This window comes from Ovis aries, chromosome 19, assembly GCF_016772045.2.
Source record: "Ovis aries strain OAR_USU_Benz2616 breed Rambouillet chromosome 19, ARS-UI_Ramb_v3.0, whole genome shotgun sequence".
Lineage (NCBI taxonomy): Eukaryota > Metazoa > Chordata > Mammalia > Artiodactyla > Bovidae > Ovis > Ovis aries.
The window spans coordinates 59,191,268-59,425,800 of NC_056072.1; the positions used below are offsets into that span (position 1 = coordinate 59,191,268).

The window sequence follows — 234,533 nt, forward strand, 5'->3', positions numbered from 1 at the left end:
CATTCAGCCTTTTCCTCCGAGGGAGGAAGCCGGTCCCTCCCGGTGAGGACTAAGCTTTCCTTCACGGGCCCCTCCCCAGAGGAGCCACGGGGCACGGGGAGGGTGGGGGTCCCACAGATACGGCATGTGGGTGGGTCTCAGCCTCAGACCCTCAACATTTTCCGTGAAAGAGGTTAAACACCAAGAGGGTGAGAAGACAAGCTGCAGACCGAGAGAATCTTCGCAAAAGACGCATCTGATCAAGGACGGCTGTCTAGACTCTGCAGAGAGCTCTCGATTCCAGGACGGCTGCCTCAACTGTACAAAAAGCTCTCGATTCCAGGACGGCTGCCTCAACTATACAGAGAGCTCTCGATTCCAGGACGGCTGCCTCAACTGTACAGAGAGCTCTCGATTCCAGGACGGCTGCCTCAACTATACAGAGAGCTCTCAATTCCAGGACGGCTGCCTCAACTATACAGAGAGCTCCGATGGGAAGCGAACGACCCGGCTGTCCAGACCCAAGAGCCTGGACAGTCAGTTCTCCAAAGAAGATGGACAGAGGGCAGATAAGCCCACGGAAAGACGCGGCACCTCGTGTGTCTTCAGGGAAATGCAAACGGGAACAAGGAGGCCCCACGGCACACCTGTCAGAATCCGGACACGGACAACACCCCAGGCTGCCGAGCGGGGGGCAACAGGCACTCACACCCGCTGCTCGCAGGGAGGCAGGTTGCTGCAGCCACTTTGAAAGCAAGCTTGGCAGATTCTTACAAAACGGAACTGACTCTGACCGTACGGTCCAGCAATCATGCTCCCTGGTCTGCGCCCAAAGGAGCTGCAAGCTTATGTCCTCAGAACCCTCGCACAGGAAGGTTTATCTGCAGTTACGGAAGTCGCCTAGACGGCCTTCATCGAGGGAAGGAGTAACGTGCGCACGGGGATCATTCTCGCTAAACCAGAGGGGAGTGTATGTTACAGCTGAGGGACGTACTGCTTCGGCGGAAGAAGCCAATCGGAGAAGGCTACCCACTGTGTGCTTTCAACTGTTATTTCATTCTGGAAAAGGGAAAACCGTGGAGACAGCGGAAAAGGTGAGGAATCACCGGGCGCGGGGGGTGGGCGTGGAGGGAGTGATGAGCAGGTGGAGCCCGGAGGAATTTCGGGACGTTCGCGCTCTGTGCGCGATGCGGTGATGGTGAATGCGTGTCCTTGTGCTCTTGTTATTTATTAACGTCCCAGGGTCTGCATCACCGAGAGGGAGCCCTCCTGGAACCTGTGCACTCCGGGCGCCTACGCTGTGTCCTTCCGGGTTCATCACTTGTAACAAAGCCTCGTCATTCGGGGTGGGGGGACACTGATCACGGGGGGCGCTGTGAGTGTGGCAAGGGAAGGAGTGTGTGGAAACAAGTACATACCACTCGTTTTTGCTGTGAATCTCAAACTGCTTGAAATACAGGGTGGTTTAAAAATTAAAAGCAGGAGAAGAAACCACAAGATTGAACACAATGGCAGAAAACCCCCGACGGGGCTGCAAGGAGATGGTGCTCCTCCCTGGGGTGTGACTTTGTGCCTCTCAGCGGCCCCCTCTCCTCTAGAGCCTCTCCGGGCTAAGACACGCCTGCGCGCGTGCACCTCGGCCCTCAGCCTCTCCAGGCTAAGACACGCCTGCGCCCGTACATCTCATTGCTTCCATGAGTATCCATCCCCGGTAGCGTATTTTAGTTGGTTTCCCAACAGCTCTAGCTTTGTTACTCTAAAGCACGCGAACTAGGCGGCCCCTGCTCAGTCCCTCTCACAGGCCGGTGTGTCGATGTGTCCGGCCCTTGGGCCCTTCTCTCCCTACCCCCTCCCCACGGCCAGCCAGCCTGCTCCTGAAACGCCAGCCTGGCGCCGTGTTTGTCCTCTTGGGGGCAGCCACCGCTCAGGCAAGAGACTGCCCAGCCCCGGCGCAGCTGCAGCAGCCCTGGGCCCTCTCCTCTTCGACCAGGGCAGGCCTGGAGCCCTTTGAAGGGACAGTGGCTTGGGGACCAGCCTTCCCCCAAGAGGAGACTCCGGCGTGACTCCGTTTCAGCTTGGGTCCCCCCCGCCTCTCCGGGGGGCTGTTCGGGGGCCCCCCCGGGCCTGGCCTTCAGGCCTTCAGGCCTGGCCCCCTGAGTACGGGTGGCGGTGGAAGCGTAGTGGCGGCCACTGTTTTCGAGACTCTGCTCTGCTGGGGGACACGGAGCGTGCAGAGTGGGGTCCTTGCTGCGAGGGCTGGGCTGGCTGGACGGGTCACACCCAAGCTCCGCGGCTGGGGGCAGTCAGAAGGTGGGCGGGTGGGCGGTTGGCCGGCGGTCCTCACGCAGCAGGAAGGGCAGGTGGGGGCGGGGGCCCGGGGGTGGTGAGCAGGAGGGGCACCGCCTGGCCCCGACCCCCGTCCCCGCGCCAGCGGGACAGAGCTGCCGCTGGGTCATCTGGCCTCCAGGGGCTGCAGGCTCATCCCCGCATCGTGCTGGTATTTTTCATCCTTTCTCTCTCGCTCTCATTTTTTTTTTTTAATAAAAATAACTATGAAGGGTCCAAGACGCCTTTCTTTCTCGACATCCCAGCCCTGAGGTCCCAGCAGCGCGTCGGTGGCAAAGAATGTCCCCTGTCACTGCGGCCGCTCGCCTTTATTTGAAGTGTCTGGCTGAGCTATCTCCCTGTGACATGCTTCTTTCAGAGCAAATTATTCATGGGGCCCGGCCCCCGACGCCCTGCACCCACCCCCACCGGCCGCTCAGTTCTCCCGCAGGTGTGAAGACAGGCCCGGCCTTTGTGCCGAGGACGCCGCCCCCCCACGCTCCCCCCTGGAGCCAGTCCAGGCCTGTCAAGGCTCCTGCGCTTCGGGCTGCCAGGCGTGCGGGGCTGACGGCTCCTGTCATCCCAGGAGGGCTGCACAGGGCGCCCCCCCTGCTGCCCCAGGCTCCCCTCCCCCAGGGGCGGCCCCATCACTCGGGGGCAGCGGGCACGTGTTGGTGCGGCCACGTCTCCTCGAGTCGGGGGAGGCGGCTGGGCAGGGGCCGGAGACCGTCCGGGGCCCCCAGTAGGGGTGTGGAGCCTCCGGTGAGAAGAGCTGGTGGCTGAGCGCAGAGCTGAGCGGGGCAGGGGGGCTGGTCCCAGCCGAGCCAGCCGGCGGTCAGTGCAGGCTCCCGGCGACGGTCCCAGGCGATCCCAGCACTGGGAAAATGGCCCCAGGAAACAGGCCAGCGTCCCCAGCCTCCTCTGGACCCCTGAGCATTCCCCCCGCCTCTTGGGGAACATGGGGTCACTCTGACCTGGCGGGACCGCAGCGGGCACACGGGCACAGGCTGGCCTCCATCTGCTGCTCTGTCCCTTGGAGCGGAGCTGCTGTGGGCAGGCGGGGTGCAGAGAGATGGAGGGACCGCCTGCGTGCTGGAGGTGTGCGTCCTTGTCACTAGTCCGGGGCACCGGCCTTCTCAGACCTGCCCGGTGTTTGGTGCCACTCCCTGAGGCAGGGGCACGTGGGGGTCCACACGGAGGTCAGGCAGCACAGGCAGCTGCTCCAAGGTTGCCGCAGGCTCTCCTCGCGCCCCCCGGCCCCCTGCTTACCCACAGCCCGTGCTGCCCCTCGGAGTGCCCCTTGGGGTGCCTTGCCCGGACCCTGGAGGAATCGGAGTTTGCAGGAGAGCCCCGAGGCCTGGGACAGACAGCCCTGTGGTTGAACCCACTGCTTCTCTTTACCACCTGGGTGGTGGCCTCTCTCTCTGAGCCTCCGTTCTTTGCCAAACGGGACCCCCATGTTCTCCCAGTGAGGTGCAGAGGGGCGTGAGAGTGCCCCCCGCTGCGCCTGGCTCAGGTGCGGCTCCCCACAGGAGGGATGACGCGGGCCCTGATGTTTGGGAGTCCTTGCTTATTATGGGGCCAGCATGCCGTGCCGTCAGGCTCTCGAGCTCCCAGCCCCCAGCGCAGCACGCAGGGTCTGGGGGGCCCATGGGCCTGGGTCCGGAAGCAGGCCTCTGGGAGAGAAAACAGATGCTGGCATGCTGCCCCCGAGGTCCCACCGTCAAGGCAGCCACCAGAGCGATCGGGGACGCAGGCCACAGGAAGCCGCTCCCAGCGCACACACCTGTGCCCTGGTGAGTGCTCGGCGTTGTTCTCCGCCCAGAGCTGAACAGGGGGACCCTTTCTCTCAGGAGCCTCCAAGTCAACCTGGAACGGAGCCCACGGAGCCTTGCCTCCGCCCGACGCACCATTTCCCGGGGACGGAGACCCTGGATGACACGCGTTGAATAAGCTCCCTTCAGCTCAGGGTCCATGGACTTGGGCTCAGAAAGGCCCCCCACTGGGCACAGGACGTGGACCTGAGCAGGCTGGTCACCTACAGGTCTCTCCCACCAACTCTCGTCTACACAGGGCAGGTCACGGCTTGCATGCGCCCCGCCCAGGCACCCGGTGCAGGCAGGTGACATGCCCACCGGCCAGTTCAAGCATTGCCACTTAAAGATGGGTACAGGCTGCCATCACCCCGCAAGGCAGGGGCTTCTAACCGCAGAGGGAGTCCTTCTTGAGCAAGACTCAGACCAGCATTGTTTTCTTAGGCCAAGTGAGGTCGAGTCAAGGCCGGCTCCCTTCAGTGAAAGCTGTGCAGTTCCTGTAGACTGGAGCTGTGCCAGGCCCCTCCTGTCAGCTCCAGGCGGACGAGCGGCCTGCAGTTAGCTTTCGGGGTACAGCTGTGTACTCCGACACCCACCACGGCGCTAACAGCCATTCTGCCCAGGTAGACTCTGGGTATAGGATCACTGCGTCTATTCCAGAAAAATAGCGCGGTACCCTCTTAGAGAAGGATGGAAGCGGGCCGCCGTCTGGAGGGCCTGGGAGGTCCGTTCCAAAAGACCTGGGCAGGAATACAGGCCTGAGGGCTGCTTCCATTTTACCTGCAGGAAATCTGAAATGCCCAGGAGGCTGCCCGGAGCCGTAGGACAAGGCGCTGGGTGGACAGGCCTCCTCAGCCGGGCTGGCCCTGGGGCCACTGGCTCCCGGGCGCACGGGGCTGGAGGACTGCCCTGGGGCCTGGGGCTGCGGAGGAGCGGGGGAACGTGCTCCCAGGCCGGGACGCGGGCCTTCCATTCCCTTCTCCGGGGGCGTCCCCGTGGCCAGCTCCTCCCGCTCTCAGCCCGGGGCGGGGCGTGGGGAGGGGTGGCGTCCCAGGCTCAGGGCCGCCCTTCCCGTGACCCGCCCCCTTCGGGAAGGACTGCGATGAACCTCTGCGTGTCTCTCTCTTTTCTCCGATTGGCCGTCGGAATCAAAGAGCCCTCTGGTGACTCAGGCGTTTCCCATTGCCCTATCGAGCATCCTCTACCCTCAGCACCGAGAGTGTTTCACGTCCTATTTGGAACTGATAGGAAGCCCTTTCATTGTTTCACTACATGGATATTAGCGCTGATGAAGGAAGCGCTCCATCAGATAATCGGCGGCTGCAGGGAGCTGCTTCCCAGCGTCCCGGCCCCAGCCTCATCGCGTCCCTGGGCCCCTCGCCCCTGGCTCCCGCCCCCACCCCGGGCACCCCCGGCAGGAAGGAGGGGCCCTGCCAGCTGAGACACGCGGGGTCCCACCCCCACGCTGGGTGAAGTGGGGCCTCGTGTCTCCCCCATTAGAGAGGGGTGACGGTCCCCCGTGGTCCCCCGTGCCCACTGGGCTGGGACCGCTCGGCCCCCTGCAGACGCTTCCTGCCCTCACCCCCCACCCGCGCCAGGCTCCTGCTGTGCCCCTCCTAGGCGTGCCCCCCGAGAGATCCCTCCCAGCAGCTCTGCTTTGATCTACTTTTCACTTTCTGTGCTGAACGAAGGGGTCCTAACAAGTTGTTGGAAGAACGTTTGCCTGACCACAACTTTCTAGCTGGGTGTGTTGTGTGGCAGTTAGATCTCTGCAGACGCTGTGCCTGAAGCTTGACCCTCCCCCGAACTGTCCACCCCGCCCTCCTCCCACCCCCGACTGTCTCTGCTGCCCCCCGGGTTGAGGGCCTGACCTCACAGATGCTCAGTAAAAACGTGTGTGAATGAATGCTTGTCACCTTCCTCCCTGCAGTTAGAGATGAGGGTCTCAGACTCAGAGAGGGTCAGCGATTTTCCCAAAACACGCAGCAGGACCTGAGCCCCAGCTGAGCCTCTGCTTCCTGGGAGAGGCTGTGTCCGGGGAGAGACTCGGCAGAGCCGGGGGAGAGAGAGGAGACGGTCTCTCCTGAGTCCGCTTCGGTCTCTGAAAAAGGCCCGCTCCTTGACAAGCTCCGCTCCATTTCTCAGCGCTACCGTGTGAGCCGCGTCCTGGACCCTGGTAGAAGGTGCTTCCCCCCAAGGAGACAGGCTCACTCGGGACGGAGCCGTCTGGGTGAGAGCGGCGGGGAAGGGCTGGTCCACTGGCCTCTTTGCTGTCCCTGGAGTCCCAACCTCAGTACCAGTTGTGGGGTGTGTGTGTGTGTGCGCGCGTGCGCACGGCATCATCGCAGCCCTCAAAATTAGCTCTGCACGCGCAGGCGCGTCTGTGCGCGGAGCAGACGTGGGACCCTAAGGTCAGGGAGGCTGATGCCACACAGACCTGGCACCCTCACACTGGGGTTCGCAGGCGCCCGGACCCCCAGCAGCCCGGGGGCCAGGGCAGGCTTGGGCAGCAGGCGATGGATGGTGGCTGCATCTCCACGCGGGACCCTCGAGGTGGTGGGGAGGCCACTCAGGGCCACAGCGGCAGGACGTGGGCCCACGCCACGGCCTGCAGGGGGCCAGCCTTTGCCCTCCACGGGGGCCAGCCTTTGCCCTCCACGGGGGCCAGCCGTCCTGCACTGTTCAGGCCCACGCCATGCCCTCCACGTGTGGGCACTGTTCGGGCGTGTTCCTTGGGCTCTCGCTGGTGGAGGGCTGGCTCTGGGACCGATCTCGGCGTGGACATTTGGCCGTGTTGGTCCGGGCCGGCGCTTCCCCCGGCGGCCGTGGTGAAGATGAACGGAGGACGCCCGTGTTCCCTGCATTGGGTGATGACTGTGGCCGGAGCCCCCAGCCCTGGTCTTCGTCACCATCAGGCCCTGGGGTCCCACGGGCGTGGTGACCGCCAGGCTCGGGGCCTCCTCGGGCGCCTGCGGCCATCTATAACTTGTTTATGTGGGGAAGCGGTTCCACCATCCAAACAACAGCCTTACGAAGGAATTTCAGGAACACAATTAGTTCATAAATTGAGGACTTCCTGTCTTTGTTGGGCTGGGGGTTGGGCACAGTCGCTGGTCTCCAGCCCCGAGCGACACAGTAGGTGCAGGGGCCTGGAGCCCGGTGGCGGCACAGCAGCCCAGCCAGAGCCCTGTCGCTGCCCTGTTGCTATTATTATTATTACTATTATTGCTGTTATTGCAGTTTCGTGCGGAGGCCAATCTGTGTGGCTCAGGCTGCAGAGCTGGGCCCAGGGCGCTGTAGGGGGTGACTTTCTCCTGAGGTAAAGGCTCGCTGGTCCATCAAGGCTTAGCCCCACGCGAAGCCCCGTCCCTCGGTGTGTTCAAGCAGAGGCTGCTGAAGGGTCAGACGCGGGGCAGCTGGACTCACGGACGCGTCGGGTCCAAGGCTGCGTGGACGGGGCGGGAGGCGGGCAGCAGCGGCCGGGCCCTGCCTCAGTGGCTGCAGCTTTGGGCCGGAGCTCAGGCTCTCAGAGTGTCCCCTCCTTCCTGTTGGGACGTGAAGGGTCACTGGAGAGCTCCCAGCGGCAACACCAGGCCCCTCTGGCTGTTAGGGCAGGAACTAGAAATGGTGTTGATGTCGGTGGGTCAGTCGGCGGCGTCCAGAAGAGAGCTTGAGAGAGGCTGGATGGAGGGAGGTGGCTAAAACATTGACCAAGATTTTTCTCGAGACCCTGGAGTGTGAACTGCAAGTAAACCCCTGCTGAGCACTGAGGACGGGGGCAGACAGGCTGAGCTGGGCGTGGGCGCTGGCCTGAGTCTCTCTTCTCCAGGTCAGTCTTCTGCATCAGCCCTTCCCTGGCGTTTTGAGGCAGGGGTTGGCCGTCAGCCCCCCTGTGGTGATGTTGTCCTAACCATCGGCTTGATTTTGGACCTCTGCTTCCCCCTGGGTAGGACACGCCGTTACCAAGTGTCAGTGCTGTTTCTGTCTTGCCTGCCGGCTTGGGGTGGAATGGTTCCTGAGGTTTGCAGGAGTTCAGCACAGCGGCTTTGCGTTTAGCGTTTTGGCTGCTCGTTGCCAACTCTGCTCTTACAGCTGTCTGCCTCTGAGAGGCCCTACTGACGGCCCTCGCCCCTCAGACTTCCATCAGTGGAAGGGAACGCTCCGCGATGTGAAATAAGGTGCTCCTTCCCCTGGGGGACCGGAAGCCATGACTTTTTCCTTTGAAAACTCCAGCAAGAGTTTTGCTGCTTTCTAAAGATGACTGAGTGACAGGTACCCCCCTTCTCATTGAGGACACTTGGAAAAGCTGGACAACACCATAGCAGAGAGAAGCGCCAGCTTGAAGGCACTGGAGAGCTAACAGCGAAAAACTACTGGGCCAGGAGCCTAGTGTGATGTCAAAATTCTGGAAGCGTGAGTTCAGCGCTTGGGGTCACCTTTCCCTTGAGGCTGCTTTCGGGAGCAGGTGCTGCTGGGGGGGTGCGGGCTGAGGTGGCACAGGGCTGCTGCAGCTGGTGGGGGCCTGAAGCCGCACCCCCTCACCCCACTGCCCGGGGACCGAGGGCTGAACGGCAGGCAGACCCGCATCGCCTGCCTGGAGCAGCTGCTCGCTATCCCGTGAGCTCAGCTCCCAAGACCAGATTTAGGGCTTAGGGTCTAAGGCGCTAGAGAGGCTTTTTGGACGCATTTAATATGTGTGAAGACATTCAATACATTTAAATATCTCTCTGAAGGAAGATTGCTGCATTTGAGGTCTCAAATTATTTGTACCAACAACGTTTAAAATTTTTACAGCAAGCACCCAGTGAAAGGAACCAGGCCAGACAGAGACAAGGCCGTGGAATGGGAACCAAGAGGATCACAGACAAGGAGAAATAGCCAGAGCCGCAGAAAGGGCGCCGAGCGGGCAGGAGCAGCTCAGGGATGGGAGAGACCCAGACGCCAGGACTGGAGAACTCGACCTGATGGACACACGGCTCCTCGAGAAAACACTCTTTTCAAGCACATGTTGGAAGTTTCCCAAAAATGTGCTCATAGTAGGAAGCAAGTCTGAAAAAGTTTCATTCAAAGAATTGGAATATTACAGGATGCGTTCTCTGACCACAATATATTGAAGTTAGAAATGTTGGTTTAAAAGTTACTAAAAATAACTATTTTTTAAAAGATGAAACATTATACATTTGTTACATAGATACTGATATAATTGAAATGCTATTAATGCTTACAGTAGACAAGTTCCAAGGTTTGCACTAATGAAACAGTGTATCCTGAAACAATCTGAAGATTATGGAGATGGATTTGAGTGTGACGCTTTAAATCTGACTAAAATTTCCAGATGTTAGCTATGCACAAGATTCGAGGAGAGATTCCATCAAAAAGAAAGAAGCTGAAGAAAAATGTGGACGCAGGTAAAAATGAGTCAGCCTGGGATCAAACTGTAGTTTCTTTGAATACGTCTTCTCTTGGCCTCTCAATTTAAGAAAATTAAGTGACTTTTGCTTTAAAAATTAAGCGAAACAGCATCAACAATAAAAACCAAACCCCAAACCATAACGGCCAAAGGAAAAAAACACTAGGGCCATAAAAAATATATTTTGAGAGAATGGTATATAAAATACCAAATATAAAGCCGTGTGGAATGCAGTTACAGTCATACTCAGAGGGAAAATTGTAGCCTTAATACATATATTAGAAAAAAGATGGAAAACAAACGAGCTAAGTGGTCCTTTCTCTTCCTTCCTCTGGTTTTTAGAGTTGCATTGGGAGAACATGATGTCACAAGCCGGGTATGGGGCCATGCTGGTTTTGCAGCTCTCCTGGACGAAGGCTAACAATTCTGCGTGACAAAACGTGACGCACGTCTCCGCAGAAGTCCTCACCCAGCTTGACGCGTCAACAGCATTTAATGTGAGGGTCACCATTCCGCTCTTCTAACCCTCTCGGGACTCTTTCTTCGCTTGGTTTCCAGGCAGTGCTGAGCAGGAGCCAGTTCACATCAGCTTCCAAGAGTTGACTGTGTGCCAGCAACCTGCTCAGTGACACCGCGGTGGCACTCGGGACGAACCGCGGTGGGAGCGCATGACCGTCGAAACCGGAAACCTCCGCAGGTCGGTGCCCCTGTCTACGGACAGATCTACCCACCCCTCCGTCCATCCGACCGTCGTCTGCTGGTCTGCTTTCTGTCTGCCATCTATTTATCATCCATCCGTAGTGTTTTATCTTTCTATCATCACCTGTCTGTTGTTGTCCAGCCACTAAGTCGTGTCCGAGTGTGCAACGCCAGGCCTCCCTGTCCTTCACTGTCTCCCAGAGTTTTCCCAGACTCATGTCCATCGAGTCGGTGATGCCATCCAACCGTCTCATCCTCTGTCCCCTTCTCCTCCCACCTTCAATCTTTCCCAGCATCAGGGTCTTTTCTAATGAGTCGGCTCTGCATCTGGTGGGCAAAGTACTGGAGCTTCAGGTTCAACGTCAGTCCTTCCAATGACTATTCAGGACTGCTCTCCTTTAGGATTGACTGGTTTGGTCTCCTTGCAGTCCAAGGGACTCTCAAGTCTTCTCCAGCACCGCAGTTCAAAAGCATCCGTTCTTTGCCTCTCAGCCGTCTTTACGGTCCAGCCCTCATATCCGTGCGTGACGACTGGGAAACCAGTCTAGACTCTAGGGGCGTTTGTCCACAAAGTGATGCTCCTGCTTCTTGGCGTGCTGTCTCGGCTCGCCGTCCTCCTCCTCTCGACCACCTGAAGTCTGTCTGTCTGCCTCTCTGTCTGCCATCCGTGGGCAGGCTCACCAGCTCTGGAACCCCACTCTCTTCCCACCTTCACTGGCTGATCGGAATCAGTCCTCCTCACGTGGGAAGGCTGAGCCTCAGACTCAGTCCCCAGACCTCTGCTCCATCCCCTCCCTCCCTCGGAGATCTCACTCAGTCTCCTGTCTTTACACACCACGTGCACGCCGACAACTTCCTGCTGAGTGATCCCCAGCCCTGACCTCGCCCCAACTCCAGACTCGTGGACCGCTCTGTGGACTCCACGCCTGGGGACAGGCTGGACTTGCAGGGCCCAGCAGACATCCTGGGCGGCGTGGGTGACGACGTCCTTGCCCAAGGCCGGGGGATGGAGCTGCCGCCAGCCTGCAAGGGAGGAGCAGGGAGGAAGGCAGGGGAGAGGCAGCTGCCACGTGGACCTTACGGTGCCCGAGGAGGACTGGGGCTGAAGTCACAGCATGTGGCTCTGCAGGTGCGGGACGCGCCTCAGGCGGGGGAGAGGGCTTAGGTGTGTGACAGAGGACAGGGATGCTTGTCTAAAGGTCTCAGTGTAAGATTTAAAAGTGACTGTGACATAGAAGCTTTCTTTTAAAATACCATTTTTTTCCCCGTTTTTGGCCGTGCCACGTGGCTCGTGAGATCATAGTTCCCTGACCAGAGATCAAAGCTGCACCCCTGCAGTGGAAGAGCAGAGTCTTCACCCCTGGACGGTCAGGAAGTCCTGACACAGCATTATTTTTAACAGCCGCAAAGTTCAAGCTACCCAAACGCCCGTCAGTACGTCAACAAAAGCATTACGGTGGTGGGACACGCCTGGCGGTCCAGTGGTTGAGACCTCGCCTTCCGACGCCAGGGCTGCGGGTTTGATCCCTGGTCAGTGAGCTGGGCTCCAGTTTGTGCCAAGAAACCCAAAGCAGAAACCAGAAAGAACATTGTAACAAATTCAACAAAAGGCCTCAAAGGAAAAAAAAGGAAGTACTCCACGTCAAAAACAATCTTTAAAACACAAAAGGCCACACACATACGCACACGCGTCACGGTGTCTCACAAAATGAAATAGCACAGAGCTTGAAGCTGTTGGCTGGGGTTGCGGCCGTCATCTTGTGAGCACGAGGACAGAGAAACAGGCTTTATTAGCCCGAGCATGGTTCAGCCACTGAACACTTTGGATTTCTCATTGTGCGAAAAGAATAAATCCCTATCTGCTTAAGTTGCTGAGATATTTTTTGTGTCAGAACACAATCCAGGCTGTACCCCAGGCTGTCATCGGCTTAGCCCCCATCACGGTCTTCCTAAAACAGGCGTCACTGTGCCCCTCTTTGGCTGGAGATGCCCACCGGGAGATGGCGTTTTCCTCTATCAGACAAGCAAGGACGAAGAAGATGGAGAAGGTTCCATGTCTGTGGAGAGGTGCACAGACAGGGCTGAGCGTTTGCCGCTGGTGGACCATTCATGGGCGCCACGCCTGGGAGAAAGATGGGCGGTGGCTTTCCCAAGTAAAGATGCTCGCCAGCCTCTTGCCAGCACCCTGCAGGGTGGACAGAGCCCAGCTCCCCACACCCAGCCCAGCCAAGGCTGCAGCCCTGTGCCTAGGGAGGCCGGGCCCTGCCGAGGGCAGTGCCGCCGTGACCGCTGCTGTGGCTTCCACCCCGCTGGACGGGCTGCCTGACAGTGGTGGAGCTCAGGGCCCCTCACCCGCCCGCCCGCCGCGCCCGGGGCAGGAAGCATTCCCAGAGCACCTGTTTCCTGAGGACCCCGCCGGGGGCTCCCGGGCACCATCTGGGCGCTGCCCCACATGCTGTTTGCATCAGGAGTTTAGAAAAACAATTCGGCGTGGACTAATCACTCTCTAATTTTTTCAGGCGCATCCCAAAGTCTCAGCCCTGCCCCCGCCCTCTTTCCCTGCCAGCCCTTCTCCGGGAGTCTATGGGCTGCTAGACACACACACTGCTGCACACTCACACACTCACCCCAACGTCACAGGCACACTCACTCACACTACCCACCACACATCTGCTCACAGCACACTCACACACACACACCCCAACTTCATACACACACTCACTCACACTACCCACCTGCACATCCGCTCACAGCACACACACACACAGCAACTTCATATACATACTTACACTACCCACCTACAATCCGCTCACTCACATGCACACACACACACACACTCACCCCAACATCACAGGCACACTCACTCACACTGCCCACCTACACATCTGCTCACAACACACTCACACACACACACCCCAACTTCACATACACACTCACACTACCCACCTACATATCTGCTCACAGCACACTCACACACACCAACTTCATACACACACTCACACTACCCACCTGCACATCTGCTCACTCACACACACACACACCCCAACTTCATATACACACTCACCGCTCACTCACATGCACACACACACACACACACACACACCCCAACTTCATACACACACTCACTCACGCTACCCACCTGCACATCCAGTCAAACACGCACACACAGTGTGCTCATGTGCAATGCACTCTTAGTTTACACTCTCACACACACATACAGATGCCTCCCCCTGGCACAGTTCTGGAAAACGACTTCTTCTTGAGAGGGGACCCTTGGGGTGGCGGGGTGGTCAGCTGAGGGCGTTCGTCCTCAGGACCTGGCGTGCAGAGTGGGTTAGGAGTCAGGCCCTGAGAGAGACTGGGTTGAACCCCAGTTCTGCAGCCGTCCCCCTCTGGGCAAGCTGCCCACCTGTCCAGGCCTCGGGGCTCGCCTCTGGTACCTGGAACAGCGGCCGCTGGCACCTCTGTGCAGGCCGCGTCAGTGCCCAGAACAAAGCGCCGCGTGTGTTTTGTTTAAAAACATTCCCACAAATCAAAGTGACATCAAAACTCGTGCTGAAATCTGGATTTTCCTGCAGACTTTTCTGATTGCATAATTCTGAATCAGTCCCTGAAGCCGAATGTTTGTCCCCTCATGGGGCCTGAGGCCGTCCATGCCGCAGCGGACGCCAAAGGACCGCAGAGAGGTTAGGTTGTTTTTCTGACGGCTCCCAGCGCTCTGGAGACAGGCAGGCCTGCCGGGTTTGTGCCGTGCCCAGCAGGTTGGCGTGGGGGGGCGGTCATGGCCGGGTCGGGGTGGGGGACTTCGTGAGGACTTTGCTGCAGGAAGCAGAGGCCTTGCAGAGCCCACGAGCGCAGCTGCACACCTGTCCAGCTGGCCGGGGCCCAGGCTCCAGGCGGCTCCAGGGCGGGGGGCCCAGGAGTGGTGGAGGCACCAGGGTATATGTGTGGGGGGGAGCGTGCCTGGTGGTGGGCGGGCGGGCACCAAGGGGCAGTGCCCAGCCCCCCCGCCGATGGAGGGCTTCCTGGGGCGGAGCTCCAGCCGCCTGGGCCTCAGGGCCCTAGTAGGGGCTGCTGTCTGAGAACAAAGCGTCCTGCAGGAATTCCGGCCAAGTCCTGGAGCCTGGCGCCCTGCCCCGCACACCCACCCCGCCCCCACCCCCTCCCCACCTCGCAGGCCAGTTCCCAGTTCGGGGGCGTGGAGGTTGCCATCAGCACGTAAGACGGGGCACCTGGGCCGGCCCGGGGCTTCCACAGCTGCTCCGATGCCCGTTCACCTCTTCCCTTCCGGCCTCAGAAGTGCTGGCCTGGACCCGGGCGGGGGTGGGGGCGGGGAGCTTCCTGGCCGGGCGGACCGAGGCTCCCAGACTGTTGCAGCAGAAGGCTTCCTTCCTGAAAAAGCACAGCAGCCCCTGCTTTCCGTCCCTCTTGCTTCTCTCCAGAGAGAGCTGCCCCCCGCCCCCCGCTCGGCCCCCAGCTGCGGGCCTAGCCCCCTGGACGACTGGCCTGTGGCACGGGGGGTGAGGGGGGTTCTCAGTAGCCCACGGGCTAGCGTGTGGTCCCGGGGGCAGGCCGCAGGACCCGGCCTCTCGCCGGCAGGCAGCCACCACCTGCAGTTTCTCTGGGGCCGCTGCCGCAGCCAGGCAGGTGCTGTGACTGCAAACAGCCCGCGTGGTGACCCAGAGCCCAGAGCTTCCTAAGACTGCCTGGCCCGGGTTTTTCAGTGGCCTGTGCCAATCTCTCTCCCTCCCTCCCCCTCATCAGTCCGTCCATCAGCAAATCCTGCCAGCTCATCTTCCCCAAAAGTAGCTTTGTTTGGGGAAAGCCTCCCCTCCCCGCCTCCCCCTCTGACCTCAGCTCCCACCCAGGCCGCAGTGTCCCCCTCCTGCTCCTCACATCCACAGCAATGGGTTCAGAGGTGGACATAACCCAAAGTTGACCAGACAGCCTGGTTTCCTGATGAAAGGGCTGGAACCGCAGCAGCCACCTCTCCATCGGGAGGAGAGTGTTGCCATCACAGGAGGTGAAGCCAGTGGGAAAGTGGGGAGAAGGCCCCTGAGCGGGACAGCAAGGATGGCATCTGCTGGGTCTGATCGGTCCGCTTGGATCGCAGGCAGCAGAAAATAGTGTCCTTGAACATGTCCGCTGGCAGCCTCGCTCCCAGGGGCTCAGACACCAGCGGAGCCAGGCCTCCCCGTCCCCCATGGGTCCTCTCCGTGCAGCTCTCGGCAGGGGGATGGAGGGCCTCCCCTCCCTGCAGCCCAGGCCCTGTTCTCCCAGTTTCACAGCCTCGTCCAGCACTGCCCGCCTGGGGTCCTCATCTGGCCCGCGTGGGCCCCCTGGGTTGACTGCTGTGTGGGAAGGGGTCTGCAGGGTGGGGCTCCGGAGGCCCTCACTGACCGCGGGCTGAACGGACAAGTGGATGCAGGGCTGAGCCCCAGGCCTCGCCTGGGCGGGTGTGCGGGGCCCCGGGCCAGGAGGCGAGAGGCCCGGGTCACACTGGGCTGCGGGCGGGCTGGGCCGTCCTGCTGCTGTTGTGACGCGCCCTGAGCGGCGTCCCTTTGGTGTTCGGAGGAAGAAGTTGGCTTGTGTGTGGGCTCGCACGTTGGGGGCATGCGGGGGACATGGCCAGCGGCCCCCACGTCTGCCCCACTATTTCTCAGTCGCAGGACCTGCAGAGAAGCAGGTGACTGCGCACTAAGGATGTCCCTTCAGGTGGGCATGGCCCCGGTAGATTGGGGCGCCCCTTGTCCCCTCCTGATGTTCTGCTGCGGAATGCTGGCCGTGGGGGTGTCTGGCTCAGGCAGAGAGAGCCGAGTCTCTGATGTGTGGACCTGCCTTGTGGGCCCCGAGGCTCCTGCCCACACAGCAGCGGGTTCTCTGCCCAAGGGTCCCTGACCCTGGCCCCCTCGCCACATCCCCCGGGCGAGAGGTGCGACTGCCTGCCCTCTCCTCCTGTTGCTCATGCCCCCCTGCCCGAGGCCTGCTGAGGAGCAGCCTCCTGCCCTCCTCCCCCACCTCTGCATGTGCCAGGAAGTGCTGCGGATTCCCCGGCTCTGACAGGCAGGGCAGCTGCCCTGCGCGGGGAGGCCCGAGGCTGCTGGCCCAGCCTGTCCAGGCTGCCCTTCCAGAAACTTCCAGCCCCTTCCTGCCTGGCGTCCTGCCCGAGGCCTTCCTGGAAACCGGGCCCACCCCGCCCCCCAGCCCAGGGCGCCAGTCTTTCCACGGTGTGAATCAGCCGACCTCTCCCAGCATCGCTCTCCTCCGCCTGGGAAGTTCTCACTGATGGGTGCCTAGGCCCAGTCTGGCGGCCGCCCCCATGAGCCTGGGTCCTTTGCGGAAGGACCTCCGTGACGGGGCATGGACGGTGGACCAGGCAGACACCAAATCACAGAAATAATAGCCATCATCACATGCTGTGGGGTTTACAACATTTACAGATGTAGCGTGTTTGATATAAAAGACCCTGGTGCTGGGAAAGATTGAAGGCAAAAGGAGAAGAGGGAGGCAGAAGATGAGACGGTTGGATGGCATCACCGACTCAATGGACGTGAATTTGGAAGCCTGGCGAGCTGCGGTCCGTGGGACGTGACTTAGCATCTGAACAACAGCAACGAGTTTAATATGATCAATGAGTTTAATATAATCAACGAGTTTAATATGATTCTGTAAAAAGGAAGAGAAGGGGACATTATATAAGAGTTGTGTTTCTCTATGTCACAAACTAAATTAGTAGAAATATGAAGCTGTTGATTAGCCTTAGAGCAGCCTACTAAGGAAATACCTCAAAACAATGGAGTGAAAAACCATTAAAGAAATTCAAATGCTGCTGCTGCTGCTGCTAAGTGGCTTTAGTCGTGTCTGACTCTGTGCGACCCCATAGACGGCAGCCCACCAGGCTCCCCCATCCCTGGGATTCTCCAGGCAAGAACACTGGAGCGGGTTGCCATTTCCTTCTCCAGTGCATGAAAGTGAAAAGTGAAAGTGAAGTCGCTCAGTCGTGTCTGACTCTTAGTGACCCCATGGACTGCAGCCCACCAGGCCCCTCCGTCCACGGGATTTTCCAGGCAAGAGCACTGGAGTGGGGTGCCACTGCCTTCTCCGGATTCAAACGCTACCTTCACTTAATGCAGACGAGAGCAGTAAAGGGAGGGTAGAGGAGCAAGAGAGCAGGTTACACACGGAACACACAGAATCAGAGGAGCCACAGAGACAGACAGCAAAGCTAAAAGCTGGTTCTTTAAAAACTTCAGGAAACCTGGAAACTTTCAGCTCGATTGAGACAAAGTGAGAGAAAACTCAGATGACTCGAATCAGCAAGGAAAGAGACATTACTACTGACCTTACAGAAAATAAAAAGGGTTATAAAGGCACCCTGTAAGCAACAGTGTGATAATAAACTAGATAACTCAGATGAAATGAACAAATTCCTAGAAAGACACAAAATACCAAAATGGACTCAAGAATGAACAGACAATTTGACTAGGCCTTTGTAATATGCGAAGAGATTGAATTATAATAATTCTTTAAAAATTACCCACAAAGAGAGGCAGCCCAGGGCCAGATGGCTTCACTGGTGATGTCTACCAAACATTTAAAGAATAATTAATATTAACGCCAACTCCTCACAAAATCTTCCAAAAATAGAAGAGAACGGACCGCTTCCCAACTCATTCTGTGAGGCCAGCCATCACCCTGATGCCGGAAGTAGGCAAAGACATCACGGGAAGAGAGGACTACAGCCTGCATCTCACACGGACACGGATGCAGAGATCCCGAGCCAGACGGCAGCAGGCCGAACCCAGCAGCATATGTGAAAGCATCACACTCACGACCAAGCTGGATTCCTGCAGATTTGGCTTAACGTGAAAATCAGTCAGTGGAACGCGCCGGATCAATAGAGTGAAGCACCAAGTACGTGGTCATCAGGAGACACAGAAAGAGCTTGATAAAACGCAACACCCTTCCGTGGTTAAAAAAAAGGCACTAAAAAAAGCTGGAATGGAAGGGAACTTCCTCGAGCTGATAAAGGGCATCTTTTAAACCACATCACTAACATTAGACAGAGGAGAAGGCGATGGCACCCCACTCCAGTACTCTTGCCCGGAGAATCCCAGGAACAGGAGAGCCTGCTGGGCTGCTGTCTATGGGGTCACACAGAGTTGGACACGACTGAAGCGACTTAGCAGCAACACTATACTTGATAGTGAAACCCCGGATGCTTTCCCTTCAACCACAGGAGCGAGACGAGAATGTTCACCCTGCCACTTCGACTCAGCACTGTTCTCAGGGGTCTATCCAGGGCAGTTGGGAAACTGAATGGAATAATGAGCATCCCCATTGGAAAAGAAGAAGTATAAATGATCTCTGTTCATAGATGAAATGAAGTTGCATATAGAAAATCCCAAGGAAGCCACGCGAAGACTATTAGCTCTAATAAACAAAGTCGGCAAATTTGCAGGATATAAGATTAATACACAGAAATCAGTTGTACTTCTATACATTTAGAAAGGATAATCTGAAAATGAAATCAAGCAAACAGTTCAATGAGCAGCAGCACCGAAAAGAATAAAAGACTCAGCAATACATTTAACACGTGTGTGGTTTATGCTCTGAAAGCTCTGATAGATTGATGAAAGAAACTGAAGTCCAAATCGGTGGGAAGACACTCCGTGCTCATGGGCTGGACACTTAATGTCGCTTCCCTGGTGGCTCAGCTGGTGAAGAATCTGCCTGCAGTGCAGGAGCGCTGGGTGTGACTCCTGGGTTGGGAAGATCTCCTGGAGCATGGGCCACTCCAGTGTCCTCACCTGGAGGATTCCATGGGCAGAGGAGCCTGGCGGGCTGCGGGCCAGGGGGTCACAAAGAGTCGGGCACTACTGGGTGAGTGCAGCCCAGTGTTGTTGAGCTTACAGTACTCTCTAAACTTATCTGCAGATTCAACACAATCCATGTCAGGATCGCAGATGGCGTCTCCGTAAAAATCGAAAACCGAATTCTACGTTTCATACGGAATTGCAGGGGACGAAGACGAGCCAAAACAATCCTGAAGGAGAAAATCGAAGTCGGAGGACTCGCACCTTTTTGCTTTCAAAACGTTGAGTGAGAAAAGTCAAGTGCAGAATAGTATGGAAAGCGTAGTAACATTTACTTACTCTAGGGAGCGTGCATACCTTGAAGTTTCGCACAAATCACAATTTAACTCAGGGCTTCGGTCACAGCCGGCCTTTCTAAGAAGAGGGAAAGGGCACGGGAGAATGTGTCTGGGCTGTGTTCCCACCTGGACTCAGTTTAAGCGCCTCTCGAAGGTACTGAGCCTCGGTGTGAGGTGTCAGTCTGGGGGTTTAAGGTGGTCGGCTAGTGGAGGGCTCTGAACAGGACGTGCATTGATGGGGGGCTGAGGTTGGCCTCCCTGTGACGAACTCGCAAGCCCTGCTTTGCCACCTGTGCCCCTGAATGCCCCTGCTCCCCCCGAGCTGGACCCTTCTCCGGGCTGAGCCCACTTCAGCCCCTTCAGCTGGGGGGGTCCCCAGCCCCTCCATTCCAGCTGTCCCCTCCAGGCTCCCTCTCTAAGGCTGGACCTCCTCTCTGGGGGTTTGAGATGGGAGTCTAGGGGTCCGTCTCCTGAAGCTTGTGAAGGACAGAGGAACCCTGGAGGTTGTGGAGAAGGACAGAGGGACCCTAGACTCCTTCGAGGAGGAGATGCAGCGTCGAGGGGTCCTGCGGGTCACGCGCTCCCACTTCAGGGAAGATCCGTCACGGGTCCTGCCGTGCGCAGTCTGGGCCGGTCTGGAGCCTGGGCCCGTGGCCGGGGTGGCACCGCCGGCCTCCTCGCCCCCCAGGCGCGCCGCGAGGCGGTTTCCGTAAGTTGGTAGCGATTGCATAACTTCTTCAGCAACTGCCGGGCCGGATATATTTTGCAACCCAGCCCGCCATGCCACACGCGTCGGCTGGCACTGCCAGGCCCCCCACAGAGGCCGGAGGAAGTCTGAGAGTGAAGCACGCTGACGGCGCCGCCCGGCACCCGCTCCCGGCCGTCCCCAGGGACGCTGCCAGGGCCCCGCCATCCTCTGGCCGGACAGCAGAGCCGCCGAGCCCACGGAGCAGCCGCAGGAGGCGTGGACCTCCGAGGAGCCGCCGTCACCTGCCAGGAGCCCTTCTTGGTGTTCATGGCAAGATCGGCCCCAAAGGCACGCTGGAGGGAGACTGGCTCACGCCAGTCCGTGGGCAGACCCCGCGGGTGCCGCTGGGCATCCTTCAGAGGAGGGCGCAGCGGGCGTCCGCTGGTTGTGGAGGAGCAGAGAGGCCATCAGCCTGGCGACGCGGCCGTGTGCCCGAGCTCCTGGGGCATCGATGCTCCAGGGACTGGCAGGTGAATCCAACCCCGCTGGGGTGCTCCCACTTCCTGGAGAGGTTCTCGGCAGAGTCAGCAGGCCCAGTGGACACGGTGATGGGCCTCGGGGTCCGCACTCACCCCGCACCTGCCTGCCGGGAGTCCTGCCATTATGGCTCCATCACTGCAGCTCAGGGGAGCCTGTGTCTCTCAAGGTCAGGCCCCGTTTGGGGGGCGGCCGGCCCCCAATACCTACCTAGTGTAGGAGTCTAGAGGCGTGGTGCCCCTGCCCCGCTCCCTCTTGGACAGAGGCCACCCAGCCGCCAGGGCTCCCCGAGGGCCGGCAGAGCCTCGTGTTGACTGCACTGCAGCCCAGCTTCTCCCTGTCCACGCGGGCAAATGATAGACCCAAATAAACCGAATCTCCAAAACTTTACATACGGAGATGAGAGGTGAATTAACGAAGCGGAGACACACAGCACCGTCATGAACCAGACGTCCTGCAGCGCTCAGATGGCAGGTAGCCTCAGATTGCCCGACACGTTCAGTACACGCCAAGTAAAAATCTTAAGGACTTGATCAAAAGAAAAATTGGCAACCGGATTTTAAATTTTATGTGGAAAGGCAGGGGACCGAGGAGAGCCAAAACAATCTTGAAAAAAATAAAAAGACGAACAGTAGAGCGGGAAGACGTGTGCAGTCCCCCCTTGAGACCTGTAACACCGCTGTAGCAATGCAGGCCGTGTGCCACTGGTGTTAGGAGAAACCTCTGGGCCAACGCAAAACAGAGAGTCCAGAAATAGACCCCACGTGAATACGGTCAACTGAGTTTCTTGACACGTGTTTATTGGAGTGTAATTGACTTGCAACGCGCGTAGGTCTCAGGTGCGCACGACGGGGATCAGCGGCACGCGCACACCTGTCCGCTCTGCTTGAGTCTTTCTGATGGAGGCCATCACAGAGTGTTCAGCGGCCTCCCCGTGCGAAACAGGAGGCTGGTCTTCGTTGCCTACTGTATGTAGCCGTGTGTATGTGCCAGCCCCAATCTCCCGATTCATCCCTAAAGTAATTCGATGGAGGAGAATATTGCTTTTTAAACACGGTGGCTGAACAATTAAATGTCTTTCTGGAAAGAAAGAGAATTCCAGCTCTTACCTTGCTCCATACTCAAAAATAACCCAAAGGGATCACAGCTCTAAACCTCAGAGCTTTAGCTCACATACTTAGTACACATTCTGTGTTAGGCTTTTCAGAGTTCTTACCGGTTTTTGTATCACAAAAGAGGTATGTTTTTTATTACAATTCAAACCATGTCTCCCACGGAGAACCTTGGGGAATGCACATACAGTTATCATATAGGGTTTTAAAATAACCTAGCGGGATTATGCCTGTTGCTCTATAAGTTGGTTTTCCCAAGATATTTATTTCCCAAGAAATAAATTGTGGACAGCGTTCCCGATCTGCACATGCAGGTCTAAACTCATCCATTGAAAAAGCTGCATAACAAGCCAAACAAACAAACAAGCTGCCGTTGTCCCGTCGCTCCGTCGTGCCCGAGTCTTTGCGACCCCAGGGCCTGCAGCACGCCAGGCTTCCCTGTCCTTCACCATCTCCTGGAGCTTGCTCAGACTCATGTCCATGTTTATATCAAAATGTATCTAACCAGTCCATATTTATGAACCTGGAAGCTGTTTTCAAGATTTTTTTCTTTACAAATGAGGTTGCTGCATTATCTTCTCATATGCTATTAACGGTCTTTCTGCGCGAGCTGTTACTTGAGCGTGTGTGATCTGTTGCCAAGAGTATGGACACTTTACGCTCAGGTGGCTTCCGGCTGCTTGGTCGTGCATACAGGCTTTACCAATCTGCATTCCGTCAGCAGTGGAGGACAGGAGCCACGCTCCTGCGGGTTCAGGCTCGCAGTCAGGGGTGTTATCCCCCCTGTGGCTTGTGTTGGCTCCACCTGCTAAACGCCCAGTGCTATCTCACTGTTGGTTTTCATTTTCGCTCCTTTGGTTGCAAAGGAGGGCGTGCTTTCTTTTCATATGTTTATTGACCCCGACCTTTCTTCTTAGGCGAGTGGCCTATTTCTCTGTTGCTTGCCTTTCCCTTATTGATTTTTAGGAGCACTTTGCATATTACAGATACGACTAGTGCCTCATGATCCGCATGGCAAATACTGATTCTCTCTCAGTCTGCGGTTGACCTTCTAAGTTTGTTTATAGCTCTGTTAACTATACAGAAGTTGGCACCAATGTTTCAATTTTTAAATTTCTTTTTAATTAATTAAAATGTTTCGGTCACACCGGGTCTTCACTGCTGCACAAGGGCTTTCTGCAGTTTCGGGGGCAGGGGCCCCCGTCACCGTGGGTGGGCTTCTCAGTGGGTGGCTTCTTGCTGCAGAGCCAGGCTCTGGGCTCGCAGGCTTCCGTACCCCGCAGCACGTGGGCTCAGGAGTTGTGGTGAAGGGCCTGGCTGCCCTGTGGTGTGTGGGATCTTTGCAGGCCAGGGATCGAAGCCGTGTCCTCCGCTCGGGCAGGAAGATTCTTACCACTGGACCAGCAGGGAGGCTCAATCATTTTCTTCACATTTTCTGCTTTTTGTGTGATGCTTAGAAAACCCCTTGCTACCTCCAAGTTACAGATGAAGTCGTAGAATGTAGTGGATTCCCGTGATTCAGCTATGCTGGGGATGTTTCAATGCTTCAGCCAGGTGTTGGTTATATAGGTATCTTTTACATTCTTCAGGTACTTTTGTGTGCCTGAAATATTTCAGAGTCTGTTTTTATAATGAAATAAAGGGAGGAGATTGAAGACCGGAGAAGGGGATGACAGAGGATGAGATGGGTGGATGGCATCACCGACTCAATGAGTTTGGGTAAACCCTGGGAGTTGGTGATGGACAGGGAGGCCTGGCGTGCTGCAGTCCATGGGGTCGCAAAGAATTGGACATGACTGAGTGACTGAACTGAACTGAACTGAAAGGGAGGAGAAAACCAAATACCTTTTTGATGGGGTTGCACCGCCAGAAAAAACTCCAAGCCTGGCAAAAACAAACTCACAAAAACAAACAAACAAAACGAGACTGCGTGGCGTTGTCTGCAAGCTTCAGCAATCTCTAATGTCTGGAACAGCACCGCCAGGAGTCAGCTGCCACTGACAGATGGGAACCCCAGTGCCTGCCGCACAGACATGGCCGTGGAGCGGGGCTGGGCAGGGAGAAGCCGCCCAGGAAACGCGGGGAGAAGTTTCAAGCATGCTGCGACAGGATGGACCTTGACAGCACACTGAGTGGAAGACCAGAGTGGAGTGCGTGGGCCCGTGCGCCTCAGACATCCGCAGCAGACACAGAAAGCACGTTGTCGGTTGCCACGGGCCGCTGGGGACGGAGCAAGGAGAGGGGCTGCTGATGGATAACGGGTTTGGGGGCAATGCAAATTTCCTAAACTTACATTGTGGTAATGGTTGCACACCTCTGTCAATATACTAACAACCACTCACCACTACCTTCTCCAAGTTTCAATGCGTATTAGGGCGCCGTTCCTTTTTTACGGCCAAGTAATATTCCACCGCGTGGCTGGACCACGATTTAGCCGTTCATCAGCTGATGGGCCTGTCTCCACTCTGGGGCCATCATGACCACACATGTATCAGCCTGTGGGTGGACGCATTTTTCTGTGTCTTGGACACACACCTGGGAGTTGTGTTGCTCCGGTGGCGTAGAGAACACGGCGATCCTGCCTCACGTTTCCCAGTGTTCTTGCTCGCAAGCCTGGAGACGTGCTGTGGTTTGTGCCCCCGGCTATGGTCATGCCCTCTCGCTTTGCCGGGGGTCGGGAGGCCCGCCTATAAGCAGCAGCAGCCGTGTTCTCCTGCAGCCTTGCCTGGGCACGGGAACTGCAGCTGGCCGCACCGCAGTTAGAGCTGCCGGAGCAGAGTCCTGCCTGCACGGCCGTCTCTCACTCCCCTGCCTCTCTCTGTTTCTCAGTCTCTATCTCCCTCTCTCCGGAGAGCCTGCAGCACCCATCTGCTCTCTGGCTATCACCCACAGCTGGCCTGGTCGTCACCAGGAGGTGGTCCAGGAAGGCTCTCGGGCCGAGGCCTGGAGGATGAAGAAGCCACGTGGCTCTCTGAGCAAAGACAGCATCAAGTGCAAATGTCCTGGGGTCACCGTGTGCCGGGTCGGCTTGAGGAGCAGCCAGGAATCCCTGCAGGCTGGATGTAAGCAAGCAAACAAATGAGATCAAAGGGTCAACAAGGGGCTAGATCAGATGGCCTGGGCTCCTGGGGCGAGGAGGAGCAGGCTCACATTTTCCCAGGGTCTCTCTGCCGTGGTGGTCTGAGGGGATGGTGGGGCAGTTGGACGCCTTCCATCCTGCAGGAATCCAGGAGAGATGTCAGCAGCTTGGACCAGGGCTGGAGCTGTGTTGACGCTGGTAAAGGTCAGAGTTTGGAATAACCGACTGAAGGCAGGTGCGCGAGGAGGCGGGGCGGATGCTCCCCGTGACCTTGGCTCACGCCTCACTGTCCTCTAGGGGACCACTGCTCCGACCCCGTCCAGTCCCCTCTGCCCACAGAGAGACTTCCCAAACGCCAGCTGAACCCACTGCCAAAGTGTTCCGTCCTGATAGTCAATACATCTATTGCCACGTGCGTCACAAAACACCAGCTCACCGAACCCATTACCTTGTCAGTAATAGAAAAGTATCTCTCAGTAACAACCTCGTGTATAAAGACATCCATCGATGTAAAGAAAATGTGAGACAGCCCCGGCGGTGAAGCGCCGAGGCGAATATTCCTGCAGAGGGGAGTGGATGAGACCCGGCCCCGGGGAGGCCCCGGACACACCTGGCCCACCGGCCCGCGGGCGGCTGCCTGCCGGTCCAGGTGCCCCTGAGGCCACCCAGCCTCTGGCCTTCTCATTTCCTCCGCCCGGGTTTCCTGTGTCGCCTCTGAGATTTTTTTTTCCCAAGATCGCTAGTCATTTTTTTTTCACGTTTACATGTCTTAATCCATCTGGAACATGTTTGGCCGTATCTGAGCGGGGGCCAGTCTTCTCTTCTGCCAGACGGCCGTCCACGTGCGCCAACAGCACTCATCTCACAATCTGCCCTCTTCCCACCGAGCCGAGCGACCACCTTTGCCGTATGTCACGTCCTCATGTGCGTGGGAATCTATTTTTGGGTTCTCTGTTGTTCGACACTGTCTGTTCCTCTGCCAGAGCCATATTGATTTGATTTCAGTGACTCTATACTATGCTCTTATTTCCAGGAAGGCAAAAACCCCACGTCGCTCTTTCTCCAGCTTTCCTTGGTTATTCCGCCACATAAACTTTGAGGTTGTTTTATCCAGTTTTTTTTCTTTTTAATCACACTGTTGGTATTCCAGTTTGAATTTTGTTAAATCTGTGCCGAAAATATGGGAGAATTGACATTTTTATGGTATTAAGTTTTCCCATCCAAGAACATGCCCTGGCTTGCTCTCTTCCAGATCTTATTTTGATATCTTCCAGAAGATTTAATCCCATTTCTGTCTCTACACTTCTACTTCATGTGCTTTATTTTTCACAAACAATAGACGGTTCTGTTTTGTGTTTAGAATTCTGCCCGTTCTTCCTCTGGCCGACGCTCTGTGCCAGCCACACAAGGTCACCATTGCATGGCATTCCATCCAAGGACCCTGCCACTCTTGGCTGGTCCAGCTCCTTGAGATGGGCCATTAGCTCATGTCCAGAGTTTCTCTTTAATTTCTTTCTCTCTCTCTCTTTTTTTTTTTGAACAAATAGTGCCCCATGAATATCCTTGCCTACATCTCTTCTGCTCATGTGTGAGGGTTTCTGAAATGCCTCGATGAGGAAGTGCGGAGCCACATGCATTCCTGTCTCCAACTGTACTAGATGCAGCCAAAGGGCCTGCAGACTGCCTGTACCAACTCGCCCTTCAGCCAAGACGGCCAGAGGATTCTTCCTCCCCTGCGCTGCAGCCAGTCATGGAGTTTCCTCCAACTTCTCTTCTTGGCAGACTTCTGTTCCTCTCTATCTTTATTTTCTAATCAAAATATTTTGGTTTTTAACCTTTTTTTTTTTTTTGTATAGGATATGTGTATATCCATCTGTCTCTCTATCTCCATCTGTCCATCATCTGTGTAATTTTAAACAGTGATCAGCGCTTCCACAGTAAGGTCGTTCTCTTCTCCCTCCCCCAGCTACCCAAACGTATATCGTTTCATAGGTGCAACCACTGTTAGCCGGCTCTTCTGTTTTCTATCCAGAGAAATTCTGTAAACATGTGAGCACATCTGTATGGATCGTCTCTTCTTGTCCCCGTGTGTAACCACACCACCCTTCGGCTTCTGCAGTGTGCTACTAATTCTCTCTTGGGATCACTTGATATCCATATAGAGAGCTGCTGCTTTCTTTTTTCTGCCTCCTTTCTTCCCTCCCTCCCTCCTTCCTTTCTCAGCATAACAGTCCACTGTTTGGCTGTGTGACAGTACTTTTAAGAGTCTCTTCCAGGAGAGCATCTTGAGTTTCCAATCGTGCCGTAATGTACAAGGCTGCCGTGGATTCCCTTACAGATTGCACAAGTCTGGGAGCATCTCTCTCAGAAAAGTCCTATAAATGGAACTCTCGGCTCCAAGCATAATGCATTTGTAAACTCGATAGTGCCACATTCCCCATGCCAACCTGACGGCGCATCAGTGGGCACCCCTGCCAGCCTGTCTCCCCCACCCGCTGAGGGAGACAGTGTGCAAGCGTGTGTTTTGATGCTTGCTAACACCGCTGGGGGTCCAGTGGCATCTCAAACTGGCTTTTAGCTTATTTCTAAGCATCTCTATCATGCTCTGATTCCCGCCGCATAAAGCTAACGTAGTTGTATGCTTCAGTGAGTTTTAATAAGTTAATGGAGTTACAGCCATCACCACAGTCTAGTTTTAGAACACCTCTCTCTTCCCAAATCTCTCACATATTTCAAATTTTCTCTGACTGAGATCAAGCATGTCTTCATTAAGATCCCTTCTTTCTCATTTTCTTTGAATTTTCTTTTAACAGCTTTGCCCACTTTGTAGTTGTACTTTTTTTTCTTATTGATTTGAAGATACTCTTTGTATATAATGCTCCCAGACCAGGGCAAGTGCCTTTCCTCATGCAAGCACTGGGGATTCCAATTCCCCTAGACGGGGACGAGTGGGATCTCTTGATGTGCCTGTATCTCCACCACGGAGTGGCCACACCTGATCTTACTCCCCGACCTCCAACCTCTCAGCACAGGACCTGGCCCAGAGCATCTCTGCCAAGAAGCCTTGGTTCGGTATTTCTAAACGTGTGGTCTTTCCCCCTCACGGCTCCTCTCACAATTCGCGACAGTGTGTTCACGGGTGTGAGCCTGCTCGCTCGCAGAGGCAATGCCTAGACAGGCGCCAGCACACTCTGTTCGGCACCATGCACCCAGGGTGCAGATGCTGCTGCCGGGCACTGGAAAGCGCCCACTGGACCTATTAGCTGACAAGCGCCTAAGGACTTTACAGAACCGAGGCGGAAAGACACTGGAAACAGCCGCCCTTATTCCTGCGGAGGACACATCCCCGACCCAGGGGCCTGCAGGGGGGCACGAGGCTGGTGAGACCACCTCCGCCATGCCGAATGTGGGCCTGGGACAGCCAGGTTTGCAAGCGAACCTGGAAATGAGTCTCTTCACGCGAACTCTTCCGCTTCCAAGTATCGGTAGTAGTGGGCTGTCGCTCGAGACTTGCTGTTTAAATACTCGCTCGGGAGGAATTCTCGCAACAATGCCGGGGCCTGACCCGAGGCTCAGAGTACCAAAGGAGCTTGCCAAAGGCCACCCAGCCGGGAGGGGCTGTGCGTGCTGGGGGGTCCGGCCCGAGCCTGAGGTGCTCCGGGAGGAACGGCACTGCTGAGCAGCCCCTGTCGAGGGAGACGGGCAGGCCGAGCTCCACCTGGAAGCCCACTGGGGCCGTGGCCTCCTGTCGGCCCGCTCACAGCAATTCATCATCGCAGCCTGATGACAAGGCGGGGCAATTATCTCGTATTACGAGTGAAGTCTCCTGGGGCCCAGGCTGGGGGAGAGACCAGGCTCCTGTCCCTGCCCTCGAAAACACACGGCGGGGGTCCTCAACCCCCACCACCAGACTTGGAGGCCGCAGCAGGTCAGTGGAGCCGACACCCCGGGGACCAGGGTGCACCACACACCCTGGGTGGTGGGCAGGCTGTAACAGTGGAGCGGAGATGCCGGGCCCGGCCCACCTGCCCGCATTCCCTGGACCCCCAAGGATTCCAGGGCTGAGGGCCTGCGGGGAACAAGCCAGCCGCCCCCCACCCCCCGCGCCCCCCAGGGGCCAGCAGTCACAGACCCGGCCAGTTCACGTCGCGCCCAGTCCGCACTGCAAGAGAAGCACTCAGTAGACAGAACAGAGGGGCAGGCAGGGCGACAGCAGGCGGAGCGCCCAGGACGGGGATGCTCGGGCCCCAGAGCGCGGCAGGCGGCCCCTGCGGCCGCGGCAGGAGGCGGGGACACCGGGTCTGAGGGTCAGTGAGGCCTGTTAGGTAGGTTCTCGAGGGTCCTTCTGAGAGGTGAGCTGGCTGCCAGCTAGGCTGGGTGGCGTTGACAGGCGGCCCCGTCTGCGATCTCCTGCCGATGCATCCATCCTTTCGGCAGACACTCGGGGGGTGTGTCCCGGGGCCCGGCGGGCCTGGGGACGCGGCGGCGGCGGACGGAGACCCGGGCCGCCGCTCCCGCGCGGGGCCGCCAGGGGGCGCGCTGCGCCCGCGCGCCGGGGGTCGCGGGCCCGGCCGGGGGGCGGGGCGGGGGCGGGGCGGCGCCGCAGGTGGGGCGACTTTGGGTTTGACCTGCCTGGCGACGAGCTAATCCCGGCGTATAATAGGCTCCTGGGAGACAGGGAAAATGGCTGCGGCGCTATCTGCGTCGCCATGGGGACCATCGCGTGTGCGTGCGTGTGTGCGTGTGCGTGTGTGTCCATGTCGGTGCGCGCGCACGCCTGGAAAGCACGGCCTTTGTGGGCGGCGCGGGGACCCCTGGCGGCGGGGCTCCGGTCTCTCTCGCCGCAGGTCCTGAGCGAGGGGGCTCTGGGGCCCCGGGCAGGCGAGCCTCGAGGCGGGCGGGGACCCCTGGGTGTTGCCGAGCTCCTCGTTTGGTGCCTGGCACACACCCCCTCTGGCAGGAGTGGGGCCGGCTGGTGTGTGCGGGGTTGGGGGTGGGGGGCCCACCACCGGCAGGCCCAGGGCCAGGCCCCTGCCCCCTCGCCAGGACACACAGAAGATACACGAGGCCGCACCCACCCTCGTGCAGACCTGTGCAGAGAGTCACGCGTGGAGGCACGCGCCTAGGAGCATGCGGACCCGAGGACCCACAGCCTGGCCTGGTGTCAGGCGACACCTCCTCCCGTGTGCACTCTTAGACGGCCTTGAGGAGGGCAGACACGTGGAACACCCCCCCAGCCACGCCTTCACCCGCAGGCTGGCACCACCGCTCCTCCTCGCACGTGTCTGCTCACGCTGGGGGACACGCATGCCCGCACGCTCACGCAGCACCCCTTCCTCAGGCAGCCTCACCTGGACCACGCCCACACTCGCCCTGAGCACACACCCCCGCGCTTCCTCATCTCACACTTGTTCGACGCGCCCGCAGGTACGCCAACAACCCTGCTCGTTCGGGGCCCACCCACTGGCACACCGCCCTGCTCATTTACACACGCCGGACACACCCGGGGACACACACTTGGGTGCCTTCGGCAGGCAGGCCGGCCGGCGGCCCGCGCACCGGGCGCCCGAATGCCCCCCGCAGACGGCTATCTGCCTGCCCATCAACGCGCGGACCTGCGGTGGTAAATGATGCATTCGATGGCGGGCGCATTTGTTGTGCGCGCTCTGAAAGGGCTCCGATAATCTGGAAGGCAGAGATAAGGAGCACCATTTATTCCGCGGCACTTTGGAGACAATTCCCTAACCCTGTACAGCCCCATTCTCGGGCAGCCTCCGGGAGCCGGGCAGATAACGATTGGCTATTCATTATCTTCGCCGGGAACAAAGATTAGCCGGCCGAGATGAAAAATTACCCCCGGACAGCGGCGCAGCCCCGCGCGGACCCCCCTGCCCGCGCCTTGGGGCCCCGCCCTCCCGCCCGCGGGCTCCACGCTCACGCCCTCCCGGCGGCGGGCCTGGGCACTCGAGGATGCTCGGACGTGCGGGGGGCGGTGGGGGGAGGGCGCGGCTGGCGGTCCGTCCGCGTCTGCCACCCCGCCCAGTCTATCTTTCACGTCTGCTCTCCCGCCTCCTTCCCCGAGGGGCCCTTTCTCCGCTCGCCCTCCCCGCCGAGGTCTAGGAGCCCCTGGGGTGCCCTTCTCTCCATCTCTCTCTCTCGTCTCTCTGACCGTGTCTCTTTCTCTGGTTAACACTTTCACAGCTTTCCTTCCCATCTCTCCAACCCTTTCTGCCACTTTTTTTTTTCTTTTCTTTCTGCTACTTTTTGGTTGTATCCCGGAGGCTCCCCCAACCCTCCACCATTATCGCTGTTGCTTTTTACAGTCTGTCCTGGGGTCTCCCTGCCTGTCCCCTTTACCTGTCTCTCTGGACCTTTCTAGCATAGACTCTCCTTGTCTCTCCATCCACCCCAGGGAGACTCCAGCCCCTCCGGGAAAGGAGATGGTAACTGGGGGGGGAGGCGGAATCCCCCTCCCAGGGAGCAGGGCAGACTAGGAAAGGCCCTGTAGACACAGCGCCTGCTGGGTTTGTGGGGTGCACTCCTGTGCCCCCCGTCCCCCCCCCCCCCAAGGAGGCCACCTCATTAGAGCAGTTATTCAGCATGGCGCTGGCTTTGGCAGATAAGCCTTATCAGCTCATCTCCCCCTCCCACAGACAGACAGCAAGTGCCCTCGCAAATGGCACCCTGGTTCCGCTGGCGGCCTGCCCTGCTGGTCAGGGAAGTGCACAGGCAGGCAGTCTGGGAAGAGACGCACATAGTGTCAGCCAGGGACACACTCCTCCGCAGCCCGCAGACAGTCACCCTGGGAAGAGTCGCACGCAGCTGGCAGATAGACCCGTGCGCCTGGAGGCCCGCAGCCCAGCTCACAGACACAGGGGGCCCGAGACGCCGCTGCTGCCGCCCCGCTCCTGCGTGTGTCCTCAGGGACAGGCAGCAACGTGTAGCCAGGCACCTGGAAATGCCCACTTCCTATCGCAAGGTCCACGGTCACCCTGGTCTCACAGATACACAGGGGCACACGTCCAAGTCCAGAGCTACTCCCTCCCGAGAGCACTCGTGGGGTCGCACTCTGCAGCAGCCACACACAATACACGAGCTCGCAGGGACCCACAGGACAGCACACAGAGTATCCGGGGCCTCAAGAGGAAGCAGACAGACCAGCAGCCTCAGCTTTGCAGACTTCCCTCCCAGTGTGCTCACAAATGGCCACAGACACACGCGGGCTCTCAGCCCAGAGGGCTCGCACAGGCAGTACAGCCACCCCCAGCTTCCAAGAAAGCCCCCCACGCAGTGGACGCCGCTGGCCTGGCAACTGGGACACACCTGGGCAAGCACTTCCCAGTCTTTTGGAGGCAAAGTACTTTGTCTTTGGGCCAAAGGTCCCCAAGGACACTTTCACTCTCCCTGGGCAGCTGGGATGGGACTCCAGCCACCGTGCTGAATCTCCTGGTAGGAACTTTGGAAATTCAAGAACTGGCCTTCCTAGCTCCCAACCTCAGGATCTTCTTGGGGTGAAAACTCCCTGCTCCTCCACCCAGCCTTCCAAGAACAGCTCTCTGCCCCCACCGCCCTCTCACTCCAGGTGTCTCCTGGGAAGGGCCAGGCGGTGCCTCAAACTCCACTTCTGAAATCCCCTGGCTGCTCTGGAGGTGGGGTGGGCTGTAGGTGGGCCAGGGCAAGGGCTTTGTTACACCCAGCCTGATCAACCTGGGAGTGAGGCAGTCGTGTGAATGTTAGATGGGCGTCAAGCTACATTTGCGTGTGTGCACTTAGGTGTGACCCAGACCTCCTGCCTGAGGATGTCCATCCACGCCGTGTGCTAATGGGTGTGCACGGATGTACATGTGGCCGTGCGACTGGAGGCGGATTGGATGAGGACGAGCAGGCATCCGTGTGCGTGCATGTGTTGAGCGCGTGTGCCCACGTCTCTGGAGGTCCCGGGGGAGAGTCTTGGAAGACAGACCGGCGGCCTTTCTGAGCGCATCCCACCGTGTGCGCCCCTGCCACGGCGGGAGTGGGCTGGAGTGCCGGCAAGTAGGCAGAGGCGCCCTGAGTGCCCACCGCCCACCAGCCGCCAGTGGCTGGACCAGGGAGGCTGGGCAAGAGCCCCGGCGCCCTCCTGCCCCCCCCCCACGCAGCGCACCCGCCTCCCCTCCCCCCCAAGGTGATGTCGAAATAAAAGCAGCCCGCCGCGGCGGGGGGCAGGGAGGGCCAGCGCCGCGCGGGCTCACCGCTCACGTCTCCTCCTGGCTGCCGTCGCCCCGTCATCCACCCCGCAAACAAAAGCCGCCCGCCGCACACCATGAGGCCGCTCTCCGCGCCGCTCGGGCCCCGCTGGTGACGCGGCCTGCCCGCGCGGCTCCCTGGGCGCCCCGCTCCGCCCCGGACCCGGCCGCCCGGGGGCGCCGCCCACCGCATCTCGCTTGGTAAGTCGACCCTTCGCCCGGCCAGGGCCCTGCCAGTCCCCAGGCTCGGCCCACCTGGCATCCTAGACGAGCAGTCCGCCTGGCCTGGTGCCCCCAACATGTGGCCTTCGGGGCTCGCAGTAAGAACCCGAGCGCCTGGAACCCCAGGTCACAGGGGCCAAAACCGGAGAGCGCGTTTGGGGGAGTTGTGGCCAGCAGGCCCGACTCGGGCAGGAGCCTTCCCATTTCTCTGACGGAGCCGTAGGCCCCGGGTTCCCGGTTGCTCCGGGAGACGCAGAGAGCACCCTCCCGCCCCAGCCCCGGGGCCGGGCCCTTTGTGTTGGCCGCCCCCCACCTCCAGGCCGCGGCAGCGATGCGCCCGAGCCGGGCAGCCGATCGCGGGCTGCACCTGCCGGCTGGCCCCGTGCGCCGGCTTTGCGCGGCTTAACCCGGCGCGCTCTTGCGTGCGCCCCCGCGCGCCGCGCCCCTCGGCCCTTTATCTTGTGTGGCTGGGGTGCGGGTGGGGAGAACCTGGGGTCTGGAAGTCTCCCCCCTTGCCCCATGCCGGAGTCGGAATCCTTTTAGTGGAATTTCAATAAGAATGGGGCCGCCGCCGGCTCAGGGATCTGCCTCCGGGGAGGCGGGAGGCGTAGACGGCGGGGGTCTGGGTTTGTCTACACCCAGGGCATTTAGAATCGTTCCGCAGAGGTCAGGCTTGGACTCCAGGTTGCCCCAACCGCGAGGGGAAAGGTCTGGCATTCAGGGCCCCCGGATGCTGCGGCCGCTCCTTTCCCGGAAAACACGGAAGGAAATTCGTTGTTTTGGAAAAAGCCAGGTCTCCAGGGGTCGGGGACATCTGGCTGTGAGCTCTGGTCTACACAGGCTCTTCGCGCTGGGATTCGTTCATGAGCAGGCAGGATCCGAGAAGCAGGAAGGGCCAGCGGCGGCCCGGGCGTCTGGGTCGCGTTTCCCAGCCGGGTTGACAAATTGCATCTAACGAATCGGATTTACCCGCTGTCCTACTGCAGGGCTGCAGGGCTGCCCGGCCTGCGAGCAAACCGCGGCCGCTCTCGGAGGGGGAACCGCGCTTGCATGTCTGCAGGTCTCAGCAGGGCCCCGCGCAGCTGGGCTTGGAGGTGGCGGGTAGAACCTCCCAAGATCTCCCAGGAGCCTGGGCCCAGGGTGCAGACACACGAAGGACGTTGGGCCCTGGTCTTTATGATTCAGAAAGGTCCAGGACATACAGGGAGTGGGAGAATCAGCAGGGAGAAGGGGGAGAGAGAGAGTCGGAGTTTAGGGGGCTGGGAGTGAACCTGAAAGAGCGGGGGCTCCTGGTCCCCGCACGGGGGTGCCCCTCTGGAGGATGGCTGAGGCCCGATCTCAGGTCTTGCCTTAGAGACTTCTGAACCCCTCTGGCCAGAGCAGTCCCCTACTCCTCCTCAGGACCCCTCAAGTCACACTGCCAGAGTGGAGTTGGGGGGCTGCTGGGTGGCAAAGTAAATATCCCTATGGAAGGCAGCTGCTGAGCAAATGGATTTCTTTAAACGCCCTGCACTGCTGGCCAATTAGCGCCCACAGGAAAAGGTGAGAAGAATTCGGTTACAAAGATAGGGCGAACTTACAGCCCCAGAGGGGAGCGAAGTCGAAACAAAGGGCGGGGAGGAGGCTTGCCCGGGATGAGGGAGCCCTGGGCAGCTGGGCGCGGGGCTGAGGCTCCGGATGTCTGCACTCCAAGCTCCCTGCGAAATCACCCAGGCACCTCCGAGCCACGCTCCACCGGCGAGTCTCCAGTCATTTGGAAAAGGTCGTTAGAAAACTGTTTTCGTGGCTGCCCTTCCCCAGTCCTTTGTAAAATCTTGTTCCCATGTAAGGAAAGGGACCGCTTCAGTGAGACCAAAGGGCAGCGACCCGCATTCGCAACAATCCTTGCAAGTGAACCAAAAAAAAAAGAAAGAAAAAAAAAAAGGAACACGTGTCTCCAAAGTGGGTGTCTGGAGACCCCCAAAGTCCAAGGCCCTACATAAAGGTTGACATAAATCCGCTCTCTACAGCCTCGGATCCCCAGCCCAGCCCAGCCCATCCTCGGAGCTGGGAGCGGCCCTCAGCCTCCCTGGAGGTTTGTTCCCTCAGCAGGGATCCCGTGGTCTCACTGCTCGGTGGGGGAGGCTCCTGGTTAGCACCCATTGGTCTGTCCAGCGGACACACTCTCGGGAGACCCCCACTACTGGCCGGCTGGGGGCCGAGATGCCTGGTGCCTGCCTCCCTCTCCCCGCGGGTTGGTTCCTGCGGGAGAAGGCTGCAGTCCCGGGTCCAACGCAGGGGCTCACTCACCGTGGAGGCCGCCGCCGAGCAGGCTGCCTATCCGCCTTCTCTGGGAAGGCGACCCCATGTTCCCGGGAGACCGGGCAGGATCCCTCTTTCCCTTTTTTCCTTTAGGCCGGGATTGCGCGAAGGGGGTCTGATGAGGCTCTCCAGAGGCCCCCCGCTCGAGCATTGCTTAACTGCGCTGCTAAGCTCCTCTTCGCGGCGATTTTCTGAGCCGCCGAGCGGCGTAATTAAATCCCCCCGTTCGGGCTTCGAGCTGCGCCGGGCCGGCGGGCAGCGCGGGTCTGCGGCTCGAGCAGAGACCCACCGGGCAGGTCACTTCATCCCTGCGGCGGCCGGGACGCTGCCCCGGAGGGGCTTCAGGCTGCCCCGGAGGAGCTTGCAGCCGAGCTCGCGGTTATGAAACTGCAGACCCTGCCAGCCCCGGCGATCATTTGAACCGCGCTTTGGGGGGAAAAAGGCGATTACCTGCTCTCCTGAAGGCTCGGAACGACCGTCTCCCCGCGAGCCGACGCTGGGATCGCGGCCGGCGGTAAGCTTCCGCTCGGCTCCGGCGTTCACCGCCTCGCGGCCGGCCTGCGAGTCCGGGGCCTCCGGCGCTCGGTCCCCGAGTTTGAACTCCATGGGGCGGCCTTCCGGACACCGGGGATTGTCCCCGGTGCCGCGTTGTCTTTGAGAAGCCCAGGCTGGGCTCTGAGGCGGCAAGACAGGCTAGAGGCTTCGCTGCGATCGCGTTTTACGCGTTGATGAGTCGTAAGCTACAGGCAGGGAGGAGAAACAGACGTACGGAGAGACCAGGTCCGGGCCAGGCCGCGCGCGTTTCGGGCGCGCGAGCCGGGAGGCGCCGAGGCCACTCACCTGCCCGGGCCGGCAGCCGAGGCTCGGCGATCAGGGTGTCGAGCTCTCGCTCCCGCTCCCGGCCCCGGTGCGCCTTACCCGGCGAGCGCCGGCCTCCTCTCCCGCGGAGCGGAGTTCCGAGAAGCCAGGGCCCCGCGCGCCCCGGAGCGGGAGGCGCGGCGGCGGCGAGGGCAGACGGGTCCCCAAGGGCCGGAGACGCTCGGGTTCCCTCGGCCCAGGCCTCTGCACCCCTGTCCCCCCTGCCCCTTTACCTGCGCCAGGGCCTCGGGCAGAAAGGGCCGGCGGGACGCCGAGGCAGGGGGAGGCCCCCTGGCGCTGCCGGAGCTGGCCTTGGAGGGGGTGACGGGGGCATGCCGGCGGAGCCCGGCCTGGCCTGGTGCCCCCCGAGCCGAGGGGACCGAGGGCTTTCCTCCCTCCTCAGATTATTAAAAAGTTCATTTCCTGGCGATTCGGGTGACGTCAGGGCCCCGGCGTCGCGGTGGCGGGGCTGCCCGGCCGGAGAAGCCGCCTCCAGTTACCCAATTACCGACTGTCAATCCCGCCGCCCCTCCCCCCGCCTCCCGGGGGTGGCCGGGACCCCGGCCCTCCCTCCTGCCGCGGGCCCACCTAGCATCCCTCTGGGCGTCTACCCCCGAGGGCCGTGGGCCCAGCGAGGAGCGAGGGGCTGGAGGACGTCGGTGACTCCCCGTTACCCCCGCACCTGTTCCAGGCCCCCTCCCCAATTTCCTTTTCCCGACCCACTCCCTGGGCGCCTCGGTCTCCCGTCTGTACAATGGGAGCGAGCAAAGACAGCGGCGCGCGGGGCCGGGTTCACCCGCGGCTGCACCCCCGGACTGGACGTTTGTGGAGAGCAGTTCCAGGTGGCTGAGGTTAGTTCTCAGACCACCGTCTCCTTCTACCCAGGGGCCGCCTTAGGGACCCCCCACCCCACCCCCCAGGAAGAAAATGCCTCCTCCCGCCCCGAGGCGTCTCCTTCGAGCCGGCGCCGGCGCCAGTCCGGGTCTGCACGGCCTCGCCCCAGGCAGTTCGGCCCTTCGGTCTGCGAAGGCCACGCCCGGGAAGGGGGCGCCCCCTCCCCCTCCCCCTCCCCGGAGCCCCAGCCAGGCCACGTCCACCGGGTCCAGCGGTTCTAAGCGCCCGAGGCCCAGGTGCCCACGGCGGCCCTGGAGTTCCCGCCCCTCGCTGCTCCTGCCCCGCAGCTGTTCTCCGACTCCCTGGCCCCGGTCTCGCCAGAGCCCCCGTTTGGGGGCCGGAACGGCCTGGGGAGGTAGCTGGACCACCGTGGCCACGCTCAGTGGTAAAGGAGCGGGGTCCGAGAGAGTGGACGGACTGGGGTCCCCTGGAGAGGACACCGAACGCCCAGAGGGTGCGCGGCCCAGGCTCCTGGGGAGGGGGCGCGGCTGGAGGTTAGTTACTGGGAGCAGGGCCCGGAGGGTAGGGGGACCACGCGCGCCCGGAGAAAGGGGCGCAGCAGCCCGCCGGGGGCGCGGGTCCTCGGGCGGGGGGCGTCGGCAGCAGGGGCCGCCGGGAGGGGGCGGGCGGGCGCGGGGGGCGGCCCGCGGGCGCGTCCGGAGTCCGCGGCCCGGGAGCCGCCGGCCGGCCAATGGGGGGCGGAGGCTGGGCGGCGCGCGGCGCTGATTGGCTGGCGCGCGCTTCTTAGGCGCGCGCGGCCCCCGCTTCATGTCTGTGCCGGAGCCGCGAGCTGGCGCCAGCGCGGCCGGACGATGCGGAGCGGCCGGAGCCGGGCGGGCCCGAGGCCGAGGCGCGCGCTGCCCCCCGCTTGCACCCCGTGAGCCCCTCCGGCCCGCCGGACGCGCCGTCCCCGAGCCCGCGCCGAGGCCGCGCCCCTCCCGCGCCGCTGCGTCTGTAAGTTCGGGCTGCGAGAGCGGGCGGGGGTTCCTGGGGCGCGCCGGGCTCCGAGAGGTCACTGCGGGGGCCGGGCCGCGGGTGGCCGCTGTGCGGAACCTCGGTGAGAAGTTCGGCCTGTGTCGCCGGGCAGCGCGCGTGGGGCTGGCGCTTGGCCCGTGGGGCTGCGCGCGCGCGCGTGTGTGTGTGTGTGTGTGTGTGTGTGTCTGGGGGGTCGAGGTCAGCGCCAAGAGTAGTTTTGAGTGTCGCCAGCATCGTGCGCCCCGCGGGGGCCCCCCGGGCGCCGGGCTTTAACTTTTTACAGTGTTTATGCACAGGGATGGTGCGGGGTGGCATGGTGCGGGGCGAGATGGGGGGTGACTAAAGTGCGGCTCTCTACGTGCGTTGGGGTCACTGGTGCCGAGGTTTTGTCCCCGCGTGTGACCCCGTGCGCAGAAGTGTGTGGCTCTGGGTACCCGAGTCACCGTGTGAGCGTGCGTGGCTGAGCCGGCTCCCCGCGCCCCTCCTTTCGTTTTGAGCTCTGGGCCTTCCTCCCACCCGGGACTAGTCCGCGGCTGAGCTCGGCTCCGGCGCAGCGGCGCGCGGGACGCCTCACGGCGGGGCTTGGGGGTGTCCGGCCGCGGCGGCGCCCCTCACGGCCCCCCTCACGCCCCCTCCGTCGTGCAGGCGCGCCGCTACCGCCTCCGCGCAGACCCCGCGCCTCCGCCGCCAGTCATGGAGGTGGCTCCCGAGCAGCCGCGCTGGATGGCGCACCCCGCCGTGCTGAACGCGCAGCACCCCGAGTCGCACCACCCGGGCCTGCCGCACAACTACATGGAGCCGGCGCAGCTGCTGCCGCCCGACGAGGTGGACGTCTTCTTCAACCACCTCGACTCGCAGGGCAACCCCTACTACGCCAACCCGGCCCACGCGCGTGCGCGCGTCTCCTACAGCCCGGCGCACGGTGAGCCCCGGGCCCGAGCGTGACCAGGAGCCCGGACGCCGGGCGCCCGGCGCGGGACGCGGGGAGGCCCGCTGCCTGCTTCCCGGATGTGGGGTCCGCAGCAATCGGGGCCGCTGAGAAATCGGGGCGGGAAAGGAGTGGGCAGCGGCCTCTTGGGGAGACTCCGGGGCCCCTGGGGATTCTGCCTGTTCCCAGCTGGCCTGCGGGGGGAGGGGCCCCTCCGGTCTCGTCCAGCGTCTCCTTCTGTGCCACTCGTCCTTCAGGGCCTGACGTGCCTGGTGAATTGCCGGCTGGGTATTATGTTTCCGGTTGTCTCTGGGGAGGGGTCGCGGTCGAGGGGCGTCCTGGCTCCCCCCGGCGCACCCTGACGCTCCCTCCCCCCGCAGCCCGCCTGACCGGAGGCCAAATGTGCCGGCCACACTTGCTGCACAGCCCGGGGCTGCCCTGGCTGGACGGCGGCAAGGCAGCCCTCTCCGCGGCCGCCGCGCACCACCACAACCCCTGGACCGTGAGCCCCTTCTCCAAGACACCCCTGCACCCCTCGGCCGCCGGAGGCCCCGGGGGGCCCCTGTCTGTGTACCCGGGGGCCGGGGCTGGGGGCGGGGGCGGCGGCGGCTCGGTGGCCTCCCTGACCCCCACTGCAGCCCACTCGGGCACCCACCTCTTCGGCTTCCCGCCCACGCCCCCCAAGGAAGTGTCTCCGGACCCCAGTACCACCGGGGCCGCCTCGCCAGCCTCCTCCTCGGCAGGGGGGAGCACCGCCCCCCGGGGGGACGACAAGGATGGCATCAAGTACCAGGTGCCGCTGGGCGAGACCATGAAGATGGAAGGTGGCAGCCCCCTGCGTCCCAGCCTGGCCACCATGGGCACCCAGCCTGCCACTCACCACCCCATCCCCACCTACCCCTCCTATGTGCCAGCCGCGGCCCACGACTACAGCAGTGGGCTCTTCCACCCCGGAGGCTTCCTGGGCGGCCCGGCCTCCAGCTTCACCCCAAAGCAGAGGAGCAAGGCCCGCTCCTGCTCAGGTGAGGCGAGGGCCCAGGGCCTCCCTGGAGTGGGGAGGGCCTGCGCTTCGGTGGGTGGGGGCTGAGACCCAGGTGAGGGGGTGGCCCGGGTCTCTCTGACCAAGGGGTGGCTGGTGTCCATGCCTGATGGCCCCCAACCTATCTTTGAGTCCCCAGAACTGGGGAGAAGGCGCCCGCAGACCTTCTTAGGTGCTCCTGGTGGCCCCAGAGTTTGCTTCCTGTTCCCATTGCTTACCGTCCCCTCCAAGGTGGGCCACTGCCCACCTGGGGGTCCTGCATCCCTTCCCTGAGTCTGAAGCAAACATTTTCATGACTGTGTGAGAGACAACGCTGGGTGTAGGCAGCGCGGCGTGGCGGCTCAGACGCGTGTGTCCGTGAGCGTCGGTGCTGCGCTGGGGGCCCTCTGCCCTCCTCGGGGCTCCAGACCCTTAAGGAATCTAGATCTGCCAGTTAATCAGGGATCTCACGGCTCCCAGTCTCCTCGGGAGAGTTCCCCCGAGGCCAAATTCCCGGGCCCAGCGCTCCCTGCCCCCTGGCGTGTCCTTCCCTCTCCCTCCCTGCTCGGGGGTCAGGGGCTGCCTCTGCCTGGCCTAGGGGACTGGCTGGAGACAGCCAGCTGGGGAGCAGACGCTGAGGCTGCTGTGGGGCTCCCGCCGTCCTCACCTCCTTCCCTTCAAGGTCACTTGTAGAACATTCGCTCCAGAGTCCAGAAGCCACACGCTCCTGCCCGTGCGGGCTGCCGATTTAAAGGACGTGCGGAGAAACGTGCAGGGTCAGCTCGCCCTGAGGCCACCGCCCGTGCCCACTTGGGACCTATGTCGGGGAGCCCGTCCGACCAGCTCGCTGGCCTTTTAAGTAGTTCTTTCTCCCAAATTGGTTTCCAGATGGTCTTTTCACAACAAAACAAAATAGCACCACCAGGAGCCACCCGCAAGGCGCTCAGCCTAAAACCGAAAGGGCTGATTATTTACTTCGTTTGAAACAGCAGCAACTTCCATCCCAGTCCAGGGCCTCGGCGGAAGGCAAGGGAGGCTGGGGAGAGAGACGGAAGTGACCGAGGACGGGGGACGGAGAGCAGAATCTGAGGGCCTGGGACAGGGACCCAGGAAAGGCAGACGCAGCTGGGGAGAGAGGACAGGGCGGAGAGAGGCACTCGAGGCGGCCCAGCCTCCAGCCCGGCTGGAGCTGGTGCCCTGAGCAGAACCCCCGGGGCCCGCTGCCCTCTGAATCCCACCTCCTGGTCCCTCTCCAGCCCGGCTGGAACTAAGAGTCCACCGGCCCCTGCAGCAGCGTGACCCTGTGTCCCCCGTCCCCTTGCAGAAGGCCGGGAGTGCGTCAACTGCGGGGCCACGGCCACCCCTCTGTGGCGGCGGGACGGCACCGGGCATTATCTGTGCAACGCCTGCGGCCTCTACCACAAGATGAACGGGCAGAACCGGCCCCTCATCAAGCCCAAGCGGAGGCTGGTAGGAGCGGCGGGGGGCCTGGAGGTGGGGGAGCCCCTGGGGCAGAGCGTCGACCTGGGCCGAGCCCGCAGTCAATTACACACAAAAAAACAAGCCTTCAAATGCAGGCAGTCTTTTATCATGAGAAGCACTTGCTTGGCAGTTGGGGCAGCCCGGCTTTTCAGGCTAGATTCTTTCCAGGCCAGCTTTTCCCTGGGCAGCCCGCCTGGTACCTTCAGGGATTCCCCCCCAACACCACCACCAGAGCAGAGCATCCAGGGGCCCAGGTCCCGTCCCCTGGCCTCTGTTAAACTTTTAAAAATAGGGCCGTGAAGTCATGTTCCCTGTAGCCCCGGGCTGCTCTCCCTGGCTTCCCAACACACAGTCTCCTCGTGCTTATTTAAATAAAACACACACACCAACCACCAAAAAAAAACCTGCCCTTTATTATTTTTCCATGGAGTCACCTATACTGTGTATTTTCATTTGAGTGATTTAAAAAAAATGCCCTTTCGGATCTCCTGCCGGAGTTTCCTATCCGGACATCTGCAGCCCAAAGATAAGGAAACTTCGCGTATCTGTTTCCGGACTCCGAGGGTTTTCAGTCTCTCTCCTCGGCTCAGTCCTGCCTTTCGCTGGGCTGTTTTGAAATTTCTAATACTCTCCACTCTGCAAATAATGCGTAAAATGCTAAGAATAATAAATATATTTTTTCAGGGCGAAGTGATTTACGAGGGAGGCTTAAATCGCTTGCCGATTCGGGGGCCCCTGGTTTTTTTTCCTGGAGCGAGGGCGGGGTGAGGGCCCGGGCGGGCGGGTGGAGGATGCGAGGCCAGCCCCTGAGTCAGAATTCCAGCTCCGGCTGCTTACTCACCCCTCACCCCTCCCCGCCCGGGGCTGCAGGCTGGCCCCTCTGGACCAGCCTGGGGCCTGGGGTCACGCCTGCCCCTGCTGGCCTGGGTTCCCCGCCCCCAGCCCATCCGCCCGCTGCCGTTTCCTGGGACGTGCTGCTGCTGTGGGGCTGGAGAGGGTGTCTGCTTTCTGGGGTGAAGCTCCTCTCACCCCGCCTCTGGGGCGCCTGCCGCTGCCTTCTCCTCCAGGAGTCCGGGGCTCCGGGTCAGTCCTGTACTCCCCGAGGGGCTGGGGGCAGTCAGGGCCCTGGGGACTGGGGGACAGGGCCCTGGACAGGTATGTCAGCATTGTCCAGTAAGTTGTGACCGATGGACGCCTTCTGGGCGTGCACCATCCATCGTGGTTGCCTCCAGCTGTGCTGTGATTAGGGAGCCCCTCAAATGTGGCCGCTGTGACTGAAGAAACTAATTCTAACTTGTTTAAACTGTAGTTCAATTGTATTTAAATGGCCACGTGGTCAGTGGCTACTGCGCTGGGCGGTGTGCAGCTTGACTGCTGAGCATTTCCCCTCCCTGCCCTGGGCAGCTGCAGGGCCCTGTCCTCTGGCTCTGGGGCTTTGGATGTGCCCAGGACTGTGTATTTTGTGGGAATTACAGCCCCAGCTTGAGGCGCCCAAGGGGACGGGCCAGCCGTCTAGACCGGCTCCCTCTCCGAGCCTCGGCTCCCTCTCCGAGCCTCGGCTCCCTCTCCGAGCCTCGGCTCCCTCTCCGAGCCTCGGCTCCCTCTCCGAGCCTCGGCTCCCTCTCCGAGCCTCGGCTCCCTCGTGTGGCATTCGTGTTCGGGGCGGGGGCGGGGGGGGGGGGGGGGAGGCGGCTGCTTTTCCCTTGCAGCTCTTGCAGCCCCTTTGGTTCTGAGAACACTTTAGTCTGAAGATCTCTGACGGTTTAGTTTCCGATTCTGAGATGCAGAGGCTTCTGGGCTCAGTGGGTGGGGGAAGGGAGCAGGGGTGGCGTGAGGGTCTGGAGGGAGGTCGCGGGGGGCCATGGGAGTCCACCTTGCCGACCCTGCCCCGCCCCGCCCCCCAGTCGGCCGCCAGGAGAGCAGGCACCTGCTGTGCGAACTGTCAGACCACCACCACCACCTTATGGCGCCGGAACGCCAACGGGGACCCGGTGTGCAACGCCTGCGGCCTCTACTATAAGCTGCACAATGTGAGTCGCGCCCCGCCCCTCCCCGGGGACGCTGCGTGCTGCGGGGAGCGGCCTGGGCCGCCGGCCCCAGCGTGGCTTGGCTTGGGAAGCGAGCGCCAGAAGGGCTTCCCACGAGGGGGCGGCTTGCTGGAGGACGCCCCCCATGACCGGGCCTCTCTGCTCAGAAGCAGAGCCTGCCGTGGGCGGGCTTCTGCAGGGTCGGTGGGCGGGGGCAGTGGCCTCCCGGCGCCTCTCTTGGCAGGGAGGGTGGGGAGGCCCTGGAGGCCGATGGGCCTCGCGGTGGGGCCCCCCTGGCCAGGCTGGGGCTGTGGTCTGGCTGGGAAGGGAGCTCCAGCCTCTGAAAGCTCTGCGTGGCCCCCCAGGTGAACAGGCCGCTGACCATGAAGAAGGAAGGCATCCAGACCCGGAACCGGAAGATGTCCAGCAAGTCCAAGAAGAGCAAGAAGGGGGCCGAGTGCTTCGAGGAGCTGTCCCGGTGTGTGCAGGACAAGGCCTCCCCCTTCAGCGCCGCCGCCCTGGCGGGGCACATGGCGCCTGTGGGCCACCTGCCACCCTTCAGCCACTCCGGACACATCCTGCCCACCCCGACGCCCATCCACCCCTCCTCCAGCCTCTCCTTCGGCCACCCCCACCCGTCCAGCATGGTGACCGCCATGGGCTAGGGACCGCCCCACGGACCGACGGACGGACACCGGGGACGGCACTACCAGGGCGCGGGGGACCCAGTGCCCAGCTGGCCGGCCCACCCTGAGACCGCGGCCCCTGCCCACCCAGCTGGACACGCGTGGCCTCGCCTGAGGGCGCCCTGGCCGCCACTGTGAAGCAGCTCCCAGGCAGGCCTGGCCACACCCAGGCGGGGTTTCCACCGAAGACTGTAAGCGTGAAGGACAACTCTGAAGAGACACGAGCGGGCGAGGGACCCTCGGGGGCCGCGGAGAAGGCAGGGGAGCAGGCGGCAGAGTTGATCTGGCTCAGGTTTCTCACGAGGACGGGGAGACTTGGTTCTTAGGGCCGAGCACCACGTGGCCAGCCCGCCTGCCTGGCTCTGGGGGCAGGTCTCTGGGGGGACCTGGGCCCCCTCTGCAAGCGCCGAACCCAGCTGGGCTGAGCCTCTCCAGGGGGGCCTTGAAGGCCCCGGAGGGCAGAGACAATCAGGGGCGGCCCTGTGCAGATTCCCAGGCCAGGGCTGGGTCACAGGAAGGAAGCGCTTTCTTGAGAGGGGAAGCGTCTCCCACATCGCGCTCTGGTCCTGAGGCTGGAGCCAGCCTGACCCGAGTGCCCTCCTCGGCCCCGAGCCGCTGCCGCCGCCTCGGCCAGGGACACTCTGTACATACTCCTTTTTCTGCTAGCCCCTGAACCCCCCTCTTCTCCGACACTGACGCAAAAGAAAAACGTATAAAAACAAAAGGAGAAAACCTGCATAAGCTTAACTCGCTGATGAGTTTTTCTGTTTAAACTCTTTGGGTCCAGTCAATTGTACGTGGCCACAGGAGCCCTTGCTGTGGGGAAAAGGGAAACCTGCAAACCAAGGCTGTGGCTGGAGAGACTCTCAGATGGCACCGGCCTCGGATGGGGGCCGGGGGCTGGGGCGGCTCCAGGCTTCGGGGGGCTGACGCGGCAGGTGGGGCTGCCAGGCTCCCGCTGCGCCACGCTGTGGGTGTCTGGACCCTTCCCAAGGTACAGCTGTACATAACCGTGTCCGGGCGGAGAGTCTCCGGGCGGAGAGTCTGCGGCCGCAGCGGGCGCTGCGGCTGGCCGGGGCCGGCCCAGGAAGAGGACTGTGCTGATGTAGGCCGAGTGCAATAGGGGGCACCACAGCCGGAAGTAACTTATTTTGTGCTAGTATCCGCATAAGAAGAAGGATCGGCAGTATTTTCTGGTTTTATGTTTTATTTGGCTCGTTTTATTTTGGATTAGTGAACTAAGTTATTGTTAATTATGTACAACATTTATATATTGTCTGTAAAAATTGTATGCTCTCTTCCTATTCCTTCAAAGTGAATACTGTTAAGAATAATAAAATACTTTTTGTGAATGCCTCTGGCCTGCCTCATGGGCTCACGGGGCTCCTGAGTCCCACCTGGGTGTGGGGATTGTTAAGAGTGAACTGGTCCTGCAGCCCTGGGGTTCAGACAGAGGGGCTCCTGGAACACGGGTCCCTGTGCCTCCCCTGAGCCACCTGAACTTCCTCACTGCCTGGTGGGGGTCCCGGGGTCTCGGTGGGTACGGGGGAGGCTCAGGGAGGCTGTGGGCTCTGCACCCTCTAGCCACGTGCTGGCCGTTTTCCTAAGGGCTCAGTGGGGCTCAGGGAGAGCCCAGGGGGACACGTCCCCCTGCCATCCTCGAGCTCCTGTGTCTGAGCTCCCTGCTCACCGGTGTCCGTGTCCACTGGCAAACGTGATCGCCGGTGTCTCTGACCGCTGATGTCACTGAGTGCTGTTCTCTAATCAATGATTCTGGTTACTGGGGACAGTCATCATGACTGACGTTCCTGATCAATGGCACATCTGATCAGAGCCTGTGGCTGCAGAAGTTGGTCTCCTAGCAGCCGATCGCCAGCTCGTGATCACCAGGGTTTCCTCCAGGCCTCTGCTCGGGGCTGTGTCCCGTCGCTGCCTGCTCGGCAGTGTCTCCAGCAGCAGGCCCTGCTCACCAGTCAGGGCTCCTAACCGCCTCTCACCGTCTTCAGCAGGGTCTGCGCCCGGGCTGCCTGGCTGCCGACGCCCCTGCTCCCGACCACCACCGTGCCCTGTCACTGCTGTCTCGGGTCACGCAGAGCGCGGCCACCGATCAGGACTGTCCTAGTCAGGGGCAGGTCTGACTGCTCGTGCGTGCCCAGCGTCTGCAGGCCGACGCTGCCCCAGCACCAGCGGCCCTCAGCAATGCCTCGGTCCCTCGTCTCCAGTGGCCTCCGGACCACTGGTGCTGGTCGCGGAGGGGCCTGCTTGCCATCGAATCTTCCGACCCCCCAGTGAGAGTCATCACATTCGACACAGGTGACGGCCGAGTCTTCCCTTCCAAGTCCCCGGTGACCAGTGTCCCTCATCCCCCAGCAGCAGCAGCAGCGGGGGACCAGCCTCACAGGTCCCCAGGAACACCTGTCTCTAACCATCAGCGCCTCGATCCCCGCAAGATCACACACCTCTGGGTGGTCGTGGCCACTGACTCGAAAGGGACGCTGATGCCCCATCACCTGCTCACTCCCCACGGCCCTGGATCTGTGGCCAAGGCTGCCTCTCCCCAGCAGGATCTCAGATCTCCCCGAGGCCACATTCCTCAAGTCCCTCTGTTCACCGTCCATGAGCCTGACCCCCACCGTCTCTGCTCCCTGGGTCCCTGGCGACGTGTATCTGACGGCCATCTGCCTGCTCCCAGGCCCTCACGTCCACTGCCCAGGAAGCTCCCCTTTATCCTCCTCAGCCCAGACTGCAGGCTGGAGGGCGCGGGCTCGGGTGCCTGCTGGGGCTCTCAGATGACCAGCCCCCTAGTCAGGACAGAGGGAGGGGAGTGCCTGCCTGGGGCCCTGACCCAGGCCACCCCTGCCCATGCTGTGCCCTCCACCCGCGCCCTTGCTGGAGCAGGAACAGCCCGCTGTGTAGTCAGGGCGGGCTCTCAGCAGCTCCCGTCCCGGCCGTGGGGCTTGGCCTCCCCTCCCGGGGCGCTGACCTGCGCCCCTGCTCCCGACCACAGGAGAGGGTGTCTCACTTGGACGGCGCATGAAGCGCACACGCACGCCTGGCCCTGCTATGGTCGGGGGGCCACCCGGCCCACAAGACCAGCAAGAGTCCCTGCTCCCAAGCAGAGGACGTTCCAGGCTGTGAGTGGCATGGCGACCCCGCCCAGCCTCTGGCCAACAGGCCCTCCACCCAGAGTCCAGGACCACCGCCTGGAGCCTGGAGACTAAGCGCTGCCCGAAGCACGGGGCACAGAGCCTGCCTGACCCCCGACCCAGAACTCAGCACCTACCTGCGGGAACTCAGCCTGAGGCCCTGAGCCTGGACCTCAGAATCCGGGCGTCAGAGCAGAGCCCAGAACCCCCGGGGCCCTGCTGTGGGCCCCAAGCCTCAGTCCAGAGCTTGCAGCTCAGAACCAGAGCCCACTCCCGACCCAAGCACAGAATCCACAGCCCAGGATGACCCCTGGAAGAGGCCTCCCTGTCCCCAACGCTTCTCTAGCGGCCCCCCACCTCCCTCCCTCCTTCTGCCGCCAGAGTCCCTGCAGGGGCCCGGGCCAGGGCTGCGGAAGGTGCCGGGAGCCGGCTGGATGCTGGGCCACTGGCAGGCACTTCTCAGACACCCGTGAACCAGACCTGGTCACTGATCCCGCACACGGGAACCAGCCCCGTTGGTTCTTGGTGTGGGGGTGGGCCCGAGACACACGAGGCTCCTTGCTGGGGGGGACCTGTTGCCAGGATGACGGGTTTGCAGGGCAGGGGGCCCTGACAGAGCTGGGTGGAGGGTGGTCGCGGGGGCGCGGTGCTGAGGGGGACGGTGTTCCCCGCAGTAGAGGGGGCAGCTCGTGCTGGCCCTGGAGGCCCAGCTTCCAGGCCAGCGAGTCCCTCCAGAGCAGCAGGCCCAGGCCTGGGGCTCTGGCTCCGCACCGCTGTTCCCAACCCCCAGCGAAGTCTCACACAGCCCAGGGTCATTGTGCTGGAAACAGTTTCGATTCTGTGGCCGCGGAGCTCCCAGGCAGGGCGGGCGTGCTGGCGGGCTGCTCGGGGCGCCGGGGCCTTTATGACACTGCGGGCGGCGCCGGGCGCCGGGGGTGGGCCAGCCTTTGTTCCATCTGTTTGCACCCAGGGGGACAGGCGGCCTGGGCCCTTCCTCCTGCCGGGCCCCTTCTTCCCATTTGTGGGAGGAAGGACCCAACCCCTCCTTGTAATTCTTACAGTCTAGCTCGGTCCCTAAAACCCTCCTCCCCGCTCCTGGTGACCCTCCGCCAGGAAAGGGCAGGGAGCCAGCATTCCAGGCCCCAGGGTCCCAGACCGACCCCACCCCGGGGGAACTAGGCGTGCGCGGGATGCCTGGGTCCGGCTCACCTGGGAGGAAGGGAAGGTGAGCCACGGGACTGACGGTGGGGGGGAGGAGGGGTCGGGCGGCGAGTCCTGGGCCGGCACATCAGAAGGTGGCCTGGCTTGTTTTGCTTTTAGGCAAAATGATGAAATGATTCCGAACTTTATCTGGAAAAACAAGACCAGCAGAACAAGTCAGAAAATTAGGGAAAAAACAGAGCGCAGTGTGTGTGCGTGTCTTTCCACTATTAAACAAGATTCTCTCATCTCGGTCGTTCAAACCTCGTGGCTGGGCGGACAGAATAAGCCGATCAACGGCTCAGACTCGGGTAAGCCCAAAAGAAACCCGATTATTTACAAGATAACGGGTGATCAACGAGGTATCCTGCACTGATGCAGGCTATTCGGTCCCAGGGGTCGGAACACCCAGCCGGCAGCACCTCCACGGGTGAAGGCCTGCTCAGGTCTGGGGCCGTCAGCCCGTGGGCCGGGCCAGCCAGCGGACAAGCTTTGTTTGGGCCGCACCATCTTTGACAAAAATATGACTGAGTTGCAAATACTTCTAAGGTAGGAGACTCAGGGAGCTCCCTGGCAGCCGAGTGGCCAGGATTCCAGGCTTGCACTGCCTCGGCTTGGGTTCAGTCCCTGGTCAGGACACTGGGATCCTGGAAGCCGTTTGGCACAGCCAAGAAAAAAAAAAAATTGGGAGATTCACTTAAAAAGAGGCCGAAGAGCTGGCGCTGAGGGGCTGCATGTGTGCAGGGCCATCTCTGCACTGCTCCCCTCAAGCCCTGCTCCGTCCCCACCGGGCCCCTCCTGCCCAGGCCTGTCTGGGTCTTGGGGACACAGGGCTTGTGTCCCAGCGTCCCATGGAGTCTATTCCACTTCCTGACTTCTCAAGGAGTTGTTCTCAAAATCATTCACTGCAACCTACCCAGCTGGGTCAGCCGGGTAGGTTCTCCGACCGAAAGATTGGCCAGGAACACTGCAAAGCTCTAGGTGAAGTCTGGCCTTTGAAGGAATCAAAGAGAAAGAAGGGCCCATTTTAAGGAAATGTGCTGGGATTGCAAGCCTTCTGGGGCAGGGAGGGAGTGGGGACAACGCCTGGGGTCGTGCGGTGCGTCTGAAATGAGCCCTGAGATCACATTCTAGCTCCAAGGCCAGAACGCTGAGTGACCTTCCAAGACAGCCTGGATGCAACCCACACACTCAGGAAGAGGGCACGGTAAGCACTTACTCCCCGAAGAAGTGAAAGCAGAACTCCAGCAGGCACTATTGCCAGCCATGTTTACAGCAGCTTTACTCACAGCAGCCCAAAGGCAGAGGCAACTCAAGTGTCCGCTGATGGATGAGCGGATGAAGGCAGTGAGGCCCATCCGCACAGCGGAATATGACTTGACCTTAGAAAGGAAGGGAACTCTGACACCCGCTACAGCTCGGATGACGGACCTTGAGGGCTTCACGCTCAGCGAAGCAAGTCAGCGGCAGACACGGACTGGCTGATCCCATGCGTCGGAGGCCCCAGGAGCTCCCAGGTCCACAGGGACAGAAAGGAGAGGCTGGTTACCAGGGCCGGGGCGCGGGGGCGGACGGGGAGCCGTCTAACGGGGACAGCTTCGGTTTGGCCAGACACAGAGGCCCTGGAGATGACGGTGGTCAGGGCTGCACGCGAACAGGGACGCGCTTACGGCCAGTGACTGGACACGTTACGACGGCAGCCTTCATGTTCTGCGTGTTTTACTACAGCAAACCAGAAGCAGGGGGTGAGGGAACCGCAGGACACCCACTAGGAAGCCTTGAAAATGCCTCCTGAAGGCTCTGCTCTGAAGCCGAGTGTATAGCACGGTGACAACAGGGGCTGCAACGTCTGGGGAAGGAACTGTCCCCAAACGCTAACAGAGGGTGACGTCTTTGTGACAGGCGAGTTCCCCTTCTCCCCATTTTCCAACTATTCCATAATGAGGTTTAACAGCTTTAACAATAAACAGAATTATTCAAGACGAACCATTGCAAAATGGAAGATAAAAACTTTGCAATTGGGCCAGTATGCAAAAGCTCAAACCAGAAAGATGCAACATGTAATAAAAAGGCAGCTGCCTGACACCTCCCCGCCCGGCCCCCGAGGAAAAAGAAAAAGAAAACAGGCAGAGGAGGGACCCAGGGGTCCTTCCCAACAGACACGTGAGTGAACGCCTGGCAATCATCTGGACGGGAGCTCAACCTCAGAGAGAATCAAGTCCACGCAGATTTTGCGTGGAGGCACCACTTTTAACCTCTCTCTCAGGAAGACGGCAAAGGCCAGCAGCCTGTAGGAGTGGCTGCTGGCACGTGCCATTTGTGGGAGCGTTGACTGGATTCCACGTGCTCCCTGGCCCAGCAAGCTCGTCTCAGGAGCGCTTCACAGAAACACTAGAAATAAGAAGTCCAACTGCAAGGGTTTTTTTGGGGGGGCGGGGGGGAAGGAAAATGCCGAACAGTATGTAATGCATGACTTTTTTGTTTTAAAAAATATCTGTGTGGATATATAAAGAAATCTGGGAAGACATGCCTCATGAGTAACAGCTGTTACTTCTGGGAAGTGTGAGAGGCCACAGGTGGGAAGATGGTAGCTTTCACTTTATAAATTTGTGTTATTATCATAAGCTGCCACTTGTGTTATGCAGAAAATAAAGAATCATTATTAGAACTTTTTCTCCTTTATCTGCCTTGTTTCTGGTCCGTCTCGCGGGGGTTCTCCCCTTCAGATCTGCCCGGAGAACGCCTCTTCACCCTTCAAAACCCCAGCCAAAGACCCTAGAGGAAGCCTTACCTGACTTCCGCCTCCGCTCAGCCCCTCAGGGCTCCCTAGTCCCTAGCCAATGTCGCTGCCTGGCTGTGGGGCAGACAGAACTGCCTCTCTCTTGCTGTGTGGCCTTGAGCAAGTGACTGTCCCTCTGAACCCTCAGTCCTCATCAGCAAAGGCAGACCACACCTTGCAGGGTTGGTGAAGGGGTAATATAAGGAAGGCCAAGGGTACTCCATCCTCGGAAAGCCCACCCAAGCAGGAGACGGCCTTCCGGGGCCATTTCAGCTCAGGGGGCTTCAGATGGAGCCCCGGAGCTTGTCTCCACCCCTGGAGGCCCACGAGTTTGGCGGCCTCTTTGTTCTTGCTTCTCCAGGGCGCCTAAGGCTGCGGATGGGAGTGTTAAGGCGACGGCCCTGGCCGTTCAGCGGGTGCTTTCCACGTTTCCCCCTGGCCGGCCCCTAGCAGGGCGGGCTGCCCCCGATGACCCTCCTGCACTGCTGGGCACTGCTCCCCGGGGGGGCAGGCAGGATGGCTGCCACTGGCATGCAGGCTGGAGCTGGGGCTCCTCCCCAGAGAGGGGACTTGGGGCTCCCAGCCCAGCTGCTTCCTTCCAGCTATCTGGCCCCCTAACCCCTCACCCCAACCCTGATGCAGGGCTCCTGGGGGGACCCCGGGGAGATGCCGGTTTCTTTCTTCTCCTCACCCCTACCTCCAGGTGTGGCTGTGCTGATCTAGGGGAGGCCGTGATCCAGGCACAGAGCAGATGCTGGGGGTCCCCCGTTCTCAGGAGCGGATGCTGGGGGAGGCCCCCGGTCCTCAGGAGTGGATGCTGGGGGGTCCCCCGTCCTCAGGAGCGGATGCTGGGGGTCCCCCATCCTCAGGAGCGGATGCTGGGGGGCCCCCGTCCTTAGGAGCGGATGCTGGGGGTCCCCCGTCCTCAGGAGCGGATGCTGGGGGTCCCTCGTCCTCAGGAGCGGATGCTGGGGGGCCCCCGTCCTCAGGAGCGGATGCTGGGGGTCCCTCGTCCTCAGGAGCAGGCAGGCAGATCTACAGACACACGTCCCCCCAGGGCACCACCACATACCGCCTGGCTCTGCCCGCACCCACGGGCAGCACCCTGGCCTCCTCTGTCACTCCCTGCCCGCTGCTCGGGCCCTGCCACCTGCCTCTTCTGCCATGGGGTTCGCGTGCAACCTTTTCATTTCCATGGTGAATACCCAGAAAGAGAGCCAACCACACAACACCTCCAAGCCACTGCGGGCTCCTTGCCTGGAGAATCCAATGTGCAGAAGAGCCTGGCAGGCTACTGTCCACGGGGTCGCGAAGAGGCAGACCCGACCCACGTGACCAAGCACGCACTCCACCTGCTACTGGTTTTCTATCCCGTGTAAGAAACCGCCGCCAACCCAGACGCTCAAAGGCGCACGCGTGTCTGTGCCACCGTCTGTGGATCAGGAGCCCAGGGGCGGGGCGGCTCAGGGCTCCACGTGGCTGCAGACGAGGTGCCACCAGGGCTGGCCTCTCAGCAGAGGCTGGACCGCAGAGACACCCAACCGGATGCCACGCTCCTCGACTCCCCCGCAGCTGCGCCATCTGGCAGCTCCTTCTAAGTGGGCAACAAACAAGACTCTGACGGGGGGACCCACTGGGCGGAGCTCATATAAAGTCCCATAGTCCCAGAGCGACACCCCTCCTAAGCCAGAGCCCCCTCTTCTCGGGGGAGTGGGAGGAGCCTAGGACTGCAACTACTGAGTCAAGGGACTCCCCCGCCCCCGACCTGTAGGCGAAGGCCAAGGGATTTCCAAACTCGTCCCAGTCACCATTCCCACTAAGGGCCCGGGAGCTTCACACCCTCGCTGCCGCTCACTGCGTTTCGCACGCTGCGTTTATACCAGTTTGTTGCGTATGAAATAGTCTCTCGCTACGGAGACGCCTTTCTGGAACCTGCAACTGATCGAGTCCTTCCCCTACTGCTGATTCACAGCTGCCCCAGGGCCCCCCAGTCCAGGACACACGCACAGCCGGGCCTGGTGCCCGAGCCCTGTGCCCGAGCCCTGCAGCCTCTGTGCCCGAGCCCTGTGCCCGAGCCCTGCAGCCTCTGTGCCCGAGCCCTGTGCCCGAGCCCTGCAGCCTCTGTGCCCACAGGCCCCGCAACTCCTTCATGTTTCGAGGTTCTGACCTTGTTAATTTATTAGGAAATAAATAGCCAAACAAGTCACCTGTATGGTTTTAAATGTGCATATGAATGAAACGAATACCTCTGGTCTATCGCTTCAGTTCAGTTGCTCAGTTGTGTCCAACTCTTTTCGACCCTGTAGACTGCAGCACCCCAGGCCTCCCTGTCCATCACCAACTCCCAGAGTCCACCCAAACCCATGTCCATCGAGTCAGTGATGCCACCCACCCATCTCATCCTCTGTTGTCCCCTTCTCCTCCCGCCTTCAATCTTTCCCAGCATCAGGGTCTTTTCCAATGAGTCAGCTGTTCACATCAGGTGGCCAAATTATTAGAGCTTCAGCATCAGTCCTTCCAATGAACACCCAGGACTGATCTCCTTTAGGATGGATTGGTTGGATCGCCTTGCAGTCCAAGGGACTCTCAAGAGTCTTCTCCAACACCACAGTTCAAAAGCATCAATTCTTTAGTGCTCAAATTTCTTTATAGTCTTAACTCTCGAATCCATACATGACCACTGGAAAACCATAGCCTTGACTAGATGGACCTTTGTTGGCAAAGTGACGTGTCTGCTTTTTAACATGCTGTCTAGGTTGGTCACAGCTTTTCTTCCAAGGAGCAAGCATCTGTTAATTTCATGACTGCAATCACCATCTGCAGTGATTTTGGAGCCCAAAAAAATAAAGTCTGTCACTGTTTCCATTGTTTTCCATCTATTTGCCATGAAGGGATGGGACCATGATCTTCGTTTTCTGAATGTTGAGCTTTAAGCCAACTTTCTCACTCTCCTCTTTCATCAAGAGGCTCTTTAGCTCCTCTTCACTTTCTGCCATAAGGGTAGTGTCATCTGCATATCTGAGGTTATTGATATTTCTCCTGGCAATCTTGATTCCAGCTTGTGCTTCCTCCAGCCCAGCGTTTCTCATGATGTACCCTGCATAGAAGTTAAATAAGTGGGATGACAGTATACAGCCTTGACGTACTCATTTCCCAATTTGGAACCAGTCCGTTGTTCCATGTCCACTTCTAACTGTTGCTTCCTGACCTGCATACAGGTTCCTCAGGAGCAGATCACGTGGTCTGGTTTTCCTGTCTCTTTAAGAATTTTTCAGCTTGTTGGTATCACACAGTCAAAGGGTTGGCCCCCCTTCAAAGCTGGTCGTGTCTCTGTCCTCCCCAGAGCCTGGAGCAGGCTGTGTAGGGCAGGGAGAGGGAGGTGACCCAGCTGAATCCACACCCTAGGGGACGTCGTGCCCTGACCCCCAGGCACAGCAGTGCTTCCGGCCTCGTGGGGGCTGCGTGTGCTCACGGGCACAGGTGTGCCCTGGCCCTGGGGCCTGGCCTGAACATACGTGCGCAGCGTGCGCGCCCTCTCGACTGCCCCGTCAGGAGGAGCTGTCTTTCTGTTTCTCCTTCACGGCGCTGTCACTACCGGCGCCACGCGAAGCCGTCACCCGCATCAGCTTCTCAGACCTTCTGCACTAGAGTCGCCTCCACAAGGCAAGACTCCATCGGGTGCACCCACTGGCATACACAGCTGCAGCCCCCAGAGAGGGCCTGGCACCCGGCACAAGCCTGACAGGAGCTCAAGACATGCTTGAGACGGATGGCGGGTGGGTATGTGCGTGGGTGGATGGATATGTGGGTGAGTGGGTGGGTGGATGAATGGGTGGGTGGGTGGGTGGATAGATGGATGGATGGATGGATGGATGGATGGATGGGTGGATGGATGGGTGGGTGGGTGGGTGGGTGGGAGGATGGATATGTGGGTGAGTGGATGGATGGATGGATGGATGGATAGATGGATGGATGGATGGATAGATGGATGGATGGATGGATGGATGGGTGGGTGGGTGGGTGAATGGATATGTGGGTGAGTGGATGGATGGATAGATGGATGGATGGATGGATGGATGGATGGATAGATGGATGGATGGATGGATGGATGGGTGGGTGGGTGGGTGAATGGATATGTGGGTGAGTGGATGGATGGATGGATGGGTGGGTGGGTGGGTGGGTGGGTGGGTGGGAGGATGGATGGGTGGGTGGGTGGGAGGATGGATATGTGGGTGGATGGATGGATGGATAGATGGATGGATGGGTGGGTGGGTGGGTGGGGGGATGGATATGTGGGTGAGTGAGTGGGTGGGTGGGTGGATGGATAGATGGATGGATGGATTGATGGGTGGGAGGATGGATATGTGGGTGAGTGGATGGATGGATGGATGGATGGGTGGATGGATGGATGGGTGGGAGGATGGATATGTGGGTGAATGGGAGGGTGGGTGGGTGGGTGAGTGGATGGATGGATGGATGGGTGGGAGGATGGATATGTGGGTGAGTGGATGGATGGATGGATGGATGGATGGGTGGATGGATGGATGGGTGGGAGGATGGATATGTGGGTGAGTGGATGGATGGATGGATGGATGGATGGATGGGTGGATGGATGGATGGGTGGGAGGATGGATATGTGGGTGAGTGGATGGATGGATGGGTGGGTGGGTGGGTGGGTGGATGGATATGTGGGTGGGTGGGTGGATGGATGGATGGATGGATGGGTGGGTGGGTGGATATGTGGGTGGGCGGATAGATGGGTGAATGGGAGGGTGCATGGGTGGGTGGATGGTTGGATAAATGGGTGGATGAGTGAACTGGTGGATGGGTAAGCAGATGGATGGATGGGAGGATGGATAACTGGCTGGATGATGGATAGACAGAGGGAAGGATTGATTGGCGGATGGATGGGTAGGTAGGTGGGCGGGTGAGAGGTAGGTGGACGGATGGATGGATTTGTGGGGAGGAAGGGTGGGCAAACTGACGGATGGGAGGATGGATAACCAGGTGGGTGATGGACAGATGGAGGGATGAGCGGGAGGATGGGTGGGTAGGCGCATGGATGGTGGGTGGATGGATGCCGAGGACGGGTGGATAAGTGGGTGGGTGGTGTGAACGTGTGAACGTGTGTGCAGGCTTCGGGCTTCTTTGTTCTATGCTTTTGCCAAAGACCTAGGAAATCACACAGCTGGGAAGCTGCAGAGGCCCCTGGGTGCTGGGGGAGCTTCTGGGGGTTGGATTCTCCTAGATGCCTGAAACCAGCTGCGGGAACTGGGATCAGAGCCCTTCCCAGGGCTGCTGCAGGCTGGGGTCGGGAGGGGAGGGCGGCTGCCCTGGAGGCTGGCACACTCTGGAACTTGGGGGATGGTCCCACATGTGACGCCTTCTCTCAGGCTGTAATCACCCACTGGAGGCTGGAGCTGAGCCTCCAGAGGCCACGCGGCCCACCCCAGGGGTGTAACCACGCGGCCCACCCCAGGGGTGGGGAGGGTGAGGACGCAGAGACCCGGTGGGCACAGGTCACTGGCGGGACGCTCCCCTGGAGGTCCGGGGAGGGCCGGCAGGTCTGAGCCTCGTCTGTGCGGAGGCCGTCCTGGGGCATCTGGGGGGATAGGCCGCCCCGCGCCCTCACCTGCCCGGTGGCCCTGCTCCCAGCCACCAGCCTGTATGTCCCTCCACCACTTGCCCACGACTCCTCGGACCGCCCGACCACCCCTCTGCCTTCACTCATCCGTCCTGTCCTTCTGCCTGCCCACCCTGACCTCGCCGGTCGCCCACACTTCCGTCATTAACCTACGGTGGCTGGCTCCTCCGCCGTCCGAAGCTGTCCTCTCAGCAACCTGAAGGGGAAGATGCTATTCTGCCCCCATCTGACAGAGGAGACCGAGGCCCCGAGAGGAGCAGTGACCTCCTCGAGAATGCACAGCGGGCAGACGGCAGCTGTCGGACCTGGCGGGCCGAGCGCGCAGCTTCCCCGCCCGTGTGCCCGCCCGTGTGCCCGCCCGTGCGCCCGCCTGTCGCTGTCCGCCGCCCAGTCCCTGCGCTCACCGGTCCCCATCCACCCAGCGGCCCATCCATCCTGGAGCTAATGCACTTAGCACACTGGGGGCCCCGCAGGGAGACCAGGCCTGAACTGCCCATCTGGCTGGGCGGGGGGGGGGGCAGGGGGCACTGGGGGGGCTGCCCCAGGCCAGGCAGGGCTGCACGGGGCTGGGGGGGAATTAACCGAGTGACTGCCAGAATCATCTAATTAGGGACGCTAGTGATAAGCAGATAGCATCGGGGGTGATTAGAATCCTTTTAAAAAGCCACTCCATTAATTACAGAGACAGAGAGGGGCCTCTGGCCGCTGAGAATACCAACTGGCTGCCTGGCCGCCCCCCCAGCTCCCCTGGGGCCACTGTGTGACCTTGGGTGCACCTTGCCTTCTCTGGGTGTCCTGGCACCGGGTTGGACTCTGCCAGCCAGCGCCTGGTCACCCAAAGGCCTGTTTCTCGCCCTGGGCCGGGGCTCCGGGTGGGCCTGAGACCAGAGAGGCCAGGGGCTCCCCAGGGAGCAGGAAGCCCTGCACGGAGATGCCTCGCCACCCATGGGCGGTCAAGGCAGAGAGGAGGGTGGGGGCTGGCTGGCCAATGTCGGCTCAGCCCTGAGCCTTGGTGGGTCTGTGGAGGGGCCTGGGCCGGCCGCTCCCACCATCTCCAAGGACACTTCCGGCTCCTGGGCCTCAGAGGATGCCAGTCCAAGCTGGCAGAAGGGGAGCCCTCTATAGAGAAGGAGAGCCCCCTGAACAGAAGGAAGCCCCGCTGCGTGCGGCCGTCCTCATGGGCCCTGCTGCGATCTCCGGCCGCCCTCCATCCTCGCCCTGCGGGCTCCTCACCCAGCCTGCCCGCCTTGCATCTCCTGCACTGCGCCCCGCTCCCCACGGCCTCCAGCCTGTCTCCTTCCCCACAGCCTCCGCCTACCCGCCCCCTCTGGGGGCCTCAGGCCAGCCCAGGACCTGGGGGAGAGCAGGGCAGGGAGCCCGCTGAGGGGCTCAGGCGGCATCAGCGTCAGAGGAGGTTCCTCCACGGGAGGCCAGTGGAGGCCTGGGGAGCCCCAGGCAGGGTGCAGAGAGGGGGCCTGGGCCAGGGTCAGGTCTGCGGGGTGCCCTGGGGTTTCACCACCCTGGGTCCCACGCCCGACCTTGCTGTGACCACCCCACACTGTGCTGACCGTGCTGTTACGGGGCCCGGGCTTCCACCCACTTCATACCCGTTACCAGCATCAGGGCAGCAGGCCAGCACGCGCGCCTGCTCCTCCCTCCCCACCCGCCCGACGGGCACCACGCTCACGCCGGGGTGGTCACCCTACACCCCACCACCGCCTCTGCCGCCGCCTCTGATGGCAGCCGCCTCGCCGGCCCCTTGCCCCGTCCCCGCTGGCGGCACCCACCCCCCGCCACCCGCTGCGCCCTGTCCGTCGCCACCACCCCGGCCTGCGTCTGCGCTGCCGTGACCATCCACACGCTTCTCCCCCGTCCCTGCATCGCCACCAGCATCCCGACCTCGGCAAGCGGCGGTCACCGTGGCCACGCCCTTCCCACCCACATCGCCCCCATTTCCACGGCCACCACCCCCTTCACCTGAGCCACTGCCACGGGGTAGACAGTCACCGGCCACGTAACAGGCGTGAAGACGTGGCACCCGTGTTCACAGCTGCTGGCCAACACAGGGCACAGAGACCAGGGAAGCCAGTCGCCGACGACCGCGGTCTGCGGCTCCAAAGCAGCGGCTCTCGAGGGTCACCCGGCTGCTGCTCGAGCCCCGGCACAATCGGGTGCGTGTGCCCCGAGCACCTCAGCCTGCTGCCCCAGAGCATGGCCTCTGGGAGGGTCACCCAAAGCTGCTGCAAACCTCCGGGTGGCCCGCTGCCTGCTCTTGTCTCCTTCTCCTCCACACCTCAGGCCCCTGCAGACTCCAGCCACAAGGGGCTCCTCCAGGGTGCGATGGAGACCCCGGAGGAGCACGGTGGTCCCTGTGTGAGCGCCGGCCGGCGGGATCACTCTCAGCGCTCCCCTCTGCGGCTCCCATCCCCGCCAGCATCCCGACTGTTCCTGCCACGGGCCGCCACCACCATTGCCGCCCCCAGCAGGAGCAGAGCCAGCCTCTCCTCCCCCAGGACCACGGCCGCCTCACCCACCACAAGGCACTGCCCTCGCCCTCTGCCCTCTGCATGGACCGCGCCTCTCAGAGTGCTGTTGGAAACGTCTGGACCTGTCCTGAAGGACTGCCACTCCCCACTCTGCTGAAAACGGCCTTGCCCACGTGCTGTGGGCAAGAATGACATTTGCGACGTCCCGGGAGGGGCTGTGGGAGGGTCCCCAGTGTCTGCCAGCTCTCGCTCTCTCCCCCAGAGACCCCTCAGTCTGGGCTCCGGGAGGAGAGGATGTGCTTTGTAGCCCCAGCAGCTGTCCCAGGGGTGCTGACGCGTACAGTGGGCGAGAGCCAAGCATCGGTCCTAAGCCTCTGTGACGTGGCGGAGTGCCTCCGCCACCAGGCACCTCCTGTGGGCACCTTCCCTCAGCCCCAGTGGACAAGCCTGCCGAGAACAGGCTCCCGCTGCAGCGAGACACCGAGCGTCCCACCTATGGAACTGCCTGCGCCCGCGTCCAGCCGGGTTACTCCACCGCTGAGCACGTGGGTAGGTGGGCTGGGGACAGAGGGTGAGCCGTCCTCTGGGCGAGGGTTGTGAGGAGACAGCGCTTGTCACTCTGGGGTCCCCACCATCTGCTTTCAGCCGCCCCCCAGCATCTGGGGTTGGTTAGAACATGCTGTCCCCACGAGGTGCTGGAAGGCCAGCACCCGTGAGCATCAGGGAAAAAGCCACAGAGGCGGGAACAGGAAGGGGTGCAGGCCAGAAATGGGCGCGGGGAGACGCTGTCCCACGAGCTCCCGGTGGGCCTGCTGACTCCCCGGGGGCGGTGCCTCCGTCTTACCTGGAGGGGGCGAGGGCATGGGAATCGATGTGTTAACGCGCTTGTTAATGCTGCTTCCCGATGCGCCCAGCGTCAGAACAGGAACAAAAGCCACAGGGATGCCTCCCCCCACCGCGGGTTCCTCACTTCCCGCCAAGCGCGCGGCAGACAGCACCCGAGGCTGCTCTCCTTCAGGGTGGGCGGGGGCTGCTCCCCAGCACCCTCCTGTCCCGGGGCAGCCGGAGGGCCCTGCTGTGTTCTCCCCCCCTCCCCCGCCTTTGCTCTCAGCGCGGCTGTCTTTCCCAGGCACTCCTTTCGTGGGTTTTGGACCTGCCCAGGTAATCCAGGGTGATCTCTAACTGCATACGGAGAAACCCTTTTCCCCAACAGCAGTACGAGCACACCCACAGGTTCTGCGGCTGGCACGGGGCCACTGTTCCACCCGCCGCGCTCACTGGCCTGCCCTTCCCACCAGCACTGAGCGGAACGCCCCTTCCAGGGTGCCGTCCACCACGCCCCAGCACCTCCCTCTCTCACCCACCTTGAGTCTGATGCCACAAGTCTCTGGGCCTCATTCATTCAGGGAACGCGTGCTGGCCGGAGATGCTGACACACACCTGGGCCTCTGCAGGACTCGCCTCAGACAACCTGAGAGGCTCGCCGGGCGCCAGCAGAAGGAGCTCCGGCCCCAACCTCACCCAGACTCTGGGCTCAGTCCACTTGCACCCCGGGGTCCTCACGCCCCTCCCTGAGCCCCAGCGCAGACCCTGGGGCCCACCTCCGGAGGCTGGGCCTGTCTCAGCGCCTGGGGCTCAGCCCTGGAGGCTCCAGCAGCCTGAGCTGCGAGTGTGCACCCCCAGGCGTGGCCTCCTGCGCAGGGCCGGCCCGTGAACCAGGCCCCGGACTGCAGGGGCCGGGCTCTGCCCCGCCCAGGCCCGATGTCACAAAGGGCCAGGAGGCTCTGCGGGGGGCCTTGTGGCCAAGGGGGGCGCCCTAGCGGCACTGCCTTCCCTCCCCCTGCCCCTCCAGCGAGGCGCCCACCCATCCCCCTGCACTGGTACTATGAAAGGGTAGTCCGCCGGGCAGAGCCGCTCCGGAGCCAGAGTCCGGCCAGGCCCCGCCGAGCGGCCCGCACTTGCCACTGCTGCCCTCGCCCCCCGGCCACCCGGGCCCTCGGCCCGCCTCTCTCCACCTCCGCGCCCCAGCCCTCAGCATGGCTAACTACTACGAAGTGCTCGGGGTGCAGGCCAGCGCCTCCCCGGAGGACATCAAGAAGGCCTACCGCAAGCTGGCCCTGCGCTGGCACCCCGACAAGAACCCCGACAACAAGGAGGAGGCCGAGAAGAAATTTAAGCAGGTGTCCGAGGCCTACGAGGTCCTGTCCGACTCCAAGAAGCGCTCGCTGTACGACCGCGCGGGCTGTGACGGCTGGCGGCTCGGCGGGACCGGCTCCCCGCACGGCGGCGGCTACACCTTCCGCAACCCGGAGGACATCTTCCGCGAGTTCTTCGGAGGCCTGGACCCCTTCTCCTTCGACTTCTGGGACGCGCCCTTCAGCAGCGAGCGCGGGGCCCGGGGCCACGGGCTGCGCGGGGCATTCTCAGCCGGCTTCGGCGAGTTCCCCGCCTTCATGGAGGCCTTCTCGGCCTTTGACAGCCTGGGCCGCGGGGGCACGGGCCGGACCACCTTCTCGTCCACGTCTTTCGGCGGCTCCGGCTCGGGCGGCTCCGGCTTCAAATCGGTGATGTCGTCCACCGAGGTGGTCAACGGCCACAAGGTCACCACCAAACGCATCGTGGAGAACGGGCAGGAGCGCGTGGAGGTGGAGGAGGACGGGCAGCTCAAGTCGGTGACCATCAACGGCAAGGAGCAGCTCAAACGGGTGGACAGCAAGTAGGCGCCACCCGCGCCGGCCGCCCGGCGGTGCTCAATAAACGTGCTACGTGAGCTTGCGGGCGCGGTGGCTCGCTTGGCGGGGCGGGGGGCGGACGGCCGGGCCCACCTGCGAGGCCCGGGGACGGGTCAGGCGTCCGGCTCAGGCTGACCTCGTCAGGGCGCCGCGCGGGCTCCGGGCTGGCACCTCCTGCGCCCGCGTGCGGGTCCGTGCGTGCGGGTCCGTGCGTGCGGGTCCGTGCGTGCGTGCGTGCATGCGTGTTCGTGCGCGCGTGTCCGTGTTCGTGTGCGCGTGTCCGTTTCCGCGCGTGCAGGTCCATGCGCGCGTGTCCGTGCCTGCGTCCGTGCGCGTGCGTTGTCGGGGTCGTGAGGGTCACGACGGCCGCCCGCCTGCCCAGCCCACGGCTTGGGGCCTCTAACTACCACAGGCGTGCACCATCAGCCGGTGCGGGGGGGGGGAGGGGGTAGCGGGTGGAGGGGCACTGCTCGCCTTCAGCATGAAGATGTCAGGCCTCGCCCTCCCCCGAGATCCCGGCGGCCCTGCCGCTGTCTCCCCCGTCCCCGCCACAGGGCAGCACCCCAAGATCCCTAGGGGCCCACGAGTCCCCTCGGGTGCTGCAGGGCCCTGGGCTGGAGCACACAGCAGGTGACCTACTGCCCCTGCAGGCTCAGGCCTCTTCAGTCCCGCAGAACCCCGGGCCGGCCCGCAGCTGGAGGCCCCCTAACCGTGTTAGGCCAGGAGCCAGCGGAGCCCCGTGGCACAGAGGGTCTCACCGCGGCTCCCAGCCCTGCAGCCGGGCTGACTTCATCAAAGCCCCCACGACAGCATTAACTACCCGACCTCTGCCCTCGCCGACCTGCTAACTTCACCAATTACTGGTCGAGCGCGGCTGCATCAAGTGGGCCTGCTTAGCCCCGACAGCTGCCCAGCAAATCCAATTACGGGCCAGCAGCCCACCAGCGGGCGCAGGGTCCTGGGGCTGGGTGGTCGCAAGGCATGGGCGTTTACAGACACCCCAAGGACCTCACCTCGGTGTCCCCCCCAACTCACAGGCTGGTCGGAGCGGTCCCCTGTTCCAGTCCCTCTGAGTAGATGGAGCCTGGCAGCGGCCAGAGCCAGCTCAGTGGGCCGCACACCCTCAGGCCCTCTCTGATCCTAAGCCCCTCTCTGCATCCTCTTCTCGGCCAGGAACCCCATCTGACAGGCGGCCGAGCTGAAGGCCAGACAGAGACCCGTGGGAGGCGGGCACAGAGGGGTCTGGGAGGAGGGTTCCGGGCACGGCATGGCCCGTGCAAAAGCCTTGAGGCAGGAGATGGTGAGGCCCCCGTTCAGAATGCAGCTCCCACGCTCACCGCCTGCACCAGGCCCACGTCTGCTCCTGGCTCACCCAAACAGTGACCCAGCCTCCTCCCTTCATCCGGCTGTCATCCCCGCAGCTGGAAGGGTCTTGTGAAAACCTGAGAGGTTCGTGAGACACTCAAAGGAAAAATCAGGTCTTCGGGGTGGCCGCTGAGGCCCCCACGGCCTGCCTGGCTCCCCGGCACACTCTGTGCTCCAGCCCCAGCGGCCTCCTCCCACTCCTGCACACTCCCCAGGGGACTCCTGCCTTGAGACCTCAGCACGGGCTGTGCTGTGCCAGGAACCCTCCTCCCGGGCCTCTGTCTCCCCTCTGCCCCTGGGTCCCCGCTCGCCTCCCCACCCTCCCCTCCCTGCAGCCCCTCTTCCTGAAGTGGGACTTTTGCACAGACCAGCCCGGTTTCTGAAACAGCCTGCTCTACCCAGGCCTCTCCTGCCACCACACCCTCGGGGAGATCTTATACCCCTTCTTGCACACGCCTCTCCTGGGTCCCCACGTCCCTCCGGGCCCCTGACTATCCCTACTGCAGGTGGACATGACGGGGTCCCAGTATTGCCCCTCGGGCACCAGGTTCAGTGACGCCAGAGGCTTTATGAGCGAGGGCAGCACCACTGCTCGCAGGGCAGGTCTGCAGCCTCCGAGCACATGTAACCTGAGGCCACCTGGGACCCTGATGGCCTGGGTTCTCCCCAGGGCTCTAGCTTCTCCGTGGACGGGAGCAGGCCATGTTTTCAGCCCTACTGAGCCCCCCAGTGGAGAAGGCAATGGCACCCCACTCCAGTACTCTTGCCTGGGAAATCCCATGGATGGAGGAGCCTGGTGGGCTGCAGTCCATGGGGTCGCTAAGAGTCGGAAATGACTGAGCGACTTCACTTTCACTTTTCACTTTCATGCATTGGAAAAGGAAATAGCAACCCACTCCAGTGTTCTTGCCTGGAGAATCCCAGGGACTGTGGAGCCTGGTGTGCTGCCGTCTATGGGGTCGCACAGAGTCGGACACGACTGAAGCGACTTAGCAGCAGCAGCAGCAGCAGCAGCAGAGCCCCCCAGGGCTCCTCCTGTACACTCTCCCCAGAGACTCTCACTGACCCCCAAAACAGGGACGGCCACTTGCCCCCATTTTACAGATGGGGAAACTGAGGCTCGGAGGCCGAGAGACATGGACAAGTTCGCCCATCCGCACTGGAAGCCCGTCTACCCCCTCCTACTCCTCTAGCCCTGCGCCCAGGCCTGGGGTGGGGTGGGTGCGGCCTGGGCAGCCTCCTGCCTGCCCCCCCTCCCTGGCCAGTCGATGTTATCGCAGCTGATTTAATTTCAAAGACGGATTGAGCTGTGGCGGGAGGGAGAGCAGCTAATCGCAGCCGCCATCTGCCCCGTTGTCATGGGGATGGGCTCCCAGCAATCGCGCAGGGGCTGGACCCAGATAAGGGCACTGGAGTGGGCGGGAGGGGGCAGAATGGTGGGGGCGAGGGGGACCCAGAGACCCTCAAGGGGCAGGGCCTTGGAGCTGGGGGAGAAGCTCGAGGGTGCCCAGGCGGGGGAGATGAGGCAGTGGCGGGACTGATGCCCAGCGCGGCTCGGGGTAGGGCTGGTGGGACAGAGACCGCCCCGTCCAGAGCCTGGCTGGGCCAAGCTCTAGCCCTAGCGTGGCCCCTGCGCAGCCCGCTCTGCGCTGCCCCGGGAAGTGCTGGCTGTGTTCAGACCTCCCCGGTCTGCCCCCTTTGCCGCAAAAAGGCCACAGACCCCAGGGTCCCTCCCTGGCCAGGCAGGGGCCCAAGCTTGGTGCAGAGCAGCGGCCAGCGCCCTTGGTCTGGCCTCTAGGACAGTCGACTCCTGCTGTCAGGGATGTCCTCCCCCTGAGGCCGGCGGTGGGGGGCTGCTGAACACCCACTGCGTGCCCGTCCGCCGCTGGGCACCCCGCCTCCTGACCACCCTGTGCTCTCACAGGCCAGGAAGGAGCCCCATGGCAGCTTCGTCAACAGATGCCGGCCCGCTTTCCCTGCGTCCAGGCCTTGGGGGGCGCGGGGACAAGTCGTGGGGCTCTGCTCCCTGCCTGCCCACGTGCTGTCCCAGCTGAGACCCGGCCTCGGTCGGGCCTGTCCCGGGGCAGCCTGCCCCACCACCCGCACAGTCAAGGCCCGGCCTGCCCCCTCCTCGGCCTCTGCCCCTCAGCAGGGGCCCCTCCCCGGGAACCTGCTGTGTGGGGGAAGCCTTGGCTGCCCGCTCCCTGCACGGACCTCCTGCGGACCCTGCAGTGCTGTGCACCTCTGTGTCAGGACGGCAAGTCTGGATGCCCCTGGTGGCCATACGCGTGTCCTGAGGACCCGGGGGGCACCGTGGGGCCCGGGAGCCCGAGCGCCTGCCCCGGGCGGCCCTGCCCGCCAACCACACCACACTGTCACCGCCCCCCCCCAAGCAGGAACCTGCACCACCAGCCACTTGAGCCCCCAGGCGCCGTGGTTATGCCTGCGGTCACCCGAGCCGCCGGTCAGGAAACCCCTGGGGTCGTGGGGTTCCGGGGTGGCAGCAGGGGTATGTACCAGCTACTTTCCGCTGCAGACGCCGGGCCGCCCCGGGCCACCCCAGACCTGCAGCATGGCCCCCCCCCCCCCACCCCCCGCCACCACGCCTCCAGCTGGATCCTGCGTGCCCGCCCTGCCTCTGTGGCTCTGGAGCCCGGATCTCCCGTCCAGCCCCTTTCCGAAAGCAGAGCAAGGGTGTTAATTGCAAGAGACTGATTCCCATACTTGTTTTAAATTGATATTTAATTAAAAAGTTAATTATTAATTAGGCTTATCGATTGCCTGCCAGTTGCTGGCTGGGCAAGGCTGGCTGGCAACATTGCCTGGCCTGTGAGCGTCTGCGCGTCTCCACGAGCCCGGCCAGCATCAGCTCAGCCACAAATCCCGCTGCTGGGTCTCCTCCCGATAGGCCGGCTGGTTCAGGAGCCTGGGTGCTGCCCGACCCAGGGCTACAGGCTGTCTAACTGCCCGCTGACTAACTCTGTCCTGGGCTGCAGCCCGGAGCCACGGAAGCTGCTCACCACTTGTGCTGAACGAGGACGTGTCTGCCCTGGGCTCAGCCTTGCAAGCCCGCTCTTCCTGGCAGACGCGAGGGAGGCGTGGGGTGAGTGCTCCCTGCAGGGGGCACGTGCCCAGGCCCCGAAGGGCAGCTTCTGCTGAAGGCAGAGCAGTTGTGGGAAAGCCTGGGTCACCTCCGAGGGCCCTGTCTGCTCTGACGGGGCGGAGGGGGAACCAGGGGTCACTGGGGGCCTGCTGAGCATGGCACGCGTGATAGGCAGCCATGAGCTCGGGGTCAGGAGAAAGGTCAGGAGCGGGTGAGCAGTCACCCCTGGTGCCATCACCACCAGCAGAGACCCACTCAGGGAGGGTGGACGGGTTTGCCCGCCCGCTGTGCCATGGTCAGGGCGCCGTGTTATGTCGGCTCTGTGGCGAGCGGAGGTCATTCCCACCTGTGAGGGGACTGCAGTCTAGAGGGAGAGAGGTTTTGACTGCTCATCTCCGAACCTGAGTCGGGGGTGGGGTGGACGCAGGAAGACCTGGGTTCATCTGCCCCCAACGCGAAAGTGAGAAAAGGCTGCCCCAGGGCAGACAGGGGTGTGGGGGTGTGCGTTGGGCAGCGTGCCCGTCGGGCAGTGTGTACCACGTGTCTGCCAGCTGCGGTGCCGTGGAGACCGTCCCACAGACCCGTCTGATGGCCCGGCTCGCCCTTCCTTGCCCAAGAGCTGCCCTGACTCAGCGTGAGGACGCCTGCAGGGCCTGCTGGGCCCCTGTGTGCTTGAACACTGCAGGCCGATGGTCAAGCCTTGCCCGATGAGGTGAGGGCTACAGCCACGCCCCGCTCGTCTCCGGGTGAACGGGCCTCAGCACACCCCTCGAGGCTTCTCAGCTGGCCTCCCCGGGGTCCATAGCCCCCTGACCGCGGGGCAGCAGCTCCTCCTCCAGCTCGCTTTCCCCCTTGCCTGGCCTTGTTCCCCACCCCAGGCTGCCCCTGTTTCCCGGGACTGCTTCCCATGACTCCGTCCTACACGCAAAGCCCATTTTCCAGGCAGATCTGAGGGCCACCTTGTGCTGAGCTGAGGGAAGCCCTGTCCGGGGGACTAGGGGCTCCTCTGTGGCCGTCCCCATGGGGCGCCTCGCCCTGAAGTGCAGGGGCCGCAGCTGGTCCCGTGGGCTTCAGGGCCCCAGAGGTCTACGGGTCAGGGTCCCAGCAGGAGAGGGGTGACACGGGAAGCAGGTGAGAGGAGCAAATGCAGGGACTCCCGCAGGCGTGGTGACGTCAAAGAAGGAGGCTGCGGCCGCTGAGGACGGGCCAGCCCTGGGGCTCCCAGGAGGTCGGAGACGCAGCCAGGCCTGGACCTTGCTGAGACCTGGGGTCCCGAACAACCTCGCGTCCGGGCAACCTCTGTCCACCTGCCTCTTGGCGCCAGAAGCTTGCCGTGCGCCTGGACAGCCCTCACCTGCAGTGGGTCTTGCCTGGGTGACGTTGGGCTGGGAGCCCCCTCCCCAGGGTCACCGTCTCGTGTGGCACTCTCACAGCAGGCAGGGAAGGGGTTCAGACAGGGCGCCTGTGTGGCCCCCCAAGGCCGGTGCCAGGAGCTGAGACAAGACTGGCTCGGACCCCAAGCCACCCTTGAGTGGGTGGGGTCCGGGCCACCCCCTTCTTAGCTCAACGAACCTGCACACGCCTTATCTCAGCCATCCATCAGGGCCACCTAGACCAACCAGTCCTGCCAGAAACCGGATCTGGGGATGGAGGCCCCTCCCTGGAGGTATGTTCAGGCGAGCCCCCCACCTTCCAGGGTCTCTCCCGCCAGCCTGAGCAGAGGAGGGGGGCCTGGGGTGGAGGTGTGGGCCTCCCGCCCCGGCCTCCCCAACCCTCTCCTGTGACAGGCAAGGGGGAGTCTGGGCTGGGACTGACGCCCCTCTCCCAGCCATCAGAGCTTGGGTGCAGGAGGGTGGGGTGGGGGACGGACAGACCCTGAGGCACCTGGGGACGGGGTTTCCTCTCCATTTGTCTGCCACATGAGGACCCCGACTTGCAGGGTCTTCGCCCTCCTCAGGTAGCCTTGGAGGGTGGCGTGCCGATGTTCCCGCCTCCAGACAGGACACGGAGGTCGGTGCCCAAGGTCACACGCGGCAGAGGGCACACACACTTCACCCTTTGAAGATGAAGTCCTAGGAGTGAACTCTCTGGACAGAGCTTCCTCGGAACTGCCCGTGTGATTAGGATTGACAAACTGGGCACCGTTGGGGTGCCCTCGGGGACTCCCCTGGGAGGGGTCCCTGCCCACTGCCCGGCTGGGCTGCTGGAGAGGACCCCCTCCTCTGGTGCAGGGTCCCAGACCCCGAGCACCAGGCCCATGCGTGGTGGTCATTTCTGTAGGCCGGCACTGGCTGGGGCCACGGGGTGGATGCGGTGACCTCGAGTCAGCACCGGGCGGCTCAGGGCCTGATCCCACCCAGGAATGTTCCTGCTCCCGGCCTGGCCTCGGGCCTGACTCCTGACATCGGGCAGTAAATAACTTTCCATTTGATCACCTCTCTCCTGGTGCCTCTGGCTCCGGGGAAAGTGGGCGTGTCCCCAGGCCAAGTCCCAGCTGCCCGCCAGGCAGTGGGGGAAGCGCTCGGGGGCTGCGGTCCAAGTCATCAGCCTCCGCGGCCCGAGGCCACGCGCCCATCCCGGTCACCTGGTCACCTGCCCTCAAAGCACAGATGGGAAGACTGAGGCGGGGGCGGGGCGGGCCGCAGAGCTCAGGGAAGGCGGAGGACCGTCCGCGGGAGGGATGGGGGCTGGTCCCCAAATGTGCTCCCACCGCGCAGGGGCGACTCGGGGGTCCTCTGCCGGGAACGCGAGGAGACCGGCCCAGAGACGCCCGGCTCCCAGCCCGGGCCGCCCAGCACCAGGCAGATCCGGTTCCGGCGGACGATCAAGCGGGTCTGGGGCCGCCCAGCCGCCCGGGTCAGCTGGGGAGCGGGCGCGCGCCGCCAGCGGGCATCTGCATGACAAAGCGCGGCGCCGGTGGGAGCGGCCGGCCGCCCACCAGCCCGCGGCCGCAGCTGCCCGCTAAGCCGCCGCCCCGCGCCCGCCGCCCGCCCGGAGCTGGGGCCCGCCGAGCCGGGGCGGGGCGGCACGCGAGCCCGGCGCTCAGCTGTGTTTGCTCGGGGGGCGCTGCGCGGGGCGGGACAAAGGCCAGTCGGGCCGACCCCGCAGGTGGCGTGGGGGAAGGGACGCCCGCGGGCCCCAGCCGCCGAGGGCCCCGCCCCTCCACTGCCGTCTACACGCTCGCCCCCCACCCGCGCGTCCACGGCGGGACGTTGGAGGTCATGTCCCAGTGGGCCCCGGCTGCAGCCCCGAAGCCGGGAACCAGCTCTCTCCGCCTCTCCATCCAGGGGCTGGACCAAGCCCAGGCGTCTTTCTGCCCCCTCCCTGGGCCGGGGGACCTTCACCATCCTCCCAGCCTCACTGCGGCCGGCCAGGTCCGGCCCCTCACCCTGCCCGGACCGCCTTCCTGGGCCCCCACCTGCAGCCCCAGCAGCAGTCAGGAGGCTCCCTCGGACCCCAGAGGCGACCTCTCCTGTGCCGAGCTGCACACCCTCCCCTAGCTCACCTGACTCAGGGGAAAAGCTGAAACCCCCCGCAGCCCCCAAAGGGTTCCTCTCCCTCCCACTCAGCCCCAGATCCTCCCACCTCAGCCTGCTTGTTCCTGGAGCAGCCAGGCCCCAGGGCCTTTGCACGCCCTTGGCCCTGCTTGGGCCACTGCGCCTGATGCCTGATTGTCTCGGTCCATTCTCTCTCCTCGGCCTTCTGGACACACAGCAGTCCTGTGCGGTGGCCACTGACTCGTTCATTTCCTGCTCCCTCGTGGAGGGTAAGGCGCCAGGGTGGACACTGTCTCCTTCGTCCGCACGACCCCCCACTGTCCCACTGACTCGGGCACGCGGAGGCGTCCAGCAGACGGCCGCTGAATGTGCGTTCAAGCACTGGGCCTCCACGGCAGCCCCTTTCCCAGTGGATGCGCTGAGGCACACGGAGATGGGCAACCTGCCCAGGGCTCACACAGCCAGCAAGCCTGGGAGGCAGGACTGGAGTCCAGGCTCCAGCTTTCTAGGGAGGGGGCTTCCCTGGCGGCTCAGATGGTAAAGAATCTGCCTGCAACGCGAGAGACTCAGGTTTGATCCCTGGATCAGGAAGAATCCTACAGTCCAAACATTGCAGTTTTGCTGTTCACTTCCAAGGGAGGGCTTGAACTAGAGGCCCGCCGGCTGTCTTCGGCCCTCAGAACAGTTTTAGGAAAAGTACAACTGGTTGTGGCTATTTTTTAAAAAATCTAGGTTTTGTGTCAAAACCCAGACTGCCAGCTTTTCTGGGCGAATTGGGACCTCTGGCCGCACTGGGTGCTCAGACCACCAGGCTGCTCCCAGGCCAGGCGGCAGATCCTCGCCCTGCGAGGGGCCCCCTCCTGCGAGCTTCCCGTGCTCTGGGCCCCCGCCCTTGTGGTCCCTCTGCCTGGAATCCTCTCCCAGGAGCCATTCCCTGGCCGCCTCATTCCTGTTGCCAAGGTAGGTTTCAGTCCAAATGACCCCTCCTCAGGGAAGCCCGCCCTGATTATCTGCAATCGCGCGGCATCTCTTGATGTGCGCTGTCTCCCTTTCCCAGGGGAATGGCATTCCTGGGAGGGCAGGGCCCGGGTCAGGCTCGCCACACCTGTCCAGGACAGCGCCTGCCCCGCGGGCATTGGGTGCGTACCTGGTGGCTGACCAAACAGCGAGTGAGGGGCTGGCCTGCAGCGCCCCTTGTTCCGGGCACTTCTCGGAGCTTGGGGCTCACACCCGTGCCCCCCACCCCAGCCGACCTCAGCAGGAGCTGTGTCGGGCAGCACAAGGTCGCGGGGTCAGGCCTCAGAGTGCCTGCTCTGTGACCACCTCCGGAGGCTGCGGGAGCCTCTTCCTCCTCAGCCCCAGCTCCCCGGCTCCCGAGTCTTCCAGGCCAGCACTGGGGGGCCAGTGCCGCGGTCGCCCACCCGCCTTGCTCCTGGAACCGCCTCGCTCCTGGTCTGGCCACGCTGCCTTCAGGAGTAGAGGGGCGCGGGGGGCTGGCCGCTTACGCAACCTTGCCCCCGTGTGACCTTGAGCAGCTCACCTGGCCTCTCTGAACCCAGCTCCGTTCCCCCCCTGTGAATTGGGACCTCTGCCCGCCCTGCCTGTGCTGGTTCCTGGGTCACACAGGGCCCCCAGCACCCACTGGGAACAAGGGATGAGGGTGCCCCCGGCCCGTACGCAGCCTTCCCAGGCCGGTGGGCTCCTGGAGCCCAGCCCACGGTGATCACTCCTCCCTGTGGGCCGTGGGCTGACTGGGTGCCCGTGTGCTCGCTCGTGCGTGGTCCTGGGTGACTTGTGACCACGGGTGTGACTCTGTGTGTGTGTGTGAGTGTGAGACGGTGGGGGCGAGGCACCTGGAGTGGCCAGGCCGGTCCTCCCCAGCCAGGGGGAGGTGGGTAGGAGCAGGCTCTCCTGCCTTGCAGGCAGCCCTGGGGGCAGGAGTCTGCTGGGCCCCGCTGACCGGGGCTGGCCAGTCCGCCTCAGCCAGAAGGGACTGGTTGGTGTCGGGGAGGAGAGCTGGACCCCAGGGCAGCTGGTTCCCAGGCCAGGCCCTGCTGGTCATGCTCCAGGTCCCAGGCCTGGTGCCCGGGAGGGAGGCTGGACCCTGGTGTCGGGCACTGTGGCCCCGGGGGCCCCCTCTGACCCTCCTGCTGGGGAGGCGCCCACCCACCTCATCTTCCCCCTTGGCTAAGCCTGGCTTCCCGCCTGCAGCAGCACGTTCTGACAGGGCCCGCTGAGGGCAGGGGCCTCTCACGGCACTGCCCGGTCAGGGCACCACTCAGCTTGCACGCAGCCCTCCATGTCTGCTGGCCAGAGGAGAAGCCTGCGCCTGCGGAGATGCCCCATTTTCAGATGGGCCCCGAGGGATGGGCCCTTCTCCCACCCACCTCACTCCACGCAGGAGCCGTTTCTGACCCCCAGCCCCCAAGCCAAAAGGATTTCTGCGGCCCCCCCCTCCCAGGAATCCGGACTCGGGAGAGGGGTGTCTGCCGTGCGCCCCCCGAGGTGCCCACCTGGCTGCTTCTGAAGCGTCGAGCCTAGACGCACAGAGACCGCGTGACAGGGAGACCCATGCACACGGGGAGCCGACTGGCCGGCAGCTGTGGCCTTGGACCCAGACCTGGAATGCCGGCCAGGAACCCCCCGCCCCAGCCAGCCTGAGGGGCACCCCGATTGCCCCGTGGGGGGCCAGCCGGCCGTCCCCCTGCGGGGCTGGTGCAGGGAGTGGCTGTGTGGCCTGGCACACTCGTGGAAGGGTGGAAGCAGCCGCTGTCTCCGTGTGTGTGTCTGTGACCAGGCCCCCTCCCTCTATGTGAACGTGTGTGGCAAGCAGCCACACTGCATGGCACTCCACGGCCGTGACCCCGGCCCTGGGCCCTGAGTCGGGGGCCGGGCTGCCCACCTCGGGGGCTTTTGTCCGTTTCTGAAGTGACAAGAGACGTACAAAAGGGCTTTTAATTAAATCAAAGGAGGAAACGGGCCGGCCGGGCCGCTATTATGTTACCAAACGTGAAAATGAAAACTTATTTTTAAAGCTCTGGTATTAATTTGAGATTATTCAGATAGTTAATTAAAAGTGCAGCATGTGCTAAATATTATTTCAGCAAAGATTATCATCGGGTCTCCATGTAACGCGATCTGTGGGCTTGGGGAGCGCTATGCAAATGCTGTGTGGCCGGGAGGAAGGGCCCGCGGGGCTGGGTGAAGGCCACTCACGCCCGCTCCCCGCAGGGGTGGCTTCCCAGACCCACCCACGGTGGTGGCCAGGCGCCCCTGTCCGGGCCTGGGGTGACGGGGAGACCGCGACCCTCTCGGGCCTGATGGGCAAGAATAGGACCCCGCGGCCGTCCAGGTGGGGCTCGGGCCTTCAGGGGCCCCGGGCGCACAGCTGTGGGTGTGTGCGGTGTGCACGAGGGTGCTGGCCAGGGCTGTGGGTGTGTCTGGGCCCTGGTCCGCCCGTCTCTTGCACACGTGCGCCACGCACAGAACATGTGTGTCTGCACCAGGCAGGGGGCAGCCCCAAGCACGCCTGTCCCCTCTCGGAGCCCCAGCTGTGACTGGGGGTCGTGGTGGGGCACGCCTCTCGGGGAGGATCACCGGGGTCCCGGGGCGTGAGGCACCGCCAGCCTGCGTGGAGCTAGAGCCCGAAACAGCCACGTTTAAAGAAAGAGAAGCTGACTTTCAGGTTTTGTTTAACCTGGTGTGTCCAAAACAGTGCGGGTTCAACAGGTGACCCGAGTGAACGCTGCTGGCCGAGGCGGTCTGCATCCGCTTTCCACGCTAAACCCTGGAGGTCGGTCGGGGGGAGGTGCGGGGCCTGAGGCACCCCAGCCAGGCGGTGCGTTTAGGTGTCCCTGCCGGCCGCCTCCGCACCGGCCTTGGAGGCGCGGGCCGCTCCTGCCCTCTGTCGGCGGCCGGCGGCAGCGCGGGGCCCGCGGCTCGCCCCGCCCGTGTGTCTCTTCCCGCCCGCGGGCGCTGCGGTGCCATTTCCCACCAGGGGCTGTGGCGCACAGGGGAGGGTGGGGGCTCAGAGACGGCCCACCACCCGCCCGGGGTCACACAGCATGAGGCAGGGAGGGCCCCAGCTCTGCCCGCCTGGCCGCGACCCCCACGGGCCCTCGGCTGTGAGCAGGGCGTGTCTCTGAGGTCTCCCGCACGGCCTGGGCACAGGCAGTGCCCAGTAAATCCATCCCAGGCATGGTGCCATGCCAGGACGCGCCAGCCCCGGGGCCCGGCTCAGTGCCCTGGGCCTCAGGCCAATGGCTTCCCTGGTTTGCAAGGGCCTCACCAACCGTCCCCTCCTCGTCACCCTCGGGGTCCAACACTAGCCTGCGGGTTCACGACTCTTATCTCTCGTCTCCCCTCTACTGGGCTGGCAGCGCCTCGCCGGCCACCCCCGGCCTGGCTCGGTGCTTGGCCCACCGGGGAAGGAGCAAGATAGCCGCGTCAGGAGAGGACGCAGCTTGCTGGTCACCGGGAACGTCAGACACCGCTAACCTCACATCCCAGCCTTCTACAACCAGCCGCTTACTCCAGAGACATGACACTCAGGTTCACCTAAAAATTCAGCGGCTTATTCACAGCTGCCCCAAACTGGAAACCGCCTGACTGCTCCCCAGCTGGTGGACACGCACGCCGTGCAACCTGCTCAGCGGCAAAGGGAACCACTGTCCACTCTACGGACGGTGGATGGACCCGGAGGAGGAAACACGGCCACGCTCGCGGGACAGTTGAGGTGACGCACGACAGAAAACTGGCCGTGCAGGAGGGCCCACGGGCGCCTGCGGGATCTGGAGGGCGCGACTCGGCCGGAATGGACCGAGTGTGTTTCCTCAAACTGACAAGCTGTGCGTGTGAAAGGGGCATTTTGTCCTGTACGCAGCCAGCAACGATTTCCAAAAACGCAGCTAGTTACTAACTTTCAGAGTCTTGGATGCAGGCAGGGCCCCCACCTCTGGTCCCGATGGTGAACTTTGATCCTGCAGCCTGGGAAAGCAAAGGACGGGGTGGCCCCCGCCTCCTGAGCAGGCCTGCTCCCCACGACGACAGGCAGGCCGGGGGTCCGCAGAGGCTCGACCGCGGAGTCTGGAGGGTCCCAGCGGCTGCCCCCACGACTCCCTTCCCACGTGGCTGTTGGTGGGAGCTCACTTCGTTGTGCTTTCTGCATTTTTCTCATGTCTGAACTAGTTCCCTAATAAACACGACAATTACTGAAGTGATTTAAAACAAGGGCAACACGATTCCCCCTGCAGAACCCTGCCGGCCTCTCCTGCAGCCCTGGGAGCCGACAGCCACCACGGCTGGCGCAGTGGGCGGCAGGGGCCCGGGCCGGGCCGCGCGTGAGTTTCTGGGTGTTCCCGTCCCCGCCCCCCACCGCCAAGGCTCTGCACGCACTCTGACCCGCAGCCCCCGGGGGTGGGCGCTGGCTTCCCACCAGAGAGGACCGGATGGTGTGGGGCCACTGCTGAGGACCGGCTGGGAGGCTGGGAGGACAGTGTTGGCCGATGGGAGCCAGAAGTTACATGCCGGGAAGCTCCCCAGTGAAGCAGACAGCTCAGTGGTTTTCAAGTGTTGACAACGCGGTGCAACCGTCACCACGATCTAAGTGGAGGACATTTTGTCCCCCAAAGGGAGCCACACCCACGAGCCCCGACTGCCATCCGGCCAGGTCCCCCGGCCCCGGGCGACCACAGGGTGCTGTCTGCGGCTGTGGGCTTGCCTACTCGGGACCCTTCTGAAAATGCGTGATCCAGTGTGTGACTTTGCTTCCTGCACTGGGCCTGTTTCCAAGGTTCATCCTTGTGCAGCCTGTGGTGGTACTTTAGTTGCTAAGTCCGTCCGACTCTTGCGACCCCAGAGACTGTAACCTGCCAGGCTCCTCTGTCCGTGGGACTCTCCAGGCAAGGATACTGGAGCGGGCTGCCGTTCTCTTCTCCAGCGGATCTGCACAACCAGGAAACGAAACTGGGTCTACGGCTCTGCGGGCGGATGAGCTCTGAGGGAAGCCCACGTGGGGCCTGTATCCGTATTCAACCTCACGTTTCCTTCTCCACCCGTCAGCGGATGGAGTCGGGCCCTCTCCACGCCGCCGTCCCGACTCGCACGCGCTTCTGTGTGGACCGACGTTTTCCGCTCTCTCTGGTCCAGGCCTAGGAGTGGAATTCCTGGGTCACATGGTAGCTTTATTGCTACTTTTTTTTTTAAGCACCTTCCCTGTGATATAACATACACCACACAGCCCACTCTGTGTGTGACCCTGTGGCTTCACGACAGTCGCAGAGCTGCGCGCCATCACCACAGTCAGCTTTAGATCCTTTTCAGCACCTGGAAGAGAACCCTGTCCCCCACGCTCTCGGCCCTCTTCCTCCCATCCTCTCCTGGCCCGAGGACACGCCCTCCGTCTCCAAGGAGCCGCCTGCTCTGGGCAGCCCACACTCGGGGAATCACGGGGCGCGGCCCCCTTAGCGTCTGGCTGTTTCTCAGCGCGGTGTTTCCAAGGCCCATCCGCACGGCATCAGTGCTGCACGCCTCTGTGACCACTTTCATCACCGGATAATTTCAGGTGAGTGGGCCTCATGCGGTAACATTCCCGGCGCTGTGCCGCACCCAGCGCGTGCTGATGAAGGCCAGCGCCGCTCCCACTTTGGGGCAGTCACTGTCTCTTTCTAGGAGACCCCCGGCGGCAGCCGTGGAGCAGGCGGTGGGCACCTGCTGCGTACCCTTCCACCCTCACCGCTCCCTGGGAGGACAGGTCCTGCCAGTCACTCATCTTGTGGGCCCACAGAGGGTGAGACACCTGTTCCAGGCCTCACTGGGCCCACATCTGCTTGTGCTGTTGAAAGTGGGGTGCTGGTGGCTGTGGGGTCTGGGAACTGGCCATGTGACCCCAGGGGCAGGCGGCCCGTGGAAGCTGCAGGATGGACCTGGATGCTGACTCTCCCTGGAGAGAGGCTGGACTGGGACTCACAGACTTGGGGCCGGAGTGGCGGCCGTCCCCGCCCTCCTAGTGCCCCTCAGAGGGGGCAGGCCGTTCCAAGATGCCCCGAGGCCCTGGGCAGCGTGCAGGGAACTACAGTCCTGTTACTGGTCAAAGGAATCAATGAGGCGACGAGCCTCATGCAGCGGCCGACAGCAACCGGGGCGTCTCGGGGCGCGGGTGAGGGCGGGGCAGGCTTCTGGAGGTGCTGGCTGGGGGACGCCGCCCTGCAGGTCAGCCCTGGGGGCAGGGAGCTGCAGGTGCAGACTCGGAGCCCCCGGTGTCCCCCCGCGAGGGGCAGCCCATCTCGGCTGGGGGGTGCGGATCGCCCTGTGTCTGGGGTTGTGCAAGCAGAGGCTTCGGCGGTGGGCCCCGCCTGGCCTGCGGGGCCGGGGTGTGCAGGCTGGGTGACGTCCCGCTCTGGAGCACGTGGTGTCTGCAGGTGGGCTGGGGAGGGGTGCTCGGGGCTCTGGGGGCAGCCGGGCCCTCGGTCCTGTGGCGATGGGGAGATAGGCAAAGGCTGGCGGGCTGCACCCGGGAGGAATGCGCCCGCCTCCCGGCTCGTAAACCTCCTCCTCCCGCCTCTCCTGTGCTGGAGGAGGTCATGCAGAGGTCATCATCAGGAGAGGCTGGCACAAAGTGCAGAGGCCAGCCCCAGGCTGCTCACTCCCCGGGCTGCGGGGCCCACGGTGGGCCAGCTCCAGGCTGTTCATGTGCCCAGGTCAGCTCCAGGCTGCTCACTCCCCGGAGTGCGGGGCCCACGGTGGGCCACCAGGCAGCGCAGGGTGGGCGGGGAGCAGAGGTGAGTGCGGTAGGTCTCAGGGCTACACATGGCGGAGAGCCCAAGGTCAGATTCTTGGGGTTCCCAGGGGTACTGCCCAGAGGCCACACTGAACACTGGCCCTGAGCCTTTGTGGACGCGGGCAAGACCGCCAGCCCCCAGCCTGTGCTGGGGCCACTCAAAGGGGCCCCGGGGTCGCAGCGCCCCGGCTATGGGTGGGCCTCGGCCTGGCCCGGGCAGGCTGGGCTCACTCAGAGAGTGTGTGGGCAGGGAGCGGGCTTGGAGAGGGCGGAGGGTGTGACGTGGCCCCGTGCCCTGCCTGCTGGAGACAACCTGGGATGCCCGGCCCAGGGTCCTGGGTGTGGGCGCCCCTTGGCGTCTGCGCTGGGCTGTCGTTCTCTGCCCCTGGGCCCCAGTGAAGGGTGCAGAGCTGGAGGCTGTGGGGACCCAGTGTTTCTCTCCAGGGGCCCAGTCTGGGTTCCTGCCTGGGCTTGGCTGGTGCGCCTGGTGTGGCGAGTGGAGGCCCGGAGGCGGGGGTGCCGTGAGCTGCGGGCATGGAGCCGGGAGCCCTCGGGGGACAGGCTGCCCCTCGGGGCCATGGCGGGCACGTGGGGTGGGGGCGCCAGGAGCCCCCGGAGGCCGCTCTCCCCCGGGGAGGCCGCCCCCGCCCGCCCCCCTCCGGCCCACCTGCCCGCTGAGGCCGCCTCCAGCAGAGCCGCTCTCCTGTGTGCAGCGAGGAAGGAAATTGCAAATTAATCTTTATTTCCATCTTGGAAGGAAATCTTAATTCTCTGCATGGAAATGATCCCGTCCTCCCAGGGAATCAATTACGGGCTCCCACTGCAGGCAGCCCCGGCCAATCGGAGCAGGGCCGGCCCCAGGCCCCGTGCGCGCCCCCCCACCCCCGCCCTCGTCTCTGGGGCCGCCCCCAGGGTGCACTCGGTGCTCAGGGTGGCCCGGCCCCTCTGAGTGTCTCTCTGAGTCTGCCCCGCTGTCACTCCTGGGGTCTCTCTCCTGCTATTTGTCTCTGTTCGTCTCTGTCTGTCTCTGCGGCCCCGTTCCCAGCACCCAGGGGGCGTCTGAGCTGCAGCCTCAAGGCTGGGCCCGGGTCCCGGCTCAGCCCTGTCCCAGGGTGGCCTCAGGCTGGCCGCCCCAGTCCAGGCCTGTCCCCTGGCTTCGCGGTGAGGGTTTCCGTCCGGGGGCGGGGACAGCCTCAGTGCTTCCACCCGAGATGTGGGCACCCCCGGCGGGGTCCCCGCCCAGCGCCTCCGCCCGCCGGGAGATCTTGTCTCTCTATCAGTGGCACCCTGTGACTCTGACAACTGTCTCTTCTTATCAGCAGCCCACCCGGCGTCCACCCGTGCACCCAGACCCCGCTCTGCGCTGGGACCTGCCCTGGGGGCAGAGGACCCCCGTGTGCCCCCGTTTCCCCGTGAGGAGGGGCCCAGGAAGCGGGACGTCTGCTCCCCAGTCGGTCTCTGGCTGGAGCCCCCTGCGCCTGGCAGGTACTGGGGTAGGGGCGCCCATCACCCCAACTCCCCTGAGGTCTGAGAGCCGGGAGGCGCCGCTGGCCGGAGGCCCACATCTGATTGAGGGCAGGTTGCTTCAGGCCTCTGCCCCTTGCACAACAGTCTGCCCACCCTGCCTGGCCCCCTGGGGGGCCCGGCCGCCTCCGCAGGACTAGCGCTGGCTGAGCATCTCCAGCTGTGTCCAGACCCCCTCTGCCTGCCCCGGCCCTGCAGAGCACGCCCCGATCTCCCTCCTCTCCCGTTTGGCCTTGCTGCCCCCCGCCCCCCAGCCCCGGGTGCCATGTCTCCTGGAAGCCATGGGGCTGCGCTTACCACGCCCAGGCGTCCCGCACCCCTCCCGCTGTGGGCTCCCACCTCGGGGTGGACGTCTGCCCCCCGGTGCCAAGGACAGAGGCCCCCCCGTCCTCCCTGTGTGCGGCCCTTCCTTCTGGGCCCCCTGCTCATCCACCTGACAGGCCTGGATGGGACTATGGGCTGAGGCGGGCTGGACGGGGCAGGGCCCGCCTGGCGTGGGAAAGGCAATCAGCGCGCTCGGGCCCAGCTGGAGGCCTCAGGGAAGCTGGGCCCCTAGGGCCTGCCTGGGGCTCCGGGGAAGCCTGGGTCCTGCATCTACCTGGTCCACCCCCATCTCTCCCGTCCCCAGATGGGATGGACAGCTCCCCGAGGCTGCAGGGTGCGGCTGTGGCTGGGGGGCAGGTGCCCTGCTGGGTGGTGGCTGTGGGAAGCTGGGCGCCGGGCTGTCTGTGGGTGCCCCCAGGGGACGAGGTGGGCAGCTGGGCTCCCAGCCGCCCTTTATCTGCAGCCCAGCTGTGGCCGCAGGAAGCGGCCGTTTCTCTCTGCCGAGCTGTCTCCCCACCAGACCCGGTGATAACAGAGAGGGGGGATGGCGTTGAGCAACACCCCATGGGTGCACGACCTCTAACCTGCCAGCCCGGGGGGTTGGGGGGGCACAGGGCCACCCGGCCCACAGAGCGTGGCACACAGCAGGTGCTCAGTAAGCGGTGCAGTGAGCAACCCAGGCGTCTTCCCAACCCTGTCCCCTCCCTTCCCGGGACTCGGCCTCAGCCTGCACGCACCCCTACCCCCTGCCCGGCTCCGCCCCACTGGCCCATCAAGAGCCCGCCCTGGGGGTCCTCTTCCAACTCGAGGGGCCCCTGCCCCCCGGGAGGGCCTGGGGCTTGGCGAGGGGTGCCCAGAGCTGGTGGGAAGTTGGGGGCTGGGGCTTCTCTTAAACGCTGAGCTGACACTCTTGCGGCCTCCGCGGCTGCGCCCACACCTCCCTGCCCTGCCGCAGGCCCAGGGCTGGGGTCAGCTGCCCCGGGGGCATGGTACCCCTGGCCTGGCACCCCATTGCCTGGCTGCCTCCCAGCCATCATGCCCTTGCCCTGCCTGAGCCGGCTGGGGAGCGGCCCCGCTCCATTTCAGCCAAACGCTAGTTACTCTCTTTAATCAGAACTGTGGTGTGCAGGCTCCCAGGGGCCCAGCCAGGGTGAGGGACGTGACCTCACCCCGCCTCACGCAGCCAAGGGAGACAGACACGGCTGAGTTCAGAGCTGGGAGGCCGTGGCTAGGACTGGCCTGAGCCCCCAGAGGGAGGCTGGGAATTCCAGCCACTGAGAGGAGGCCTGGGCCCCCTCGGGGAAGCCCGGGTGTGTGCAGAGGGGCCGTGAGTCCCCATGCCACCCCCACCGGGCCCCAGGGACAAGCTGGCCCAGGAGCACACTGTCGCCCTGTGCACGCCTGACACCGCATTGCCGCCCTACTCCCACGACACGCCAGACCCCCAGCCTGCAGGGCAGGGCCCCCGGACGGGCCACCCCCCAGACATGGGCCCACGGGCACGCGCCGGCCGGGCAGGAGCCAGCAAGGACAGAAGCTGCCCCCTGGCCTGCCTTGGCCCCCAGAGCTTCCCGTCGACGAGACTTTATCTGTCAAAACTGTATTAACCCAGAAGCCTGTTTCCATCAGAGTCTCGATTCCAGAGACGCTTCCAGATAAGGCTTATCGCCCGGCTGGTGCATTAGCCCCGCCAGCCAGCCAGGGGCCTGCAGATCGCAGCCGCCCCTCCCGCCGAGCGAGCCCGTGGCAGGACGCCCGCCCCTGGGCCCGTTCCCCGCGGGCAGCTCTTTCTGAGGCCGCAGCAGAGGCATTGGGGCGGGGTGGGGGCCTCTGGGGGCGTCCAGACCCTGGGTTCAAAGCTCAGCTCCACTGCACACGGGTGGCCCCCACTTCTAAACTGGAACCTGCTTCCTGGGGCACCCGGCGGGCGGGGGTTGCAGATGCCACTGGCTGCCTCAGGGCCCTCTCTTCCTGAGACGCAGAAAGTCTGGGGGTGCCCAGAGCCACAAGAAGTGGGCACTGCCCACGAGAGCACAGGGTGCCAGCCCCCAGGTGCCTGCCTGCCGCGCTCCCCCTTCAAAGGCTGTGCCCAGCCGACGTGGCTGGGGCACTCGGGTTTTGACCGATGCCAGGCCTGATAGCATCTCCTCCTGGGCTGCAGGCCACGCAGGCAGGCACGCTGCTCCGAAGCCGCACGCCATGGCTGGGGGCCCCCGCCCTGTGGCTCAGCGTCCCTGCCCGAGTCCACCTCTCACCTGGGGTTGCTGCTCCCCGTGAAATGCACCGGGCTGGGGGCTGCAGGGCCTCTCCCTGAAGTCACCCCCTGGGGACCCCATCCTGGAGAGACAGCTGCAGGCAGGGGTGGGGGCTGAATGGGAGCAGGGCTCAGAGTCTGGCCAGTGGTGCGGAGTTGGTGACGTTCCACAGGGGCTTCCCGACTGGGATGTGGGGGCTGGGTCTGGACTCTCCCTGCCTGGCTGGCCCTCTGCTACCGTCCTGGACACGGACCTCCCACCCAGCACAGCCACACACACGGGGCCACAGCACCCTGCCCTCCCAGGGCTGTGCTCAGGGCTGACCAGGCCCTAGTCACCTGATCATAACCTGTCCCTGGTAATGCTTTTAATGCCGTGTTTGGAAATTATGGTATGATGCGCCGATTACCGGGGTAAAAGGGAGCCCTGTGTCCACCTGCAGGCCAAACCCAGGGCCACTGGAGTATCTGTCCATCCTGCAAACGTCTGTAAACGCCCTGATGCCCCGTGACCTGTCCGCAGGGATGGCTGGGCTGCAGGGGGCAGAGGAGCCAGGCTGCGGCTCTGTTGGGCTCTGAGGGGCTCTGTTGGGTTCTGAGGGGGCTCTGCAGGGCTCTGCGGGGCTCTGAGGGGTTCTATGGAGCTCTGTGGGTCTCTGAGCAGTTCTACGGGGCTCTGTAGGGCTCTGTGGGGCCCTGCAGGGCGTGAGGGGGCTCTGTGGGGCTCTGCAGGGCTCTGTGGGGTTCTGAGGGGGCTCTGCGGTGCGCTGAGGGGGCTCTGCTGGGCGTGGGGCTCTGCGGGGTGTGAGGGGGCTCTGAGGGCCTCTGCGAGTCTCTGAGAGGCTCTGTGGGGCTTAGCGCCCGGCCTGGGAGCTCCTGATGCTGGCGTGTCAGGGCAGCCCCTGGCCTGCCTCCTGCCCCGTCGCACTAGCCTGGCCCCCACAACTCCCAGATACCCCATGGGTGCTCCTCTGGGAGGTGCCTTCCCTGGATATGGTTGCTCTCTCAAGGTCCAGGAGACCCCGGGGCCACCCAGGCTGCCTAAGGGCCTGACGCTTCATGGATACCCTCAGCCCACTGGGTGCTGAGTCTGGGTCCCTCCTGCAGCCCCAGGCCCCTTAGGAGCCGCGGCAGTTCCTCTGACGTTCGCCTTGGGAGGGAGGGGGCGCCCGTGAAGGCAGAGGGACCAGCACGGCAAGTGGGCACCACGGGGCATTTATTTGCAGCTGCCAACCGGGCAGCCTGGGGCACCCTGAGCCTTTCAAGATGGCTCTTCTGGCGAGAGGCATGGGGTGTGGGGACAGAGCCTGCCCAGGGCCTCCAGGGAGCGCCCAGAGGCGGAGGCATGTCTGGCACTGCAGCCTGGCCGGGTCTGGGGGCCGGCGGGCACTCAGGGAGACTGGACCATGCGCTTGTGGGCGTCGAAGACGTAGCGCTTGAAGGACAGGCTGAGGCCCACGGGCTGGGCAGGCTCCAGCCGCTCTGCCTCCTCCGGCTTGGCTGCCTCGCCCCGGCCGGCACGGCCCCGCTTCTTGAGGGCGGATGTCAGGATCTTCTTGGACTCGGGGCTCAGGCCACCTGCAAGGCACAGAGGGGGAGCCTGTCACTCCATCCGGTCCCCAACTCTGCAGTGACCCGCCCCGGATGGAGCCTGGCCCGCCCCCCCCATGGAGCCAGGACCCTGCAGCACTGGCCTGGCCAGGAACCCCCCAGCACCAGCCTGGCCCGCCCCCACATGGAGCCAGGACCCCCCAGCACCGGCCGGGCCCGCCCCCACATGGAGCCAGGACCCCCAGCACTGGCCTGGCCCGCCCCCACATGGAGCCAGGACCCCCCCAGCACTGGCCTGGCCTGCCCCCCCACCCCCAGTGGAGCCAGGACCCCACAGCACAGGCCTGGCCTGACCCCCTCATGGAGCCAGGACCCCCAGCACTGGCCTGGCCCGCCCCCACATGGAGCCAGGACCCCCCAGCACCGGCCGGGCCCGCCCCCACATGGAGCCAGGACCCCCCAGCACCGGCCTGGCCCGCCCCCACATGGAGCCAGGACCCCCAGCACCGGCCTGGCCCGCCCCCACATGGAGCCAGGACCCCCCCAGCACTGGCCTGGCCCGCCCCCACATGGAGCCAGGACCCCACAGCACAGGCCTGGCCTGCCCCCCCACCCCCAGTGGAGCCAGGACCCCCAGCACCAGCCTGGCCCGACCCCCTCATGGAGCCAGGACCCCCCAGCACTGGCTTGGCCCGCCCCTTCGGTTCCCCCGCCTCGCTCTCCCACCAATGCTGGTCTGGCCACCAGCCTGTCTGGCCTGGGGCTCAGTGAGGCTCCCACCAGCTCCCAGCCCCCTGCCCGCACCCAGCCTGTGCCCAGGCCCCTGGGGCAGCCCCGCGCTCGCTGGCCCTGTCTTCTCCTGCCGTGAATGGCCTGCTGCCCCGGGCGCTCACTCTGACTCTCACCCGAGACCCCAGACACTCTCTAGCCTGGGGTGACTCTGCGGGAGGCATCACGGTTCTGCCCAGGGACCCCGGGGGGTGGGAGGGTGGAAGGAGGGGCCGGTGAGCTCCAGCTGGTGCCCCTCCCTGGGTGCTGGCGGACGCTGTCCCCCAACTCCAGGCCAAGTGGGGCAGCCCCACGGCTCCCTGGCTCCTTTCGGCACCCAAGCCGGGTGCAGACCCGCTGTCTCCGCTGCTGGCTGAGCGACAGCAGAGCTCGCTTCCTGCTGGCACCCACCGCCCACTGCTCTCTGTCCCCGCAGCTGGTCCTGGGCCCTCGAGGGCTCACGACAGCTGATGCTGTTCCTCTGTGCGGAAGCCCTGCCCTCCCCGGCTCCAGGGCCCCTTTCTGCAGGGTTTGTCTTTACAAGAAGCCTGCCTGGGGGCAGCAGGGTGCAGCCTCTTCATGGGCTGCCCCGGGAGAACGGGCTGAGGCTCCGGCCAGCCCTGCACCAGCGGGCACCCCAGGGCCAGTCACTCCCCTTCTGTGAGCTCCGCGACCCTGCTGGGGGTCCTGGTGGGAGCGAGCTGTGCCCTCCCCCTCTGGGCAGCGAGGGTACCGGCAGGCCGCCGTGTCCCAGCGCAGGCCCTCACTCCTAACACACACACAGGGGCTCCATCTGCCCCAGACCCCCGGCTGGGTGTCAGGAGCCTGCGGGGTGGGGGTGGGCGCCCCCTGACCCACCTGTGCCGGCGCCTGGGGGGTCCTCCCCTCCCCGCCCGGGCGCTGGCTGGCTCCCCGAGGAGCGGAGCCCTGCGTCACACCAGGAGGACCCCTGTCCCCCCCACCCCACATGCCTGTGGGGAGCGGGGCCTGAGGGGCTGGGCTGGGCTGGGCGGGTGTGTGAACTCTGGGCCACGTCTGGGGCTGAATGCGGGCGGCCGCCCCCAGCCCATCACCTGGGGGCAGGGGTGTGCACCCGAGGCAGACTGTGGGAGATGGCGCTGCACTGGACCCACGCGAGGAGCAACCGTGGGGCGTCTGGGACGGGGACGGCCGCAGACTCAGCTGGGGCGGCCCTGCCCTGCACGGGGGCTCCGCCTGCCTCTCCACTGCGCGGGGGGCCGGGCGCTTGGTCGACGAGGCTCCGGGACCGAGTGGCCGAGGGGCCCACTGCCCCGGGGAGCCAGGCTCCTGCTGGGCAGCGGGTTGAAGAACCGCAGGCCTTGGGCCAGGGCGCGGGGCGTGGGAAGGGCCCTGGGCCAGCCCTCCCACAGGCGCCAGGCTGGCAGGTGCCCTCTGCCTCCGGGCTCCTCCTGCAGGGCGGGGGCTGGCACCCACCCTGGAGGACAGCATGGGCGCCCGGGCCCTCTGGTACTGCGAGGTCTGACGGCTGCCAGGGAGGGGGCTCCCGGGGTTGGCGCCTGGCGGGGAGACAGGCGCGGCCCAATCTGCGGGCCATCTCGCTGTGAGGGCTCTTATTACCCACGGCACAGACCTCGCACCGCCCAGAGCAGCGGAGCCGGGAGTCTACCGGGTGCTGGGAGGACGTGGTGTCTCTCGCTGCTCTCTGCTTCGTTATGGGGCGGCCTGGACGCGAGGCCAGCGTGCCGACCAGCAGCGCGCGTCCGCTGGGGCAGCTGGCTGTTGGGGTTCCTGGCAGCGCTACTGGGAGCCGCCTTGTTTCAGGGTGGCCTTTCCCCTCGGCCGAGAGGCCAGTGGCATGGACGGAGGGCAGGTCAGGGCGTCGGTGGTCGCCTGGAAGCCTGTACACAGTGCTCCTGGCCTGGGAGACGCCGGGGGCGCGTTCTCAGAGCTCAGGTCTGAGAAGGGGCAGGCAGGAAGCAGCAGTGAGACGGGAGGGCGGCCTGCAGGCCAGCGGGGATGGTGCTGTGGGCTGGCTGCCCCGCGAAGGACTAGGGGGACCCGGGGGCCCGGCGCCACGCACTGGCCACCTGGAAGTGCTGAGGGCCGCATCTGAGCATCCAGTCCTGGGGGGAGCGTGACGCCTGGGGACAGCAAGCGCCTGGCCCCGTGCTGGTGGGGCTGTGGGGCCAGGGCTCCGGGGGGACCGCGGGCTCCATGTCCGCAAGGTGCCCCCCAAGTCGGGCTCACGAGCAGACAGGAAGGGTCTCAGCCGCTGAGGCCAAGTTCTGGTGGCCCTTCCCACCGCCTGCCTGCACAGGAGGCGTCCCCAGAGCCACCCCAGGACCACCGCCCTGGGCGACTGCTGACCGGGGGCCGCCGTGCGGACCTCTGCCCAGGAGACGGCGCCTCTCCCCTCCTTTGCATCCCGGGTCCTGAGTGTGACCCCACGGCCACCACACCAAGGGCGCCGCGTCTGGACACGTGCCCTGCCCTTCCTGACTCCTCCTCAGCCACCATCCCACCCAGGCTGGCTGGCAGCTCAGGAGCTCCCCGGCAGCCGGTCTGGGGCGAGGGCGGGATGGGGGTCTGGCCTGCGACTGCAGGCGGGTGTGTCGGATGAAACCAGAGAGTGGGTGGGGTCCTGCCTGGGTGTGCAGGGCAGCAGACCAGGGGGCCGCCCAGCGGGAAACGCCACCCACCGGGCAAGCGGCCCGTCCGTGACCCGGCGGGGGCGGGGCGGGCAGGAGGGAGGGCCGCCAGGCTCCAGGCTCTCACAGCGCCTGAACCCCGGGCTCAGGGGGTCCCTGCTCCTTCTCCCTAAACCCGGGGACTCTCGGAGCCCAGCGGCCTGCCCCACCCCCGACCAGCAGCCCGGCGGCCTGGGGGCGACAGGCGTGACCCTGGGGGCGATGCTGCTCCCCGCGGCTCCCCCTGGGGACACTCTCCCAGGGCCGGGCGTGGCCTTTCTCACCGAGCGCCAGCCCCACACAAAGGCACAATGGGCCGGAGGCCGCTGGCCGGGCCGGGCTCGGTCATCAGGGAAGAATGTGGCCGTGCTGTTTCCCAAGGCCGGGCCGCGGGTGCCGCCCGGACGTGGCCATCAAAGCCGCCAAACTGCCTCCAGCTGCTGGCCTGGCTTTCATGTCGGGGCCAGCCTGGGCGAGGGGCCTCCACGCGGGTGGGCGGCTCGGGTCACCGGCCCACACAGTGGCCCCCCTCGGCCGGCTCAAGTCCAGCCATTCCCAGGGCAAGCAGCTCCGGGCAGAGCTGAGACGCCACGGCGGGGGCGGGGGGACCTTTGGGGGGGGTCACATCGTGGGGTGACGGGGGTTGGGGAGCTCAGAGGGACACAGAGACCGTGAGTTCAGCCAGAGCCCCACTCTGGACGGGGTGGGTGTGGCTGAGGCCACTTAAGATGGGGCCCAGGCTGGCCGGGGCCAAGGAGGATGGGCCGCCAGGCAGGCGGTGGAGTGTAGGAGGCTAGCGAGCTCAGCGCGGGGCAGGCGGGGTCGCCTGACCCCCCTCCTGCCGAACCCCGATTCGGGGGATGGCAACTTTGGATGGAACACCTCCTCTAGGAGGCCGGCTGCTCACGTGCTCCCAGCCTCCAGCTTGGCGGGCTGGGCGGAGGGGGCCCAGTTTCCCTCCTTTCCCGTCCTGCTATGGACCCCGTATGTAAACAAAGATGCAATTTGCTTTAAAAAGATAAGGTGATTAAGCTTTTATCAGACGTGTGCTCCACCGTCCCTGCGACAAAGGGAAACGGGGAGGCGGCAGCGGCGACGGGCCCATCTGAGGCTCCCATGCTCAACGGGTCCTCGCGGCCCTTTGACGGGCGGAGGCGAGGCAGTGGGCGCCTGCACCCCTATTTTGATGTCTTAATGTTGCCTAATTCCTCCTTTAATTTATATTAAGCTTCTTAGCAGCAATGATGAATTCTTCAAAAACAAAAAAGGACCCTTTGCAAAAATCTTCCTCACACTGTGTAAATTGAAATTACAATGCAGCCAAGGCTTTGGCGACCGGGGGTGTGTGGGGAGGGAAAGCAGGGTGCCGTGCGGAAGGAAGGACTTTGTTTTAAGGTGAAAAAGAAAACCATTCTCAAGTGGGAAATGACTTGGCTGCGAGCATCAGAGGGTGGGTCGCGGGGGCGGCCTGGGCAGAGGGGCCCGCGGTGGCCTTCAACGGGCACAGCTGGTGTGCGGCTGCTGGGTGCCCGGGAACCCCGCAGCACCAGCAGCGGCTCCCACTCGCCTTGGCCAGGGCAGGCGTGACAGGGCTGTTCCTGGGCTGAGGTCTGGAGCCCCAGGCGGGCCTCGGACCCTGCAGCGGTGATGGGCACCCCGGTGCGGGGGAGAGCAGGCCTGGGACCGGCCTCCTGGCAGGAGCCTCCAGGCTCTCGGGCCAGCTCCCTCTCTGATCTGCCCATGGGTCAGCAGCCAGAGACCCTTCCAGAACAAAGACCCGCGCGCCCGTCTCGGCAATCCTCAGCCGCTCCTCAGGCTGGTGTCCAAGCTCTCCAGCCCAGCCGTGCCAGCCGTCTCCTGCACACCTGTGTGCCCACACCCACGGCTTCGCCCCCACCCCGCCCAGCCCCTCTTACCCCCGCCCAGCACCCCCAACCACAGCGACCGCCCCCGCCCCGACACACACAAGTTCTGAAGCAGGCCGGTCTGCAGAGCACACACACACACACACACACGCACTGTGAACACACACCTCCAACAGGAGGCCCCAGAGGCAGGGCCACCGCTGCGGAGGCTCTGGTCAGCTCCCGGTGGCCACGCGCTGGCCTCCCCCCGGCCCTGAGCGGGGGGCTCCCGGGTCGGGATGAGCCAGCTCGGGGCACACACCCACCAGCCCTGCCTGCAGAAGCCCATGCTGGTCACGAACCCTCCTGCGGGGGCCTCCTCCACTCACAGCCCCCCGAGGCTGGCGGGCACGGGCCTGGGACCCGGTGGCCCCACCAACACAGTCCCCACTGGCAAGAAAGCTGAATCTGAACCCTCCAGACACTCACTCCCTAAATGCGCACTCTAACAGCAGTTAATCTTCAATTAAAATACCTAGAGCAGAAACTACGATAACTGGTTTAAAAGGAAGAGCTTATTGACAATAAAAGTCTTCTTCATATTGCTTTTCTTAAAAAAAAATTCCACTTATTAAAACTGTCATTTTTATGAGTCGGGAAAAAGCCTCATCCGGGGTAAAGAAGGGGCACAAAGGCTGAGGTGGTCGGCTCCAGGGCCCACGGGTGGCAGTCTGATCACGTACCGGCCCCAGCTCCAACGCGGGCGGGTGGGCTGCAGTCCGGACTGCCACAGGTGCTTGGGGGTGACAGCTGGGTCCCAACACACTCCTGCCCGGAACACAGGGGCTCCGGGGTCCACCCTCCCTGGCCGGGGCAGAGCGGGCTGGCTGGCTCTCACAGGCCCAGGGGAGGCAGGTGTTGGGGGTGCCCAAGCGTGCCCTCCAAGGCTGGTGGCACGGTCACTGTGTCCCCAAGGCACGGCTCTGACAGCCATCCGCCACGTGGCCGCAAGGGTCCCCGACCCTGGGCACCTGGCCCGGGCCAGTGACACCTGACTCTCGACGCATCAGGGTTCCCCTGCCCTCACGTTATCTGGTCACCCACCGCGTCTGGCCTGATTTTTGACCCTCTCTCCACCCCTCCAGCCTGGGTCAGACCTTCCTCCTGGAGCCAGGACCCCCAGTCACCTCCAATCCTGCCCCTCAGAAGGCATCCCGTGCCCCACCCAGCGTCCCCTAAACCCCCGTATTCTGGGCAGCCGAGCCAGAGTCCCTTCCGCCTGGGACAGCCCTCCCCAGGCCACCTCCCCGCCCCCTTCAAGCGAAGCTCAGTGCCGCCGCCTCCAAGAAGGCTCCCACCCTGCCCAGGCGCAGTAGTCCTGTCTGTGCACAGGCAGAGGCAGCTGGGGGCTCCTTCCTGGGGCTCGCGTTCCAGGAGCAGGAAGCAGCCTCCACGGCGTCTCTGAACTACGAGGCCCACAGGAGCTCGGGGGATGCAGAGTGCTCAGGGCCGTGTCCAGCAGCACGGAGCAGGGACGGACACAGCCCATCAGCCCCGCCGGGGCCCACCGGGCACGCGTGACTGCACACAGAGCCGGGCTCTGCCCTCGGCGTGCACACAGCGTGCGTGGACGCCTCTGCAGGGCACACACCTCTCGCCCGGGCTCTGCCCTCGGCGTGCACACAGCGTGCGTGGACGCCTCTGCAGGGCACACAGCTCTCGCCGCCGTGGGGGATGGGGCTGCAGCAGAGTGCTGGGCAGCACGCTGAGCTCCGGGGGGCAACGGGGTGCGGCTCAGCCCGCGAGGGGCTGGAAGGAGCCGGGGGCTGTGCAAACCCACCCCCGTCAGCCCAGCGGACGGCTCCACGGGGGCGGCAGGTGCCCAGCGGGACCCCGAGCCCGTTCTCCCATGGGTGCTGTGAGCGGGCCTGACTGCCCTCCCACGAGGCCAGGGCGGCAGTGGGGACTGGAGTGAGTCTTCCTCTCCCGCTCTCCTCCGCGTCCAGGCTCACCCCGGCGCACGGCGAGGGCACGCAGGGAGAGGGCAAGAGTTGAGAGGCAGGAATTCATGAGCTCAGAGAGCTGCCGCCTTTGCTGGGGTGGGGGTGGGGGCTCCCTCTGCCAAAACAATAATTAATTTTTTTTTAAAGCAGCTACAAAGCCATGATTAAGCTTAGGGCCCTAAAACAAGCCCATAAAATCGAAAAATATTTATCTGGAAGGGTGGCAAGTCCAATAAAAGTTTTATGAATGTTTTACAACTGCCCTGTCAGGAAGCTGGCCTCTCAGTCACCCCCCTTCTAAGGAAAGACGACACACACACGCGAGTGCACGCACGGGCACAGACACACTCACACGGGCACGAACTCACACGGGCACGGACGTACACGGGCACGGACTCACACACAGGCACAGACTCACACTCACAGGCACAACTCACACGGGCACAGACTCACACACATGGGCACAGACTCACACTCACGGGCACAGACTCACACTCATGGGCACAGACACACACAGGCACAGACTCACACTCATGGGCACAGACACACACAGGCACAGACTCACACACACGGGCACAGACTCACACTCATGGGCACAGACTCACACACACGGGCACAGACTCACACTCATGGGCACAGACTCACACTCACGGGCACAGACTCACACACACGGGCACAGACTCACACTCATAGGCACAGACTCACACTCACGGGCACAGACTCACACACACGGGCACAGTCTCACACACAGGCACAGACCCACAGTCAGTCACAGATTCAGACACAGGCACAGACTCACACTCACGGGCACAGACTCACACAGACACAGACACTCATGGGCATAGTCTCACACTCATGGGCATAGTCTCACACACACGGGCACAGACTCAAACTCACATACATGGGCACAGACTCACACACACAGGCTAGACACACACTCAAAGGCACAGACACACAGGAGTGCGGACTCACACGGGCACACACTGGCGGACGCACAGGCTCAGACACGTCTGGCAGAGCTGTGGCCTGCACCGCTCCTGCCGGCTGGGGGCTCCGCTGGGCCTGGGGCTGCAGGGAGGGGGGCCTAAGCCAGGGCCCGGGCAGCGGTCAGGCTCCCGCCCTCCTCCAGAGCCGCGGGCTCGCTGGTGGCTGCAGGCTCTGCCCTTGGTAGGCAAGGCCCAGACCCCCAGTGGGCTGCAGGGAGAACGGTTCTGTCAAGGTCAGCACAGGGCCACCAGGAGGCAAAAGGCTGCCAGGCTTGTTCTTCAGGTCTGGGAAGCGGGGGCCGGGAGCCTGGTCAGGGGAAGAGATGGGCGCAGGGCCCAGCGTTGGGGGACGTGGCCAGGGGTGCCCACAGCAGCCCTGCCTGGCTCTGGTGGCAGCTCCGTCCTGAGCTCGTGGACTAAGGCCCCGCCGACCCCCTGCTCGGGGCTGACCCCTACATCAGGGGCTGGCTCGCCTGGAGACAGCGCTTCCCCACGAGAGCCCCGCGTTCCTCCCACTCCAGGCCCCAAGGTGCTCTGAGCCCCGTTACAGACGGGAAGGGGCTGGCAGCAGAGGTGGGGCCGGCACACAGCAGCCAGCCTCCGCTTGAACGCTGCGGTGTCCCTTTGCCCTCGCCCTGGTCTTCCCACAGAGCCTGACACTTAGGGCCGAGCTGTGTGGCTCCAGAGCCCACCGACTGCGTTCTCCACGAGGTGGGGACCAGGCCAGCTGGTCGTGGGGGCCCCCGGGAAAAGCCCACCTGTGCTCAGAAGGGTGGCAGGCGGACGGGTGGGCTGGTGAGGACACCCCGGGGACGCAGCACCACGTGGGTCCCACCCTCAAGGCCCAGGCCGGAGCCACAGAAACCTCGGCAACGCTGCCTGTGCCAGGGACACGGCCGCAGAGGTGGCACGGGAGCATGGCGAGGGGCTCCCGGTCGGGGCAGGGGCAGGGCTCGAGCATCTCGCTGGTCTCGGGGGAGCCTCTTCCCATCTGGCTGGTTTCGGGGGAGCCTCTTCTCATCTGGCTGGTTTCGGGGGAGCCTCTTCTCATCTGGCTGGTTTCGGGGGAGTCTTCTAATCTCGCTGGTTTCGAGGATTTCTCTTTTCTTCTCTGTGGCCAAAGTTTTTCCAGGGTTAAAAATAACCTTTTTTTTAGAACATCAAACATTGGTTAAAGGCGAAAGGGGTGCAGGGATGCGCTCTGCTGGGGGCCATCCGTCCACTGTGGATGAAGGAGTGGGAGGCTGCCCTGGCCTGAGGCACTGCTACCGCACACTGTCCAAGGCACCCAGAGGCCATGGACTCGTCCCCGACCCCAGAGACCCGGCTCTGCATCGAGGAGCTGGGAAGAAGCGTCGGGCGCTGTGGGGACACGGATGGGCTGGCCTTGGCCGGGGGCAGGACGGAGAGAGGACAGCCCTCAGCCCCAGCTCTCGCGCTGCTGGACAGCCTCCCAAGCAGCCCCGGCCTGCTGGTCATAGGCCCCCAGGGGCCCTTCCCCTGGGGCACAGGGAGCCGTGGCGCAGCCTGTGGGGACGGCCAGGGGCCCGACTGGGTGAGGGGCCGGCAGATGGTTTCTGTCCACGGGGCCATGCTTATGTTAATTGCAGATATTTTTACCGTATTGTGTTACTCCATCCATCTTTGTGAACGGTCCGTCTTGTAAAATTCTTTTAATGATGTTATTTTTTCTTGCCTATCTTCATCATCTGCAATTATTTATAATATCATTGTCTTTGTTTCAAATGCTGGGTATAAACATTGTTGTAACAGTTCTTCGATGGGGTTCATATAATTTTTACAATTGCTTAGAAGTGCTTCACTGGCCAAAGAGGGACGAGGCGGGCCATTCTTCTGGGGGGAAGAGGCACCCCAAGGGCTCCCTGCGCTCGGTGACATGGCCCCCCAAGTCAGGATGCTCCGGAGAGGGCGGCGTGCGGCTGGCTCGGGACCGGGCCTCTGAGCTGCTGTCCCTGCAGACGGAGCCAGAGCCCCACAGGCCCCTGTCGGGTGAGACGCCAGGGAGAGACGGATGGTTTGTTCTCGCTTTACAGGGATTTTCTGAAGCCTCAGCGCTCGCCCCTCACCGCTCTGCAGCCTCTTTTCTCCCTGCCAGGCTGCTTTATGGAGTCTCCTCTGCCGGCTGGGGACAGGACCTGGTGGGAGGCTGCTGACTGCCTGGGGATCCTCCTGGGGGGTCCCCGCACCTCAGGGTCGCTGCCCTGAGGCCGCCGGCTTTGGGCCCGGGTGGGGCTCCCTGGGGACTGTGCAGGCTCCCTGGAGCACCACCCCACACACCACAGACCCTGGCCTCCTCTGCTCAAATACGCGCAGGGGCCCCTTCTGGAGTAAGCCCACTTCCCTCCCAAGGCTCTCACCGAGCCCACTGCCCCCTGTGCCACCCGCCTTCCCTGACGGCGCGGCCCCAGAGCTGGGGCTTGGGGCCCTCGTGGGCACTGCCCTCGGGCCCAGGCCGTCTACGGTCTAGCGATGGGTGACTCATCCTTCCAGGTGGGAGGAGCCCGTGACCCTCACTGCCTCCCCGGCCTCTCGATGGTGGGGCCCGGGGGCAGCAGGGGCTGCCTCCCGTGACTCTGGGACCCCTATGACCCTGGAGCCATGGCTGACGACGGCCCAGGTCCGGGCTTGGTGCAGGGGTCTGAGCTGGGGGTGGTCTCTGTGTCTTTGGCCCAGAGCTGTGGACGCACCCGCCAGGCTCGTTCAGTGCACTCCGCGCGGGAGAAAGCTGAAGAGGACAGTAGCCTCGCGCAGCCTCCCAGCGCCATGCTCTCACTGGGTCTCTTTTCTTTTCTCTGCAAGACTTCCCTTTCACGTGGTCAGGCGCCTCAAAGGTGACATCAGCCGTTGGCCATGTACCCTCGCGGGGCTCCTCCGGGGAGGTGACGCTCCGGGCTGGGCACGGTCCTGCTGGGTCCTCCTCCCTGGAAAGGCCCTTCCAGGAGAGGGTGGCTGTGCAGAGGCGCCATCCTCAGGGGCATGAGCTGGCATGTGGGGGTTGCTGTGCCTTCTCTGCTGACGTGCGGCGCCGACAGGTGTGAAATCTGAGGAACGTGAGTGTTCAGCACGCTTTTCTTTCCGCTTTTCCCTCTGGGTCAAGTTATTTAAGAGAGTTGGGAAGGAAAAAAACGCTCACAAAAGACCCATCTTACAGATGGGGAAACTGAGGCTCAGGAAGGTTAACATTCCAGCCAGGCTTTCAGGCGGGTCTGGTAGGCCGCAGGCCCTTGCTCTTTGCAGGAGCCCCGTCCCTGCCTCCTGGGCACACAGGGCTGCAGAGCCCGCACACGCCCAGCCCACGGTGCCTCAGAAAAGGCTGGCGGCCCATGGTGGGCGCCCCTAAGAGGGTGGCCCGAGCTCAGAGGGTGCCCGAGAATCCACTCCAGGCAGCGTGTACGGGTGGGACTCAGTGTCTGGGGTGTGTGAATGGGCAGGGCGCGTCTCACAGGAAAGGAAACAGTTTCACTTTGAACGCAGAGGGCCGGCGCAGCCCGAAGGCCCACTGTGTGGAGCCTGTGGGGAGACGACCACATCGTGACCAGGACGCCAGGGACGCCCCACCCCCGGCACCAACGTGAGCTTCCACCTCCCCGGAGCGCGGTCTCCTGTGCCGCAGCGGCCTCCGCCTTCCCCCCCTCCCTCTGCCTTCTCAGACCGTCGTCCGAGGGATGCTTAGAACTGTGCATCCGGTCGAGACCTGCCTCTGACCCCGGGCTGACCCCGCGGTGGCTCCGGGACCCCTGCACCCCTGGGCGCTGCCCCACGGCCAGGCTCCGGGTCCCTCGGAGGCATGACCCGCAACCCGGGCAGGGTCACTGGGAGCCAGCAACGTGGAAATGGACGGGGGGGACCTTTGTCACTGCTGGCCACGCCCCCTACCCTCACCACCCTCCGCCCAGCGGGTCCCCAAGCTGTCTCGCAGGGAGGGCCTTGGCCTTCCGGGCCTTCTGGACGGAGGTGGCCCTTTGGAAGGGGCAGTTTTGTCAACGCAGGCCCTTCAACCATGAGGCACCAGACTTTGGGGGAAGCTCCTCAGGTGTCATGGGGAGGGGCCGTCCTGCGAGCCCGTTCAGCTCTGAGGTCTCGGAAGGCAGCGTCCAAGGCTCCACAAGGCGCTGCTCCCGTACTACAGCTCAAAGCCGACACGTGACTCTGACGCCCCCGCGTCCGTCCTGAGGCTCAAGTAGGAGCCACGGGTCGCGGTGGGCAAACACAGCCCAGAGACAGGCTTCCTGTAGTTCAGACCATTTCAGGTTTTCATCAGGAAACTCCACACACAGGGCGTCAGATGGAGCCCGACTCCCAGGCCAGCGTTCCCCCGGTTCCTGCCTCTCGCTCTCACCTGCAACCCGGCCTCTGATACCCGGCCTGTCCCATGGGCTGCGCGGTCCCACGCGAGAGGCCCAGTGCGCCTGGGGTGGGGCAGGACACCCAGAGGACTCCCTGGCCTCCTTCCCGGCCTGCGGAGCCAGCGGGAGGCCACCGGCTGGCACAGCGGGGCCCCAGGCAGCAGACCCGCGCTGCAGCCCCACGGGGACAAGGCCTGCCTCAGAGCCAGCCGGAGGCAGGGATGGGGTGGCAACCCCGACCCCAGGGAGCCGCGTGCCCCCTGAGCTGCTGGTCTGAGTGGCTCCATGCCCCGCACAAGCCAGGTGATGTGCCCTGGGTGCTTAGACCAGACGCAGTGCCCACAGCCGCCGTCTCCAGGACCCGCTGGCTCTTGGGCACAGGGCAGTGGGGGCAGAGGCCATGAGGCCCCGCGGGCTGAGCCTGGCAGGGTGACAGCTCCCGCGAGCGGGAGGAAACCGCCACTCACCAGGGATGTGGACCTTGAATTTGCCGCTCTGTCCAAAGGCGCTGTCGATGACGCCCAGCTCGCCGGTAGACAGGTGCACCCTGAGTCCCACGAACAGCTGGATGTTGGTCTCCTTCTTGAACAGGGAGCGGCCGATCACGCTGTGGTCATCCAGCACCTGTGCCCACCCGCCCGGGGAGAGTGTCAGTGCCAGGGGACGGCCGTCTGCCACGTGCACGGGCGGTCAGCCCGCGTCACCACTGATGACCAGCGCCCTACGCCACCACCCGCAGGGATCCACAGAGGTGGCGAGAGCCCACAGCAGTCCCGCCCGCCCGGCCTGGAGCCGACAGCTCCTCAGGAAGGCCAAGGGGTGCCGCCCACTCCCGAGCCCGCCCCGCCCGCACTTCGGTGACCTCCCACCTCCAGGCCCCCTGTCAGCCCCACTCCGCGGCCTCTGCAGAGAGGGGGAAGGGGTGTGCACGCGCGTGTAAGCACCAGGTCTACCAGGCCTCGGAGTGCCAGGGAGGCCTCCTCCTGCCCTCTGGGCCCTGGGCGCTGCCTGGGCAGCATGCGGAGGCAGGCATGCGGTCAGCGGGGACCTCCTCCTAGGGCCCCACAAGCCAGGCTCAGGAGCATCGCACTTCTGCCCACGATGCCAAGATTTGGCCAAGCACCCGGATGGGTTGCTCTGAAGAGCATAAACTGCCCCACTTACCCTAAAAACCTTGCAGAAAAACACAGCCCACCCGACTAGATTCATCAGCCAGATACCAGGCACACGCCCCACCCCTGCTCCCAGTGACGGGTGGACGGGACACAGGCCACGTGGAGAGCCACCAGCCTCACCCCCATGGGAGCTGCTCCGCGCCCTCCACGTGGCAAGGCTGTATGAGGGTGCCCAGGCCTGCTGCACATGGACGGCGCAAAGCAGCTTCTCCGGCCCCTAGAACTGGGTAGTCCAGGTGAGCAGGCGTCACCAGCCTCAGGGCGAGGGTGCCTGTCGCCTCCGCAGGCCCCCAGCTGAACCCCTGCAGAAGGGCCTGAACGTGAAGCCCTGTCCCAGCCTCATGGGGGGCCTAGTCAGCCAGCAGGGCCAGGACGACAGCCAAATGGACCCGTGGGTCTGGGCCAGCCGTGCGCGTCCCCGCCTGGGGCCAGTCCCGAGCTCGGCATCACTGCTGAGGCCGCTGGCCAGAGCAGGGAGGTCCTCAGAGCCCCTTGGACCCGCAAGCCCTTGTCTGCAAGGGTTTTCCTGAGCTCAGGGACAGGATCTGAGTCGCTTGCCGATGCGGGGGTGGGGGAACAGCGGGGACAGATGCCCGCCGGGGAGCCAGGAGGGGCCAGGGCACCCTCTGCACCTGGCACACAGCCTCCAGAAGTGATGGCCGTGGGTCCCAGCAAACCTCTGCCGCACGGCTGGCGTTCAGTGACCCCTGGGGTCAGAGGACGAGGCCTCCGGTCAAGCTCGTCTCCACAGGCTCCCAGCCTCAGCGGAGCCGTTGGGGATCAGGCACCAGCACATCCCACCGGGAGGCCGGCTTCCCCATGAGCCCACCCCGGGATGTTGGCCAGGGCCCACGCTGAGCCTTGGCAGTGAGACGGTCCGAGGGGCCGCAGCGTCCACAAAGGACCCACCTGGGTGGTCGGCCCTGGGCCGTGGGCTGCTCCCCAAGCGCAGCAAGCCTCTCACGGGGTCCACCAGGCGCGGCCCCTCCGCCCCAGCCCCCAAGTGGGACTCGGCTGCAGTGCACCTATTTACGTCGTCACGCGAGTCGGTCTCTGGCTGGCTCCGCGGCGTGGCCTGGGACTTGCCAAGTCCTGAGGCGACTGTCCTAACTCCAGCCGGAGGACGGGCGCCGGGATGGGGGACCACTGGAAGGGGGCCTGGTCCACGTCCCCCGGCCCCGCAGCCTGTGCCCAGGGCTTTGCTGAGCCTTGGGGGCTTCTTTCAGAAGGGCTCCTGGCAGGAGGGGGTGCTGGTGTCCGTGAGAACAGGGGAGACCCAGCAGCAAGACAGCCGCCCAGGGGCCAGGACCTCGGCCGCAGAAGCTGAAGCTGGGGGCAGCGGGGGCTGCAGGTGTGGGTGCTCCTCTGAGCACCCGGGGCCAGCAGGGCGAGGTGCCCAGCCTGCGGAGGACGGGCACCGGGAGGGCCCTCAGGCCGCCAGGACCGGCAGTGCCCAGGTCCCCGGACGAAGGCGTCCAGGCTCGTCTGTCCTTTCCGGCTTAGGGAGCACACTGCCACGACCACGCCATCCCCAGCGCCAGGTGGGGTGGCCCGGCCCCTCCCCAGTCTCCGCACCCCATCCTGGGGGCACAGGACACGTGTATCCCCTGCAAGGTGGTTGTAAGGAAGACACAGGGTCTCTGGGGACGACTGGCCCAATGTAACCCCCCTGGGCAAACCCAGGGGTGGAGACTGACCTGCAAGTCACCTCACTGTGTCCGGCAACTTCCAGAGGCCTCGGGGCTCGGCTCTGGCCCGATCGCCCACTAACAGGACACCTAGGCCCACTCCTCAAGACCGAGGCCTGCCCAGCACCCAGGGCGCCAACCCGCAGGGACAGGCCCGGTGTCCACGGCCCTGACTCACGGACCCTGCCTCGCTGACTGTCCCCATCCCTGGGCGCCGACGTGGGTGAAGCTCCTCTGGTGCCAGTGAAGGGGCACCAAAGCGCCGTGTTCCGGGATGAAAGGTGGGTGGACACTGCTGGGCACCTCTCACAGGCCAGGCTCGCCCCTCGGGCCAGGCCCTCCCACGCGCGGTCTCACCAGCTTTCCACCAGCTCCATTAGAGAGGCCACAGCTTCTGGCTGGGGGCGGGGGGACTGGTCCACAGCTGGGCCAGGCCAGCACCTGCTCGGGACATCGGATCCAGAGCCAGCACTTTCCACCACGGCCAGCCGCTCTGGCCCTCTGTCTATACAGAAAAAGCCATTTTCAAAGGGGGGCCAACAGACACGGGCTATCAGATGCCGTGGGGAAGGCAGGGGAGACCTGGGCACTGGGCGGGGCCAGCACTCGCGGGCGGCCATCTGATCTCCCCGAGGCGGGGCCTGCTCGGCTGCGGCTCCAGGAGAGTCTCGATTTCCCTGAGCGGCCTGGGAGCCGGGTGGGGCCTGGGGGGCTGCAGGCAGTGCTGCCGGACAGCGAAGAGCCCGCACTGGCCAGAGGCAGTCTCAGGCCGGCTGCGCCCGGGCCGGCGTGCTCCCCAGGGCCCCGGGCACAATTAGCGAGCCGTCAGCAGTGGAGCGGGGCGAGCTGGGAGCCTCGGCAGAGCCGCCCAGACTTCAAAGCCGGCCAGCGCGCCCAGTGGCGTCTGCGCGTCCACACTTGGTTGGGCCGATGCTGCGGGCTCCTCTGCCCAGCCCGCAGGCCCTGCCCGTCCGGCGCCAGCGGGGGCCAGGCCCAGGGGGGCCGGCACACCCAGGCTGACCCCAGCATAGTGGAGAGAGAGGTGCCAGCTGGGGACCCGGGCAATTGTGCCAGGAGGGAAGTGCAGGAGAGCAGAGGGGGCCTGGCGCTTGGGGCTAGCCCTGCCCACACGGCAGCCCCCCTGCCCGCGGCCCTGAGTGTGGGGGTGCACAGCCCCCGCTTCTCCAGAAAGGGAACTGAGGGAAAGAGACTGCCCAACTCCCGGCCGTGCCAACTCTCACTGAAACTTGTCTGCAGGCGGCCAGGGCAAAGATGACACTATGCCTTCCAGCGTGAGGCATGCAGAGCAGCGTGCGCCGAGGCCCCCGGGGGTCAGCGCTGGGGGCCAGCAGAGGACAAGGCACAGGGGGTCGGAGACGAGGCCACGCAACCCGCAGTCACGGGCTCCAGGGCCCTGCACACCCATCCCCATCACCCGCGGCTACACACACTCAGGGCTGCACCAGGACGGCCTCAGGCAGGCCCCGTGGGAGCCTGAGTTCCCGGCACCGGCGTCTCAGCGGGCGGTTCTGAGTCTGCACACACCGGCCGGTCCCAGGACCACCACGCCCGTCCCTGACCCCTGGACTCGACGCCAGGGAGCCACAGGGACTGGCGTCTGCTCAGGGCCCAGCGGGCGAGGGCTCCCAGGTGGGGCTGCAGGGACGGCTGACAGTGGGGGGCCGCCCAAGGAGCCGCCCACCTGCGCTGACCAGCTGGGCCAAGCAGCTGCAGGGCCCGCCTGTGTGCTGGCCTGGCTCTGCCCGGCCGAGCCAGAGGACGTGGACCCAGCTCCCCGTCTGAGGACCGCAGGCAGGAAGGCGTGCTCACCCGCTCCACGACGCCGTGCTTCTGCTTCAGCTTGTACACGCGCAGCGCAGGCAGGGCGCTCTCCGCGTAGTCCCTGTCTCCCAGCCCGTGCAGCAGGACACCGTGGAAGGCCAGGCGGCACGTGTTGGCGTGGATGTCGGCATCTAGCCTGGAGCCGATCACCAGGCACAGCCGCGGGCAGGTGACAGGCTTCTCAAACTCCACCAGGGCCCACTGCTGCCGGGGGCAGCAGCCTGCCGAGGCCTGGCCCGCCTTCTCGGTGGCCTCAGCCGCGTCGGCCTCGGCCGGGCCCGGGCACAGGTACTGCTCCTGGAAGAGGTACTCGCGGGAGAAGTCGAAGGAGTCCAGCACGGGCTCGCGGTCGAGGCTGTCGGGGGCGGGGCTGAAGAACATCACCCGGCCCATGACCGTCTCGTGGCCCACGGTGATGTGGAACTTGGCCTTGGTCTGCAGGGGCCCCCGGAAGTAGGGGATCTTCTCCACGGAGATGAGGGCCGCGTGGACCGTGTGCAGGGACTCGGGGGCGCATACCAGGCCGCGCTCCAGCAGCTTGGGGTCGAACTGGGTGACGCAGATGCCGAGCCGGTCCCCCTGCACGGCGGAGCTGACCGGCGTGTGGAACATCTGCATGGACTTCACTTTCCTCACCACCTGGGCGGCACAGGAGAGCAGGCTCAGAGTCTGCACCTCGGGGCGGGGCCCACCCCGAGAGGTCTCTGTCCCAGGGCTGCCAGCAGCCACGGGCTCCCGATCAGACGGCCCCGCACAGAGCAGGCCCCCGGGGCGCCCAGGCCTGGCTGGGGGTGGTGGTCACTGGAGCCTGACTGCAGCTCTGGGGCCCCTCTCGCCCCCTCCCACCCAGGCTCCGTCCTGCACTTTCTTCCCCAGCCCTCAGTCTAGCCTTGCTTTCCCAACCTCCCCCCCACCCCGCCCCCGCCTGCCTGGCCTCGCCCAGCTGCCTCGAAAGTGCAGGACAAACACGGCTGTCCAGACCCCACTGGGCAGAGCCCTGCCCCAGTGCCTCCCGGCCACGCCGCCCGCTGTGCCACCCCTGCCCGCTCAGACCCGTCCGCTGCCAGCCTGTGGGCTTCGCCGGGCAGAGCCACTCCTCATTCCCTGGACACGCGGGCCCCGGGACCACTGCGTGCTGGGCGCTGTTCCGGGCGTGGGGACAGGGCCAGCTGTGTCCGCAAAGAACGCAGCATCCAGAAACAGCACTACAGGTACCGTCGTAGCAACGGCGCCCATTAGCATAAACGGAACAGACACGTGGCGCTTGGTGTGTGTAGGTACGTGTGACCAACACCCACAGTCCCTGCATCATCCACGCCCTGCTCAGAGTGAACGATGCGGCATGATGCTGGGGCCCCGCGCTGCGGGCTGGGGGAGTCTGGTTGTGTGGGGGCAAAGGTCAGGGAAGACCTCTGCGGAGGCCATGTCTGAGCTGACACCCTGATCACAAGAGCCAGCTGTGCGGGGCCAGAGAAAGTCCACTCACAGCCGGGGCCCCTGGAGGTGTGGAGGCGGTGGGGGCTGCAGCGGGGGCGAGGAGTGGGGCGCAGCGTGACGGCACCAGGGGCGACGGATCTTACTTGTTCCCAAACCTTCACACGCCCACCCAGCAGCACACTTCTGCGCCCAAGGCAGCTAAATTAGGAGCAGGCGCAGAAAAGGCCCCACAAACGTGTACAGTGTGAGCAACGTGTCTGCAGAGACCCACGTCCAGGTGACGAGACCATCAGAGGACCTCTGCTTACAGCAGCAGCAGAGGGGCAGAAACCCCCGCCAACACCTCCCCACCGACACCCCCCCACCGACACCCGCGGCGGAAGGCGGCGCCGGCCCCCCACCGACACCCCCCACCGACACCCTCGCGGAAGGCGGCCCCCCACCGACACCCCCCACCGACACCCTCGGCGGAAGGCAGCGCTGGCCGCTAGGTTGCGGGCGCCCAGTCTACGAGGTCAGATGTGGAACCCCCGTCTCCTCCCCGTGGAGGAGGGCTGGGCGGAAAGAGCCTGGTCCTTCCCAGTGGAGCCTGAAAAGCCAGTGTTTGTTTAAAGACCATTAACCACCTAACCAGGAGGTCAGGGGGCAGAGAAAGTGAGAGGAGCGGTGTCAAAAGCCACCGTCAAGATCAGTCAGAAAGAGACACCCTGCACGGTTCGTGCGGGCGCCGGGACGCGGCCTTCCAGGAATGTGGCTCGGGGTGACCGGGTGACCTCGGAGAGATACCAGCCCTGCCTGGCGCGTGGGGCCCCGCCGGAGCCGTCCGCGGGCCTCACCCTGGCCGTGCTGCGGGCCTGCTCCCCAGCCCCGCAATGCGCTCACCGCTCTCCGCAGGGTCCTGTCCCTGCAGTGTGCCTGCCACACCGTGTGTGGGGGGCACCTGAGCCTCCACGGGGGAAGCGCCCGCAACACGCAAGGCGAGCAACAGCCGCAGAGGCGAGAGACGGGGCGGCGGCGGCGGCGGCGGCGGGGAGCTGGCAGGAGGGAGGAGGAACACCATGGCCAACACTTTTGCAAACTCGAGCTCATGCCTGCTAAGCAGTTTGGCCCTTTCTGATGAACAAACAAGCTTTACCATCCTCTGGGTCAGTTATTCTTCATAAAACCCTACAAGGCAGGTCAATATTTTTACATTCAATTTTATGGACGAGAAAACAGAGGTTTTTGATGTCTCTAAGGTCACAAGGCAAATAGACTGGGACTTGGGCTGATCAGCTCCAGGACCTCGAGGCAGGCCTGGCTCCCGGCCTGTCCCCTGACCACCCGACCAGCTGACCTGGGGTGGTGCTGGGGGCCTCAGGGTGGACACCCCCACCATGAATCCAGGAAGAAGGCTCTGGGGCTGGAGGCAGGGGCCAGCCAGCTCCCCTGCCCCAGCGGAGCTCAGTGGTGCCTCCTGATGGCCAGCCTGGCAGACTTCAGACCTGGCCCCTCAAGAGCCCCTCAGCACCCCACTCTGTCCAGCGGGGGCCCAGTGGGACGGGCTAGTGGGAGAGCAGACGGATGCCTATCGGCCCGGCCCCACTCAGGGGCTCTCTCCGGCTTCTGAGCCCCCGTGTAGCGCTTTCTGGTGTCTGCGGCCCTCGGCGGAAGGCTGGGCTCACAGTGACCGGGGCGCTTTCTAAGGCCGCTGAACGCCGGCAGGGAAGTAGCCCAAGGTGGGGTCCCGAGGCGTGCGTCTCTGCCCTGCACAGCACCAGCCTGCAGGATCAGACACCCAGCCAGCGGCGGCGAGGGCAGAGGAGAGACATGGCGTCCGCAGGACGCTCGTCGAGTGTCAAGTTCGTCCTCACCGTTCGCCCAACCACCCCCAGACGGCTCCGGCGACCGCACTTCACAGATCCGGGATTGAGGCCTGGGGGTGGGGCACGTGCCCGTCTGGAAGCCCCTCTCCCGTCACCCCACACACGTCAGCCCCACCAGCGCCCACCAGCACTGCAGCCCTTGACCTGGCTCTCTGGCAGTTTTGTTTCTGCAGCACAGGACACAGAGAAGCCAGAGCCACAACCCATGCGGGGGGCCAGCACGTGGGGGGGCCGGCCCCCGACGGCCTCCAGAATCAGCAGATGCCGGAGAGAAGGGGGCTGAGCCGCGCTTCTGATGGGTGAGGTTGCTGTGATAATGGCACCGGCCGTAATGAGATTGGACCCCTGTTATCCATTTCTGTCCACTAATGAGCCTGGAAGCTCCTGGCTGTGCCAAAGGCGAGGGTCAGGGCCCTGTGACTGCATCAGCGCTTAATGAAATGTAAGTCGGGAAAGGAGGAGAGACGCACAAGGTCGACACTAACAAGCTTACACCAGGATCAGTTACTGCAATCCAAAGAGGCTCAGACCGGAGGGAAAAATGAAATCAGCTTTCAAAGATCCGTCTAGGTTTGGCTCCATCAGACCTGACCAATTTGGTTTAATAAGGTTTCAATTTGGCTGCTCTTATTTCTCCCTCTTCTTTGAGCTGGGCCGGGCACAGATAAGACATCCCCCGCCTGGTGCATTAACTGCGTCCTGAACAAAAAGCCAAGCTCAGGACGCCGCTGGGGGGAGGGCAGCCTGGGCTGTGGGGGCAGTGGGGAGGCCCCGGGGGTCAGTCCCCACCCACTTGTACTCTAGAGGAACAAACCATTCAGAGAGGTTCGGGGTCAAGCGAGGTGCCCACGGCCTGCGCTCCCTCCTGGGACTGACCCGTCTGAGCCACCACTCGTCCTTGGCTTCAGTATGGGGTTGAAGGCCCCAAGGCCTGACTCCGGCCTTGCCGCCCTGGAGCAAGCTCCAGGGAATCTTCACGTGTCCCCCCACAGGCGTTCAGAGCCACGTGAGCACCCCGCGAGGCACAGGCGCCTGCGAGCATCCAGGGCAGGGCTGTGCCGCTGGCCTGCTCGACGACTCACCCCCTTGCCCTGGGCGGGCGTCGCTCCTGTCAGGAGCCGTCTCTGCAGGCTCACACAGCGGCCGGCTGGGCCGCACGGTCTGTCTCCTGAATGCCGCGGTCCCTTCTCCTCTTACCCATGCCCGTACTTGTGGGCACGCTGCCGCGGGGGGCCTTCCTGTCGCGCCCCCCTCGTGCTTCCCAGCACCGCCACGCAGACCCGTGGTGGGGCGCACGCCTGCCTCAGTATCCCTGACCGCACACTGCCGCGGCCACTCGCCCCCAGCAGCGCCGGGAAGTGCCTTCACGCAACCCTGCGGGCTGTTTGCTGCCGCCCGGCTGTCGCCCACTGGGACAGGGCTCCTTGGGGGGTCCCTGCTGCCCCCACTTCACCCTGAGGCGAAGGGGCGAAGCTCCTCCCCACAGCGGATGGCCAGGCCCAGTGGCCTCCCAGGCGTGCTCCCAGGGAGGTGACATCGCAGGAGGTCAGGCCGGCCCCTCCCTGTCCTGGCTCGGTGCCCCAGCCCCTGCCCCTGGGCACCGGCACCACCAGGAGCTGGGCCTGGCAGCGCTCCCCCGCCCCCCCGCCCGGCCTCGTCTCGGGAGGCTCTGTTGCTGCCCAGCGCTGGGCTCTGCTCCACGCAGACATCCTCGGGGGCCTCAGCCAAAGCCAGCTGCCCCCGGGGAGGAGAGTGAGGAGGCCTTCCTCTCAGGGGCCCCTGCTCAGGAACGAGACACGCCCCCTAAGAGGAGGAGGCCGTCTTCAGAAGCCTGGGGACCCGAGCGCAGGCTCCGATGGGGGCTCTGCCTGCTGGCGCGTCTGTCTACTCCAGCCACGCCCCGCCCCCAAGTGCCTGGCCAGGCTGCATGCCCGGAGCTTGGTCACCCCCAGGCCCATGTGCACCGCCCCAGCTCAGGCCCTGACCAGAGTCCTGGGGACGCAGCGAGCGCTGATACGCCGTCAGGCCCCACGGCGGCGCCGCACCTGCACGCCTGGCTCTGCTCTCTGGGCGCCTGCGCCGGGTGGGCGGCTGCCCATGGCAGGCCATGCCACCCTGCTGCCTGCTGGCCCCTCCTGCTGCTGTCTCGTGGTGGGCACCCGGCGGGCGGAAGGGGGATTGGGTTTCGTACCGCGGGGCCCAAGAGGCCCCGCCCCTCCACCGCGACCTCACAGACTCACCCAGGTTCTTCGCCACCCAGTCCGGCAACAATGGAAAACCGTAAAAGTGACAAGGGGCCTGCCAGGAAGCTCCACGCTCCTCCCCCCAGCCACCCTCCACGCATCTGTCATCCCATAAAAGCTTAAATTGAATTACAGCGATGTCTGATTCTCCTGTTTTCCATACAACTGGGGCTTTAATTGTTTTTAACGACATCCTTGGGCTTTTTTGGGGGTAAGGAATCCTTGGGAGGTGAGCCAAGGGGGCCAGCTCTGACCAGGGGCTCAGCCTGGAGAAGCGTCCCAAGCAGGGACACGGCCACACTAGGGCTGTGGAGAACCAACCGGGTGGCCTGGATCCTGGGCAGGCGACGGGGTTTCAAAGGACGAGCCCACTCGGACGAGACCGGGGGAGTCTCAGAAATGAAAGCACAGCCTCTCCCTCCCGGGCCCCTCAGGGCAAGCTGCGGGCTCACAGTGCCGGGGGAGCCTGCCAGCCCATGGGCTCCGGAGCCCAGCAGTCCCAGGAGGTGACAGAGGGGGGTAGGTGCAGGACGCCAGCTGCTGGGGGCACAGAACCGCTTCTAAGTTTTAAGGTTCATGGAAATTTTTGTGTTTGATGCCGTAATACGTCCATGTTTGATTTAAAATAAAAACAAGGCTTGGGTGTAACTGCCCTCTTGGAAACTGCCACTGAGGGAAACCGACCCGCTGGTCGTGGCCTGCCGTCCCCGGCCCGCGGGGGCAGTCACCGCGAACGCCTGGCCACGGAGAACTACACTCGGCAGCTGTGCAGGCTCAGGGGCGCAGGGGACAAAGGCCAGGGCCACTCACCCGCTCCCGACACCGGCTGAGCTTGGAGCCCCAGCCAGAGCTGGAGGACCGGCCTCAGCGCGTGAGGGCACCTGAGCCCCGCCGAGCCTGGCCCGCGGGGAGGACACCGAGGACCCAGGGCGCCGTGGGACGAAGAAGAGGCTCAGCTAAGGCTGGCAGAGTCTCTTCCACGCCCGAGAGAGCTCCCAAGGCACCGGTGAAGCCTAGGCTGACTAGGGTCTGCCTGGAAATCTGGAGAGGGCTCTCAGACATGGAAGGCTCCCAGCGCAGACAGCCGACATGCCCACCTGCTGGTGGGGCTGCAAAGGACCCTGTCACGCTATCTGAGGAGCGCAGCGCCTGCAGGCGAGATGGACGAAGATTAAACTCGGAAAGCTAGCACTCGGAGGGGAGAAAGCCAAGCAACTGAGCGCCCCGGGTGGGGTGGCAAGTCGGGTGGCGTGTCCCATCAAGGGGCCAGCTGGGCGCAGGGGAGCCAGGGACGCACAAGAGGCCTAGCACAGGTGAGGCAGTGATCGTGGCGGCGGCAGGCGGACCCCAGCCGCCTCCACGCCCGCGGCCTCGGGGGCCCAGCACGGCGCTAGACCAGCGGCCAAGGTCCACTCCGGCCTCTGGCCTGCAGCTCGTGGTCTGCAGACCCTCTGCTGACGTGCTAACCAATGGGCCGCTCAGACGCCTGGGGACCTTGTCACCTCCCCTCGCCACTGCTGCCGTTCAGGGAGCACCCACTGTATACCCTGGGCAGTGTTCCAACAAGCTCACCTACACCGGCCCACTCAGCCCTCACACAGGCCCGAGGAGTCGGTGGTCTCACCGCGACCCCCGTGGAGAGGGGGCAGACGGGGCCCAAGGCCTCCCCGACAGCAGCAGTGGGCTGGGACGCCGACCCTGCCAGGGAAGCCTGGGCCAGGCCTCCCGGAGGACACGGGATCCCGCGGGAGGAGGCTGGCGGAGCGGAGGAAGCAAAGCTGCGTGAACTTGCGCTTGAGGCAAGGGCCCCAGCGGCGCAGGCTCTGCGGTCAGACCTCCCGGGTCCGCTCCCTCGAGCCCGCCCGTGACGCTGGGCACACGGGGCTTGCCCTCTCCGCTTCCTCAGATGGAAAATGCACCCACCTCCCTGGGCAGTGTGGGGGATTACCCCAGGTAATCCACGAGGAGCCATTCACACGGCATCAAAAGCTAGGAACTGTTTAGTAAAGATGAGCCATGAACACAATTACTATTAATACTGTGTCATCAGCAGAAAGAAGACGTACACCCCAGCTTCACTGGGGTCGCTGTGACAATGAATTCGCAAGAGGACGTGAGGGCCAGGGCTGGGCCCGACACGGGGCTCCAGGGCCCGTGCCCCCTGAAGCTGAAGGATCGGGGGCTGTAGACGTCTCTGCAGAAGGCCAGACGGCCACCACCTCGGGCTCCCAGGCCTCACGGGTTCCGTCGCAGCTGCGTAGCTCTGCCGTCGTAGCACGAAAAGCTTTACGTCTGAGAGCAGGTGGTGGGCAGTGGCCGGCTGACCCTGCCTGGCTCTGAGCCACCTGGGAGAGACCTGCGGCAGCCAGACAACTTGCCCAGGCCCGGCTCCGCCCGATCCCCCGTGGGTGCTCCCAAGCGGCTGCATCAACAGAGCTGGACGCCCCGCGGGGCAGGCCGCCACTGACCGGCCCCCCTGGGTGGTCACCTGCGAGCACCCCCCAGCTCGGGGCACACAGCACAGGCCTGGTCCTGCAGCCCGGGGCAGGGGGCGGGGGAGACGGCCGTGGGAACAGAACACGCCTCCTCTTCTGAGGCCTGCACGCGAGAGCCACACCTCGCCCTGCGGAGCGGACAAGAAGGACGCGCGGCTGCCCCCGGCTGGGTGCGGGGCGATTGCTATTCCAGCCCGTCTCCTAGGAAGCGGGGAGAGGTTGACCCACTCGAGAGGACTTCCAGGAGCTTAAGGGCGGGAGCTTTGCGCAAAGTCTGTTTGGGGTAGACCGGGTAACACACAGGCCAACGGGAGTCATGTTATATCGCAAATAAAAATCGGCCCATGAATATACATAATCCCCAAGGTAATTCTCCCAATCTCACGACGGCAATGGAGCCGCCCTCGCTCACTGAGGCATGAATATTTACCGTCTTCTGGCTTTACTGCTCTCGATCTGGGTTCAATTTTGCAAATTAAAATGAGGGCCGTGTGGATAGAGAGATTACAGGAGAGCCTCCTGAAGCCTGCTGTCCCCGGTGATGCAGCCAGCACGGTCAGTGGCCCCTTCCCGCTGGCAGATGCCGCGGCCTCGAGGGTCAGGAGCTGGAGCCACGGGGCAGGGGTTGCGGACAGGTCGGGACCGGGCGCCTGGGCAGTGGGCTGATGGGCCCCGAGTGTGGAAATGTGTCACCGAGGTGGGAAAGGTGTGTGGTCAGCCCAGGAGCCTCGCCTTGAGCAGCAGAGCGAGCAGCGGCTTTGACGCAGGCAGGCCGAGGCTCAGAACCTGGCCAGGACACGGGGCTGGGGTGTGTCACGTCCCCGCTCCGGCCTCGGTGTTTTCATCTGTGAAGTGGGGATGAACACCGCCTCGCCCAGGCCAGGCGAGAGACGGGGACTGTGCAGCCACCGGCAGGGTGGGCCCGGGGGTCTGCGGCCCACAGGCAGGGGCCAGACGGCCTGCTGGGGCAGTGATGCCAGCCACTCTGCCGTGCGCCAGGCAGTCCTGGCCCCTGTCCAGCGGGGAGGCAGGGCGGCCCTGGCGCTCCCACTGGGCCTTGCTGAGAGAGGGCGCGTCCTTCTGTGTCCTGGGTGAGAGGGCAGTGGGGCACGGCTGGAGCAGCAAGGGGTGAAGGTCGCCTGACAGGGGCTCAGGGAACCTGCCGTCTGCCTGTCCCAGACCTGGTTCCCTAGAAACTGAAAGCCAGAGAGAGAGCCACTTAATCTGCCCCCGTGGCTCCGAAAGCCAGCTGGAACAGAATCTGCATGGATTTGGTCCAAAACTCCTCTGCAAGGACGGCACCACCACGGCCGGAGTGCTGGTTGTAAACGCAAGCCCGCAAGGCCCCTGGCTCCCCCGGCTCACGTGGTCCTGGGCAGCAGGGGTCCCCACGCACGCGGACGGCTGGACCAGGCGGTGCACAGACCAGACTCCTGCGCGCGGAGCCCGTTTTATGCCTGGCCCTCTGCAGGGTGCGAGGGGGCCAGGCACCAGGACATAAGCCCCCCACCCCAGTGCTTCTGGCACTGACGGTCACTCCTTCCCGGGCGCCGTGTGCCAAGGGCTCTCCTGGGGTGGCAAGGACACCAGGGCTCGAGGGAGAAGCCATGATACCCAGCTGGTAGGGACTTGTTCGCGGGGCCTGGAGGAGGGGGGGCAGCTCACGTGGAAGAGGGGTGCACGTGGGGCGGGGGCGGGGGCTCGTGAGCACGGGGCCTGCGGGGCCCTGGGGGTCGGGCAAGGCTGCAGCCTCACCTGCTGGCTGGGGAGGTTGGAAGACCCCCGGGCAGCCCGCGGGGACAGAACTCGAAGGCGGGACAAATGGGGCTGAGGCCTTGCTCACCCGCGGGCCAGAGCACTCGAGGGCGCCACACACTGTGGGCCCTGACACTCAGCGCTCGCTCACGGAGTGAGGGAAGGAAGAGAAGGAGGGTCTGCACAGCGGAGGTGGGGCTACAGCAAGGTCAGGCCGCCGGGCGCGGAGCGCGGGACCTGCCGGGTCTGCGGGGCCCACGCGGCCGCTGGGGCCCGGGACCAAAGGGTTACTGGCTGTGCTCGGGAAACCCGGAGCCCCAGCCTGACTAGACGTCGTCTATTTTCCTTTCTGCTCTCTTTGAGACCCCAGATGTGCTCCTGCACATCAAAAGAGAGCAACTTATAAAGTCAAACTAAATCAAGGGCTTTTGTTCTGAGGCATCGTTGCCGAACTAATTATTCCTGTATGTTGTTTAATGAAACAGCAATGCCATACGTCAAACCAGCGAGCAGGATGAGCACATGAGTTACAGGGAAGGTCGGGGCTGGGGCTATAAATTTAACTTTTCCTTAAGAAGAGATGAAACAAGCTGGCCAACTCCCCGCTGTCGAGTGTCACGCAGGGAGAATGATGGCAGCGTGCGCTGAGGGAGGCCGGCCGGCTGCGGAGGCTGGGGCACCGCTGGCCCCCGCTCCTCTGCACCCAGCTCTGGCCGGCCCGGGCGCGCCTCATCCCCCGTGCGGGGCCTCTGGCCCCGGGACCACGTGACTCCGCCCACGGGCCAACCGGTCCAGGAAGCCGGGACCAGCTCTGAGGAGGCGCTCACGGAGGGCCGTGTGCGGCCAGGGCCCCGGGGCAGCCGGGGAGCCCGTCCTGGGGGCGTGACGGTGCCGCGCCTGCCTCCTGTGGACCGGACCCAGCGCGTCACGGGGCACGGCCACAACCAGGGGCCTTTACTCCCGAGGGCACGTGCGCGCCTGCGAGTGTGTGCTTCTGCGCACAGGCATGTGTCTATGCGTGCCTGCGTGTGAGTGTGTGCGCCTGTGAGTACGTGTGCGTGTGCACGCCTGTGTACGTGCGTCTGTGTGTGCCTGTGTGTGTGTGTGCCTGTGTGTATGCCTGCGAGTGTGTGCTTGTGCGCACAGGCATGTGTCTATGCGTGCCTGCGTGTGAGTGTGTGTGCCTGTACATGTGTGTGTGCACGCCTGTGTACGTGCGTCTGTGTGTGTGTGCCTGGGTGTGCACGGGCCTGTGTGTACCTGTGTGTGTGCCTGTCTGTGTGTGTGCTTGTGTGTACCTGTGTGTGTGCCTGTGTGTAGGCCTGTGAGTACGTGTCTGTGTGTGTGTGCCTGTGTGTACGTGCGTCTGTGTGTGTGTGTGCGTGCCTGTGTGTACCTGTGTGTATGTGTGTCTGTCTGAGTGTGTGCCTGGGTGTGTGCGGGCCTGTGTGTGTGCCTGTGTGTACGTGCATCTGTGTGTGTGTGCACCTGTGAGTACGTGTGTCTGTGTACCTGTGTGTGTGCGCCTGTGTGTGCCTGTGTGTACATGCATCTCTGTGTGTGTGCCTGTGTGTACCTGTGTGTGTGCCTGTGTGTATCTGTGTCTGTGTGAGTGTGTGCCTGGGTGTGTGTGTGCCTGTGTGTGTGTGCCTGTGTGTATGCCTGCGAATGTGTGCTTGTGCGCACAGGCATGTGTCTATGCGTGCCTGCGTGTGAGTGTGTGTGCCTGTACATGTGTGTGTGCACGCCTGTGTACGTGCGTCTGTGTGTGTGCCTGGGTGTGCGCGGGCCTGTGTGTACCTGTGTGTGTGCCTGTGTGTAGGCCTGTGAGTACGTGTCTGTGTGTGTGTGCCTGTGTGTACGTGCGTCTGTGTACCTGTGTGTGTGCACGCCTGTGTGTGTGTGCGCCTGTGTGTGCCTGTGTGTACGTGCGTCTGTGTGTGTGTGTGCGTGCCTATGTGTACCTGTGTGTATGTGTGTCTGTCTGAGTGTGTGCCTGGGTGTGCGCGGGCCTGTGTGTGTGCCTGTGTGTACGTGCATCTGTGTGTGTGTGCGCCTGTGTGTACGTGCGTCTGTGTGAGTGTGTGTGTGTGTGCGTCTGTGATTGTGCGTGTGTACACACAGACATCAAACAGACGTGCACATGCCTTTACCACTGGTCCTCTCTGGGAGCAGCACCTTAGGGAACTCGTCTTTTAGCTTTAGGGGAGAGTGTGTGAAGCTCTCCGCAAGTATGCATTTCCACTATAACTGAAAAAGGCAATACATAACACCGTTCTTCAAAGCGCAGATTCACAGACGAGTGGCCTTGGGACCTCCCTGGTGGTCCAGTGGTTAAGAATCCGCCTTCCAATGCAGGGTATGCGAGTTTGATCCCTGGTCGGGGAACTAAGATCCCACGTGCCCTGTAACAAGGATTCCACATATCACAACTGAGACCCAGCACAGCCAAATAAAAAAAGAAGAACACAAGCGGCCAGAGCCTGTGCCAGACACCTGCGCTGAGGGTGCTCAGAAAGGGCTGTGCTCTTCCCAGCATCCTGAGGCGCTGCGGAAACGGCATGCCTCCCGGCATCACACAAAGTGCTTCAGGAAAATTTAAGAAAGAAAATAACGTAAGGACCATAGGAAGAAGCAATATAGCAATAAGCTAAGCGCTCGCAAAGACACAGGATGTACTTGTGAACCTGGTGCCTCATGCACCAGAGACACTGACGTATTAGGCAGACATTAGAGATGATGCCTGCCGCACACAAACACACAGCCTATGACACAGGAGCGTGAGCGAAAGGGACTTCATATGAAAGTGATAGGACTACAGCCGATTCCGTCACTCTTTCCTGTATTTTCCCCACTAGCTATATACGCTGCTTTTACGATCAGGAGAAAACACATTCAACAGAAAAGAAGAAAAGATTTGAAGAAGTGCATCCAAATCACGGCCCCCAGTCCTGTGGCCTGTGCAGGGCAGGAGAGGGCTGGGCGAGCCAGAGGCACCGGCAGGCTTGGTGACCCGCGGCCTGGGCGCTGGTTCTTTATGTGGCTGCGCTGGGTCTCAGGTGTGATGTGTGGAGTCTTTGTCACGGTGCACGGCCTTAGTTGCCCTGCAGCATGTGGGATTTTAGTTCCCCAACCCGGGATCAAATCTGCATACCTTGCGCTGGAAGGGTGGGGCCTCCACAGGCGGACCCTCAGCCTCCCGTGCCGACGCTGCGGGGGCTGCAGGCCTCTGCCCAGCGGGAGTGGCTGCAGCCTGGCCGCCCCGGGTCCCTCCGTCCTCCCAGGCACGTCCTGTCTTCTGAACGCATGAGACAGAGGCCACGGCCTTGCCTGCCCTCGACAACCTGCCTGCCCTGCGGCCTGAGAGCGGCTGCCTCCTGAGCGTGTCTGGACGTGGACCCCCGGGCCTGCAGCCAGTGTGAGCGCAGCCCCACCGGGAAGGCCCGGCACGGGTGCGGTGGGGACGCGCCGATGGTCCACCCGAGCACCCAGAGGCACCTGCGTGGACGCCGTCAGCCCACAGCGGGGAGGAGGCAGCGTCTCACCCAGACCCTGTGGGGCGCCTGGTCCCCGGGTGTTAGTGGGTCGCCTGCAGTGGGACCGAGATGGGCCCCACAAGGCCACGTGACAGGACCGAACCTGAGTTCAACCAGGACCGCCCGAGTCCCCGGGCCAGGCCGCCTTCCTGAGGAGCTGACTCTGCAGGTGTCCCCAAGAGCCACGGTGATCTGAACGCCGCCTCTGACTGCTCTTCAGACGATGACATGGCTAAATGGTGAGGAGGGAAGAAAAAACCTGACCCCCCCCCCCCACCCCGAGGCCTGGCACCCAGCCACGTCCTGTGAGCAGGAGGCTGGGAGCCGCAGTCTCCCGCCCGGCCGCCACTGCACCTCGGGGAGCCGTGAGGCCCACCGCGGTGAGCTGTCCTGGGACGGGACCTACCCATCTCTCAACGGCTCCTCATTAGCTGACGTTCCAGTTTTCAACAAGCAAGGACAGCCCTGTCCTTCCTGGAGGGCGCGGGCTGGTCCTTGGGAATGCTGGCACGCTCCCGATGGGCGCTCAGCCGAACAAAGGCTCCCCTGTCCTGGGTGCAGGGCACATGTGGGCAGCGGGGTCTGTCTCCCGCCTCCGCGCGTGGCCGCGGCGGCAGAGGGACTGGGCATCATGGCGGTGCCCAGGGCTGCGGGGGCGAAGCCAGAAGGGAGGACGCACAGAAGACGCTCAGCCTGCAGCCGCCGAGGGGCGGCCGCCTTCCCGCCGCAGCAAGGCCCCTCGTAGAACCTTCCCGACACAGGCCTCCCGGCCGCCACGCCTGAGCAGCTGCGGCAGACGCTCTGCGCATCCCCCACGTGGCCCCCAGGGGCTGATGGCCACGCACGAACCTGACGGTGGCCTGGGCACCATCCGGGGGCTGGGACCCCAAGACGGAGCAGCTGGGGAGCTTCGCACAAGAAGCAGAGCTGAGCAGGAGAGCTGACTCCCACGTGGACCTCGCCAGGCTCCGGGCCAGTCGGAGTTTGAAGGATTTCCAAGAGCATCTCCGACAGCTGGGGGAGGGCAGAGCAGCTGACGCAGGGCAGCAGCCGCAGCAGAGGGCAGGTCAGCACTCCCTCTGAGCCCTCTCCAGGGGGCACAGGCCAGGAGGGGGCCCTGCCAAGCTCCCTGGGCATGGGGGTGCACGGGCTCCACCCGCACACCGGAGGCCTTGTGTCCTGAAGGCGGTGGGCCACGGCTCTGAGCTCAAGGCTGCCCCCTCCTCAAGAAGCCCTGGGTGCCCGCCTTTCCCAGGCTCTCTCCTTGCCGACCACCCCCCAGACTCTTGCTTTGCAGGGAAGTGGCTGCACCAAGGCAGGGGAGGGGCCGGGGGAGACCACAGAGGGGAGCCCCGGGCCTCGCGGAGGCACAACCCATCACATGCCCCGCGTGCCAAACACTGCCCGCTTCTGCAAACGGCAGGGATCAAATTCCTGTAAAGACAACTACACTCCAGTGAAGGAAGCAGCCGTCAGCGAAAGGAGCCGCACGGTTAGTCCTCCACCGCACATCCCTGTTCCTCCACGCGACTTTGGTCTGAATCCAATGTCTAATTTTTCACATTTTTTCTAGGGCTCTCTCCTGTGCTGTGAATAACCTTTGTTCACTTATTTTCCAATTAGTTCACGTTGCCATGTAGTTTGTTTCCTTACCAGATGTCTCGAGAAAATCTGAAAACTTTCCTGAGCGGGCCTTTCCCCATGGAGCATGCTTTCCCACGGCTGCACACGCACCAGGGAGAGAAGGGCAAACACAGGACACCCTGGGACTTTCTCCCGGCCTCACTCAGCGCAGGACGCGGGGGTCCTGTTTGCTGCCCTTGCTGAGAGGCTCGGCGGCCGGTCTGAAGACGGCACGGCCTGGGGCATTGCAGGGTGCGGTGCGTGCACTCCTCAAGGTGCAGACGCTGCCTTGGGCCCCTCGCGGCCGCACTGAGCTGCTGCTTCCGTTTCCTTCCCTAAACGTGTCTCTTTCCCTGGGCCCGTGCAAGTTACACTCGGACCAGAGGTCTGGGAGCCAGGGCGCAGGGTGTGGCACGGCCCACCAGCAGAGCCCTGTGCTCCCCTCGGGGCGGGCCTCCAGGAGCGGCAGCCCCGCAGGAGGGCACTGGGCTGGCGGGACCACCGTGTCCCCCCCCCGCCCCCCCAGCCTTGGCCACTGGGGCCACGAGCTCTCACTACCTGCTCGGACCTTCGCACCCAGTCACAAGGGCTGAGGGCAGGAGCCACGGTCTGTCGCAGCTGAAACTCCATGTGTGAATGAATCCCCGAGGTGCTTCCTGGCACCTATTCCCCATCTGAAAACTGGGGAAGGGGCCTCAGCTGCCAGGCCCCAGTGAGCTCTCAGAAGCAGCAGCCCCTGCCCATCCCCCGCCAGGCGGGTCTTGACCCTCGACTTCCTGCCCAGCCTTCCTGGCTGAGCCAGCCCTGGGGCCTCCCTGGGCTCCTACCCGCAAGGACTCGCCTGCAGGCCCCCGCTGGGCAGACCTGGCTCTCTGGGCAGCTTCTCGCCCTTTCCGTACCCACCACTCATGCCCTCCTGGCCCCGGATGGACCCGGACCCCTGGGAAACATCCAAACCTCGTCTTCCCTACAAGGCCCTCGCCCCCTCCATCACGGGGACGGCCACGCTCCGCCCAGACCTCCTGGCAGCACACAGCCAGCCACCCCACGTCTTCCCACGACCTCAGTCCCTGGTCCAGGTGGCGAGCATGGGAGGCCCCCAACACCACCCTTCCCAGCTAGAGAGGACAGAGCTGCCACCCAGGGGCATACCGGGTGCTGGGAGGGCCGTCCCGTGGGCTCTGACGCCAGCGCTGTGAGATGCGTGGACACCAGCCTCTGTCTGCACGGTGGGGCTCAGAGCAGCAGCCCCGGAGGGTCCTTCAGAGGGTCAGCAGGTGGGAAGCCCAGCTGAGCACACGCCAGGAACTCGGTGGGTGTGTCTGCCCCCTGCTCACGCCTCCCTGCACCCCGGACGCCCAGACGGGGGCTCACACCTCGCCAGGGTGGACCTGGCCCCAGAAGGCCTGAGCTCCCAGCCTGGACAGGCCGGCCGGGCGGGCCCCTGCAGCCTGAGTGGGCAGGGCCCTGCCCATCAGGCGCCCAGAGGCAGAGCAGGGCTGGAGGCTGGCTTGCAGCCCTTTCTCCCGAGGCCAGCTCCGGGCCGAAGGCAAAGGCCTGAGCTCACTGCTGAGGGCTCGGCTTCTGTAGTCACGCTTCTCTGCCCGCGCAGAGACCCTCTGCTCGCTGCTGGAAGGCTCGCTCCCTGGCCCGCTCCCCTCACCCACAGCACAACCGCCAAGAGGGACCGAGGGATGCTCAGGGCAGTGCTGGGACCAGACCGGGCAGGCGCACCTGCAGCCGTCGTCAGCATCCCCCAGACGGAGCAAGGCCAGGCCCGGCCTGCAGGCAGAGGAGGCCGAGCCCCGCCCTGGCGAGCCCACGGCGGCAGGGGTGAGGCTGGGCCGCTCCCACGTGGGGCGAGCTCGGCACTCAGGCAGAGGAGGCCGAGCCCACGGCGGCAGGGGTGAGGCTGGGCCGCTCCCATGCGGGGCAAGCTTGGCCACAGGCTCATCTCGGAGCCCAGGGCTGGGTGCGCCGACTGTCCCCAAGCAGGCAAAGCAGCTGGGTCATCCAGCTGACCGGACGTGGGCCCCAGAGGAACAGCTGGGAGTGAGGACATAGCCGCCCCCCAGGACCACCCTGGGCTGGGGGGACTCCGGCTCCAAGTCCTCAGACCTCCTCCCTCCAGCAGGGCCCCGAGTCCCTCCTCCTCAGGGCGGCCTCAGACAGTCCACCCCCAGGACAGTCTGAAGTGGACCCCGCACCTCCGCGACCCCCATGGAGGAGACAAGCCCGCCCCACGCTCAGCACTGAGGTCGTGGCCCCAGGAGGTGAGGGCTTGGGACCGGGTGGCCTTTCTCCCCGAGCCTCTGGCTCCATCTGCTGTTTCTGACGGTCACGAGGCGCCGGAAGCAGTGTCCAGAGGGCGGCCCTCAGACAGAGGGGGCTGCTCAGCCCCCGCCCGGCAGGGTGGCCCTCCCGCTCAGAGGACAGGCGGGGCGGGGGGGTGCTGCTGAGGAGGCTGTTTGCTTGACCCCTGAGCCCGCCGCGGTCTGCTTCCAATTAAGTATAAGAGTGAACCTGGTTACTAGGTTACCCTCCTTGCCACAGCTTGTCCAGAAAGCCAGAAATCATTTCACAGCACATAACGTTTCGGTTGGAAAAAACTACCCACTTCACAGACAGGGAAACTGAGTCCAAAGAGCTCCGAGGGACTTAAGTATTCATTTTGATTTTCCAAGGCCATGGTGTGTTGTACTGCAAATAAGAATCACCTCTAAAACAATATCCTGGCTTCCCTGGTGGCTCAGACAGTAAAAGCGTCTGCCTACAATGTGGGAGACCAGAGTTCGATCCCTGGGTGGGGAAGATCCCTGGAGAAGGAAATGGCAACCCACTCCAGTACTCTTGCCTGGAAAATCCCATGGACAGAGGAGCCTGATAGGCTACAGTCCACAGGGTCGCAAAGAGTCGGACACGACTGAGCGACTTCACTTCACTAAAACAAAATGACTCAGAGATGTCAGAAGTAAAAAAAAGATCAAGATTAAAAGGCCTGAACTGCCAAACTGAAATCCAACAAGCTTGAATTCTGGGCAGAAAAAGCTGAAATGAGCCCAAGGGCCACTGGTGATTCAGGAAGGTCTTAATCCCCAGGGAGAGGTGAGTCGCGAAGGGTCGGAGACCACAGCGGGCCGCAAGGTGTCGGGGGCAGAGGAGAAAGGGCGGGGAGATGACAGGAGCCGCCCCAGCGAGCCTGCAGCAGACCAGAGGGCGAGCACGTCAGAGCGGACGGCGCAGAGGGAGGCGCCAGCTCCCACCGACACCCACACACGCGACGCACGGGGGGCGCTTATCTCACGCGTGGTAGCAGATCAGTCTTCTTCCTAAGAGCCGCTGGAACATGGACAGAATCATGTATTAGGCCACGAAGAAAAGCTCAATAAACTGCAAACAGTCAGCACGACACAGGACACGTCCTCCCCCAACGGTGCAATAAAAGCTCTAAATGCAAAACCAAGCGAACAGGGGAAAAATGCAACCGGGAAACAAAGACCTTCTCATTAAGCAACTCTCGGGTCAGAGGAGGCTGGGAACAGAAGTGGCGGAACATCTAGAAAGCAGCACGAAGCAGAGAGCAGAGTGCAGCCCAGGCGGGGCTCAGAGCGGACACAGCCGCAGACGCAGCGGCAGCCGCCGCGCCAGGGAGCCCGAGGAGGAGAGGACCAAGCCAGCGGAGGGGCGCAGAGCAGCGAGGGCAGCCGCGGCGCTCACTCAGAAAAGCGGACAGCCGAGCCGACAGGCAGATGGAAAAGCTGTCTCTTAAAAAGTGGTGAGGCACAAACACAGAATATTAGACGGAAGAAACGGAGTGACGACAGACAGAAAAGTTAGGAGGTTTCACTTGCGAAACTCAGTACAAACAGGTTTGAAGGCGTGACTGAAGCAGAACATTTTCTAGTAAAATCTTTTACCAAAACTGTCCCTGGAAGAGATGGGAATCAAGAAAACCAACAAAAAAGAAAAAAGTCCACAGTCACCAAAGTGCTAAGCCCCCAGAAGCACAAAGTTCCAATCAGTCATCAAAGTGCTAAGCCCCCAAAGCACAAAGTTCCAATCAGTCACCAAAGTGCTAAGTCCCCAAAGCACAAAGTTCCAATGGTTTGAGACCTTCAGCCTTCCAAGGAACATACAACTTATTTAAACTGTTTAGGAAGAATAAAGAATGAAAGCTTCCAGATTCTTCCCGTGAAGCTGGTATTCTGATGCTCAAGGCTCGAGTGACAAAGGCTGACACCAGGCCTTGTGATCACGGCTGTTAACGTAAGCACTGCGCCGACTGGAGGGGCAAATGAAGCTCGCTGGGGCATTAAGAGAAGAGCACACTGCAGCTAGGCAGGGTGTACCCGGGGCTGTACCACCAGGAAAGTTCCGCTAAGAAAGAGCACACGAGCACGCCAAAAGGCAGAAATCACCAGTCACTCCCAAAGATGCCAAACAGGGTTTCCATGATATTTGACATTAAAACTTGACTTTAAAAAATTAGAGCAATGAATATCTGCTTCTTAGAGAAGGAAGATACACGGTACGAAAAGCTAGGTCTCCTTTGGATAGAACATTGGGCACATTCTGACTGCCATTATAAACAAAGGATGCCTGCCACTCAGCACTGTTCTGGGCCCACTGAGCAATGTAATAAGACAGAAGAAGGAAAGGGGAGGTCTAAGCGTTGAAAACAAAGAATGGACTTGTCCCTGTTTGCAAAGGATAGAATTATATACCTAGAAAACTCAAGAGAATCCATGGCAAAAAATAATAAAAACTGCAGAGAAGCCTGTCTCAGAAAAGCGGTGCATTACTCATCAGCAGTAAACAATGCACAGTCCTTCTGTACAAAGACAAATTAAAAATGACAGTGAAAGGGAAGGCCCAAGTGATCAGAGCACCCAGGAAGAGGAAATGCTTAGGTAAAAACTGAGGAAATGCGCTGGATCCATTTGAAGGAAACTCAGAATCTCCAGGTGAATGGAAAGACACGCAGTGCCGTCAGAAGGGAAGCCTAGAGGCTATAGAGATGCAAGCCCTCTCGGAACTGGTCTACGTTCAGCTCCATTTCAATCTCAACATCGAAACTGCTTTTCGGCAACTGAAAAAATGATGTTAACGTTCATCTGAAAGATAAACGTGCAGTCACGGCGACAAACGCCCGGAGAAAACCAGGCGGAGACACGGGGCTGGGAAGAGGCAGAAGCCAGCCTCAGCCGCTAAAGCCTGTCAACACGGAGCTGAGAGAGGACCAGACCCAGAGAGAGAGCAGTGTGTCTGGAGACCAGAGAGTAAGTCAGTGAAAGGCAACCAGGCGGCAGGACAAAGCTCGGAGAAGCGGCTAAGCCCACGACCAAGGCGCTGCTTCAAACGGCGCCGGGGCCACCGGGCTACTGCACTGAACAAAGTCCAGGAGCAACGGCGGAGAAATGGAAGAGCGAGAAACAACTTCAGGAGAGAGCCTGAGTCCGTCCCGCCGGAGGCCGTTCTGAGGAGGGCAGAGCAGCAGAGTCCTGGGGCTGACCCGACAGACGACCCAAACGCGCGGAAAGGACCAGAGACGCGCGAGCGGGAGGGGGCCCGGCAGTCGCAGCGCCTGACGCGGCCGCCTCGCTCACGGTGGAGGGTTTACCGCCGGGAAGCGAAAGCGACGGCCGGCAGAGACGCCCGCAGGCAACCTACCGGCAGCAAAACCCGCAGGGCCAGCGATCCCAGACAGCGAGCTCGTCCGTAAGCTAGGGGAGTGGCGCTTGGTGGGTCTGGCAAGGAAAGCGTGACTGCTGCGGACGGGGCTCTGGGGCCGGCGGGCTCACGAGAGACTGCAGGGCTGCGACTTCACGCCCCTCTGCTGCGGGCAGGGGAGGCGCTGAGCAGCAGAACGGTAAACGCGAGGTCACACCGCGAAGGACTGATCCGCGGGTATGCTCACTCGAGTCCCTCGGGACCTCTGAGGCAGGCCGCATCAGCTGCACTTGTTAAGAGGACAACTGTCTGTCAACAGGGGCACGCAGCGGGTGAATAAGACGCAGCGCCTTCACACGACACGCTCTAGCAAGCGGCCAAAGGGAGACAGGTGTGAGCACACACACCAACACACACCACAAAGACTACGGCGACAAACGAAACGCAAACACTGTTCTGAGTGTGTTATTAACAGAATTTTACATGTAAGTGTGTGTGGAGACACACACACAGACACACACACAGAGCTGTGTGCATGCCTAACTTTCTGAGAAAAATTTAGAAAAATCAGCAAGCCTGGCTGGGGCGGGCCTGGCTGGGGTGGGGGGACCTCCCCTCCTCAGCTGTAACCTTCGTGCTGCTCGAGGGCTGAGAGCGGGTACATGACTGATCTTACAGAAACCAAGGAGCATCTGGGAAACGAGACACTGGGCCGTTTTCTCTTCCTCTTTTCTGTGCAAGACGCTTTTTTTCTTAGGAGCCACACTTTTTTTTCACATTATTTTAGGATGCTGATTTTTTTGACCGCACGGCTGCAGTCAGAAGGCTGAACGCAGGGCCACCCTCTCTGCCGTCAGCCTCGCTGGCGGGGAGCTGACAGCCCACCGCGTCCCCCTCCCTGCTTTGTGGACACGGGCACTGGCATCGCCCTGGCTTAGTCCAGGCCCGCGGTTGCAGCTCCGTGAACGCTATGCTGTCAGTGATAACAGGAGCTAAGCGCGATTAAAACAGCATCTCCTTCCACAGGAGGACCAGGGAGTCGCATCGCTCTGGGGACACCTTCCCGCCTGCCCCCGACCCCATCCCCCATTTGGACCAGGATGATAAATGCTGTGCCAGGAAAGTTATCATTACCACCAATCCGCCAGGAAATGGAGGGAAATGATTTAATTTTGACAACTAAATGAGCTTTGACAAATGACTTAACTAACACTCTAACCAACTTGCCCTGATAAAAATCGGGCAGTTTTTCCCCTTCGATGAGAAAATTCGTCTTCTTTACATAGAAGTCAGAAGCCACCCGGGCCCAGGGTCAGCGGCCACTCCGCACAGCCCACCTGCCCTGGGCCCTCCCAGCCCCGAGACGACCTAGCCCCCGTACGTCACCCAGGGCCCTGATCCCCCTGCCCCCAGCTCCTGTCCCCACAGCCTGAGGAGGCTCGAGGTCGGGACACAGGGTGGCCGTCCAAAGCAGACCCTGGGCTTGGGCGACGGGGGGCGGGAGCGGGGAGAGCGGGGGCTGGCATCCGGCCCCGCCCCGGGCCTGGGCACACGGCCCCCAGGTCCTCAGCTGCTCCAGGTGGGCACAGCGCTGGTCACGGCATAGCCCTGGCCAGGTCGAGCCTCCTTGGACGCTCCTGCAGCGCCCAACACCGAACACCAATCACACAGCTCACCTCAGGGCCTTTGTATCATCACTGCAGCCTCTCAAGACTCAGAGCGCTCGACACACACAGGGAGCGTGCGGCCTCTGTGTGGGGCTGACTCCCTGAGGCCACACACACACCGCTCGGGACCTCGCACCCCCTTCTGCCCCCAGGCCCACCCGCCCAGCTCCTGGACCCCCACGGCCAGTGAACACTCAGGAATCGGAAGGGCAGCCGGGAGCTCCTGCACCAGGGTCTCCAGGGGAACAGGGACAGCTGCCGGCTTTGAGCCCAGCACCTGGGGTAGAGGCCAGGAGAGGGGAACGGGGACAGCCGCCGGCTCTGAGCCCAGCACCTGGGGGAGAGGCCAGGAGAGGGGAACGGGGACAGCCGCCGGCTCTGAGCCCAGCACCTGGGGGAGAGGCCAGGAGCCCCGGGTTGGTAGCTTCACAAGCCGCGAGTCTGCTTTGCTGCTGTCTTCAACTTTAGAGGACGCACTCTTTCCAACCATGGGAGAGTCCCCAGGACTGGGGCTCTAGCCTGAGCGTGAAGCCCCGCCCCATGCCTTAAGAAGGCCCTGGGGAGTGGGGGGTCAGGAGGCAGGAAGCCCTGGGATCTGCGAGGAGAGTTCGCAAAGACTCCAGGTCACCCGGGGCCTCGAGCTCTCTGCGCAGGGCTGCCCTTCCACCGCGAGGTCGGAAGGCTCCCTGCCTCTTCACACAAGGGAGGCCCTAGAGACAGAGGTGGAGGCCCTGCAGACCCCAACTCCTTGGGAAGTTGTCAGATCTAACCCTAAACAAGGGACGGGGGAGGCCGGAGCGGAGACCCGCACCTCCCAGTCTTGCGAGCCTCACGGGACAGCCCATGTTCCCCTGACCTCTGTGCCCCCCTGCCCACGACAGTGAGCGCTCCACCGGCCCCCACCGCACACTCTGGTCTCCCAGGAGCTCCGCCCAGCCTCGGGGGCCCTGGGCGAGGCCCTCCCTGGTGGCGGCCCAGCTGGGCAGTGGCAGAGGCCACAGGTCCCCGCCGCCCGGGGCCCTTAGGCAAAGCATTCCTGCAGGCTGGCTTGGGCCTCTGGTGGTCGCTGCCGCAGGGCAGGTGCGGGAAGGAGGGGGTGGTCTCACGAGCGCCCAGGGCTCAGGTGCACACACACACACCGTGGGGGCCAGGCCGAGAGAGGAGACCCCGTCGGCTCCCGAGGAGCTCCACGGTGGCGGCCCAGGGCAGTCAGCTCAGACTCTGCTCTGGCCTCTGCCGAGCTGCCTCCCAACCAGGGAGGCTGGGAGGCCAGACCCTGCGGGCTATGTCCCCAGGTCCTATCTACAGGTCCCGGAGTGGGCTGGGGGTGCCCCCAGCAGAGTGACGGGGGAAGCGCTGGCCTGGGAGGGGACAGCCCCTCTAGCTCTGCCAGGACCCTGCTCCCAGAGGCCCCGGGCTAAGTCAGCCCTAGGGACTGGGCAAGCCCACCCCTACTTTCTGTCCTCCCCCTGAGAGACGCGTGCGGGGGCTGGGGACCACGCTGGACACACTGCTGTGGGCCTGTTCTCCCCCGACGGGTCCCACACGCCCCATGGGCTCTGTGGGCAGGAGGACCGCTGGGCTGGGGAGGGGGGAGAGTTTCCTGGTGTCCACCACCCCCCGGGACCCCCACCTTGATGGGGGTGGCTCTGCTGCGTCGTGTGGCGTCTGGTTAGCGCTGTGACCTGAGAGGAACGCGACCCCTTCAAGCGCGGGTCCTTCCTTGTCCCCCACCCCAACCCTAGCCCCAGGGAAAAGCCGAGAAAGTCTGAAAAGAGCGGTGGCTGTAGGAAGGCCACGTTGTGCAGTTGGGGATTGTTGCCTTTGTAAACAAACCAATGGCAATAAATTATGCTGAACTTTTAATAAGATGCACATCATATTAGGCCTGTATTTTTGCCAAAAGAGAAAAAACCGATGGGGGAAGCAGAGAGAGAGAGAGAAAAATGCCTTGAAGTAAAGATCACAAAAGGGTTTCCTGTTATGAGATGCGGATGCATTTCCTTGACCAGAAACAGACTGATCAAAATGCCAAATCAGAAATTACGAAAACTACAACCAGGTGACAGGCTTGAGCTCGCTTCCTCTGCTGCCCGGCCCCGAGGGCGGCCTGGGGGTCAGCGCGGCTCGGGCAGTGGACAGTGGCCTGCGTCCGGCGGCACCAAGGGCCAGCGCTGGGCAGGACACGTCTCGGGGCACCCGGACCCCGAGGAGCAGCTCCTGGAACCGGCCCCCTTCGCTTCTCTCCAGTCTGGACGCCCGAACGAAATACCCCCTGACCAGGCACGTCCCCACGCGGGGCCACAGGCGCACACTCCGCAGCCACACGATGCCCCCGCCCGCCCAGCCCACGGGACGTGCCCGCTGGGGGCGCAGCGCAGGCCTGAAGGGCACACAAGAGGCCCTCGGTCAACACGGCAGCCGCACGTGACGGGGGGCCGTCTGTGTCTGCGCTCTGTAAGGTGACCACGCAGAGAGCAGGCCGCGCGTCGGAGCGCAGCCCCGGCCGCCCCCTGCTCCCGCGCGTCCGCGCACGATGCTGTCCGGGAAGCCCTTCCCTCCTCCACTGGGCGACGCCAGAGTGGCCACTGGTCCTTAAGGGATGGTCCTCCAGCCCCCAGGGTCCCTCCCTGGACAGACCTGCGCTTCAGAGCAGGGCCGGGTCACGCTCGGGTCCGGGTGCGGCTAAGGCCACCCCCGCTCCCTGCGGAGGAGAGAGCTCACTCGCTTTTCCCTCTAAGCTCCCCTGATGAGGACGAACTTTCAGGAAGACGTGGCTCTCCTCGCCAGCCCTTCAGATGCCAGGTCCTGGTGGGTCAGCTCCGGGGCACAGCACGGGCTCTGCGGGGGAGGACGCCCAATGAGCAACCTGGCCGAGGCCCTCAGCCGGGCCCGGGGGGCTCTCCACCCGAGCGCGCCTGGGACACTGGCACAGCCTGCCCACGGGGGCCTGACTGTGGGCAGGCGCACTGTGGGCACAGAGCAGCCTTCTCATATCTCTTGCTACTCTGAGGCAGGAAAAAAAATAAGGCAAAAAAGATAGGAAACAGTCATATGTGCTTCCAGGAAACATGACTGTTCACAAAGAAAGCTGTAAGGATTCCACAAAACAAGCACCAGATTCAGAGCCGACTTTAGCAAGATGGCAGGATACAGGGTGAACATGTAGAAACCGATTTTATCTCTTCACTCTAACAGCAAACAGAAAATTTCAAAGCACTGTTTAAACAGTGTCAGATAAAACACTTGGCGATAGATTTACTAAAACACTCCGAGACTCTGCACTGAACACAAGACGTTGCTGAGAGAAAATGAAGACCTAAAGCAATGGAGAGGCGTGCCACGCCCACGGACCGGAGCATGCGATATTTATGAAACCTCAAGTGTCTCCAAAGTGTGCTACGGAGTCCACACAAATGACAATCAAAACTCCAGTACATATTTCTTTAAAAAAATAAAGTTGATTTGAAATTTTACATGGATGCAAAGAACCGAGAAAGGCCAAAAAAAAGAGAAAAAAATCTAAAAAGAACAAAAACACTCACTGATTTCAAAATACACTACCTGACTTCAAAATTCACTGTTCAGTTCAGTTGGCTCACTCGTGTCTGACTCTTTGCGACCCCATGAACTGCAGCATGCCAGGCCTCCTTGTCCATTACCAGCTCCCGGAGTTCACCCAAACTCACGTCCATCAAGTCGGTGATGCCATCCAGCCATCTCACCCTCTGTCGTCCCCTTCTCCTCCTGCCCCCAATCCCTCCCAGCATCAGAGTCTTTTCCAATGAGTCAACTCTTCACACGAGGTGGCCAAAGTACTGGAGCTTCAGCTTCAATATTAGTCCTTCCAATGAACACCCAGGACTGGTCTCCTTTAGGATGGACTGGTTGGATCTCCTTGCAGTCCAAGGGACTCTCAAGAGTCTTCTCCAACACCACAGGTCAAAAGCATCAATTCTTCAGCACTCAGCTTTCTTCACAGTTCAACTCTCACATCCATACATGACCACAGGAAAACTATAGCCTTGACTAGGCAGACCTTTGTTGGCAAAGTAATGTCTCTGTTTTTTAATATGTTATCTAGGTTGGTCATAACTTTCCTTCCAAGGAGTAAGTGTCTTTTAATTTCATGGCTGCAGTCACCATCTGCAGTGATTTTAGAGCCCCGAAAAATAAAGTCTGACACTGTTTCCCCATCTATTTGCCATGAAGTGATGGGACCAGATGCCATGATCTTTGTTTTCTGAATATTGAACTTTAAGCCAAGTTTTTCACTCTCCTCTTTCACTTTCATCAAGAGGCTTTTTAGCTCCTCTTCACTTTCTGCCATAAGGGTGGTGTCATCTGCATATCTGAGGTTATTGATATTTCTCCCGGCAATCTTGATTGCAGCTTGTGCTTCTTCCAGCCCAGCGTTTCTCATGATGTACTCTGCATAGAAGTTAAATAAGCAGGGTGACAATATACAGCCTTGACGTACTCCTTTTCCTATTTGGAACCAGTCTGTTGTTCCATGTCCAGTTCTGACTGTTGCTTCCTGACCTGCATTTAGCTTTCTCAAGAGGCAGGTCAGGTGGTCTGGTATTCCCATCTCTTTCAGAATTTTCCACAGTTTATTGTGATCCATACAAAGGCTTTGGCATAGTAAATAAAGCAGAAATAGATATTTTTCTGGAACTCTCTTGCTTTTTCCATGATCCAGCGGGTGTTGCCAATTTGATCTCTGGTTCCTCTGCCTTTTCTAAAACCAGCTTGAACACCTGGAAGTTCACGGTTCATGTATAGCTGAAGCCTGGCTTGGAGAATTTTGAACATTAAGTGTGTGAGATGAGTGCAATTGTGCGGTAGTTTGAGCATTGTTTGGCACTGCCTTTCTTTGGGATTGGAATGAAAAGCTACAGTGATCAAGGCAGACAAGGATCAGAATAAGCACAGACAGGTGAACAGTACAGAGCAGGGTCCACACACAGGCCCGGACATATTAGCTAATTTCTTTCTACAAAGATCCCACTGCAATTCAATAGGAAAGGCAAATCTTTTCAATAAATGGTCATGAAAAAAAAAAACAAAAAATAATAAACTCCAATCCCTTCTGCATCTCATACAAGGAAATTAATCTGGGATGGAACACAGAACAGAACATGGAATATACAGCTAAAACTATAAAGCTTCCAGAAGAAAAACAGAATACATTCCTAACTGTGGGGCGGGCACAGGAAAGATTTCTTAGAGACAAAAAAAAAAAAAAAGACAAGCCATGTACTTGAAAATCGAGGAACTGAAGTTCTCAAAATTAAAAACCTTCGAAAGACATCGTCAAGAAAATGAAAAGGCAAGCTACTGCCTGAGAGGAATCACTTCAATATACGTTATCTGACAAAGGACACATGTCTCATCAACAGGAACCTCAGACCCACAGAAAGATGAACCACTGGGTACAGAGGTGCGCGAAGGGCTGAGCGGTCATTTCAGAGACGACCGACCCGCCGACCCCCATGCAAGAGGACAGTGTCCCTCTTATTCCATCTCGGGGGGCTCCGTGGCCACGCGTGGGGCGGAGGTGGCTGCAGGGCAGCCCGCGGCGCTGGGGGCGGGGGGCAAGCACAGCCTGGGGGCGGCGCGGGCGGCTCTGCGCTATCACTACGCGCTGGGGAGAAAAGAAGGCAGAGCTCAGTCCTCAGTCTGTCTTAGGAGACAGAGCTTCCATGGCAAAACACCAAGGCACAAAAATATTCTTACCAAGGCATCACTAATCTAAAGAAAGAGCAGGGACGGGCCTGGGCGCGCACATGCTCCTGGAAAGAAGCTGGGACGGGCCTGGGCGCGCACATGCTCCTGGAAAGAAACTGGGGCGGGCCTGGGAGCGCACATGCTCCTGGAAAGAAGCTGGAAGCGGTGCCAGGGAGGGACATGCGCTTCTCATCTTGGCGGAGCCTGGATTTTTCCATCAGGAGAAAGCCATCACCTACTTTTCTAACAGTCAGAAACTAAGGCTAACGACACACTGGAGGGGGTGTTTCGCCACCTGATCTAACAAGCTAGCGCTCAGAGCTCAAGCCGTCTGCAAGAACGGCGACCTTCCTGTAGCCAGGGATTGGGGCTCAGGGCCAGTGGGTGCCCATGGACTGAAACAGCGCCCGGGGCCTGGGCTCACAGTCTAGCAAAAGTAGCTCCGCAGACAGGGAGGTGGGCGGAGGGAGGGGCGGAGGGAGCGCGGGCCCCTGTGGGAAGGGGCTCCACTGAGCTCACATCGGCCTGGATGCACCTGCACGGGCGGGTGGACACAGAGACGGACGGACACGTGTGTCTGTAATTACAGACATGTGCACGGCTTGTGTGCACACTCGGTGTCCCAGCTCAGGTGGGCGAGAGGCCCAGGCGCAGGGACAGCCCAGCCCCAGCCCCTGGCCTCGAGCCCGGTGCTCCCTGGGGAAGCAGTGGGCTCCCTGTGGAAAAGTCTGACCCCGGGGCTGGGAAGGGGGCCCGCAGCAGCCTGCGGCCCCAGGGATGAAGAAGGGGCTCAGAAAGCACATCATGGGGCTCGTCCGGCGGACACAGGAGCCTGACGAGCGGGGATGGCTGAACAGCAGGGCAAGGAGGTGCCGCGCTGCAGCCCAGTGTCCGGGACACGGACACACGCTGCAGAAGCGACAGTGAGAAGCGAGAGATCGTCCGCAAAAGAGAATCCGAGGTTCACACACACACTTCCGCCAGGAGGGGCACCCCCACGGCCCCTCTCACCCCAACCCTGCTCAGGGAGCTTCCAGTGTGTGGGGGGCAGAGACAGACCCCAGACAGACCCTCTGGATGGGCAAGAGCCCCTGGAGGGCGACGCGAGCTGCGGGAACTCCAGGAAGCACAGAGCCGTGATGGAAGGGCCCAGGACGGACGCCACCCCCACCGGCAAGGGCACACCGTGGAGGACGCAGGCGGGAGCGGGAGCACGGGCGTGTGAGCGCCACCGGGGCCTGGGACAGAGCACAGAGGCCACCGCTGAGGGCACATGTCTGCGCGCGCAGCTGGCTGAGCACACTCTCGGGCTCAGGAAATTACCCAGCTCCCTCTTCAACTCACGAATGCAAAGGTGTCGGCTAAACTACGAGGAAGTACACAGAGGCACAGGTGAGGCGCCGAAGCTCGACACAGGCTTGGGCACGGCGTGAGGGGGGCTGGAGAACCCGGGCGGTGCCCACAGCGAGGGGGCGGGCGTGGAGAGGCGCCTCACTCACACACACACAGCGCGCCCCACGGTTCTGCAGAAAGCAAGGCCTCCTCTTTAAACTCCTCAAATGACCTCACCCTGCCCTCGGCTCCAGGGACCTGCCGTCCAGGAGGCCTCCAGACTCCGCTGCTGCTCTGGATGTCGGAGCACCATGCTGTCTGCCCAGGTGTCTCGGGCACCACGGCCCCCACACCACGGGGACCCATCTCCCAGTCCTGCCCGCCGGCATCAGGGTATCGCTTGCTGGGCACAGCCATCACCCGTGCCTCTCTCCCGGCACCACCCTGGACTGAACCCCCACCAAGCCCCGCCGGGACCAGCCTGCTGGCCTCACCCACTCTGGCCCCCAGTCTGACTGCTCCCCACGCCTCCTCTGATAACACCTCTCAGTGTCCCCTTGCTCTTGGGCTTAAGGCAAATGGGAGGGTTCCCCCCTCCTGAGGTGACCCCAGGAGTGCCCAGAAGCCCACCTGGCCTCTGCAAGCAGCTGCGTGGCCTGCACAGTGAATCCCCTCCCACTGGACAGGCTAGCAGGGCCCCCTTCAGAGAAGCAAAGAGACCACACACGTCAACGGCAACCCTGCGATGTCCGCTGGTTCAAGGAAACGAGCTGAGTCATCGCGTGCAAGGGAAACTGTAGGCAGCGTGCTAGGAAGAACTGAGACAATACACTCTAGAGAGATTCCCAAGCTCAGCTGAAGACGTAACTGCTTCTGTGCTGTGCAGTCAGCTCGGCAACCTCACAATCTTCTCTACACACTGAAAAGGACCAGCGCCAGGCTGCGTGTGTGCAAGGACACTTGGCCAAACGCGTGCGTCACGCTGTCTCCCGTGCCGGCACGCCCTCGAGCTGGCTGAGGGCGCCCACAAAGGGGCCCAGGTGGGACTGGAGGTCACCTCCACATCCTGTTCAGAAACTTCCAATTTTCACTGATGAGCATTTTTTTTTTTTTAATTTGAAGAAAACGTTAAGACGTGAGTCCCCGCTCCCATCTGGGGAGGAAAGAAGCTGTCTCCAAACCCCCGGCTGGACCTCCCTCCGCTGGTCCCTGCTGGGGGAGGAAGCGGGTTCCTGCAGGCCAGGGCTGGGGGGTGGCCACACCACACGGCCACCATGTCGGGGACCCCAGCCCCGGCCCTGCAACCGTGCCCGGGGCCAGCCTCAGACGGCACCCCGGGCCTGGGGACCACGCAGCGTCACTGGAATTGAGGACTAAGCGCAGCTCGAGGGGCTCCCGGGGGCCGGAGCTGGCCCAAGGCCACACCACACGGAGCAGAGCGAAGTCCAGACACGGGGGGGCGGGGGGCGGACAGCCTGGGCAGAGCCAGTGCCACGGCAGGCCGCTCCTCCGCGCGGGACCGTCTCAGGTGAGCCAACCCCCCACTCCTCGGGGCACAGGCCCCTCGGAGCAGGAAGGGCTTTCTGAGCAGCCCCGCGTGCGCACAGTGGGTCCAGACGGTGGGAGACGCGTCTGCAGAAGAAATTCGCAGCAGGCGCCGGGGCAGGAAGCAGCTCACCTAGCCAGGAGCCCCGCGCAGGCCCAGAGCTCCAGCACAGTCCCCTGGAGCGCCCAGCTTCCCCCGCCTACAGCCCTGTGACTGCTGGCTCCTGGACGACGGCGCTCTCCCCGCCGCAGCCCCCAGACCCCAGGGTGCCGGGTGTGTTCTGGGGCCCTGAGAGGTGTGCACGGAGCCTGTGCGCGTGTGCGTGCGTGCACGCGGCCGAGAGTGGCCCAGGCGCGTGTCTGCTTCCAATCGTGCTGGAACAAGTCACCTGATAAACAAAAACAGATCCAAAATAACCTTTGGCAAGCGGCACATTCTTAAAAGAAAGAGAAGGCCCGAATGAACTGGCGAGGGCGATGCCTAAGCAAACATGCGCGGTCAGGCCAAACATCCAGGCTGTACTTCAAAAGCGCTCGCGGCTCCCATGACCCGCGGCTGCGGCCGGGAAGGGGCTGGAGCGCGGGCATGCCGGCCCCGACGCGGGCAGGCCGGCACTTCCGGCCGCTGGTGGCAGTGCTTCACCAGGTCAGACCATCTCCCCCAGCGGCCTTTGGGCGGCGGACAGTGAGGGTCAGCGGGCAGCACACGACCCTGTGGGGGTCTCCCCCTCCGGGAGACGGTCAAGTTCACGAGGCGGGCCCTTCGGAAATCCGTTCGTGGGCTGCCCGCTCCGGCTCGCACAGGAGGCGGCAGGACGCCCGGCACGCGCGGCCGCCTCCCTGGGGCCGCCCGCCATCCCCCAGCAGGGTCGCGGCCTGGCCGCCCACCTGCCCGCAGGTGAGGGCCGGGGGCTGACGGAGGAGGGGAGACGGACGCGCACGACAGAAGCCGTTCCTCCGCCGAGTCTGGCTTTCCTTCCCTAAAAGCCACATGAGAAACACGAGTACCAGCTTGTTGGAAAGGTCTGAACGCCAAGCACCGCGACGAGAACACGGAAGCCTCTCTGCGCCCTGATTGCGCCCTCCCCCCAAGACGGACCCACGACGCAGGGCCCTCCTGAGCAGCTCACATACAAACACGTGTCGGCGCACACGCTTTCCCACACGGCTGGAAGCACGCAGACATGCGCGCGACCCCTTCACCCACAGAATGTGCTGAGGGCCCAGCGCAGAGCGGGCACCCATGCCCCCGCAGGCCTGGCGGTCCCAGCGCAGCCCCTCCACCCCCGCTGACGTCACCCTGTGGGGGATGCTCACGCGCGGACACCCTGCGCTCCGTGGCTGCTGCCCTGGGAGAGGGAGGGGAATGGACGTGGTGGCCGGCCCTCCCAGGAAGCAGGGTCAACGGCCCTCACGGCAGCCGGGGACGCTGGCCAGGCAGAGGGCCCCGGGCCCGCACAGAGCTGTGCCCGGGGACGCTGGCCAGGCAGAGGGCCCCGGGCCCGCACAGAGCTGTGCCCGGGGACGCTGGCCAGGCAGAGGGTCCCGGGCCCGCACAGAGCTGTGCCCGGGGACGCTGGCCAGGCAGAGGGTCCCGGGCCCGCACAGAGCTGTGCCCGGGGACGCTGACCCGGCAGAGGGCCCCGGGCCCGCACAGAGCTGTGACCGGGGACGCTGGCCAGGCAGAGGGTCCCGGGCCCGCACAGAGCTGTGCCTGGGGACGCTGACCAGGCAGAGGGTCCCGGGCCCGCACAGAGCTGTGCCTGGGGACGCTGACCAGGCAGAGGGTACTGGGCCCGCACAGAGTTGTACCTGGGGACGCTGACCAGGCAGAGGGCCCCGGGCCTGCACAGAGCTGTGACCGGGGACGCTGGCCAGGCAGAGGGTACTGGGCCCGCACAGAGCTGTGCCCGGGGACGCTGGCCAGGCAGAGGGTACTGGGCCCGCACAGAGCTGTGACCGGGGATCAGGTCCCACCGCGCTCCACCTCCTACCAGCCCCGAGATGCTGGGCCAGTCACCCCTCCTGTGGACAGTGTGGCCATCTTTCCTGAGCAAACATCTCCCACATGCTTGCCCCAGTCAGTGCCCTGAGGGTGCGTCCGGCAGTCGAGTGACCAGAGACGCCCCAGCACCCCGACGGGGGTTGGGGGGCTCCCGTGATGGGTGGGGGGGGCCCAGGGCGAGCATGGTCTGACCGCAGCTCCTGAAGGGTTAAGCGGCCCTGCCGGGCCCTTCCTGCCGCAAGGACTGCATTAGGCGGGAGATGGGCTGCGTCTGGATCGCATTAGCGGAGCTCTGCTTGGCAGCGTTCCCTGGCGGGCGGCCTCCCTCCCAGCCCGACCACTCGCCGCAGCTCAAAGCAAATACCAGGATCCACATATAAACCCGCACACTCCCTCCTGTCTCTCAGCCCCGTCTCGAATAAAACAAGCTCTTAAACTCCTGACCTTCCGCCCAGTCACCCTGCTTGTTTCTGGCGGCAGCAGCGTCGCGGGGGCTGGGGGCACGGCGGCTCTCTCTGGGGCCGGACGCTTCGCAGACCGGCCTGGGCATCGGGCAGGCCGGGGCAGCTCCGCCCGAGGCCGGCCCGGGGGCTTGTCACCCTGGAGAGTGTAAACAGCCCTGGGAGGACCCTCTCTCCTCCCCAAGGTGCCAGCGTGGGGCCTCACAGACCTCACCTTGCAGAGCTGGACGGCTCCCACACCACGGCCAGGAGGAGGGCTGGGGGCCTCCAGGCATCAGGAAGAAAACCTTAGGAGCACAGCTGTCTCTCCTCTCCAGAGGCCCCTACCCTGTGCTGGACCCGCCAACAGAGTACGAATTCGTGCTTTCCCACATATCTGAGCTTCAGCCCCGAGACTGCCCCTAACTGGATGCCCCCAAAGACCCCAAACTTCCTAAAATCCAGCGCACGCTCCCCTCCACTTCTGCCCCCACCCCAGACTTCTGGCTCCCCCTCCACAAAGGCCGAACCAGCCCACCTGCTCCTCAAGCCAGAGGCCTGGGGGCCGAGCTGGACGCGCCCGCCCCTGCACCTGGCCCCATCAGCCCAACCCCGGGCTTGGGAATGCCGCCTCCCGAACCGCTCTGAGGCCCACTGCGCTGCCGCCTGCTGGACCCTGGTGCCCCAACCTGCTGGGCTACACAGCAGCCCCCTGGCCCCCTGGGCCTGTCCCTCTGCACGCACACACCCACGCTCTCCTCTGCAGCCTTCAGAACCTCCTGCACGTTACAGGGACCACTGTCTTCACCAGGCTGGAACCGCGGCACCACCAAGGCCTGCTCCCACTACCTCCCTGCCCGTCGGACTCTTCCCGTCTTCGGGCGTCGGCTAAAGTGCCCCTCCCCCCACTCAGGTCGTCACCTTCACTAAGCTGCCCCTCAGCAGGACCACTGCAGGCGTGTTCCCAGCTCAGCACCCAGGCCTGCCCTGCCACCCTCACGTGGGAACCTGCCACCTGCTCTCCGGGAATCTGCCCTGTCACGGGGACCACAGTTCCACCCTGGTGCATGGGCAGGAGAGGAGAGGGCGCGTGGGCGGGAGGAGAGGAGAGGGTGCGCAGGCCGGAGGAGAGGGCGCCCGGGCGGGAGGAGAGGGTGCGTGGGCGGGAGGAGAGGGCGCCCGGGCCGGAGGAGAGGGGAGGGCGCCCGGGCAGGCAGATGCAATAACCCACTGGACCCGTCCTAACCTACACACCCCCGCGCGTGTCCTCACACACGAGGGTCACTAACAGCAAGCAAGGACCTAACTGCAGCTGGCTCAGTCCCCCAAGGCTGGCTCGACTCTGATTTACCGCTGCCCAGAAGCATCTCATTTAAGTACTTTTGAAAACACACACAAAAAAACCTACAATGGCTGGCATTTTTTAAAAATAAGAACAGGTTATACAATGAAGCATTTGAGCAAAACTTCACACAAAAGCAGGCAAGTGCCTCTACGTTAGGGACACGTCTCCCTCGCCATTTCCCCAGGATTATTACAAGCTGAAGCCTGTGCACAATTCAAGCGATGTTTATGGTGTTTTTATTATTGTTTCATTTCTTAAAAGAATGATAAATATTCAGTGTAAGTGGTACACTGGCTCTACGCACACTCAGGAAACACTCAACTTTCCCTTAACGAGGAAAATAAAACCAAGAGGGTCACAGCAGCCGCCGAGAGGACAGCAGGCAGGAGGGACCACGGCCCTGGGTGGCTGCATCTCCCAGCAGGGCCTGCCCGGGCCGGGGGCAGGGCGGGGGGGTCTGGGTGACTGGCCCTGCCGGCCTGGCACCGCTCCCTCCCAGACGAGCCTTCCGTACCAGGAAACGGCTGAGGAGGAGCTGGGCACCGAGGCAGAGGGCTCAGCCGGGGCACAGCCCTGGGTGCCTGGCTTACCATCAGTCCTGGGCCTGCTGGCCGGGGGGCGCCAGGACTCGGCCCCACACCAGAGAGGCCATCGCCCACTCCAGTCCTGCCCCGGGGCCCTGGGGAGCCGCGTCTACCCAGCCCTCTGAGGTCGTCAACTGCATCAAAAGCCTACTAAGAAACAAGCTGCTTATTCACTCTCTGGCTTTCTCCCGCTGTTTCGTTCACTAGGTGGTTTCTGGAGCCTACTCTGGGCTGGGCCCTGGGTCAGGTGCTGAGAGTGCGGAGCCGGGCAGACGCAGTCTCTGCCCTCGAGGAGGTCCTTGCAGTGGGTCCCTGAGTAGGGACCCACAGAAGAGACGCACACGCCCAGGGCGTGGCCAGGAGCTTCCAGGAGAGGCCCCTGCGGGCAGGGAGGGCACAGGCGAGGCCAGCCAGAGGCAGGGGCGGCAGAGGTGGTGGGGGAGGACCTCGTCTTCCCGGAGTCCGGGCCTTGCTTCACCCCGGGGGTCAGCTTCCCAGCGGAGGCAAGGGCAGGGGAGATGCCGCTGGGTCCTGTCTCAGACGGCATCTCCTCCGTGGGGTCTGAGTGAGAGGTGAGCCCACCTGCACGCAGCCTCCATCTGGAGGAATACGCCCTCGAGATCTGAACTTCCTCTAAAGCCTCATAACGGAACAGGCGTCCACACCCCCCGGGGACGTCCTTTCCTCATCACACCGACGTGGCTCTCAGCGGACCCTCGGGCTCGGACGTGCCTACTTCAGCGGCCCGCTAGACGTCCTGTACCCGCACAACCAGGACAGGACCCACATTCCCTGTGCGTGGACCCACACGGACCCCTGTGACGGCGGTGCTGAGCACCAAGGCGGCCTCCCGGCGTGGGGCGCTCTCCCCCATCTCCCCGGTCAGGGACGGGGGCCCTCGGGGTCTGGGCTGTGACGGCGGTGGAGCAGAGGGCGGAGGGCCCTGCCTGTGGCCTGACTGAGGTCCCTGTTCCCTTCCTCACAGCCTGCACCTCTGACGGGTCCTGTCACAGCCCTGATAGTGGGTTGCCTGTGGACACGTCACCAGCTGAGCCCCCAAGGCCGCGCCTTGCTGGAGGGCCCCAGCCGAGCCTGGAAAGGTCCTGGGAGCCTGAGGGGCGGGGCCTGGGGTGTCAGCCGTGAGCTCTGATTCTCCTTCACTCCCCCTCAGCTAACAAGCCCCAGCTGGGGGTGGACACGCCGGCAGGGCCGGGCCGGGGTCTGGCAGGCTGCAGGGGGCCGGGCGGGGACAGGGCTGTTTATCTGGAGGGGCTGGGCCGCGCCGCCTGGGGAGTCCAGGCGGTGAGAGGTGTCCGAGGCGGTTAGGGAAGTCTGACGGGGATGTTGTGGCCTCGGGGCAGAGCTGTCCAGTTTGGACCTGGCCCTGCAGGGCCCTAGCGCCCCGGGCACGTGATGCTGAGCGGGGGCTCCCAGGGAGGAGGGCACAGTGCCCAGAGCCGGGCTTTGGCACTGGCCAAGTGGCTTCAACTACTGTCTTCTCGGTCAAAGCCTTCCTCCGGGTCAGATGGGGTCACAGGAAGGAGCGGGAGAGCGGGGCTGGCTATCAGCGAGAACCCCAAGGCCCGCGTCTCCCACTAGCAGCCGGGACAGTGAGCCGTCTGCAACGCCACAGGAAGGGCCAGCCCGAGGCCCCAGCGAGCGGGAAGAGCCTCCTACCTCAGGCCTGTTGTCTGAAATCCCTACTCACTCCTGGGACCACGGCGGGTCACCGCAGGCTCCGCTGTAGGACCAGTGGGAGTGCATCCTCTTGCGCCGCTGGAGGTACGCGGCCAAGGCCCAGGTGTCGGCCGGGCTGAGGCCCCGGGACCTCCGACGGGATGGCCCCCACTCCTCCCGGCTGCGGGTGGTCGGGTGACCAGGCACACCCCTGGACTCGGGCTGCAGTGCCCCGGCCTCAGCCCCCAGGGTGACACGCCCCTCCCTGAGAGTCCCTGCGTCACTGGGCGCTTGTCATTGGTGGAGAGCCCGCCCTGCCCAGGGTGAGAGCCTCACCTCTCTCCTGGAGGTTCTGGAGAGCATAGTGCTTGTTGGGGCACAAGCCACCCGCACCCGCCCACCCTCTGGCAGCTCCTGTGCAAAACGCCGTCACCCCTCCCAGTATCCAGATCCTCACCTCGTTACAGCCTTAACTCTAACGAGCTCCAAACTCCCCTCTCAACATCAGCTCGCGTCTCGCCGTCTAGGCCCCCAGACCAGGCCCGAGTGGTCTAGGGAGCTCTGTTCTGGGCAAGACGCCTCCCTGTGTGGATGGTGAAACTGGCCAAGCCATCGGCTCTCACACGCAGGCACACGGAGAACGCGGAAGCTCAGAGGTCATGGTCCCGGGCAAGTCTGAAACCCAGCACAACAAATCCCGTGGGCGCCCAGGCCTGCCCTGCAGATGAGCCTCCGGGCCCACGGAAGCCCCAGGGCCGCATCCCTGGCCCCAGACCCAGCCGAGATGCGTCCTCAGACACGCCACTGCCCTCCCCTTGCCTCCTCTGAGGATCACAGACCCTCCCTGGGCCTGGAACGCCGGGGGCCTCGCAGGTTCTCACTCGCCTGTGTTCCCCAAGGACGAGACGACGGGTGGCCTATCCATCTTTCCTTTCCAGGAAACAAAGCCCCCGAAGGGAGGGACCAGAGCCACTGGACACCGGGCCGGAAGGGACCAGGAGGAGGGGTGGCGAGGACCCCCTGCTGCCACCCCAGGCCTCCACGGGGGACGCGGCGCCTGCGGTGACGCTAGGAACGCACCATCATCCGAGTGTCCCCAGACTGTCCTGCCCCGAGCAGCCGCGGTTCTGCTCGCGTTTAAAGTGAAATCCCTGTGGCGACGCACAAGGGACTCGGGAGTGAGTGCCCACACGCCCTTGCCACCCCGGCTCGGGGGCTTGCAGAAAGCGGAGGGGCTCTGCCTGGCGCCTCACTCAGGGCCCGTGCTGCTGGCCCAGGTGCCCCCGGGGTCCTCCCGCCTTCACCGAGAACCCCCGCCCGCGAGGCTCCAGTCGGCGGTGCTGATCTGAGCACCGAAGCAAGCGCTGGGCCAGGCCGCAGGCGGGACGGACAGAGGGGAGACGGGGCAGCGTGGCCCGGCAGCGGGGGCGCACGGGGGCTGGCCACCTCCGGGCCGCTCGAGAGGGGCCCAGAGGAAGGGGAGGTGAGGCCAGACTGACCTTGAGGGCCGGGATCTCCACGCTGTCGCCGAGGCTGACGGAGCCCGAGAGGATGGTCCCCGTCATCACGGTGCCCTGGCCTTTGATGGAGAAGCAGTGGTCCACGGACATGAGGAACGGCCCCGAGGGGTCCCTCGTCGGGATGGAGATCTGGGACACCAGGAGCTGGAAAGACAGGCTTGTGCCACACACCGGGGGCAGGGCGGACACCCCCGCCCTCCTGGAGACCGCCTCTTTCTACTTTGCTCCTCCCTGACTTCACCAGAGAAGACTCCGTCAAGAGCTGTCTGGCACTGAACGGTCCAGAGTCCTGGTCTTGTGGTGAAGACTCTCATGGAAAAGGACCAGAGCATGGGGGCAGGCCCAGCCCGGAGGCTTCCGATAGGGACACACGGACGTATCCACAGCAGAAGCCACCGCCCCAGCAGCCCAGACCAGTGCGCTCTGCAGCTGGTGACGAAAACGTCACCAAAGCTTCACCCAGAAACAGGTCTGCTAAGTCAGCAAGGCCTGCCCTGCATAATCACAGAAACGGAGGCCGCGCATGTCGTCACGCCTGACCCAGGTCTGCAGACCCAGGGCAAGTGGACCCCGGAGCCAACCCCGCCGGCCGACCTAGGTCTGCACCCCAGCTCCACCTCCTGCTCTGTGTGCGAGCCTGGGCAAGTCACTTAACCCCTCTGAGCCCCAGGCTCTTCCCTGCCAAAATGCGGATCAACACCTGAAGCCTCCCAAGGTTCGTTAATAGTCATGTGACTGCGAATGTTCACAGACACCTATGATAAGAGCTCAGTGCAGCTCCCGGAGCGTGACAACCAACCTCCCCGCCAGAAGCACTCTGATGGGACGCCGGGCCTGTGCTGCGGGTGGAGACACCGGTTCTGTTCGGGTTTAACCCCATGGGGAAGGGCAGGGAGGCGGTGCCCCGGGTGGATGCAGCTGACGTACCTCGATGAGCTCCGGGATGCCCTGCGGAGCTTCCGTTTCAGGGGCGTCTGGTCCCCCAGGCTTGGCCGCAACGGGTATGACAGGTGCGCCCCGGAACCTGGAACAGAGACAGGCTCACTGAGGTCACCGAGCGCATCCGGGGCTGCTGGAGGACCAAGTGCGATGGAGGCCTCCGTGCCCGCCCTGCCAGAGGGACCGCAGTGGGGCCGTCACGCTCCCGCCCGGTGACCCCATGCGGAGGCCCTAAGGAGCATCTCGTGCTGAGCCACAAATGTTAGAGGGGCCCTGGGTTTAAGCTCCTTGCTGAGCCCTCCTGAGGGAGCGCAGTGAGGCCCAGGCCCTGTCCCTGAGTAAAGATCCCTGGGGAAGACCACCGGACCCTGCCTAGCCGCCTGCAGGGACTTAGGACACGCCGGGCGCCTGCAGGCCACTCCACAGCCTCCGGCCTCCCAAGCCCTGCTACTTTAAGCAAAGACTCCCATGGAGTAGACACTGACATTTTCCACTGGAAAACAAACACAAAACACAGAAAAGAGAAAACATTCCGTGTGCAATCCCATCACTGTGGTGGGATTCATCACCGTCATCCTAGCTCCCAACCTCGGTCTCTCCATGCATTGCCAAGGAACTACTTTTTCATATTTCGGTTCCGTTAGTCACACAATTTCATACCCTTCTACTTTGTTCGCCAGCATATTAGAAAGACTTTCCTGTTGAAAAATAACAACCATAAGACTCATTTGACTATGCCAAGAATACGACACAGACGCTCTCATTGAAACCCCAGAAAATGAGGACGGAAGTGTCACCACCTCACAGACGTGGAGGAACGGCTCAGAAGGCGAGTTAGTCTGCGCCGACCCCCTCCGTCAGCGGCAGCAGGCTGCAGGCGGCGCCTCCAGAGCTCGGGCTCGCGACCCGGGCCGCCTCTGCCCTTCACACGGGCCCTGCCTCACCGCGGGGCCCGGGATGTGCACGCTGTCCCCACGAATGGGACTCATCCAGGACATTTCAGAGTCTTCACTGTTACAAACAACACTGAGAGGAGCATGCCGCCGGAGGTGCCTTGGTTTGGGCGCGTTCACGAGGTGCATGTCAAAGACTCGACAGACCAAAAACCCAGTCAAGTGTGGAGTGAAGACTCTCACAGAGGCTCTTCACAAAAGCGCCGCGAACATGATCAGAAACCAGCCTTCTCAGAACCCTGCAGGTCAACAGAGGCCCGAAGCCGTCTACGGAAGGTCCAGCCTGGAGAAACAGCCAGAGCTCAGCACGAGCCCCTCGGCAAGGGGGCCGCCATGGTGCTGTCACCTGCCCCGTTCCCATGCGCCCTCCTCGCCCCTGCAGGAGCCTCGCCCCTGCAGGAGCCTCAAGCGCTCGACTCTCGTCGGAGTGGAAACCAGCAGCCGGGCGGCCACTGCAAACGGCAGCGTGTCTGCGCCCCTCGGAGCCCCTTCCCAGGGAAACGGCGTCATTTCTCCTATTTGGCTGCTCCCGGGGAAGCCGGCTCTCAGCCCAAAGCAGGGCACAGGCCCGGCTCTTAGCCCGAAGCAGGGCGCGGGCCTGGCGCTCTGCCCGAAGAAGGGCGCAGGCCCGTCCCATGCACACCTCGGCCCGCGCTCCGCCAGCCCCGGGCCCAGGGCTGCAGAGGAGGGGAAGGCAGGCGCTGAGAATTCCAGCGATTAACCATAACGCTTTCGGAAATTCAATCACTGTCCATCCAAACCCTTCTGGGCCATGCACTGTAACAGAACACAGCGGCGTGTTGGGCTGGTGTCTGGACTCTTCCCAGGCTCCCGGGGGCCTGCCTGCTGGTCTGCCAAGCGCCCCGCGCGTCCTGTCTGCTGGCTCCTGGGGGCCAGGCGGCCCCCTTGCCCAGTTCAGACCTAGGCTGCTGTCTGGGCTCTAGGGGCACAGGGGCGCTGGCCAGACACGGCGGCAAGAGCCCGGAGCACAGCCCCTCCACCCAGCAGCGCAGGGTGGGGGCGGGGTGACGAGGGCGCCTCCTCTTCCCAGGCTCCCCACCGCGCCCACCGCTGTGGCCCCTCACCGGGGAGCCGGGCCCAGAGCTGCTGACTGTGCACGCAGGCTGACCTTCGTCAGCACACAAGACCCACCTCCGATCAGCTAAAATCACACACACGGGCATCTGTGTGTGCGTGTGTGTGTGTGATGAACACAGAAGATGTAGACAGAGGGAATCTGAGCCTCAGGTTTGGAAAAGCAAAATGCAAAGTAATGGTATTAAAAGACACGAGCGATACTTAGGATTCCTTTGCTCACAAGTCAAGCCAGACACAGAGCGGGGGGTGACCGTGAGCAGCTGGCTGCGAGGGCAAGCCCCAGCCCAGGGCCGAGCGCACAGGAGGTGCTCCACACGTGACAGCTCGTCATGAAGCCCCTGGTCGTCCGGACCCCACATCCAAGGCTCCCTGACGATAAACACGCCGAGGCCAGACCTATCAGCTTGCGCTCCACAGAGGAAGAAACATGACGGAGGCCAGGAGAGGAAGTCAGTGCCGGAGACCGCGTCAGCTGCGAGCGGGGGTGCACCACGCACCGTGCAGGGGGCCGCCGGGCCCAGGGGCTTATCGCCCCCCCAGGCTGAGGGAAGGGGCGCTGTAAGCAGACAGCTTGGTTAGAACGGAAACAGGAGGGAACCAGAGCAGGTCTGGGAGAGAGTCCCCAGGATGCTGTCAGACGGCAACCGCAGTGGAGAAGCAGAACAGCCTAGAACAGAGCATGGCGCCGGTGTGGATAACAGCCGCCTCAGACTCCGTGCGTGTGGGGAAGACAGACGGGGCCTGCGGGGAAGCACTGTGGCTTGATGCGTTGCGAAGATACGGGCACATTGTTACCTTCTATTTTTATTTCTGTTAACACCGATAAATGCTCATGCAAGAGTAAATTTAAATGCTTTCAGAGATAAAGAAATCACAAAGAAAAATAATCAAAGAGCTTGACTACATAAAAATTAGACACTTCTGCACGTAGAAAAAAAAAAAAAACACCAAAAAACGGAAAGACAACAAATGCTGAAGACTTGCTTATAGGAAACGTGACGGGCGGAGGGTTAGCGAGTGGCATCCTTATTGACGTTAGACACTCGTGAAAATCAAAAGGGAGCACTAAAATCGCAAGAGGCAAGCAGACAGAACATACAGGCTCAAGTGAAACACAAAACAGCACTCACAGACCTAAGGAAAGGCGCTCAGTCTCACCAGTAATTAAAGAGCCGCGCATCATCATGACGAGAGTGGAGCAACATTCTACCTTGGAGTTTTCAAATCTCTCGTTAAATTAGACACTAGAGTTCACCTGCGAGAAACGTCAGAGCGCCCAGAGATGCGCAAAGGGCTGGGAAGGGCTCCCGCCCCGTGACCCGGCGCTCTCTTAAGAGGAAAGACTGGCAGTGCGGACACAGCTGAGTGCTGGTCAGAGACGCTCATCAGGGATTATTTACGAACAAGAAAGGAAACCTAAGCCTTTCCCAAGGGGCGGCAGCAGAGTCACGGCCACATGAACAACTGCTCCATAAGATATTAAGTAACAGAAGCGCAAGTCAGGAAGGTGAACACCTCGGGACCACAGCTGTGTGCTTAAATGGGGAGAACTGAATTCAGCAAGGCTGCACGGATGAGGTCAACACACAAAAATCACCTGTGTTTCTATATACTAGCCAAAACGATCTGAAGTGGAAATTAAGACAGCACTTCCATTCATAACAGCACCTACAAGAATGAACTATTTAGGAATAAAGCTAACCAACGACAGGAAAGGCTTGTATACCAAAAACAACAAAACCTGGATACGAGACATTTGTAAAGATCCAAATAAAGAGAAAGACATTCGTGTCAGTGAACTGGAAGAGTTACTCCTGCTAAGGTGTCCATTCCACCTAAAACCACCTCCAGATTCAAAGCAGTCCCTGTTACAATTCTAACCACCATTCTGTGCTGAAATGGAAAAGGAGACCCTCAAAATCAGGTGGGAATCGCGAGGAGACCCCAAAGTCAAAACAGTCTTGAAACAGCAGCAGAAAGGTGGAGGGCTTAGATTCCCGAGGCAAGCTTTCCACAAAGGGGCGGGGACTGAGGTGGGGCAGTGCTGGCCGGGACAGACAGGGGCCTCTGGAGCCCACACGTAAAAGCACAAAAGGGGACCATACGCTGCCGGGAACACTGGACGTCTGCAGAGGGGTGGAGGTGAGCCTCTGATGCAGCCCGTACAGAAAAGACGACCAGCAACGGAGGAGAGACCTGTGCTTAGGAGCTAACACAAAGTTCTCAGGCAAAAGAAGATTGGGGAAACTCTTCGTGACATCGAATGTGGCAACAATTTCATGGATATGACACCAGAAACACAGGCAAGAAAGAAAAAGCAAGAAGGAAATTGGGTTTCATCAAAATTGAAAACTTCTGTGCGTCGAGGAATACTATCAGGCGAGTAAAAAGCAGCCTACAGAACGGAAGGAAACATTCACAAGTCTGGCGTGGGCTTAGCCTTCAGAACACGTAAAGAACTCCTCCAGCTCGAGAACAAAGCACCTGATTGAAAAACGGGCACAGGACCTGATGGCCATTTCTCCAAAGAAGACAGAGAACAGCCAACACACACAGGTCTCCACGGCAGCCACCAGGGAAGGCGCGCCAGGGCCACAGCGAGGCGCCACGCCACACCTCCTAGGATGCCCGCGGAGCCTGGAGCCGCGTGCAGCACGCGGGAGGCGGAGCGGGGGCCCCCAGAGAGCCACCGAGAGAGCGCGTCGCCACGCGAGCCGGGCCCACCCCAGGCTCACGCCCCACGGTCCCGCAGCATCACTGCCCACAGCCAAGAGAAGGCAACGCGCGTCCATCAAGAGAGGAACGGATACGCAAAACACGGCCCGAGCCCCGAGGAAAAAGGGCTCCGACCGAGCCCCGAGGAAAAAGGGCTGCGAGTCTGACACACGCCCCGGCGTGGACGGACCTGGAGCTCTGTGCTCAGTGAAGCGGCGCAGGCAGAAGGCCACATGCGGCCCGCTTCCACTCCCATGAGGTTCCAGGACAGTCAGACTCCCAGAGACAGAGGCAGAGCAGAGGCCAGCAGGGCCCAGGGGACAGCGGGGAGCCGTGGCCAGTCAGGCCAGCAGGGCCCGGGGGACAGCGGGGAGCCGTGGCCGGTCAGTGGGGACAGGGCTTTCGGGGACCACGAACAAGGCTTGCCGGCAGCGGTGGCGGGGCCCAGCTCTGCGAAGGCGTTCAACGCCGCATCAGTGCGTTTACACATGGATAAAAGCGCAAACGTCGTGCTTTTGAACGTGGAAGACGGTGCGGTGATGCAGGGCGGTTAGAAGAAGGGAATGGGGTGAATCACGTTAGAAGCCGCTGCTCTGGGAAATCTTTTGGGGGCTTCACTTTCTTTAACCACTTCTCTCTATTTTCCAAAGTCTCTTTCAGTTCCTGTTTGGATAGGAAAAATAAAGCACCGTGGTTTTACCACTTTCAAGGTTTTGATGCTTACGTAGGTTGGCCGGCCAGCGTTCTCCTCTCTAGCCTGAAAGCTGCTTCACGTTTGAAGCAGCTGTTACAAAGGGTCTGCCTACCAAGGGGCCGTAAGGAAAGGGAGAGGAAAGTGACGGTCGCTCAGTCGTGTCCGACGCTTTGCGACCCCATGGACTATCCGTGGAATTCTCCAGGCCAGAACGCTGGAGTGGGCAGCCGTTCCCTCCTCCAGGGGATCTTCCCAACCCAGGGATCGAACCCAGGTCTCCCGCGCTGCAGGCGGACTCTTCACCAGCTACGGCCACTGAAAAGGACTGAAGGGGGCTCTCAGCTGCGTGCAGGTACCGCTCAGACCCTCCCGCGAGACGGCTGCCCTGGCAGGCGCACCCGGGCCTCCCCACCTCCAGGCACTGCGTGAGGAGAGCTGAGGTGTCAGCGGCCCTCCAGAGGCCAGTCTCCTCTGCACGCGCAATAAAGGCTGTGACTGACCTTCACCCGATAAATTAAAACAGGAAGGGTGATCTAAAGGCGTGCGTGAGAATTTCCCTTAAATGCACCTAATCTAAATGGTTGGTATTAACTGACCCCTAGCAGCATCCTAAGCACTTCCCAGAAGGTCTTGTTTATAGCAAACGATGCGGACGCTGTACAGGAGTCCCAAGGACCTGGTCTCCCCTTTCTGACAAGTAAATAGAACGGCAGGGAGATCAAATAACTCACTAGAAAGAAGATATAACTTTTTATCTTCCCTTTTACAGTCTCACATCCACTTCCGCTGGGAATAACAAAGTCTGAATTCTTATGCAACACTTATCTAAATGTGTCGATTTTATCGGGTTGATGAATTTTGCTAACAAAAGGCAGCGCTGGGAAATCTTTTATGACACATTTGGCCCATTCTCGGGGCTGAAGCTTTAATTTAACCAACCGGAGAATTCTGAGCAAGAGCTGCAGGTGTCAGAGCCGAGAAAAGCGTCGTAGGGGGAGAGCATATCCATCTTCGTGACGGGAGACAAAACCACCTCCACTGTGTGTGCCCTCAGGCGGGAGGAGCAGGGGCTGAGGCCTGACAGGGTCGGGGGCTGTGGGGCAGGCGGTGGCCGCCGGTCCACCCTGACCAGAAGGCGCTGGCCGCGAGGGGGCCTGAGGACACAGCCGGGCGCACGAACACCCGTGCTCCGTGGCCACCGAGCACCCAGGGCGCTTTCTGCCCCACGGTCCCCCACCCCTCCTGCCCCCGGACCCTGAAGACCAGCAGCCGGCGTGGGACAAGGCCGTGGGCCCCTGCTCAGGCCGCCCGGCTGCCCTCTCCCTGGGCTCTCTGCTGTCTCCGGGACCCTCCCCACCACAGCCTGCCTCTCTCAGGCACTCCCCTGCACAAAAGTCAACAACTCCCCACTTCCCCCAGGACAGAATCATAAACCCCTTGGCATGAAATACTCCAGAGGGCCCTGTGATCCAGCCTTTGTCCATCACCCCTCCATCCACCTGTCCGTCTGTCCATCCAACTCCGTAAGCCTCTGTGACGGTCATGTCCAGCCATCACCCAAACCCGCCCCCTTTCCAATAACCAGGTCTCAGCTGAGCAGGCAGTGAGCAGGCAGGGCTGGGTCCTCACCCACAGGGCCCTGTGGTGGGGGGGGGGGCTTGGGGCTCTTTCAGGCCGTGTGATCCCTGGACCCTCCCTCGTGCGCCGGTGCCGGGCTCTGACCGCTCCCCCAGGACACACCCGCAGCGGCGGGCCAGCAAGACGCAGGCGGCCTGGGTCACTGAACGGGGCGCTGACGGAGCCACCCGCCGCTCACGTCAGGAAGCCTCTGCCCTGGCTCCTCGTCCTCTGGCACAAGCACCGCGGCCTCCACCCCAGACGCCAGCCAGCGCCCCGGCGCCTACTTGGTGTTCTCCAGGGTCCTCTGCATCTTCTTGGCCATCCTGTCGATCGCCGCCTGTCTCTTCCCTTCGGGCAGGAGGTCGGTCTTGTTCAGCACCACGATCAGCTTCCGGCAGGCGATCTGCCCGATCACGAGGCACTCGGCCGACTGGGTCTGCATCCCCTTGGTTACGTCGATGACTAGCATCATGAGATCGATGATCTGGGCCCCTGGGGGAGAGAGGACAAGGTCAGAGGGGAGATGGGACGAGGTCAGAGGGGGAGGGGATGAGGTCAGAGGGGAGAGAGGACGAGGTCAGAGGGGAGAGAGGACGAGGTCAGAGGGGAGACAGGACGAGGTCAGAGGGGAAGGGGACGAGGTCAGAGGGGAGAGAGGACGAGGTCAGAGGGGAGAGAGGACGAGGTCAGAGGGGAGAGAGGACGAGGTCAGAGGGGAGAGAGGACGAGGTCAGAGGGGAGGGGACGAGGTCAGAGGGGAGAGAGGACGAGGTCAGAGGGGAGGGGACGAGGTCAGAGGGGAGAGAGGACGAGGTCAGAGGGGAGGGGATGAGGTCAGAGGTGGGGGGGCGGCTAAGGGGGTGAGTGGCGCCGCAGCCCTAGCACTGGGTGGGGTCACCTGACCGGGAACGCCAGCCCCTCCCGCTCTATAACTGGATCTCCTCATCTCTAAATGGGTAGCCGGGCAGGCCCGCTGGGGACTCCAGGAGCCTGTTTGCACAGCGCCTGGCAGCTGGAGGGCTTGCTCCCCCGCCACCCCTGAGCTTTGTCAACCCACCGGGTGAAAACCAGAACCTCCACGCAGCCTCAAGTTGCTTCTTCCTAATGCTGGTGCGGAGGGCCTCTACCTCTAACGCGAGCCGCTTGCCTTCCGTGGCTCTGCCCTGCCTGCTGTCTGACGGCCCCGCAGCCTCCAGCCTCCGAGCTGGGCCGTGGACCCCCACCACCCTGTGGGGTCTCTGCCCCGGCCCCTGCCCAGCCTCTGCGAGCCGGGGCTCTGGGTCTCCCGTCCCTGGGACCCGACTGGCAGCCAGACCAGGGCTGCAGCCCCCCGCCTCCCACACCGTCACGCCTTCTTTCTTGCCTGTTTCCCCGGGACACTTGGCGCCTCTGCCACTGGCCGCTGCCTGGGGCTGGCCTGGCCTCCCCCTCGAGGAGGGTGGGACCCAGACGGACACTGTTTCCCCTTCGGATTGGATTGTTACTCTCTGTTGCCAATTTAAAGACAGTTTAATGCTGCTGAGCCGAGAGGAGGGGCTGGGGGCACCTGCAAGGGCCCGGCTGACACCGTTGGCTGACACCATTTCCTCTTTGTTGCCGATTTAAAGAGACGCCGTAAACACTGGGAAGCTATCCTGGGTGGGGAAGGCGCATTCCAGGCCTCTCTCCTGAGTCACCTTTGGGTTTTATGAATCTTTCCTTTCCATGCAGAAACGTTTCCTTCTTATGCGGAAATGGTCAGTCTCCCCTCTTTTCCCCTTTTGTTTCTGCGCTTTGCATGTTGCCTAGGTATTTTTCACTTTTAAGACTACATGTATTTTTTCCTGTTTTCTTCCAGGCCTTTTACAGCTTTAAATGTCTACACTTCAGAGACTTCGCTGTCAGTCCAGCGGTTAAGAATCCACCCGGCAAGGCAGGCAACGTGGGTTCAGTCCCTAGCCGGGGGACTAAGATCCCATGGGCCGCGGAGCCACTGAGCCCGAGCGCCGCAGCCAAAGGGCCACACACTGCAACGGAAGAGCAGCCAAGACCTCAAAGACGCAGCCGGGACTCGACGCGGCCAAACATATGTACACACACACGCTCACAAGTCTGTGCTTCAAACTGACCCATTTGGAAGTTATTCTGGCCTAATACGAAGGTGGAGACCTAACTTGAGTGTTATCTGGACGGCGACCCATCGTCCCCGAGTCGCAGTAACACACTCTCTCTCCTTTGCAGACCCGGACAGTGAGACTCGGAGAGGAGAAGAGCACACGGGACCCTGTCGCGAGGCTCCAGCATCTGCCGGCTCCCGGCTCTTCCTCCTCTTGGCAGGGGTCCAGCACCTCTCTTTGTCTGCTGTCTTGTCCTCGGCTGTTTATTTTTCTCTCGTCTCCGACACGGCTGGCTTTGTTGTTCCTCCTGTTCCCCCTCTGCTGACACGGCCCTGTCGTCCTCCCGGGCTCTTCAGCGGGTGGTGAGTGAGCGGCCCCGCGCCCCCAGGGACGGTGCTCGCCTGGGCCATCCCGAGGACGCTGGCAGCTTGCCGCTGCTCCCGGTCCTCTTGGCTTCCTCGGAGGTGCCTTACCCACCTGCTCTTCAGGACGCTCCAGGGGCCCAGAGACTCAGGACTGCAGGCCCTGGCCAGCAGGCAGCTGGCAATGGAAAGAGTGGACGTTTGGACTCAGACAGCCGCGAGCTCGAGCCCTGGCTCTGCTTCTGGGTGTCCCGTGCCCGGACCTCCACCTCCCACCTGTGAGAAGGGGGTCTCCTCCTCGCGGGCTGAGCTGAGGGTCAGAGCTGGCGTGCAGCAGGCAGGACTCACAGGCGCACGTGCAGTCAGGAGCCGGGCCGCTAGCACAGACGCCAGGCTGGGGCGACTGGCAGCCATGGGCCCAGCAGGACGGCTCCTCGGCCGCGTCGGAGGCAGGCCCAAGGTGGCCACAACCGCCGACTCCCAAAGATTCTACCCGACCCTCCTCGGGCCAAGTGTGGGCAGTCCACGTGGGCTGAGCAGCATCCTTCCCCGGGGGTCTGTCCCTGCGGCCGGCGGCCGTTCCGGGGCTCCTGCGGGTCCAACGGCACGCTGGGTCTGCAGGACACAGGGTCAGCGCGTCGCTGACAGGGGCTGGTTGGACTGCTGTGGCCCCTCGCTGGGCAGGATGGGTGTGCGTGTGCGTGCACGTGTGCGCGTGTGTGCGTGCACGTGTGTGCACGCCTGTGCATGTGTGCGTGTGCGTGTGTGCAGGGGGGAGACCCCTTTGCAGGCCAGGTTCAGTCTGGTCTCCTGCCCAGCAGGGCACACAGCGCTCCAGGCCACGGGCTGGCACTCACCAGGGGCCCTGTGAAGGGCCTCTCGGACACGCTCAGAACCATTCCGCGTGGCCAGGACTCCTCTCCCTTGCCCGCCGTGGAAGAACCATCCCAGCAGCGCACGTCCTAGGGTTCCTGCGCCTGAGGCGCTGCCCACCGAGGCGCTGCCCACGGCCCCTCACAAGGCACCTTCTGCAACCTCGCTGCCGTCCACCGACTGCCCTGGAGGCTCCCCGAGCACAGAGGCGCTCGCTGCGCTGGGAAACGCTCCTGATGATGGCAGACGCCGGCTTCCACGGTAGTTTTACACTGTGGATTGCCGGGCACCTACACCACTTCTTGAATATTTAACGTCACCAGTTAAAGTTTTTTCTTTGTTTTAAATTCAATATTACTTCTTATTTAGGATACCCATAGCTTTTGATTAAAACTCAAACTTGGGTTAATGATCTGGTTTTGCTAAAACGGTTAACATTTTATATTCAGTTTCTCCCACTGAAAACTATTCGCACCCCCCAAACACATGGACCCTCTTTTAGTCCCAGGAGGAAAATTTCATCTCACAGAAAACTTGTTAAATGCTGACCTTTGTTTTTCTTTACTTTTATTTCTGAAACGATTAAGATATATAATCTATGGAATTGGAAATTGTCATTTTTAGAAGCACTGAGAGACTTCGGCCCTGCTCTAATTGCTCCGCAAACCTTTAAAGGACTCTGCAGTCTGCAGAATCAGATGGGAAGCGCTGATAGGCCGGCTGACACAGAGAGGCACTTGTGAGCGGCGAGGCTGTGACTGGTGCTTCCCACCCACCCGCTCCTTCTGGCCCCGCAGCCTCAGAGTGATTTCCTACCCTGGGTTCATGGGAATAGGAAAAGACACTGTTTGATTCATTCTGTGGAAATACTGGGGATTTAGAGAAAGACAAGACGGGCCAGTCATGTCACTTCCTGTCCCAGGATCAAAGTGTGGGGAAGAAACAGAGTGACCGGGGGCTGGTGCCGGGCGCGGGTGGCTCCTGGCTCTGACCCGGCTTCCAGCGGGGCCCCTCGAGCCGCTGTGACCTTGGGACCCCTCAGAAGGCCCTGGCGTTGGCTGAGCCGAGTGCCTACTGCGGAGGCAGTGTGCAGTGCCGGACGGAGGCCGTGGACGAAGCCGAGAGTCCTGGTCCCGTCTGCACCAGCCCTTCTGGGCCTGGCAGTCTCCCCTCCCATCCCGAGGATCCCAGGAGGCAGCAGAGGCGGGTGGGCAGGGGGTGGACAACTCGAGCCTCCCCTCGCAGCCCCCGGCCATGGCAAGGCACTCAGGCCACTCTGCACGCCAGCAGGGAGCGGACTCTCAGTGTCGGGACTGCACTCCTGGTCAACCGAGGGGAGGCTGGGGAGGCTGCTGTCTGCCAGCTCAGGCTCACAGACTGATTAAGCCCGGCCCCAGCTCGAGCCTATGCTGAAGGCTGTGAACACACGGAAAACCAGGCCCCGGTCTGTGAGCTGCGCGCCGGAGGGAGGGGCTGGGCAGGGGAGAGGGCTCACAGCGGGGCGGGGCGGGCTGCCCGATTCTGAGGTCCAGTGGGGGTGACGGGAGAGACGCCCGGGGCCGCCCTGATTCTGGGGTCCAGTAGGGGCAGGGGGAGAGACGCCTGGGGCCGCCCCGATTCTGGGGTCCAGTGGGGGCAGGGGGAGAGACGCCTGGGGCCACCCGATTCTGGGGTCCAGTAGGAGTAGTGGGGAGAGATGCCTGGGGCCGCCCGATTCTGGGGTCCAGTAGGAGTAGTGGGGAGAGACGCCTGGGGCCGCCCGATTCTGGGGTCCAGTAGGGGTGGGGGGAGAGATGCCGGGGGCCACCTGATTCTGGGGTCCAGGCAGGAGAGGACTGTTGGAGAGACAGCTGGACTGGGGCTGGTCCCTGTTCAGAAGGACAGGCCATGTGGCCAATGGGATCTTAAATGGAAGCATGAAAGCCTCTTTAAGAGAGTCTTTAAGGGTAGACCTTTAAGAGAACTTCTGGAGGCGGGGCTGATAAAGATGGGGCACAGAGGGAGGTCTGGAGAGCAGGCGAGCCTGCATCGGGGGGTGGCCCATCCATGGACACTGCCACTAGTACTGGGGACTTAGGTGTGTCTAAAGCGAGTCCTTTTTTTTGGAACTGAATGCACTTATGTTAAATACAGCTTTACATGACTTCCCTGGTGCTTCCCTGGTGGCAGAGGGTGAAGCAACTGCTTGCAATGCGGGAGACCCGGATTCGGTCCCTGGGTCCGGAAGATCCCCTAGAGAAGGCAATGGCACCCCATTCCAGCACTCTTGCCTGGAAAATCTCAGGGACGGAGGAGCCTGGTAGGCTACAGTCCATGGGGCCGCAGAGTCGGACACGACTGAGCGACTTCACTTTTACTTTACACGACAGTAAATGCATTAAACTCCCGGTAAGCGGAAGTTAACTGGCCTTCCCTGGTAGTCCAGTGGTTAAGAATCTGCCCTGCAACGCCAGGGACACACGTTTGATCTCTGGTCTGGGGCATTCCCGGTGGCTCAGACGGTAAAGCGTCTGCTTGCAGTGTGGGAGACCCGGATTCGATCCCTGGGTCCGGAAGATCCTCTGGAAAAGGAAATGGCAACCCACTCCAGTATTTCTGCCTGGAGAATCTCATGAACGGAGGAGCCTGGTGGGCTACAGTCCATGGGGTTGCAGAGTCCAATGCGGCTGAGCAACTTCACTTTCTTTCCTTCCGGGAAGACCCCACGTGCAGCAGGACAGCTAACTGCACACAAAACAAGCACTCAAGCCCGCGCGCCCAGAGCCCGCGCCGCGCGGTGAGAGGCCCGCGCCGCACGGCTGAGAGCCGGAGCTCCACGGCAAGAAGCCTGCCCTCCACGGCGAGAGCCCAAGCTCCACGGCGAGAAGCCCGCGCCGCACAGCGAGAAGCCCGGGCACCGAGAGCCCGCGCCCCACGGCGAGAAGCCCACGCACCGCAGCTAGAGAGAGCCGAGCACGCTGACAAAGACCCGGAGCCACCACAAGGAAAAACAGCTAACAGGGAAGATAACCAACAAAGCGAAACATGGCCCTGCACAGTAGTCTGCCCCAACTCGAGGCGACGCTGTGAGCCCCAGGCCTGCTGTGCTGGGACGGAGGGGACGCGGGGGATGCAGGGGACAGAGGGGCGCAGGGGAGGGAGGGGACGTGGGGGACGCAGGGGATGGAGGGACGAAGGGGATGTGGGGACAGGGGGACGCAGGGGATGCGGGGGACACAGGTGACGGAGGGACGCAGGGGACGTGAGGGACGCGGGGATGGAGGGGACAGGGGAACGCAGGGACGCAGGAGACGGAGGGACGTGGGGGACGCAGGGACGCAGGGGACGGAGGGGACGGGGATGCAGGGGACGGGGGAACGCAGGGATGCAGGGGACGGAGGGACGTGGGGGACGCAGGGACGCCAGGCTCCAGGGCCGCCACGAGCCTGCAGTCCCGGCCGTGCTCGCTTCCCTCAGCTACTGTGTCGTCGCCTACCTGGGGTAATCGTTTTAGCTGACTTGGCATAACAGTACGACTCCTGTTCAAGAGCAGCGAGAAGGAGCAGAAAATGGAATTTGAAATGTAGGAATAAAATAATTGTGAGCCATGAGCTGTAATTTGATTTCATGCTTTACAAGGAAATGAAAGAAGGCTTCCTTAAAATGTGGGGTTTCTGCTCCCCCTCCCCTCCTCCCTGTAACCATTTTAGGATTTCCTCCCGCACCGAAGAGAAAATAGGATTGTGGAGAACGCTCGGCTCTCAAGTGTCACTGCCACTCAGGGGCCAGCTCGGTTTAATGTGAACTTCCCATTCTGGGTAAGAGGAAATTCTTCAATTAATAAACCGGGTGTGTGGAGGCCAGCCTTTAAGGTTTAATCAGTTTCATCTGCACTTAGGATAAAAAGACTGACTATTCTACTTTTTCCCCCTCGTTTTTCCTTCTTTAAAAAAAATAATAAAATGAATGTTTTATTTTAAATTCTTTGAGGTTCGTATCTCCTCTTTCAGGAAATATTGTCTGTTTCATGCAGTGAGTATGAAAACTGCCCCCTCCTTTTTGACTTTTGCTTAGACTCTTTTTTCAAAAATAACTAAATTATCCCCTGCCCTCATATACTGTAACAGCTCGGGAGATGACACGAATTATACAGGATTTTGGCAGACACCTCAGAAGAGCGGGGGAGAGAGACAAACCGCCAAATATGGGTGGGAGAGCTCCGTGTGGACAGACACCGAGGCTGGACGTGGGAACGTGAGCCGGCAGCACCCTCGCCACTGGGACGTCTGGGCCGGACAGCCTCAGCTAGCAGGCTGGGCTACGTGGTCCGCGGGCACCAGACGGCAGGGTGAGCCAGGCCGGCTCCCCGCGGGACCTGCTGAGCAGCCAGCAGCGAAAGGATCCCCGGGAGAGACAGCTCCTGAGACTTCACTGCTTGGGCCCTGGATGCGCAGGGCCTGATGGGATCGGGGTGGGGTCGTGGTCAGGCCCCGCGCGATGAGTCTGCACCTCGGCTCCGCTCACCAGCCAAGCAGCAGGCCTGTGTCTGCATCTTCAAGATGGGGGCAGGCCACTGAGCTGCGAGCGGTGTGTGCCTCCCGGGGCCCTCGGGGCACGGAGCCCCCGACCTGGGTCCTCCTGCACCCATGCGTGCCCGGGCAAGTGCTGCTTTTAAGTCCGTGCTCTTCACGGCTGCTGCTGCTGCTGCTGAGGCGCGTCAGGCGTGTCCGACTCTGCGCGACCCCACAGACGGCAGCCCACCAGGCTCCCCCGTCCTTGGGGTTTCTCAGGCAAGAACACTCGAGTGGGTTGCCATTTCCTTCTCCAATGCACGAAAGTGAAAAGTGAAAGTGAAGCTGCTCAGTTGTGTCCGACCTCAGCGACCCCATGGACTGCAGCCTACCAGTCCATGGGATTTTCGAGGCCACTAAGCTTCTGCAAATCTGGGGCCCATTGTGGGCACGAGCCTGAAAGCCTCATCACTGCACCGCGGCTGCACGGACCACGGCTCTGCGCGTGGCTGGTCAGGCTCATCACTGCGAGAGAAACCCGAGGCTCAGTGCACGGCGGGGGCTCAGCGCACCGTGGGGCTCACGCAGCAGGTGGGGCCCCAGGCAGAGCTGGCCCTGCCTGGCCCAGGGCCCCTCAGCCTGCGTCCTCCTCAAGTGGCACCGGGGACAATTTCTCTTAAAGACGCAGCCTGTGATCCCAAAGCAGAAACGTCCCCGGGTTTCAGGCTGTGCCTCCCCTTCCCACAGACAGGAGTGAGGGCAAGGCCTGCAGACACAGGTCACCACACGTCAGGGTACAGGGCTCTCCCAGCACCCTTCCTGCCTGCCCGGGGAGGCCTGCTCACAGAGCCTCATTCTCCCACCTGCATACCGGGCTCACCGTCAACTACGGGGCCACAGGCAGACCTCAGAGCCCCAGGCCTGGCGTGGCAGGTGCTGAACCTGAGGTCCGAGCCTCACCGACCCCAGCCCTGGATGAACGCCTGTCCCAAGGTGGGGCCAGTGGGCAAATTCAAAGGCCCCCAGGGCTCATGGGGGCCTCCATCTGGAGCGAGAGGATGCCACGGTCACTCTGGGGGCCGCGCTGCAGGGGACGGCCCCCCCAACCCCAGCTCCCGCCCACGTGGCCAGAGAGGAATGCGGGCCTGGAGTTGCCAGATCTTCCGATTTTTCAAAAGAAGCCAAAAATCTGGGCCTCTGCATGAACTGTGCCAACTTTTAAATGTCGACAACCAATTCCAAAAACATGTTTGAACTGTGTGGCCCAAACAAAACATGTTTATTGGCCAAAGCCGGCCTGCAGCTCCCAGCAGAGGGTCTCCGGAGGGGGCTGGAGGTCGCGGAGCAAACGCCCACTTCTTTGGCCAGTGAGTTGTGCTGAGCCCTGGGCCCTCCTGCCCTGGGTCTCGGGAGCAGGGCAGGTGCTGGGGTTGGGGGCTCCTCCTGGAGGAGCTGGGCAGGGCCCCCACGGTCCCCAGGCAGGCCCCCCAGGGGGTACAGTGGGGCTTGAGGCCGTGGGCCTGTGGCCAGAGAAACCTTAGCTGAGATCTGAACTCTCATGGGCCCCAGCGGGGGACTCTGCAGGCCTCATCTGGGGTTCCCCAGGCCCCCCAAAGGCTCCCCCTGCAGCCTCACGGCCGGCCGCTTACCGGCGGGCATCCCCCCAGTGTCGGGCAAGGTTCTCCCACCAGCTCAGCATGCCGGGACACAGGCAGCCCAAGGGGGACCCAAGATGACGGTTCTCCCAGAACAGCGAGGTGGAAACCTCGGCGACCCAGGGCCGGCACGTCCCTGAGGACAGACGCCATCCTTGCTGCTGGCGTCCAATGGGGCCAGGTGCCCTGTCCAGCCCACGTCCTGCACGTGGAGTGGCTGTGGCGGCGGGCACACAGCCCACAGCCCTGAGTCCACAAGCAAAGGGCCCCCCCGAGTGGGCGAGACCGTGGGACAGTGCAAGCCCCCCGAGGGGCAGAAGGCAGGGCGCTGGGGCTGGCCCCGCCTCAGCCTCCCCCACCAGCCCCAGCCCGGCTGTCAGCCCCGCGTTCCGGGACCTGGGCACCTGCACTCACCCCTTCCCCTGGTGCTGCACGCGGGGACTGCAGCTCAGACGCCACCACCCCGTCTGGACCAGGCAGCCCTCCCCTGGGCTCCCAGGGGCCCACGATGCCCAGCACAGCCGCATCCTGTGACCCCCGGAGCCCCTGCAGCCCCCCGCTACTCGGAGCTGGTGGTGAGCAAGCCCCTCTGCAGGGAACACAGATAACTGGGGGGCAGTGAGGGCCCTGAGCAGCCCGCCGTGAGCCGCGGCCGGACTCCTCCCTGGCCTGGGGCGTGATGCCCCCGGCACGCCGAGTGCCCACGTGCCAGAAACGCGAGGGGAGGAGGGTGCAGGGTGGGCAGCCGCGTCCAGGCAGGACGGCGCAGTGAGCACCAGAGCCAGACCTGCAGAGGGGAATTCCGCAGACGCAGAGCGTTCCTCGGGAGAAGACCCCTGGGACCCCAGTGACAGGGAGGAGGGGCCCTCGTGCGGCCACGTGGGTGAAGACACGCTGAGACTCCGGGTGGGGCAGCAAGCAGCCCAGGCCACAGGCCCGCCGCCCCCCGCCAGGGAAGGGGCCCCCACCCCGAGACAGCTGGGCCGTGTTCTGGGAGTTCTGAGCAGTGGTGCTTGCTGCTGTGGCCTGAGACACAGGCAGGTCCTTCCAGAAACAGGGCCCCAGCCACGGCAAGCCCCAAGGCAGAGAAGGCACGGCGGGTGCAGGGGCTGGGGGGGTGAGGCCGGCCAGGCTGCCTCAGGCGGCAAGGTCGGAGCGTGCAGGGTCGCAGAGCCTGAGAGCGTGGTCTCAGGAATCTGTTTACTGGGGAAGCATGAGAAAAAAAGAAGGAAAAGGAGGGGGGAAATCTACCATAAAAAGTCAGTAAAATCAGCAGAATTCCTTCATGAAAAGGGTGGAATTAGCATATGGCCTCAGCTGCCAAGTGAGGCCACTGAAGCAAGCAACGAAAATGAGTTCAAGACACAATCAGACGTTTTTCTGGACGGAGTCAGAGGGACCGAGCAGCAGCCACCCCCCCCGGGCCTCTCCCCCCACGCCTCCCTCCCCAGCTGCCCCCCAGCCACGCTGGGCCCCTCCGCGCTCCATACGCAGCCCCCAGCGCGGCCCACCCCTGCCCTCGAGGAGCTCTCAGTCCGGTGGGCAGACACACAGATCCGTAAGGTCAACGCAGTGGAGGACATCAAAGCAAGAAGCGAAGTCTGCGCTGAGCCGCAGAGGGGAATTCCGCGGCTGGGGGTGGAGGGGGCAGGAGGAGGGGGAGTGGGGAGGGGGCCGGTCCAGCGAGGATGTGGCAGGGATGTGTCCCGCATTCCCCAGACCCTGGGGGTGGGCCAGACCCCTCGGAAGGGCCGGAGGCGCTGGCTGCTGGCTCGGGGACCGGACCCCGCTTCTCTGCAACAACTCGGGACGGCTGTTGCCTCTCCCCCGGAGGGCAGCACACACGGCCGCCTGGGACGGAAACACGGTTCTTCGTGGGAAAAGTCCGTCAGCCTCTCAGGCCCAAAGGGTCCTGTGTCCTCCTTCAGGGACTCCTGACAGCGGTCAGCAGCACAGAACCCCTGGGCACCTCTCCTGCAAGGACCACCAACCTCCTCTCTGTGATCATGGCACGGGGGCTGGCCCCCGCACCTTGGCCCTGAGCGTCTCCCCTGACCCCCGGTCCTGGGTGTCTCCCCTGGGCCCTGGTCCTGAGTGTCTCCCCACCCCGGGCCCTGGTCCTGGGCATCTCCCTTGCACCCCGGTCCTAAGCGTCTCCCCGCCCCGGGCCCTGGTCCTGGGTGTCTCCCCTCCACCCCGGTCCTGAGCGTCTCCCCTGGGCCCTGGTCCTGAGTGTCTCCTCACCCCGGGCCCTGGTCCTGGGCATCTCCCTTGCACCCCGGTCCTAAGCGTCTCCCCGCCCCGGACCCTGGTCCTGGGATTCTCCCCTGGGCCCCGGTCCTGAGCGTCTCCCCTGCCCTGGGCCCCGGTCCTGAGCGTCTCCCCTGCGCCCCGGTCCTGAGCGTCTCTCCGCCCCTGGCCCCTACACCCACGCATCAGAGCCCACTCTGCCGCCTCCTGCATGCGGCGAGCCTCTCAGACTCAAGCCGGGAGTGAGGGGGCACAGCACCCTGTGAAGACCCGGGGCGAGGAGACGACGCCCCGCAGCGTCCACCAGGGCCCCTCGCGGCCAGGCCGTCTTGGGGTTGGGCCCCGGTCACCCCCGCCCCACGGCGAGGTCTCTGAGAACAGACACAGAGAAGGCGCCACAGCCACAGAGCCCAGGACGGGCGGCCGATTACAACGTTACCGAGCAGGACACGAACCCGGACCAGCTGAAGGGAGAGAGACGCGGGCCACACACACCCCCGCCTCCCCTATGGGCTCAGGGCACCTCGCCCGTCATCAACCTCTGTACCAGCTACAAAGGCCTGCAGAGCCCTGGGCCCAGATTTCTACTGGGCTCTCACTACTTGGGCGTGAATAATTCAGACCCTGGCCACGGGACTGAACTCAGTCCGCTTGCCCCTGACCTCAGGCAGGGGCAGAGGACAGGCAGTCAGGATGCTGTCTCTGGCCCAGAGCTGGTCCCCAGTCATACTGCTGGCCTCTGTCTCCCCCAGTAGGAGCTCAGATGCGGTCCAGGGGCCCACCACGACCACCGGGGCATTCCCAGGTTTCAGGGGTTCTGTCCCGGGACCCCAGGACAAGACCGGATCCCTTGTTGGACTACAGTAAGGCTGAGCAGTCCACACGCCACTGCCCCCACCCCTGCTGATGGAGCCGTCCCCCCCGAGGACTGCTCGGAAGCGCCGTGGGAAACGCAGACAGACGCGCTGGGAGCGCCCTGTGCCTGGCGGGCGCGCTCCTCAGGGTGGGGCGGGCAGGGGGGACGGCAGGACGAGGGCGCGCTCCTCAGGGTGGGGCGGGCAGGGGGGCTGGCAGGACGAGGGCGCGCGGAGCTGCTGAGCAAGCCGCCAGCGTCTGTGTGGTTCAGAGGAGAGACTCCCGGCCCAGGACACGGAAAGCAGGCCCCGAAACTTCAGACTCAGGGGCCTCAGCAGGAAGACACCACGTCAGATGCTTGCAGGTGGGGGCTGCCCGGGGGGCCCAGCAGCTGAGACTCTGAGCTCCCACTGCGGGGGGCCCGGGCTCGACCCCTGCTCAAGGAGCGAGAGCCCACAAGCTGCACCCGAAGAGTCCGCACGCCGCGACCGAGGACCGCCCGGCCACAGAAGCGTGACAGAACAGACACCCACGGCGGCGTCCTCGGTGACCAGACTCCCAAACGCCCCCTCGTCCTCTCCTCTATTTTGAGGAATTGAGAGTTTCCTCTATTTCGAGAATCAGATTCTCAATACGCATGAATGACTGGGGCGGGGAGAGACTTTAAAAAAAAAAAAAACCGGTGAGGAATCGAATCACATACACCAACTCCCAGGAAGCATTACCAAGCTTCGTGGGCACAGCGGGAGGCCGAGCGGATGGTCTCAGGCCGGGGCGGCGGGCAGAGGTCCCGGGGGACGGTCTGTGCGGCAGACACCACTCGCCTCAGGGGGCCCGGACCCCCTGGACTCCCCAGGCGGGTACCAAGGGCCCGAGGTGGTGAGTCAGGCGGGCTCCCGGAGGCCCGTGGAGGGGTGGTGAGTCCAGGGAGTGGCCGGCGGGGCCTGCTGCTCTGCCCCCGACGAGCTCCTTCACAGCAGCCTCCCCGCCTCCCTCTGTGAGCATCTCGGCCCCCTCAGCTGACGGGAGGGGAGAGGGTCCCAGCCTCCTTAGGAAGGAGGCCACAGGGAAGGCCCCAGACCAGAAAGAGCACAGCACCCTGACACGGAGAGCCGCCGGCTGGGTGCCAGGGGGAGGGGGCGCTGCCCAAGGCCCCGGGCCCAGCACCACGCCCAGCAGAGCCGGGAGGTGGGGAGGATGGACAGACCAGAACAGACGTGCTGAGCCCGGATGTGGGCCCTGCGCTCGGCTGGGAGCCCGCCCATCTCCCGTCTGAAAGCAAGGAGAGCAGAAACCGTCCTGAGCTACAGCTGGTGTCTGGGCCGCTTCATCCAGCGCGTGAGACACGGAGCCGATTGTTTTCCGGTGACAAGGAAGCAGAGAGGCTGAGAGCACAGTCTGCCTCCAGCTGCTTCTGGGGCGGTTCTCACAGGCCCGCCGGGGTCAGGGCCAGGCGGCACAGAGGGCCGCTCAGGCACCCCGCTGCGGCCGGGCTTTGTCCTTCACTCCCCTCTGGACTTCAGGGCCCTGAGTTGCGCAGAGCACACCTGTGCAGGGCGTGCCCCTCGGCCCTCAGCGTCTCGTGCAGAGAGCCCATAAGAGGGACGTGGGATGAGAGAAAGCGCGCGCGCTCTGGCCCTGCCTCCCGGGACGGCCTCCGCCCCTGCTCAGCCCGCTGGCCGAGCTCTGCAGCCGCCCCGAGCCCCTGCGCCTTGGGTGGTTTTTATTTTCCTCCTCTTCTGCTGTTTCCCAAAACTGGGACAAGAAAACGTACTTTACGACAACTGCAAATACTTTATAATGAAAGCGACTACACACCAAGACACTAGTGTGGAGACGCTTGGCTGTGTGTTACCCGCTCAGAGTCCACCCCAGAGGGCTCCCTCAGCCACGTCAGGGACCTGACGCTGCCATGGGGGACAGTCTGCCCCTGCCCCCGGACAGCTTCCAGCCTCAGCGCCCAGCCCTGCAGCCCAGCCGCAGCCGCAGCCACAGCCAGTGGGAGCACCGGGCCTGCTCTGAGCGTGGCCCAGCCAGCACCTGCCTGAGACCCTGGCCTCTGCAAGCGGCACACAGGGCCCTGGTGAGCGCTCCTGGGAGGTGGAGGGAGCGGGCCGGGTGCCAGGGAGGAGAGGTGTGGGGAGACCCCCGTGCAAGCCTGAGGGGGCCACCGGGGGGTGCTCCCTGGGCCCCCCTGGACTGGGGCGGGAGGAAGGCCTGTGCAGACCACCCGCTGCTCCAGCGGGGGCTCAGGACGCCCAGCCCAAGCGCAGCGCTGGATTTGGAGCTGGTGTCCAGCCCTCGGCCTGCGGTGGACACGACACGCCCCAGTGCAAGCGGGGCCTGGTGACCAGCCAACCTTTGATGTCCCTCCAGGCCACAACCGGCCAGGTCCTCAGATCTGTTTATTTTTCCTGTATAACTTTTGCAATGTTTCAACTAAACAGACAGTTTTTATCAACAATTCCCAGAGCAAGAAAAATAGCCGAATGCTTGGTTTGTAACGGAAGCCAGGAGCTCTGCGGGGCTGGCGGCCGTGAGAACAGCTCCCGCTCGGAGGGGCTGGAGACCCATGAAGGGCCCCCGCACCCTGCCTGCCAGCCGCCGAGGGCGCTGCTCTCCCCCGGGACCCTGGTCCCAGCTCAGCCCCCGAATGTGGCAGGAACCCTGGGCCCAGCGCCAGGCACAGGCTGGGCCCAGCTGGCCGCTCAGTCTGTCCTGCGTCTTCGGCAGGGGCACTGACCGGCAAAAAGGAGCCACGCTGAGCGCCCCGGGCAGCTCCAGAACCACACAGAGGCAGTGGCCGGAGGCAGGCCTCGATCCAGCTGTGCCTGAACCTGGCCCACAAACTGCGCTGGTTCCAAGCAGCAGTTTGGGTGGAATTCCTGCCCTTCGCAAATGAAGACTACACACCAGCAGGCTTCACCGACTCTCCTCCCCTCAGCATCCTGCCTTTGACCTTTCAGGGCATTTTCCAAGCAACCCCAGTGCCAGTTTGCACCCTCGCCTCACCCGACCTGCGGGGGCCGCGCATCTCCGGCCCCGAGCTCTCAGGGCCGCTCCCGATGTCACACGGAGGGCAGGGCCACCTCCTCGGAGCCCGACCCTCCCAGGAAGGCCCGGAGGCCTCACTGTGCCCGGTCCCGTCCGAAACGCAGCGGACTCACCCCTCACCCCCAGGGCCTGAGTCAGCTGGACATCAGCCAGGGAGCCCACTGGGCGTGCGGAAGCCTGGCCGCAGGGAGCGTCCACTGAGCGTCCGTGTGCAGCGGCCGCGGCTCGGGGCTGGAGTTTGTGCAGAGCATTGCCGCCACCGGGGCCTCACGGCCCACCTCCCCACCTTCCGCCTCGGTTCTCCACCTGCCCGGACCCCACCCTGCCGCCCTCAGGCCTTCGCGATGGGCGTCACCGCACGGCTGCCTCCGCCTCTGAGGCTGGGGAGCCTCTCCCTGCTGACCACATGCCTTCTCAATGCCACCTGACTTACAGCCCTCAGGAGACCCAGAGCCCAGCAGTCCCCAGCCTCCCCCCCGAAACAAGGGCCCTCGGGGAGCCCCACTGCCGACACCTGCCGCAGACACTCTGGGGTCCCCTGACGGCCGTGGGCCTGCTTGGTCCCGGCCCGCAGACAATACACTCTCGAAGGTGCCGCCACAGGCTGAGGCAGAATTTTGCTTAGACATTTCATCTGATGTAACTTTGACCAGGCAGATTCCATTGCAACGGCAGGAATGTGCCCCCAACAACAGTAAAAGCTAACAAGGTCGTGTGCAGAGATTAAGACGGCCAGGGTGCACTACGAACAGCTCGAGTCTGGGACCGCCAGTGGTAACCAAACAATCAACAGCAAACTGCCCCAGGCCTGGACGGCCTCGAAGGAAGCTGAAACTCACATCTCACGTCGTGCTTCTCACCAACCTATGTTACATCAGCGATCTGTCACTGAATGATTTTTCTTAGGTCGAAATTTTTTCTTGTCAAATCGCAGTAAAATATTAAGGATGGTCCAGAAATGCCAAGTCAGCAGGGACTGTGAGGGGCGTGCAGGTGTGCCCCGCTGCACAGCGCCTGCCCCACGCTGCGCCCTCCAGGTCAGCACACACGTGTTGCACGCACATGCCTCCAGCCTTGCCCACGGCTCGAGCGCGAGCACAGAGCGAGCGGCGTGTCCGCAGCCTCAACGGTCGGTAAGATGGGGACAGGCCGGGAAGACTCTTCTGCTGTTGTGACGAGCTGCGACATTGACTTGGGGTCTGGCGATGAGCTCAGCCCCCGGCAGAGAGGGGGCCTCCCCTTCAGCCCTTCCTCCAGGGCCTGATGAGGACCCGGACAGCATTCGAGGCTGGTGGCTGGTCACCCACACAGGGACCTTCTGCCTGCCCTGGGGCCCGAGGGGCCCACTAACTTGGGGCTGCAGATTCTGGCCAGAGGAAGGACCCAACGCTGCCTGGGTTCCCGGGCAGCCCCCAGAGAGGCGCCCAGAACGCCTCGCACCGCACGGGCCACGGCACTGGGTGCCGGAGCGACTCGCGCTGTGCACGCTGCCAAGGCTGCGCGGTGAGACGCGCGGGATCACCGTGCCACCCTGAAGAGGACGCAGGCACAGTCCAGGTGGTGCCCTCGAGCCCCCGCCCCCAGTGCCACACGGCCAGGAGGCTCAAGAGCAGAGCTGTGCTTAGGAGGCACGGGGCTGCCGGAGGGCTGGTGGTGCTCTGGCCCCTGACGTCATCAGCACGCCTCCCACTCCAGGGAGGTCCTCCCTACAGACGGCCATCCCGGCCACGCAGGTGAAGCCAGATCCACAGGGTGAGACTCGGAGAAAATCAGGTCAAAGGCTAACAAAGCCTCTGGAAGAGCAAGAGTTTCAGAAAAGCAGACGCGTGCGCACGGCCCTCTCCGGCGTTAGTGAGCGTGGGAGAGCTGCAGGCCACTTAATGGTCTAATAAAACGTTTACAGGCCAAGCTTCTCGCAGACAAAGGCCGCCTGAGACCAGAGCAGCCTGTGCTGGGGTCTGGGGCCTTTGATCAGGCAGATTCCACTGCAGTGGCAGGAATGTGCCCCCAACAGCAGTAAAAACTAGCAGCAAAGCCGTGCGCAGAGATTAAGACGGCCGGGGTGCACTATGAACAGCTCGAGTCTGGGATCACCAGTGGTAACCAAATGATCAACAGCAAACTGCCCCAGGCCTGGACGGCATCGAGTGTCTCTCGTCCCTGAGCACCTCTGCTCCACCCTGAGGTGCCTCGTGCACCCGGTGACCAGAAGCATCCTCACGGGGCAGCCCTGGCCACACAGGACAGAGGCCCGCTCCCCCACAGCTCTGTGGCGCGGCTGCGAGGCCTGTGGCCCACTCATTTCTGCACAGCTCAGTGCTGCTACGGTTCCAACCCACAGTCTCCCCCGAGGTGTGGCTGCAGAGCGGTATAAGCTCAGCCACCAAGGAGGGCTCACGTTGGTGCTTGGAGAGGGGACGTCCTCCTGTGTCCCCCGCCACGGGATTGGAGGCCGGCTCACAGTGGGCGTGCGGTAAAGCCGGGATGAGCAGGGCAGAGGCGACTAAGATTTTCAGCCCCAGGTCTGCAGACCCCGGCGTGTGAGCTGGCGTGCCAGGGCAGAGAAGCGGGTACATGCGGCCCTGGGACTTTAGACACAGCCTTCATTTCCTTGATGGTTCAGTTCAGCTCAGTCACCCAGTCGTGCCCAACTCTGCGACCCGCGGACTGCAGCACGCCAGGCCTCTCTGTCCATCGCCAACTCCTGGAGTTCACTCAAACTCATGTCCATTGAGTCGGTGATGCCATCCAACCGTCTCATCCTCTGCCGTCCCCTTCTCCTCCCACCTGCAATCTTTCCCAGCATCGGGGTCTTTTCCAATGAGCCAGTTCTTTGCATCAGGTGGCCAAAGTACTGGGGTTTCAGCTTCAGCATCAGCATCAGTCCTTCCAATGAACACCCAGGACTGATCTCCTTTAGAATGGGCTGGTTGGACCTCCTTGCAGTCAAAGGGACTCAAGAGTCTTCTCCAGCACCTCAGCTCAAGCACATCCGTTCTTCAGCGCCCTGATGGTAAGGCACTTAGCACATCACTTCGACAAAGAGGGCGACCACCAGGTGGGTGGCATAGCTGTTACAACGTACTTCCCCTTCAGTCTCTGCTTCTAAGACAGAGACTCTCAGAGATTCCACATGGTGCCCAGAGATGCGTTCTATCAGAGCACACAGCCTGGACACCAAGTGCTGACAGCCTGCTGCGTGGCGCCCACAGGCCCTGAGGGCGGCAGGCGGCTTGCAGGATGGGGCGCTGCATGGGAAGGCCCTCCTCCGCTAGAGCCCCGCGGCCCAGGGTCCCCACGTGTACAGCCAGGGCCCAGCCGTGTCAGCATCCACCCTGCTGCCCAGGGAGCAGCTTCCTGAAGCCGAGGGCACGGCTGCCCGGTCCCGTGCTTCTGGCTGTCTTGGGGGGCCTAAGGTTCTCACTGAAGATCTTTTCTTGGGACTTAGCTTTTATCAGATATAATTCAAGCAGAAGAACTATTCCCAGGAGGAAATGCTGAGAGACCATCAGAAGACATAAACTTTAAAAAGATGAAGCTAGCCCAAGGCAGGCAGGGCTCCACCAGCTCTGGACGAGGGGAGAGGATGGACCCGGCGCCGGCTCCAGAGCTGTGTGGAAGCAAGTGTGAGTGCGGCCCCGGGGCGTGCGGGCAAGGACGACCACTGCCCTCCCGGCCGCGGCCCCGAGCCCGACAAAACCACCCAGGGCCACGGGCACCGGCGCTGCCGGGGAGCCAGCACTCGTCCAGAAGGCCTGCACGCGGGGACAGCGGGGCTGGGCCCGCAGACACGAGGCGAAGGGAAGGGGGGCGGGGAAATAAATGCTCGGAGATGAAAGTCACAGGCAGAGACAGGCGGCTCCGCTTTTTAATAACTGAAAACACGAGTCAGGCCTGAATGTGCTCATTGTTCGGCAGAGGGGCGTCCACGCAGGCGGGACTGGCTGGCGGCAGTGAGGCCTGCCCACCAGAAGGAAGGGTCCCCAGGAGGGGAGGGGCCCAGGCTGCTCTGGGAGGGCGGCGTGGCCACGGGGAGGGAGAGCCGCGGCGAGGGGCGGGGGCACGTGGACTTGGGGGCCGGGGACCCAGGGCTCGCCACGAGCCCTGCTTAGGGTTGGGAGCGCAGGCGGGTTCTGCCTTCTGAGGGAACCCGGTGGTGCGGACAGGAGGCGTGAACACACACGTGCCCGTGGCCCTGCGGTGTCACGCCTGTGCGCGAGCCCCGCGGAGTAACCCAGCCCAGCACGGCCCGGCGTTCGGGCTCAGCCTGGGCACCGCTGCTCCAGAGCATGGGAACAGAACCAGAGTCCAGGGCTGGAGGGGGCGGCTGACCATGTGCGCACTTCTGCCTTGGTTCCAAGGGGGTGCACAGCGGCCCCCACACACACGCAGGGCACACGCGGGTGCGAGAGAGGGAAGCACACAGCAGGGGGGAGGCTGCGCTTCAACACGAGGCCGGGGCTGGGCGTCCGCTGCTTGACGCTCCCGTCCCACGGAGCCCGCCGGACCGACTGGGCCCCCAGGTCACAGGTGGGGAGCCCAGGCTCCGGAGCGAGCAGGACCAGGGAGTCACTGTGGGCTTCTGAGCACTTGTCTCTGAGCCGAGGCGTGTTCGCTGTCCCCCATTCACACGACGGGGTGCCTGCGGGCGTGAAACCACGGTGCTCACAGAACGTGATTAATGGTGTGGGGAAAACTGCCTAGAATACAATGGCGAAGTGTTAAAAGCCGCAGAAAAAACGTACATAAAATTTATAATTTCAACCATGTCAACTAGATGATGACTTTCTTCCTTATAATTTGCCTATTATCCAAATTTTCTAAAATAGGTCTGTATTAGTTTCACAGTCGGAAAACAATGGCTTTGTATTTGAGACTGTATAAAGGGCCTCTGTGTTCCCGCATCAGAGCACACACCCCAGCCACACATCCCGTGAGCCCAGCAACTCCCTCCTGCTCCATAGACCCCACACGCGCAGGAGGGCCAGGAGGCGCAGCGCAGGGCCACGTGTGCGGGTGTCCGTCGCGCAGTCCATCATGAGGGGTCGTTCCAGCCGGACTTTCTCTTCACGAGCCATTTGGGCCGAGACAATCCCTGTGAAGGGGCTGCTTCCTCATCTTTCTGCCTGGGCACCGACCCTCACACAAGCCGGCCGAGCGGCACCGGCGCGCCTTCTGAGGCCTCCCTGCTGGCTCGGGCTGCCCACTCTCCAGCCCCACACAGGCAGCCGCTGACCCGGGTCCAGCCCGGCCAGAGCTGCCTCCGCAGGCCTGGCGTCCCGCCCTGCTGGGAGTCTTCACCTCTTGCTGCAGGGACAGGCCGGAGCTCCCCCCAGCCCAGCCTGGCTCTCGGGCCACCGTGGGGACCCCACCTCACAGCAAGTCCTGGCGGCAGACCCCGGCTCTGCCCTCTGCCCAGCCCCCAGCCCAGCTTCCAGGGCCAGCGCCAAGGTTCGGGCATCTTTGAGAACGGACGGCTTCCTGCACCTGCAGCTCCGCCTGGGAGGCGCCTTCTGCGGCTGAGGACGGAGGGCCCCCCGCCCCGCAGACGCCAGAGATGGCAGCGACCACGGCTCGGGGGGCTTTGGGACGCTCCTTCTGCAGTCACCAAACGGCGCTCAGCAAGACCCAGGCTCAGCTCTCTTTCGCGCGGCAGCTGCTTCTGTGAACTCCGCCCCTCCACTGCAGGCAGCTAACCGTGGGCGAGCTTCCAGCCCCGCACCTTGATGGCGAGTCAGCTGTGTTTTCGGTATCTCAGAGAAGGAAAAATATCTTAAATGCTTTAGTAGTTAAACAAATAGGAGGAAGGCAGATTTTCTTCATGTTTCCTCAACAAAAGCCACAGAACAGCCTGGCCCCGAAACCTTAAAATGCGTTTAGATTAAAGGAAGAGCCCCAAATCGCCAACAGACGCAGAGCAAAGACCATGCGAGGTGCCGCCCTGCCAAGCAGGCCCTGCACAGGGCTGAGTCCAGGTACCCGGGTGGGGAGGACGGACAGACTGAGGATGCTCATCACAGACATTCGTGGAAACAACTCGGGGAGGGAAACAACCGGGAGCAGCCCCTCCCGCATCTTGGCCGCGGCCGGGCACTGCTGCGCCGGGCGGGAGCGGGATGCCGGGCCTGTGGCTTCACTTAACGTCACACTTAATGGGCGTTTTCCTGCTTTAAATCCCTCCGTCAACACCGTTTCCAGGAAGGGCGGCACAGGGGCCTCAGCTGCCCACCGGCGGCTGCTGTGGGAGGCGAGGCCATCTCTGAGCACACGGCTCTGGCTCCTGTCGATGTTTCCTAGAAGCTGAATTACGAAATCACAAATAGAATTTATTTAAGGCTCTAGAGAGATTTTCCACAACCAGCCCCCAGAAAGGCTGGGCCAAGCCAACTTTCTAGTAACTGCTGCTGAATGGACCGCAGTCCCCGCCGCCCTGAAGGTGTCTGAGGCTCAGCCCTGAGTGGCCGTGTCCATCCTGCAGGCACAGGAGACGAGGCCGCCGGCCGGCAGAGGGGCTGCCGCGGGGAGGCACTGGGGAGGCACGCGGGCGGCCCTGCGGGGCTGGGAGCGGTTGCCCGCCCCAGCCTGCCCCACCTGGACGGCGCCTGTCCCCTGCCCACCCCCAGCCCCGCCAGCCCTGAGGAAAAACCTTCCTTTAGAGAAAGGGCATCCCTGCGACGCCCTCCTTGTAGGGAGGCTGTCCTCCCACAGGACAGCCCCTCCTCTACACCCAGGAGAGGGGCCGTGACAACAGGTGGGCGAGGCTGGAGGGGTGGCTCCCGGGCAGCCCGCCCTGCTCCACGGGCGAAATGTACAAGGACGCTTGGAAATCGTCAATTAGATGTGATTCTGTGGAATAATAATGCCAAAGGTCCGGGTGGAACGCATTAGCTATGCATTCCAAATACCTGATCCCCAGCCTGGCCTGCAAGGCAGATACTCTCCCATCCAGTACAAAGGGTCAACAACTGCACTGCGCCAAGCTGCCGCCCAGGGCCTCGCGGCCGCTCGCCCAGAATCCAAGGGCCGCACCTGACGGGCGTGAAACACAGTGGATCGGAGCCCCTTTCATCTGCTCCACGACTCGGGGCCCCACGCCGCCCTGCTCCTGCACCCCGGGTCCTGCCGCCTGGCCCCAGGCAGAAGTCAGCACTGGTGCCCAGCGTCTGCTCCCGACCCCAGGCGCCCCCTCCCAGTCTCCCGGCCCCACCACAGCCCCCGGCCCCAGGACGACAGAGCACATCACACACTCGGACAGGTGCAGCCAGAGAGCCGGACGACCGCCAGTGCTGGCGAGGCTGTGGGCTCCAGACCCCTATGCCACTGGGAAAGCCGGGCAGCGGCTGCAGAGAGCACACCGGGGCCTCAGAAAGCAGGGGCGGAGTCTGACGGCTGGGGGGCGGTCCTCAGAAAGCAGGGGCGGAGTCTGACGGCTGGGGGGCGGTCCTCAGAGAGCAGGGGCGGAGTCTGACGGCTGGGGGGCGGTCCTCAGAAAGCAGGGGCGGAGTCTGACGGCTGGGGGGCGGTCCTCAGAGAGCAGGGGCGGAGTCTGACGGCTGGGGGGCGGTCCTCAGAAAGCAGGGGCGGAGTCTGATGGCTGGGGGGCGGTCCTCAGAGAGCAGGGGCGGAGTCTGACGGCTGGGGGGCGGTCCTCAGAGAGCAGGGGCGGAGTCTGACCCAGGGGTGCCTCTCCTAGGTGTAAACCCAGGAGAATGGAAACGTACGTCCACACAAACACCGGAACACGAATGTCCACGATGACTCGTAACTGTCGGAAACTGAAAATCAGTCAGACGCCCCTCAGATGATGGACACACAGAACGCTTCCTGTTCAGACTACGGGATGTTCTCTGGGCCCAAAAGGAAACGAAGCCAGCCTCCTGCCGCAGGTTGGACGAGCCCCCGAAGCACTCTGCTCAGCCGAACAACCGCACCCAGAGGGCCACGCACCGCACAGGGTTCCGCTTACACGGAGCGCCCGGCAGAGGCGCCTCCAGGGACACAGAGGACGCTGCCCTGAGCAGCTGCCGGAGGCAGAGGGAGGGGCGTGGGCTGCCGGTGCCGGGCCGCGGTCTCCTTCTGGGGGGGCGACTATCCTGACGGTGGTGGTGCTGACGCGCACGATTCTGTGCACGCCAAACGCCCCTGAATCGATACTTTACATGGCTGAATTGTACGGTATATGAATTAAATCTCAATAAAGCTGTTATACAAAGTTTTCAAAAATATATATTTACTGTACAAAGGAATGTTCTATTACAAATTAAAGATGTCCACCTTGTATCATTAAGTAAAAAGGAGTTACTTAAGTGCTTCAATTACCAGATTATGAATACATTTTAAAAAATTACCCATAGAAAGGTAATTCTACACAAATAAAAACACACCATTCATCATGTAGGGACGCAGCAGGGATGGGGCGTTAAAATTACCTCTGTCCATACTAAATGGGAGAAAATTAAAAGTTTATAAGTAGAGGTTCATAAATAGCTTTTACAAAAAGCTATTCACAGCCTCAGTCAGTTCAGATCAGCTTACATCTGAACTCCCAAAAGGACACTTTGAACTTCTAGAGGCTGTGGGATTCGTGTCGGAAGCGGTGGGTCCGCCCTGCACAGCACACAGCCGCGGCGGCTCAGCCGTGCAGCCAAGCGTCTCGGAGGGCAGTGGCACAGAGCAGGCCACGCGCTCCCAGTGTCCCCGAGAGACGCTGCCAGCTCCAGACACACGCGGCGAGTCCCACACAGCGACTTCCGCGAGCGGTGAGCAAGCAGACAGCCTGTGCTCAGCGCAGCCCAACACGCCGTCGCCACCGACAACGCTGACAAAGGCCAGGCAGTGACACGGGCGAGAGCGAGCCGTGCGCCAGAGCGAAGCACGGAGCTCCAGAGACGGCTGCGAACAAGAGCGCTGGCACGCAGGGCGTGCTCACGCGCTCAGTCTACGTCTGGAAGGCCTGGGAGAGTATGCGGACGACGGAGCGCCACTCAGCGGTGGAAGGAGGGAAGCTGCCACACACTGCAGCTCGGACGAGCCCGGGGACGGCCTGTCGGGAGGGCTGCGTCCACAGCTCCTGGGGGACTCTGCTTCCGTGAGGTCCCGAGGGGGCCGGGGCACGGAGACCCCCGACAGCGCGTCCTCGAGCAGCCTCGGTGTGCGCTGCCTGCCCCGGCCCCGCCACGGGCGACGGGGCAGGAAGTGACTTCGGGTGGGGTCAGAAGCTCACATTCCTCTCCAGTAGTTTTACGAATTGGCCAGGTAAGAAGACAACAGCCACTAGCTGAGAGTGTGCCTGCTGGGAGCCGCGCCCCCGGGGGTGCTGAGATACATGCGGTCCTCAGCACCCCCCAGGCGCGGTCACAGACGTGGAAACGGGGCAGCAGACAGCGCATCTGTCCCAGGTCACATGGGTCCCCGGTACCCACGCGCACAGGGGCAAAGGGCACCCCGATTCCACACCCGGGGACCCACACGCACAGAGGCAGAGGGCACCCTGATTCCACACCCCGGTACCCACGCGCACAGAGGCAGAGGGCACCCTGATTTCACACCCCGGTACCCACGCGCACAGAGGCAGAGGGCACCCCGATTCCACAACCCGGGACTAATGCACACAGAGGCAGAGGGCACCCTGATTCTATACCCCGGTACCCACGTGCACAGGGGCAGAGGGCACCCTGATTCCACACCACAGGACCCACACGCACAGAGGCAGAGGGCACCCCGATTCCACAACCCGGGACTAATGCACACAGAGGCAGAGGACACCCTGATTCTACACCCCGGTACCCAAGCACACAGGGGCAGAGGGCACCCCGATTCCACACGCCGGGACCCATGCACACAGAGGCAGAGGGCACCCCGATCCCACACCCCAGGACCCACATGCATAGGGGCAGAGGACACCCCAATTTCACACGCCGGGACCCACGCACACAGAGGCAGAGGGCACCCCGATTCCACACCCAGGACCCACACGCACAGAGGCAGAGGGCACCCCGATTCCACAACCCGGGACTAATGCACACAGAGGCAGAGGACACCCTGATTCTACACCCCGGTACCCAAGCACACAGGGGCAGAGGGCACCCCGATTCCACACGCCGGGACCCATGCACACAGAGGCAGAGGGCACCCCGATTCCACACCCAGGACCCACACGCACAGGGGCAGAGGGCACCCCGATTCCACACCCAGGACCCACGCGCACAGGGGCAGAGGGCACCCCAATTCCACACCCCAGGACCCACACACACAGAGGCAGAGGGCACCCCGATTCCACACCCCGGGACCCATCCACACAGAGGCAGAGGGCACCCCGATTCCACGTGGGACAGTGAGCAGCGTCACCCCAAGGCAGCTCCCAGACATGAGGCCAAAGGACATCCTGCCCCTGCACCCTCCAGGCCCGTGTGCTTCCCTCCACGGGTGTGAGGCGCCTAAAGGAAAACAGAGCACCTTTCATAAAACCTCTGGATCCGTCACTTTCCCACTGTATACTGTGGGGCACCCTCTGAGTCGTCTCTTTTTCATTTATTAAAAACCAACAGCAAACACAAACTTTCCTCCCCGAAATCTTGCAGGGGTCAGTGGGGACCGCGGAGCAGAGCAGGGACTCGGCAGCAGCTTTGTGACCGTCAGCCGCCGTCCGCAGACTCAACCAACAAACCACACAGGAGTCGACCAGGCCAGCCCTGCAGTGCTCACGGTCACCTCTCACTCCTCGGACCTTCCTGAGGGTAGGGAGCCGCCCCCCACCCCCCGCCGGGCCGGGTTGGGGTCCAGGGGACAGGCCGTGCCGGGCCAGCACACTCCTCCAAGACAGACGTGTCAGAGGAGAGACGCGTCCCACCCGATCACAAGCTCGCTGGCTGCCGCCAGGTCCCACTTCCATTTTACATCACGGCTCTTGCTCTGCTTTGTGCGTGTGCTGTTTTCCCCCTTAAATCTGAAATCAGGCTGGAGGCTTGCAGGAGGACCTTGAGAACCGAGGACCATGGCTGAAAACACAGCAGAGTGCCCAGAAAGCGCACGGTCTGCCAAGCGTGGTCTGCTGGGAGGAATGTCGGCTGGAGCGCGAGTCCTGGTGGAGGGTGGCAGGCAAGCGGGCAGACGCAGAGTGCGCTCCGCACCGCAAGGGCTGGGGCTGCAACGTGAGCGCGGTCCTGGCCAGCACCGCACCCTTCATCTGCAGCAGAAAGGGCCCGGAGGGAGCCCTCCGGCCCGGTGCCAGGGAGGGGCCACCACCCACGTGTGCCCGGAACGCAGCCCGCGTCTCCCACGTGAAGGACGTGGCAGGCCAGCCATGAGTGCCGGGACCATGTCCCCAAGCGCCCCCACGTGGCTGGGGCTGCACGCTTTGAGGGGAGCTCAGGCCCTGGAAAGGGGAGAATCACCTTCCACCAGGTCCCAGTTAGGCAGACGGTCAGGCTGGAGCTTCCAGAAGGAGAGGGGCTCCACCAGGTCCCAGTTAGGCAGACGGTCAGGCTGGAGCTCCCAGGGGAGGGCTCCACAGAAAACACAGAACTGAAGGCTGTCGCCACCCTGGGAGCCCTTCTCTTCATTTTGCTTTAAAGTCGTAAGTGACTTTGAGAGACTGAAGCGTCCTGCTGGACCAGGCCTCCCGCCTTCGAGAATCAGGCTGTGATGTGGAGCACAGACCTGCCAGCTCCCTGAGCCGCGGCGGCTGCACCCCCAGCTCCAGCCCCATCACAGGCCTCCCCTCCCGGCCCAGTTCAGCAGCTTCTCCCGCTCTGTAGGTCTGGGGCGGGGCTGCCGGGCCACCCGCACTGTCAGCTCCCCAGGCACGCTCCTCCTCAGCCCTCTGCAAGGCCTCACTTTCCCGTTTTAAAGACAGGGGACTACGGTGAGGGACGCCTGATCCCGGACCGCACAGCCTCGTGTGCAAGGCTCCGTGTCCATGAGAAACAGGTCGTGCCGGCTGGGAGGCGGGTGTGAGGGGCTGCCTCGGACAGGGGCTGGGGCTGATCCGGGAAGCAGGCGGGCCATCAGGCTCCGGAAACCACGGCAGCTGAGGGCGCCGGGCCAGGTTAGAGGATGCAGAGACGGAATCACACTCGGCCTTACGGGATGAAGCAAGTTCAGGTGCTTGGACCACCACAGTTTTTTTACAACAAAGAAAATGAAGTTTTCTCCTGACCTATATAAGCAAGACCAAAACAACAACCACCTCCCCCCAGAACCTAGGCTTCCTCTATGCCACACAGCATACAGATAAGAGAGCAATTTTTTCCCCGTTTAATGCAATTATTCCATCGTGTGCGTTTTACTGGTTAAAATCTGCAATTTGAAGTTGTCATTCTTAGATGGGAACCTCAAACAACAGGTTTTATCTACCTCCTGAAAAGTGTGGATCATGGGGAAGGAGTTTTTTTGTCCTGATAAGACAGTAATCTCCTACCTTGCTGACTCAAATGCGCTTGCATATTAATTTGCTTCAGACACCCCCAAACCCTGCTGAACTGGCTAAACTGTGGGCCAAATTCAATAATACGGCAACCTCCATTCAGTGCCTCATGAAGATAACTGCATGTTTAATTTAGAAGTACCGATCGCTTCTCAGTGAAATGCTAACGCCAGCCAGCCCCTCTGTGCGGCCCAGGGCTGACAGGCACCCTGCAGACCCCGGTCTGAACACTTCGGACGACAAGGGCCACAGCCCACATCTCTTCCGAGCGGTGTCTGTTCGTCTAAATCACCGCACTCAGAAACGTGCCCCGCTAGGTTAATTTCCCTGACGTACAGGCAATGAGATCGAGCTTCAGATACACAAATATTATCTGGGCCGATTGTATCTGATTAGCAAGACATACTCAGTCCTCCGGCCAATGTGAATGCGCAGCTACTCAGCTGAACTGACCTAAGGCGTTGTTTCCTTTCTCTTTGGCAACTGTGTTCCATGTTTGACCCCTCAAATTTATTTTAAGTAGTTTTGCAAACAGCTTCCTCTCCCCCTCCTCCCCCGTGCCGCCGGCATCTCACGTTTCTTGTGCACAGAACATGTTTTGTTCACCCTGGGAAGCGGCACTTGGGGAAACAGAGAGACTGCCTCCGTCAAGTCGGAATCAGAAATAGGCCCCATTCATCCCAGAGACTCAAACGGGACCAAGGGCTTCCTTTCCTTCCACTGGAACAAGCTGGTATGCTCACTGGCATCCCCCGGAACTGGGATTCACGGCTGCCCTTCCAGGCTGTGAAAGCAAGTCTCCCTCCCGGCCGCGAGGTGCAAATGCCTGCAAACCCAGGCCCACTCCCGGAGCGGCCTCACGTGCACTGGGCCAAGATGCCCTGCGGCCTCTTCTCTCGCGGAGACTCATGCTGGTTCAGCAAGAGTTTTTCCAGGAAAATAACAATTCCAGTAACAACAGCAGGGGTTGGGAGATTCAGCATAAGAAGGCAGAGCTATCACTGAGAAGCGGTTTCTGGGCCTGGTAAAGAAAGGAGGTCTGCGAGCCGCACGGTAGAGGAGCGGGAGGCCAGTCTCGCTCGGCTCGGGTCCTGGGCTTCTGCGATCACAGCTGTTCCTCAGGAAAGACTCTGGGAAGCTGCAGTGATGAGCTTCACAGGAAAGCAAGGTGTGTCTCTGAACTGAAGTCTGTGTGCCGCCTCTCCCAACACGCCGGCCCCCGGACGCAGCTACCTCCAGACAGCCACAGTCAGAAACGCCACCGCTGAGCTAGCTCGAGTCTGAATACAGCTGGGGTACCGCGGTCACGGCTCAGAGAACGTTTGCCGCACGGTCAGTCTGGGTGCTGCTGACTTCCGGTGAAGAGTCATCTTCAGAAGCTGAATTTTCCGTGCTTCTCAGCCCCCAAATATAAGTTACTTATGGAGACTGCTTCCAGCTTCACTTCATATGCTGAAAAGATCACGGGGCAAAAATGTTTAAAAGTTTCCACTGAAGGAAAGAAGACAGTTTTCATACTTCTCATTTGCCCAAGAGACTCTCTTTTAAAACAACCCCAGAGTTGTAAGAGAGGCCTGGAGGCCCGAGTCGTGTGGGTCCCGGGGACCCCGGCTCAGCACTATGGGCTGGGCGCACCCTGCTCAGCCCGGGGTGTCCAGGCACACATCGACCCCTCCCGAGCCTGAAATCCGCTCTCGAGGGCCACGCATCTGTGGGCGGCCCCTCTAGAGACCCGGACACTGACCATCTACACCAAGAACAGCTATGCACGGCTCACGGCGTGACGCCTACAAACAAGCCCTGGAGTTGCCACGTGCCCTGTCCCTTCTGGACGCTTCGTCCACCTCCTCGCAGATCAACCTTCCTGTTTATAAACACAAACTGGAGCCTGCTTCTCCAAGACACAAACCTCTACACCACGTAGCAGCCACCCGTGGCCTCAGCCACCTGCACCGCGGCAGAGGGACGGCGCGCAGGCTCTCAGTTCGCTGCAGTGAGACTGGCTGCCCGGGGGCCACTCGGAGGTGTGGTCTGCCCGGCCAGGCAGACAGAGCTTCCAGAAATTTCACAAGTGCAAATCTGGGGGAAACGGAGAATCAGCAAGGCCGTTTAAAAACCCTCATAAAGGGTTAATGTTTGTTAGCTAGAAAACTTTAAAATACATCAATATTATGTATTATGTTTGATATACTGGGAAACATACATGTCCCCCAAATAAACAGTAAACTCGGGGGGAAATTGTTTCCCCAAGTGAAAGAAGGGCACCCTATCCAGTCTTTGGAAAAACCTGAATTTTCTGAATTTTCCCCCAGGTGTACACACAGGCTGAGCTCAGGTTTCAAGCACATCAGGCTCTGAAGAGCCTTCTGTCTTGGTACTAAAATCAGGAGTTAACGAAAAGAACTTTCCAAGCAAGGCTGAGTCACATGAACTCACCTACCTCCCTCGACACTGAACTGATGGTCCAGGTGTTCGCTTACAGAAGGAACCAGAGCGTTTCAGGGAAGCCCACGCCCACGGCCACAGAGACGGGGCCTGCCGCCGGGGGAGCAACGCTCCCAAGAACACCGTTCACAGAACGCTCGCCCCGCACCAGCTTCGTTTCTGCTCCTCCTTAAGACGACTCTTTCCTATTTTGCCAACCGGAAGTCCAGGCCCCAGGAAGTCGGGGAATCTGTCCAAGGTCACACAGCTAACGGCTCAAAGTCAGCTTCTCAGGCTCGAAACCTCACGCTTTCTAAGCTGCTCCGCGTTCCTGCGCGTGCTGATGTGAGTTCCGTGTCCTTCTCCTGCCGCGGGGAGGCCCAGGTCACTTTAAAGGCAGCTCGTTCCCCATCACGCATTTTGGGTCCGCTCGCATGCCGCAGGGACAGGACGAGCGAGGGCCTCCGGCAGCCCGGCCTCTCCTGGCAGACAGAACACACTGCTTTCTCACAACTGTCCACGTCCCGCTTTCCGGGCCTCTTTCCCGCCGTGGGCCCTTCCTCCTCCCAGTTCCAACTGCCTTACAGGTTTACAGCCAGACCCACGTGACGGAGCACTTGTACTTCGTGGGTCAATTCAGCTTCTCCCCAGTGACATTACGGCCGATGACAAAGTAGACCGGCAATCTTACGTTCCCGCCATGTCAGATGCCATCCACCGGCCTTTCTTTCCCACCAGATACAAGGAGACTTCTGACAAATGGTTTATTTTTACATGAAATGTCTTTTAAAAATTAAAACGTCATATCATACTTAGCTGCAGTCCTAGTAGCTAACGCCACTTACTGAGACCTCGTAGGTTGCAGAGAACTCTGTCAGTCTCAAGAGTCGTGCGCTGAGATAAGGGCGAAGGCTTATCTGTGGAGCCTCACAGAGCCCGCGCCGTGACTCCTCATCTTGAAGACGAGGAAACTGAGGCTATGAGCAGCCACTGCCCCCGAGGGATTCCCACTTGCGCCCTGTTCCCCTGCCCGGGCTGTGCGAAGGTGTGACTGGGAGGGGGCGCTGGACTTTATGGCCCCCGAGACAGCCTCCCCCGGCGCCTGCCACCCTCTGCCTGGCCTGTGACCCCCGGCTCCCAGGACCCAGCGGTCAGCCCCCAGCTTTCTGTGCATGTCCACTCCCCCGCCCAGCCCTGGCCGCACGCAAGGGATGGCACCCTCCCCAGGACAGGGAGCCTCTTTGCAAGACCCAAGAGCAGCCCGGGGCCAGCACTGGTCACCCCTCCGCAAGCACACATGTGTGCTGACCAGGAGACCGGAGAGGAAATAGCCCAGCGCGGGCACATCCCCAGTGCGGGCACATCCCCAGCGCGGACTCCGTCCCAGGCCAGGGCCTGAGCCCGACTGGGGAGAGCGGGGCTCTGTTGCAGTTTGGTAGGAAGCGGGGGGAGGGAGAAAGAGAAAGAGAAAGAAAGTCAGCCGACGATGCCACTGGTGGGGGGGGGGGGCGAGTGCAGCCAGGTCCTGCATCCTGTGGAACCGCCAAGCAAAACAATGAATCTATTTTCCCTCCCCTTCTCTGCCTGAAAAAATGCAAGAATTTCGCTTCCTTCTTTGAAACATAGCTCTTGCATAATTTCAGAGCTCGCTCCCACTGTCTGAAGCACTGAGGGAAGGGGGTGCTCGACTCTCACAAGCCCTCGGGGGGGGGGTGCCCCGTGCCGGACCCTCAGAGCTGGTCTGCACGCCCCTGGCAGGGAGGGCACCAGGTCGGAGCCGACTGTACCACGGCTGCCATGGGAACCCTAATGGCAAGCCCCATTAATGAGCCACCACTCCTTTCTGCAGTGTGTGAAGAGACAAGGGTTCAGAAAAGTCAAACGGCCAGTCACAAAACAAGCCAGAGCCAGAGCCAAATCCCCTTTCAGTCCTGGTGGCCTCAGGGCCCTGCCCGGCAGTCTCTGCCCCTCGGGGAGGTCAGCCGCGGACCGCCCGGAGAACACGCAGAGGACCCACAGTGACCGTGTCTGCAAACCAGAAAGCCTGACTGGCTGCAAACCTGGGCATCCTGGGGCTGAGCTGACGGCACTACGGGAGGAGAGAAGGCCCCCGAGCACACTGGATGCAGAGGAGGAGGACATGCGGGAAACTGGTCAGGGACGTCGGCTCCGTCCTCTGCCCTCCAGGCCTGTGAGGTCTCAGAGCAGCCGCCCCCAGCGCAGCCCCCAGGTGTGGGGGCAGACCCCAGGAGGGGGCAGAGGCCACAGCGGGCATCTCCTCCAGGCCGTAGGGAGACTTTCCCAGCCTCCTCTGCGTTCCCAGGTCCACGCAGCCCCTCGCCCACCCGAGAGGCACAGGCAGGCCCCGTGCCCTCTCATGCGGGCACACAGCCCTGCCCTCTGTGCCTCCCCGTACTGCGGGGTGTGGGCAATCAGCTCCAGAGGCAGAGGTGCGGAAGCAGCCTGTGGTTTGAAGGGCGGATCATAATTCAGGTTGGAAGCTGACACTAATCAGTTGATGTTCACTTGAAAAGACCAGATAGGCTGTGCAGGAGCATTGCAGCAGGGGCACCGGTAAGGTGAGGGAAGTAAAAATTACTGGTATTTACCCGGGCTGCAATGCCCGTGGAAGGACTTCTTTTAAAAGGGAGCACTTCTGAATGGCTATTCAATCTGAATTTTCCAGATAGCGTGGGGAACCTGCGCTCACAGAAAGCTCCCTATCTGTGCCATCGCACGTCTGCGGGGCGCCGCTCCCGTCTCCACGGCAGGGATTCTCACTCTGCGTTGCTCCGTTATGAGCTGACGGTGACCCGAAGCACACACGGCACTCAAGAATCTGCCGGGAAATTACCGCCAAGGAGCGTCTGTACCATTCCCTGCTCGCCACTCCTGCCTCGGGCACCGAAGATGGAAGCCAGCTCAGGACCCAAGGCAGAAGCAGCGTTCCGTCCCCTTACAAACCAGCCTCCCCTGGAAGTGGAGGGTTCCGGCGTTTTTCACAAATTGTGTTCCTAGAGAAGCGTGGCATGAGGCTCTTTTGAAAGCCTGAGCTCAGGCTCCCTGCTAAGAAAAGCCGGAAGAGGGGCTTCACAAGGATACAAGCGAGAAGGCCACCCCAGGCTCCAGCAGGGCGGGCACAGTCAGATTCTTCGTCAGACGCCACTGATCTACGGATGGGCCCGAGGGGACAGCCGTGCTCACACGCCCACCATGCACGCTGCGTCTGTCCTGTGGACACAGTCACCTGGGGAGGTGGGTGCTGTGACTAGAAAAGGTGAAACGCGGGGGACTCACACAGGCCAAGCCTGGGAACCCAACTCTCCTCCCGCCGGCTCTCGGAGGCTCCACCTGGACCCCCACGGCCGGCCGCAGCCACGCAGAGGGGCCGGCCTCACGTCCGGCACCCCCAGCCCTCGGCTTCCTGTGGCGGGGCGGAGGGGAGACACCAGCACAGCCTCCTGCAGCACACGCTCTGGAACAGCCGCCGAGCGAGCGGGGTGACCACCCGCGGCCCAGGCGTGCTGCCGGCGGGACTGGAGTGGCCTCGCACTGGGCTGCCAGAGCCGCGGCGGGCCACACCTGGGCACCGCCCACTTCCCCGGGGGGCTTGGCTGTCCCCTCCCAGAGGCACCTGAAACCTGCATGTCCAGGCTGAGGGGAACAAGGAGGCTGTGAGACCCCGAATCTGGGGGGGCAGGGGAGCAGGAGGGCTGGGCACCAGGACATGTCCTGCAGCCTTGAAAGCCGCCCCGGGAAAATACCATGGAGGAGCTGAAAATAGGCAAATCCTTGTACAAGAGCAGACATGGCTGAGTTCAGCCAGAACTATGACCCCAGGGAGGCAGGCAGACCACCTCTTTTCTCTCCTGGAAAGTCCCTGCTTTGGCTAATACCACAAACTTGCAGGAAAAAAGGAATACCGCGTGACGAGGGCTGGCACCTGAGCCCACATCTTCAAACGCTTTAAAAGTTAAGCCCGGTAATCTTTACGCTGATGCGAAAGGGGCGGCATATACATTTGACCCCTTGCTTCAAACAGAAACCCTCCCAGATGGCTTTTAATTGGAAGGCGGTTGTTTTGCTTTCGCAACAGTCTTTAACCTCTGCCATTGTACGTACAAGGCTGCAAACCATATTTCCATTGATTAAAAAAAAATGAAAAATAAACGTTCAAAGAAACAATATTTTTCTTTTTAAGGAAAAAAAAAAAAAAAGACAGCAAGCAGCTATTTTCTGGAGGGGTCAGCGCTTAAAGGCATACATGGGAAGCCACCCTGGCTGCGGCTTTCAGTTTATTTTGTCTTGGAAAAGCCCGAGGTCATTCTAACTCCGCTGACCTGTTACCCCACAGGGATGTGTCCACCCAGGACCGCGAGCAAACACTGCCCTCTTGTGCCCGAACAGGCCCGAGTCGGCAGGGAGACGGGGACGCCGCCACCCAGCGCGGCCTCTCCGCGGCCCGGACGCGGTCAGGAAAGGGTGATACACGTGTGTTACCAGGGAGCTTCCTCCAGTGCCCCCTGCCGGGACAGACGGCAAGGTAAGAGGAAGACGGGGAGATTCGGCTGACGAAACCGACCCAAAACAACTGCCTCTTATCTTTCCTAGAAGAGTCGCTCCTCGAAGAGAAGCTTCATTGGTCTCCACGGCAGGTCTTATCTACTTTAAGAACTTTTAGAAACAATACTGAATCTGCAAAACAAGTGTATAGTACTTCTTTTTATCTAGGAAACATTTGCCAGGAAAATACTCCACTTGATTCCAGGGGGAGAAATCAACAGGTGGGGGGGCCCCAGGTGCTGCTTCTCGGAGGAGCCCCCAGAGCTCAATCAGGGCTCTTCTTCCTGATGGGCCCCGGCCTGCAGCGTGACCTGCACCCTGGGGCCCAGGCTCCGTGCCCAGAAGGCCACCCCGGCATCTCAGAGAGCCTCACGGGGTGTAAGCCACTGACCCTCAGCACAGGGCCCGACGGGAGCAGAGGCCAAGGTCCAGCCCTGCGGGAGCCGGCCTGCCGGCGGGAGCCCACGCCCAGAGCCCTGGGCTTCTCCGGCAGTCTCCAGGTGTGCTCAGCACCACAGGCCACCCGGATGCTGCGCCCACACGCACCCTTCCAGGCACAACACGATGGGCCAACCCTCACGCCAAACTCGTTTTGGGGGAAAGTGAAAAAGAAAGTGAAAGTCGCTCAGTCGTGTCAGACTCTTTGTGACCCCATGGACTATGATTTTCCAGGCCAGAATACTGGAGTGGGTAGCTTTTCCCTTCTCCAGAGGATCTTCCCAGCCCAGGGACTGAACCCAGGTCTCCTGGGTTGCAGGTGGATTCTTCAGCAGCTGAGCCACCAGGGAGCCCACTTTGGCGGAAGAAAGCACAAACTAAGTACCAAGTCTGCCCCCAGCACCCCCTTCAGCCCAGCGGGCACCCAGCGGGAAGCACAGGGGTGCCGGCGGCCTCAGCTCCTCAGTCCCTGCGCGCGATACCCAGCGCTTGGCTCGGCAGTTCAGCGTCAACGGCCGACTACAGTCCTGGCATCCTGGCTGCTGTCCAGCTCAGGTGAGCCAGGAGTGCCTGCCGCTTCCTGTCTCCCCGTGGTCCTGCCCTCCCCCCGGGAAGAAAAGGGGGTCCAGGGCCAGACGCAGGACTTGGCGCATGCAGCTGGCGGGCCCCCTCCTGGCCTCTGGCCTGTGATCAGGACCACAGGACACGCACTGCCTCGTCCTCTGGCAAACCTGGGAGGAACACAGGCTCCAGACAGTCTCATCTGTCCAGACTGGCCAGCCCACAGCAGCTTCCTGTTGTGGACACTGGCTCTGAGAGTCAGCCAGATTGGCCTCTGACACACAGGGCAGCTTCAGGACCCGCATGCCTACCGCTCCATCTCCACGTGCCCGGCTCACTCCTCCCCGCACGCTCACAACGCACAGCACTGCCCCCACAGCGGACACGGAGCTCCACCCTGCCCCGCTCACCCAGGCAAACCCCGCTCCGAGCGTGCGTGTGTGGCTCAGGGTTTGCAGAGTGAATGAATGACTGAACGCCTCAGCCGCCTTTCCTTCCTCAAAGTCTGACCGTAAGGAATCAGGTCGGCTGGCCAGATCCTCAGGGCACTAGGAGCCCCGGGAGGAGAGAAAGAAAGCCGTGGGGGCGGGCTGGGGGTCCAGCAGCCCCCAGTCTCCTGCAAAGAGCAGCTGCCAGGACGCAGGAGCCGTCAGGACTGGTGGGCAGAGTCCGCCTCAAATGCCGGGGCCCCCAACATGACCGAGGTAGCACACCTCCCGGGGTCTCGGGGCCCTCCTGTGGGGAGCACGGGGAGAACCCGATGGAGACCTGGCCCCGCGTCCAGCCCAGCCCCTCTCCCCAGGAGGGTGCAGTCACAGCCCTGCCAGGGTGTAGGGTCCCGGCTCACATCCAGCCTCCTGGGTTCCTGAGGACCTGCTGCTCCAGGAAGGTCACTGGGGAGAACTCGGGCCCCAGGCTGGACCACCAGGGGCAGGAACTGCTTTTGGTCCTGCTGCCGACAAGAGCTGGCCTAGGTGGGTCACCGAGGGAGGCCACCACGCCGGCCCGCCCCGGAGGCCCCCACCTCCACAGCTACTGCGGGACCCCACGGGGCCCACAGGCTCACATTATGTTCATTTCCCCGTCCCGAGCTCGGGGGCAAGTTCAGAAGTCCTCGTCCTGTTGCAGATCAGGTCTGAATTAATACCCTTCCTCCAGAGAACTCCAGTAGCAAAGTGGAAACAGACACGCCAGACAATGGCCTTTGAGAGCCCCAGCAGGGACGGCTGGTGACAATGAAGCCCCAGGCTCTCCAAGAACCCTTAAGGTTAAAGGTTCACAGAGGCAGAAGAATTACCAAAGTACAAGTTTGTTCAAATTTCCTCCGGCAGATTTAAACAACCGGGGTCAAGCTGAAGATCGCCGGGGAAAAACCTATGAGACAACCCGGCCCCTTTGAACTGCGTGGAGAAAGGAAAATATACGGTGTGGGAGGGATCTGTGTTGTAGCTTTTAAAAATGTTCTTGAAAAGGTCACCCTGTTAACTCCAGAGCGCCGCGCTGAAGGATGCCTGAGATGGCCTCCCTAAGACAACAGGCTGCGGGCCCTCGCCGTGTGCGGCGAGCTGCACGGGGTCGCCGCGGCCCCGGCCCCGGCGTGCTGACCCTCTGCGGGCCATGAAATTAACCATCAGCACAGCAGAAATCTGCTCCGAGTTAAACTACTTTGCTACGCAAAGTGGCCTGAAAGTGAAATATGAGGATTGAATTTCCACTGGAAGATTAACTCGTCTGACCTCCAGGCAGGTCTGCCGCGCATGAACCCTGTGTGGCCGAGGGCTCCCGGCCCCGCGGGGGGCAGGGCGCGGGCCGCGGGCGGAGGGCCGGCCCGCGCGCCCCGCTCTGCGCCTGCGCGGAGGCCCTGCCCTTGGTCCTGGAGCCGGTGCCGGCGGGACCCCCGCCCTGGAGGCCCCGGCGCGGCGCGCACTGACCACCGGGGGGAACGCGGGGGCTGCGGCCCAGCGCGCGGGTCAGGCCCTCCCCACGGCCGGCGTGGCGACGGGGGGGCTCCCGGGGCCGGCGCCGAGCCAGGGGGACCCCGGCCTCTGCGTGCAGAGCCGGGCAGGCAGCTCGTCAGGCCCGGGGTGCTGGCAGGCAAGGCACCCGGCCCCCCAGGAGGGGCCGTCAGCCCAGTGCCGAGCCGGCCTTTACACCACCGGAGAGAAAACGGAAACCTTTCCGGCAGCGAAATAAAATAGGCGTATCAGCCGCTCAGAGAGTCCTCCGCTCGGGCGGAAGGGCGGCTGCCAGAGGGGCTGGGGCCCGAGACGCCGCAGGCGGTGCTCGCCGAGCGCGGGGCGGCCGGGGGCCTGTCCCGGAGCGGCCGCGCTGGGCAGCGGGCAGGGGCCGCGCTGCTGGGCGTGCGGGGGAGGAGCGGGAGGGCGGCGGCGGTCACGAGGGCGCCCCGCCCGGCGGTGGAGAAGCGGGCGCTGCTCGGCGTGGAGGGGCCCCTGCGCTCTGGCGCACAGGGAGGCCGCAGCCGCCTGCGGCTCCTGGCTGTCTGCACTGCGCTGCGAGGGGACACGCCGGCATCCCTGAGCGGCCTGCTGGCGGTGCTGGGCACGCCCGGCACCGGCTCTCCAAACACGCCCCTGCATGCCCTCCCCGCCCAGCCCACGCCGCTGGGGCCCCCAGCATCCTCCCGGCCCCCTGTGCTCTGCCCGCCTGTGGACCCCAGAGGCGCTTGGGGAAAGCAGCGCCATTTACGGAAAGTCGTCTTCCTCTGGGGCAGCAGCTCTGAGGACCTCCTCCAAACAGACTGTATTTTGGAGAGCAGGGAACACCGGGGTCACACACATGGGAGGGTCTCGGGTGCCCAGGGCAGGGGCTCTGCAGTTCACCTGGAAGTGGCCCCAGCAGAGCAAGCGCCACCCTGCCGCACAGCCGGGAGCCGGACAGGCTTCATCCCGACATCAGGGGACAGAGGCCGAGCCCCCCATTCCAGGAGCTTTACGCCTCCGGGTGACCCCAAGGGGCAAAGGATGGGGCCCCGCGTCCAGGGGGCCCAGCAGGTCAGCGCCGGCATTTCCCAGTACTAACTCTAAAAGGGAACAGTCAGGCTTATCTGCAGGTAGCACCTGTGCGTGCCAGCAAATAGACGTCCTCGGGAAGTAGGCTAGAGACGAAGGAGGCGATCAGTCTCCTTGAAGCCCCGAGACACAGAGGCATCATCCTAGCACGAGAGATACGGCAGAGGGAAACTCAACTTCTCTCTCTACAGCAAAACTTGTTTCTTCTCCTGCCAAGAGAGGATCACCGCATCAACTAGGTTCCCCCCTCCCCAGCAGCCTCGGCCACTTCAAAGCAGCAGGAGCCTAATTAAAGACCCAATTAACAACACACAGAACTCCAATAACCCAGGGAGAATGGAGGCACAAGTCTGTGCTTTTGACAAACTGACTTACGTACAAACTGCTGCTCAGGAGCCGGGCTCCCCCCAGAGCAGTGTGGGCTGAGGCCCTGCACACAGCCTGGAGCCACTCCCCCCGAGCAGCACGCAGCCTCCTTTCGCAGGCGACCCTCAGTGTGGAGGGAAACCCCTGCCTTGGGGCCGGTTTGCAGGACGCGGTGAGGTGATCGATCGGGGCCCAGAAGAGCACGCTCTGGACGGGAGATGCTCCCGGGCGCCGTGCCCGTTCTGCCGCACCTCCCCAGGCTTCCCCTGACAGGAGGCGCCCCAGGCTCCAGAGCTCCGGCCCCGTGGACTCTGCGCTCGAGTGCACACTCACTCACACCTGAGGCGGTGGACCTCTGGGCTGTTACGTGAAAGCTCCTGATTTTGACGTGCTGGCAATGAATTTTTATGAAAAAATACTTCAACACAGGGGCTATCAAAACATACCCCAGTGTGGGGCGAGACCCTCCACAGGGTGGACAGGCGGGAGGAGCCTCCTCCTGCCGGCGCTAAGGACCGGGCGGGCAGGTCCAGGAGGAGGACTGGAGGGTGGGGGGAGTCCAGGAGGAGGGCGGGGGTGGTGGTGCCTAAGGGCCTTCCAAAAACTCGCAAATGGCACTTCCAGACACCCCTCACCCCTCACCACCTGAATAATGTCGGGCACACATAATCCTCTCAAACTACGTCCACTTAATTCAACTCACTTATTTGTTTACCTCAAATATTACTGAGTAAAGACAATCCAGAGAAGGGGAGAAAATATTTGCCAATCAGATACCTAATAAAAGATTGGCATCCACAATACATAAAGACTCTTACAACTCAATAACAAAAGCCAAATGAGCCATCTGAAAAAAGGGCTCAGGATCTGGATACACAGCTCTCCAGAGAAAACGTACAAATGGAGCGAGAAAACATCCGAGAAATGCAAGTTTAGGTGTCGGTGAGCTATCAGCTCACGCCCACCAGGACGACGACGACGGTCCAAAAGCCAGGCGGTCACCCGTGCTGGCGGGGCCGTGGAGCAGCCAGACGCGCACCCGCTGCTGGTGGGAAAGCAGAGCGGAGCAGCTGCTGCGGGGGGCCGGCGGCAGCTCCTCGAGAAGCAGACAGAGATGCCCTCTGACCCAGCGACTCCACTCCTGTGCACAGACCCAAGAGATTGAAAGCACACGTCCACAGAGGAGTTTCTCATCATCGTCCAGAAGTGGAAACAGCCCAAATGTCCTTCAGCTGATGACTGGGTTTTTAAAGGCGATCTATCTGTATAATGGGCACTGCTGCTGCTGCTAAGTCGCTTCGGTCGTGTCCGACTCTGTGCGATCCCATAGATGGCAGCCTACCAGGCTCCCCCATCCCTGGGATTCTCCTACTCAGCCATAAAAAGGAGGGCGGTGCAGGTTTAACAAGCACAGCTTTGCTTTGGTAAGAAGAGCGAGCTCTGGAGATGGAGGCTACTGAACTGCAGACTTAAAAAGGGTTACGACGGTACATTTTATGTAAAACGTGTCTTACCACAATTAAAAACAAAAATGGATTTTTAAAAGGGAATGAAGTATCCCACACACTCTAACATGGATGAGCCCCGGGAGCAACACGCTTGGTGGAAGAAGCCAGACGCTAAAGGCCACGTCATGTGTGATTCCATTTGTACGAAACTCCAGAACGGGCACACGGACAGAGACGCTGAGCAGGCGAGAGGCTTCCAGGCCTGGGTCGGGGAGGGGGTGGGGACCGCCGTGGCTCGGCCTGGGTCGGGGAGCAGGGTGTGGACCGCCGTGGCTCGGCCTGGGTCGGGGAGCGCGTGGGGACCGCCGTGGCTCGCCCTGGGTCGGGGAGCGGGTGGGGACCCCTATGGCTGTGTGGATCTTCTCACTCTGAGGCAGCTCAGGCTGTGGCACTGACTACACAGCTCTGGGAACAGGCTGAAGATGCTTAAATGTGCATCTGAAGCGGGCAGATTTTATGGGATGTGAATTACATCTCAGAACAAATGTTTAACAAAACAGCCTTGACGGTCCATGCTGCCTGGCCCAAGAGCCACCCGGAGGCCTCCAGGCTCGCGGGAACAGCAGGTGGAAGGCCTCTCGGCCCTCTTGGGTCCCCAGAGCTCCAGAGACTGTTCTCCCCCTCACATCCCACAGCATGGCCTCAAAGGCCTGCTGGTCAGAGGGAGCCTCAGGCCCAGCCTGGCCCAGGACCAGCCAATGCAAGGACCAGCGTGCAGGAACAGGTCTCAGGCCTTAACTGACTGGTCGGCTCCTGGGACGCCTGCCCAAATCTTATTCCAACCTGGATGGAGTAAATCTGAGGCTAAGTGAGAAGTTTAAAAGCAACTAATTTTAAATGATCACAGCTTTACCAAAAGCTGTGGCTATGGTTTCCTCTTGACTTTGATCATAACCTTCCAGCAAAACATTCGCCTCGCCAAAGCAGGCCTGCGTTATTTTCTATTCCTGGCACGACTAGAAAATAGTCTTTGATTTAACATTTGATATGTTTTGTTCTCAAGGGCAAGCCCCATAAGAAGAAAAATGTGCCCCAGCAGAATGAGGTATGGCTACCTGCTTCCATTTTTCTTCCCAGTTGGTTCCTGCTCAAATATTCTGCATTCATTTAAACTCGAGGCCGCGTCTCTGACGTTATACGGCTCCCACACTGTCACCCAAAACCCAGCAAAGTCACCTGCTGGCCAGCGGCTGCTGCTGCAGGTGGAGCTTGACTTGGGTCTCCTAGAGACGTCGAGGGCTCTGGGCTTGGAAGAAGGGGTCCCACCCGGCACTGAGGAGCAGGGGACGAAAGCCAACGGATTCCAGGAGCCAAAGGAGCTAGAGCCGAGGAAGCGCCTCCACTCTCATCACCGCCTTGAACACGCCTCGGCGTTCGAGGACGAGCGCGAGATGCCGCGACTCAGCACGGCGAGTTTCTAGGCAGACCCACTGAAAGATTAGGGTGGAGAAAACAAGAAGTGTCTTTCTGTTTGGTTGGTGTCACATGAGGGGAACACCTGAACTCCTGGAGTGGCCAGGCCCTCCGTGTGGTACCTCTGCTTGGGCCACGCGGCCTGCTCGGCGCTAAATGCAGACAGCCAACGAGCAGAGTCACAACCTGGGGAAAATGCACGGTCATCCGCACACGAGCCTTCTCGTGGGTCCAGAGAGAGCGTCGCAGACAGGCTGCAGGCGTACTCCTGGAGAGAGCGGCTGAAGGCACCGCGCGGCTCCATGCTGTCCCGTGAGCTCGGAGACGTGGAAAACCAGAGAACGGAGGAAGCTTAAGCGTCATAAAGAATGCTCCCCGCCCCGGGCTGCAGAGACAGGCTCCCGGGGGCTGCCCACTGCCCTCCAAGGCCAGGAACCCCAGCCGCACGCGTAAGGCTCTGACAGCTCAGTAGCTCTGGCCAGGCAGGCCCAGAGCGGGGCAAGCCTGGCGGAAGCACCGCTGAAGCAGGGGCACGGGGGGCCGGCGATCAGGGTGACGGTTGGGCACACAGTGGCCGTTCATTACCCACAGGCACAGGAGACAGGGAGACACCGCACTGTTAATCCTGCAGCCACAGACGACTACAGATGGCCGAGCCCAGCCGCCAGCATCTGTCAGACCTCCTCCTTCCTGCCAGGGCAAGAGCGAGGATGGGTCCAAGTCCCTCACCCCCACTCAAGCCCCATCACTGAATCTTGCCGAAGCTCTAACTCTGAAAGATTTATACTCTAAAATGGATCAGAGGAAAATACCGCCCAGAAACACCATCGCAGGGGCCAGGGCGGACGGGAACCCTGTCCACTCACACTGAGAGTGCCAGTGCTCCGGGGACTGGTCAGTACGGCTTGGAACGAGCTCTGACCCTCTGACCTGTGTTCTGCTCACTCTCTGCTCCGCTGTCAGTCCGCAGGGGGAGGACACCCTGCTGGTGACTTGTCACCGTCCCTGGCAGCCTCGGGGCTGGCACGTGGCTTCATTCACCGGGTGCCTCCCACAGGCCTGGCTCTGGTCATGGCACCGAGAACACACTGGTGAGACAGACGCTACTCCCGCTCGCTCCCAGGGAGGACAGAGGCCTCGACAAGCAAGCACCAGAAGCGCATCAGACGGCACGCAGGGCTCGCAGGCAACAACGGGACGTGAGGAAGGAGGCGCACAGAGAGCCAGGGGCTCCAGGCCAGCAGGTCTGAGGGGGCCTATCTGAGGAGGGGACACTCAAGCTGAGACTTCAGTAAGGAGGCGTCAGATGGTCCGAGAGGAGGGAACAGCAGATGCAAGACGGGCCCGTCCAACAAGGAGCAGGCCAGTGTGTCGGGAGGGCGGGAGACAGGGACGAGGCTCGCGGCGGGCAGAGGCCAGGCCGCGGTTCCCACGAGGGCAACGAGCAACCTCAGGGCAGTCTCGAGGCTGAGAGCGGACCTGATCTGATAACCATCCATCCCTCGAGTGACGGATGAGCCGAGGGAGGAGGAGAGGGCAGGGAGGAAGGACAAGGTCCAGGACGCAGGAGTCTGGGGACAGAAGCCAGGACTCAGCCTCCAGAGCCGTCTCAAGAAGACCAAGACGTGCGAAGCCTCTGGGCCATGAGGATGACGCGGGGATTCACAGACCCAGGTCACGGGCAGCCGAGCGGCTTCCCACCCCTGTCGGGGGAACTCCAGCGTCCTCAGCGGAGAGCTGGGGCCACACTCCCCCAACACGCCCCTTCACTCAGCACTGCTGCACAGACACCGGTTTGTAGCCACAGGCTGGCAGACCCTCGAACACCGTTCCCTTCCACTCAAAAGAAAAAGCCACTTTTTTCTACTTCCCCGAGGGGAAGGCGGGCATCTGATCTATGGAAGGAAGAAGAGCAGCAGCCTGGGGCCCATCGCCTCCATGTGCTCAGGTCTTGCATTAACACCGGTAAGAAGTGCTTCCGTTTCCTCTCCGGAAAACAGGAAACTCTCAGACTGCCTGCAGCATGGACCAGTCGGGAGGCAACAAGGTGGAAGTATTGGACACTCATCACACAGCCTGGGCCCCGTACGCCCAGTGAGGCCGTCCACCAGCAGGCCAATGGAACCATCTGCACAATCCTCGCTCCCACATGTGCCAGTGGGCCCAGGGAGCGCCGTCAGAAGGAACAGGAGGAGAAGACAGGTGGGCGATACCAGGGTCCTGGTCCACAGTGAGAAGGAGAGTCTCTGAGCTACACACCCTTTGTGCCATGTGCTTGCGTTAAAGCACTGTCTTTCTATATAAAAGGGACGTGTTTTAAAGCCCTGTCCGTGGAGTCCAGTGCACTGAAATGGGTGTGAAAAGGTAACTCCCCAGAGGTACTCTAGCAACTTCCTCTGCAGGGATGGGAGGGGTAAGTAGGGGCCTTCTACCTGGTCTGTGATGTTCTGTTTTTTCAAGAGTAGAATGTGCTCGTGTACTTCGAGTACTGTTAAAATTAATGAAACGGTGCATCACAGGAGGGCATCTGAGAAGTACCCACCAAGACCCTCTGCCCAGGCATGACTGTTCTAGGAGCTCTCCTTACCGACACACAAGCACACCCACCAAAGACGTCTGTTCTAGAAAACTCGCTGAAGAAGCATGGTGAGCAAAAATGGTAAAGGACACAAACGTCCATCATTAAGACGTTAAGAAACTGTTGGCGCCAGTGCGCAACGGATTTCCACGTGGGATGTTGAAAAACAATGATGTGTTGTGGTGGGTGTGTGCCTAGTTGCTCAGTCATGTCCGACTCTTTGAGACCCCACGGACTGTAGCCCACCAGGTTCCTCTGTCCGCGGGATTCTCCAGGCAGGAACACTGGAGCGGGTGCTGCTTTACTGCAGGGGCGGCAGCTTGGAGCGTCCAGTGAAACGGTGCCTGCGGTGTCACCAGCTCGTTTGCAAAAACGGAAAAGGAAGGACAAGAAAAGGAGGAGGAGACGCAGACACAGGCGCCCTGTCTCCACGTGGAGCCCGGAAACGGCGCGGGAGCGGGGACGGGGCCCAGGGGGCGGCGAGCGGACGCGCTCCGGGCCCCGTGCGGGTCTCTGAGCTTCCCCAGCCTGTGCTGCGAGCGAGGGGGCGAGCGTGCCACGCGCACACGCGGCAAAGAGGCCCGCCGCGCTCGGCGTCGCCGGGGCGGCCCCTCCCGGCTCCCCGCCCGCCCCCCCAGCGCGCGGCCCCACGGCTCCCCGCCCGCCCCCGGCGCGCGGCCCCGCGGCTCCCCTCCCGCCCCCGCGCGCGGCCCCGCGGCTCCCCGCCCGCCCCCGGCGCGCGGCCCCGCGGCCCCCCTCCCGCCCCCGCGCGCGGCCCCGCGGCTCCCCGCCCGCCCCCGCGCGCGGCCCCGCGGCTCCCCGCCCGCCCCCCGCGCGCGGCCCCGCGGCTCCCCGCCCGCCCCCGGCGCGCGGCCCCGCGGCTCCCCGCCCGCCCCCGCGCGCGGCCCCGCGGCTCCCCGCCCGCCCCCCGCGCGCGGCCCCGCGGCTCCCCGCCCGCCCCCGCGCGCGGCCCCGCGGCTCACCGCCGATGATGGTCCGGATGAGGGACGCGTGGCCCGGGCAGTCGACCAGCGTGACCTGCAGCCGCGGCTCGGGCCCGGGCTCGCGCTCCGCCCCCGGCGCCGGCCGCAGGTGCGCGGGCAGCGGCACGGAGAAGCACGAGAAGCCCAGGTCGAGCGTGATGCCGCGCTCGCGGCTCTGCGGCTGCTTGTCGAAGGCGGCGGTGGAGGCCGTGGTGCTGAGCGCGCGCGCCAGCGCCGTCTTGCCGCTGTCGATGTGGCCCAGGACGCCCACGTTCACGTTCACCCGCCGGCCCGCCATGCCGCCGCCGGTCCTGCCGCTAAGCCGGCCCGGCCGCCGCCCGCGCCCGGCTCGCGCGTTCCGCCGCCGAAGCTTCCGGCCCCGGCCCGCCCGCCGCGGCGCCGGGGAGCCGGGGCCGCCGGGGCGCCGGACGGGGAGCCAACGCCGTGCGTCCGCGCACGGCCCGGGCCGGGCCCGCGGCGCTCACGCTCTGGCAGTGCCGCCCACAGGAAAGGGGTGGCCCACGGTCAGCGGCTCGGGCCTCACTTCCAAATGCCTGCCTGGGCCCGGCGGCAGGCTCTCGGGAGAGATCGGCAGCGTTTGCAGCGCCCAGAGGGGCCCTGCACGGACGGGCTGCCGCTGCTCAGCTTCAGCCAAGCGGGGACAGCCCCGCCTGTCCAGGGTGTTTCTGTGTGAAATTCCAGGAACATTTGCCTGGTGAACCCCTGATGCCTGGGGCTGTGGGCTGCAGCCATGACCTGGCCGGACTTACACCCAAACGCTCACCGGCCGCAGGGCTGCGGCTTTAGGCCAGGTGCTCCTGTCTCCAGTCCCACCGCAGCCGGCTCACACGCCACTCCTTCCCCAGCAGTGGGCCTCGGGGTGGGGCCTGAGCCCCGTGAGGGAGTCCAGCCCCATCTCCACAAGCGCCAAGGAGATGGCAGCTCTGGGTTGTCTGAAAGTCGGCCAGATTAAGACTGTATCCTGGGGGCAGCGTGCCTGGGCACCAGCAGGGAAGCACAGAGCTCTGCCTTGGCAGGTGTGCCCGGAAGGCGTGCGAGGGACACCCTGCAGGAACTGGAGCGCCGCTGCCAGCAAGACGCAGGTCCCATCATGCCTGCCTCTCTGCCCTTTGTCTCTGCTGGTTTCTACCCCAGGGAAGCCACTTTGCTTTAGACCAGGCTGGTGCTCTGGTGCTCGCCCCTGTCCCAGTGAGCTGAGGACCCTTGCATATCTTTGCTTGCCCCCAGGAGAGCACGTGCAAACTGTTTCTTGAGTGGAGCCACCGCCAGACCTCCAGCCCACAAAGACACCGTCCTCTGCCACAAACTCCTGAGTTCCAGGCTGGGTTCCAAGGCTGGGCCCAGTCCCTGGGAAATGATTGACAGGGAACGGCCTGCAGAACTGCGATTATTTGGGATTTCTTAATGTTAATGCAATGCGGGTTCCTTTCTGTTCTTTTAATGCTATTTTGTATTAAGGTAGTTCAAAGTTCTTTACAAACAGCTAGTAATTAATTCAATTTCATTAAGACCAATTAATCCAGGATTAATTATAAATTTACCCAGAGGAAGTTATTATACTTTGCTCTTTGATTTGAGTTTTGGCTTTAAAGATTCTTTTAGGAGTGAAATGGAAATTTCCGTCTTCTCTGAGGCTATCCACCTTGCCAGTGACTGTGTTAACCATGTACCTTCCTCGGCGTGTCCCATACTGACCTCGGATCAGGTTGTCACCAGGCCACCACTGTGCTCCATGGCACTGCCAGTGCTGAGCAGCTCTGATAGTGCCCCCTGAGCTGCAGGGCAGGAGCTGACGTCCTGGCGAGAGCTGGTCCCAAGCTGGAATCACGCCCCGTGGCCCCACCTGCCTCCCACCCCATTTCTTCCACCTGAATATGGATACAAGCTCTTTAAGGTCTGCAGGGGTCGGCGGCCTCTCCCTCCTCAACTGTCCTCAGAGGCATCACGCTCTTCTCCTCCGGGTCACCATGGGGGCTGACCCCACTCTAGCTCCAGGGATGGACCTGAGACTCAGGTCCTTTCACTAGCCACGGCCACTGGTTCGGCAGTGAGTGTGTGACCCAAGTCAGCACAATTGGAGAAAAACCGGAAATCTGTTTCCAGGACAAGCAGTACAGAAGTATGCTGCTCTCCGATACGGACTAAGACCTGTGGAAATCATCTGGGCTGTGACGGGACCCCTGCGGGGGGAGGCTGGCCGTGTACAACAGTGACCTCCAAAGATGTCCACGTCTTGGAACCTGTGACAGTGTTGGCCTGCACGGTAACAAGACCTGGTGGATGTGACTCGGTTAAAGATCCTGAGATGAGGCTGAGGGGGCAGGCTTATCCCAGATTATCCCGTGGGCCCTGGGAGAGAGGAGGGAGGAAAGGAACCAGAGACGGAGAAATAAGAAGACGTCGCTGGCCGTTACTGTCTTTACAGGTGGGAGCAGGACCTGAGTCCAGGAGCTGGGCAGGCTGCAGAAGCTGGAAAACCCAGCCTGCGGGAGCTCCCCGGAGCCTCCAGAAAGGAACCCCGCCTGCCCACACCTGGATTTACCCCAGTGAGGCCTGTTTCGGACACTGATGGGCAGAACTGTAACAGAACGCGTGGGAGTTGCCTCATGACACCGTTTGTAGGAATTGGTTACTGCAGACATAGTAAACGAATACAGACATTTAACTAGACTGTGGAGTCTATTTTCACATTTATTAAGTTAGGGAATGGCTCATAATTCCCTCCCACCTGGCCAGAGGATCACAGTCTGACAGCTAAGACTGTACACCAGAAACAGCCCGACGGCCTGTCCTCCGGTCAGACCACGCTCCCCTGACCTCTGACCCCGCTGCCACGTGACACCGTGGGACGGGGGTGCAGCCAGAGCCCTGGGGACCCGCAGGCTTCAGCTGTTCCCCCGCCGCAGCGGGGCATGTCTGCTGGCATGGAGAGAGGCCCCAGCAGAGAAGGCTGGCTGACCTGACCCCAGCCCCAGCCCCACTTACTGCCTCAGGCTCCACGGCGATTCCCAGGAGAGTCCTCGGGGCAAAGGCGGGCAGGACGACCGGAAGGCAGCACACGCAGCGGGCAGATGGCAAAGGGGCGAGCCCGGGCCTCTGGATTGCGAGCGCGGATGCCACTTTCTGCGCTGCTTCCAGCTCAGGCCCGGGGCCAGGACCTCACTGAACTCCCCTGATAGCCCTCGGCGGTGCTGCTGGGGCGACTTCCCGGCAGAGGGAGGAGGGCCGAGAGAGGAGGCTTGCTCAGCCTGCCAGCCGACCCCCGTTTCATGCCAGCTGTCTCCAACCCCAGTGGCATGAGCCGCCTTCACCATTCACACAAGATCCAGGCAGACACAGCTTTAAGGCTGACTTAAATAAAAGTATTTCCCCATACACGGAAAAACACTATCACTTTCCACAAATAGCTGGGACCCACAAAAGTCTCAATAAAAAGTGAGACTAGCAAGTATTAAAAACGGAGAGTCATACTCCACCCTCTAAGATTCACGGAATTAGAATTAAAAAGGCACAGGAATTCCCTGGCCAGCCAATGGTTAGGACATGGGCTTTTACTGCTGTGAACCGGGATTTAATCCCTGGTCAGGGATCACGGTTCGATCCAAGCTGTGCAGCCAAAAGAAAAAAAAGGGTTAAAAAAGAAAAGGGTTAAAAAGGCAGTAATGTTCTCACTATGTGGATCAACGTTATTTGGTTGTGTTCTTTGCACCACTTCCAAGGTGCCAGCAAAATCATGTTTCCCTTCTGTCCCCAGAAATCAACCTGGAGATGAAATAACGAGTATACCAGTGCGCCTGGCAACAATCGGAAAGGGAGGTCATTCCAAATGCTGGTGAGAATGCGGGAATATAAGACCAGAGACGAAGCCAGGTAGCTTACAAAGGGGTCTCCTTCAACAGGGACTTTCTCTGGCTTTGAGCGTGATTGGTTTGGATCTTGGGGGTCATGGCTCTGAAGTGCACCCCAGACCCTGGGGATTATATTGCTTACAATCATCATCACAATCTCCATAGTGCATTGTATTCTCTCAAAAGCTTTAAATGCACGTTCGCAGCCACTAACCACCAAGCAAATGATCTCCCTGAGACGGAAGCGTCAGAAAAAGAATGAATTACTGAGGTAAAGAATGTGAACCCGACGTCGTGAGCTGTGAGCACCGCAGAGGTTCAGGGGAAGCTGCAAGGGCTCCGGAGCGGTGGCTGGGAGCAGCGCTAAGGCCTTAAATTTCCATCGCCTCTCTCAGGCTGAGAACCGGTCAGGAGGAGGAAATTAAGAAACAACACAACAGGCCCCAAGTACAGTCCCTTCTGCTAAGCCCAAAGTCACCAAAACCTAATTACAGTTTCAGCTTTCCCCTGCGAATGGTCTTGGCTCCCTTGCTCGTATGCTGAGGCTTATTTCTGGATGCTCTACTTTATTCCGTAGGCCTGTGTCTGTCCTCATGCCACTGCTGCACTGTTTGATGGGCCATTATTAAATTCAGTTGAGGATATGCTCTGAGCGCTCAGCTGAGGCTGGAGAACATGATGGGCGCGTGGCTCCACAGGGTCCCTGAGTGACTGCCTCCCTCTATACTCAGCAGTGTTCTCAAGGTGTGGAGAAGGCAGAGGCAGGCTTGACCTGGACTTGGGGGTTCAAAGGTCAGATATGAAAGACTTCAAAGCAAGGAGGGAGCAGAAGCGTTGGAAACCAAGAGGCTGAGATGATTAGGCCTGGATGAAGACATGAGGGGTCAAGGGACAGGCGGTGGAAGAGCAAGGGTCAGGGGGTTGGAGAGAGCGGGCCAGCCGGCAGGCAGGCCAGGGCCCGCACAGCACAAGCTGGGATGCAGCGTCCGCCCCGGACCTTGTCTGTGTCACTGCACAGGCCCATGGATGGAATCCTAACTCAAGCTGTTAGGCCCCAGGGTCTGCACTGCTCACCCTGCAAGTGGGGCAAGCTGGCTGGGTGTGGGGACGTAAAGGACTGCCTCAGGAGTCTCTGCCAGCTGACCTGTCCTCTGTGCTGGCTCCACCCTCAGGCGGAGCCTTCCCATGTAGCGGCAAAGATGACGCGGAGACCCAGGACCAAGGCTCTTTCCTGTTATTTCCCGTAAAGGTGCAGGACTAAGTGTCACTGGACTGTCCGCTAACATTTCTGAACCAATCACTATTCTGGGGACGAGAGGACACCGATCGGCCAGGCCAAGGTCCCGTGTCCATCCCGGAAACGAAGCTGAGGGAGGGCCAACCCATCTAAGCCATGTGGTGCCCAGAGGGGTAAGGGTGGTTCTCTACAGAAAATGAGAGTGAGGGGGGTCAGGAGGTAAGAAGGGTGCTGGGCAGGCATGATAATCAAGTCTACTGCCGTGGCCTCACCGACCTTCATGCGCCTTGGAGCCTGGCCTGCTACATCATCTTCTGCTGAAACAGAAGGAACTGCCTGACTCTGCGGCCAGGTCCAGTTTCTCTGCACGCTGGACCTGCAGTCTAGGCCTGGAAAGGCATTTGCTCAATTTGTGATTTTGGACAAACTCCATCCTCCTTTAGGGCCTTAGTTTCCGCACCTGTAAAAAGAGAATGCTGGGTCAGATCAGATTTCTGAACCCTTCTTTAAGCAGGAAAAAAAAATGCAGCCGCTCTGGTGGAAGAGGAGGTGGGGGACAAAAGTTTCCATTCACTGACAGAAACCACTACCAAGTCCGGTTAAGATCCAGTGTGTAAAATACACGCAGCAAAACTGCCTGACTCCGTGGGAACGGGGGGGGGGGGGGGGGGGGGGGGCGGGGTTCCAGAACCGGGCAGAAGCCTTAGCTATGAGCCAGACACTGACGCTAAAATGACGGACAGCAGCGACGAGGTCTGCGCTTTCACAGCGCCTGCAGTTTAGTGGGAGAGGCTGACTCTGACCGGACAGTCATGCAAGTAACTGGAAACCTAGACTCAGAAGTGATGACGGAGAAGCGCAAGGAGAGACGAGAGTCAGCAACCACTGCAGCACGATGTGGCTTCAGGCCTGTCTCAGCCCCGATCCAGAAAGGCCCCCCTGAGCTCTGGGCAAGTCCCTCGTTTCTCTGGACCTGAGTCCACTTACCTGCGACATGGCAAAGCACCATCTTCTCCTAAGAACGTTAGCCTGCCATCAGGGTTCCGTGTGGGCATTACCATATCACCTTCTGGTGCCTTCCTAGGCTCTCCAGCTGTTCCAGGTGGCCTGCTTGGGGCTTGCACACCTCACCATCGCAAGCTTCCCAACTAAGGACTAAGCTTGTTAAGGCTGCAGACTTTGTATTTAAGCCTGCATCGTGGAGTGTCCGGCTCAGAGCAGGTGCAAACCAACGTTTATTGAACGGATGGGTGGATGGGAAGAGCACACTGTTCCAGGCAGCGCTGACATTTTCATGGAACGGACAGGACGCAGCCGCGGGATGACCGTCCAATCCGAGGGCTGGGATGAGGGTCCCACAGGCTGCCGCGCCTTAAGCCCTCAGCAGAAATTCCAACTGCTGATTACTTGCTGCGCGCTCTTGGGTGACTTGCGGGGCCTCTTTGCGCCCGCATCTTCATCCGGACTAGGAATTACCCTAAACGAGTAAAGCGAGAGGCGGAGGCGAGGGGACGCAGAGGACAGGCCCCTGAGGACGCTGAGCACGGCCTCCCCGAAGACGGCGGCAGGAGTGGCTGTCAGAAAGCTGCTCAGCCGGCGCAGGTCGAAGCTTGAGTTCTAAACCTGTCTGTTCGTCTCCGACACCGAGGTCGAACTTGAGCTCCGCAGAGCGGTATCGGTTCGAACGCGCTCACGGCCGGAAGGCCCGGTGAAGAGCGGGACGCGCGCCCCTAGTGAGCCGCAGCGCCGCCCGGCTAGTCCCTACCCAGGAAGGAAGCGCCCCCCGCGGGGGAAGCCAACCGTGGGACACCGCCGGAAGCTGGTGGGCGGGCCCTACCGGCAGCCGCGACGGGCGCAGCCAGGAGCCAATGGAGCGCGGAGGCGTTCCCGCCGCGGCCAATGGGACGCCGACCTAGGCGGGACCAACCGCCTGGTAACGGCCTCGTGGTGACGGGGTGCGCGCTGCCTGGGCTGTGCGGGCTCGGGGGCTGCGGTTGTCAGGATGAAGATCGAGGAGGTGAAGAGCACCACGAAGACTCAGCGCATCGCCTCCCACAGCCATGTGAAGGGGCTGGGGCTGGACGAGAGCGGCCTGGCCAAGCAGGCGGCCTCGGGCCTCGTGGGCCAGGAGAACGCGCGTGAGGTGTGGCGCGGGCGGCGGGGCGGGCCTGGCGGGGCGGCGGGGCGGGCCTGGCGGGGCGGCGGGGCCGGGGCTGCGGCGGGGCGGGCCTGGCGGGGCGGCGGGGCCGGGGCTGCGGCGGGGCCGGGGCTGCGGCGGGGCCGGGGCTGCGGCGGGGCCGGGGCTGCGGCGGGGCCGGGGCTGCGGCGGGCGGCGGGGCGGCGCGGAACCCTGCTCTCCCGGACCGCGCGTTTCGGACACAACGTTTAAACCGCCCAACGGGAGTGTTAGACTTTGGGGACGGGCTCTGGGGGGCTTTCTGAGAGCGCATTGCGAGGCCCTGGGATTTTAAAGCCGGCAAGTGGCCAGGCTCGGCAGGTGACGGGTACCGAGTCCTTTTTGACCATTCCACTTAAAGCCCATATCTACCGAGGGATGGCGGTGCCCGGTCCTTTCTGCTGCATTATTATCACAGAACTATTCAGGCTCTTTTTTTTTCTTTTTTTTAATTGTTGCTTTTTTTGTAGATGAAAAAATTCAGGGTGAGAGACCTGTCCACCCAGCCCCCTGGCGACTCAGTTTAGTAACACTGGAGTTTGTGCCTGTGTTTCTGACTCCTGAGACAGTGCTGTCTGTGTAGCAGTCCCCCTCAGCCCGTTGCCAGGACCTCTGCTGTGGCTCAGCAGCTCTCAGTCCAGGCCAAGACTCTTGCCCTCTAGCCTAACTGTGCTAAGAAAGGGCCAAAGAGAAGCCTCCATTCTGGACACCATGCTTGCAGAGGGGAAACTGTGGCAGGATTAAGGTGACTAGCTTCTCTTTATCCAGCCTCAGCTGTCTGAGAGGCTATCACTGCAGAGTCGCTGCGTCCTCTCCACGTGCTAAGCAGCCCCGTTTCCATCGTCCTATCGTCCCCTCCATCCTTAGACTGCCCCTCTCTGCTTTTTTATGGCACTCTTCTGACGTACGGCAAAACTGAAAGAGCTGTGTACCTGTGTGCCCAGGTTCTACAAGCGACACTTCACGCCGTTGCTTGTCTTCTGTCTGTCCATTTAGCCCTCCAGCAGGCTGCCTTTGCATGTCACGCTCAGTCGCAGACATTAGTATACTTCACCGTAAATCCGATAGCATTCGGGCCTCGGTGTTACGAATTCTGTTTTTGGACGAGAAAACTGTGTTTCACAGAGATCAGGTTATGGGTCTCAGATTACTCAGCTGGTGCTTGGCAGAGCTAGGCAAGGCAGCCTGACTCCAGAATCCACGCTGTTAACTCAGCTGCTATGTGCCTCCATCTGAATATGAGCTTCCCAAGGATAGAGACCGGGTGGTGGTAAATATCCAGAACCTGGGTTATGATAGGGACTCAGAATTTATGTGCTGACTTATTAGTCATCCCACCGCTGCCGCCAGGTCCTTGTTTGGGTCTGGTCACATCACCAGCCTCCTTGGTGTTTAATAGGCTCACCTGAAAAATGAGAGTTACAGCTCTCTAAAGGCCCTTCCAGTTCATGCTTTTTAAATCTTGGAATTCACTGGAAGAAGCTCACTGGAGAGAAGGAACCTAAATGGAAGCATATTAACGGGAAGAGGGGGTGTGTGAATAAGAGCACACAGACAAGGCTTGAAAAGTCTTCCTCCTCTTTGAATCGCCCAGAGCTCCAGTGCTGAGGGTTATGAATGATGTCAGAGGTCACTGTGGAAGGACCTCAGTGGCTCCTTTTTCTTTCTGAAAATGCGACCTCTGAAGAATCTCTTCTGGGCTGTGAAAGTGTGCCGTGCTCTCCCAGCTGAGCCAGAAATGGGGTGGAGCACGTCCACGTGGTTTCCGTGAACCTGTGTTTTGAGGGGCTGTCTAAGTGTGAGAGCAAGATACGTCTCCACAGTCCGTGGGGAAAAGAGAGAGAAGAGCAGGTGTTCACAAGACGTTGTCAGCAAGGTGCTGTCCAGGGAGAAAACCTGTGACCTGCCTTGAGACAAATGGAATGCACCTCGGAGAGAGGCGCGCTTTGAATCGTGTAAGGGATCTTGTGTAGTCTCAAGATACAGGAGTTCAGGGAGTGTGACTTTCTCAGCCTTGCTCCAGAAATGCTCTAAAACGCATACAATCAGCAACCCGTTTATAGACTTTCTGTGATGGACATTCATATGTGTGTCAGTATACAGTGGGCCCTTGAACAGCATGGGTTTGAACTGCATGAGCCCACCGCATGCAGGTCTCTTTCAGTGTATAAGTGTTAGGACCCTTGGCTGCCGTCACGGATGTGCAGGGCTGGCTGTAGAGTTATGTGCTGATTTTTGACTGCGTGGAGATTGCGCATCCCAGCTTCAAGGGTTCGTGGGTCAACTACACATATGGATGTATGTGATTATACATATAAATACACACACAGTGTATATGCTGTACAGAATGGCTTAATACTCAGAATGTTTACAGTACGCTAACAACTAATTTAATCTTTAGGATTTGAAAGGCAGTTCTTGGGTCTTATGATGCCATAGATTAAACATCACATGTAGCGCTTGCTTGCAGCCTCCTGGGATAGTTGACTGATGGCCAACTAGTAGAGTGTGTCATTGACTCTTAGTACTTGGTGGGTTAATTTGAGAATCTAACGAAAGCTGTGAACCCTCTCCCTGGAAAGATGCACATGTGAAGATATACACAGTTTCATTTCTGGTTTCTAGAGGCCCCTGGCGCGTGTGCCTCGGCTCCCGTTTCCGTTCTCCATATGGCAGCCATCAGGAATCCTTAAAAACGAATCTTCAGAACATGGCATGTAGCTGAGACTTCTTCACTGGTTTCCCATTACATGCAGAATGAAGCCAGACTTGACTGGGGACTGGCAGGTCCTGTTCCAAGTCCTGCCCCTCCTGCCTCCACGACCTCGTCTCCCTTTTCCACTTGTTCTCTGAACTCTGGGTCATGCAGCCTTTCTGTCCCTTGGGTGTGCCAAGCTCATTGCTGTATTTTGAATTGCTGGGAACACTGACTTCTGCTCCGCCTGGAGTTCCATGTATCAAATATAATGTCTAAGAGGCCTTCCCAGCTCACTCTGTAGCGTAACCTCTGCCCCCAGCCCTTTTGTTGCCCTTGCCTCCTCCTAGTGGTCTGTGTCGTCTCCTCCACCAGGGCAGGAGCTCTGCGGCCCTCGTGTTCTCCAGCACCTAGAACAGCCTCTGTGGTGTCCTGGCAGTCAGTGAATGAGTCTGTGAATTGTGTGTGCCAGAGACTGGGCTTTTTCCTCCTGTGAAGCATTTTAATATTGATTTACTGTTTCTTTCCATTGTGGTGTCTAGGCATGTGGTGTGATAGTAGAATTAATCAAAAGCAAGAAAATGGCTGGAAGAGCTGTCCTGTTGGCAGGACCTCCTGGAACTGGCAAGGTACTCATTTTCTCTCATTCTAAAAATCTGCCCAAGAGGTTGATTTTAATGTCTAAACCAAATTGAATTTGTGTCTTAACTAGTCTTTGTTTAGCTGAATTGGTTATATGTATGTTTTTAAAGCTGATGTGCAGGAATACAATTGAGTATCTAAAATCCATGCTTCTAAAATTCAGATTATCCTGGCTGACCTCCAGAGAAAAGAGAATGAAGTCCTCAGAGGGGTCTCATTGTCTGTAATTTGTCTTTTATCTCTTTCAAGTCTCCTTTGCTTTGGAAATACATTTCTGTTGGCCTAGGGCGTCATAAAATCTTGGGAATGACATCTTATTTGGGAGGGAAAGAAAATCGGTCAGCAGGCAATTTTCCACACGCTGACGACGCAACACTATGCTAGCTGTGAGAGATGGCAGGAGAAGGGAAAAAGGTTCTCATCTTTCTATCGCCAAGGGCCTGATAGGCTCTCGGGGCAGAGGGGAGACCGTGGCAGCAGGAGAGCCTCCAGTTGAGCTGCAGGGCGCCACCGGGCCGCAGACGCAGCTGGCATCGCAGCAGAAGGCGGCACTCGGGCTGGTACGGCTGGAGGAGTTGAGGCTTGACATTTGCTCTTGGAGCCGGGAGAGGGTTTGGCTTTGCAGGAAAGAAAAGGGCCTTCTAGGCCAGGATGCCTAACAGCCTGTGGGATCTGTGAGGGGCTTGGCCGGGATCTTGAAACACGCCACCTGGGCCTGTTTGTTCTTTGAGAGGGCCGCTTGATGCTTCCCGCATAGCTCAGCCGGTAAAGAACCCGCCTGCAATGCAGGAGACCCCGGTTTGATTCCTGGGTTGGGAAGATCCGCTGGAGAAGGGATAGGCTACCCATTCCAGTATTCCTGGGCATCTCTTAGGGTTCAGCTGTTAAAGAATCTGCCTGCAATGAGGGAGACCTGGATTCAATCCCTGGGTTGGGAAGATCCCCTGGAGAAGGGAAAGGCTACCCACTCCAATATTCTGGCCTGGAGAATCCCATGGGCTGTATGGTCCATGAGGTCGCAAAGAGCTGGACACAGCTGAGCAACTCACTCACTCACTTAATGCAGGAGAGGAGAAGCTTGGGAGTGAGTTTGTAAAGAAGGGGGTTCCACCCCGGTGCTGAGACCCCAGGCAGGTCCCTTAGCCTTTCTGAAGCCCTCCCTGTTGAAGAGTTATTAAACTGGTAGGGGTAGGATGGTGACTTTACCATTTGGAAGTCATAAGATTGAATTGCCAGTGCATCTTACATTGATGTCTTAAAGTTGAGGAAAAAGTGCTGTATCTGTGAACAAGTAAACTTTAAAGGGCTGTAAACGTGAACTTCAGTTTCCTTTCTGCTCATCACCGTGTGTGTGTTCGTTGCCCAGTCCCTAGACCCCATGGACTGTAGCCCGCCAGGCTCCTCTGTGCATGAGCTTTCCCAGGCAAGAAAACTGGAGTGCTTGCCTTCCTTCTCCAGGTTCGTCACTGTATTTACCATTTATTTGCTTGCTGTTCCTTTTCGTATCTTAGACGTTTGCTCTCCTTCCATTTTCTTCTTCCTAAACTGCATTGTTAGGGAGTTCCTTCTAGAAGTGTGTTGGTGGCAAAGTCAGGTTTGTGTTAATTGCATTGCCCTTGTTTTGAGAGAGAGTTTTCTCGGATGTGTGACTCAGCTGACGGGTGCTCTCTCAGCGCTGTGTCTCTCAACGGTGTTTCATGCCTTTCGGCTGCTAGTGTTGCTTTTGTCTTTTCTCTCCGGGTGTTTTTGGGGTGTTTCGGGCCTGGTGCTTCACTGTAGTATGTCGAAGAGTGGGTTTATTTCATTTATCCTGCTTGACGTGGATCTGAGTGTGTAATGTACCTCATCAGTTCTGGGAACTGGCTAGCCTCTTTTTCCTCAGATGCTACCTTTGTCTGGCCTCTTTCCTCCTGAAATCCAGTGACTGACGCTCCCCTGCAGAGGTCCTCCGCCTGGACCACCGTTGCCCTCTGGGGCCCTTTGGCACTCTCCTGAGCCATTTTCGATCGTTGCACTTGGTGGGGCAGCGAGTGCTGCTGGCCTCTTCTCGGTGGAGGCCACGGGGCCTGCAGGGCGTCCTGCAGAGCGTGGAGCGGCCCCCACTGCGAGCTCTGCAGCCTGAAGCGCCCGGGCCAGGGCCTCTCAGCTTGTCCTCGAGACTGCAACCTCTCGTGTGTGCTCCGTTTCTGTGGCCCTGCTGCATTCTGGGTAGCTTCTTTAGGCCTCTCTTCCAGTCTGCCTTGTCGCCTGTGAGAAAGCTGCTATTCAATGCCGTCCGTTGAATATTTTTCATTTTGCAACATTGGAAATCTACAAAAGAGTGGAAAGAACAGTTTGATGAACCCCTCTGTACCCTACTCATAGGTAACTAATGGTAAATATTTGGTGGCATTTGTGTTTTCTGTATTTTACTTCTGAACCATTTGAAAGTAAGTGCCAGGACCTTCTTTGCCATGATACTGTCATCCACCCAGGAAACGTAACGTTGCTAATAGTGTCAGCTACCGTCTGCTTCGTATTAAGATGTCTGTACGTCGTTCCCGCCCTTGGCTCTTTCGTTTTTTGTGCTTCTATTTTTTTGTTTCATTTTCTTTCCATTTTTTATCCTTCTTATTTGAATTATAATCGCACGCCTCGCGTTGCATTCACGGTAGTTTCTTTAGTCTCTTTGTCTAGAACAGGCGCCCTTCCCTGCGTTTTTTGATTCCTTTTACCGTGGTGACATTTTTGAAAAGCCCAGGACGGTTGTTTTGTACAGTGTCCCACAGCGGTTGTCTGATTTTGTCTGAAGAAGCACCCAGCACTTTGGCAGAGCACTGCGCAGGTGGCATTGCGTCTGGAACCTGCCTCACAGCGGAAGGCTGGCACCCCACCGCGTTCTCTTTGAGGGGACTGGCTCGCTCTGCAACAGCCTCCTGGGAAGTGACGCTGAGATGTCGGGAATGTCCTTTCACCCGCGGCTGCAGCGTTCTTCAGTGGTCTTTGCCTTATCAGTTACCACAGTGGTGGCTGCGCAGTGGCGACTTCCTAAAGCTCCGTATCCTCTGTTAATACATGCGTGCTGCGCTGCGTTCAGCTGCTCGGTTGTGTCCAGCTCTGTGCAACCCCGTAAAGGACTGCAGCCGCCAGAGCCCTCTGTCTGGGGGTTCTCCAGGCAAGAATGCTGGAATGGGTTGCCATGCCCTCCTCATTAATACATATATTAGCCTGCTTTTTTTTTAATCTTTTTACTTTTTTTTGTAATGAAGAAGCCTCTCCCTCCTCCTATTTTTAAATTTTTTCGTTTCTTCAAGATCTGGCTATTTTTGATTGTCTCTTGTTTCTTGTTCATGAAACAATTTCTTATTCACTTTATATCCTGTGTCTGCTTGTGGACTTGTGTTTGATCAAATCTGAGGCTTCCCTGATCTCCTGGTTAGGGCCGAGTACTTCCTGAGAGGACTTGTGAGGGGCCCTGCTTGCCACCACCCCAGGGCACGTGATGGGAATTTTGTGGCTTGGGTTTCCTGGCCGTCAGGCCGTGTAGAGTCCACTCCTGACTCTGTCTGAGAGCCTGCCAGGGAGGCCTCCTCAGCCGGAGCTGTGCTGAGACTGGCCAGCCTGTCCCTGGCCCTTGGAGAGCTCCTCCCTGCTCAGCTTGTCTGCTGACACCTGCTCTTGGAGCGTCTTTGTGCCCATGACTCCTGGCATCTGACACAGGCCCAGCCCCCCGGGCATGGCAGCTTCCGCTCTGGATCTGTCTTGACTGTCACTCATTCGGGGCGTTCTGTGACAGGAGGGAGCGGCTGTGGCTCTCTCGGCCAGTTGCTGGAACCGAGGGTCCTTGGTGCTCTGGTAGCATCGCACCGTTTTCCTTCTGGGAGACACCAGAGGCCCTCGGCACCTGTGGGTTACCCAGTCCCCCTCCACACGCTCAAGGCGCGTGGTAACTCTCCTGCGTTACTGCGTGCCCGTGGGCCCCAAGGTTTAGGCAGCTTAACTGAGTGGCCGGCAGGAGTGTGGTGCTTGTTCAGAATGTGGCCATTCCCCTCTTAAGGCTGCACACTCATAATAATGGGGCTTTGTGTTTGGGTTTTAGAAAAAGGTGTTCATATGAGATTGAAAATACAGTTGACTTTCTAATCTTGGCAACAACCTCTTTGTGCCACTTGCTTGGGGGTGGTCATGCAGAAGTAGGTCCTAGAGATCGGGGCTTGCATTCTGGCCCTGGTGCTTGCTAACTGACTTTGAGTGAGTTGGAAATTTGACTTTCAGTTTCTAAATCCATAAAATGTGAGCTAGACCATCAAGTTCATGGGCTGGCTGGGAGGGCTCAGCAGGATCTCTTGTGCAAGTCAGTTCAGTCACTCAGTCGTGTCCGACTCTTCTGACCCCATGGACTGCAGCATGCCAGGCTTCCCTGCCCATCGCCAACTGCTGCACTCAATGGGCTCAACATCCATCGAGTCGCTGATGCCATCCAGCCATCTCATCCTCTATTGTCCCCTTCTCCTCCTGCCTTCAATCTTTCCCAGCATTAAGGTCTTTTCCAATGAGCCAGTTCTTTGCATCAGGTGGCCAGAGTATTGGAGCTTCAACTTCAGAATCAGTTCTTCCAATGAATAACCAGGACCGTTATCCTTTAGGATGGACTGTTTTGATCTCCTTGCAGTCCGAGGGACTCTCAAGAGTCTTCTCCAACACCGCAGTTCAAAAGCATCAATTCTTCAGCACTCAGCCTTCTTCACAGTCCAACTCTCACATCCACACATGACCACTGGGAAAACCATAGCCTTGACTAGACGGACCTTTGTTGGCAAAGTAACGTCTCTGCTTTTTAATATGCTGATGATGCTTATCACAGCTTTTCTTCCAAGGAGTAAGCGTCTTTTAATTTCATGGCAGCAGTCACCATCTGCAGTGATTTTGGAGCCCAAAATAAAGTCTCTCACTGCTTCCATCGTTTCCCCATCTATTTGCCACAAAGTGATGGGACCGGATGCCATGATCTTCGTTTTCTGAATGTTGAGTTTTAAGCCAGCTTTTTCACTCTCCACTTTCACTTTCATCAAGAGGCTTTTAGTTCCCCTTCACTTTCTGCCATAAGGGTGGTGTCATCTGCATATCTGAGGTTATTGATATTTCTCCCGGCAATCTTGATTCCAGCTTGTGCTTCATCCAGCCCAGCATTTCACATGATGTACCCTTCATAGAAATTAAATAAGCAGGGTGGCAATATACAGCCTTGACGTACTCCTTTCCCGATTTGGAACCAGTCCATTGTTCCATGTTTGGTTCTAACTGTTGCTTCTTGACCTGCGTACAGATTTCTCAGGAAGCAGGTAAGGTGGTCTGGTATTCCCATCTCTTTGAGAATTTTCCAGTTTGTTGTGGTCCACACAGGCAAAGGCTTTAGCGTAGTCAGTGAAGCAGAAGTAGATGTTTTCCTGGAGTTCTCCTGCCTTTCTGTGATCCAGCGGATGTTGGCAATTTGATCTCTGGTTCCCCTGCTTTTTCTGAATCCAGCTTAAACGTCTGGAAGCTCACGGCTCACGTTGCGCAGCCTTCGTGCCAGTCACTCTGTGCCGCTCAGTGGGTGCAGGTACAGTCCGTACGGTAGCCGTGTCTTATGCCATCCTCCTGAGAGCCGTTAGATGGAGGCAGCCGGACACCCCCGAGGCGTCTCCTAACCTCGCAGTTCTCACTGTCACAGGAACGCACCGGCCGTCTCTTCTGTGTTGGCTGCTGTGGGGTCTGCCCTGCATCAGGCGTGGCCCTGTCTCTGAATTCACACCTGAGGTGGGGGAGCTGGGCCTGAAGTGCTGGGGGAAGAGAAAGAAGAGAGACTGGGAAGGTGAGCAGTTTGGATAGAAGGTGGGCCTGGCCGGCCTGCGGCTTCTTCTACGTCCCGGTTGAGCGTGCTGCTACCTTGCTGTCACGCTCTGGAGATTTTCCCTTCATCCTCAGAATACAGGAGGGCACAGCTCTAGAGATAGCAGCCTCGAGGGCGCACACTTGGGCGCCTGCTCACGTGGGCGGCGGGCCGAGTGCGGCGCCCGGGGGCTGGCGCGAGCCCTCGCTGGGGAGCGGCTGCCTGGGCGTCCACTCAGTGCGGCCGTGTGGTCACTGGGGCCTGCTGTGGCCAGAGCTTCTTGCTTCTCAGAAGAAGCTGCATACCTGGATTTTCCTGTGAAGTTTCCCCAATTCAAGCATGGGCAACAACTGAGTTGAAAATACGCCTGAGACTCTGCAGCCAAAATAGGAGCAGTCTGTGGGCAGTCAGCTTGCTGCCAGTGACCAACCCAGGATTTTGATTTGACTGATGAGAAAGTCTGGCATGTGGCTGTCCCATGTGCTCAGGGTCTCACTGAACATTAAACCATCAGCAGGGAACAGAAGAGGCATTTTTCCTGGGCCAGTTTTAAAACTGTCTCAGAGATCCACGTCATTCTTTAGCAGCTAGCTTCTTGTCTTAGCCTGTGCACCTTGGGAGCTGACCTTACCTGGGCTTTTGTGTCAGAGCTGAGGAAAGCTGAAAGCAGCGTTTAAGGTTCTGGCTCTTTGCGCTTGATGTTTGAGCATATATCTGTTAAGTCTGTCTGTTCAGCAGCTGTGGTTATTTTAGCAAAAGTCATTTCGTAGTTTATATGGGCACGTTCAGGTGTGACTTTACCAACTCGTAGCAGAATCCCAGCCTGGGTGTCATTCTTCCCGATTTGTGGGGCCACTCGGCATAAAGTGAGCATCCGGTCACTTGTCCCTTGATTACTGATTTCGGATGGGCTGTAGTTGGTGGCTTCCTGAGTCTGTAAAGATAGCAGTATCTCAGAGACCCAGCAGAGCTGTCCTGCTACGACGTGGTCAGGGCCGTGTTTTGACGTTGAGGGAACAGTTTTGGAAGCCTCTGCTGACTCTGATGGGAACATGATCTCTGGAACCCCGCTGCCAGACCTTGAGGCTCCGCTCTGCCATTTTCTAGATTACGGTACCAAGGACGAGTTATTTAATCTGTGTCTCAGCTTCCTCATTTGTGAAGGGGGGAGAGTAGTGGTGTCCAGCGCATACGGTTAGCGGGAGGGGCGTGTGCAGCCCTGGGAGCTGGACCTGACCGGCCGCGCCTCAGTCGTGCCAGCCGTTGCGATGACAGGAACCGCTGGAGACGCCACTCACATCAGAGATCGAGTGCGCAAGAGTCGTCAGTGTTCACTGCGAGCCGTGCAAGCAGGATTAGCGCTGAGAGGACTGTAATCCCAGTTCCTAGTTGATAACTTCCGCTGTCAGCGTGTGTTCCTGAACCACTGCATTTCAAGAGTGTGAAACGTGCGTCTCCTCTGTTTTCTGCGTAGACAGCTCTCGCTCTGGCTATTGCTCAGGAGCTGGGGAGTAAGGTCCCTTTCTGCCCGATGGTGGGGAGCGAAGTGTACTCCACGGAGATCAAGAAGACGGAAGTGCTGATGGAGAACTTCCGCAGGGCCATTGGTGAGTACCCGCCCGCGCCTGCCAAGGCCTGCCCTCGCCTGCCTCTTCCGGGTGGAACGCCTCTGGGACTTGCATCTGTGGCGCTCCTCATCTGTTGGCACCGTGAGTGTTATCTTTGCAAATGACACAAAACCCCAGTTTTTCCGGAAAGTGCTTTAGCAGCCAGCAAACGCGGGCCCAGCTATGGTTTGGGGTTTCATCTGACAGAGTAGATTCTCTTGGCAGCCTTCTTGTGCTTTCAGAGATGACAGGCCCCTGAAGAGGTTTTGGACGTGAGCCAGCAGCTCTGTGTGTCGTGCTGTCGGAGCGCCGGGCCTGCACGCCCAGCCGGTCAGTGAGCAAGGAGCTGTGTGGAGCTGCAGAGCTTCGAGGCAGTGGTGCCGACCTCGCAGGGCCTGCAGCGCCCGTGCTCGTAACGTGTCAGGCCCTCTCCTGACCGTGGCCTTTCACTGCCCAAGAGGAAGTTCTCTGCATCTTGCATCTGACAAAACAGAGTCTCATAAAGTTAAATAACTTGCCTGTGGTGATCGACCCAGAAAGTAGCCGCAGAAGCATAGTCTGAGCCTACACCTGTCTGGCCCTGGGGCCCGTGCTCTGACTAACATACAGCGAGCAGAAAGGGACTGCTCTTCCGAAATGTCCCTCGTTCCAGCCAGGACTCCTGGGGCCTTCTCCTGGCCCCGTGCCTGCGGGTCTGGGTCTGGGGAGATCTAGTCTCCCTCAGACCTGCGTTTGTCTCTAGGATGGACTTGCTGGGTAATGGGTGACGAACCCTTGTCAGAGCACCTGTGTCACTGTGGAGTCCCTTTGGTTGTCAAAGCAAGGTACATATTCTCAAGAGGGACATTTACTAGAAAACTTCAAGGAAGTTTTCTTCAAAGTTTAAGAGAGTGGGTTTGTCTAAGCCCAGAATTCTTTCCTCAAGAATCTAGCGTCTAGCTGAAGGGTATGTTGAATAGGGCTTTTGCAAATTATGCTGAGTGAAAAGAGAAGCAGCTGAAGAGTGGTTTGGGGTTCACGAGAACCCCTCTGGCTGGGATGGAGAGTAAGAGCGGAAGCAAGGAGCCGATGAGGGGTCTGGGCGAGTGGTCTTGCGGTGTGGACCAGCCTCGTGGAGGTGGGAAGACATGGCTGGGTCCTGGGTCCAGTGGGATGGTGGAGCAATGGCATGTCCTGAAAGATGAGACGTGGGGCTGGGAGAGAGGACGTGCGGTGCCTGCCGGGGGCCGCCGTTTTCGGTGGAGGGGCAGTGTGGAAGGAGGGCCTGTTGAATGTCCCTGTGGGCCAGCGGACCCCACCCCGGTGGCGCCCTCGTTCCCGGCCCGTGGTGGGGGCCGCTCAGCGCTGCTTCTCTGAGTGAGAGGAGGCTGCACTTGGAGCAGGTGGAAGGAGACAGAGGCTTCTGCATCTCAGCTCCACGTCTGACCGGTAGGTGTCGTTTGGCTTATACAGTGTTTTTCAGTAACTCGAATGCGTTGCCAGTGTTTGGAAATTGGGGTATGTCCTGTAAGATGAGAAAAGCTTTCGTTCCGGCACGGCCATGGGGGTCCCAGCAAAACAGGCTAAGCTCTGGATTTTCTCAAACTGCAAAATACTCTGACTGAAAATATTTTTTTACCCTGAGACACTGGATTTTTTATGTACCTATTTTAATTGAAATATAACATACACATAGCAAAGTGTAAAAATACCTATATTTTAACAGTAGTGAAGTAGCTGCTCACGCAGCCACCGTTCAGCTCAGGGTAGAGAGCGGCAGACATGGCTCACGCGCCCCCAGGCGTGGCTCACGCGCCCCCAGGCGTAGCCCCCACAGGGCCTGAGCGCCCTGGCGGTGGCTTCTGAGCAGCCGCAGCCCCGCACACCTGTGTGTGTCCCGGGCCGTGTGGCTTAGTTTTGCCCCTTTATAAACTTTCTCTGGACAGAATTCACTTCAGGCGCTGTGTCTCGCTTCCTCACAGCTTTTATCTTTGTAAGGTTCGGGTCCTGTTAGTGCATATCGTGCTCTCTCTGGAATAACCGTGGAAATGGCTCACAAGACCCTCTTTCCGGTTTAACTGCTTCCTGAGTCCTTTTCAAGAATTTGAGGAGCATGTGCCGGAGATTTTATGTGACTCAGTAGCTGATGAGGTGAGAGTAAGATGTTGCAGTTGGTTCCAGGTGTCTGAGCACTTTTAAAATATGTTTTTATTTATCTAGAAAATTATTTTCTGAAATTGGTAAAAGGTGACAAAGCTCACCTTTACACGAATGCGTATGTCTGAACTGCTTTAAGTTAATTTGAATGCCTTAAATTTTGAAAAAAATAAAGATGAATTTCCCGAGCATCTGTCCAGTGATTTGCCGTTTTTGAGCCGAGGGGACAATGTGATTCTTTTGATGGCAGCAAGGTGAAGAGGAATTTCTTGATCCTGCCACAGACTAGAAAGGCAGGCCATTGACTGCCTTCAAAAGGGAGCCCTATGCGTCTTCCTCTGCCTTTGAGTTCCTGTGAAGTGGCAGAGGGGGTGGGGAGGAAGCAGTAAGCCGACCAGAAATAAAAAGCGAGGAGTCTGTGCTGCTTCCTGACGTGATGAAGATCCCTGTCAGGGATTTAGAAACCTGAGCCAGCAGATGAAACCTGTGTCGTTCTCGATGTCGTTGCCAGAGAGCGCGCCAGCCCGGCCCCTTTCCTAGCTAACAGCCGGTCTCATTGTCCATCCACACATCCCCTGCCTGCTTGTCAGCACAGAGCAGCTTCTAAACAAATGCAGGGCTGGTGAGAGACGGGAATGCCTTTCTTCCCCACTCAGGAACCTCGTGTCACCGTTGTCTGCCAGGAAATAGAAGGAAGCCTTCCGTTTGAAGGAGCTTGTCTCTGTGGGCTATAAGTTTTGATTTTTAAAAAAATCAAAGTTCATTTTAAAAGTACAGAAATTTCCATGTTGTCACAATCTTCTGGTGCGTTCATGTCGTTTGGAAAACTTTTGTCTTCGTTCTTAGGAACTAGGCATTAGGTGTGGTGGAAAGGAGGTCCAGCCTCTCCTCTGGGGCTACTCTGAGACTCCCGTTTGTAGTTGTCGGTCAGGTCAAATGAAGGAGGGTAAGGCTATTCCTTAACTCTAATATCTGAGTCTTTGTCCTGATTGGGTTTCTGGGCAAAGAAGGAAACCAACCCAGTGATAATGCTGGGTTTGAAAGTGGGAAGTGCCTGAGAGTCACAGGCCCATGGGATCTTTGTCTGTCAGGACAGAGACGCTGATGGTGAGGCACCCAGCCACCACAGGGCTTCCCATCCTCACCAGCTGGTGCCGCCACGCCGTGAGCAGAGCAGAGCTCTTGGTTCATTCTGTAGATGAGGGTCTCAGCTGAGCTTGTGTGTTGTGATCATCTGGGGAGCTTTAAACTCCTAGTGGTGGCAGGGCCTGACCCCTGAAATCGGAGTGCAGTCAGGGTGGGGTCAGGTGAGTCTGCAGGGTGAGCGTGTGACGGCACACAGTGGTGACTTGGAGCTGGGCTCTCAGCTTCACCCGGCGGTGTTCTTCCTCTGCCTGGTCCTGCTGCTGTTGTTTACTTGAAGTGAAGTCAACGTCGCTCAGTCGTGTCCAGCTCTTTGTGACTCCATGGACTGTATGGAATCTCCATGGAATTCTCCAGCTCAGAATACTGGAGTGGGGAGCCTCTCCCTTCTCCAGGGGATCTCCCCGACCCAGGGATCCAGCCCAGGTTTCCCGCATTGCAGGGAGACTCTTCACCAACTGAGTCGCACGGGCAGCCCCATCGTCTGCTCAGACATCTCTCTCCAGGTGTTTTAAAGTGGCTTGGTAGTTGGGTGCGCACATCCAGAAGCGTGCACGGAGCATCGGTCGGTATCTCGGTGGGTTATTTTAAGTTGGAAAGCCATGAAACCAGGCCCAGTCAAGAGAGAGATGGCCGCCAGTGCCCCAGAGCATCCGTATAGGGGCGGCTCCCTTCCGCTTCTGAGATTCATCCCTGTTGTTGCGAGGAGCCATGATCGTTTCCCGTTGCTCTGTGGTATTTTTTGGTGTGAATACATCACAGCGCAAGTGGCCTTTCCACTGCGGGCAGACGTGGGGAAACGTGGCCAGTGTTTGGCAAGTAAGAAGGACGCTGCGTGACCATCGCTGGCTGTGTCCCTGCATGCACACGTGCACCGCAGCCTTGAGAGTGTAAACCTTGGAGTTGAATTGGAGGGTCACAGATACTCATGTGTTCAGCTCCAGGAGGTGATAAACGCCACATCAATTCTAAGCCAACTCACACTCCCACCAGCAGTGTCCTGCATTCTTGCCAACTCTTGGTGTTGCCCGTCTTTTTAATTTTAGTGATTCTGGAGGTTGTAAAGTAGTATTTCATTGTTTTTTCTTTTATTAAAATTTTTATTTTGGAAACTATCAAGTATCCAAGAAAAGTAGTCAAGTGGTAGGAAGGCTCCCCATAGCCCCATCTGATTGCAGACCTGCTTTCTAACCTATAAATATTTGTGTATCTCTGGAAAATAAGGACTTAAAAATGCCATTTTCACCCCAGAGGAAATTAACAATAAATTCTTAAATGTCAGCACACACGTGGTTAATGTGTAAATTCCAGGTTGTCCCCTAAGTGTCAGAATGTGCTGCTGTTATAGTGTTAGTGTGCGATTAGGACACAAAAAAAGGTCTATATGATAGATCAGCTGGCATGCATCTCACCTCTTTTGAGTCTGTGTTTCCCTTAAGTTTCTATTGTTACCTTTGGGCAAAGTATAAACTAGATAGAGGGGGGAGGCCATACTCAGGGGCTGGCAGAATGGGAGTAAGGGGGCCTGTAGGCACATGTTGACTGGAAGCGGAAGGACAGGGCAGGTTCCATGGGAAACGCTGTCAGTGGGTTGGCCCTGTAGTGTGGTCGGAGGAAAGGGGTCCTGGAGAGGGACGGACCCTTCACCTCACCCTGGGGCTGCGTCTGTGCAGTGCTCCCCTCCCCAGGGCCGTGTGTGAGCGAGGCTGACTCGGTTCTTACAACGTGCAGGTTTTATGGCTAAAAAGACTTGAAAAAGTGAGAGGACGCCGCGTTTCTCAGCACGGTCTGTTCTGCTGTCTCTCTTCCAGGGCTTCGGATAAAGGAGACCAAGGAGGTGTACGAAGGGGAGGTCACGGAGCTCACCCCGTGTGAGACGGAGAACCCCATGGGGGGCTACGGCAAGACCATCAGCCACGTGATCATAGGGCTCAAGACGGCCAAGGGCACCAAGCAGCTGAAGGTGAGCACGTGCCTGCAGGCACTGCTCTGCCGGGGCACCCCGCTGTGGGAGCGCGTCTGTGCAGGGCAGCAGATGGCGCCTGTGGGCAGGGCTGGCACACAGACGGCTCAGTGAGGACGGCTCCTCCTCGTTGACGCCGAGGAAATTGTGTGTGTTAGGACCTGAGCTGTGTGGTGCATCCTGCGTGCCGCCAGGGGAGCGCGTGTCTTGGGCCTGGCCGCTGACGGCTGGTTCCAGGGCTGGCGCTCACAGGAGACACAGCACTGAGTGGTCTGGGGAGGGCTGAAGAGCCTGGCAGCGCGGTCTCGAGGGGCCCGGTGCGGGGCCTGGCTACAGCCCCTCCTGTGTGTTGGGACCTTGAGGCCTGCTGGCTTTGCTGGTGGTTCTGCATAGGCCCGGGGCTCTGTGGAGAGTGTGGTGGCGGCCGTGGAGACAGTCCTGGGTGACCTTCCACCCCCGTCCCATAAGCCTTGAGGAGACTCTAGTGTAAGACGATGACTGAGTCTGAAGGTGGGAAGAGGCTGAGAGTGAGACACCACAGGCCAGGGGGTGTGGCAGCTGCCGCTGTTGTGAACGGAGCAATCTGACTGTGGCTTTGCCTTGTTAATAGTAAGGAATAACCTTTTCTTCACAGCACTTATTTATTGTATGTGTCAAGCCCTGGGCTGAGTGCATCAACAAATCTGTGTGTGTGTGTAATTTCCCTTATGTTACAGATAAAAGAGCTCTGAGGCACACGAGGAGGTTAGGCATTTATCCTAGGATCGCACAGCTAGTTAGTGGCGGGGCAGATTCTCGGAGTCCTACCGACTGCTGTCTGCGCTGTAACTTGCTGTGGGACCTTTAGGCGTCAGTTGAGCTCTCTGGGGCTCCATTTCCCTGTCTGTAGACTGCAGCAGGCCGGCCGTGTAACGTCTCCATCTCTGCCTTCCTCTGCGATCTTATCGTTCTTTGATTTTGTACGCTGGTGTCTTGGTCCCTGCTTTATGGAGATCATAAAAACGTCGCCTCTCCAAAGCGCTATTCCTCTGTGTCCTAACAGGGTTCCCATCTCAGGAGCTTGCCTCTGCAAGTATCGCTCTTAAACCTCCCCCTCATCTCTCCCATCCTGCATTAATTACATTTCTTAGCGGGATCTGCCTCCTTTCCAGTAATCACATCTTCAGTCAATTCATTCGGGAAATTAACTGATACAAAAGTGCTTGATGCCAAAAAAAGAAAAAAGGATGTGTCCTATCGAGTGTAGGGCAGGTAACAGGAGGGTGCAGGTTACATTTCAGTTACCCATAAAGCCGTTTGGCGCAGTTTCTCTAAGAAAATGACAAGAGGATGAATGTTTTGCTTTCAAAATGAGTACTTCCTGCCACATTGAGCATCTGTGCAAGCTGTTTGGAGAGACGGATGTTTCAGGGTGAAGGACAAGCCGCTGCCGTTATAGAGTGCCGCCCTTGTCCTGGCCCCACGTTAGGGGCCCGCACACCAGCCTCGGCCTCGGCAGTGGTCCAGGAGGGTGGAGGCCTGGGCTCCTGTGGTTACTGTTTGTAACAACTTCATTGAGGTCGAATTTTCAGTAAAATTCACCCATTTTAAGTGTGCAGCTCAAGGAATCTTGATGGGTTCGCAGAGTGGCATAGCCATCGTCGCAGTGCACTCTTAGAACGCTTTCGTCACCCAGGAAAGAGACCTCACGCCTGTTTCAGTGACTTCCCATCCCCACCCCCAGGCCCTGGCAACCGCTGATCGACTTTGTTTCTGTATATTTGCCTTTTCTGAGCGCTTCATAAAAATAGAATCATGCAGCATGTATTCTATTATGTATGGCTTTTCCTACTGAGTCCTGGTAAGTTTTTATTCTAATTTTGTTTGGGAGTTGAGAGTCATAGCTCCCCTTGAAGTTTAGCAGAGAGAAACATTTCTAAATAAAGACTCCTTACAAAAGATGCGCTCCCGGAATATCGGTCGCTGAGGTGGCCCGAGTCTGGACGACCTGGGGAAGGCAGCTTTTCCCACGTGTGCTGCTTTTCCTTCTGGAGATAGAAGCAGCTGGGCCCGAGGAGCAGACACTGGGATTTGGGTCCACTGGCTTCAGAGAGACCCTGGTTTTATGCCCCTTTGAATGAATCGCATCTGTGATGTGACTACGGTCATGTGGGTGAAGAAAGTGAAGCTCAGAGAGCCTTGTCTAAAGCACAGGCCTGCCGAGGGGCAGTCGTGGGGAGTAAACAGGTTCTGTCCCTGCCTCTGGTGCAGAAACTGCCGCCCCCGCGCGAGGTGGGGAGGGCCAGGGCTGCAGCAGGGAGAGCAGCCTCGAAAGGGGGTGTCAGGGCCTTTGGTCCCATAGGCAGCGCGGGCCCCACCTGGAAGTGGGTAGAGCTGTGTTTGCCAGTTTGCAGCCTCTGGAGTAAAAGGAAGGAGGAGCTTAGGTCTCCTCTTTGCCCCTCTCCTGCCTGCTCTCTGGGACACGCAGGCTCTAGAGCCCGCCTCACACATCCTCACACACGCATTCTTTCTCCATGTGATCGCCGACTACCTCAACTCTCATATGGGAAGCTGCCTTACAGTATGTCAGAATATGTGTATTATATATATAATATGTGTATTATATATTCATTGGTTCACTTCTTTTTCTTTTTTTAAGCTGGACCCCAGCATTTTTGAAAGTTTGCAGAAAGAGCGAGTAGAAGCTGGAGATGTGATTTACATCGAAGCCAACAGTGGGGCCGTGAAGGTGCGGCCGCAGGGGCAGCCGGGCGGGAAGCGGCCTCTCTCTTCATGGGGTCTGGGGGTGGGAGGGGCGCTGGATCTGCTGCTCCTTTATGGTTAGTCAAGCTTGCTTTCCCTTTATCTGCATTCTTTAACCTTCTCATGACGAAAGCAGACAGTCTGTTAGAAAAACACTGTAACCTGTTTGGAAGGGGAGAACAGTGAGGAGGTGAAATAGCGGTAGTCATTTCCAAATTGAAATGTGCAGGGTATTTAATCTTCCTTTTATCTCTTTGGTATTTTCTTCCCAAGATATATGCATGTGGAAAGGAATGCTGCATTAGTATCTGATTTCCGGGGTCCTGCACAGAGTCCCTCACTGTTTAATGGATGGGCATAATACTTCATATCGTGCGCTAAATCACCCACCTACGAAAGAGTCTGAGCAGCCCCTCCGTCTCCAGTTAATCTACTGGGTTCGCCCTTTATCGGGAATCGCATGCAGTTAAAACAAGGGGGAGATTCTGGGAGAAAGTGTCGGGTGTCCTCCTCAGCTGGGCTTGTGGAGCCCGGCGATGAGCAGCTAGCGCCTTCTCTTGGCAGCAGGGGACCAGGCCACGTTTGGAGTTTGTCAAGGCGCTGCTGGCCGCAGTTGGGCTGGAGACTTGTGTCTCGCTCTGAGGGGCGTGGGGGCTTGGCAGTGGGCTCCCCAGGCCCTCAGGCTTCTCTCTGTCTCTGCAGAGGCAGGGCAGGTGTGATACCTACGCCACAGAATTCGACCTTGAAGCTGAAGAGTACGTCCCCCTGCCCAAGGGCGACGTGCACAAGAAGAAAGAGATCATCCAGGACGTCACTCTGCATGACCTGGACGTGGCCAACGCACGGCCCCAGGTACCGCCCCGGGCCTGCTGGCGCGGGCTCCGTCTGTGCGCTGGGGCTCCTGTGCGCTGGGGCCCCGTCTGTGCGCTGGGGCTCCGTCTGTGCGCCGGGGGCTCCGTCTGTGCGCTGGGGGCTCCGTCTGTGCGCTGGGGCTCCTGTGCGCTGGGGCCCCGTCTGTGCGCTGGGGCTCCGTCTGTGCGCCGGGGGCTCCGTCTGTGCGCTGGGGGCCCCGTCTGTGCGCTGGGGCTCCTGGGCGCGCTGTCGGTCTTGCCGCTTCTGAGGGCAGATAGTCCTTTTCTGCCTGTCATGTTGGGCAGTTGACATCGCCGAGAGCGACGAGGGGCTCCTTTGTTCCAGTTCCGATGCTCTAGTCACAGATGCTTCCTGCGCGTTGCCCCTTCTCCCAGCCCAGCCTCCGGCCCGAGCTGCCAGCTTCTCCCTGGCTTCCCTCCAGCACTGGCTCGGGCCTGGGATGCTCTGGGAGTGAATGGTAGGGGGCAGGAGTGTTCTTTGAGCCCTTTGCAGGATTTCAGAGAGCCTCACAAAGTGGTCTTCCCCTGCCCAGCAGAACCCGCAGTTTTATAGCTTTGCGCTGGAGCTGCCCCTGCTCCTCATGTGAGCAGAAGATGGACGCTTGTGTGCTGACTAATAAAGCGCGGGGAAGCGCGGGGTGACTTTCTGCCATCTCTGGGGAATGTGTGCTCCAGAGGACTGACTCTCTCCCCACTGGTGGTCTCTGGGTCTGGTTTCCTCTTCGTCCTAAAAGAGGCTATCCCCGCCAGCAAGGGAAGAGCTTCTAACCTGAAATCTGATCTGTGGGTGTTTTGTCCCTTGGAGCCTTGGCCAAGAAGCTGCTGAAGAACCTCCGCTCGGTCTGTGCAGCAGCTGCCCCAGGCCAGCCTGTGGGAGCCACTCGCCCGAGTCAGCTCAGGGGCTGTGTGGCTCCGACACTGATTGGCTCAGCTAATGGTCTCTTTGAGTCTTCAGGTTTTCTATGATTTAGGGCCCTCTGATTTTCTCTTTGCTCCCCTGAGAAGAGGGCGTACTGTTTCCTACCTGGCGGGGCTGCTCTGGGGATCAGATGCCCTCAGTGCCAGGAACCATTCGCCACCTGTCACTGCTGTGCGTTCAGGGGCTACCTGCGTGCCTGGTAGGGCCTGGCAGCCCCAGGTGACCGTGGAGAGCCAGCTTCTGGCTGCCTGCACGGAGGGGCTGGCAGCTGGAGAGCCTGCTGTGGAGCGGCCCGCTGCACCGCCAGGCTCCAGGCCCCGGGCAGCTCTGGTCACTAGGCCTGATAAGACGCACGCCCAGAGTCGTGCTGCCCTGCAGGGCTGGGGCAGCGGGTCGGGCTTGGAGCCTCCTGGGAAGTAGGGTGTGATTCCCGGCAGGTGGGCTCGAAGTGAGTCCTGGAGAGTCAGGTGCCTAGGGAAGGGTTGGCAGTCCTGTGGAGTCAGGCAGGCATTCGGGACTGGGAAGAGACATGGCTGGGACGGGGTTTTGCTAGATTGTGGCAGGGTGGGGGAGCCTCTTAAAAGCCCTGTGCGGAGAAGCTCCTCAAGTTCCCAGTGCAGGTGCCAGAGGTCTGTGCTTCTCGGGACCCCTGCTGAGTTGTCAGTTGGTGAGGGCCCCAGGGGGAGGTGGTGATGAGGCGCTTGCAGCTGCCTTAGGGAGCGAGGCTGACCCCTGAGCCTTCTCTTGTGCAGGGGGGACAAGATATCCTGTCCATGATGGGCCAGCTCATGAAGCCCAAGAAGACGGAGATCACAGGTGAGACGAGACGCAGTGCCGGGCCGAGCCTGGCGGCGTGCGGGGTCCTGCCCCTCCTGACAGCAGGGGCTGCGCTGGGTCCGCACGCGCATCCCGAGAGGGGGACAGGCGGCCCCGGCGCATCCTGCCTGCAGCGCGCTGCCCGCTCGCCCCGGGGGCCCCGGCCTGCCTCCCCGGGTGAGGCCGCAGGCCGGCTGCCCCTTGGGGGCCTCTGACTGATCTGCCCCTCTTGCTGACTGTCTCCTCCTCTTTTTTCTAATTACTGCACGTAGCTTTGTTACTTGAAAGCTGTCAGCATTACAGTAGCTGTTTTCTTTCAAGTTTCAGCCAGGGGCACGATGTGAACCCCCAGAGCAGTGTCCTTATCGTAAACGGCCTCTCCAGCCCCGCCTCACAGCTGTGGCGGAAGGTGCTGGGTGTGTGGGCTGCCCCCACCTGCTGATGGGACAGGTGCTGGTTTGGAGAATGAGAACTGTGACCTTGGACAGTTACTCAGCTTTTGAGATGCTCATCCCTCTTCGAGCTCTGAGATGGGGCCTCTCCTCAGACCTTGCCATTCTTCACGGGCTTTCCTCCAGAGAGGATTCTGAACGCACCCTGTTCCTTCTAGGCGCTTGATTGAAAGTTAATTAACCGAAGCTTTGTCACACAGGCCACGAGAAAGGGTCGTTTACTCAGTGTAGCACGGGAATTTGCATATGAGAACCGCCCATCTTCCAGGCGCTGGTGTGGTGTGATGAGGCCTGGGGGGAGTGTGACGGGCCAGCCAGGGGTGTGCGCCCTGGTGGAGACGCGCGCTTACACGCTCAGCCCAAGTCCAGGGGCGGGCAGTGCTCTGGCTTTTAGGGAGCCCCGCTATTTCCAGATGAAACTGAAGCCTGGAGTGGGCTTGTAGCCTGTGGTGGGGTCAGAAGCTCGCACTGAAGCCCAGCGCTAAACTTGGGCTCGGGTGGGATTCGGAGGCAGTGACAAGAAAGGTGATCGCCTCCCCACGACACTGACGCTGCCTGTCACCCTCGTCGACTCCTAGATAAACTCCGGGGGGAGATCAACAAGGTGGTGAACAAGTACATTGACCAGGGCGTGGCGGAGCTGGTCCCAGGCGTGCTGTTCGTGGACGAGGTCCACATGCTGGACATCGAGTGCTTCACCTACCTGCACCGCGCGCTCGAGTCCTCCATTGCCCCCATCGTCATCTTCGCGTCCAACCGAGGCAACTGCGTCATCAGGTACCCGAGCCCCCCAGGCGCCTCGGCGTCCCCAGGGTCGCCCGTCGAGGTGGGGAGGAGGGCGCCCTGTTCCTCCTGAGGGGAGCGCTCGGAGTGGCTCCCGTTTCTGCGTGGGAGGGCTTCCTCGTGGTAACTGGGGTTCCCGTGGGTGTGACTTGGTCGTGTGGTTGGAATGGGCAAAGGAAGGGTCGGGTGGGCCAGCCCTCAGCGACACGGCCTGTGTTGGCTTCCTCCCACGTGAGCTCCCCGAGGTGTGTGTCGTGAGCTCACTTTCCAGATGCGGAGACAGGGTGACAGCATGGGGCGCCCCTGGGCACAGACAGGACAAGAACCCAGGCTCTGACAGTGAAGCCTGTCCTTTCTTTCCGGCCCAAACCTTTTCCTGGAGCCACACTGGCACCTCCCCACCGATCCCCGAGGCCCACCTCCAGGAAGGGAGCCCGGGGCGTTCCTGGTGGTCCAGGGGTTGAAACCTGCCTCGCAGTGCGGAGGACGTGGGCTCTTCCGTGGCCCAGCAAGGCCCCACGTGCTGCAGGACAGCTGAGCCCGTGCACCGTGGCTCCTGAGCTGGAGAGCAGCCCCCACCCAGCGCAGTAGAGAAAGCCCACACGCAGCAGCAAAGCCCACCTCAGCTTTAGAAAAGGAGGGGCGCCCAGGGGCCGCGCCCTCTCCAGCGCCCGAGTGAGCGCCGTGTGCCCAGTAGTTGGCTGCCCGTGTTCTGCAGCCCCTGGGTGTGGGGCCTGCTCCCAGCAGTGCTGGGGCACGACAGGGTGGCGCAGGGGCCTCCGCAAGCCTGCTGTACAGTGGCGAGGGTGGCAGGGCCCGGAGACTGCACGCTCCTGGCCCAGGGGGAGCGGGAATCTGAAGAGAGACCCCAAGACCATGACTGTCTCAGCTCAGAGCTGCAGCCAGAGAGTGAGGAGCCTAGACCAGCCCGAACCCTAGACCTGCCTCTGTAGAGGTGCTCTGTCTCTGCTGAGCTTGTACGGCAGCCGTGCTGTTGGCTCTGGGGCAGGCCCCGCTCAGGTGGCCATTCTCGCCCAGAGTGAGGGTCTGTGTGCGCGCGGCACGTGCAGGCGGCAGCTTCGTGCAGCCCCTCTTTGAATCCCTGTAATGCTGTCTTGTCAAGAACACCGCTCGTCACCGTCACCGCTGTCTTCTGGTCTTGAAGGGACGGCAGCTTGGACCAGGTCCAGGCCAGCCAGGGCCTGGCTCCCCGGGCAGCATCTGGAAACGGCACCTGGCCTGGAGAGCCCGGTGTCCGGCCACACAGGCGCCGCGTATGTTTTCTGGGCTCGCTTTGGTGGGGCCTGGCTTCAGGGTGACAGTGGGCAGAGGGGCCCAGCCTGGACAGCTGGCGCCCCCTGCTGAGGGAGCCCCGCGGCCAGAGCCCACCCCGGCCGAGAGCTCTCAGGGTCAGAGTCCTCTTCGCCTCCTGCCGTCTAGGGAAAAAAGAGGCACGGGAGGGTGGCCGTGACCTCAGAACCCACCCAGTGGGGCCTGGGGAACTTGGCCCCAGCCCCATCCAGAAGGATGTGTGTTCCAGAAACCATTTTCTCTAATACGTTGTCTGAAAGAAATTTTGTGCCTCAGAGTCCGAGCTTGAACACATTTCCACAGTCTTTGGTCTTTAATTCCTGAGAAGTGCTTAGTATTTCTTAAGCAGAGTTTTTGTTTTTGTTTTCTGTTAAAATTTTTAGTTTTATGGACTTAAAACCAAAAGAAGATTTTAACACATGTTGACAAATTCTGTTCCTTCGTGTTTTTTTCCCATTTTTTTTTCTTTAGACTTTTATATTCACTGTCTCTGAAATGAAGATAATTTATCATGAGTGTTATAGAAGTGGGGATGTTTCAAGATGGCGGATTGAGATCGTTTAAACTTTCCCAGGAGAATATCTAAGTAGAAAGAGAAAAATACAGCCTACACAGAATCAAATAACTGAAGATTAAATGAGGTTTTAGAGGTTATTTTGTTTAATATGACGATTACAGGTATACCAAATACTGAGTTTAATCATGACAGAATTTTTTCCTTACAATTCTTTATTTTTTTTAGAAATATTTGTTGGTGAAAAAGATTCATTTTTTTCTAGTGGCTTCTTAACATTTTGCATTTGCTACTAGTCTGTTTCCTTTTTTGTTTGAAAAGGTCTTAATTATTTTTAAGTATTAGATTTAGCAATGATTAATGTAGCATTTTATTATTTTATTTTTTCATTGTGGTAAAATGCATAGAACATAGTTTGCCGCTTTAGTTACTTTTAAGTGTTGGGGAGGCCAGAACTGGGGGCCTGCTGCTGTGGCCTGCTCAAGTGGAGGCAGGAGCCCCCGGCTCAGCTCGCTGGGCTTCCAGACGCGGCTGAAGCCTAACACGTGCCGCAGGGTCTGCCTGGGACACAGCCCGCTGGGAGCTGGTGCTGTTCAACCCGGTGGGGTGGCCAGTCACTGGTTTGGCTAAGGATTCGAGAGAGAGACAGGCAAAAGTTATGATGGGACAGTTCCCCAAAAGAAATAAATAACTGATGGACACGAGGGAAGGCCTTCAGACGATTCATGAATAATCAAGGACGCGCAGAGTCAGATGCGGTGCTAGGCCTTCCTTTTCCTAGAACTTTAGGCAGCAAACTGTGAGGCTGCTCAGCGCTGGCCACAGTGTCGGGGGGCCAGATCGCTCGCGCGGCTGCAGACGTGAGCACATTCCTTGGTTCAGCCGTCCATGTGTTTAGGGAGATGTTCAGGGTTGTGTCCGGCTCTGTGAGAGATGCTGAGGAAGTGTTCATGGCAGTTATGCCTAAGACACCGTTAGTTATAACAGTAACACTAGGGACCACTACGTGAATGCCCTGTAGTTTGGGTCCAGTGAGACTCGTCATGGGCTGTTTATACTGAAACAACAGGGACAGGAGCGGCCCAAACGGATCTGCACACTTAGGGTGGCGCGCGGGGGTGGCAGATGCCGCTGTGAACAGCCTCGCCGCGGCTGCAGTTGGCCTTCTCCTCCTCCCCCGACTCCCCGTGGTGGTGATACTCGCAGAAACAATGGCGTGGTTTCTGATGCCACCCGAGTGAGTCTGTCCTCGCGGTCCTGCTTCTGACTCTCAGGACGAGAACTAGCTGCTTTGTTATCACCGGGGCCTCGGCCATGGTTCCACTGTCCAGAGAGGCCCGAGTGACCTGGACCTTGTCGGCCTTGCAGGGGCACGGAGGACGTCACCTCTCCTCACGGCATCCCTCTCGACCTTCTGGACCGAGTGATGATCATCCGGACCATGCTGTACACCCCGCAGGAGATGAAGCAGGTGGGCCGCGCCGCCCCTCCTCCCCGCCCTCGCTCGCCCTCGGGCCCCTGACACCGGGCAGGACGGAGCCCGTGAGTGTCTCTGGCCCCCCACCGCCCCCCACGGCGCTGCCGGCCGAGGGCGTGTCTCCGTGCTCCCCAGCCTTGGCCCACCTGAGTGACGCGAGCCAGCAGGGCGTTGCCTCCCGTGTCCCAGCGGCTCAGCTGCCGGGAGTCCTGGCGGTCCTCTCTTCTACCCCATCCCGCCTGGTAACCTTAGGACGTGGGAAAACCAACTGGAGGACCACCAGTAAGCAGGCCCCAGCTCAGAGAGGCAGCAGAGCGCCCCTCAGTGATGGGCCCGCCCAGGCGCCAGCCCGCCGGAGCCTGCGGCAGCCTGGCTCCCGCGGGCAGAGCCCAGGCCCCAGCAGAGGCAGTGTGGGTGGCGGCCGTGGAGTGACGCTCGCAGGGAAGGTGTGCAGGGGCACGCCGAGCTCACGGCGGCTCCGCCTGTGCTGAATCAGGAGAGGTGACGGGCCGCGGGACTGGCCTCGTCCGCAGGGCGCAGCCCCAGCTCTCCTTGCAGAGTCGGAGCCGCAGCCACATGCCCGCAGCGCCCGCAGCCTTGGCAGCCCCGTCCCTTCTGGGCCTTCCGAGCCATCCTCTCCCCCGGTGCTGGCTGAGCCCTAAGTGGCGATTCCAGGACACAAAGCCGGCCGTGTGCTGCGGGGCCCAGCCATCTGCTCTGCCCACCCTGACCCCAGACAGTCTCGCTGGGGCATAGGTCTCACTGTGGGTCCCCGTACAGCCACAGCTGGGGACCTGGGGTGCCCAGGGCCGCACTGACATCCGGGGGACTCTGCCAGACCGTCTCCTCCAGAGCACTCTCGGATGGGGTACTGAGTCGTTTGATCCCGTCACTCAAGGTAGGGCAGACAGTTACTACTGATGTTCTTAAAGAGCGGGTGCTGAGATGTAGACTGGTTAGCTTGCCCGGGTTCACATGGCCCATCTGTGGCAGGACTGGGACTGGGACCCAGGCTGTCTCATCCTGAAGCCCCTTACCTGATGTCTCTGCCACCAGCCTCCTCCCTGTGAGAAATGTCCCGTCTGGGAGGCAGTCTCTGTGGCAATTGGCCAGCAGGCTGCTCCTTTCGGAGCTCAGAGGGCCTCTCCTGGACCCTCCGCAGCAGCACCCCGCCTGCCTGTGGCCTGTCTGGCCTGGCCTTGCGTGTCCTGTGGACCAGCGCCCAGGAGGCCCGTGACGTGTAGAGCCAGCGCTCTCCCTGCGTGACGGCATGGCTCAGACCCCAGGTGGTTGAGCACCGTGGCGGCAGCAGCTGGGTGGGAGGTGGGGTCCATGGCTGGAGGCCTTGGCGCCACGCAAGAGGCTCTCGCTCTTGGATGAATGCTGGGTTGAAGCCAGGCTCTCGCTGACTAGGAGCAGAAGCGAAAGCAGAGAAGTCGGTCCCTTCCTCAGCCCACTGTTGTGGCTGGGGCGGCGCCCTGCACCCCGCGGCGCTTCGTGGCTGCGTGGTGTCCTCTGTGGGCCTCCGCCTCTGCTCACGGGACAAGCGCTCCCTCCTCTTGGGGCCGCTGGGAGGCCCCGGGGAGAGCGCGGGAGAGCAGGGAGGAAGGGCTGCTTCTCACGGGCTCCTCACAGCAGCTTTCAGTGACCAGGGCTCCAGGCTGGCATCGCAAGATCAGCCAGCCAGCCTCTGTGGCTTCCTTTCCACCCAGAGCATGCTGCGCCCCCGCCGTGCATGTGCGTGCTGCCCCAGGGTCCGCAGGCTCAGCCGGGGGCCTCTTCTCGGCCTTTCTCTTGGGCGGGGAGATGACAGGCCAGCTCCATGACAAGCCTGGCTTTGCGCATGCCATTCAGGGGACAGTCTCAGCGTTTCTCCTGGAGCTCGGGTGGGTTTTTTAAAAACAAAGTGATGTAACTTGTGTACTCTGCCACCAGCGCCGACACCCTCATAAACTATCCCCTGCAGGTTATTAAATGATTAAAGATCTGATTTATGAACTGTCGCTGGGGAGCGGTCTGGAGCAGGAGCTCCTGGCATTGCTGTGACCTGCTCAGGGGGAGAGAGAGCGCAGCGTCCCCAGCACCCTCCGGTGTCGGCTGCCCGCGCTGGGCTCTCCCCACCAGGCCCCGGGACCCCGTGTCCCCATCTCCCGAGAGTTCCCTGAGGCCCTGGGGACTTCCTTGTGGCAGACCCAGCTGTTGGGCGAGAAGCTCTTTTTACTCGAAAGCGCAGAGCTGCCCTGCTCTGATGGGCGGGACCGGAGGGCTGTCCTTTGGCGGGAGCCTCCGCCCCTGCTCTCCCCGCCGCCCGCGTGCCCCTCTGGTGACTCCTCTGCTCAGCTGCACTTCCGCAGCACCCAGATGGGCCCCTCACGCACATAGATGCTTGTGACTGAGGTCACACTTGGCAGCCCCCGGCTGAACTGACGTTTGATGTGGCCAGCGCAGCGTTTGTGAAATGTCTAGGTGGACAGCATTTTAGCGCTCAGGACATTTCATACCAAAGTCTGAGCTGAGACTTTCCTGCCAGCACCTGGCCCTTGGCCCTGGTGGCAGCGCTTACTGCAGAGCGGCTGCCTTCCCACCCACCTTGCCCCTGCCCGCTCGCCACTCAGGTCTGCGGGACCTGTTCCCGAGCAGGGCCTTCCCTGCCGACAGCTCCTGACCCTCCGGCCCCTCCGCCCTGGCGACGCTTGAGCCTGGGCTCCGTCCCCCCACTGCCGTGGCTGTGTCCCGGGCGCACGTTTATGGCTTCAATTTAAACGAGGCCCTCTTGATATCTTGTTTACGAAGCTGCCAGAGTGAAAAATTCCTGTGTTACACAAGGCTCGACGTCCCCGAGTTATCTCAGCTACACAACACGCAGCGTCATTCCCCCGCTGCCCCTTATCACTCGGCACCGCTGCGTGGCCGGGCCCCGGTGCCACGCGCGCTGCCGGCCCCACCCAGCCCGCCGCCCACCCGCCCCTGGGCTTTCCAGGGCACGCGCGCCAGCCTCTTCACGACAGATGTGATGTCACCCAGTGAGTGATGTTATGAGGGCTGCTGAATCTTTAAAAGTAACTTTTTAAATGTATTTAACCATCATTTGTCAGGCAGGGAAAGGGTGTCTCTCTTTGCCAACGTGCTTACAGGTGGCAGTGCCCGCCCTGGGGAGGGAGGTTGGCTGCCCTGAGGGAGCCCCCGAGGGGCAGGGCGAGGGGGCACCAGCTGCCTCCCTGTGGGCCTGTGGCTGCGTCCTTGAGGGGTGGGAGGCCCTCAGTGCCCACGGGGGTGGCTCTGCCCCGCCCGCCCGGGTTGGGCCTCTACGCTCTCAGGAGGTGGGACGAGAATGCTGAGGTCGGCCGCTGTAGATCACAATTTTTCTCCCAAAGATCATTAAGATCCGAGCCCAGACAGAAGGGATCAACATCAGTGAGGAGGCGCTGAACCACCTGGGGGAGATTGGAACCAAGACCACCCTGAGGTGAGCTGGCTGCCGGGCCCCGACTGGATGGGGGTCCCGGCCTGGCCCAGGGCCAGAACGGCCCGCTGGCGGTGTTGGGAAAGCTGAGCGGCAGGCAAGTCCTCCGTCCCGAGAGGGGCCCCCTGCCCGGCGGCCCCTGGGGTGCAGGAGGGGTCAGCACTGGGCAGGGGGGTGGGGCAGGCGCCCCCTGCAGCTGCGGCACCTCTGCCTGGTGGCGGGGAGGGGCGCCAGCAGGCGGCTGTCCTGGCTGCTCCCAGCGGCCAGAGGCCCCCCAGTGCCCTGATTCCTTCCTGTGAGTCTCGGCCTCTCAGTGCTCAGCCCGGCCTGGCTCCCTTGGCGTCGGCGCCTCGCTTCTCAGGGGGGCGCAGGGCTGCGAGCCGGCTGGGCGGCACGGTGCGTGCACTTGCTCGCCTCTGGATGGCGCCTGTGCACTCGGGCACGTTTTCCTCTCCCCGCCGTGTGCCCCGCCCCGTCTGGACCCTGGCACTGGCTCCCCACCCCCGTGTGTCCCCCAGGTTGCGGGCCCCTTCTCGTAGAGTGGGCACCTCCTGCTGGAGCGCTTCAGGCGGTGACAGGCCGCGGGGCTCACGGCATTTGGTGACTTCTGGCTCCTCTGGTCGGGTGGTGGGTCCAGCGCTCTGGGAAGTGACCGGTGTCCTTGTCTGCTGCGTGCGCAGCAGCTGGCACAAGCTCCCAGGGCTCATCAGCGCTCCCGCTGGCATCGGCAAGGGCTGCTGCCCGTGGCCCCGACTCACCCCCGCCCTGGCCGCCCTAGGTACGCGGTGCAGCTGCTGACCCCAGCCAACCTGCTGGCCAAGATCAACGGGAAGGACGGCATCGAGAAGGAGCACGTGGAGGAGATCAGCGAGCTCTTCTACGACGCCAAGTCCTCGGCCAAGATCCTGGCCGACCAGCAGGACAAGTACATGAAGTGAGGCGGCTGAGGGCCTCTGCGCAGGCACAGCAGTCAGCCAGGCCCCGGGCCGGCCGTGGACAGGAGGCTCCAGCCACGCCGGGTGCTGTCCCCGCCCGGCGGACAGCAGCGCTGTGAGGTCGGCATGGAGACGTTCCCTTCAAGTTACTGTGGCTCCTCCCACGGCTGCTTTGAAGGAGCCCTGCCCCTGGTGTGTTTTCTAATAAACCCTGATAGGTGATTTTGGTGACATGACTCCCTTAATTTTTAAAAAGGGACCTTTGTGCTTTGGAGCAGCTGGAGAGGTGGAGGGCTGTGAAGACGGCCCAGCGGTCCCTGGCCGCCAGCCCCTCGCCGCCGCGCGTGAGTTGTGTGCACTGAGCCCGCGGCGCACACCGTGGGCTCTGTACATGTGTCCTCGGCGGTCAGCTGTCCGCTGTCCATCCCAGGAGCCGCCCAGCACCATGTCTTACCTGTGGCTTCCTTGTCTCTGATGGCCCGGACCGTTGTGAGCAGTGCTGGTCAGGTGCTCTGGCGTGGCGCCCTTAGTGGGGCTGCTTTGGTGTTTTTCTCATGATGAAACTGGGATTAAGGGTCACTAGGAGAAGAGCACGGGGCTTTTCCATCCGGTCCTGTCGGCTGTGCCCGCTGGCGGGGCTCCTGGCTGTTGTGCTGGCCTGGGCCCCCTGGCCCGGGCGTGCCTTCCTCACCGTCCTCCTTGGAAGGCGTCTCTAAGCCCAGCCCTCTCAGGGGGCGGCACCTTCACTTCACCTCCTGGAGGCTGAGTGTCTTTGCCCTGGAGGTCATCTGTTCTCTTTTGTGTCAAGATGGACTTTTGGGGTTTTTACTTTCATTATTTAATTTATTTGGCTGCGTTGGGTCTTGGTTGCAGCATGGAGTTCCCCAGCCAGGGCTTGAACATGGCCCCCTGTGTTGGGAGCCCTGAGACTTAGCCACTGGACCACCTGGAGGCCCCTGGGTTTTTATCAGATGCTTCGGGGTTATAACCCAGTACGACGTTCTCTTGTTGCTCAAGTTGTTCAGCTTTGACCACCGGGATCCCTTTCAGCTGGGCCCTGTGTCCCTGAGCCATGCCCCCGCCACTGGGATGACGTCTTTTGTCAGGCCCTGGGAGGGAGGGCCCGCGGAGCGTGGGCAGACGCCGCCTGGCTGTCCTTGCCGGGAAGGAGGAACACGGTGCGCTCTGCTGGGCCGGCCCTTGTCCCCGCGCCCGCTGCTCACCGCAGGCAGCGCTCGGCACAGGAGCAGCGCCTCACGGGCAGGGTCTCCAGGTGCTTTCCTGTGTGCGAGAGGGACCCACCGAGACGGGAATCCTGAGCACCACCGTAAGTCGGCCTGCACGCATCCCCATCACCGGAGCCTGAGCGGGAATCCAGGCAGGCAGGCGGAGTGCTGGGGTCCTTGAACCCCCGCTGCCGGCATGGGTCTTGTGTGGGCCCTGCTGCTCCCCAGCATGGGGGTCCTGAGGTGGGGGGTGTGAGGGACGAGGGCACAGGGTGCGTGGTGCGGTGCTTCCCGAGGCCAGGGCCAGGCGGTCTGGCCTTAGCTGGCTTCTCTCCCCTGCATCCGCGCCCGTGTCTCTGGTCTCCCAGCTTAAGCCGTGCTGGGCCCACGGAAGCGTGAACCGAAGATGACGCAGCGACAGCTCGCCCTGCCGCGGGGCTGAGCGCCTCCCGCGTGCTCGCAGCAGCCCCCGGATTGGACTGGGGGCCCCCTGCCCAGCTAGCGACGGCGCATCGGGGGTTGGGGGCTGTGCTCCTTACGGTGCTGTGCTGTCTCGGGGTGGGCCCTCGAGCCCTGGGGAGGGTGGGCGCGTGTTCATGGCCCCCTGTTCACTCTCCTGGCCTTGGTGGTGCCCAGAGAGATGGTCTGCTCGTCCGTCGGCACTCACGGTGAGGGGGACGGGTATGGACAGGTAGGAAGGCTGGGTTATTTTAATTTCCCTCCTATTTTTCCCAGCAAAGCTTGTGATCATTACATTAATCTTCCAGGCGAAGTTTTTACGACCAATCCCTTGCCGACTATGAGAAGTTTCTCCATCCATTACCGAGAGGGAAACAGACCCTGGTGGGGAGGAAAGTATTTGTTACATCTTATCTGGCAGACACACAATCTACCAACAATTACCGCAGCCCCACTTCAGCTCCGACGTGAAGAACTGTTGCCATATTAACGGGAGGCAGGGAGGCGGCTGTTCACAGGAAGTGGCTGATGGTCCAGGCTCTGGTCCCAGGCTGTCCTGGGTGCCTCCCAGGAAGCCAGCTGGGTGGGCTGCCTTTGTCCCAGCCCCCTGCTGCTGTGCTGATGGCCAGGCATGCATGTGGGCCCAGGACCTACGGGCCCTTGAAAGGGGGGCCCCTGCTCCCATTTCCTCAGCCCGTCGTCACCTCCACGCCTTAGGCTGCACCCCCAGGATTGGTCTTTAGAGGATATTGGTTTTTAGAACTAAACAGATGATGGTGACGTCTTGGCTAGCAGACCTTTCTCAACTGTCTTTCTAATAAAATGGAGCGCCACAGTGGTGGGGGTGCACTCCCTGTTGGCCCCCCCCGTCTCAGACCCCAGCAGGCGTTGCCCAGGAAAGCCTCAGACTCGGGTGCCCCCCAGCGTCTGCACCAGCCTGAGCAGTGCCTGCTCTGGAGGGTTCCGGCAGAGCTGGCAGGTGGGCGGGGGCAGGGGTCGGGGGGCCCGGCAGGCAGGGGCGCAGCTTGGGTTGTCTTTGACCCTTGGCCTTGATCCCTCTGGTTCTTGAGCTTTGGTTTCCTCCTGTGAAGATGGGTTGGTGTGCAGACTTGGGGGGTCTGGTGTGGCTGCATCAGGCACTCCATTTGCTGAGATTCAGTGAAGAGTCCCTACCCCTGTCCCTCTTAGAGGAAGAGGAGGCCACACTTCATCCAACAGGAGCCAGAAGCGGCTGGGCGCTGGGCCCTGCCCCTCCTGGTCCTGAGAGCTCGTCCTGGGAAGGCTGGAGGTCCCCTGCAGCTGGACCTGTCAGGCCCACAGGCTGGAGAAGGGAGAGAGCCAGCAGGGGTCTGGGCCTTTTCCTCAATGTCCACTACTTCCAGGAAGGGTGTGCCGGCCCTCGCTGCCCCGGGGCCCCCTCTTCGATGAGGTGCAGGCAGGGCTGGGCAACGGGGATGCGGGGCGCTGGTTTCCTGCTGTGTCCCAGCCTAGCCCTGCCCCTTGGCGTCTGGAAACAGGCCCGCTGAGAGTAGAATGGGGTCCACCCATCCAGTCCTTGCCCTGCCTCCGTTTCCTGGGGACAGCAGGCCCCGGGGAAGGGGTGCCGGGGCGGCCGCAGGGCTGGCTGTCGCCGGCTGGCCCCGTCACCCTGGCCGTCACTCGCGGCAGGCGCGGTGATTAATGGCCAGGCCGTGCCGC

General features: G+C 61.5%; 6 protein-coding genes across 11 annotated transcripts; 4 read left to right on the forward strand and 2 right to left on the reverse strand.

Annotated features, from left to right (window-relative positions):
• Positions 1-34,404: 34,404 nt before the first annotated feature.
• Positions 34,405-38,083, reverse strand: LOC132658223 (basic proline-rich protein-like). Of its 3 annotated transcripts, none has more exons than XM_060402968.1 (2): positions 36,637-38,083; positions 34,405-36,285 (listed from the first exon to the last, which is right to left on the reverse strand). In XM_060402968.1, exon 1 carries the CDS (start codon positions 38,065-38,067, stop codon positions 37,297-37,299), a length of 771 nt encoding a protein of 256 aa, XP_060258951.1. In that variant the 5' UTR covers positions 38,068-38,083; the 3' UTR covers positions 34,405-36,285; positions 36,637-37,296. The 3 variants fall into 3 exon arrangements, with proteins under 3 accessions (XP_060258951.1, XP_060258948.1, XP_060258950.1); XM_060402965.1 differs by having other exon boundaries at positions 34,405-35,127; positions 35,996-38,083; XM_060402967.1 differs by having other exon boundaries at positions 34,405-35,127; positions 35,534-38,083.
• Positions 38,068-45,765, forward strand: GATA2 (GATA binding protein 2). The gene is made up of 6 exons (XM_027957858.3): positions 38,068-38,251; positions 38,918-39,194; positions 39,581-40,222; positions 41,543-41,688; positions 43,605-43,730; positions 44,093-45,765. The coding sequence occupies exons 2-6, from the start codon at positions 38,966-38,968 to the stop codon at positions 44,390-44,392; spliced, it is 1,443 nt and encodes a 480-aa protein (XP_027813659.1). The 5' UTR covers positions 38,068-38,251; positions 38,918-38,965; the 3' UTR covers positions 44,393-45,765.
• Positions 45,766-61,704: 15,939 nt separating this feature from the next.
• DNAJB8 (DnaJ heat shock protein family (Hsp40) member B8) lies at positions 61,705-62,443 on the forward strand. Its single transcript, XM_015102190.4, has one exon. The coding sequence runs from the start codon at positions 61,705-61,707 to the stop codon at positions 62,386-62,388; it is 684 nt and encodes a 227-aa protein (XP_014957676.2). The 3' UTR covers positions 62,389-62,443.
• Positions 62,444-83,443: 21,000 nt separating this feature from the next.
• Positions 83,444-200,416, reverse strand: EEFSEC (eukaryotic elongation factor, selenocysteine-tRNA specific). Of its 3 annotated transcripts, none has more exons than XM_027957860.2 (8): positions 199,641-200,416; positions 194,332-199,113; positions 147,910-148,117; positions 140,534-140,630; positions 139,586-139,750; positions 101,126-101,776; positions 96,900-97,056; positions 83,444-83,822 (listed from the first exon to the last, which is right to left on the reverse strand). In XM_027957860.2, exons 3-8 carry the CDS (start codon positions 148,095-148,097, stop codon positions 83,635-83,637), a joined length of 1,446 nt encoding a protein of 481 aa, XP_027813661.1. In that variant the 5' UTR covers positions 148,098-148,117; positions 194,332-199,113; positions 199,641-200,416; the 3' UTR covers positions 83,444-83,634. The 3 variants fall into 3 exon arrangements, with proteins under 3 accessions (XP_027813661.1, XP_027813662.1, XP_027813660.1); XM_027957861.2 differs by having other exon boundaries at positions 194,318-199,113; XM_027957859.3 differs by lacking the exons at positions 194,332-199,113; positions 199,641-200,416 and adding an exon at positions 193,548-193,871.
• On the forward strand, positions 155,312-167,147 carry LOC132658224 (uncharacterized). Its single transcript, XM_060402969.1, has 2 exons — positions 155,312-160,354; positions 160,400-167,147. The coding sequence occupies exon 1, from the start codon at positions 158,387-158,389 to the stop codon at positions 159,305-159,307; it is 921 nt and encodes a 306-aa protein (XP_060258952.1). The 5' UTR covers positions 155,312-158,386; the 3' UTR covers positions 159,308-160,354; positions 160,400-167,147.
• Positions 200,417-200,581: 165 nt separating the features above from the next.
• RUVBL1 (RuvB like AAA ATPase 1) lies at positions 200,582-231,372 on the forward strand. 2 transcript variants are annotated; one of them, XM_027957862.2, is made up of 11 exons: positions 200,582-200,796; positions 204,067-204,153; positions 211,492-211,624; positions 216,715-216,866; positions 219,505-219,594; positions 220,311-220,460; positions 222,152-222,215; positions 223,246-223,444; positions 226,644-226,746; positions 230,127-230,218; positions 230,994-231,372. In XM_027957862.2, the coding sequence occupies exons 1-11, from the start codon at positions 200,656-200,658 to the stop codon at positions 231,151-231,153; spliced, it is 1,371 nt and encodes a 456-aa protein (XP_027813663.1). In that variant the 5' UTR covers positions 200,582-200,655; the 3' UTR covers positions 231,154-231,372. The 2 variants fall into 2 exon arrangements, with proteins under 2 accessions (XP_027813663.1, XP_042092632.1); XM_042236698.1 differs by lacking the exon at positions 204,067-204,153.
• The last annotated feature ends 3,161 nt before the right edge of the window (positions 231,373-234,533 follow it).

Excerpts from the sequence above, each read along its gene's own strand:
- DNAJB8 (XM_015102190.4), top strand. The coding sequence starts at position 61,705 with ATGGCTAACTACTACGAAGTGCTCGGGGTGCAGGCCAGCGCCTCCCCG.
- EEFSEC (XM_027957859.3), bottom strand. The coding sequence starts at position 193,845 with ATGGCGGGCCGGCGGGTGAACGTGAACGTGGGCGTCCTGGGCCACATC. Across the intron at positions 148,118-193,547 it reads CATCCGGACCATCATCGGCG|GGGCCCAGATCATCGATCTC; the intron begins GTGAGCCGCGGG and ends TCTCTCCCCCAG. Across the intron at positions 101,777-139,585 it reads TGGAGATCCCGGCCCTCAAG|GTGGTGAGGAAAGTGAAGTC; the intron begins GTCAGTCTGGCC and ends TGTGCCGCCCAG.
- LOC132658224 (XM_060402969.1), top strand. The coding sequence starts at position 158,387 with ATGAAAAGGGTGGAATTAGCATATGGCCTCAGCTGCCAAGTGAGGCCA.
- RUVBL1 (XM_027957862.2), top strand. The coding sequence starts at position 200,656 with ATGAAGATCGAGGAGGTGAAGAGCACCACGAAGACTCAGCGCATCGCC. Across the intron at positions 200,797-204,066 it reads GCCAGGAGAACGCGCGTGAG|GCATGTGGTGTGATAGTAGA; the intron begins GTGTGGCGCGGG and ends TGTGGTGTCTAG. Across the intron at positions 222,216-223,245 it reads CAAGAAGACGGAGATCACAG|ATAAACTCCGGGGGGAGATC; the intron begins GTGAGACGAGAC and ends GTCGACTCCTAG.
- LOC132658223 (XM_060402968.1), bottom strand. The coding sequence starts at position 38,067 with ATGAAGCGGGGGCCGCGCGCGCCTAAGAAGCGCGCGCCAGCCAATCAG.
- GATA2 (XM_027957858.3), top strand. The coding sequence starts at position 38,966 with ATGGAGGTGGCTCCCGAGCAGCCGCGCTGGATGGCGCACCCCGCCGTG. Across the intron at positions 40,223-41,542 it reads CAAGGCCCGCTCCTGCTCAG|AAGGCCGGGAGTGCGTCAAC; the intron begins GTGAGGCGAGGG and ends GTCCCCTTGCAG. Across the intron at positions 43,731-44,092 it reads TCTACTATAAGCTGCACAAT|GTGAACAGGCCGCTGACCAT; the intron begins GTGAGTCGCGCC and ends GTGGCCCCCCAG.